At 42.7% G+C, this 257421-nt stretch overlaps 3 protein-coding genes across 8 annotated transcripts; 1 reads left to right on the plus strand and 2 right to left on the minus strand.

Annotated features, from left to right (window-relative positions):
• The first annotated feature begins 25240 nt into the window (after positions 1-25240).
• Positions 25241-136902, plus strand: CABLES1 (Cdk5 and Abl enzyme substrate 1). 2 transcript variants are annotated; one of them, XM_034762761.1, is made up of 10 exons: positions 25381-26257; positions 78406-78477; positions 81157-81249; positions 99999-100076; positions 112606-112705; positions 114372-114528; positions 115702-115805; positions 130765-130871; positions 131972-132179; positions 134454-136902. In XM_034762761.1, the coding sequence occupies exons 1-10, from the start codon at positions 25680-25682 to the stop codon at positions 134592-134594; spliced, it is 1638 nt and encodes a 545-aa protein (XP_034618652.1). In that variant the 5' UTR covers positions 25381-25679; the 3' UTR covers positions 134595-136902. The 2 variants fall into 2 exon arrangements, with proteins under 2 accessions (XP_034618653.1, XP_034618652.1); XM_034762762.1 differs by lacking the exon at positions 99999-100076 and having other exon boundaries at positions 25241-26257.
• A 1647-nt stretch (positions 136903-138549) lies between these two features.
• Positions 138550-243040, minus strand: TMEM241 (transmembrane protein 241). Of its 4 annotated transcripts, none has more exons than XM_034762765.1 (15): positions 242820-243039; positions 237917-237963; positions 234027-234104; positions 229646-229727; positions 226468-226545; positions 224904-224926; positions 222017-222068; positions 218780-218828; positions 216302-216347; positions 214505-214540; positions 204995-205029; positions 203196-203265; positions 197634-197727; positions 172343-172407; positions 138552-139427 (listed from the first exon to the last, which is right to left on the minus strand). In XM_034762765.1, exons 1-15 carry the CDS (start codon positions 242889-242891, stop codon positions 139211-139213), a joined length of 1044 nt encoding a protein of 347 aa, XP_034618656.1. In that variant the 5' UTR covers positions 242892-243039; the 3' UTR covers positions 138552-139210. The 4 variants fall into 4 exon arrangements, with proteins under 4 accessions (XP_034618657.1, XP_034618656.1, XP_034618655.1 ...); XM_034762764.1 differs by having other exon boundaries at positions 138556-139427; positions 224904-224929; XM_034762767.1 differs by lacking the exon at positions 138552-139427 and adding an exon at positions 166280-167015 and having other exon boundaries at positions 224904-224929; positions 242820-243035.
• Positions 243041-249869: 6829 nt separating this feature from the next.
• On the minus strand, positions 249870-254465 carry LOC117873411 (carboxypeptidase N subunit 2-like). 2 transcript variants are annotated; one of them, XM_034762769.1, is made up of 3 exons: positions 254108-254125; positions 253314-253433; positions 249870-251183 (listed from the first exon to the last, which is right to left on the minus strand). In XM_034762769.1, exon 3 carries the CDS (start codon positions 251159-251161, stop codon positions 249932-249934), a length of 1230 nt encoding a protein of 409 aa, XP_034618660.1. In that variant the 5' UTR covers positions 251162-251183; positions 253314-253433; positions 254108-254125; the 3' UTR covers positions 249870-249931. The 2 variants fall into 2 exon arrangements, with proteins under 2 accessions (XP_034618660.1, XP_034618659.1); XM_034762768.1 differs by lacking the exon at positions 253314-253433 and having other exon boundaries at positions 254108-254465.
• Between the last annotated feature and the right edge of the window lie 2956 nt (positions 254466-257421).

Here is a 257421-nt window from a genome sequence, read left to right on the forward strand (position 1 = left end):
TCATGCTAAGGCCCCATGCCTCACAGAACACTGACAAATGCATAGCTGCATAGGCACTGACTTCCACTGTTCCCAGTGGGTGCTCAACCCCACCCCCACCCCTGCACAACCCTCACCCCACCCCCATTCCACCCCCTTCCCCCAAGTCCCCGCCCTTACACCACCTCTTCTCCGCCTCCTCCCCTGAGCACTGCGTCCCCACTCCTCCCCCCTCCTTCCTGGGAAGTCCTAAGCGCCACCAAACAGCTGTTTGGCAGCGGGAAGTGCTGGGAGGTAGGCGGAAGAGCGGGGACACGGCGGTGGGGGAGGAGGTTAGGTGGAGCGGGGGGTGAGGGAAGCTTGGCTGCCGGTGGGTGCAGAGCACCCACTAATTTTTCCCTTTGGGTGCTCCAGCCCCAGAGCACCCACAGAGTTGGCGCCTATGCATAGCTGGGAACCAGTGTGGCTTACCTGTGGGTTAGTATACTTAAAATAGATATTAGTGTTATAACAATGGGGTAGTGTTTAGACATTATGGAATGCTTCTAGAATGCTGCATGTGTTAATCCTACTTATAATATCTGTATTCCATGTTATAAAGTTGTATTGAGAGTTTGCATTGTAAACCTCTGTAATTGTGTATCACACCAAACAGGAAAAGAAGCATTAAATGTGGCTTCTCCTGCACACAGGATGGCCCCTTTAAGGCAAATGGGGAATTGTGTAGCGTCAAAGGACACAGATCTTGTTGATTGCATTCTTCACACCCTCCTGCCAGCTGGGGTCCTGGCCGCCGGCCCTGCTCAGCCTGCTGCCGGCTGGGGGTTCCATTCACCCAGGCCGGCAGCGGGCTGAGCAGGGCCGGCGGCCGGGATCCTGGCTGGCAGCAGCATGCCAGTAAAAATCAGCTTGCGTGCCGCCTTTGGCACACGTGCCCAGGGCCGGCTTTAGCAAGTGTGGGGCCCAATTCCTGGGGCGGCACTTCGGATTGCCGGCTGGGGGAAGGGGGGCCGCAGGGCTTGCCGCACTCCGGCTGGCGCTCCAGCCAGGAGAGCGGGGCTGCAGGGCTTGTCGCGCTCTGGCCGGGGTCGTGGGGCCACGGGGCTGCCGCACTCCGGCTGGCGCTCTGGCTAGGGGAGCGGGGCCCCCAAAGACGACCGCCGCCAGGGTGAGTGCGTGGGGCCCGATTCCAGGGAATTGGGCGAATCGGCCTAAAGCCAGCCCTGCGTGTGCCGCAGGTTGCCGACCCCTGTTTTATACAGTATTCTAGCATCCACTTGACCACACAGTCCTGGTTAAACAATAGGCTTTTGATGTAACCTTTTGCTTTCTAAACACCACCAGTAATTAGTTACACAAAGTAACATAGGGCAATTTATCCATTAGGCAGTCTATTAAAAACTTCAAAGAGACATATAGACAATGACATTATTTTACTCAAGGTTCATTCAAATGTTAATATTCCCGTTTGATCTCTGAATCAAGAGTTAGAGTGATAGACAGGAACTGTCTGTTTACGGGGCGCATCTAAGATACACACAATTAGTATTACTTCTAACAATATAGGTTTGCATTTCAAAGTTCTAGCCTATTTAGCATGAATGGCCCTAATTATCATTCGCATACCTTTCTAACATGACTTTAAAGGTGGGCTTCGGGCCATTCAGCCTGCAAGCTGTTTAACCCTTTCTAGCCATGTGTCACAGGGCCAAATTCATCACTGGTGCCGCACCAGGGAAGTTCACAGGGTTGCAAATTTGTTCCAGTATTTGATACTTTGCAGAAGCAAAGCACTGTATGAGTAAATGCTAAGTGTTGTCATTACTCAGAATGAAGCTGCAGACACTTTTTTATTAACTTATGAGTGATGATCTCCTCTGACATTTTTATATATAAAGTGTGTATGTATACACATACACGCCCATGCCCACATACCTATTCATAATTTACACACTTGAATGACAGCCATGGAGATTCACTGAAAAAATCTTGCAGCTAGGAAAATATATTCCCAGACTAACTAGACATAGTCACAGAAACAGAACTAAATTAATGTGTAAACACAATGTTCCACCAGCGTGATCCTGAAGAGCAGCGCACAATGAGACAAAAATCACATGTAGCAATACAATCAAACTTTTGGATAACAAAACCCTCCACTGACTCTTCCAGAAAAATGCCCTTGAACAACCAACCCAGGGCCATCACAGCCACTGACAAAGCTAACAACAAAATCAAATAGAGAAACATCTAGACAGAATTCAACCTACCAAAAGAAATCCAGCTTCCAAAGAGCAGGAGAGCACAGTCAAACAAGTTGAGATACAAAAGAAACTATAAACTATTATTGACCATGAGACAAATTATTAAGAGATCACACTGTATATTAGCAATTCACACTGAAATGTATTGGAAAGACTTATTCAATGAACACATGTCATGCAATCATATACTAAGAAACATTTATATGCGGAAGAGTAAACTTACTATTTCAGTGTTTTATTCACTCACACTGGATCTATGGAAGAGTGTGTGGTTTTAAAATCTGTATAATGTAAACTGCAGTATCTACGTGGTATTTAAGAGAATAAATTAGGAAAGCATTTTAAGCATACAATTCTCATTAAAATTGTCACCTGTCACCCCCTCTCTACAGATTACAATAGAGACCTCTTGGCCAAGATTTTAAGAAGTGACTCATGATTCTGAGTGCTTCAATTTGTAAGTCCAACGTGAGACAATTTAAAGGGATGTTTAGGAAGTGCTGAGCATCAGCCCTTCAAAAATTGGATTGGAAACAATTAAGGTGTCTCAAGTTGAGCACCCAAAATCTCTAGTGTTTTGGAAGGTTTGGGCCCTAATTTTCAATTTTAAATATCTAATGTGTAAATGTAGTACCTAGGAAAGGCTCCAGAATGACATCCCCAGCATAAGAAACCTTCTATACCCAGAAAGAACCAGTACAGTAGGGAAAGTAGCATGCAAGCTTCCCCACGCCCAGAACCTGCTCCAGAAGAAGCATTACTATTATTATTAATTATTTTTAATGCTGTAACTCCCAGGTAATGGACTGGGTAACTCCCCAGTAATGGACCAGAGTCCTGTGTGCTAGGTGCTATACAAAACACAGAACAAAAGCCTGTTGGAAAGTAATTTAGTCTGCACAGCTGTTCATTCCTTGGCCACTCTGTTGAAACTACCATTAAGGGTTCCAATAAGCATCTATTTCAGTAATGGTGATATGTAGACCCCAACCACTAGGAACCCCACTAAAATAACTGGCGATCAGGACCCAAATGGAACTGGTGACCTAAAACTGAAGCTACGCCTAGCCCATTGCCTTGACCCACCACATTTTCCCTTATCACTTCTATACAACAAATATATTATTTTATGGTCAAATTGTGCAGGTCTTTTCTCAGTTTTGACTCCATCAAACTCAATAGGAATTTGTCCTAGGGGAACCCAAAGTACAGGCTTAAGGATTTGGTTCAAAAAGACTAGCAGATTAAAAACAAACACACGCAAAAATATATAGGAAAGAACTAGTTACACAACCATATTTAGGCAGCTACATATAAATACCAGCCTACTCTCATCAGGTAATGTTATTGCCTGAATGTATCACAGTATGAAACTCACCTCTGTGCAGAAGGCTAGCACAATGACAATGCACCACTAAGTCTTCAAAATAGGGCTTAAGTGAGATTTAAGTGGTACATAGGCTGTGTGCTTGCCTGCTGCACAGGGGCAAATTTCACCCATGCGAAGGAAAGTGGAAGTCCTTGCAGAGGGGACAACCCTAAGAAGAGTAGCACAGAAAGTATCAGAAAGATCAACAGTAACAATATCCTACTACAGAAAGCTCCAGATAGCATGGATAACCATCAGACTATGCTTAAATAAGTGAGAGTTTCCTCTGAGTTGAAAGGTCTCACAGAGACACTGCTTGTTTTAATAGGTTAGTTGAAAAGTCACTGGAAAAACAGGTTTCAGGCCTGAGAGCTCTATCAAATTTCTCCAGGACCAGCAAGGGTGGAGACGCTGTGCCCTCTGGCATCCTATCCTGCCAACACACCTCTGTTCCATAACAAAGACACAAGACTGTAGAAGCCAGCACTATGTGCTGCACCTTGTACTATCAATAAAAAACGCCACCAAAGCAAAAATATATTTTACTCAGTCAGAACACGTGGCAAAAGTCGCACTGATGGACTTCCAATGGAGTCCACTAAATTCACATGCCACAGACCAGGGGGCAGGTGTTGCCTTCAAAGAAAAACCCATGGGAAGGTGAAAGCACTCAAAGTTCTTCCAAGTTAGAACTCGTAGAGCTCGCACTCTGTGTTCCCTCAGGGCAAAGGGTTTATAGCCTAACGAAGGAATAGGTAGCAAACCTCACAGTTACAAAACCCAGCCCTACAGATCCATCCATGGGAAGAGACAATCCCTCTATTATCAGAGGGTAGCTATGTTAGTCTGTATCCACAAAAACAACAAGGAGTCCGGTGGCACCTTAAAGACTAACAGATTTATTTGGGCATAAGCTTTCGTGCGTAAAAAACCTCACTTCTTCAGATGAGAAGTGAAGTTTTGTACCCACGAAAGTTTATGCCTAAATAAATCTGTTAATCCCTCTATTGTGCTCCCTGAGTCTCCTTTCTCTTATCTCCTTCTTGCATCTGCACTCTTTCCTGCCCTAAGAGGAGGCGTAGAAGGTGCAGCAGCGTTCAAGCAGATTTGAGGAGTATTACTACTACATGGAAGCCATTGTAGCAGTTGAGTAGAACATACCACATAGAGTAGCTACTTCTCCCAAATCCAAGGTGTCTAACCCAGGCGAGGTTGCATGGGGGACCATAGCAGTCTCAAGGAAGAGGGACAGCAGATGACAGCACCACCAATCCCTTTCACAAGCTTTTGTGCAGACTGGTATTATCTAAGGCAACATTAACTGACATCCAGGTTTGGTCTAAGAGCCACCTGTAGTGGGGAAAGCAAACAACTATCCACTAAACTCAATTCTCCATTTCAGAGGAAAAGTCCAAATGCAGGTCTCTCAAACACCGCTTAACTCCTTCCCAGGACAGCAATATCCAGGCCATTTGTGCCCTAGCCAGAAATGATACTCCTACTAGCTAAAAAGAGCCTCTTGATGCCGACCTTAAAGTATAGTGATAATAATAATTCTTGGCACCTATCTAGGTGCCCTGTATCTTCAGAGTGCTGTACAACCATTAGCTAATTATGTGGTGAAGAAACACCAGTCAGGATGGGAAATAACTTGATTAATTTTGTAAAGGTTATCACCAACCATGCCACCTCCTTGAAGGATGCCATTAAGAAGGGAAATGGAGGCACCCTTCAGCACCACAGTACTGAAAAATTATTGTCCTCTCCTCTTAGTAAGTAATCCTGTCATTAAAGCAAACTCCACAGGGAATGAAAGCACACACCGCAAATGCCTCATCATGCGACAATAGCGACATCACAGAAAGAGTCATTTTTTTCTAGCACTGAATGAGGAACTTTATTAGAATAAACAAAAAATATAGTGTTATGCCTAAAGCTACAAACTCCCTCCTGCTCTTGGCTTCCCAGCACAGCTAATACCTGTAGTAGGAAGCCAGATTTAAAGAAATAGTAAATGCTCTTACACCCCTGGAAGCCCTTTAAAACTGTCTCAAGTTCCCATCTTTATGCTCATTTTGGGGTATGCCAACCCACCCACAGATATCAATGTCAACATTATATGTATTGCCGAGCTTAAATTTGAAGTCCATTATTTTCTTTGCAGATTACCAAAATCATCCACTGCTCTGATATGCCATTTCCAAGCCACACCCCCTCACATATTGAAAAGATGTGAAATTCTATTTTAGCATAGGACAATGCTGGTGTTTATCCGATTATTTGTACTGGAAAATATATGGGCCAGAGTCAGAATGAGATCTGTGCCAAGCATGCTGAAAGGCCAGTGCTACATGCTGAGGTTCTGAGTTTCTGTGCTATCCGCCTGGCACCAGTTTACAATCCTGAGTGCCTGGTGCCACACCAAACTAGGTTCCTCCTAAAATCTGACCCTCTTTCTCCAGATCCCCTCATCATACTACGCGCCCAGATGTTGTCAATGCCTGACTGGAAGGGGGTGGGCAAATGGGCCTCAGATCCATTTCAATGCTCTCTCTGATCCCCAGAACTGCTCTAAACTCTATGCCAACTAGCGCCATTCTGGGAACTGGGGGACTTAGCAATGCCTTGCTCACACCCCTTTGCCACATTTCCCACCCCCTCAGATGTCCAGACCCCGTAAATGTGACTCTGTGATGCCTGAAGTTTCACGTAGGCAGGGACAATCCAATCCTCAAGGTGCTGGATCCTTTGGCTTTATGGCCACTTTGCACCAATGGAGCAGTACAAAGCAACTGGAGCAGGACCCAGTATATATCTTTATCATTAGTTCACTGATATATTTGTGTATTCATGCCACTTTGATGCAATAAGGCTCAATGCATTATTTATTGAAACCTGTAGAAGGGGGCCAGAGCAGGCCCTGGTCTAACCCCCTCTTAGCCACAGCTACAAATTCCACAGAGCCCCTTCTACACAGTACATGCACAGAAGAGCATCAGGTGCTTATGAGAGGCAGTGTGTGAGGTTCCATACTCTTATGGAAGAGCCCTGTAGAATTTAATAATGATGAAGCTTGTAGGGTTCCACAGAAATGTAACTGGGCTCTAAAGAAATTGCTCTCAAAAGCTACCGATTTTTACAGAGAATGAGATCCTTTCCATAGGTGTTTGTAGTATCTGATATGGAGAACAGTATCCCTACTGTAGAATTCTATGTGGTGGTTTAAAAAAAGAAAGAAGTTCATTCTTCATTATAATATGTAGAAGTTTAGAGTAACTGCACTAGGGTTCTACAGACATGTAACAGGATTCTGTAGATTTCATCATCATTAAATTCTGTCAAGCTAGAGGTGGCATGCCCTACCGCCATGTGAGCCCTCTTTTAACAGAGGGGACATCCTGGGGCCCTGCTTAATGTAGCTTTCAGCCAGGAAAATTAAATGAGGCTGGCAAGTTTCACTTTTGCTGCTAGCCAGTTTCTAGTGCATTTTATGTTCTAGGTTTAATTAGCACAATGCTGGTGTGTTTAGTTTCACACCCCTGCAAGGGAACGTTCACACTGTAAACAACGTAATCCCATGAAAACATTTGTCTTCATTTTGGAGTCCCATTCACTCCCCTGCAGAAGTCCAGCGCAAGATGTGTGTGCTGCTTGAGTTGTACTGAAGAGTTCAATCCTACACCATTGAAATCAATGGGAGCAGGCCCCAAGTCCACAAAATAAATGGAACTAAAGTGGTGCCTACAGCGTGTGTGGGTCTGCTGCACAGGAGTAAATTTCAAACTGAGTGTTTTGTAATGCACGCCCTCTGAACATCTACATTTTGGGCCTAGGATTAGTTATCTGGGTCGCCTGTAAAAACAACAGTTTAAAAACAGGGGAGATACTGAATGTAGAGAGTATCAGAGGGATAGCCGTGTTAGTCTGAATCTGTAAAAAGCAACAGAGGGTCCTGTGGCACCTTTGAGACTAACAGAAGTATTGGGAGCATAAGCTTTTCGTGGGTAAGAACCTCACTTCTTCAGATGCAGATGAATGTAGAGAGTTTGTTCGGTGAATTTCATTTACCATGTTTGCATTTGTCATCCTCTTTGCTTTTGCAGTCCCTTGTGGTCTTGTCTCTCTTTAGACCCCAGTTATATTTCACTCACGGTAATGAAAGAGAAAATCCTACTTGACTACCTCGTTCCAGTTTTCAGGCAAGTATGGCAAGCATTCAGACCACATTTCAACAGCACGCTGCTATTCAAACAAATGTATGCTTGATAAGACGCAAAGAATTAACACACCCATGTTTACTACTTGGTATTATTCTCTTGGGAGCTATAAGAATTGTCCTGAAGAGTGCAGCTGCACCCTCTAACTCTTTAAGGGTACCATATGCTCCATAATATGCTAGCAATACAGTAAACATCTCTACTGAGATGCTGGTTAGAAGGATTTTTAATTGACCAGCTAGGATGATGAAAGAACAAAACACTGAGAGGTGACCAGAGATCATCTATTCACAGGCTGTAGGAAGTTTAAACCAGGAAACGTCTGGAGAATTCGAAGGAGGATTTCAATACTGATAACAGCAACAACAACAACAACAACAATGCTGGGTTTCTAGATCCTATTTTCCCCCTTCCCCATTGTCCTTTATGGTTATCTTTTTTATTCAGAGAAACCAAAGGGCTCACACAAAGCTCTCCACTCTACTTAAGCCTGGTTGTGGGTGTGACATTACCCAGGGTACAATCTGAACTGATGAACACTGTGTCCCCTCAATTCTCCAACCTGGGATGCCTTGTACACTACTTTGCTGTGAGAGCTACCACTCATGGTCCACTCACACACAGCCTCCAGCATGTAAGTCACTCCCAGCTATACTGTATGAGTGCTATAGCCAGCCACTCATGAATTACACTGCAGAGCAACACCAGTAAATTCCTAGTCCCAGACTTTCCCCCAGAAATGTGTGTCTTGTATTGCCCAGCCCTCTCCTGGACAACACAAGCTCATATAAAGTCCATCGTTTTATGAATAGAAAATGACATGCACAAATCCTGTTACCCCAAATGGAGTTTCCCAAACACTTCAGTCCAAACACACTGGTTTAGATAAAACAAGTTTATTAACTACAGAAAGATAGATTTTAAACCATTACAAGTAATGAGGCATAAAAGTTACAATTGGTTACAAGAAAATAAAAGTAAAACTCAACTAATGGCTAATTTAGCAAGTCAAGTGGATTGAGAGCAAAGTCTCTCTCACCACACATTTCAGCAATCTTACTGGGAGAGTCTCTTTCAGTCAGGATCGCTCCCCCAGTCCACTGATGCTTCCTTTGTTCCTTTGTGTTGTCAGTGCCGTGGGTGAAAGATGAAGGGAGATGATCTTTTGGGGTGTCTGCTCCCCCTTCATATAGTCCCTTCTTTCTTACCCTTCTTTTGTTTGAGAAGCATCCCCAGCTGAGGTTCAGGAGACAGTAAGTCTGTATGGACAGGAACCCCCCAACTGTTTCTTTGTCAAGATGTAGATTTTCACCCACATCCTCCTTCCTGCCAAAGAATGGCCACTTTATGAGTTTTCACAAGGCATACTTTGTACAAAATTTATCATAATCTTGTAAAAGGGGTAAGCATACAGGTACAGACTGTCACAGTAGGGTCATGCAAAGGGGTAGCCTGTGGCAGTAAAACATCTGTGCCTTCCCTGTGGATTGCAGAGGTGATCTCTGGATCCATATAATTTGCTAGAGCCAGGGCCGGCTCTAGGCACCAGCGTTCCAAGCATGTGCTTGGGGCGGCACTTTTAAAGGGGCGGCACTCCGGCTTTTTTTTTTTGATTCGGCGGCGGCAAAAAACCTGGAGCCGGCCCTGGCTAGAGCAACAGTCAGAAAAACCAAGAATATCGCCAGTGTAGGCGTCAGGGTGCTTCTACACTAAACAGTTCTGTACCCACCTTCCAGAAGCAGTGCAGGATGTAAAAGTGCCAGCAGTAGTGCCAGTGCAGACAGAACCCAGGCGTTTCCAGCATCATATCACTTGAAGCTACTCAGACCAGGTTTACATCACTGTGCCAATAAAAACAGAACCCCACCTCCAGGGAAATTTATTTGAGTACTGACTGAGCATAAACTAAGGAATAACTGAGTAGGGACCTCTTGATTTGGCCCAATAATAATTATAGCAAATAAATAAATTTCTTACTATGTTCCCATCCGCCTCAGTTGTTTGTTACCCCCACCTGTTGCATCTGGTTTTAAATGCAGCTTATAAATTCTTTGAGGCAGGGACTGCCTATTGCTATAGATTAGTACGGTAACTGTAACAATGGGGTCACAGCTGAGTGGGGCCTCTAGGTGCTACTGTAATATAAATAATGATAATACAAGATGTCCAATTGGACAGCACCCCGGGATCAATCCTGAGAGATGCTGAGCATGAGCAATGATCACTGAAGCCAATGCTCCTTGGCATCTCTCAACTAAAGCTCTAATGTAGTTTTTATAAATTCCATTATAAGACACTATTTTAGCAACTGCAGTACCAGGAAAATAACAGGCAGAATTAGAGGAACCTTCTGCTTGTGCCGAGATGCTTTGGCTGATTGAGCTGCAAGTCAGGTTTCCTAAAAAAAATTATGCTGCTCTTGAGTGTAATATACACAAGTCCATTTAAAATTTGTAGTGAATGATGGTGGTACACATTTTTAATAACAGTTATTTTTTACAACGCACGGCTTCTCTGCCACATACCTCTGAGAATCATCAGTCACAATCATGTTTTAGGATCTATAGAGAGCCCACAAATATGTAGTATGTGAGTATGAAATGACTAGGCCTAAGGTTTTATTCACATGCATACTGTAGATGTACAGCACACCTAGCTTCATTATAGCGCAAACTGAATCATTACCTGAATTCTAAACTTGCCTATTGAGATTCTAGTTCCATTCTCTGTAGTATCCTCTAGTAAAGTACATGTCATTCACTGTCTAATGCTTCTGGGTAAAGCTCTGTCTATTATAAAAGGAGTTGAATCTCCTAATAACTGGCTACAAATTGCCATTATAATAACAGGTTGGCATGAGAACAAAAGAGGGTTAAAATAAACTGAACACATGCGATACACAGTGGTGCAGAGCACAAGTGCTCATAGGAAGAAACCTGCTATTTACGTACTCCATTTAGTTTCTGACTGATTTCCAATATTTTAATCATTTATTTTGTTCTTCGCTAGAATCCCTTCTCTTCACTCACACTCAATGCAGTTCTCTTAAAGCTCCAGAGTTCTCTTCTGTCAGAGTTGCTTCTAATATAAATAATTACAAAGACTACAAGCAATACAGGGCTTGTCTTCCAGAAGAGCAAATATAGATCAGACTCCAAACAACCTCTCCTGACATAAAGCCATTTCTGATACCCTTACTCGGGTTGATTAGTCCCACTGAAATCAATGCAACCATTTATGCAATAACATGCTACTCTACTTGAGTAAGGACATCAGCAGCTGGCCCCTGGAAAGCAGGGACTTGCAAGGTTCCACAGAGTGCACAATCAAGCTGCTACTACTAAGGATATGTTAGAACCATAATTGAGACTAGCACATCTAAGTGCATCTAGCGTTGTTCACCGTTAGGAGTGTGAGTGCTCTGAATTAGCTCTGAAAAGTGGGTCACTCCACACGCTGTGAGAGTGTTTGCAAAACTGGTTCAACTTTGTGCAAGTGTGGATAGAATTCTTTAATCAGAATTCATCTATCCATTCTCTTTCTATAGTAGGCCTCTTGCTATGGGGAAGCTTGTGCCCAGATGAGCATTTCCCAACAGTTATATTCCTGTGACACACGGGTGGTTGAAATAGTTCGAAAATACCCTGACAGAATAATTCTGGTAAATCTTCATTCTATTTTCTCTAATTTTGGGAAATACTTTTATGTCACATGCTGGGAGAACTAGCTGAAATGACTTCCCAAACACGGAGAAAATAAAATGCTAGCATAATTCTCAGGGGATGTTTCTGTGTTCCCTTTCAACAACCACATGAGGCAACAACCACCAAGGAAATTGCAACAGAGTAAAAAAAACTGCTCCTTTTTAATATGGCTAGGAATCCATCAGTATCAAACTTTCAAATAGAAAGAGTCCTACTTGTGAAATATCTAAAAAGAAGCTTTTAGAAGAGCTGTTTCTATTGGCTATATTGTCAATTATTTGTTTTATGGTTCAGTTGTTTGTTGGCCCTTGACAGTTTTATTTGGAAATTCATTAGAAGGGATTCAGCAGAATTTTACCAACATTTACTTCCACTAGTTTTAACGGATTTGCCTTTTCTTTGAGGCTTTAGGAAGTTGTCCTCTTGATTTCCTTGTGGCCTCAAAGTTGAAAACCAAAAGAAAGTGAATGGCAACTGAACTTTTCTTCTTACTTTAACACTTAAATGCTTCAATTATTTAAACATAGTTGGTCCAATTTTCTATGATCTCTTCCTGTTTTGTGGACGGTGTATATGTATCTTGATCCATTAGCTACTTTCAGTGTCATGCAAGTAGAGTCTTTTCTTTAGAGAAAGCACCAATGGAAAAAGACATCTAACTTAGAGCAATTTTTAGCCACCTTTATTTTATTATATATACATATATAACATGATATACTTATTTAGAACTAGAGTTTTTCTCCTTCTGCCATCAGTATGCAATCAGCTTCCCCAACACAACCCTCTCCAGTCCACACGGCTAAGGTAATCATCATCCTAGCCCACTGCTCTGCCCACTTCACCCCACTATTTGAATCCTTCCACAGGCTGCCTATTTTCCACTGCATCAGATCAGAAGTTTCTTATCCTCACCACACGGACTCTTCACAAATGTGTTGCTCCCTATTTATCTACTCTTATCTTTTTTTAGATCTGCCCCCTTTGTTCCACCAATAGGGCCAACCACTAAGCTCATATTGTTTGGTTCTAACACAATCATCTTCAAACTCATGCTTCATCTTATGCATTAAATGTCCTTTCTGAATTCATCCATAAAGCTCCTACGCCTTTCCTCCAGCCCCACTTCTGCTCTGGTGCTTACTAGAAGCCAGCCAACCAATGAGGGCAATCAGGGATACCCCCATTTTAATTTATATATTAAAAGAGAAAAAAAGAAACAAACTTTTCAATGAGTTGGAACCATCACGCTGTGTAACTGCTAACCTATGAGATGGCATCATCTCCTCCCCCACCTTATTCCCATTATTTGTCACACTCAGTTGTAAGTAGATTCAAATTAGTTTGTCAGCTTTTGAGGGTGGGTACCCTGGCCATGAGTACATTCTGCTCTGTGTGCATTCCCATTTCCCCCATCCTTATTTCTTTCCTTTCTGTCTGGGAAATAGGTCACTCAGAGTGTTTTGGCCAATATATGCTGGGTAGCATATAATATTAATAATATGCACCATATATACATTAGTATGCATTAAGCACAAATAGTATAGCAGTTATATAGGCTAATTTGCCCTATATGTTTATTATAATCCTGTTCTCTTATGCTCAGTATCCCATAACACCTTGCATTAGCTGAAGTGAGTTTTGGCATAAGCAGATAGGAAACTTGTCAAAATCAAGATACATTTGTTCTATGTCTCAATCCAAGCCAGGGGAGTACCGTCACAGACCCGTACCTGAAATGCTAGTATCCAAAAAAAAGATCAGGAACAGAACAAGTTAGGGAACTGGAATAAACTGGTTGAATTTTAGTTACATAAAAAGATGTGTAACTTGTAAAATCCTCATATAAATACCATCAGCTGACATGTGTAACTTTGGGAGCATACTCTCCACATAAGGTGAATGTAACATCAGTGCACAAGACGGCTTTCCGGAGGCTGGTATCATATAGGACGTTTTTCCTATAAACCTGACTGACATTGGTTATTTGATCTTTTGGAGTATGTTTCATAACAAACCAAGCTGTGGTCAAGCAATTACCTATATAAATTATCAACAGGTGTCAACATATTTAAACTGTATTGGGAGGATGGGCAGAGCTGAGATGGGGGAGGGGGGAATATTTTTATGCTGGAAAATATTCATGGCTCAAGCAGTTCTTTGATCTACAGACAATTGCAATGGTGGTTGAACCTGGAGGGTCTGCTAATTCAATGCAAAGGGCTCCATGTATCTCCACTTCCCCCTTCCAGATTTCACCGTAATCAATAAGGTTCTGCCCATTGATGCCTAGAATGCTCCCTGAAATTTTGGAATTGATTGGATGCAGCGTTCAAAAGTTATCACATTACCAAAGGATAGACAGAAGTGCCATCGAGTTGAGTCTAAGACTTGGCTTTGCTCGGCCAAAAGTTTTTCATCTGTCCAGTTCATGTCCCTGGGCCTCACCCTACCTAGATTTAATATTTTCAAAAAAGAAAGCACAATTTTGAGCTCCTCTTATTTGGGTTTAAAGCATTTCTAGACAGGCTGAATTAATATCAGGGTCTCACAAGTGAAATATTTTACCAGCAACACCCAGCAAGTCTGCCTCTGAAGTAGAAATTTTTATTTCTTTAATTTGTTAGAATAATTGAAGACTGGATCTCAAAAGCTGTCAACAACATTTTCACTCTAGTACAGCTCTACAGTGCTCTGTGTCCTATGAATGGGAGAATTTTCCTCCCAGAGGCAGCCCACATACTTAAAAAGGTTTGCTCACATGAATGTTTCAGAACCTTGCAGTACATTTTAAAATTAAACTTCCTGGGATGATTAAAATTTAACATAAAAACACCATAATGATGGAACTCTTCAAGCTTTCCTTTGAAATCTTAATACCCAAGACATCCTATAGCTTGATTCCAAATGGTCTTGAACTAGGAAAGAATAACTTACATCATGGCTGACATTTCATGGAAAACTTTGTAAACGTATATCAACAGAACTGGCTCCAAATATGTCTTCTGTTTTATTCTTTCATTTTGATTTAATTTTATTTTTCCTGACCACTACTACTTTAAGGATATTCGCAGGAAGATAGGATCTTTGTCTGCTCCTGACTGCTTGCTGATTTCCCACTTGAAATCATAATTCTGCATTTCTAACATCATTATGTCAACAGCAACTAAGTACGATGTTACAAACAGAAAGAGAAATATGATTTCGAAAGGGAAACAAGCAGTAAGAGAACGAAGAACTCCTAAGCAACAATTATACTGTTTTTGTGCAATTGTCCTCAGTAAAAACAAAATAATAAACAAATGCAACTATGTGGCTATGTTTTTATAGTTAGCGCACACAACTAGGACCAACAACTGCCACATACCAATTACCATTGTGACATTGCTACCTTTATATTGGAAGTTCTTTTGGGGAGAGTCTGTCTTTTGCTATGTGTTTGTTCAGCATTTAGCAAAATGAGCCCCAGTTTTAGCTGGGGCCTGTAGGTGCTGCTATAATACAAATTACACACACAAAATGATGTTAAAATCATTATTAAGGTTGCAAAGTCAAGCACTCAAAAGTTAGGAAGTGCCAGAATTGAGGTTGCCTGTGCAACCTTCATTTGGCCACCTTGTGCGTCTGTATTATGATACACTTGTTAATTACACAATCACATACTATTTTGACACAGGACCCTGGCCTCATTCAGTGCACAGGATGGACAGCGCTCAATTAATGAGCTGCTATTCAATATTTTATTTAATCTTCATTGTTCCATGTCTGGTCCCAGGTCTTACTTACTGCACACTATTCAAACCTTGCTCTGAAAGACAGAATTACTAATTTCCTCATGGATAATATAATGATTAGCCATAGAAAAGCCCAGGTGCTTCACAAATATTTAATTTATCTTCACAGAATTGCTGTGAGGTCAGGAGTGATATTATCCCCATTTTACAGATGAGATGCTGAGGCACAGAGAGATTAAGATCAAAAGTATTCACTAAATTTGGGAGCCCAATTTGAGACACCGAGAACCTGATTTTTCAGAGTACACCTCTACCCCGATATAATGCTGTCCTCGGGAGCCAAACAATCTTACTGAGTTATAGGTGAAACCGCGTTATATCGAACTTGCTTTGATCGGCTGGAGAGCGCAGCCCCACCACCCCGGAGCACTGCTTTACCGCGTTATATCCGAATTCATGTTATATTGGGTCGTGTTATATTGGGGTAGAGATTTAATTAGCATTATAAATCCTTTACATATTGAAGCATAGCTCCCGTTGACTTCAGTTACAGTTGTGAGTGCTCAGCACTTCTGCAAATCAGACCTCAGGTCTCAAGTTGGGCACCCAGAAAATAAGGAACCCACAATTAATGACCACCTGTGAAAAGTCTGGATTAAGTGACTTTATGCTTCACACAGGAACTCTGAGGCAGAAGCAGGGAGAAACTCCAGGGCAACATTCAATTGCCTTAACCATGAGACTCTCCTTTCTCTTCCTGCAATACCCTGCCTCATTCACTACACACCTTCCAACTTCTACAAGAAATGAGGCGGGGCCTACACACAAGTCTCCTTTGCTATACAACCCTGATTCATGGAGCAGATCCATCCTGTGCACTGAATGAGGCTGGGCCATGGGGAAATATAGCACTCTTCTTATTCTCATGTCCTTCCACAACAAACAATCATAGTTTTCTCAGTGTGGGGCAAATGATATAGCCTGGTCTGTAGCCCTTGCGAGATCATGACGCGTAGTTCCTCCATGAGCTGGCAAATCAATAGATGTTCCATGGTTTGTGTTTCACTACAATCACATGTGCATGGGTCATGGGAATAACCACTTCTGCAAATGGTCTTTGACCAGACAACTCTTGTTTAGAGGTGATTTAAACGTCTCCAGGTCAACCAATCCTTCTCCATGCCTGCGTGAAGGCACTTGGTAATGTTTATGTACATTTTGACATCCTCATCGAGTATTTCAAGCCGTGTGTACCACATTTCCAGTCATGTAACTCTCAGTGATTTTTTTAAGCATTTCTGTTGCAGGTAGGAAGCTTTTCTGCAATTTCGGATGGCTAACTGGTATGGTGTGCCCCTATAGCACGTCTGATATCTTCAACCTTTCATAATTGTTCCCTTTTGCTTGTGACCACTCTCCTAATATCTAGTGCAGCGATTCCAGCAAGCACATAAACGCTGTTTGCATTTCTTGGTTTTAGTCATCCTATAATGTAGTGGCAGCTGTCATTCAGCACAGGGTCCAGCTTCTCTGCATGAGCTGATCTTTCCCACACTGGACATGAGTATTCGGCAATCAAATAGCAAAGTGCAACTGCCAGGGCCGGCTCTGGCTTTTTTGCTGCCCCAGGCAAAAAAGCCTCCGGCTGCCCCCCCCCAGCGCGGCAGGAGAGGGCGGCCGGAACCTTGGGGGGAGGGCGGCAAGTCCCGGTCGGGGCTCCGCTCTCCCCGGCGGCCAGAGCGCTGGGGGGAGGGTGGCGAGTCCCGGTTGGGGCTCCTCCCTCCCTGGCGGCCAGAGCGCCAGGGGGAGGGTGGCGGGCGGTGAGCCCGCCGCGGCTCCGCTGTCCCCAGCGGCCAGAGCGCCAGGGGGAGGGCGGCGAGCCCGCCGCGGCTCCGCTCTCCCCAGCGGCCAGAGCGCTGGGGGGAAGGCGGCGAGTCCCGGTTGGGGCTCCTCTCTCCCCGGCGGCCAGAGCGCCGGGGGGAAGGCGATGAGCCTGCCCGGGGCTCCGCTCTCCCCAGCGGTCAGAGCGCCGGGGGGAGGGCAGCGAGCCCACTGCGGCTCCGCTGTCCCTGGCGGCCAGAGCACCGGGGGGAGGGCGGCGAGCCCCGGCTGTGGCCCTGCTCTCCCTGGCGGCCGGAGCACCGCCCCGCCCCCCTCCAGGTGCCGCCCCAAGCACAAGCTTGGTGGGCTGGTGCCTGGAGCCGGCCCTGGCAACTGCAATGGCTCTTAGTGTTGCTGGGTTGGTTGCCCATTTTGAAATTCCAAACTTCCTATGTATGTTGTTCCAGATGCTAATTTTCCCTTTTGTCATCTCCACATGTGCCTTGATGGAAAGAGAGCATGGTCTAGCATCACTCCAAGGTAGACACAATTCCAGCTGGGGTCATTTGATACCAGATGATGCTGAGTTGTCTATTGGCCTCACAACTCTGAAGATGGACAAGACTCATTTGTGTTTTGCCTGGGTAGGTGCACGATTGGTTTCAGGTGTAATAGTCTGAGAGCCCAGACAGCACCAATGTTAGCATATCTTTGATCTGGAGGAGATCCTTGGCTTGGGCAGCGATGCATAGGTCGTTAGCATAGATAAGACTTCTTGTCCTGAGATTGATTGGTTGATCATTCATGTAGATGTTGAAAAATACTGGTAATAGTACACTCACTTGTGGTAGGCCATTTTTCTGTTGCCACCATCAACTCCATTTTCTGCGTAGTTCAAAATAAAAATGTCATTTCTCTAGTAAATATTGTATCAGTTATATGAGGTGGTGATCTTTTGTCATGTTGTATATTTTAAAAAGGAACCTTTGGTGATTCACTGTGTCGTATGCTGCTTATAAGTCGACAAACACAGCACCTGTTACCATGTCCTTTTCAAAGCTATCTTTGATGTATTGAGTGATATTTATCACTTAACTGATGCATGACTTGCCTGGGCGGAATCCAGTGTCCTCTGGGATTAGGTGCTTTTCAACGAGAAGTGATAGGCGGTTTAAGATAAGACGCTTTGCAAGTGACATAGCAGTAGGTGTGAAGTTCTTCGACTCCATTGCATCCTTCCCCGACTTCAGGAGTGTCACAACATGTGCTCATCAGATCTTGGGTATTCTGTATGTGGCAGAGCATGTATTAAACATCTTGATTAACCAGTTCTTTGTTGGAGATCTGAAGGGTTTGATTTGTTTGGTACGAATGTCATCTAGACTGGCAGCTTTCCCATTCCTATGGGCGTTAATTCTGGAGGTTAATTCGATCATTGTGTACTGTGCCCTAAAATTATAAGTCTCCTGGTCTTCTTGCTGCTTAAGCCATGTCTTGGGTTGTTTGATTCCTTGCCATTTTCTAAGAGTTGGTGTGTGACTGGTCTGCAGTAATGTTGTAGTGTTGCTCTGCTTTTTTGGGGCCGTAGTTAAGCTTCCAGATGGTTATCCATGCTTTCTCACTGCCGTGGTGACAGCCACGCTCTCAGTAAGATTCTGCCATGACTTCTGTTTTTCCTCCTTTAGGGCAGAGACCAGTTATTTGCCAGCTGTGATGGTATCCTCAATAAATGGGTCTGCTTCAAACTTCTGCTTGTATTTTGTGTACTGATCCAATAGCTTAGATGTCAGTCCTGGCACATAAGTTGTTCTGCAGCCTAATGGAACATGCTTCTTCTATGCACTCCATGTTGACAAACTGGTCATAATTTTCTGTATTCGTTCAATTTTTCTTAGAACAGTAACAAAGTTGTTGATGAGGCCCTTCCATTCCACTTTCTTAAAATTAAAGCAGCACTGAAATGGTACTGAGTTCAGTATTATGGCCCCATAGATAGAGTGTGAGCGTGTAATTAAAAACTGTATCATAATACATATGCATGCCAGCTCCTTGTCTCTCCTCCCCGCTGATTCCTTGTCCCTGTCTCCTTGTCCAGCTTTTGTCCCCACCACATCCAAATAAAGACGGGGAAATCAAGCACTTCACCCAGCAATGGCCATCTCAGAACACAGAGCCCAAATGCTGCAGCACAGCCATAAAGAGAGTTCTGCAAGGTCCAGGAATAAAGGTGAAGAATGCCTTTGAGAAATACCTTCCACTCCTGTTCCCATCCCCAATAAGCTGAGATTTCACACACGGAGACAGAGGGGATAGCACCCCGTATTACTTGCCAAACTTACACATCAGTAGGTTGTTATGAAGATATATTAGTTACTGTTTGATCATATCCTTCAATCAGGGTCAGCTCCAGGCACCCGCTTACCAAGCAGGTGCTTGGGGCGGCCACTTCAGAGGGGGGCGGCATGTCCAGCTGTTCCGCAGCAATTCGGGGACAGTCTCTCACTCCTGCTCGGAGCAAAGGACCTCCCGCCGAATTGCCATTGTGATCGCGGCTTTTTTTTGTTTGTTTGTTTGTTTTGTTTGGCTGCTTGGGGCCGCCAAACCCCTGGAGCCAGCCCTGCCTTCAATTATGTAAGAGCTAAGTATCATTCTTTAAAAAAAGACCAGAAGAAAATATGTATCTGCAGATTTGTATCTAACAGCCTGCCAAATGTGGTGGCAGTAGATCTTTAAGCATTACTACCAAGACTTTACATTTTAACAAGCAAAACAAAAATACCAATTGAAATGTAAACACTCAAGATTTTGAAGGGATGTCAATGTGAGCAGCAGCAGCAGCTCAGCACTTCTGAGACTCAGATCACTTTTATATACATTAAATCTGGGCTTCAATGTTTTTGGCTGTGGCGAATAAACCATGCATTCCAGTCTTCCATTTTCTTTCTTAACTACTGCTACATATTTCTGAGATTATGTTTTAAGTTTCTCTTCACTTTTATCCCAGATCATTTTCCTGAGCAGTAAGACTTTATATGCAATTTTCCAAGACTACCTTCATTGCTCTATTTTTCTCCTTTTAAAGTGTAGTTGTGTGCTGAAAAGTGACTTTAAAAAACAGGCATTGTGCATTTGTACATTTATTGTCTCTGAATGCACTTGCATATCAAATGTACTCAGTAGAACTTTTGTCTAACTGCCAACTCAATCTGGGCTCTGAAAATCGAGGTGGGTACATTCTCTCATCGGATATTATCAATAATAATCAATTATTCTTTCAGTTACACCCGTGCAGAAGTATTTTCATCACACTGCTCCTTCACTGACATCTGCGCAACCCCATTATTAATCTCATTATCTGACTGGTCCTGTCACTGGAATTTAGTAAACAATTCTGTTGCTGTTGCACAAAGAGAATAGAACCAACTTCATTCTCTCTTAGCTGTGGTGGCTGTGCAGGGCTAACAAGAATAAAAATTCAGGCCTTGTCTACACTACACATGCTTTGCCAGTGTAGCTATACCAGCAGACCCCCCCTCCCCCCGCGCAACCTAGATGAAGCTTATGCCAACAGGAGTTTTTCTTTCAAATGACATTACCTATGCCAACAGTTGGCAAAGCTGCATCTACACTGGGGATTTTGCTGGTTATGTTGACTAGAGGTGTGTTTTTTCACACCCCACTGACATAGCTATGCTAAAAAGCCTTATAGCATAGACCTGGCCTTATTTTTGTCACTAAAGACAGCAGATATTATGAATGCACACAGGAAACAGATTGGTGACTCCAGGCTTGTCCTCACTGCAGGGTTAACTTGAGTTATCACTTGAGAGTTGCCCCTGACTTGAGTCTCATCCACACACAAAACCCCTTAACTCCTGGGCAATAGCAGTTTTTTTACTCAAGTTGGCTGGCATGTCAGTAGGTATTATAAGCTATGGCTTATGTTAACACATTTCATCAGCTGCTAACACAAACACCTGTGTAGCTCAGTTGTTATTCGGCTAATTTAAGAGGAGTTATTTTAGTTTATCTACATTAGAGTAAACATTGCACTACAGAAGGTGCCAGTTTTGTATAGTCACGTTTCAGACCAGATCCACACTCTTAAATTGCCTGAGCTGCTTATTTGGCTATATCTTTAATTTTCCAGATCTCTTTAAATCCATACTCCCCTCTGTATTGTATTAACTGACCCACCACATTTCAGGTTCTCTCCAAACATGCACATGGCTGCCTAAGGTCTCCTCCAGCTCATTGTATTCAGGGTGAACAAGATAGATCCCCCACAGCAGCCTCTTGAGCATACCACTTGTTACCATCTTACCACTTATATCAGCCTCTGGTCTCTGTTATCAACACTTTTTGTTTCAATTAAGCAGAGCTGGTCAGTTGAAAAATGAAGAGAGAAAAATAGAGAGTCAGAAAAGTTATCAGAATTATTCCCGCCCTCCCTTGTTTTTGAAATTTTCCCCACTCAGACACACACACAAATAAAAAGACCAGGGGAGGGGGTGAGAATGTCATGAAGAATTTCAAAGACCACTTTTTTTTTTTAATTTTCATCAAAATTTTCTGTGCAGCTCTACAGTGGAGGATGTCTCAATCCATATATACTAATAACCATATTGATTGCAATATACTACTACATGAAGGACCAAGCTTTCAAGTTTCACACAGTGAACTCAGTTTGGTTATCTTTTTCAGATCAGACTCTGGCAAACAGAACAGACATCATGCAAGTAGTCTTATGTATTGAGTCAGACCATGGACTGAATGGACATAATTTATACTTTGCAGCCAGCTGCATGGTTTCTTCCTTATTTATAACCCTGAGGGGAACACACTCAGAGATACTTTAAATGTGAATGCAGACACCTGAGATTTTAATTTGCAACTAATATAGCATGCTTGGATACTTATGTACTTCTAACACACCCATCATGTTAATAACACGGTGCCATACACTTAATTAAGAGTATCATTTCCATCTGAAAAAGGACTATACTCTTCTTTGTTTTATGCTGCTTTCTTAAATGAGTTTATTCCTGTATGCAATAGGAGAAATGTCAGGTCATCCTGCAGTCATTGTTGAAGGCAGGCCTGTACAGAGAGAATACTTACATAGACAGGAGGCCTGTCTACGTTAGCAACATTTGCACCAGTTTAACTACATTGATGTAGTTACTTTGAGGCAAACCCCTACCACAGATACACTGAACCCAGGCAAAATGATGCTTGCACCAATGTGATTTACCTTATTAGAGGCTTGTGCAGATTAGGGAAATTTGAACAAGTATAACTACATTTGCCCTTGTGCAAATTTCCCTAATCTAGACAAGCCCCACGGCTCATCACCCTGAGCCCTGGTGGTGGGGAACCCTACAGCAAGGACTTTCCAGCCAGCTGTCAACTGAAAATTGTTCAGGCAACTATAACTGTTGAGTTTGCTGCTGTCTCTCATCTTTGACACTGTCGCCATTTTCAATTTTATGTCAAAAGAGGAGTAGTATGAATAAAAGAAATCCAGACTGAGTCACCATCACATCAAGGAGCCCACTCTTGAATTGTTTGGGCATTCAAAGCTCCAATTTTACAAGGAATGGAGGCTAAGGCCCAGAAGTACCTCCCATAGGCCAAATTTAAACTCGTTTGTTTTCTGTATTTGTTACTAATCATATTAGAAAATATTGATAAAAATTGTAAAGCAGAAGCATCTCATATTTGCCCATGGTTCGCAATTGGAAATAACATGTTAGCCACCAGTAAATGTAACCTGAAACTAATGCAGATCACGTTATACTAGTTATACCTCTGTATGCAGCCTTAGGCATCTGGCTATCTGACAACTGCACACTCCTGTGTGTGTGAGATCCAACCATTTCTTAAGCCATTGATGGAATTATCACCAGAAGAAAAACTCCTGTAACAGGTTGAATTAACAGAAGTAAATGAGGTTCAAGACGGTACTTCAGACACTATTCTGGTATCACTAGCTGTGGTCATTGAGGACTGCTGCAGAAAGGGAAAGTTTGAAGATATAAAATTCCATGGAAGATGATAATTAATAAAGGGAGAACACGTACTTACATTTCTAAGTGTGGGGTAAACTAAAAGACTGTAAACCAGTGGTGGGCAACCTGTGGTCTGCGGGTGGCCCAGCAGGGTAATCTGATTGTGGGCTGTGAGACATTTTGCTGACATTGACCATAGTTCCGTTGACTAGCCACAGTTCGCCGTTCCCGGGGCTGCGGGGGGCCGTGCCTGTGGATTGTCAACGTCAGCAAAATCAGATTATGCTGCTGGGTTGCATGCGGCCCGTGGGCCACGGGTTGCCCACCACTGCCATAAACCCAAATAAATAATCCACTCATCATTCCTGTGTGGTAGATAACTTCTACAAGAAATGCTTGAAAATTGTTTTGTTTTTATATTTCAACAAAATTTTGAAAATAGCTGGTTCCTCCTAACTATTATCCTCATTTAGGGGATGAGAGAGGGGAGGATGGTTTGTGGTTAAGCAGAAAAGTCTGGGTTTTACACTTGGCTGTGCCACTGACATCCTGGGTGACAATGAGCAAGTCACCATAGGTCTACACACCACACAACAAGCCCTGGTCTGTGGGATTCGGACTTGTGAATTTAAGTGTTTTTAAGCCCATGTTTCAGTGGTCACACTAACACTACTCTGTAAACTTGGATTTACCATTGCTGGGATCTGGGTTTCACAGCTGTGCTAATGACAGCGGGGCTTGTGCTCTGACCCACTACCCTCGCAGGATCCTAGGACCCAAGCTGTGAATGCTTGCGGAGCTGAGTTAGACTAATTTCTGTGTGAACAGAAAGTGGCTTGGGCTCAAACCGGAGTCAGAGCCCAGGCTGCGTGCAGTGTAGATATAGTGCTCTCTCTGTGCCCCTGCCCCACCTGTAAAACGAGGTTAATAGTAGGGCTGTAAATTAATTGCAGTTAACTCAAGCAATTAATGCAAAACAAATTAACTAGATTTTAAAAAGTCACAATTAGTTGCAGTTTTAATCACACTGTTAAACAATAATAGAATACCAATTTAAATTTATTATAAATATTTTGGGATATTTTTCTACATTTTCAAATATATTGATTTCAATTACAACACAGAATACGAAGTATAAAGTGCTCACTCTATATTATTTTTTATTACAAATATTTGCACTGTAAAAAAGATAAACAAAAAACCAGTATTCTTCAGTTCACCTCATACAAGTACTGTAGCGCAATCTCTTTATTGTGAAAGGGCAACTTACAAATTTAGAATTATTTTTTTTACATAGCTGCACTCAAAACAATGTAAAACTTTAGAGCCTACAAGTCCACTCAGTCCTACATCTTGTGTTCAGCCAATTGCTAAGACAAACAAGTTTATTTACATTTATGGGAGATAATGCTGCTGGCTTCTTATTTACATTACCTGCAAGTTAGAAAGGCATTCACATGGTGCTGTTGTAGATGGTGTTGCAAGATATTCACGTGCCAGATATGCTAAACATTCATATGCCCCTTCATGTTTCAGCCCCCATTCCAGAGGGCATACTTCCATGCTGAATTTAAATTGGTATTCTATTATTGTTTAACAGCGCAATTATAACTGCGATTAATCACAGCTATTTTTTTAATCTCATGATTAACTATGATTATTGTTTATAATTGTTTGACAGCCCTACTTGATAGCACTGCTCTACCTTATGGGGTGTGTTGTGTGGATAACTACACTGAAGATTGTTAGATACTCAGTTGTAAAATTTTTTATTAAAGTTAACGTTTAGAATTAAATATACACAAGTTAAGAGGGAAGGTACTGTACATCTGGAGTTTCTACAGTCACACCGTAGATAGATGTTGGTAAAGTCCTTCAAATTCTTTGGGAGGAATGTGCAATAGACAGGGTTTACAGTGTGGAAATGAAATGCACAAGGATTAAGGGACTAGCTCCAGACCACCCAGCGAGTCGCTGGCTAAACTGGGACTGAGGGCTCTGGACGTCCTAGTCCACCAGCCATCTCTGCAGACCACGCTCCTTCTTCGGGAGCCATGGCCTGGCAGAGGAGCCTGAGGGTTACCCACTGGGAGCCTGTACGGACTTATGTAACCACCTCAGGACCATGTGCTGGGCACTACACCCAGACTCCACCTTCCGCCGCCGCCTCTCCCCAGCGCACAGACACAAGGCGGAGGAAAAAACAGAAGGGCTGAAAGGAGGGAGCTGACTTAGAGCCAGCCTCCTCCTCCTCCTCCTCCAGCTGCTGGCTGGGGCTTTTGTTTTCTTCCCAGCTCGCTATTCCCCACACGTGATTGCTGTGTTATGGCAGGGCGAATGCACCTATAACGACTGTTAACACTGCCCGAGGAGAGGGGGGGAGAGGTAGGCAAGGCAAAGGCAGCGCGCCATCCATGCACACACAGGCAGGGGGAGGGAGGCAGGGAAGCATGCCAGGCAAGCCACCGCTCCCTCGCCCTGCCTGCTAACCCTTCTCCTCCGCAGCCTGCCCGAAAGCCGCTGCCTCGCCGCTGCGACGGCCCGGGGGAGCGGGAGGAGAAGGGAAGGAGCGAGCCACAGACAATGGCGGCGGCGGCTGCCACCAGCAGCCCTGGCAGCGCTAGCAGCACGTTGCAGCAGCCGCCGCTGGAGCCCTGCTTGAGGAAGCCGCAGCCGCCGCCGCAGCGCATGGACCCCCGGCGCAGGCAGGCAGCGCTCTCCTTCCTCACCAACATCTCGCTGGATGGCCGGCCGCCGCTGCCGCACGAGGAGAGCGGGGCAGAGCAGAGCGGGGGCGCCGCCAAGGCGGCAGCCGGCAGCGCCAGGACTCGGCACAGCCTGGGCGCCTTCCAGCCCCCCGCCGCGGCAGCGGCTCCGCAGCAGCCGGGGGGCCACTGCGGCAGCGGCCGGCTGTCGAGCCCCCCGGGAGCGGCTGGGGAGCCGCCGGAGGAAGAGGAGGAGGATGCCTTCGCCAGCGTGCAGGTGCCGGCAGCCGCCTTCCTGGGCTCGGGGACCCCCTCCGGGGGGGCCGGCGGCAGCAGGGGCCGCCTCAACTCCTTCACTCAGGGAATCCTGCCCGTCTCCTTCTCCAGACCCATCCCGCAGGGCTACTGCTGCCTGGAGCAGGGCGGCCCCGGCGCCTTGGAGCTGCAGAGATCCCGGTAAGCCAGCCCCGTGCACGACCCCCCTGTCTGCCCCGAGTCTCCCTGCGCGAGTTCCCGGGTGTGGCGTGCACAGGGCACCGCGCGGGCCGCTAGGTGACACTTGCAAGCGGGTAGACGACACTGACCACTAAAGGTGGCAGCGGGGACGGGGACCCGTCTCCCGGAGCTAACTCCAACCAGGGTTAGCAACACCCAACCTCCGGGGGGGCTGCGCGCTTTTGAACTTAGTCCAGGTCACCTTGGCAAACCCATTAGTTCTGGTTTCAGCTGGGCCAAGATCGTTCTGTTTATACAACGCCCCCTTCCCCGCTGAAGTTCTGTCTGCTACCCATTAAAATATGTGCTTGTTTCAGGGGCTGGTGCCCCGTGCTCAGGAGACCCGTCAATGCACGTTTCCTGGCGCGTGTGAACATCTGTGCAGGGGCCAGGTTAGAGAGAGAGCAGATCGGATACAGGGTTAAAAATAGCTGTTGATAGACTGTGTTAATCGTTAGGGTGTCATTGGGTCTGTGACAGGAGAAAAGGCCTGTCTGCTAAGTTATTGCCTCTCCTTTTTTCCATTAATGGGTAGCAGGCATTTATCTGTTCTTAACATTAATCTGGCATTTTTAACAAGCTTTCCCAAGTAGCAGTGTTAGTTTGTAGGGTTCAAACACAGATCTAGATTTTGAAATATTGATCGGTGAGGTTTACCTCCTCCGCCTCCAGTGTAAGCATTCTGTTTACCTAATAGACAGATTAAGAATTGCAGTGTTGTAGTAACCCTGGTGAATAAATGAGCCATACATGACAGTTCTGCACAGTTCTCACTTTAAGCGAACATCATTCCTTTAACCTCCGTGAACATTTTCAGAGTTGAAGCATTTTCTTTTAGCATGCACATTGAGCAGATGCTCAACAGTTTAAATATTATCATTTGACAGTGTCTGGGAATCAATAAGGTGAGGGATAATGATAGTCGTACTGGTGTAAATTGCAGTACCACAACAGAATAGGTAAACTTCGTGTAGTTGTGGCAATTTATGTCCCATCAGCTGGAGCCACCATGGAGAGAACAAATAATTATTTTAGTATATGAATGTGGATATTTATATAGGTGTACTGTGGATTTAGCTGGGTCATGCTGATTAATGCATTCACTGGTAAATTAGCAGGCAAGTTTTTCAAAGTTTCACCCTAAACGTGGTTCAGATTTAAACTCATATGTATATTCTTGCCAGATATCCTTTTTTTATACTTAGTGCAACTTTGGTTTTCTTATTAATAAATCCAAAGTCTTACCCCCTTGTTTTCTCATTTGTGTAACAATGGACTGAACCTATCATTCTGAGTGCTTTCCAGACAGACTGCTGACACAAATACTATTGAAAGACCCAGCTCCAGAGTCCACTTTCCATTGACTTCAATGATTGGATGAGGGCCAAAAATACATGAAAGAAAAGAGACTTGCTAACCCCTTAAGCAGGCCCTTTATCTACAGACACCACTTTTTCTTATGGTGAATGTCTTACCACCTTGTGCCACTGATTATTAGTTTGCCCTTTTAATGGACTCTCCCAAAGAGAAAAATCTCTCTTGCTTAAAGCAACAGAGGGTCCTGTGGCACAGGTGCCACAGGACCCTCTGTTGCTTTTTACAGATTCAGACTAACACGGCTACCCCTCTGATCTCTTGCTTAAATATTTCTAAAGATGTCTACTAAGAATACTCAACCATGTACAAATGTATATATGCATTATGGAATAAATGTACCATAGTTACACAATAATCATCATTCACTTAATATGCTTAGGTGTCACAGTGGGATAGGGAAGAAACTGGAGGCAGAACCCGTGCTTCTCCAGACCAGCATAATTTGCCACTCCTACATTCCCCATTTGTCACACTCACTTCTTTCTATTTTTCCCAAAGACTTAGCTAAGTAGATTTTGACTCTCATGCTTCAACAGCTTATAAGGGTAATTGATCATAAAAGTACTTTAGGCTGCTGTAGAAACAGCCTTTTAAGGGTTAGCTTTAGTAGAAAGATTGGAGTTCTACCAAATGAAAGTTGCCTCAATACTGTATACCCCTGTCCTTGATTTGATCTGAATTGTAGTCATAGCTTTCTGAGGCCCCTTTACAGATGTTGATGCTGAGGTAAGCCCCCAATAAAATAGCTGCTGGTGATGTACCCTATCAAACCCAAGTTTCAGTCTAGTTCTAGTCTTCATCTATAGTTCCTCCTTTGATAAGAGTTCCTCCATTTTTTCAAAAAAGAGATGTTCTGAGCAGTGCTCTGTTACTGTTCAAGAGAAGATTTTCCCCTCACCCCTGTTGTTCTCCTTACTGAATAATAGTTGTATTAATAAAAGGAGTACTTGTGGCACCTTAGAGACTAACAAATTTATTAGAGCATAAGCTTTCGTGGACGACAGCCCACTTCTTCGTATGCATCCGAAGAAGTGGGCTGTAGTCCACGAAAGCTTATGCTCTAATAAATTTGTTAGTCTCTAAGGAGCCACAAGTACTCCTTTTATTAATACAACTATTATTCAGTAAGGAGAACAACAGGGGTGAGGGGAAAATCTTCTCTTGAACAGTAACAGAGCACTGCTCAGAACATCTCTTTTTTGAAAAAATGGAGGAACTCTTATCAAAGGAGGAACTATAGATGAAGACTAGAACTAGACTGAAACTTGGGTTTGATAGGGTACATCACCAGCAGCTATTTTATTGGGGGCTTACCTCAGCATCAACATCTGTAAAGGGGCCTCAGAAAGCTATGACTACAATTCAGATCAAATCAAGGACAGGGGTATACAGTATTGAGGCAACTTTCATTTGGTAGAACTCCAATCTTTCTACTAAAGCTAACCCTTAAAAGGCTGTTTCTACAGCAGCCTAAAGTACTTTTATGATCAATTACCCTTATAANGCCACAAGTACTCCTGTTCTTTTTGCGGATACAGACTAACACTGCTGATACTCTGAAAGTTGTATTAATGCTCTTGTAAAGGCTTACTGGAGTCCTAAAGATCCTTCTTATTTTTCATTACATGCACATGTTGGTCCTATATGGATAGCTCAGTGGTTTGAGCATTAGTCTGCTAAATCCAGCATTGTGAGTTTAATCCTTGAGGGGGCCATTTAGGGATCTGGGGCAAAAAAATATATAGTTGGGGATTGGTCCTGCTTTGAGGTCTCTTCCAACCCTAATATTTGATGATTCTTCCTCCTGGCTGAAGAGATCTGGATGGGACTTCTTCAGATCTCATCTGTCACTAACTGGACTCCTCTGATCTTCCTGCCAACCCCTTATCCCTGTTGTTCTGCAGTGTTACCCTTCTCATTTCGGTGCCTGCTTGGTTGTTTTGTTTCCCTCCCCAGTACATACAGCTTTTTATATTTGCTTGCCTGGAAAAGTTGGAGATATAGCAAATGAAAAATTGTCTGTTGGCTGCATACTCGCTTATTCAATCTGACTTGTAGACTGCATTATCTAATCTAATAGGCAATCAAGATTTCTTACGCTAGGGGGAATCCCCACAGATCCGTATTTCATAAACCAGCTCAGTTTTTAATGCTGCAAAAGCACTGGTTATGAGGCACCTTGTAGGTTTCACTTTATTCTGCATACAAACAGCAGAGTGGATTATTGGAAAGCTGAGTGAGAGAGAGATCTGAACAACAGCTCACCCAGTATACAATACCAATCAGGTATTGGCCCTCTCTGAGTTCTCCATGTGCTTATGTGGTTCTGGCAGTGCACTCAGATTTGAAGTTAGAAGTGTTTTCTCATGCAGTTGCTACTTCTTGGGCTAAATTAAGCTCTGGTATAAGAGGGATGCTTGGTAAATTTGGCCCTGAGCTTTGTATCACTTGTGTGCTCTTTAGTGGCAAATTTTCCTTTCAGTTACACCTGTGCAACCATTCTGACTATAGTGAGACTGCATAGATGTAATCTAGAGCAGAACTTGGCCCACACTGAATATATTGCCATTATAAAATGCACAGGGCACCTTTCAAAATATCTGGTAAATAGATACTATAATTATAAAGCAGCATCAACTTGAGTACTCTAGCTTGCACACAGTGCATAAGGTGTCCTTTCAGAGATCTTATATTAGCCTTTGGGCTCAAGTATACATTATGCACAATGAACAGCCGTTAGACTATCCCTACTTACAAATTATCCACTAGGTCCTAGTCTTACAAGAGAGCTACATAACAGATAAATCATAAGCATGCACATTGCTGACATAAGCCCAAGGACAGAGTTCGAGACCTTCTGCTATTCAGTTAATAGGGAGGAAAGAGCCAAAAGCTCTGCATATGGTCTTCCACTATGAGGATGACACAGAGAAAAAAAAATAGCTGAAATTGCCCCAAGACAGTCATTAGCGCACCTGAAGGAGAGTCATTAGGCAGTATTTATCAGTGATGAGAGTATAGGGATTAGAAAGGAGTGGAGGAGAGTAAAATAAAGTGTTCAGAGAATTTCTTTGTATTTGCTTCTTCCCTCTCCCCTTGTGGCAGACTTTGAGTTTGATCTGTCATTTGAAAGACTAGTCCTCTATGCTTAGCCAGGCACTTTGTTATATAGTAACATGAAATCATTTTCTATTACAATATCATACAAGACATGCTATATGATGTTTTTGTTTTCAATTAGTTTCCAGAAGCCATTGTGAACATATAATTAGAGTTTCCTGCCTTTTTTGTTTGTGTTAGCAGTTTCAATAATTGCATACTAGTTTATATTTAACAAGGTTATCATTAATGTGGTTTGGGTTTCTGCTGTACATTTATTCACAAGAAACAAACTATACAAGAACATGGAGCTGCTTGATGTTTGGAGGCTGATATATAATTATGTGTATACAAGAAAAAAACTCTAACCCTGATTTTAAAGTTGGCACATAGATGCTGAAATTCAGATTAACTTTGCCTGGTGCCTAAGGTATTATTTATTTTAAATGATCTGTTAAACAGATGGCTAAAAATGGTAGACCATTTGAGATATAGAGCCAGATACTGCCACCCTTACTCATGTAAGAACACCTCACTCTTCTGTTAGTCCCATTGGGCCTGTTTATGGAGTAACATGAATAAAGGTGGTAGAATCTGCTCCTGAAACAACAAATGTGATTGCTTTTCACCTTACAGCTAGAGCATTTACCTCCATAGTTATTTATGAAAAATAAACATTGATATTTTGTTCGGTGATGTTGCCCTCTGTTGTGTTAATTTCAGTGGAGTAATTGGGCCAGACTGTAGGGCCCTCTCATAGTCAAAGGCAAAACCGAACCCTTTTTGGGGGCTCAAATTGTAAGAGACTAGCATGTTATTCTTGAGAATTGCTGGCAATAATGACCAGATTTGGGGTTTAAACTTCACTTTTCATCACATTTGCATTTCTCATCACAGTAGGATGAGGGTAAGGAATCACTTCTTGGACAACTGATACTGGAAAAGGAACAGAATAGAACAGATGCCAAGTAATTGAGCATTGTTCATTTAAAGAGACACTCAAGTAGTTCTGGCCTGAAATTCAAGACGGTATATTGTCCAACTAAAGAAAAATCACATTTATTTTCATGGTTTAGTAGCTATCTGAATTAGTTTTCTAACATTAAAAATCTAGTTTACTTTTCATTATCTGAAGTTCACCAATATTGTTTATCTTCCAGCTCACTCAGTTTGAACAATGCCGATAGGAGTCACTTTTACACTCAGGTTCTCATGAACTAGCACAGTGCTGTGACCTTTTGGTAGCAAAGTCATGAAGAGGGAATATTTTAAAAACCCAAACAAAAACAGTTTAAAATATGAAAATGTTTATTAATGATGACATTGGTCATTTTTAATTTACAGAACCTATTTTGGGCCTCCACTGAGTAATAGTCCCTTAAAAAAAGATGGATAACATCCGTAGAAATTTAGATACGAAAAAAAAAAAAAAAAAAAAAAAAAAAAAAAAAAAAGGAGTGCTAGAGCTGCAACAACCCATTAGGGGGCTGTTCAGGAGCTGAATCCTGGAGTTCAGTTTGCAAAGGGGTGGCAGTGAACCAAACCTATCATGTTTGCTTGAAGGTTTGAATTAACTTAACTTGAACCTTGCAGCGGTTCTCAAACTTCATTGCACCGTGACCCTCTTCTGACAACAAAATTACTACACGACCCTGTGTGGGAGTGGGGGCAGAGTCAGAGCCCAAGCTCCACCATCCTGAGTGGGGGAAGAGGAGGTCCCGAGCCCCAAAGTGGGGAGGAGCTTGGGCTTCAATCTAATTTTGGCCCTGGTAACCCCATTAAAATGGGGTCATGACTCACATTGGGGTTCTGACCCACAGTTTGAGAACCGCTACTTTAAGGAATCCCATAACTCCTTAGTACACCTTACTTATCATTGCTGCATTTGAGGGAAGGTAGATTTTCTAGTGGGCTCCATTTCCCCAGGGTCTTAAAGGAACAGTGCTCTTGGGGTTAAGGCATAGACTTGGACACAGGAAATTTGGTGTCTGTTCCCAGGTCTGTAATAGACTTGCTGTGTATCTTTGGAGAAGTTCTGTGAAGCCTGATTTTCAGTAGTGCTGAGTTCACATAGGCCCTTTACCTCCATTTCCTCCTCTGTAAGATGGTGATCGTACTTGTGTATGTCACAGGATAGTTGTTTGATTAAATAAATATTTGCAAAGTGCTTTGAGGCTCTGGGATGAAGTGTGTTATACAAGTGCAAAGTAATATTTGTTGCACCTTTGGCTGAAAACCTCCTCAGGGGTTTTCAGGAAGGAGTCACCCCACTTCCTTGTCTCCATAATCCTGGGAACACTTCCTATCCCACTGTAGCAGCTACAAAACTAAGTCCAGGAACAGGGAAGGTACCTCTGAAAGTTCCAGAGCAATTAAATATAGAAGTTTGAGCCCTATAATAAATGATTGCTAGAGAACCCCTCTGAAGTAGTTGATGGTCACTATTTAGGTACTGGCCTCAGCTGAGCTACAGAATGGAAGAATATTTCATAATGGCTCTGCTCTCTACCAAGGTTAGTCTTGAGGACTTTCATTGCCAGAGAAGGCAGTAATGATATGTAAAGTGACTGAAGACAGCAACCATGTATACATAAATTGAAATTCTCTTTTGATGTATAGCAGTTGAAAAGCTGTCTATAAATTTGAGTTTCATCCAGGAGTCTAGGAGAAATAAAAATCAGTCCATCCATAATACACATTTTGTAACTTCCTTTCCCTTCCATATTAGGGGACAGCTAGGGGAGTTAGGCAAAACCCTCCCATTTTATTATGCAAAACAGTACTATCAAGTCAAACAGTTGCGCTGTTCTACTAATGAGCAGCAGAGTTTATTTTAGTATAATAACTATGATGCCCCAGCTGATATACACTGCAGGGGTAACGGACTATATCAGCTTCACAAATGCTAATAAGATAAAAGACTGGAAATTAAGGGAAATAACCACATCCTGTAGAAAAGGCTCCACTCCACCAAATTCCAAGGCTTTATTAGGGCACTTAATAAGGTTCAGTTGTCAAACAAAAGAATGACAAAAGACAGGAAAAATGTACAACACTCAGTTACTGAACTAGAACAGATTGTAGTAGAACTGGAACCATAAACTCCCTGAACATTAAATCTCACCAAATGAGGGTCAATCCATCCTCATCATCATATCCACTCATTATACTCCACACCTGAACATAGCCACTTTATGAATTTCATACCCTCCTATCTCAATGTCTGTACTTTGACCCATCAACCTTTTATCCTCAATCAGGGAGATTATTTATTCCTTATGACACCTGATCTTAAACCAAACTTTGCACCCTCGATAGTCTGTATGTTATTCCCTGATAACCAAAAACTTCTATGCTTAAACTCTGTGCCATTCACTTTTTTTTTTAACATCTTAATAAAATTTTTAAATATGCAGCCATTATAAATCAGACTGATCTCTTTATTTAGCCATTACAGATCAATTAAAAAAAAAATCATGGGATTTATATTAATTCATTTCTAGATCATTTAGAATTAGGTCTGTCACGTGATTTAAAAAAAAAATCAATCATGATTAATTGCACTGTTAATAATAGAAAACATCCAAAAATAAATATTTAAATAAATGGTATTCTACATTTTCAAATATATTGATTTCAATTACAACACAGAATACAAAGTGTATAGTGCTCACTTTATATTTATTTTTGATTACAAGTATTTGCCCTGAAAAAACAGAGTATTTTTCAATTCACCCAATAGAATCATAGAATATCAGGGTTGGAAGGGACCTCAGGAGGTCATCTAGTCCAACCCCCTGCTCAAAGCAGGACCAATTCCCAACTAAATCATCCCAGCCAGGGCTTTGTCAAGCCGGGCCTTAAAAACCTCCAAGGAAGGAGATTCCACCACCTCCCTAGGTAATGCATTCCAGTGCTTCACCACCCTTCTAGTGAAATAGTGTTTCCTAATATCCAACCTAGACCTCCCCCACTGCAACTTGAGACCATTGCTCCTTGTTCTGTCGTCTGCCACCACTGAGAACAGCCGAGTTCCATCTTCTTTGGAACCTCCCTTCAGGTAGTTGAAAGCAGCTATCAAATCCCCCCTCAGTCTTCTCTTCTGGAGACTAAACAATCCCAGTTCCTTCAGCCTCTCCTCATAAGTCATGTGCTTCAGACCCCTAATCATTTTTGTTGCCCTCTGCTGGACTCTTTCCAATATTTCCACATCCTTCTTGTAGTGTGGGGCCCAAAACTGGACACAGGACTCCAGATGAGGCCTCAATGTCGAATAAAGAGGAACGATCACGTTCCTTGATCTGCTGGCAATGCCCCTACTTATACAGCCCAAAATGCCATTAGCCTTCTTGGCAACAAGAGCACACTGTTGACTCATATCCAGCTTCTCGTCCACTGTGACTCCTAGGTCCTTTTCTGCAGAACTGCTACCTAGCCATTGGGTCCCTAGTCTGTAGCAGTGCATAGGATTCTTCTGTCCTAAGTGCGGGACTCTGCACTTGTCCTTGTTGAACCTCATCAGTTTTTGTTTGGCCCAATCCTCTAATTTGTCTAGGTCCCTCTGTATCTGATCCCTACCCTCCAGCATATCTACCACGCCTCCCAGTTTAGTGTCACCTGTAAACTTGCTGAGAGTGCAGTCCACACCATCCTCCAGATCATTAATAAAGATATTAAACTAAAATGGCCCCAGGACCGACCTTTGGGGCACTCCACTTGAAACCGGCTGCCAACTAGACATGGAGCCATTGATCACTACCCGTTGAGCCCGACGATCTAGCCAGCTTTCTATCCACCTTACAGTCCATTCATCCAGCCCATACTTCTTTAACTTGGTGGCAAGAATGCTGTGGAGACCATATCAAAAGCTTTGCTAAAGTCAAGGAATAACACATCCACTGCTTTCCCCTCATCCATAGAAATACTGTAGTGAAATCTCTGTCATGAAAGTTGAACTTACAAATGTAGAATTATGTACAAAAAACAGCATTCAAAAATAAAACAATGTAAAATTTTAGAGCCTACAAGTCCACGCAGTCCTATTTCTTGTTCAACCAATCGCTCAGACAAACAAATTTGTTTACATTTGCAGGAGATAATGCTGCCCGCTTGTTTACAATGTCATCTGAAAGTGAGAACAGGAGTTCACACGACACCGTTGTAGCTGGCATTGCAAGATATTTACATGCCAGATGTGCTAGAGTCATATGTCCCTTCATGCTTCAACCACCATTCCAGGGGACATGTGTCCATGCTGATGACGGGTTCTGCTCGATAACAGTCCAAAGCAGTGCAGACTGACGCATGTTCATTTTCATTATCTGAGTCAAATGCCTCCAGCAGAAGGTTGATTTTTCTCTTTTGGTGGATCGGTTTCTGTAGTTTCCGCATCAGAGTATTGCTGTTTTAAAGACTTCTGAAAGCATGCTCCACACCTCGTCCCTCTCAGATTTTGGAAGGCACTTCAGATTCTTAAATCTTGGGTCGAGTGCTGTAGCTATCTTTAGAAATCTCACACTTGTACCTTCTTTGCATTTTGTCAAATCCGCAGTGAAAGTGTTCTTAAAATGAACAACATGTGCTGGGTCATCATCTGAGACTGCTATAACATGAAATATATGGCAGAATGCAGGTAAAACAGAGCAGAGGACATTGAACTCCTTGGGAGATAATTGTGTCACAAATTTAATTAACGCTTTTTTTTTTTTTTTTTTAAGCATCATCAGCATGGAAGCATGTCTTCTGGAATGGTGGCTGAAGCATGAAGGGGCATATGAATATTTAGCATATCTGGCATGTAAATACCTTGCAATGCCAGCTACAATACCTTGCAATGCCAGCTACAAAAGTGCAATGCAAATGCCTGTTCTCACTTTCTGGTGCCATTGTAAATAAGAAGAGGGCAGCATTATCTCCTGTAAATGTAAACAAACTTGTTTGTCTTAGTGATTGGCTGAACAAGAAGTAGGACTTGTAGGCTCTACAATTTTAGATTTTTTTTTTTTTTTTTTTTACATAACTGCACTCAAAAACAAAACAGTTCTACATTTGTAAGTTGCACTTTCATGATTGCACTACAGTACTTGTATGAGGTGAACTGAAAAATACCATTTCCTTTGTTTACCATTTTTACAGTGCAAATATTTGTAATAAAAATATACACTTTGATTTCAATTACAACACAGAATACAATATATATGAAAATGTAGAAAAACATCCAAAATATTTAATAAATTTCAATTGGTATTCTATTGTTTAACAGTGTGATTAAAACTGCATTTAATCACAATTAATTTTTTTTGAGTTAATTGTGTCAGTTAACTGCAATTAATTGACAGCCCTATTTAGAATACATAAGAATCTGATAGAAGCATTGTTGATCAAACAATGTTGGTATTTGGTAGAACTACTCAAGTATGTGTTCGTTAGCTGACAAAAGTGTAACAGCAGGGACTTGGCAGGAGCTGTGTTTATACTGTATACCTACGTTCTCAGGTAACTGTAAACCTTTAACCTCCAGCCTCAACTCTCTGAAAGTTTGTGGCTATCCCATATAATTACTTAGCATATCAAGGATTAGTATGTGTGTGAAAGTATGAGAGGTATTAGGGGAAGGGAGGGATAATTAAAGAAGCTTTGACAGGTTTGCATATGTAGCTTGCGTCTGGTGCTTCCATTCCCACTGGTGAAGTTCCTCTTTGCCCTCCTCTTAGCAGCAGCTAGGCTGGTTCTCCTTGTTTCCAGATGCTTCTTTGCAATGAAGAGCCTGGAGTTTGGTAGAAACAGCTGGAAATGAAGAATGGCTAGTACCATGGGGCCAGTCAGCTCTCCATTGACCACAGTTTAAGAACTGTTGTCTTAAACTGACAACATCAAAAGAGTTACAGATGAGGATGATTTTTAAAACTCGCTCACTCTAGTTGAGAATATACCCTAATATCTTTACTATTTGCTAAAATATACATGAAATTCACAATTTTCCCTTTCTAAAAAGTTAATAATCCTCTATAATCCAGAGAGTGCCTTGTTTCTAGGAAATAATACTCAAATTGGATTATATCTGATCTTTTTCCAGAGCAGTGAGAAATCTGGCCATAGGAAGTCAGAGTGGAAGAGGTGAAGTATTTCAAACTAAGATTTTAACAAGTCAGCCAAGTCTTGACTTCTTTGACTTCAGCTGGAAATAAGTGGGACTTTACCTGAGTAAGGACTAAGAGACTAAGTCAAATTTAATCTTACACCCCTGCATTTAACTGTCATACTGAAATTTGTACACACACCAACCGATCCCATGACAGACATGTCATTACATACAGTGGGCCAGATGCTATGCTCAATTACACTGATACCAGTGGAATTAATCATAGATATGCATTATGTATCCAAGCGTAGAATTTGGTCCAGTCTTGCAAGTGCCCATTGCTTAGAGCTCCCACTGAAGCAAGTGGGAATTCCACAAGATCAGGGCTAGTAATACAACAGATGCAAAAAGAACAGGAGTACTTGTGGCACCTTAGGACTGGTCTACACTGGGGGGGGGGAAATCGATCTAAGATACGCAACTTCAGCTACGTGAATAGTGTAGCTGAAGTTGAAGTATCTTAGATTGATTTACCTTGGGTCCTCACGGGGCGGGATCGACAGCCGCGGCTCCCCTGTCGACTCCGCTATCATCACTCGCTCCGATGGAGTTCCGGAATCGACGGGGAGCATGTTCGGGGATCAATATATCGCGTCTTAATGAGACGTGATATCGATCCCCGATAAATCAATCGCTACCCGCCGTATCGGCGGGTAGTCTAGACATACCCTTAGAGACTAACATTTATTTGAGCATAAGCTTTCGTAGGCTACAGCCCACGTCTCTAAGATGCCACAAGTACTCCTGTTATTTTTGTGGATACAGACCAACATGGCTGCTACTCTGAAACCTAACAACAGGTGCAGTTAAAGAAAACCAGACATGTTCGAGTGTAAAACAGGTACTACTAGCATGGGTCAAGACTATGCGACTTGCATTTTTCTCTTCCACCCTGTTGTTACAACTTTGGCCACTTAATTTTATAAACTTGCACTTTGGATAAACATCTTAATCATTGTGTGATTATCTGAATGGGTCTCAGTCTCCAAATCTTTTGAGATTCATCCTCTACATCTTAAAAATAGGCTTTCCTAAACATGTCTTTGGTGGTGTAAGAAGATTCGTCTCTTAAGGCCCATATCCTGCAGACTTACCTTTGTGCTTAATGTTACACACATGGTAGTGCTCCCTTGTGTAGAGTTAAGCACACAGGTAAGTCGTTGCAGGATTGGGGCCTTGCCTGAGAATACCCTGCCAAATAGAAAAACTTGGTGCCTGTATTGTTCCAAGTTAAGACTCTAAATAAAGAACGATAAAGTCATTTTTAAAATTGTTAATATTGCATTTTGATGGTTGTATGCTAGTAGTTTGTAAAACTCCTAATACTTCCTAAATCAAAGACTATTTCAAAAGAGTAGGCTTTCAAATGAACACTGTTAGGATAAATAAGAGGAACATTCAAGACAGTAGTGCATAGATTTTCAGTTTGAAGGCTGTTTTCATATACAAAAGAGCTAAAAACATTAATAAAGAAAACTTTAGATTTTACATAACAGAGGAAAATCTGTAGGACGACATTTTACTCATTTCTATTGCCTTGCCTGCCACTTTGGTCATGACATAAGATACTTGAAAAAAATGGAGACGGGCAAAGTTATTTAGCCATTCTTTCTCCTTCACTAACCTGCAAATAGGACATAGAATACTAGGAAGTTTTTTATACTTAGTTGTACAACTCAGTTTACATCACCTGCCTGTGAACAGCAGTAGGTTCCAGCCACCCTCCAATTTGTATGTGCAGCTTGCAGTCATGTTAGTATGGGACATATCCCCAAATTCTTTTCTCTGCAGGGATACTTAGAGCATCAGAACAGCCTTCCCTCGGTGTGCTCACTGTTGAAGTAACGGGTTAAATCACACATTACATTAGGACAGTATAAAAGTTCCTGTGTTCTCACCATGGCATTTTTAGTGCACAAACAGCACAATTATGGCCACCATGCTACAATGGGTTACATGTGATGTACCTGCTTATTTTGGTTGGGCTTATTAGGCACAGGCCTAAGTAGAGGGCAATGCAGAGTCTCACCACTCTGAGGAGCTCTGGGAGATACTGTGCATCTGGAAGGTACAGATTGTTCATGAATCCCACAGTACGCAGGCTAAGCCATCCAGATGGTGTCCCCTGCTCCATCCTGTACACCTGATCCATTGTGTGTGTGTTTGAGGGGGGAGGGGGAGACCAAGAGGCTCCTGTTTCTCCTCACCCCCAAAACCAATCTACACCAGTTGGAGGCATATAGAGGGTATTGTCCTTATCCCACCCTATATCACCCACTTCTAAGAAGGTGCGGTAAAGAACATAAATGTAAAACAAAAGGTAAATTGAAATTCTGTTTTGAAAAGCTACTCACCAGCTTTGCTTCCCATACATTTTTAGTCATATCTGCTTACTTAAATGCCAAAAATAATTTACTTTTTACTTATGTTAGTCCTGGAAACCCAACATAGCTAAGGGAAAATAAGCTGCATTTGATTTCTGCAGGCACACCATCTGCAAACTAATTTACTAATTTTAAATCATTTACACCTGTGTAAACCCACTCAGCAACAGAGTTGCTCATGTGCCATTGAGAGTATAGTCTGACAAAGGGCATACACAGTTTGGTCTGCAGAATCTTTTTTCTTGTATTGATGCATGGAAGGAAATAACCCAGTTTCACTTTCAGAGCTCAGGTGAAGTTTGCAGAACTGGTAGCTAGAAAATGAAAAAACTTCATTTTCCCTAGAAGTGCTGAGAATAATTAGACAACATAGAGCAATAAGATACTTTCCCAACAGAGTAGGGAGACAATAGAGGAATGGTCTTCAGATGCTGCAGTGAGGAGTATGGGATAAAGAACTCTATAGGTGAGTCCAAAATGTGTGCTAATGAGCCAGATATTAAAGATATGAGAGGCTTATTGTTTGCTGTTAATAACCTAGAAAGAGCTTATGTTAAAATTCCTAACAAAGGCACAGGTATGTTTTTAAAAAGTAGCTCAGATGACTATTGAGTGTCTTTCGAGCCCCTTAATTCTGCCAGATTTACTCACATAAAGCAAAAACCAGGTTTGTATTTGAACAGTACTTCAGTCTCATTCTGGAAGGGATGTATGAATGATTAAGAAAAACCTGATATAGAAATGGAAATTGTTAATGGCCTCTCAGGCTGTCTCAAAGAGCATAATCACAATAATAAGTATCCCAAAGTGACCTTTCTTTCTCTTAGATAAGTTTGAAAAATCCATGTAATTCTTTGTGACCTTACATTTGAATTAAGTGCTTTCATGTTTTAAAATGCCATTCCCAGCATCACAGAACTCATGAACAACCTTCCAAACAATGAACTGTCTGCATACATTTGATTTAAGGGGAAATTTTGATAAGGGGCTTTTTTGTTTTTTTTCAATTTAGGGATCATAATTAGAGGACCAAATTTTATCATTTATACTTTTACATCCCTGTGGGTACAAGTCTTAATATAGTGAAGATACTGACCTGGTATAACTGAGGGAGGAGTTTTAATGAGTAAGTTTAAAAATAAAAATATATATTTTGACCATCCCTTTAAATGGGCACTGTGAAGGATGGTAAGACAAAATTGTTATTTACTAACCTTGTGTTTTGAGTTAAGATTGTAAGCATGATGCAGATGGACAAATACTCTTTGTGTGTTGTTATTGCATACAATATATTGACATTTATAAGAAATATTATTCTTCCTGTGGGGTTCAAAGAGCTACTGTTCAACTTGCTGCCTGCATCCACGAGGATCCCCATGCATGTGTGGGGGCTCTCATTTGGATCAGGTTGCAGGACTGTGGTCTATATATTGGGGCACATGCTAGTGTTCAGGGAGGAACCCATACCATTTTTTAAAAATAAAGTCACTCAGGATCATAAGTGAAATTTAAATGTAGTGCTTTTGGGGTAATGGCGCGATGGAAGAAGCCTTACCAGCAACTCTCTGTTGCATAGACCAGGACAGTATGAAAATACGTATACCTGGCTCAGATGTAAATGAGACTAGAATTTGGCCTGCTTTTTAAAGCTGCAGTAGGTAATATTTCAGGCCTCCTAAAAGACTGCATATCTTGAATATCTTTTTGTATAAAGGGATATGACAAGATTTGAGGATTAGGGTATTTTTCATGTATCAGCAGTGAGTTTGTAATTGAGGTAGTTTATTTTGTACCATGCCTAAGACTATTTCAACTCTCACTTAGGTTGTTTCCTGTTTACTTAGGCTTTAGAAAAGATGTAGCTCTTGACAGACTTCCTGACCCCTCAAATCTTCATTTCCAGCTGTAGGCAAAATGCTGGTAGTGATTATTTGCTGTCACTTTCCCACCCTTCTCCTAATTAGGAGTGCACTTTGTATTATCAAGGCAAAGATATCAAGGAAGGGGAGCAATTAAGGTTGGAATCTATCGGACTTAGGAACCCACAATTTGGGCACACCTAACACCCCAAGTATCTCTGAAAATCCCATCCTAAACCAACAGACATCTTTTCTGCACCCACTTATCCACTTGCCATCCCATAATGTAACTGGAATTTCATACGTGAGTAGCTAATGGTGATGACGTAAGCTTGATCCTGCGCTCATTGAAATCAACAGCAAAATTCTTGTTAAAAACAGGGAATAGGCTGGCCCTGTATGCTGTAATGACTTCTGTGCTAGCCTATATATCTGAGAATTTTCAGAAGGGAAAAAATATTTATATCAGTAGGTCTTTAAAATTATGATTTCAAGAATTTTGTGAGCCAAATTTTGAGGTGATGTGTATGGTGGTAAAGGTTTGATTTCCATAGATCTACTTGCATTAACTTTCTGATGTGTAAGACAGTTTAAAGCTGGGGTAATTTACACACTGGAGGAGTGTGATGGGTTCCCTAGGGTGCAACCTGGAACTGGGGTACCACTGAGCCCTCTGTCTTACCAACCTGGGCTCCCTCTCACACTGTGATGCTGTAACAAGCTGCAAACCCTTCCAGATCCTGCACTCTCACAGCCATCCACAGGCAGGGACACACCCTGCTGAGTTACAGGAATACTTTTGCCAGCCACTCATGAACCAACACTAGAGAGGCTCCAACCAATTCTCCCCAGCCTAGGACCCCAGAGCTGTACCATCTTGCCCTGGTCAGAAGCCTGACCAGTGCAAGTTTATTACCCAGTCCGCCCCTCCCTGAATGTGTAGAGGACGTGCACCAGTTTTTGTTCACTGAGCAGATTTTCCATGCACTTCAAGCAACACACTGTTTTAGGTAAAAATATAAAACAGATTTATTAACTACAGAAAGATAGTAAGCATACAGATCAAGCACTTAAAATCTATTCATAAAGTGGATTACCTAAGAAAGCAAAAATGCAAGCTGAGTTCTATTACCTAGACAGGATTTGAATCAAGCAGTGTCTCACCCTGATAGACAATACGAGCAGGTCACAGATCTTTCATACACAGGCTGGAAATCTCTTCAGCCTGGGACCACCTCTTCAATTCAGTCTTTTTCTCCAGATGTGTTTCCAGGTGTTGAGTTGTGTGGGGGGAGGGAGGACAAATGATGATGTCACTTCCCCTTTTATACCTTCTTCCAGCTTGCTGGAAAGATCTTTTGCTGTGACATGAGTCAAACAGCATCCATTGTGTACATGTTATCTCTGAGAAGTTTCCATTGCATACAGTTCCTGGGGTAATCCTTGTGAGTATTCCCCTTAATGGGCCATCATCCATTTCTGGCTGCCCCATTGTTGTACCTGAAAGACTGGTTGTTGGTGTTTCCAACTTTACAGCATATTTTGGTAACACATAGAAAAACTTCATAACTTCACATACAATGAAAGCATATCAGTGTTCAACAGATCAAGACTTTTAGAATGATACACCATAAAGAATACTTCATATCATAATTGTATCACCATGGTAAGTATGGGGGTGCCAGGGTGTTGCTTTGGGTGTACAGAATGTCACAAGGGGGAAGTAGAGATGTAAGTTACATGCTGATAAATTAATTTGGACCTGGCTCTTTGTGTAGACATTTACTCATGTTCAAAATTAAGCAGAGTAAGGCAGCAAACGGGGAAAAATTCTCATTGGAAAAGGTTTTTACTTGCTTTGTGCAAGTATCCGGGACTGCACGAGGTGCAAAGGAGTGAAGAATCAAGCCCACTTGGCCTGATTCTCTGTTGCCCGGCACATTATGTAGGCATTTGCATCAGTGCAAAGTGACAGTATTTTACACCCATTTTCACTGGTGTACGTTGTCACACTGTCTGGAGTAACTCATGAGCATGAGTGCCAACCTCAGGGTAGGGCACAAACCCCAAACTGGTTTTATGTTCTATAATTCGATTTCACCAACCAAGTGTGAACTCCTAATGCACCGTAACAGCCTTAACATGAAGTCACAGTCTGGGCACTCTGGTCTATCTTACCACCCAAGCAAGCTGGTCTTTGAGATAGACGGCTCCTTTATACCAAAAGGTCACAACAATAGTCAGGTTACTCCAGTCCCAAAGGACCAGTCACTTGCCCCAGGTCAGTTGCACCCAGATCTCTCTGGGACAAGGCTTGTAGTCAATCATGTAATAAACTAAAGATTTATTAACTAGGAAAAGGGGAAAAGTTATTTACAAGTTTAAAGCAGGTAACCCATACACAAATGAGTGACAGTCTTGGATTCCAAAAGAGAATAGAAACTTGTATAAGCAAATTCCATATGTCTTTTAGGGCTAATGCAGGCAAAACCGCTGGAGGTCTTTTGCTTATGCTTAGTGATTCTTGCCCCTTTGGAGCCCAAGCAGCAAAAAGAACCTAGGTTCTCCTGGTCAGGGTTTTTCAATCCCCTTCACCCTAGAGTCCAAGCTGATGGGATGAATTCATGTGTAGGTCTCCCTTTCCTGGAGGGGGTTGAGAAGTGCAATTAATACTTTTTTCTTTTGATGTCTCAAAGGCATGTTTGGTTTCAAAGGTCTTCTCATTGGGAAGGACTTAACATCTTCTGTAGGAAGATAGCATTTGTATTAGAGAAGGCTTCTCTGCTGTTTGAGTTACACAGAAGTTTACAGTGGAAACTCAATACAACTTTATACCAGGGGCTACAGACATAAGTGAGATCAATACATGTAGCATCCTACAAGCATTTAGTCAGGTCTGAACATATTCTTATCAATTTAACATCTATTATAGCAATAACATACAGATGAACCGGCCAGGTTTCCAGGTATGCATTTGTCAGTGTCCAGTAAGACCTGAGGCCTTGACATGAGCTGGCACCTGGTCTGCCAACATCACATACATGACTACATGTAGTGCAGGGCACAGAGAATCAGGTCTTTTGAGTCTAGGGAGAGTCTGAGTTCCATGTTGTGGGGACCTGAAGGACTAAGTTACACCATCTTAGACCTCCTTTATTCGTATTTATTTATTATTATTTTAGATTCACTTCTGGATTTTGTCTCATGAGTGTGGGTACAAATCATTTACCTTCGGTATTTTCTAATGGAAGTCACTGGTTGTCTTCTTCCCCAGTGGAGCGCTTTAACAGATGCTGAAAGGAGACCTTGGCTTTTGCCTGTCAGATTAGAGTATCGTGCATCTATTTTTAATAGTCCAGACATTACTCTTCACATTTTCATTTGATAGTATGATAGTGTGAATTTAAATAGAATCTCATTGTTCCAGTCTTTCATGAGAAAGAAGTTCTTCCTATGGGATTGTTGTGAAGGATGAAACAGGAAAGAAAATTCAGGAATTTTTGGATCACATGATGCTGGTGTCAGTAGACAGTTTTGACTGACATGAAGGCTTGTCCTTGAACCCAGCACAATTTGAATCTTGTCTGCAACTTATAGAAGAAAAAACATGTAGAACATGGAAAATAATGGTCTCTGTTCTTGTTGGGTTTTTAGCTCTGGTAAAGTATATCAAACTTCACTTTCAGGGGGAAAAGGGAATTAAGTGGTCAGGCAAAATTCTGCCTCTATAGACAATATTTTTATATATTCAAGGAGCACATAAGGCAGAATTCTCTCATTTAGTCAAAACCAAAGATCTTCAAGAAAGATGAAGATACAGGTTTCCAAGTGTGGCAAATTACAGTACTGCCTCCCTTCCAGCCACTTCTGTTTTACTAACACTCATTTATTTACTTTTTAATCCCTTTTCTCCAGTCAGATGTAAACTGAGGGTATGTCTACACTTACGGGAGGGTCCGGTGGCAGGCAATCGATGTTCTGGGATCGATTTATCGCGTCTGGTTTAGACGCGATAAATCGATCCTGGATCGATCCCGGAAGTGCTCGCCGTCGACGCCGGTACTCCAGCTCGGCGAGAGGAGTATGCGGCATCGACGGGGGAGCCTCCCTGCTGCGTCTGGACCCGCAGTAAGTTCGGACTAAGGTACTTCGAATTCGTAGCTGAATTTGCGTACCTTAGTCCGAAGTGGGGGTTAGTGGGGACCAAGATTGGCAAATACATTGATGTTTGCTAGTGTTGTATCAACCAAAGAGATTTTTTTTTTCTTTTCCTGCAAGTAATGTCTGTTGTGAACCTCGTCTTTGTTCCCAAGTTAACTGCTTTTGGTTTAGGTTTTAAACTTGTCTTTATTTGTGTACTCTTTTGGGATGGTTAACATGAAATAGACTTTATAACGCAGCAATATATTAGATGTAAGTGTTTGTGATGATGTATTCTGTAGACCACTGAAAAGAAGTTTGTTTTTCAAGGATAACGTTAACTAAAATTCACACTCCTCTCTGAAAATGTTTTACCTATTATTTATTTATGGTAACATCTTGGAACCCCAATCAAGGGTTAGGGCCCCATTATGCCACACACTGAATAAACAAATAGCCAAGAAGACAGTCCCCTGCCTCAGACAGCTTATAACCTAGGAATCAAAAGGATGCAGCAATTGGATGAAAAAGACATTTTGGTGAAAAAACGAACAGTTCTGCTTTTCTGTTAAAGTTTTAGCTCACCGCATGGCTAGCCAATGCCAAAAAGATTAGGCCCTAAAATAATTTTTACCATATCAAAAGCAGATACTAGCTATAGTATTTGAGTGCAGTGTGACCATTGCGTTTTGTCTACACAAACACAAGCTCATTACTTGTTGTAAAGGACATACTCAGAGAATGAAGGCACCACATAAAATTCGCTCCTTTCAGAGCCAGAAAAAGTTCATTCTTGTTTAGACCCGAACTTGTGAAAATAAAGCAGGCAAATTGAGTTTCACTGTACATTGTAGGGGAAATATTTATGTTGAGCTTTTCCTCTAATTTGAGGCAACAATGATAAGTTTAGAAAGAATTTCCTCAGACTGCAAGGAATCAAGATCAGGAAAGAAAATGCTGTTGAAAAAATTGTTTTACTTTTTCTAGTTAGCAGCTTTTTTTAAAAAAAAAATTAGCCTGTTTTGTTTTTAAGAGAAAATAAAGGCTGTTACAGACAGAAAATTGGAAGTTTAGAAACAGCAATTACCAGAAAATACCCAAGAGGGAGGAAATCTCCAAATTCTTTTTATAACCCTGGCAAAAGTAATTGAGATGACAGTCTATTAGCATCTCCCATTTTATTTTATTGAACTTGTACAGCCTATTACACTGGTGTCAGGACCAAGTTGTCCAATATCATTTTCCTTTCAACTTCAGTGCTGAGTGCAGCTAGAAGAGCAATTCATTGCTGTGTGAATGCATTTGGCATGTAGACAACAGGTGGTAAAATCCAGGGATCAGTGTACAAATTCTTTGTCCCTCTGCCAGAAGCCTCTCTTTAGTCTTTTTGCTGATACTTGCTCTCAATAATGAAGCCTGATTGCTGGCACATGGCATATTTTGCCATCAGATTTTTCTTGTTGACATTTTCCTAACGACACTATTGGAGTCTGAACAGCTCTGCAGAATTTCTTGGAGCATGTTGGCAGGACCAGAGTTGTTACTGTAAGTTTTTTATTTATTTTACTTCAAACAGTGCTGCATATTCACACTGCATTTTGACCTTGTACCTTACAAGCAGGGACATTTGTTACATTAGTAGGTAACTAGGCACAGCTGATAAGGCTTGCTAGCTGCTAAAACCAATTTTTGACTCTGAGACTGCTGAAACATTATTAATCCCAGTTCAGATGCCAAGTAACTTTTCTAATGAGCTACCCTACAATAAAGGGTGGCAAGTTTGTGGATATATATGGGATATCTAATTGGAAAAAAGTGTTAAGTTTCTCTCCCCTCCCTTCTCCACAGACAAATTGTTTTAGCTAAATAATCCATATAATAGGCCTCATTTTACCCCCATGTTGGTATAAATCAGGAGTAACTTTGGTGAAGTGAAGTGTGGGTGAGAGGTAAATAAAGTCCCACTGCATTACTGAACACAATCCTTTATATGGTGTAATAATGCCTGCAGAATATGCCTTTTGTCCTTTTACTTTTAAACAATTACTCACATACATGGATATAATTTCATAATGGATTGAAAAATAGGAGTAACCAAAAATCTGCGCTACAATCATGTAGCTTTTATACTTATAGAGAAGAGGGACACTTATAGAAGGCAAAAGAACACAAATTATCTTTTGGAAAGAGTATTATTTGATTAATTGCCTACTTGACATCCTTTGTGCAGATAATGTATTTGCAACAAGAGTTCATGCCCTGTACAGAGTTTTTGTTTGTTTGTTTACTATTTCTCATTAAATTGTGCAATCAGTGCTGGCACAGGTAAAGGTCCAGCTTGTGTTTGACTCATTGAGATGGTATTATAAATAGGAAACTAGGCTTTGTGCGCATAATCCCATTAAGCAATATTTTTGTTGTCCAAAAACTTTCCTCCTTACCACAAAGCTCTCGTGCCTGTGGCGAAAGCTCCTATGTCTGGGGTGAAGTGTTTTGTGACACATTTAAAATGGACCTTTTGCCCTGTGCACAGTTTTTATAATGCTATAAGCTTTACCAGTGAACAAGTGTCTCTTTCTTTTCTGCCTGTGTTTATTCAGCTTGAGTCTGTGAAGCTGAATACACTGTTAGAGACACAAGTCAGATGATCTAAGCTGTGTGGCGTTATAAAATAGTTGATTTTTTTTTTATGTGAAGCATATAACTGAAGATATAGCAGAATTGTTACCTATACATTGCATGGCTGCAATGTCTAGTTTTGAGTTTTAATTAAGTGTAATAAACATAGGCACACTTTCTTTATTTTTAAAAACCTGTTTCATAGTACTCAACAGATCACTTTTAAACTCAGTTGTTTTGGGGAGAGGGAGGAGTTAGTTGTAAGTTTGTTGAAAAATATTTTATAAAAAACAGTTGTGCAAAAATCATCCCCGAACAGGTAACACATTAACTGTGCTCATGTCAGTAGTCCATTGACATTCCCTTTTTAAATTAGTCTGACTAATGTAGGGCCTTAAAGTTAAGCAGCTGCTTAACTATTTTTGGATCAAGGCCCATCTCACTAAAGTTTTAAGAACATGAATACCTGAAGTCAAGGGAATAAAGATACTCACATAAGTCATTGCTGGTTCAGGCTAAAACAACAACTTTTTCAGTAACTTCTAAAATGCTTTAAAACCTTAGAGTTTGGAGTGGCACCATCTCATTTGCTGCTTTGAGAGCTCAAAAGAGATCATTCTACCCAGCCTCCAAAAGAAAAAGAATCTAACTACTATAGATATTAATACATACAAGACTGAACATGGCCAGTTTCCTTTAATATTACACTGATATTTAACATTAAAGAAAACAGATTTTACTATGGTATTATGAAATTATCAGAATATTGGACAATACCTAGCTCCCATGGAAGTCAATGGCAAAACCTCCCTTTATCTGAAATAAGAGTAGGATTGAAGTTCTTAAAAGAAGTGGTAGAGGACAGAGAAAACGAGTATCTTGACTCGTCATCTCTCTAATGTGTTAACATTTAAAACAGATACAAAGAATTGCTATGGTAATGTTTGCAAATAGTTCTTCATTTGCTTTAGGTATTGTCTGATGCTCCCTATTTAAAAGAGGCTTTTCTATGTTATTCACAAAGGTATGAGAAAGCACTACCTCAGAATTTGGGGCGGGGTGTGATGTTTGTGGAGTAGTTAATGAGGTTATTGTTATTAGGGTTTCAAAACTAGGCCTCAAAATACTTTCTCATGCAATAATCCTTACTCAAGCAAGCAGTCCTTTTGCAGGATTAGGCATCTGATATTTAAACACCTCTCTCTCCCTTACACACACCAGTATTCTTGCTTTGCAGCATGCTAAAGGTATTTTGTAGAGCTCTTAATTCTTTGCACTCTTTGCTAATCATCTCAGAGTAAAGTTGTACAATATGTAGCTACTCTGTGTGCAGGAATAGTTGTTTCCACATTTTCCTTTTTTTTAAACAAGTGTGTTTTTATTGTAGCAGTTACCTGGTAATATGCACAAAAGTTAAGGTTGCACAGCAGTTTCTATTATAATCCCATCTTCACGTGTTCACAACTTTCTGAAACATCCATCTTTTAGGCTTAGTGGAATTAGAGCAAAATCCTTTCAGTGGTTGTAAGGGAATGAAATGGGTTTTTTACTTTTAATTTCTAATTGCACCTCTCTCTCTCTCTCTCTCTCTCTCAATACACACACACACACAAGTCTACAGAAAAGATGGCTATTTGAAATTTGACATAAACACCGTCTTCGTTGAGGGTTAGTGTTTATGCTTGTCTTGGGAGGAAAAATAAAAATATAGTGTAAACGCTGGAAAAGTGACTTCTGAAGCATGTGGCTGGTAGGGAAACCCGGGCCCACCTTCTACTCCGGGTTCCAGCTCAGGGGCCCTCCAGTTAGCAGCCAAGGCCAGCACTGCTATTCCCCTGAGCCTTCTCCTACCTGCCCCCCTCTCTGGGTTTGCCAGCCTCCCAAAATCCTCCTTCCAGGGAGCAATTGTGGACAACCCTAGGGTTACCATATTTAACAAATAAAAAAAAAAAGAGGACCCTCCACGGGGCCCTGGCCCCGCCCATTTCTCACCCCAGCCCCGCCCCAACTCCACCCCTTCCCCGCCCCACCCTAACTCCGCCCTCTCCTCCCTCCCACTCCCAGCCACGCGAAAAGGGCTGCCCGAGCGCTACTGGCTTCATGGTTTGCCGGGCAGCCCCCAGACCCTGCGCCCCCGGCCGGCGCTTCCCCAGCGTAGCTGGAGCCCGGGAGGGGAAGCGCCCAGCCTGGTGCGCAGGATCTGGAGGCTGCCCGGCAAACCGTGAAGCCGGTAGCGCTTGGGCTTCAGGCAGTCCCCTTGCCTCCGGACCCCAGCCCCCGGCCAGGCACTTCCCCTCCCGGGCTCCGGCGGCGCAGGGTCCGGAGGCAAGGAGGGCTGCCCAAAGCCCGTAGTGCTCGGCTCTGTTTAAGAGCCGAAGAGTCAGGGGAGGAGCAGAGCCGCCGCGGCCGGAGGCTCTGCTCCTCCCCTGACTCTTTGGCTCTGTTTAAGAGCCAAGCTGCCCGAGCGCTACCGGCTTCGAGCAGCCCCCCTTGCCTCCGGACCCTGCGCTGCCGGAACCCGGGAGGGGAAGTGCCCGGCCGGCGGCTGGGGTCCGGAGGCAAGGGGGCTGCCTAAAGCCCATAGCGCTCGGGCAGCTTGGCTCTTAAACAGAGCTGAAGAGTCGGGAGGAGCAGAGCAGCCGCGGGAGGGGAAGTGCCCGGCCGGCATTTTCCCGGACATGTTCGGCTTTTTGGCAATTCCCCCCGGACGGGGGTTTGATTGCCGAAAAGCCGGACATGTCTGGGAAAAACCGGACATATGGTAACCCTAGACAACCCTCTGTATCCCAAACACACCTCCCTGCAGGAAGTGACTACAGCCTGCAGCCCCCTTCTTCTGCTAGCTCCTGGGCTTTACAATAGGCCTGCCTGTTCCTGCCCAGCTAAGTCTGTTCCCAATCAATCCCCCTGCGCCTGGCTCCTCCTCTAGGTGCAGGCTGTGGAGTTAATTAGCCCATCTTAACCCCTTCCAGTCTTGTGTGGTGTGAGAGTTGGTGTGATTGGGTGTCTACAAGTCTTGTGATATTTGCTGTATTTCTTAAAGCCTCAGTTCCAAGAGTCATGGGACCGAGACTCAGTTTTCACGTTTTTTAAAAACACAAAGCAAGTTTCTAGCCTTCATGGTTGCAAAAAAGCCTGAAAAAACATGAACCACCAAAGACTCAGATAATAGAAGGCAAATAAAGCACCCAAATATTTATAAAAATCTTATTTTTACAAATAATTAATTTGGGGTTCTCTTTCTTTTGCCTTTGGATTTCGGAGCCTCTAGATTGCACTCCATATTTTCAATTTTCCTCTGCAACAATGAGGGCTAGAAACTTACTTTTGTGTCAGTATTTTGTGTGTCCTAATAGGGTCAACTTCTGCCATCAGATACTTATGACTAGCCAGATTTCAGAGTGTTAGTCTGTATCAGCAAAAATGAGGAGTCCTTGTGGCACCTTAGAGACTAACAGATTTATTTGGGCATAAGCTTTCGTGGGGCTTATGCCCAAATAAATTTGTTAGTCTCTAAGGTGCCACAAGGACTCCTCGTTTGTTTTTGGTTTTTTTTTTATGACTAGCCATTGATTTTTTTTTTCAATCTGTGTTATGGTCAAGTATTGTAGAATTAAGGTTCTAACCATCCAAGTATTAACTCCATAACTTCAGCTTTTGCAGAACAGGAGGGTTGGAGGGAGGTTAGTTATTCGCTGTAATGGGTGATGAGGATTTATTATTGATTTCAGACCAGTTTTTCATTTCTTATACACATTCTTTATAAAACTATGTGTACATGCACCGAGAGCATTGAATAGGTGTATTTTAGATATCAAAATATTTATTTTAAAATAATGAAGGGCTCAGTCTGGCAAAAACTTAATGCATATTTAGTTATTCAGGAGTAGATGAATGATCTATGAAATAGGTGTTAAAAAACAAACACTTAGAATGAAAAATTGCTCTATCAAAAATTCAACAGTCCAGATGAAGGCTGACAAAGCTTCCCCTCCAGTTCTCTAATCCTTCATCAAAACCAGGGAAGACAAGAAATTACATTTTGAATGTTAATAAAGCAAGAAATGCCTTTTTTTCTCTCCCCTGAAAAAGCTTTCAGGCCTTATTTAAAAAATGAAGACTGAGGGGGAGAGAACTTTCAGAGAAGGTAAAGTAAGGGGGGAAGTGGAAGGGATTTTTTTCTTTTTATTATTTATTTCTAGTATCTCAAAAATTGCTTAAATTTTGCTCAATTTGGGCAGAGACCAAGCATGGAAATTTTCAGATGCAAAAGTGAGTGTTTAGTAAGTTACGAGCACATGAAAATATAGGGGAATGGTAATGGAATGTGTTTTTTCAACCTTAAGTACAGCGTAGCAGCTGCTGTCAGAATGACTGCTCTAGAAAATGCCTCTTATTTGATGCTTGTCAGGGTGTTAGTTTATTATGTAATACAGCAGAAACCTTCTGTACATTTTCTGACTTTTTAAATAACTGTTTGTGAATTGTTACTGTTTATTTTTAGGAGTAGGGTAGGAGATGGGTCTGGCACAGGGAGCACCAAACTGACAATGAGAATCATTATGTGAGAAAACAGGAATTTCTGCTGTTTGAGAAACAGATTGCATATTATAAGATGTACAAATGTATGTCAGGCTGGGTTGTTCACTTTTTTCACAAGCTTGTGGAAAATAACCTAAGGAATTGGATTCAAAGTAACTCTTCCAAAGCAAGGCAGGGAAGATAGGGGAATACATTGTGATGTACTGACTAATGTATGGGTATACCATTGGGTGCTACTGGGTGGAATGAAGTGTGTCTGCTCATACTGTCTTTTAAAACCCAGTCTACAATTGGAAATTGAGTAGTTGCTGAAAGTTATTTTCAGTAAGAGGTCTGAACCAGGTGTGACATTGACATGAACTATGACCGTATCGATCATTGTTGCGACCCAGGTCCTACAGTGGCACCGAATCTTGTACAAAGGAGGTCAAGTAAGGTGTCTAGGAAAGGTTATTTTGTGTTTATGATTATACTATCTGTATGCATGTATCAGTTTTGTATTTAAAGTTATAAGTATTGGCTCTATACTATCTGTATTTCAAACTTGTGCTATGCTTCTGGGTGACACCTGAGACAGTTTGGCATCAGCACTGCCTAGCCTGCTTGATGACCCATTAAGGACCATCCGCTATACAATTCACCCATTGAGAGAAGGCAGATACACCTTATGACTCAGCAAGGCATGCAGGGACATGTCTATGGAGAGAACTCTAAGGCTTTCAAGCCATGTGCTGGGCAGCTTGTGTTTGAAACAAAGGAAGCACAGGCCACATGGCAAGAGGCTATAAAAGGCAGCTGCATCTTCTCCATCTTGTCTTCAATCCTGCTTCTTACCTCTGGAGGAACCTTGCTACGAACTGAAGCTCTGAACAAAGGACTGAATGACCCATCCAAGCTGTGGATGTACTCCAGAGACTTGACTTAATCCAGCAGTTTATTCCATCACTGCTACAAGCCTGAACTAAGAACTTTGCCATTACTGTATGTAATTGATTCCATTCACCAATTTTAGCTCTCATCTATATTTTTCTTTTTAAGAATAAACCTTCAGATTTTAGATTCTAAAGGATTGGCAACAGCATGATTTGTGGGTAAGATCTGACTTGTATATTGACCTGGGTCTGGGGCTTGGTCTTTTGGGATTGGGAGAACTTTTTTCTTTTACTGGGGTATTGGCTTTCACAACCATTCAGCCCCATAACAAGTGGTGCTGGTGTGATACTGGAGTGTCTGAGGGAATTGCTTATATGACTTCTGGTTAGCCAGGGTGGTAAAACCAAAGTCCTCTCTGTTTGGCTGGTTTGGTGTGCCTTAGTAATTGAGGAATGCCAGCCTTCGGCTGTGACTGCCCTGCTCTAATCAATTTGTCCTAAATTGATACTCTCAGTAGTGTCCTGCCAGAGGCCACTTTGTTACACCATGCTTGAGTGGTTGGGACTGAAGGCTGAGCTGGCTGCTTGCCCCACACTTCAGCAATCACCTGCCAGTGCCATATGTGGTGGGTGGATCCTGGAGGAGCAGTTCATAAGAAAAGACTTGGTGATACACATTCAGAGGGGAGTCTTACAGAAGTAAAGACACCCTGGTCCCTCTACTTTTTCAACTGGGCAATTTCTCCACCCAGTGGTAATGGCCTGCATCCACTGAATATTTGTGGCCTCCTTGCAGTCCCTGTTGAGGGGGATCATGACACCTTCCCTTCCCCCCACCTTGCTCCACCGAAATTCCTAAAGAGGAGCCCCTCCTGCCTTGGTGCATCTTCCCTGTCCATCTGCGTCATCTCGAGGGACCCTCCACACCATCTTCCAGGAAGAGCAGGCCACACTTCAGTGAGAAAGTGCCCTGTGAAACACAAACCCAACAAGAGGATGAAGTCAAAGCCTCTCTGGCTAGTCAGAGTCCAGCCAGAAATCAATTCTGACCAAGAAGAGACCGGAGTATTAACTCCAGTTTTAGGGGAATCTTCTTGTTCCTTTCTCCACAGAATGGGATTACTTCAGACTTCTGGTTGTTTTCTGTGGTGAGGGTGGGTTATGTCATAGAAATTTCTATCTTCCCTTCCCCCCTTAACCTCAATCCTCCGTCCTTGGATCAACAGAAACAGGACTGTGTCCTACAGACCGCCACACCACCTTGTGGTAGAAGCCATGTCTTATATCCCCACCCAATCAAAGGAGGCAGAAAGTTTGCTCTTAGTACTTGATGATGCACAAGTGGTCAGGAAGACAGAGACTTGTTTACCCTTAATTATTAAACCAGTTTGAAAAATATCAGAAAAAGCACTTTTTCTACATTGCATAATAGTTTAGTTTAACTCTGCAGAGAAAAGGAGGCATTGTGTTTGTGATGGAGTCTCTTCCTCAAAGTTTAGCTCCTAGTTGATATTTGAAAGAGCCATCATTCAGTAAAGTTAAATTGAGGAGTGGTAGATGAGGACTATATATAGTCCAGATGTTGTCCTCATATGTATGAACAAAACTGCTTTACCAGTAAAGGAGCAAGATTAGCTCTTTATGGTCTTCAGTGTCCTTATAATATTGGGACATAGGCACAAAAGAAAAAATAGTATAAGTGAATATTATTTAAATCTGTCATTAGTCACTTAGAACAGTTTGTGAAAATCAGCATGCATTTCCAGTCATTCAGATTTATGCAATCCTTTTAAACCTCATTGTACTATGACAGTAAGACAATTAAATTTACTATACAAGAATTACTTTGTAAAATTAATATTTTAAAGAGCATTTTAATGGAAATAGTGTTCCGTTAGATAATTTATTATAACTGCCTGTTAAGCATCCCCAGCCAAACACCATGGTAAATTTTCTGTTGGCTGTATGTAGATCAACATGGACTAGGTCTGTCTTATCTGAATGTTTTCTGTAGTTTATTCACAGATGTTTAAAACTTTCTTTAATAATTCATTGTACTTTGTTTGAAGGAAGATTTCCATGTACAGTAGCCATGTGTTGTGCAGTACTTAATTCAATATCTCTAATTTTTCCTCAAGAAAAGTCTTCCAAGATATAAAAAGTTTCAAAGAGTTCTGTGATGATGGCTGAAATGAGAGTGGTAGTGTCTTGCCCTGCACAGGTGCAAGCTGGTGAACAATTGAGACCATAATGTTTCCTGCAATCTAGGCAAAACCCATTGCTTCTGCCACTGTAGATATGGTCAGTGTAGTAGTCTGCTTGGGTTTAGTTAGCTCCATTGAGGGTTAGAGCACACACATTTGCAAAAGGGAAGAAGCACAGTGCTGCACTGGTACAGCCCAGAGGTTCAGCATTCAGGTCCCAGTTCTGTACTCCTTGTTCGTGTTGAGTAACACTCAAGCAAATAGTCATGCTGACTTCAGTGGGCTTGCTAGTGTGAGCAGAGGTTCTAGAATTGGATCTTAAATTAGGAACTGAGGGTGACGCACAAAGCAACATAGAGGTAGGCACCTAAGTCTGTGTGTGGCACCACTGTGATTCACAAAGTTCCTGCTTGGCTGCTGCCTAACCCTGTAGTCACCTTGCCTAACTTTCCACTGTAAAAGTTCCCTAGGTGCCTAAATTTTAGATCCTGGGGCACACATGTAGCCGCTTCCCTCTAGGCATCTGGATGCCTATCTCCCACCTAAGCCCCAGAGTGATTCACGAGCTGGGAAAGAGATATTTGGCTGCCTCAGTCACCTGCAGGGCCCAATCTGGTAGGCAACTGGCGAGCATGCCTACCAGAACAAGTCCCATTCAAAATCCATACAGAAGAGAAGGAGGTGGTGCCACCTTATAACTTTTAGCCCAGAGGTCAGAGCTCTCAGCCGGGGCATGGAAGATCTTGGTTTGATTCCCACCGCCAAAGTGGGAGGAGGGATTTGAACAAGAGTCTCCCACGTCTCAGAAGGGTGCTTTAACCACTGCACTACCAGATATTCCAAAGTGGGGCTCAGTCAGCCTCTCCCGTTGAGCAAATAATGTGAACAAATAATGAAAGTCATTGGAGCAGGGGAACTGGATGGGGGGGGGGTGTCTCACATTTCCAGGGTGGGTGCCCTAATCATTGGGCTACAGTCTCTCTCCTCACTCACCTACCCCTGTAACAGACCCATGACCTCTGGGCTGAGTTACTGAAGTCCTCCAATCATGATTTAGAGACTTAAGTTACAGTATAAATGGCGGGTTCTCTGTATCCCACACTGCAGAGGAAGACAAAAAACCCCAGGGTATGCCAGTCTGACCTGAGGGAAAAATTCCTTCCCGACCCCAAATATGGTGATCAATTGAACCTTGAGCATTTGGGCAAGACCCACCAGCCAGACACCTGCGAAAGAATTCTCTGACACTCAACATTGCAACACCTAAGTACCTTCATGGATCCCACCCTAAGAGCCATAGAGAACCTGTTAAAAATGGGAAGTAGCATAACTGCTTTGTACAACTGGCTGAGGATCAGTGGTGTACAGTGATGTTACATCTACTACCAGACTAGGTCATTGAAGGGCTTATTGCAGCTCAGAAAGTTAGCACAAAAATAGTCCTGATTAAAACTTCAGTGATGTAAAAGCTATTGAGAGGAAAATATGTACAGGAGAAGTTAGACATTCTGGATATGCATAGCTCTTGAATCTAAAGAAAATATATGCTAGCTAATTTCTCTTAACTATCCTGTCTAATAAAAAGTCAATCAAAATGATCCAGAAATAAATTGTCCAGAATATAATCCATAATTAGTCAATTTATTCACTTTCTAAATTTTGGAATTTGCAAGGAGTTGCATTTGTTCTAAGTATAAAAATGACAGCCCTTCAGTTTAAATTATCATGGTCACTGTTTTATCACTTACGGTCTTCCTCCCCTGCTCTCCCATCCCTTCCCCTGCAATATTTTAATATTATGGCTCATTTATCCAGAATAAAAATAATTTCCCTTTGTTGAATACACTGCTCCTTTTGATTAGATCAAAAAGGGGCCCCTCCTAAGCCCTTCACTCCCAGCTATGAGAGTCTACCAAGTAGGACACACTCTAGTAGGCAACCTGAGGTCAGCAGTTCTTCCTGTGCAGAAGATTATCATAGGCTAGAATGGATTAATTGAAATTATTCTGGCAATGAATAAACCTCAGATAGGGCCAACTGAATTCCTTTGACTGTTTACCAAAATTCTCAAATTGATCTGAAGCTAATTTCCTGATCAGCACGGTAATTAGAATTCTGGATGATAATTATATTTACAATAGAGAATATGTATTAATAACATATCCTCTGAAGATTCCAAATGAGCTATAAAAGAACCAAATCACTGTTTCAGAGGGTGACAGCAGTAACATTAACTGGATAAGTTACATCTGATAATGGTCTGGTTTTATTTGCATGAAGCTGTCAGCTTGAAGTATTGAAATGTAGGAGATAATGTGAAATTCCTAAGTCTGAATTATAGTAGTTGTATCCTCATCAGGGTACCTTTCAAATATACATGAGGGGGAAAAAAGCAAAGTATTACATTTAATGTCTGATGCTGTTGGATCTTTTACTTCAAAATACTTAGTTCAGCGCATTCAAGAATAGAACTTGTTTGAAACAACACAAGGTCTGCAGTGGGGCGAGGGGGTGAAATCTGTTGAAGATTGAAAAGAAGAATGATAGTTACTTGTTTTGCTCAACTAATTTGTTTCAGGTTGTAACTAGGCATTTCAGTTTCACCATTGGTTTTACAGTATAAAATAGAACCTTCAAAATTGAAAACCAACTTGTAATAAGGTATATAAAATGTGAGTATCAAAAAAATCTAATGGAGTTCTCTTGAACTAAACAATCACTCTAACAGATAAACATTTCTAGTACTGAAAAAACAAAACAAATAAAAATATATGTAACAATTGAGTGTTCAATACCATACCAGGCTCAAAGTTAAGCAGAGATCTTGTAGGTAACTAACTTAATTTAAATCCCTGTTGGTCCTAATTAAAATTACCTGTAGTGACATCCTACTTAATTAGCATTCCTAAGGAGTGATTATCTCACCCTTTATATACTGCAGTTACAAATCATATTCCCAGAGGAACACACTTCTAGCAGGAGTTAGAACATACATTCTTTTGTTGGTTTACTAATCTAGACCTTTAAACATTTCACTCCCAAGCTACTACATCAAACTTCCTACTGATCTAAAAATAATTTTGAGTAAGACATGTGGGTAGAACAATTGAAATATGTCCTCTTAAAATGAGGAGCACTTTATGTATTTCATTAAGCAAAAGCAATAATAAAATATCCCCTTTCAAGTGGGGAAACGGAGGTTAACTGACTTCCAAAAGACAATGCCCCCAAGTCTATGGCAGAACCAAAAGTAGAGCCCAGTCAACAAAAGCAATTGTATTGAAATTATCTGAGATGCTATGCAAGAAACTCAATTCACTCCCAGTTGTGGTCTCTCACTGAGCTGGGACTGCTTGGGAGGCAGAGCACTCAGGCTCAAAGTGGGAAGGGAGAAAGCCATATATCAGAATATAGCAAAATCCTCCAAACTATGAAAAGAAGCATTCACAGAAGGCCTCCTTTGCTGTAAAGAATGGGAGTAACAACATAGAACATTTGAGAGGAAAAGGGAATTAGAAAGACATAGGTCTTTGGGGGAAAAAAAACTTTATACAGATTAGTTTGTCCATGTACACTTTATCCCTAGTTTCTCCAACATTAGTGAAATTGCTAAATTAGGGGATTGTTAAGCAGGTAGATGTTTCATTTTTATAATGACTTCAGAAAGTGACTGACTATGGCCCTGATCCTGCCAAGTGCTTCACCTACATCTGTGCTAAGCCCCACTGGTAATAAAAGTCCATCTGAAAGCAATTTGCAGGATCATGAGCTACATTTGTCTGTCTATAATCACAATAGGGATTCCCTCCCCCCCCCCCATATTTATTACACATCTGCAGGGGATACAAAGACACAGCTCTGTTATACAATATTAGACTCTAGAAGTGTGGCTTTTAAAAAAAAAAAAAAAAAAAGTCAGGCCTGGACCAAATTCATTGCTTGTGGAAAGAGCACATCTCTATTTACCCCTAGAGTCCAAAAGGAATATGGAGATAAATGGCTTCTCTCACCTATAATAAGTGCATTTTATTTTAAGGTAGTTGTCAGTTCTGTGCAGCCTTATCAGCCTGATAATTGTGGGTTACTTGATTATTTTTCTACATATGTTTTGGGTAATTTGCTTTTTACACACATTCTCCCCCCCCCAAAAAAAATCATTTATATTTCCTACACCAGTAATTCCATCCATAATTTTAAACTGCTGTTGTACTCTGATAAGTAACATTATAGGGCTCTCTGTTTGCTAGACCTTAGTGTATGCCAAATAGAGAATTAGGGGGTAAAGTTCATCCTTGTGTAGAAAACCATAACAAAACCTAGCTAGTTCAACTGCACTCCATGATCTGGTCTTGTATTTTCCCATTATTTTGCAAGATGGGGTATATCTGCCTTGCAACAATAGGCTATTACCCCCTAGGATGTTATGGCCCCACAACCAAGTCCAAATAACCACTCTTCTCAGTGCAGCATGACCAAATGGTCAGAAACAGTAGAGCTGTCCTTAGATTCAAGGCAGCATGGCCTAGTGGCCCCCATCAATGAGGTAGCTCTGTAGGTCAGGGCAGCATGGCCCAATGGCCAGAGTCCAAGGTGGGGGGGGGGGCGGCTGTCCCAGTGGCCAGAACCAGCAAGGCTACCCCTCAGCACAGAGTGGCCTGGCCCAGTGTCCAAGAAGGTGGTGAGTCATCACCTAGGGGTGGGTTGGCAGCTAGGCCCTCCCTACTCCACCAGGTCCCAGCCCAGGGGACTATCACCAGAACATGTATCCACCACTGGGTCAGTTGGGATCCTTCCAAAACACACACACTCCATTCTCAGCTCCACAATCAGATCAAGGTCTGATTCCCCTGGGCTACTTCCTACCCTATCTTCCTGCTCCATAGTCCACAGGTCCTCTGGTTCTCCAGGGTGGTCAGCAGATAAAGTTCCCAGCAACTCCTTCCCCTTATGGGCCTCCACAAACAGCTGGGTCTCAGCCTGCCTGGCCTCTGTGGTCTGGGGCTCTAACAGCTCCCAGACAGGAGCCTGCAACACACATCCTCTCTCCTCCATGGTCAGCCCTGAGTGAGCGGAGCTGTTCCTTTTTATACTGTGGTTCCAGTTGGGGCATTCCCAGCAGGGCGGGAGGGGCAAGCGGCCTGGCTTCCTTAGCCCAAAGTATGAGGTTAACCTCTTCCTGTCCAGTGCAGGGCAGGTATGCCCCATCACATCTATGTAGGTGTCTGGATTAGTTCCTTTTCAATTATAGTTATGAAATAGGTGACTAGCCTTAAAATCACATTGTGGCATTAGGATGCTAGTAACAAGAATTCCATTGTGTTATTTTAGAGACCAATTTAAATATGAAGCAGTCATCAAAAGTTTTTGGGAGAAATGAATGTGATTTAACTTAATTTTTCTCCTGGGTTTAAAACTTAGTTGACAATTGATCAGGTAATCTATACTGGAAAGTTGATGTTGGGGCTGTTTGAGAGATCAGATAAAAGTAACAGCAAAAGACGATGTTACAGCTTTGAGTGTTTGTTTACACTGGTGCATGCTAACTAAATTGTTTTTCAGTGTATTTCTGGAAGTTTTAGATGGATCAATTCTGCTGTTACTGGCATGTTTATTGGCTTTTCTTTTTTACTTGTGAAAACTATTAAACTCCATATATATGAATTATTTAAGGTTCTTTGTATCTAACTACATACGCTTTCTTATGAAATCCCAGAGTTACTTTGGGAAAAGATAATATGGAGTGCAACTTTCAGCTGTGTGGACTTACATAGTTTAGTCCTGAGTTTTACCTACTTAAAATTATTATAATTTGGCAAGAAATATAATCTGTATTTGATTTTTTTTTAAATCCACCTTTACTTACATGTGAAAATTAGCCTCTCCCCCTCCAAAATTGCCTTAATGTGTTTTGAGGCATACTAAAAATGTTTGTCACTGTACTGGGTACCTCCATAGCTTTTGTTTTGATTTCATGAATAGCAGCAAGTGTATTACAAGCATTCCTTTCATCAGTATAGCCAAGCTGGTGTTTATATCAATGCTAGACTGTCTCAGGGCTTTGATTCTTCTCTTACTTACATTACTGTAATTCCATTGACATCACTGGAGTTACTGCTCACTGATATACTACAGAGGGCTGCTGCAGTCCAGTTTTAAGTTTTGGCCAGCAGTTACCAACAAATAAATTGCACCACTGCCTAGCTAGCTGTTAAACTAATGCAAACAAGAAGCCTATCATTTCTTCACAATGAAGTAAAGTTCAGAAAAAGAATAGTGCACTGAAAACCTCAGAATAAGCATGTTTCTGGAGAGGCCTTCCTGAGGGACAGTCCTAAACCCAGGCTCTGAGCATGGAGATGAGGAACGCTCCATGTGAAGTCTGCCTGACGTGAAGAGTCCTAGAATGAATATTCAAAAGTAAAACAGAATTTCCCCTTTCAACCTTTTCGTTTTGTTTGAAAAATACAGCATATGCTCTCCAAATTTACAGCACTTACTCTTTGAGTAAAGAATTATTTTTCTGAGCATTTACAAGTAAATCTGTATTGCTTTAAATTAATTAATTAAAATTAATTAAAAACTGTATTCTTTAAGAAATTTAGCATCCATGTCAGTCGTTTATTTTTTTCCAAATGATCATAACTATAGAATAACTGAGGCTCTTCAAACTTTCCATGTACTTAACATTAATTGAAGTCTTGTGCATAGGCTGTATTTGAAGAAATTAGGTTGTAATTAAAACTATGATTTATAGTTTATCTAATTTTTTTTGGTATTACATAGGCGACAGACAGGGTCAGGTCAGCAACTCAGGTAACTCTTAAATAGTACAGTTCTGACATGATTGGTTGAGTTACCAGTAATCACCCTTCCTCTATAGCTAATTTGCATGCAACAGTTCTATTGGTTGTAACAACAGGTATAAGGAAGACCAAACATGTATTAAGAGTTCTCAGTAGTAGACTACTTGGCCAGTTATCACTGCTGGGGTTTCATGACTGCATGCTATATTTGGGCATCAGTACAAGATGTGCTCCCCAGGCTCTGCTGTCTCAGGTAGACAGCACACAAAGGTAGCACTGCCAAGGAAGACTGATGCAGTGGTTGCCATCAAAGTACATAGACATTGGGCCTTTGGCACTGGGTTCTCCCTGTCCCCCTTTTACATTGCGTCAGACCTAACGCAACCCTTCAAAGCAATATATCAATTGTATATTAAAGGCCAAAGACAAAAAAGCTACATTAAGGTGGACTTAAAATTGAGAGAATGTGTCAGTAATTTAAGGATAAAAAACATTACAGGGATTTATTAATTTTTCCCAAACCAGGGAATTCAGAATTAAGGATACACTTTAAAGAAATTTGTTATGAAATGGAAATGCTCAAAAAAGGTACCCAAAAACTGTAACTCTATCCTGTAGTTAAGGAACATGCAAATTGTTTTTAATGTGTTTATCAAATCAGTTTCAATTAATCTGGACCACAAACACTAAAATTCCCTAATCATAAAGTTAGGCATTACTACAGGGCAGAGTTAAGGTTGTTTGTCTTTCTTAACTGTGCATTTCTTTACCTTAACATCTGAATTTCTGTCACATGAGACCTTAACTCTTAATTCTATTCTGCCATTAATTTCTTAATTTTGGCATAAGCGTAATCATACTGAGGTATGTATTTCAAAGTTGCCTCTACCTACTTTGGTGTCTTAGAACCCAATCCTACAAACTCTTACTTAAACAAATAGTTCCACTGATTTCAGTTCAGCTGCTGTTCTTAGAAGGGGTTCTCAGAATCTGGCTCTTAGGTTATAGTGCAACTTCTGAATAACATAAATTCTCATCCTAGTACAACAGATAATGATTAACAAGCAGATATGGCACAGGGAAAATTGGTTTGATTTTGCACTGAGAGAGGCTATTCTAGTAAAACACGGACCATATAAAAAGGAAATAAAGATGAGGGATTTGTATATCCTTTACAAAGCTATTGTTTTGGAAATAGCAATGGTGTTTATAGGACAAATGATAAATCATGTGGTTTTGCTCCTTTTGCTAGCTTTGAATGTCTTTGACGTCTGCGCAGTGATGTCTTATTATAAGATGCTGCATGTTTTGTAGTAATGGCTGTTCTGAAAAAGACAGCCATGTTAATGTCTTGAGCGATCTAAAATGTATCTTTGTACAAAAGCTTGCCTAGTAGTTCCTGAAGAACTAGCAAAGGGTACATAAACCAGTGGCTTTTTATTTAGTCCCTGTCACAAGGTGGCTGGCCAACCCCAGTAAAAGAAGCAGGTCCAGCGCCCCTGTGCCAGAACAGGTGCTTCCACTTTGGCCAATTAAGAGGGCAGGGCAGTACCCTGGATATGGGAAGGGAGGATTTGAGGGAAGAGGAGACTAGTGTGTTGGAAGAAGAAGAACAGGAGTACTTGTGGCACCTTAGAGACTAACAAATTTATTAGAGCATAAGCTTTCGTGGACTACAGCCCACTTCTTCGGATGCATATAGAATGGAACATATATTGAGGAGATATATATACACACATACAGAGAGCATAAACAGGTGGGAGTTGTCTTACCAACTCTGAGAGGCCAATTAATTAAGAGAAAAAAAACTTTTGAAGTGATAATCAAGCTAGCCCAGTACAGACAGTTAAGAAGTGTGAGAATACTTACAAGGGGAGATAGATTCAATGTTTGTAATGGCTCAGCCATTCCCAGTCCTTATTCAAACCGGAGTTGATTGTGTCTAGTTTGCATATCAATTCTAGCTCAGCAGTCTCTCGTTGGAGTCTGTTTTTGAAGTTTTTCTGTTGTAATATAGCCACCCGCAGGTCTGTCACTGAATGACCAGACAGGTTAAAGTGTTCTCCCACTGGTTTTTGAGTATTTTGATTCCTGATGTCAGATTTGTGTCCATTAATTCTTTTGCGTAGAGACTGTCCGGTTTGGCCAATGTACATGGCAGAGGGGCATTGCTGGCACATGATGGCATATATCACATTGGTAGATGTGCAGGTGAATGAGCCCCTGATGGTATGGCTGATGTGATTAGGTCCTATGATGATGTCACTTGAATAGATATGTGGTCAGAGTTGGCATCGGGGTTTGTTACAAGGATAGGTTCCTGGGTTAGTGGTTTTGTTCAGTGATGTGTGGTTGCTGGTGAGTATTTGCTTTAGGTTGGGGGGTTGTCGGTAAGCGAGGACAGGTCTGTCTCCCAAGATTTGTGAGAGTAAAGGATCATCTTTCAGGATAGGTTGTAGATCTCTGATGATGCGCTGGAGAGGTTTTAGTTGGGGGCTGAAGGTGACAGCTAGTGGTGTTCTGTTATTTTCTTTGTTGGGCCTGTCTTGTAGGAGGTGACTTCTGGGTACTCGTCTGGCTCTGTCAATCTGTTTTTTCACTTCAGCAGGTGGGTATTGTAGTTTTAAGAATGCTTGATAGAGATCTTGTAGGTGCTTGTCTCTATCCGAGGGATAGTGTGTTGGAGAGACTCAGTGAGTCAAGGAGATTCAGTCAGGAAAAGGGCAGGTGAGAGCTGTCTGAGAGTCAAGATAGGGTCTCCAGGGAAAGCTGAAGTGAGTAGAAAGCTCGCTGCAGGCCCTCGCTGGAAAGGAGGAGGGATTATCAGGGAGCCAGTAGAAGTGCTGGCCTACTAACCTTCTAGAGCTAGAGCCAGTGCTGGGAGGCTGGAAAGGGCTGAGGGCTAGGAGGCCAGGGGAGGGGCTGGTCTCCTGATCTTCCTGAGCCAGAGAACCATGGCCAGAGAAAGCTAGAGAGGGCTGAAGGGTGAGAGCAGCTGAGGGAGATGCCTGCTGGCTGTCTGAGCTGGAGAACTGAAGCCAGAGGGTCAGAGAGAGCTGAAGTCTGGAAGTGAGGCATGGCAAGAGTTCTTGGAGCTGTCCTGGAGAGCTGGGGGGTGATGAGAGTAGCCGGAGCTGTACTTGGTGTGTTGCATGTATTGTTTGGACAATGCTGGGTAATTCTGGCCTGTGATTGTGGGAGATTTGTTATGATTTATGTGCACAGGACTTTGGTAATAAATTAACCCTGCAAGTGAGAGAGAGAGAGAGAGAGAGAGCAATTTCAGAAAGACTTAATGGACTATTTCTGGGGACTCTGAAGCAGGGAAACTAAGACAGGCATGTCATGTTGCAGCATGCAAGAGGAAGGTGCTCCAGTGGTACTGCCTTCTTACAGTCCTGTTTAAATTATTCAACAGACAGTAAAATAAAATAATTTGTAGAAGTGAATCAAAAATGCTTTTGGCTGAATAAATGGCCAACTGTATGTAATGTGTGATATACATTTTAGGGGGTTGAGGGACATTTTTTTGAGCCTCTAGCCTCTTGTACTGAAACCCTATCCCTACGGAGTGCTGTTATGTCTTATTACAGTTGGGTCATGGTCAGCAGTAGGCGTATGGGTAACAGAGGCTACTGCCTGCAGAGAAAAAACAGTAGGCTTCACGCAGGGGCTAGGGAAGATAAAGACAAACTAGGCCCCAAACCCAACAACATTTTGGGTGTCCCTTCCACCAGAGCTGCAGGACCCCATCTTACCCAGTGAGAAACTTCCTCCCGGACCCCCTGCTTCAAACACACTTTTTTTTTTTTTTTTATCCCACTTGGACCCAGAACCACACTTCTTTGAACACGTCTGAGGCTGAACTGATGAGCAGAAGAGGCCAGTACTATTTTGAGCATCTCTCACAATTCTACCATATCTCTCTTCTGTTTACCAGAACCGTTTATGTACTCTGTGTGTGTGTGTAATAAACAGAATCTGCTTCCACTGTCTTCAATGGAGTTACTCCTGATTTACCCGTGTGCAAATTCGAGAAGAATCATGGTTGATTTACCCTTAAGTTAGGCTGACATAGCTACTTCTGTGTGTGGGGGGGGGGAAAAAATCACACCCCTGACTGATAATAGCTATACCAACCAAACCCCCACAGTAGCCGGAATGATGTTGACAAAAGAGTGCTTCTGTCGACATAACTAACTTCATTCAGGGAGGTGGTGTGCCTACACCAACAGAAAACCCCCATCTGTCTCTGTAGGCCGAGTCTACGCTACAGGGCTATGCCAATATAGTCTCCATAGTATAGACACAGCCTCTGATCCATCTATCAGACACAGATGATTCTAGTTAACTGGGGGGACTTGTGGTACAATTTAATTATTGTAATGTTTTGACATTTCACATATGTTCATCTAGTGTTGTATTTAATAGTGTCTTTTGTTTGGTTGGTTTGGGGTTTTTTTTGTTTTGTTTTGTTTTTTTTTACATTCCTTCTTTTCTGTATTTCTTTTCTGGCACTGTATTTGTGTATTTTATATCTATATCAGACAAACAACAAATCTTGATACAGCCAACAAATTCTACTAGGTCTTCCCTCCATTTATTAAAATCTTTTATGTCTAATATATATGTGTTTAGTATGCTCACATATTGTACATGAATGGGTTCAGTCCATTATGGGTTACTATGGTAGAATTTTGTGAGCCACTTCAAAGCTTGTGTCTAGCCGTTCAACAGTGGGAGAGGATGAGGGCTAGAGAAGGAGAAAATGGTTTGGATTGCAAAGTAGGTGAGGTGGCAGGCTCAAGCAGGGAGAATGTTTGGGAAGGTCCCAGCTGGGAGAAGCATTCTTATAACCGGGGGCTGAGGTTAGTTCTGTCTCAGCTGTTTCCCACCCTCTTCTTTTAAACTGGAAAGTCTCAAAAACTTGCCCTGGAGGAGATAGTGGAGACCAAACAGGAAATCGCACTGTTGAAATCATCTCCAGATTTTAGTATACAGACAGTTAGGCTAATCTAGTTTTGCAATGCGTGCCTCAACGGGAACAGGTTGTTGAGTCAATGTTGGGCATTCACCACCACAGTCGGATAACTACTTTCTCTTGAATCAGAATATCAATGAGACCTCCTTAATGCCCTGTGAAAAAGTCATATTCCAAACCATAACTTCATCCTGCACAGAGGTAGCTATTAAGCGGAGTTATCTTTCAGAGCATCCTTTTTTCTGTGGTTTGAATTACTGTTTCTTAATTAACAAAACAATTGATGTATTTTTCAAAATACGCTGAAGGATTTTGGTTTTTTTTTTTTAAGCGCTCAACTGCAGCTGCATTCCAAAACTATTAAACAGTTTTAAAGATCTGAAGCATTCGTTGGATTTCTTTCCAGGCTTTACAGAGAAGGCAGCTCTTTGTAGTTTTTATTACATATAATTAATTACAGCTCTTGCATCAGCCTGTCCTGTTCCTTCCTATCACTTTGGGTGCCTCCGGACAATTCTCCTTTTTTTCAGAAGCTTATTCAGGATTTGTTTTCCTATATTTCTCTTTCTGTAATGTTAGATGAGCAGAGACCAAAAACTACCTTTTATTATATAATGATGCAGATACCTGGATTTTGTGAAACTTCCTGACATGTTGATAGTGTTTATTTAATGGCTCGTCTCCTGTTCTTCAAAATCCTAGGAGCTAAAAGTGTTCATCTAGTGTTAATGTCCAAGTCAGCCTTCTTTAATTGAGAACACCTCTTCAGTGACTTTTTGAGTACTCACAGCAGAGGGTAAATTTAAATCAAACCTGCCATGTCTCCCAGGAAATCAGGCTATTTTGGTCCCTCTAAAAGTCCCAAGATACAATATTTTAAACTCTGGTATAAACAGTAAACAGCCCTGACAGTCTAACCCTGCTGCTTCTCTGGGACTTGTTCTTTCATATTGGTTCTGGTCACTGCAGAAATGAGATGAACATATTGGACACCTGAACTAAGACAATCTCAAATTGATATGATTTCTTGACCCTTGACCATTTTTTTATCATTGTTAATCATTTGAATACTTGCTTATTGGGATACCTGCAGCTCGGCTATGGCTGTTGTACCTATGGTGGGATTTCAGTAGCAGTGAACACCCCAGACAAGGATAATTTTATGAATAACAAATTATATACATATTTGTTCATACAAAGTCCGGCCTTTTTTCCCCAATTCATATATAGCTGTTGGTTTGGGGTAAGATGCATTAATCATGGATTCTGGAGGAGCTGTACCTGCACCTTTTGTAAGCTCCTCTGATACCAGTTTAAAAAAAACCCCTAGTGTCTGATCATGCTCCTTTGAAGTCAATGAGAGCTGCACCATTAACTTCAGCAGGTGTAGGATCACACCCGTAGTGCGTGTGGTCTTCACCACCAACTTCTGCAGAATGTTTACTTCTGTTACATCCCCAAATATATTAATTTTGTTTTGTAGCTGGGCTAGAAACCAAGAGAGTGGAATTTTTCTTCTTTAGAGCTACATTGCCATTCTTATCTCTTAGTTCAGATCTGAACTTCATGGCCCAATGACATCTCTAGTGTTGCTTCTTAAGGTTTACTTGTACATCTGATTGATTTAATTGATCTGTGTATATTGCAGCAATTGACTACTCAGCTATTTTTCTGAGAATGGTAAATTGTTTAATGAATCAATTCATGCAATGTACTCGCATTAGCCTTTTCAAGTAGAGTGAGAAATTGACTTTACTGGGAGTTGTGAGCAGAATATGGCTTTTTTTTTTTTTTTTTTTTTGGTAACTGATTTTCTCCCTTCATGTACATGTTTGTATTTGTTTTAGTTATTGAACAATAAACTTAATAACTCCTTTTTTTTTTTTAAAGAATTAACCATGTTTTGGGTGGGGACAATAGACAAGATATTTTTGGTTTAAACATCTTTATGTGGAATCAGGCAGCTAGTCACTGATTCATCCAGAGTGCAAATGGGGCTATGAGCAATTTTAAAAATGACAATATAAAACATTGGCCAACCAAACAACCTTTTAGTATCTTGCCCACATTTAGTATGCTCATAGATTTATAGTATCAGATGGGTAGCCGTGTTAGTCTGGATCTGTAAAAAGCAACAGAGAGTCCTGTGGCACCTTTAAGACTAACAGATGTATTGGAGCATAAGCTTTCATGGGTGAATACCCACTTCGTCAGACGCATGCCCTGACGAAGTGGATATTCACCACGAAAGCTTATGCTCCAATACATCTGTTAGTCTTAAAGGTGCCACAGGACTCTCCATAGATTTATAGATTCCAAGGCCGGAAGGGACCATCATCTAGTCCAACGGTTCTCAAACTGTGGGTTGGGATCCCAAAGTGGGTTGTGACCCCGTTTTAATGGGGTCGCCAGGGCTGGCTTAGACTTGCTGGGGCCTGGGATGCAGGCCGAAGCCTGAGCCCCACTGCCTGGGGCCAAGGCCAAAGCCCGAGGGCTTCAGCCCTGGACGGCAGGGCTCAGGTTACAGGCCCCCTGCCTGGGGCTAAAGCCCTTAGGTTTTGCTCCCCTCCCTTCCCCCTGGGGCAGTGGGGCTATGGTGGGCTCAGGCTTCGGTCCCACCTCCTGGGATCGTAATTTTTGTTGTCAGAAGGGGGTCGCGGTGCAATGAAATTTGAGAACCGTTGAGCTACTCTGACCTCCTATATAACAAAGGCCATAAAACTCCCCCCAAAATAATTCCTAGAACATATCATTTAAAAAATCATCCAGTCTAGATTTAAAAATTGTCAGTGATGGAGAATCCACCACAACCCTTGGTAAATTGTTCCAATAGCTAATTGCCCTCTCTGTCAAAAATTTACACCTTATTTTCAGTCTGAATTTGTCTAGCTTCAACTTCCAGCCATTGGATCATGTTATACCTTTCTCTGCAAGATTGAAGAGCTCGTTATTAAATATTTGTCCCTATATAGATACCTATAGACCGTAATCAAGTCACCCATTAACCTTCTCTTTGTTAGACTGAGTTTGCTGAATCTATTTAATTTATCACAGTCAAACCTGTTTTCTAATCCTTTCATCGTTCTCGGGGCTCTTCTCTGAATCTTCTCTAAGGGCTTGTCTACACTGGCACTTTACAGCACTGCAACCTTCTCACTTGGGTGTGAAAAATCACCCCCCCCCCCGCACGCAGAAAGTTTCAGCACTGTAAAGCGTCAGTATAGACAGTGCACCAGTGCTGGGAGCCACGCCCCTTGTGGAGGTCGGGGTTTTTTAGAGCGCTGGGGGAGAGAGAGGTCTGCCGTTACTATAGTGGCAGCGCTTTAACGTTTCCAGTGTAGACTAGCCCTAATTTATCAACATCTTCATGAACTGTGGCCACCAGAACTTGACACAGTATTCTAGCAGCAGTCGCACCAGTGCCAACTACAGAAGTAAAATCACCTCCCTGCTCCTACTTGAGATTCCCTTGTTTATGCATCCCAGGATTGCATTAGCTCGTTTGGCCACAGCATCACACTGAGTTCATGTTCAGCTGATTATCCACCATGATCCCCAAATCTTTTTCAGACTCACTGCTTCTGAGGATATAGTCTCCCGTCCTGTAAGCGTGGTCTATGTTCTTTGTTCCTAGATGTATACATTTATATTTAGCTGTATTAAAATGCATTCTTTTGCTTGCACCTAGCTTAGGGTTACCATATTGCAGTCCTGGAAAAAGAGGACATTCCAAGGGGCCCCGCCCCCACCCCAACTCCACCCCTTCCCCGGCCCCGGTCACTCCAGCCCGGCTTGGCTCAGGCTCCGGTTCCGGCCGAACGGCTCTGGCCCAGCCGGCAGCCGAGCACCCCGGCCCCGGCCGAGTGGCTCCAGCCCGGACCCAGCGCTGGCTGAGCAGCGCCGGCCAGCGGCCGAACACCCCCAGCCCCTGTCCCAGCGGGCCCGGCTTGGCTCGGGCCCCGGTTCCGGCCGAGCAGCTCCGGCCTGGCCCTGGCCACTGGCCGGTGGCCGAGCACCCCCAGCTCCGGTCCCAGTGGCTCCGGACTGGCCCGGCTTGGGCCCCAGTTCCGGCCAGCGGCGGCATCCGAGCTCGCAGCCGCCTCCTCCCGGACTCCGGCTGCTGCTGGGCTGGGGAGAGCGGCGGGAGCAGGGAAAGTTGGAGCCCGAGGAAGAGGCGGTCCCCTTACCATGCCTCCCTATTTTCCCGGACATGTCTCGCTTTTTGGAAATTCCTCCTGGATGGGGATTTGAGGACCAAAAAGCCGGACATGGGGAAAATCCGGACGTATGGTAACCCTAGCCTAGCTTACCAAGTGATCCAGATTCTTCTGAATCAGTGACCTGCTTTTTCATTATTTACAGTCCCTCAATTTTTGTGTCATCAGCAAACTTTATCAGTGATAATTTTATGTTTTTTTCCAGGTCATTGATAAAAATGTTAAATAGCTCTGGGCAAAACTGATCCCTGTGGGACTCCACAGGAAACACACCCACTTGATGATGAGTCTCCATTTACAGTTCCATTTTAAGACCTATCATTTAGCGCATTCTTAATCCATATTTGTCATTTGTAGGCTGATGTAATGAGCTGAGAGGGAATAGGTAGCAAAGAAGATTGTTTCAGACAAATGTTTAAGGGAAATTGCTGCCATGTGTCAAAAGTCAATAGACCGGATATCAGCACTTTCTGCTTAAATGGGATTCTGGGCAGCAACATTATAACAAGGTCTGGATTTCAGAACTATGAAGTTATCCTCCTTCAAAAATGGATATGAAACCCTTAATTCCAGGCAAGTGAATGTGGTCCACTCAACTACAAATGGCAATATTTACTTAGGCCCCATCTACACAGCAGCATATTTCTATGGGAAAAATTTGGCCAGCTAAATCGAGCAAATGTGTTACCTTGCAGCTATATTAGAGCAAATGACTGAGTTTAGGTCAGGCTTAGCTAGCATATGTTAGCTAAACCAGAACTAAACTCGACCAATTTTCCTAGTCAAGAAACCCTTTAACATTTTAACTAATGTATTTTAATACGCAAGTTTTAGACAGAGCAAGTCATATTTTAGCATGAGTTTGCCAGCAGAGGTGAACCTATGCTAATTTTAAACCATGTTAACTAAAGGCTGGTCTACACACAAACTTGCACCAAAATAACTAAATCTGTTTAATTCACACACTGTTGTCATTTTAGGCAGGTGTGCATTTGACCATTCTTACTTCAGAATAAGTGTCCTATTAAAGTTTTTCTTGAAATAGAACATTTTTATTCCAAAATAAGTATCTGCATACAGTCTTGCACCAAAATGACAATGTGTGAATGAAAACAAATTATTTTTGATGCACATTTGTGTGTCAACCAACACCAAAACAACCTGTTAACAAGTTTTAAAATACACCTTTTTAGTTTGTACAAATAAGCTCTAAGTGTGAGAACTCAGAGGAAGAAAGTTCAATATTAGAAATCAACATTAAAAAACATAAGTACAGGTGATTAGAAAGGCTTTGTCAAACAGAATTTGACTTTATTTACCCCACTTTCAGCATTATTTCTATAGTTTACCGTTTCAAAAGCTTTATTCCTAAAAAAAAAAAAAAAAAAAGTCCTTTTATAATGTTTGTGCAACACAGGATGTGGGTTCGTTCACAGTAGATACATTCCTTAATTGGTGTTTCTAGTGTGACATTCAGTTGTGAAAAGGCTTATCATGTTGGCATTTAAGTGATCATAATTAGGCTTCAAAAGTACCCCCTTCCCCTGATGAATTGGAGGAGATTCACACTCAATGCTATTGTTTCGGTCTGTCTGCTTACAGACTCAAAGCAGTACATCTTCTCAAGGCTACCTTCATTCACATCCAGATAGGGTGACCAGTCAGCAAGTGTAAAAAATCAGGACAGGTGGTGGGGGGTAATAGGAGCCTATATAAGAAAAAGACCCAAAAATCGGGACTGTCCCTATAAAATCGGGACATCTGGTCACCCTACATCCAGACAAACTACGTTTCTTCAGTGAAAGCTCCGATTCTGGAGTATTCTGCTAGGGAACCCATAATCCTTGGAATTTCTTTGCTTGAGCATTTGTTATACATAATATTCTGCTGTAAATGTAAAGAATGTTACTGCTGTAGCTCATAGTTTGGCTCACTTCTTTTAATCTCAAATTACTCTGCAAATTACACAAATGCACTGCACTGCAAACAGCAGGGAGCTGCATTCCAGGACAAGTATGAGCAGAAGCGACTTATTTGCACAAGTAGGGTAAAGCAGTAGGAATAGTCCTCCACGCTGGACAGAATTCAGTTGCAAACTTTTTATTCTCAAGAACACAAAGTGAAAAAGCACTAGCGGTGGGAAGAAAATGGACATGTCTATTGCTTTGTCTTAAGTAGGGTTTAATGGTATGATGTTAAATCATGGCTCAGTCTGACACAGGGCTTATTAGAGCAGGGGCCAGGAGGGCCATTTGGCCTGGGCATCAAGCTCAAAGGGGGCCTCAAATTTAGACACTTGTTAATTTTTTGACATTTGGTAACTTTCGCAACTTGTTTTTATGCGCATCCCTATCGGACCAAAATGTGACACACACACACTCAGTTTAGAGCTGTAAATTTAAGCAAATGAGAGATATGATTTGGTACAAGACATAATTTTTTTGTTAACTGATATAGATTTTGTCATATTAAATAGTTTAATATGTTCATAAATATTAATAAAAATATATCGGTTCTGATGGCACAAGATTAGACCGTGATGAACATGTCCTCTCAGATCAGCTGATTATATAAACAAACCACTACTAGTGGCTGGTGCTGGATCAAGTGTGTGTTGAAAGGTAGAGAATTGTTACATTTTAGTGTCTTTATAGTTTTACATCTAGTTGACTAAGGAATTATTTGTGTGTGAGAATTCCTCATTATTATCTTCATATGGTAGTTAAAAGAGGTGACTGGTTGGTTGGTTGGTTGAGCCCTAGCTTGGTAGCTTGGCCATCATCATAGGCTTTCGTAGTCTATAGGCCCCAATTCAAGGTGAAAATTTGTGAGGACAATCTTGTACAGTGAGTTTCGTGAGGACACACGTTTGAAATTTTTGGACATTATCCCTTTGTCTGTATCCGTGTCTGTGTTTACTATGTATATGTCATCCCTTTGTCTTCAGCTTAGCCTGTTATATTATACCTTGAGTGCTTGAGTTTTGATTCAGTGAAAAGGATAATAACCTGTCTGACATGTTGAAGCAGGTAAAGAACTATCACCGTTCAACTATGGGACAAGAGCATTTGAATCGGCTCGCCATGCTTAATATCAACTGTGACATTGCACGAAAGCTAGATTTTTCCTCACCCCCCTTTTTTGTGGCTCTTTTTTTGGTGCCCTATTTTGCTTTCATGTGTTGTCACAGTAATTGGCTGGCTAAGTACTCTAAAATTGTACTCAAGATTGTCTTGAAACTTGCAGTACCTCAGGGGGTGCAGGGTAAGATTAGATCATATTTGGGGTCATTTAAGCTAGGCATTCCCGAAATACAGATCTCCTAAACTTTATGTATTTATAAAGTCACCCGGTTCTTAGAACTCCCCTCCCCCCACACCCCCCACACACATATGGGGCTCAGGCTGTTGTTCTGATCCTCACCCACTTGGCATTTGCTTTAGCTAGTGTATAGTACCCACTGCCCCTTTGGGGAAGCAATATGTTAAAAGTTATTGAGGGTAGAGTGACTGCTACACTGTGGGTCAACCCAGAACCAATGAACCTAATAGAGTAAAATGTGTATGTGCAGCAAGACTAGTGCTCTGTCGCAAGACGATGATTTGCTGGCAGATGTTTTGTTGTCACAGTAATTGGCTGGCTCAAGGTGATGTGCTCTGGCCATTGAACCTGAGCTGCATCCATGCACTGAGTTCCAGCTCAGCTGGCAGCTTTCACTGATGTGTGATGTGCGTGTTCCTTGTTCTCTGCCACCATGCTACTGGGTCTCCTTTTGGATGCCCAAAATTTCCAATTTCAGAGCAATATTTTTAAAGTGCTCTAACATCCACTTGCAGACTCTATTTCTAATTGAAAAGTATTGTCAAGGAATTCAGCATTAATTAAACAGAGAGAAGATGAAAGATTCTAGTAAGCAGTTAGAGTAATGTAATCATGATCTTCAGCTATTTCCCGAACAATGGGATTGAGTGCGATCAAAGGAAAGCAAGTCGCTAGGTCATTTGATCAAGGGGTTGCCTGAAACACAGTATCTGCCTTCATGAACTACTCATAAATATTTTCAGATTTTTGGGGGTTTAAAGATAGGGACTATTGGGGGTGGGGTCAGAGCAGTGTGGGGGGGATGCTGAGGGTGTTGGAGTAGGGCAGAGGGTGTGGCGATTAGTAGGGTGCAAAGTGGTGGTCTCTGCCACCTTGCCAACCTTTACCACTTTGATCTGTGTTCTGGCACAGCTACTGAGGGGGCAGCGTATCCTAGGAGATGACTATTGTTAGCGTAAGAGATCATCCAAACACTATGGGGTTTTTTTTCAAAACCCAGTTGGAAGACTAGTTTTCATGAAGAACTGGGTTTCCAAAAACTGGGTTTTCAGTGATCCCTTGATGAATAAGGCATTGTCATCAAAGGGACCTTTACTCTCTGGGAGCTCAGAAGTGCTGGTGGAGCAGAACCATCATGGAGGAAGAGGAGGAGGAGGCAAGGGGGTGGAGAGTTGGGCACCTTCCCTTCAGTGACTTAGGAGAGAAGAGAAGTGTGCCACCTGGGAGTACTTGTGGCACCTTAGAGACTAACAAATTTATTAGAGCATAAGCTTTCGTGGACTACAGCCCACTTCTTCAGATCCTTCAACAGTTTCTCCACATGGCAGCTCCACTAGGAGCTCCCTGTGCAGGGGAAGGACCCAGAATTCCCTTCCTTCCCTGTGCTAGGGGAAAGAGGGAGGTCAGAGAAACGTAGGGAGAAAAGGAAGGGGGCAGAGCTGTGCAGTGGGTGCTTTAGCTCAGTCTTCACATCTCCCCCTACCCCCATTTTTGTCCCTCATTCAAAACCTGCCTCCCACTGACATTATACCAGTCCCTGCGCTGCTCCTGCATCCTCTCTACAGCACCTCAATCCAGCAGTCTTGGAAAGAGCACTGCCCTCGTTGGTCCTTGTAACTTGATGTCTGTGCAGCAGCACTCTCCTTAATACAGTATTGAGGTTTCCCTGCGCTCCCTGTCCCACTCTTATTTTCCTTCTGACAAAAACAACACTTCTCACCTGTGCTGTAGAGTAAATCCTGTCCTATTAAACATTAGGTCATGATATTTTTTCTTTATTTTAATCTTCTCATGATAAAAATACAGTTAAAAAAAACCTGAGAGTAAAGGAAACAATATATGTCATCTTGACAACTGCATTTCATCAAAGGGGTGTCTGGCTCAACAGAGAGAACCTCCTTGCTACGTATAGAACATCATAAAATCAACACCAGAAGAGGATAGATTAATGAGAGCTCATTTTTAAACTGCTATTTAGCACCCACTACTGCCAGTTTTACAATCTTTGAACTATATATTTAGATCCACCCCCAACAGCAATGAGACACCAGGGGACAATAATTGCCCATTCATGTGTGAAAACTGGAGGAAAATAGTGTTTGGAGGGAGCGGAGTGTGAAGAGAAGCATAATGAAATGCATTCCTTAGAGCAATGTGAATGATAGGAAGTCAGGTTTGGTTCATGGTGATATGGATATAGGTCTACGCTATCTGCAACAAAATAGATGAGATGCTGTCCTTATGTAGATATTGAAACTGAAAAGCAAAAAGCAAATTTGGGTATAAACTGGGGAGAGTGCTATGGCATGAAATCTGTGGTTGGCAACATAAAGATTCAATTTTTGTTTTGATAGAAAAGCTTTTATGAAATGGTTTACTTATGGTAGGAATCAGTGTGGATCTCGAAGATAAGTAGGACTGAACAGAATGAAACCTGTCTAATATAAAAACGTGTGGTTCAGTTCAACTGTGCAGCATGTTGCCTTAAGAAACAAGAATTCTGATTTTTATTTTTTTTTAATCAGTGGTGATTATTTCTTTTCTCCTCAGTCGTCGGTTGATCTCCCAGCGCTCTTCTCTGGAGACTTTGGAGGACATCGAGGAAAATGCTCCACTACGGAGGTGATTTTATACACTGTCTGTATGTCCGTTTGCATGTTATGTATAATAGGGACAGATTATGCTGCCCTTACTCATATTGAGCAGTAGCTTGCTCAGGGAGTAAAACACCCAGGATGAAGAGTATCAAAATCTGGTTCATACTGTTTATCCTCTTTTGTAGTACAAGGTGGTAGATAGAATCTGACTCAAAAATTGCCTGATTTAGACAGTAAGACGTGACAATATAAATTAGCTGGGTAGAGAATGGAAGGGCATTTAGAGCTGTGATTGTCAGTGCTAGGATTCATTAGAGCCTTAACGATAATGAAATCATAATTATTTAACAGACACTTTATTTTTACAAAATTGAGTTTAAGCTTTTTGTCATTCTCTTTTTTTTAATTATTTATTTTATTTGTGCGTGTGTATTTGGGGTTTTGTTGTTATTTTGAGGTTGGTGGTTATGATACTGCTTGTTCTTAGGTGAAAATGCTCAGTTGTGCTCTTTCATTATCCAGCACACTGGCTTTTATCCCTTAAGGAGTCTGTCCCCACCCCTTTGTATCTTCCGCCTCATCACAATGTTAATCCTGCAGCCAAGAAGAGATGGCTTCTTTTTGGAGACTGCCATGTGATTGTACGACTAGTCACTAGGCAGTTGGCCAAAGTGAGGCAATCTGCAGCGCTAGGTTTAAAAATTAAAAGTATATAAAGAGATCCAAGCAGAGAGTTAAGCTTCCAGTTCAGCTATTCAGTGAGGCAAAAGTTTAATTTTAAAGTTCTGTTTACCTGGGGACCCAGATAGCATATATTGGTATTTACCATATTACCTTGCTTATCCATGTTTTGCTAATATGCACAAAAAATAGCTGCCTGTCCCCACCTCCCAGCAAAAATTTAATAGTAGAGGCAGTAGCAAGTTGGCCTATTGCCAGTACTTCTTTATTTTTACAAAGGACACTTCCTTATAAAGTGGTCTCATAAACGATTCAGATGGAAACATAATTGGCAAAAGAAATAAACAAAGTGCATTTGGTGAAGTGGGATTTTATTTACTTGCTAATTCACAAAATCACCTAGGGCTGTGTTACTTTTGCAATGGAATCCCTGCCACAGTGGGGATTTTCCCTTTCAGTGGAGAGTTAGGGGAGATGCTGGCATGGGGTCAGGGTGTCTGTGGAACTGTACTGCCAGGGAGCAGGTGGAGAAGCAATACAGCTTCTACAAAGATGTGTAGTGTGTGGCTGGGCCCTCTGGCCTGTTCTGCAGGTGGAGAGCTAACTCCCCCACACCACCATGCCCTCTAATAGAACGATCTACAGAAATTCAGTGCACCTCACAGCAGTTCATCTCCAGATGTGCTGGGTATTTGGCTACTAACTCCACTACTAAAAATCATATGAAACTTCTGTTGAAAGTTCAATCCTAGACTCTCCTGTGTGTGACAGGCATTGCCCATGTATCCTGGAAAATCCACTACCATGCTTGGGCATACATGCACTATAGCTGGCTGTCCAAAATACTGTATGTACAGGCCATGTAACAGAAGACAGGATAGAACTCTTAAGGCAGATCCCACTCTCCTGCCTCGACTGGCCTGGAGCTCTCTTCCTGGAGTGGAAGCAACACAATTCCATTGCAAAGGGAGGGAAGACTTCTGGATCTCAAATGGGTTTACTCTCCCTCCCCGCTGAGAAGCAGACCTCCCTGCACATTTCCACGATGCTGGGATTTGAGACTGGGGTCAGCTGTAGGCAGGGCTGGTGGATCTGCTCCTACTACATGGATACAATGGCCATTCTTTCCCTTGTGTGATGGTACAGGCACCATGGAGGCAACTCCAGCCTGCAGGTAGAGAATGGTTCTGCTGCTGCTTCATCATCAGGGAAAGATTCCTTTCTCCCTAACTCCTGAGGAACAATCCCAGTGCATAGCCTGGCTGCTCAATTTACGATTTGGGCCTTAATGCATTCATTCCGGAGAGTGAGAGTCTACATAAAATAAATTGATAATTAAAACACAAATCTACAAAATGTACTGCTGTTTCAGTCCATAAAGGAGTGTCATTGTTTATTTTTTCTCCTATTGCACTTTATCTTAAAAATTACCATTTTTAAGAAAAAATGTTAGACAAAGAATTGGTTTTAGAACTTCTAAGATATTTTTTCCTAAGCAATTACTTTATCTATTGTTCAAATGTTTTATGACTATCACAGAAATAACTGACCTCTTGAACAAAATGAACAGGAGAATCACTCCAGTAACAGATAGATGGCAGATTGCTGCACCCTCTTTTTTAATTTTAACTCTAACAAACTTTTTAAAGTGGTTGAGGAGGACACACAAATGAAAGTGTGTATATTGCATCTTGAGTAATTCCAAGAATTCAGCTAAAGAGTTCTAATTACTGATCATTTCAGAAAACTGTGTTAAACATACCTCAGCAAAGTCCGAGAAGTTGTATGTTGCTGGGTTTTTGTGGAGTTTGTGTGTGTGTGTGTGTGTGTGTGTGTGTGTGTGTTTATGTTTAATTTTACGCCTTCTCATTTCCAGACTTATTGTCTTCATCATTCCTGCTGACTCCTATAACAGGGTTACTTGAATCATTTGTCTGGTCTTTCCTTCCTGTCATTGTGTTGAGACTTCTCAGCTGTCCAGTAGGGAGCTGACTAAATTTTTTTTAACTGATTTATTTTTCAGATGTCGGACTCTGTCAGGTTCACCCAGACCAAAGAATTTTAAGAAGATTCATTTTATCAAGAGCATGCGGCAACACGATACCAGAAGTGGCAGGTACTGCACAAGCAATGTTCTGTTCAGAAGTTTGGGGTGGGGTCACAAGAAAGGTTAGCGTACATTTAGCACCATTACCCAGCAAAGTTAACCTTTAGAAATTACCATGTAACACAGTCAATAAAAACCCATTCAGATTAAAATTAAAAAGTTAATCTCTAAATCTCTACACTAGCTTCTTCAAGTGAATTACTAATCGATTGAATTGCTAGTCAGTGGATTTTTAAGACCCCATCTAATTTACAAAAGGAGTTGTGTAATAGGAAAGTACTTTTAAAAACATTTTTTTACAATGGTTTAAAGTTAACCAGGTTTTACCATCATGTGGGACTGAGCAGAATTTGGTTAAAACTGTTCCTTAAAACCATTTTTGAGACTAGAGCCAGATCTCTGGGTACACCTAAGCTCTGCTTGATACATCTAAGGGGGGATGGATAAGGGGGTTTCCAAACTGGTCCCCAGCGCAAGTTACAGGAGCCAGGGGACAGGAGGGGCATAAAGCCAGCTGGCCTGTTAGGGCAGTTCTGTGGAAATGGGGCTGAGGTTGCTAGAGACATAGGATTCCCAGAGAAAGAGAGATCAGGAGAACCGGTAGTCTAGGAGATAGAGATCCTTTTGCCTGGGTAAGGGAGTTGTTTAACTTTGCAGGGGAGGAAAATGGTGGAATTGGAATTTCTGGAGAGGAGAGCAAACGGAATGTGAGTAGAGAGAGAGCTCTAAGAAGAGGTAAAAAAGGATAGAAGAGTATTGACAGTATTCTGTCAATAGAAGAGAATACAGATAAGGGGGTGAAATATAGTGTTATTGCCTCTGTCAAACTAAACAATAAATATGACATGTTCTGTGTCTACTCTGATGGGTTCAGGGCAAGACTGGGCCTCCTGTGTTTGAGGTGTGCAGTAGGGTAGGAGCACCTGGAGTGGCTGAGTTAAAGGCAACCTGAGGGAATCTCCCTTTACATGGCAGATGCTTGGAACTTTGTTCAAAGAAACACTGGGGGAGTGTGTCCAGTAGTAGCCTTCACTGCCGCTTTGTAAAGGCGCAGCATGCACGCATGCCCACACCATTCCATATCCCAGCACAAGTATGGGGAGGGACAGAGCTAAGGCCACGTACCCCCATGACTAGTCAGAGTCTCACCCTATGCTCCAGGGAGTGCTGGATATCTAGTGTGGGATGCTCCTTTGTACTTCTGTAGGGATGGTAATACAAGAGGATATGGTAAATGTACAGAGATGATCCTTACTTTCACATTAGCAAAACATGGACCTTTATTCTAATCCCTTTCATCCAGTCCACATGGGAGATGAATTTAGCCAAATTGAGGACTATATAAATGTAAATTCTAATTTAACACTGATTAGTGTGATCGTCAGCCAGAGTTTGATAGCTTTACTCACACTGAGTAACACATTTCTCTGCAACTAGTCCCACTGAAATAAGACTACTTGTGATGTAAAGTGCTACTCAACATAAGTAAAGATATCAGAATTTGGCTATGTGTGATTATAGTTCCTTTTAAACTTAGCTTTTAGTGCAGAGACTATATGGTATAACAAAGTTGTTTTTGCAGGCTCTTTGTTAGTGTCAAACTGGCATCTGTCATTTTATGCATAAAGTAGTGCACTCCAGCAAGATACATTTTTACACGTGCAAATTAGTAAAGTGCCTGAATACCTGTGGTGTGCATGTAAATTTTGTATCCCTGTTATGTGCACACAAAAACTTAGCATAAAAACTCGCCTATGAAAGAGTGAAATTTGGTCCGCAGGCAGTAATCTACATCAGCCTGTATTTTTTTCCAACAATTGCTAAAGGGTATGTAAAATATGTATGTAGTATTTTATCTTAGTGTATACACCAATAACATGTCTGATAAGAAAACTGAATATTTTTCTTGTTACGAAAACAGTAAGTTTTGTTTTTTGCATACTTTCTTATCTTTATTGGCAGATGCAGTCTTGCAGAGTATTTCCATAATCATATTAAAGATCCCTTTATCTAGAGAGCACACACAGTAAACAGAAGATGCATGATTTTTAAAATGCTGTACATCATACAGACAAATCATGGAGATATTGGTTAAAAATAAAATGTTGCGTCAACACTTTCAAAATTTGGTTTCCTCAAGTTGGGCAGCTAGATCCCCCTTTAGGCATCTAAGGAAATGACCTGATTTTCCAAAAATGTTAAGCACCTTCAACTCTCATTGAAATTAATGGGAGTTCTGAATGTAAAGCACCTTTGAAAATCAGGTTGGTCGGTCGATCATACTCATCTTGTTCTCATCGCTGTAAAATTTTTAAATCTGAGCACCTCATAGTCTTTAATGTTATATATTCATCATAGGCACTGACTTTTGTTTTTGCCGGTGGGTGCTTTTGAAGAGGTATCTGTGTTTGGGGAGGGAGGGGGGCACTCCCTCAGTTTTGCGGGGAGGCTATTTTCAGCATATTTTTACATTTCTTTCATATTCTAGTTATTGAATGTGTCTATCATTGGTATCTTTACTATTTTAATAATGATTCAATTGTTATGAACTACATAATTATATTATCCTGAATTACAGTATATTAAGATCTTTGCCATCATCTATAAGCTGTCTTCACTAACGTCCCAGTTTAAAGACCTTATATCTCACTGTAGCTTTCTGGATGAAACTGTCAGCAATCTTATTTACATCTAGGTTCCCTGGTATTATTTTGATGCACGTTAAGGACAGCTACATTATTCAGTTGTGTCTGCCCCATTGATGACTGGAGATAATTTTTAAGTCTTCTGAAGCAGGAGAATTTGCATTCAACAGTTCAGGATGATACAGGCACAGTGAGAAGAATTCTTATGAATTTGCAGTACTCTGGAAACAGTGCTTCCAGAGTACTGCAAATGACTCCCAATATCTCTTTCTTGATGGGTAACAGCTAATTTAGGAACCATCCTTTTATATGTATAGTTGGGATTATATTTTGCCATATGCATTACTGTTGCATTTATTATTGAATTTCATCTGCCATTTTGTTGCCAAGTCACCCAGTTTTGTGAGATCGCTTTGTAACTCTTTGCAGTCTGTTTTGGACTTAGCTATCGTGAATAATTTTGTATCATCTGCAAACTTTGCCACCGCACTGTTTACCGCTTTTTGCAGACCATTTATGAATATGTTGAACAGCCCCAATCCCAGACCAGTACAAGCCCTTCAGGGGATACCTCTATTTACTTCTCTCCATCCTGAAAATGAACCATTTATTCCTACCCTTTGTTTCCCATCTTTTAACTGGAGTGCCTGGGAATGCTTTCAGGATCATGTAAAAAGAAGAACAGGAGTACTTCTGCATCCGAAGAAGTGGGCTGTAGTCCACGAAAGCTTATGCTCTAATAAATTTGTTAGTCTCTAAGGTGCCACAAGTACTCCTGTTCTTCTTTTTGCGGATACAGACTAACACGGCTGCTACTCTGAAAAGGGTCATGTAAGGATCCTTAATTTAATTTAATGACAAGCCTTTTGTTATCTTAATCACCCTGCCTCTGTTTGTAAACAAACTCCCTGCCCCAAGGGCAGAAGTTGTTAGCAGCACAGAACTCATCACATTCCACACTCAAGCTCTGGCTCCTGGGTGCTGAGCACCCACTCTTTTTTTTCCGTAGGTGCTCGAGCCCCAGAGCACCCACGCAGTCAGCGCCTATGATATTCATCCTCACAACATCCCAAGAGGTGGGGAAGTGTTGTTATTCCTGTTTTACAGATGGGGAACTGAGGTATAGAGAGACTAAGGGCTAGATTCACAAAGGGACTTAGGTGCCTGACTGCCATTTTAGGCATTAAAGTCCAACATTTAGGGCATGGCTACACTTGCAGATGTAGAGCGCTTTGAAGTAAACCAGACTTCGTAGAGCACAGTAGGGAAAGCGCTGCAATCTGTCCATAGCTGCAAGCGCACTGGCATGGCCACATTAGCAGCTCTTGCAACGGCCACAGAGAGCAGTGCATTGTGATAGCTATCCCAGCATGCAAGTGGCTGCACTGTGCTTTTCAAATGGGGGTGTGGGGGTGGGGTGGAGTGTGACAGGGAGTGTGTTGTGTGTATGTTGGGGGAGAGAGAGTGGGTTTTTGGGGGGCTGAGAGCATGTCAGCATGCTGTCTTGTAAATTCAGACAGCAACAGACCCCCTCCACACCTCCTCCCGCCTCTCTCTCACACACAGCATTCCACAGTAATGGTTGCTTTGTCTCAGAGCAGATAAGCAGCCGGCTGTCAGAAATGGAGCCTTCAAAGGGCATATCCGCATTCCTGCAGCAATTCCAAAACAATGACAAGAGTGGCCCCTTGGCTTAAGGGGATTATGGAGGCTGATTAGAGCGCAGTAATGCAACACCTGGTTCACACTGATGCCCGGGCGTTTCAGCCAAGGCGCACCAAGCGTTAATCTTCTCGCCGAGGTGGAGTACCAGGAGCGCTCTAGCCCTGGAGTCAGAGCGCTCTACGTGCCTTGCCAGTGTGGACGGGTAGTGAGCTAGGGTGTCCGGGGCTGCTCTAATACGCTCTAACTCGCAAGTGTAGCCAAGCCCTTAGGCACCACTGGAATCCTCAAAACCGCCACTCAGCTGCCCCCTAACCCTGTAGGCACCTACATTACCTGCAGGCCTAAAGTTTCCACTGGTAAAGTCCCTGTGGTGCCCAAGTTTCCACCTCTGGGCATGCGCAGAGTTGCTTGAGTCCTGGTGTGTCCCAGCTGCTCAACACCACAGCTGATAACTAAGCCCTATCTCGCCTGTGGGCCCCAAACCAGTAGATGGACTCAGAGCACACCTAACCAACACAGATAGCTAAGGAAGGCAGGTGGTGGGTGGGTGGCTGTACCAGGATACCCAGAAGCCCAATGCTTAGGGCAGTCATATTAGGAGGCCAATTTTCAAATCTCCACTTAGCCTGATTTGGGGCAGGAACTTGACCCCATATCTCCCATATCCCATGTGGGTGCCCTAAACCCCAGTTATTGATTATTCTGGGGCTGGTCTCTCTCGCTCTCCTGTTGAAGCTGTTCCACTTTGTATCAATAATGAAATACTCATTGAAGACAGGCTCTGTAGCTTGATGGTTAGGGTACTCCCTGAGATCTGGAAGTCCCAAGTTCAGCTTGAGTTTCAAACCAGGCCGAGCAGGGATTTGAATACTCGTCTCCCACCTCCCACTAAGGGCCTGCCCCTGGACTATTGTATATAATAGGTAAGCCTAATGGGGAGCCTCTCTCTCTGGTTTTTCTTGAGGAAGGGCTGACCTGGCTTAAGCGCCAAACTCCAGGAGAAGGTTCACTGCTGTGAATCCTGAAAAGAGTTAGGTGTCTGACTCTTTTGATGAGCTGGGGCTAGGCTGCAACCTTCTCCTCAGCACTTCCTACTGGCTAGAATTACTGTCACAATCCGGGTGCAATCCGGATCAGTGAGGGTTGTCACCGCCTGCCCTGTAAACCTGAGTGCTTCAAAATGCATGCACTGAGTGTCTTTAAGCAGCTCTGCCTCAGCAGTTCTGATTCTTGTTATGCCCCTGCCACACTCTGGCCTCCACTAGCCTTGGTTACACCTGACAAGGTGAAACTAACACCCCCCCAGTCCTGAATTTCCTCAATACCATGTCTCTGCAATGTCCAGCCCTCTCCTGGACCAGTCAGAGAGAGATTGAAGTTCATTTGTTCCTTTTAGAGATCTACTACCAAGCAGCTTGCCATATTAACTGGAGTTAACAGTCAAGCACAGCACTGGTTTGGTTTGGTTTAGATTAAGAGTAAAGCAAGTTTATTATCAAAAGGAGATAGGATTTTAAATGAGTTCAAGTATAAAGAGGGCCCTACCAAATTCGCAGCCATGAAGAACACGTCACAAACTGTGAAATATGGTGTCCCCCGTCCCCCCTCACACCACCGAAATCTGGTCTTTTGTGTGCTCTTACTCTATACTATACCGATTTCACGGGGGAGACCAGAGTTTCTCAAATTGGGGGTCCTGACCCAAAAGGGAGTTGCAGGGGGGTCGCAAGGTTATTTTAGGGGGGATCATGGTATTGCCACCCTTACCTCTGTGCTGCATTCAGAGCTGGGTGGCTGGAGAGCGGTAACTGTTGGCCATCCTTTCTTCTGCATTGCTGCTGGCAGTGGCTCTGCCTTCAGAGCTGGGATCATAGCGAGCAGCTGCTGCTCTCTAGCTGCCCAGCTCTGAAGGCAGTGCTGCCACCTGCAGCAGCGCAGAAGCAAGGGTAGCAGTACCACAACCCCCTTACAATAATCTTGCGATCCCACAGCTCCTTTTTGGGTTGGGACCCCTACAATTACAACACCATGAAATTTCACATTTAAAAAGCTGAAATAATGAAATTTACTATTTTTAAAATCCTATGACTATGAAATTGACCAAAATGGGCCATGAATTTGGTAGGGCCCTAAGTATAGAGCTAGAAGCAAATAAATGTTACAAGCAAATAAAAGTGAAAAATGCTTTCTGGAGGCTGAGACTTGGAGAGCACTCTGGAGAATAGGCACTGCAGGAAGTACCGCCCACAAGACCTAGGGTAATGGTAGCCTGCAGTCATCTGATTGGCCAAGTGCCCCTGCTTAACCCCAGGGGTTGCCCCAGGAAGTTATTTGGGCAACGAACACAGACCTTGGCCTGTTACTGTGCTGGACTTTGCCTCGATTCCTGATCTCTGACTCCAGCCTGACTTTGATGCTGACTCCTGTCTCGTGGTCCTAACCTGGTACTGCCTCTGATCTCCAGTCTCTGACTCCAGCCTGACTTTGACCCTGAGTCCTGCCTCTCAATTCTAATGTGGTACTATCTCTGGTCTGTGACCCCAGCCTGACTCTTGTTTACGGCACCCGGCCTTGAAATTCCTCTAACTCCAGCCCGGTGACTGCCATCCCTGATGGGAAGACCTCAGCACAACTGTGATTGCTAGGCAAGACTGCCTACACCCCAGTCCCTTACACGCTTACAAGCACCTCTTGCATTGGGATGCTGTTAGGTTACAATGACCTGGAAATCCAACGGCTACTCACTAAATAAACATGAGGTGCACCATCAGATTCTTGTATCCCATGTTCCTGTAGTTAACTGTAACCGCACATAAGAATCTGCATCATGACATCTAATCTAAGCTAGGAGATGTGCAGTATCAATGGTGAAATATCAAGGCAGAAGAAATCCGAGGTTTTGCTGACCATCATGAGACCAAAGACTTCTATGCTGCTTTGAATGGATGGCTTAACACTGACCACTTTCAAAGGAGAAATCCTTCAGAGGTGGCCACAGCATTTCAGTGATCTTCTGAACACACCATCCAACATTATAGATGAGGAACTAATAAGAGTAGTGGATCAGCCAACATATTACAACATGGACACAGACCCGTCCCTCGATGAAGTCCGCACTGTAATTAGTGCCATGAAGAACTGTAGGGCTCCCAGATCAGATGGCATTCCTGCAGAAATATGCAAGTGAGGAGGTGAGAGCTTGCTGAGGCGACAGCATGGACTATTTCTCAATATATGGAATACTGAAGATGGACTGGAAGCCTTCAAAGACGCCACCATTGTCACCATATACAAGAGGAAAAGTAAAAAGTTTGACTGTGGCAACTATCACGGTATCTCGTTACTCTCCATCGCTGGAAATGTTCTGGCTAGGGTATTCCTATTGTGTGCTATGCGATGTCGCTAATTGCACGCTATTGGCGTCGCAATGCAGTTTCAGGACAACGTGAAGAATGGCAGACATGATATTCATAGCTCATCAGATGCAGGAGAAAGGCAGAGAACAGCAACAGGACCTTTACACTATCTTCATCAACCTGTTTAAAGCATTTGACATTGTCAGTAGAATTGGACTTCAGCAACGATTATGTACGTTTGGTTGTCCAGGAAAATTCTCCAACATTCCGACGTTACTTATGACAGAATGCTTGGACGAGTCTGTGTAGAAGGTGTTCTTTCTGACCCGTTTCCTATCATTAATGGTATTAAGCAGACCTGAACAGGCCACAATCTTCATGAGCTCTTTGAGAAGTTGTTCATGAGCTGCTGTATGCCGATGACTGTGTTCTCGAGGCACATACTCAAGAAGAGATACAATGGATTACAGACAGATTTGCAGAGTCTGCAAAAGGGTACTGGCTGACAATCAGTCTGACAAAGATAAGTCATGTATCAACCAGCACCAGGGAAACCCTACACAAAACCAGAAATCACCATCAGCAACACACAGCTGAATGCTGTTATAGACTTCTGCTATCTTGGCAGCACATTGTCAAATGATGCTACTATAGGCAAGCAGCTGACAGGATGCATCAACCGAGCCAGTTCATTATTTGGCATACTATCAAGCAGCGTCTGGCAGCAACAGGATATTAAGCTTCAAACCATGCTAACTTTTATAAACGGATTGTGCTGTCCAATTTGTTGTATGGATGCAAGACCTAGACCTGCTCTAGGCATCACATCAAGCTTCTAGAAAATTTACATGTATGACACCTATGTGGCATACTCGGCATTAAATGCCAGGATAAAGTTACCAGTAATGAGGTTCTGGAACACGGTCACTCCACAGAGATTGAAACCATGCTCATTGCTTCATGTTACGCTGGGCTGATCATGTGCTGAGGATGGATGACACCAGACTGCCAAAGCAGTTGCTGTACGGAGAACTGAAAGTGGGTAACCTCACACACCCTGGCCAGGAGAAACACTTGAAGGACACTCTGAAGCATAATTGGAAGCAGCACAACGTTGACATCTATAGCTGGGAGTCATCAGCAACAGTTAGATCATGCTGGTGAGCAGCAGTCAGTGACGGGATTACTCAATTTGAGATTAATCTCCATATGGATATTGTGGTACAGAAGCTGAGTGACAGAGACACGGCAGATTCGGTGGCACAGACTTGAATCCCTTCCCTGATATCGAGTTTCATATGCACTCAACGCAAAAAGGACTGCCATTCACTCATCAGCCATTTTAGCCACAGTCATACTCACAAGATATAATACCGTCATCAGTGGTCATGAAGGACACCAGCAACAACTGGCTAGCTTAGGTAGCTCCCCGTTGCTTGCTGGCCTTTGTGATTCCTTTTCTTCGGTGCCTAACTCTCCCCATGCTTTGTACAGGGAGCTTAGGCACCTCACTCAGGGCTAAGGATTCCACTGGGTGGCAGGGCAGCTAAAGGTTGGGCGTGGCCAAACTCACACCTGACTTCCAGAGAGTCACACAAGAACACCTGTGGTGAGTCAGGGACTTGAACCCCAGTCTCCCAAGTTAGAGGCTATTACTCTAACCACTGGACCATCCTTCCTCTGATGTGATTTATTCAGGTGCCTAATGATGTATTTAGTCACCTAGCTTGAGGACTCCAACTTTGAAAGTGCTGACAGTGGCTTTAATTTTATGTTTATGGGGTTAATTGAAAACACGAGGTAAATAAAACAAATTAAGTATTGAATTTAATCATATTATTGGTATGTGACTCCTGGTTTTATAGTGAAAATATAGATCTTTTGATTAAAAAAGATGGATGACTACCTCACTCGCTGTATAGTCTTAGTTACCTGGTCCCATTATGGTTGGAGGCATCTGATTCTGTCATGGGTACTGAAGTGTGATTTATCTATCTCTTGTAGCAGTGAGAATGCGTTTTTTTTTCCATGGACAGAAACACACACTAGTGGCAATTTACTTACCTAAGCTGGAGGTTGAACCTTGGTCTTTGATGTTCCAGTGCAAGTGGTCTACCAATTGTGTTTTAAAAGAAAATCTCTACTAGCTCAACATAGAAGAGAGCCTCCTGTACTGTATACAGCACCTTCCTCACAATTCCTTAAAAACTACCCAATGACTAACCTTTGTGTGTTAGTCAAACCAATTTCTACAGATTTATAATATATTTCTCATTAGAGGAAGTGGAAGATTAGATGTTCATAGTCTCAATCAAACCTGGTTGGAAATTTTGTGGATTTTTTTTTTTTTTTTTTTTTTTTTTTTTTCGAAAGTGAAATTGTTCACAGGAACGGGGGTGTCTCAACAAATTTCTCAATTTCAAAAATTATTTTGAAAAAAAGTTTTGTTGAAAAATCTTTTTTTAACATTTTCTAATCAAATTTTTAAATCAATTTTTAGTTCAAAATGACTTTGTCAGATTTTAAGCTAACTATTAGTAAAATGCTGTTTTAAATAAAAAAAGGTCAAATTGCAATTTTCATTTACTGGACTCATATTTTTTTCAGATTTTAACTTTTTGTCCTGATTTGGGATGGGATTTTTTTTTTTTTTTAATCTTGAACATTTTCCCAAGATGGGAAAATAATTTCCCATCCAGCTCTAGACTCAAACAATTGTGCATTGTCAAAGCAGTCTTTGCAGCTGCTCTAAACTGTAGCAATTGGTACCATTTTTGTGTGAAAACATAAGAATTAAAGAATGAAACCATCTCCTTGTTGTTTGATCCCATAGTTATAAGTGGTTGGGTTGTATTGTCCTTTGCACAGCAGGCTCCTATTATTAGTGCATTTATAAACTTATGGCCCAGAGGATTCATTTTCATATTAGTCATATCTAGTATCTAGCAGAAAAGTCCACAAAAACAGTGATATCAGCTGTCTAGCCCATTAATATTTCCCTTGGCGTTCCTTGTCAATGAGACTAACAAATAATGGGAGAGTGGAACATGCCAGAAAAGCATTATGTCAGTGTGGAAATGAAAATTGCCAAAATTCCTGAGGGAATTCTGCACCAAAAAAATAAAAAATCTGTGCACAATATTTTAAAATTGTGCAAAATTTTGCAAATTTTATTTGTCGATAAACATGGAGGTTCCAGCATGGCAGTGGGAGTACAGGCCACTGGCTGCACAAAGGAGGGAGATCACCCTGCAGCAGCCCCTCTGGGACACAGACTCGGCAGTGAGGCTACACCGAACCCTGACACAGCTCAAGAGCTGAGCCTGCCCCAGAAACACTCCGGGGCCTGCCCCTCCTACACCAGGTGCTCCAGGTGTGTGCAGGCAGGCTCAGCCCATCAGGATCCAGCTGTGGAGGTGCTTCGTTCAGGGGATCCAGGTGTGGGGTGAGAGGGTTCTGTTTGGGGCAATCTGGGTGCAGGTGGCTCAGTGGGAGGTTCAGGGAGAATCTGGTGGGGGTGGGGGTCTGGATGCTACCCTTTCCCCATTGTCTCCTGCCCCTATACCCCTCCCCTCACTCCCACATCCCCCTCTTCCTGTCCCATTACCTATGCCCTTCTCTTCCCCCTGGCCTATCCCATCCCCCTTCCTTCCCCACTGCATGTTCCCACCATCCTACCCTGCCCCACTCACCATTGTACAGAAAACAGAATTGTGGCCATGCAGGGCACCCAGCACACATAGAAGGAGAATATGACAGACACTAGGACACAGAGGGCAGTGTCAGCGAGCCAGAGCAGCCACTCTCCCTCACCCAGCAGGAGAGAAGCTGTTCCGTCCCACCTTCTCCACTCCCCGCCTGGGCCCAGTTTTCAGGGAGAGGGCCAAGCAAGCCAGAAACATGCCGGGGGGAGGTGCAGCGTGGGCACCACTGAGCCCCCCTGGGCCCCGGCAAGCCGAGCAGTGCAAGTCCTGGGCAGATTGGCACTCGCAGAAATTGGGGGAGGGCAGTGACATGTGACCCCATGTACCCCCCCCAAACTACACCCATGGGTGTCCACAGCCCTGCCTCCCTAACCCCCCCCCCCATGATTTACCTCTCCACCAGCTGCTCCGAGGGCAGGAAACGATGCACCCTCATTGCTGGGGAGGGGTGTGTAGCTTCCCTTTGCTTCCCCATCAGAAAGTCATTTTTCTGTGGGGAAGCAAAGAAATCTGCGGGGGGCATGAATTCTCAAGGTGTGTAATGGTGCGGAATTCCCCCTGGAGTTAAAAAAGACTACTTTCTCTCCCTTCTCCCCCCCCCTCCACCTCCCGCATCCCATCCCATCTCTTTTAAGATTTTGGTTTGGGCCAAAAGCAGAACATCATAAATCCATAACCTCTTGGAGCAATAAAGATGGGTCATAAAACATGTCATTATTTACAAACATATTACATAAACATAAAAATTGCTGCACTCTAAACTTAGCGGATAAATATATATGTATGCTAAGAGGTTGGTTCAGTGTCCTCCACTTTTTTAGTAAATGGAAGAGCTGGAACCACAAAGATAAGCCACTTAAGGAGAAAACACAACAGCAAAAGTCCAGAATAGAGCAACACAAATAATAAAAGGTTTAGAAAAATCTGACCTATAAGGAAAGGTTAAAAAACTGGGCATAGTTAAGCTTAAGAAAAGAAGACGGGAAGGGATCTGATAAGGCTGCTACAAAGAGGATGAGCATCAATTGCTCTTCATGTCCATTGAAGATAGGACAAGAAGTAATGGGCTTAATCTGCAGCAAGGGAGCTTTAGGTTAGATATTAGGAAAAACTTTCTAACTATAAAAGTAGTTAAACTCTGGAATTGGCTTCCAAGAGAGATAGTAGAAGTCTTTTAAGAACAGTATAGACAAACACCTGTCAGGTATATTATATCCGGTCCAGGTATATTAGGTCCTGCCTCAGCACCTGGGGCTGGATTTGATGACCTTTCGAGGTCCCTTCCAGCCCCTACATTCTATGGTTCTGTGAAAACCTCCCCAGACAGCATGGCTCGTGTGTCCATCCGTTGTTTTTGTATGCAGGGCAGCAAAGCCACAACAGTTAAACTTAATGAACGGGGTCTGGAATACTGGACTAAGTCTAAGTATATATCACATGGTTCAGCTTCCTAGAAGGTCACAGAATTTTGTCAACACAGTAATTTCCCTTGGCAAGCGCTTGAGAAAGAGAGAAACAGATTTTAATTCTTCCTCTTCTTTAAGTCAGCTGAGTTACATCCCTTCTTGTCCAGAAACATTGCTGCAAATTTCACCTCTCTCAAAATATTTTCTCCTCAAACTCAGAGTTTTTCTGGGAATAGGATAGTTGCCTCTACACCTTCCTCTCCAACTGCACATTTATGGGGGGAAATAAGTCATCTCCCCTTCTTGCTTGGGTCATCAGACAGATCCAGAAAAAACAGGATTTTGTTGCTTTTGAAAATGGTCTCCTCAGCAGCTTTGGCTGTCTTTATACCTGCTGCTTATATCAGGACGGTCACCTTGTGAAGTGGCCAAGGGGTTACACACCCTGGGTAAAAGGCAGAGGCAGGGGCATCCCAACACGGTGAAGCTCTGGAACCTTCAGGGAAGTGAGCCTCATTCCTGTGGAAGTACTAGCCCTCCACACTGCTACTGTGGCCTCCCTGGTAAAACCCTCTTGGCAGCTGTGCAGTGGCAGCTATGGAACAAATTCAACAAGAGTTCATGCTGCTTCAGGCAGCTCACAGTCAGATTTATGTAAGAAAGTGTCCAGGGTAAGCAGAGAATGACACTTGTGGGAGTAGCTGTTCATTGCTGCTTCCCATCCAGTCCCAAAACCCTGCAGTGCACCAACTCCATGAAGTTCTGGTAAAGGAGCTTCCTTGAGGTCTCAGATAAAAGAGGCCATTACCATGGAGACAGAACACACTCCTTCTATTGTCTCCAGGAGAGCTTTGTGGGATCAGGGTCCTACTCTGTTTATGGAAGGAGAGGTGACACCTGGAGCTCAAAATTGAGTGGGAAAAGTAGTTGTTTTTTCCCCAAGTTGCCCTGGAATTACTGTGCTGTTACCTGTTTTCTTCCTTTTTGATCCCTAATTACCCTTGGCGGGGATTCTGCATCACTGCGCATGCGCAAAATTCATGTCCCCCACAGATTTCTTTGCTTCCCTGCAGAAAAATGACTTCTGATGGGAAAGCAAAGGGAGCCTGAAGAGCAGTCACACGCCCCTCCCCGGCAGCACAAGCAGGTTGGTTCGGGTGCCCAGAGCAGCCAATAGAGATGTAAATCACTGCCGGGGGTTGTACTGGGCAGTCATGCATGTGTGTGTGAGACAGAAAGAGAGAGACACTCTGTCCCTCTCGCTCACTATTGTAGCACGCTCGGTGTGGAGGGGCAGGGCGTTGGGGTGTTTCTGAGGAGGTAGGCATGGGGCAGGCTTTGTCCCCTTAGGCAGAGTAGAAAGTTGCAGCCTGCCTGATTAGTGAATTGTTCCCATTGTCTTAGTGAATTCCCCCAGGAGTATAAAACAGGTGTAAAAATGTTAAGGCTCCTCTACATTGCCAGAGTGGTGTAAAGGACAGTATGGCCTCATAAATGTTTATGGTGCTTTAGTGATTAGAACTGGTCTAAATTTTTGGACTGAAAAAATTTCTTATCAAAATGTGTTCCATGAACTGTTTGCTACTGACCTTTCTGGAAATGGTCAGTAGCCAGTACTGTGAGTTTGATTCTCTAGTCACACTGAGCATATGGCTGCATATATTTGTTGACTAATAACTAGAAATAAAGGGACAAACCTAGCTACATTACTATTAAGCAGGAGGGTTTGGGGATTTCCTCCAAAGCGCCCCACTTCCATTCTCCATCCATTGTACTGTAGTTTAAATAAATTACGAAAGTAACTGAAACCAGAGTGATTATATTGCATTATTTTGACAAATAAAATATGCAGAATTTTAAAATATTCTGTGCTCATTTTTTAATTTTTTGGTGCAGAATTCCCCCAGGAATACCTAATATATATATATATAAAGTTTTTCTTGGTGAAATCCCATTGTATAATAGCTATCTCTACATGTGGACATGTGAAGGCACCAGTTTGGTTTTCTTTTAATATCATGGGATTTTTCAGGGAGGAGTAGGGCGTTGGTGGAAAAAGCTGAATTTTCAGAAGCAGCTGGGGGCAGGGAGGCAGAGTATGTCTGGGGGGTATTGTGGTTTTCAGAATTCAAAGATGTTTTCTGATGTCAGCCTGAAAAACGGTGCCAAGTTGTGTACATCAGCAAACAAGGCTTTCAGTGAGTGAGGGAACTGCTCTGAGTAATAAAATCGTTTGGCAATAAACAGTGGTGAGCAGAAAGTGAATCTCATGCCAGCTTTTGTGTTTGTTGACTGTCTTTCTCAAATGTGAAAAACACATCCATCTTGCTTTATAGTTGACTTTAATACCATTAAGGCATCTTATAGGGTAAAGTGCTGTCTTGGTGACAGGTTAGATAAGAATTATTTTGGCACCTAGTCAAAGAATGAGATAATACTCTGATGCTGTAAGAAGTCCTCCCACTAGTATGTAGTTGGTTATTATTAGAAAACATTTTTGCATTTGCTTATTATTGCAGCATAAATATTCGCTTTACCAAAGACTTCTTCAAATACATTTTTTGTAAAAGAAGAAAATATTCCTGCTATAATGGAATGTTCCAGGAGAAAGAAGACTAACCTCTCAGCTATAGGCGCTGACTCTGTCGGTGCTCTGGGGTTGGAGCACCCCACGGGGAAAAAATGGTGGGTTCTGAGCACCCAAGGGCAGTCCCCCTATCAGCTCCCCTCCTCCCCAGCACCTCCCGCCCCATGGATCAGTGCCTCCCCCCTCTCTCTCCACGCCTCCTACCCGCCGTGAACAGCTGTTTCATGGCATGCAGGGAGGCTGGGAGGGAGGGGGCAGAACTGGACGGGAAGAGACGGGGTGGGAGTGGAGTGGAGGCGGGGTGGGGCTTTGGGGGAAGGGGTGAAGTGGGGGCAGGGCCTGGGACAGAGACGGGGGTCGAGCACCCCCCAGCAGTTTGAAAAGTCAGTGCCTATGCTCTCAGCTATTCAGGATCCCCCTGGGTGAATGCTGAGAGCAGCATGAAGCAACTCTCTGGGCAACATAAGTGTGCTTCGGAATACTGGGGAATTGTGGATGCCGTTTGGCTACTGTGGTGGAGATGCTTTAGAGTAGCACAATTGCTGAGGGCTTAGCTGTAATTTTAATTAAAATGTCTTATGTTGTAGCCCTGTAGATGTACATGGTACTTTACTGACACTGAACTAAAAATGGTCCTTGCACTGAGCTTACCACCAGTGTAATGCAAAGAGTAAAAATGAGAGGTGAATTCCTGCCCCCACTGAAGTCAGTGGCAGATACGTAAGAGAGGGGATCAGGGTTTGGAGTGCAAAGCACCAGAGTGATACGCTTGTGGAAACCAGGTTGCCAAGTAGGTGTTGGCAGCATTCTGAACTAATAGGAAATTTTAATAGCATTTTATTCCTAGGTATAGTGCATTGCACTAATCAAGCCTGGAGGTCATAAGTGCACAGACCACCATGACAAATTCAAAATGTGACAGGATGAAGCACAGTCTGTTTGCCAACCATAGTCCGGTTTGGGACTATGTAAATGCAAATTAGGTACCTTTTAGAGCACACCAGCAGGGTCCACACAAGGCAATTAGAGTGTGGCCCGTTAGAGCATTTTACAAATCACACCCTTCTAGCATGCTTTGCCAAGTGCCATACAGGGAATCCCTCAGTGTCCAGAAGCTGTAAATAATCCAGCATTAGTGAGGAAAGTGGAGACATTAAAAACTGCCAGCTGTTTACTGTTACAGTAGTTTGTGTAGTTTTTTCCTGGTGAAAATGATCTTCATTGATCCACTCCCATCCGCTTCTTCATTACCTTCAGTAATTAATTAATGCCAATCAATATAGGTTTATGGAAAATAGATCTTGTCAAACTAGCCTGATATCTCTCTTCGATGAGATTACAAATTTGGTGCAAAAAGTAACAGTGTTCATGTAATATACTCAGACTTCTGTGAGGCGTTTGACTTGGTACCACATAATGTTTTGACTGCGACTCTAGAATGATCCATAATCAACATAGCACATATTAAATGGATCAATAACTGGCTAACTGATAGGTCTCAAAATGTAATTGTAAACAAAATAGTCATTGAATGGGTGTGTTTCTAGTGTCGTCCAGCTGGGATCTATTCTTGGTCCTACTATGCTATTTAACATTTTATCAATAACCTGGAAGAAAACATAAAATCATCACTGATAAAGTTTGCAGATGACACAAAAATTGGGGGAGTTGGAAGTAATGAAGACAGATCACTGATACAGAGCAATCTGTATCTCTTGGTAAACTGAGTGCAAGCAAACTGTACATTTTAATGTGGCCAAATGTAAAGTCACGCATTTAGGAACAGAGAGAGCAGGCCATACCTCCAGGATGGGGGACTCTATCCTGGGAAGCAGTGACTCTGAAAAAAGACTTGGAGGTTATGCTGGATAATTAGTTGAAAATGAGCTCCCACTGTGACGCTGTGGGCAAAAGGGTTAATGCAATGTTTGAATGCATAGAGAGTGGAATCTGAGGTAGGAATAGGGAGTTTATATTCCCTCTGTATTTGACACTAGAAGTCTGTGCAGTTCTGGTGTCCACAATTCAAGAAGGATGTTCATAAATTTGAGAGGGTTCAGAGAAAAGCTGCAAAAATTGTTAAAAGATTGGAAAACTTGCCTTATAGTGATAGACTCAAGGAAATCAATCTATTTAATTTATCAAAGAGAAGGTTAAGGGGTGACTTAATCATAGTTTATACCTACATGGTGAACAGAAATTTGATTATAGAGGACTCTTCAATCTAGCAGATAGTGACATAACAAGATCCAGTGACTGGAAGTTGAAGCTAGACCAATTCAGACTTGAACTAAGATGTAAATTTTTTTACAGTGTGGATAATTAATCACTGAAGCAACTTAACAAGGGTTGTGGTGGATTCTCAATCATGGAAACTTTTAAATCAAGATTGTATGTTTTTCTAAAAGATATGCTTGAATTCAATCAGAAATTAATTCAGGGAAGCCGTACACCTCTACCTCGATATAACACTGTCCTCGGGAGCCAAAAAATCTTACCGTGTTATAGGTGAAACCGCGTTATATCGAACTTGCTTTGATCCACTGGAGTGCGCAGCCCCGCCCCCCCTCACCCCCCCGAGCACTGCTTTACCGCGTTATATCTGAATTCGTGTTATATGGGGTCGCGTTATATCGGGGTAGACGTGTATGTGGCCTGTGTTATACAAGAAGTCAGACGAGATGATCACAAAGGTCCTGTCTGGCTTTTTAATCTATGAATAGTTGTCTGAAACTTTTGTGTCTTGCTTCTGATCAGTGGACCTAAATCGGTTTAAAATTAATTGTTTACCAGTCTTGAACTGGTAATAAAGGATCATGTTAAAAATGCAAAGGAGTGCTTTACTATTTTTTTAAACAAGAATAATTGCTGATGTTATAATAGGAATACATTTTTAAATAAGTTACGAGGTTTTTATACTTCTCTACTGATCTCTCTCAAAGAGCATTGTTTTTAAACTTATTTGAAATTGCCTGAACTATGATTTATAACTTGACATGTCTAGGGTAGATTGATTCAACCAATACCAAGTATATGCATTTCATATTTTATTACAAATACAGCCTATCATCAAACTTCCTTTTCTATACAAGTGAAATTATTAAATAGAACCTCAGTATGGAACTTGGGAGATTCAGCTCTGTTAGCTGTCTATATGATGGGTAGGTGATGTGAGGCAGTGTAATTCAGGTTTCCTGTAAATCATTCAATTGTACAGTATTTTTCCATGGTACACAGCACCAGCTTCTACAAAGAGAAGAAGGAGGAAATTGTCAATGGTAGAAGCTTTTAATTGCTAAATGCCTGAATGCTAACGCTTGTTGTTGTTTGCTTTGTTTATTGCTGTGAGATTTTTTTTTTTAATTTTAGTCTTTGATTTTTGTTTATTTTTTTAGAATAGTCCTTATCAGTGGCAGAAGATCCTTCTGTAGCATATTTTCAGTGCTGCCGTATCGAGACTGTACCCAAATCGGGTATGTATATTTATGCATACTACCTCGTCTCTTTAGGTCATAACAGCAAATATAGTACTGAATACAGACAACAGGGCTGTCATTTTTTAAATATCTACCCCCAAAAGAGAAATATTTGATTTGTGGTATAGTATCAGGTTAAAATCATATTTTTAAATCACAGATTTCCTTATCTTTGTTATAATATCTTAGATTATTAAAACTGAAAGAATTTAAAAAATCCAGTTTACTAGTACAATTTACCATTTGTACTGTTTGTTTTTCATGCTTCACTCATGTTGGACAATGCAGATATTCTAGACACTATTACTTTTATATATAGTCAGCTTTCCCTTTCTGGTTCTCCTACACTAGAACAATGCTACAGTATCTAGATTCCAGCACTGTAGAGAAATGATTGAATTCAAACAAAATACTGTTAATTTAACTATTTCATTAAAGGTTTCAGAGTAGCAGCCGTGTTAGTCTGTATCCGCAAAAAGAAGAACAGGAGTACTTGTGGCACCTTAGAGACTAACAAATTTATTAGAGCATAAGCTTTCGTGGACTACAGCCCACTTCTTCGGATGCATATAGAATGGAACATATATTGAGGAGATATATATACACACATACAGAGAGCATAAACAGGTGGGAGTTGTCTTACCAACTCTGAGAGGCCAATTAATTAAAATGGTTTTAAAAATGGTATTCAGTTACTGAAAACACCAGTTGTAAAAATGGAGACAAATAACTTATAAGCCATGGGCCAGATCCTCAGTTGGTGTCAGTGTCTTTAGTGGAGCTATGCCAATTAATACCAGCTGAAGATCTGGGCCAATAGGTTTGTAATTTTCCAAGATACAGAACGTTCAATGCCCGTCATTCCAAACTGAAACCACGTAAGTGAAGACATCAAATTAGGATATGTGAAGTGGGGTAACAATGTGAAAAAGGACACCCACAGATCACTTTGGGTCAAATTCATCCCTTTTCTAATATCACTAAAGTACATCAGGGATGAATTTTGCCCATTGTTTTCACAGTTAAGTTTTTTAGCATTACTGTTCGTGTTTGAGTAATTCATAGCAGACTGTTTTGTGTACAAAAGAAGCAGATACCATATGGTGAAATTGGTTCAATTATCCTGTCTTTGAGTAAAAAATTTTCTATAGCTAACTGGAAAGATGCATCAAGCAAATCTTGAAACATTAGCAGTTTACATCTGTAGTGCATTGCAGTGCATTTATGATCACTGGAATGTGGAATTTAACTGCTATCTCAGAGAGTTGAATATGCCTTTAAAAGACTGAAAACAAGGGTCTATTCCTTCTGAATTGCAGTGATAATGAGCGAAACTACATCCCCAATATGATTTCAGCATGTTATGTCTTGTACAACATTTGTAAAGCAACAGGGAGTGGAATGAGGAGGCAGAAAGTGCTACGACATATTGGTCCAGCCCTGCTTCCATTGTTAGGAAAGCAAAGACAAGAGATGCCCTCTGTCTATCAGCTGAAGCAACAGAGAAGGAGGAAAACAATTAATTAACGTCCCCTTCAAGTAATGGCTGTTGTGAACACAATTGAAGCAGTGTATTCATTGACTTCATTACCAATTTGCAGACTATATGTAATGCTTGATTATTGCATCGTACTTTGATGCATGGTAGAGTGATGATGAGACACAGGTACTCTTCCGTGACAGTATAATGATAGCATCCCCTTAACTTCACTTTTGTGTATCACTGATTAATATCTGTCTCTGGATTTCTAATTCATCCATACTCGTAGCCAGGTGCTGCTGGTGTCCTGAATACTTACTTTGTGTAACCATTGCCAAAGGGCATTAAAACCAAAACTAATTATTCCTGCAAACATTTTAGGTATTTTCATTTAAAACCAACCAAATTCAAACAGGAATGAGATTTCTGTGCATGTGGTGGAGACAATTTCAGCACAAGAGTTGCTGTGATGAGAATACAGCAGTATTGCCCTTCCTCTCTACCTCTTCTCAGACTCCCAGGCTGTATGGGCAGAGAGGAATTCTGGGCACAGTTGTGTTTTGGGGAGCGTGCCAGTCCACGATATTGAAGGCAGCACAGAAGAGCTCTACTGTATTTGCACTGGCACTTAAACTGTATTAGCAGAACCATTTAAAAACAGGATTGAAAAGTTGTTCCTTCTAACACAGTTTCAGTGCTCTTTGCCTAGCCAGTGTAGAAAAGGCCTAACCGTGTTCAAGAATCATGTTCTAGACTAGGGCTGTCTTAACTAGTTTTATAACCAAGTGAAAGCAATTTAGTAGGAAGCCTTGTAAAACCATGTTTTAAATGGTAGAGCACTAATACGGTTGAGCATCCGTGTATATGGGGATCAGAGAAAACACAAGAGGATGAAACCTGGGATAGCACCCCACATCACCACCACTAGCTCTGTTGTGCTGCTCTGAGCTAGTAAAGACCATGAGACACACATGGTTTCTGAAGGAAGACTGTTCTAAAAAGAAACCAAAGGGTTGACAACATTACAAAATAGTCTTTTCACAATCTGCTACTTTGGGAAGCAAGTTACATTGTAAGTGCTGGGGCTGAAAGAGGGAGAGTGCATGTTAGGGAAATGGATTATCTCCAACTCTTTATGTTTTGCCGCAGGGTTGTCAGAGTACTTTCTTGCTTTCCTCTTTTTGCGAATAATGCTCCAGAAATAATATTTAGGGCCTTTTGTCCTCAAAGCATTTTAAAAACATGAAGGGCTAGATTATCACTAGCCTTAGCCACAGCCATGCAGGGGAATAGGTGGGAGTAAAATCTCTCCTCCCCACTCAGGAGCCTACTTAAGTTTGCCCACATCTTTGCTCCTTTGCATGCTGGATGCTCCTTTCCCCTATCTCCATGAGCAAGTGAGTGGAGATTGGGGAAGAGCCATGGCTCCCCTTTTGCCTCCACGCCAGGGCCGGCTCCAGGCACCAGCCCAGCAAGCAGCTGCTTGGGGCGGCCAACGGAGAGGGGCGGCACGTCCAGCTCTTCAGTGGCAATTTGGCGGCGGGTCCCTCGCTCCCTCTCGGAGCGAAGGACCAGCTGCCGAATTGCCGCCAAAGTCTGAAGCGGCGGCGGTAGAGCAGATCGCGACTTTTTTTTTTTTTTTTTTTTTTTAGCTGCTTGGGGCAGCAAAAACCCTGGAGCTGACCCTGCTCCACGCACCAGTCAGGAGAGCTACTCAGGTGAAAGGGGAGGAGCATGCTGTGCCCTGGAGAGTTCTGAGAGGTATTGGGCCTCTCTACACTGTTGTTTATGTCCAAGCAATCTTCTCTGAGATCTTTCCTGTCCCACAAGCAAAGGAAGATGGAAGGCAGAAGATTCTGGAAGTGAATCGCTGGCTAGTTAAGTGGTGTAGAGTGGAGGGCTTTGGTTTTGTGAACCATAGGTCCACCTCCTACAGGGAGAGGGGACTGTATAGATTGCATGGCCTCCACCTCAGTAGAAGGGGGACCAATCTCCTTGGGGACAGGCTGGCTAGAGCAGTCAGGAGGGGGTTAAAGTAATAACAAAAGGGGAGCGTAAAAAGAGGGAAGACATGAACATTCAGCACAAAATGGAAACGTGGAGAACAAAATTAATCAAAAACCAAAAGGACACGAGGAGCAGAAAGTCTTCAGTTGCCTATACACTAATGCTGGGCTCCTGGGTGACAAACAAGAAGAATTGGAATTGTTAATTTGTTAGCATACATTCAATCTAGTTGGTATTACTGAAACCTTGTGGGATGATTCACACAATTTGAATCTTAAAATCAATTATTCTAACCAATTTAGGAAGGATCAAATGAGCAGAGGGGGGGAGTGCCACTCTGTCAAACATGGTGTTACCTGTTTCTGAGTTACTGATAACTTGGAAGAAAATTGTCTTGAATGCTTATGGATCAACATCCTAACAGATAAAGCACAAGACGGGGTACTAATTGGTGTCTGCCCGAGACCACCAAATCACAGTAGGGAACAGGATGACCATCTCCTTAAACATTTATCTATAATGTGTAGGGGGGAAATGAAGTTCCCCATGGTCTCACAATTTCAGTGACTCATACTGCCAGTACTAAAATATCATCCTTTTATCCTTGGAATTTCTAAACACTATAGATGAAAATTTCTTAACTCAAGAAGTATATTGCAGCCAGCATGGGGGAATTCTATATTAGACCTTGTCTTAATAGATAAAGAGGAACTGATCACAGAACTAAAAGTTAATGGTAGCTTAGGTACCAGTGATTATGACCTGATCACACTTACAATGTGCAAGCAGAATAAAGTCCAGACCAGTAATATAAATAGTTGGTGCTTTAATAGGACCAAATCACTAAGTTGAAAACAATTATGAGGAAAATTAGCTGGGAGGAAGAATTTAATCAGAAAAATTTGAATGACAATTGAGAATCATTTAAGAACACCTTTCTTGAAGCCACAATACCACATTAGAGGAAGAAGGCTATGCTGGTTGAAAAAACAATCTGGTTTAAAGAGGAAGTGAAGGCAGCTGTAAAATAAATATATATATATAATAATAAATGAGACGTTAGGAATCATGGAAAATTGATAAGGGAAGGCAAGGGACACTTGGAGAAATCTATGGCCAGCATAGTTCAGAACAATAAGGAATTTTTAAAAATATATTTAAATATATTAGGAACAAAAAGAATCCTGACAACGATATTGGTCCATTACTAGATGGAAATGCTAGATTTATCAATAATAATGCAGAAAAGGCAGAATAAATATTTCTGTTCTGTATTTGGGGAAAAAAATATGTTATACAGTCTTATCATACAGTGATAACACACTCTCTATTCCATTGTTGTATGTGGAGAATGTTAAGCAGAAGCTACCAAAGTTAGACATTTTTACATCAGCTGGTCCAGATAACTTGCATCCAAGACTTTTAAAAGAGCTGACTGAGGAGCTTGCTGGACCATTAACACTGATTTTTAAATAAGTCTCGGAGCACTGGGGAAGTTCCAGAAGATGAAGAAAGTGAATGTTATGCCAATTTTTTAAAAGGGTAAACGGGCTGATCCAGGTAATTATAGGCATGTCAGCCTGACGTCAATCCCAGGCAAGATAATGGAGCAGTTAATATGGAACTCGATTAATAAAGAATTAAAGTAGGGTATTGTAATTATTGCAAATCAACATGGGTTTATGGAAAACAGATCCTGTCAAACATATCTGATTTTTTTATGAGATTACAAGTTTGATTGATAAAGATAATTGTGTTGACATAATTTACTTAGACTTCTGTAAGGTGTTTGACTTAGTGCCGCACAATATTTTGATTAAAAACTAGAATGATATAAAAGTCACATGGCACATATTAAATGGATTAAAAACTGGCTAATTGCTAGGTCATAAAATGTAACTGTAAACACAGACTAGTCATTGAGCAGGTCTGTTTTCAGTGGGGTTCCTCGGGGATCGGTTCTTGGCTCTGTGCTATTTAACATTTTTATCAATGACCTGGAAGGAAACATAAAATCATCACTGCAAGTTTGCGGATGACACAAAAATTGGGGGAGTGGTAAATAATGAAAAGGCTGAGTTGCTAATTCAGAACAATCTGGATTTCTTGGTAAACTGGATGCAAGCAGACAATGTAGTTTTAATATGGCTAAATGTAAATGTGTATATCTGGGAGCAAAGAATGTAGGCTATACTTCCAGAATGGAGGAACTCTATCCTTGGAAGCAGTGAGTCTGAAAAAGATTTGGGTGTCATGGTGAATAATCAGCTGAAAATAAGCTCTGAGTGAGATGCTGTGGCCAAAAAAGCTAATGGAATCCTGGGATACATAAACAGGGGAATCTTGAATAGGAGTATGGAGGTTATTTTACCTCTGTATTTGGCACTGGTGCAACGGCTTCTGGAATACTGTGTCCAGTTTGGGTGCTCACAATTCAAGAAGGATGTTGATAAATTGGAGAGGGTTCAGAGAAGAGAGACGAGAGCTCAATCTCTTTAGCTTAAAAAAAAGAGAAGGTGAAGGGGTGACTTGATTACAGTCTATGCATACCTATATGGGGAACAGATATTTAGCAATATTCAATCTAGGAGAGAAAGGAATAATACGATCCAATGACGAAGTTGAGGCTAGACAAATTCAGACTGGAAAGAAGGTGTAAATACTGTGAGAGTAATTAACTGTTGGAAGAATTTACCAAGGGCCATGATGGATTCTCTATCACTGACCATTTTAAAATCAAGCTTTGGATGTTTTTCTAAAAGATCTGCTCTGGGAATTATTTTGGGGACATTCTATTGCCTGTGCTATACAGGAGGTCAGAGTAGATGATCACAATGGTCCCTTCTGACCTTGGAATCTGTGAATTTCCATGGGCTCAACTACGTGCCACAATCTAGCCCAAAGTAAAATAATCTGTAGAATACCGCTGTGAGATAGCTAAGTACTGACTAGTGGCATGGGTCACCCTCACTAATGTAACATCAGCATAACACATTTGTAATATACTGGGAATATTGCAACAATGTTATTGCTTCATCTGAATTTTTGAATAATAAACACTCTATTTCCCATGATAATTATGGGCCAAATCTGAGAGATGCTTAACACCCACAGTGAAGTTAATGGGAACTGCAGGAAGCTGCATTGCTTGGGGTGTGTGATTGACTTTGACTGTAATTTTATTTATATTAAGTGCAAAGAAACCATATGTCATAAAACTTAAAAATGAATGGCCGTTGCACTATAAAGCACTGCATCTGTTTGGTGTATAAATCTACTCCTGTCTAGTACCACAACAAACTTGTTGTGCTTGTTACATTTCAGCTTCAGAAAGGTTCTTTATGGTTAAAGTATTTATGATCTTCATGTTTCTGCAGTAAGAAGGAACAAAATCTTACTCTTCTGAGCATGATTTATACTGACATCATACAGACTTATTTGGCATGGCTGAGATAAACATGCATGTCTCACAGACAAAATATGTACATTAAAAAAATATGATAGTGATCTAAAGTGATTGATTGGCACTCAAGCAGAGCTACCACTTGTATGTCTTCCTAAACTGGAAACTGCACCTCCTGGCTGCTGTGTAGACGTAACCTAAAGTTTCTTGTGTTATTTTTTTCCTTTGTCAGAACTTGGTATGCAAGGCAATTTAGATGAAGTCATCATCAACCTCAGGCACACATTTCCTGAATGTTTATCATTCTGTAGACATGGTGAACAGGAACTCCATCTATTCTTAGAAAGTAAAAGAAAAAGCTAAATGCTCCTTGCTTTACTTTACCCTACCCCTCCCACACAACAAAAAAACTAATAATAGTGCTGTGGAAAATTACAGATTCATAGGCTTTTTTCCCCTCATATTAATTTTGTTCCCACATAGTGAGAATTTTTCAAAGTCTACAGATTATTTAATGTCAGAAGTGTAAGCTTCATTGTTATGTGTATTTTTGGCATGATATTGAGATTAAGCAGGAAACCTCATTAAGGTGGTAGGATTTATTTTTCTGAGATTTCTCTTATATTAGGTAAAATATCAAGGCAGAAGCTGAAATGCTGAGTCCTTGATATGCTTAGTGAGAGTACACGACACAATTGTAAGGGACTTTGTACCAGTTTCTCAGATTCCTCTGCCAATACACTGTAGCCATAGTTCTTGTTCCAGTAATAAGTGCAATTAGGAAGTGAAAAACTGGAGCCCAGTTATGGTGGGCAGACTCAGTCAGCATGTCAAGGAAAGGCTTGTTGTTGGTATGTCTGGCATCTGATCCTTGCCAAAGCTGTAATTACCCTTATCCCTGCAACAGAGTCAATAAAATAGGAGTTCTTCACTGTGAAGGATGAGAACAATATTTTACTTTGGATTCCCATGAATTTGAAGTGCTGTTGTTTTCAGGCTAGTCTTAATTAATCTGTAATGGTCTGGGATCATCGAGTATATTTACTCCTAACCATATCCCCCGAAGAGTTTACATTTCCAAATAAAATTCACTTACCAGGCACCTGTTGTTGTAAATAGACTTTTTTTTTCTTTTTAGGTTTCTGGGAGTCAGGTTAATATTTAATTGACTTTTAAATAATTCACAGAAATGTTCAGCTAGTGTTGTCATTTAAAGAGCAAGTGCACAGCAGGAATCTTGCAGTGGGTTTTATAGGAATCCATTTTAGAATCATTCAAGAAATGTTTCATTACTGAATCCAATAATGTGTGATTTACGGACTGCTAATCCATGCTTAAAATGCATGTGGTAAGAGTTCCTGCTCTGATTTTTGTTTATTCTGATTGTTTATTCTTTCCTATATAGGGCAGAAATAATCAAAACCAGTAATTATCCTATAATAATTTTGCCATGGTATCACAAGTCACACTCTGCTGTTCCAGGAAAAATGCCGTGGTACAGCAGTAAAATGCAGAGAGAGAAAACAGCACATTTTCACTACTTTCACTGTAGCTCTCAAATAACCAGCATGTTGAGCGCTGAACCCTGTCAAAACTAATTTTTTACATACAGTAGGTAAATAGCATGCACCCAGCACCGCATTTCCTGATACAAAGTGCACAAATAAAATGTTTAGGTCTTGATTTTCCTGTAACTCTTATGTAAATCTGGGATAACTGCATAGAAGTGAGTGGAGACAAAAAACAATGCATGAAGAGAATCAGGACCTAAGTGCATTATTATCCACTAAGGTAATGCAAGAGACCCTCACCCTGACATGGAAGGTAATAAGTAAGACTTTTATTTTAATAACATCCCTTGTTTCCCTTTCCTTTAACTGGAGAGAGTCTTTAGAAGAAATCCCCCTCTTTGACAGTCTCTTATATGGTATGAATGATAGTGATAACTGTCCTTGTGGGGGGAAAAGAGAAGAAGGTAGTTGAAATGGTTGGAGCTGTTGTTGTTGTTTCCAAGAAGACACAAAAGAATTGCAAAGATAGAAAATGCAGCTTCTGGTGTTGACCTTCATTTGCAATTGCACTGCTGAAACAAACACAGGCATAGCACATCCTTTTATCAGCCACTCTGAGACCTGGCAAACTTGTACCGGTGTCGGGCTTTTTAAGTTTCATCTCTACTCACAGGCTTATGGCAGTGTTGCAAAATATACAGACTTACCTGGCTAAGTCAGACTCTCATTATAGAACAGAAGGCAAAAGAAAGAGGGATAGGAAAGAGAAGAAATAAGGTGGGAAAGGAAAAGGACACAATGGGGCAAAGTGACAAAGTCTCACATCCCAGATGGTGTTTGGGATTTAGCCAGAGCCCGTGGAAGTTGCAATGTTATCTGGGTCCCCTCTCTGGTCTGGTCTGGTCAGGTCAGGATCTCTCTCGGGTTCAGGCAATGAAGGCCCAATGGTATCCTGGTAAATCCCAGGGTCTCAGAAAATATGGGGGGATGGCAGCAAGGATGGTGAAGGTTGCTCCTTTCTGTTCTCTGATCTTTCAGTCAGCCAGCATCAGGGTAGCCAGCTTTCTTCCCCAGAGTTTCTTTTTGAGGACCCCAAAAGGGAGTGATGGGTGGAACAGCCCATTCTTATTATTTTGTCTAGCAATTAGGACTAATTTCCGACACACCAGTTTTGGTTACCGGTCCAACACTTTTCTTGTTTACAGGTATAACTCTAATACAATCCTTGAAGTATATCAGTAGCCTCTTTGTTTGGACTAATTCAGTCTGTCTCCCTGTGGCACTTTTTCCACAGCCACATTTATTGTTAGAGGTTATTGTGAAACTTCATAAATTCTTTATCCACTTTCACACAGTCAGGCTCACAAGTGGGTTAGACCGACCAGGCCCCAGTCATTACAATAGTGCTACCACACTATAAATAATAAAAACACAGAGTTTGGAGCCTTAGAAATAATATATATAAGATCGTCTGGGGGCCAAACAGTGGCAGTTAGCCTCTGAGCAAAGTAAAGAAGCATCCCCTGAGGAACAGAGCCTTAACAGTTACAGTCTCTCTCTGGTACACAGGGGTGTTGCAGAAACTGCGCCTAAAGAACAATGGAGTCTCTCCCCCCGGTGTGACTGGCCACTCAGCAAGCTGTATAGGAAGAAACAGACATGTTCCAGCTCCTCCTCTACCTGCTGTGGGGGCCCATGTAATCCCCAGGTGTTTAACTGTGCTCTCCTGAATGCAGGGATTGCAACTGTGACAGGTTGCTTACTGAGTTATAGTGGGGAGAGGCTCCTTGCACACATCCCTAGTTCTCTGCATCCCCCCGTACAATGAACTTCTGCAGTCTGGCCCTGCATTAATAGTTCCAGAAAAAAGGTAACTACAGAATGACTTTGCCTAGGCTCCAAAAAGGTTGTTGGTTGGTTGGTTTTTTTAAATGCGTCTGGCTCTGCAGGGAGCCCATGTGAGTCTTTGGGGCCTCCTATGCCATTCGGCCTGGCCCACGCACATAAACTTGGATTGCTTTAGGTCTTGGTAATGGGCAAAAGAACAATAGTAGAGTGTAGACCAGGCCCGAGAGAATTACATGCTCTGAGTAAGCACTGTTCTCCACAGTCCTTTATTATGTGGGAGAAGGATGTGCCTGCACTAAAGTGGTCTCTTCATTTATATGTAAAGAAGAACATGCCCAATATTTTAGACCAGTCCTCTACAGGAAAAGGAATTAAGTTCTTTCTAGCCCAAGGGCGATAGGTTCCAAACAGTAATATTTTACCACTATGTTTTACAAAGTGAGCAGGCAGATATTACCTACAAGTATAGGCTTTGGGAAAGGAGAAGACTGAAAAGTGTTTCTAGGTGGCACTTTCAGAACAGTACTTAATTTTGAGTGGAATGAGAATAAATGCACTGTAGTAGCAGGGCCCCAGGGATGTACGTTCATTTCAATAAAGTAAAAGTGACAGAGAAGATTGAGGCACCATTCCTCATTAAACTTCAGCTAATGTTTAGGAAATGTAGTTTGTACTCTTACTTGTCAGCTGCCCCTGATCTCACCAACAGAAGAATCAGTTCCTTTTAAGTCTTCATAGGCTACATTTCTGAAAGACAGCTGTGCTGATTTTTTAAAGTATGCCCGCTTGCTCCCTTTTGAATGTTAGCAAAGATACCTAACTTTGGTTTTTCCCTTTGATTGCATTAAATAAAAACTGTTCCTTTGGGTTTTTGTTTTGTATAATGGCATAATTTCCTCTATAGTCTCCCTAATCTTTTTAGGAAGGAGACTAGAGTACTTTCATATTATTTCAAAGAATTAATTTAGCATCTTGGGAATTTTTTAACGTATATTAATTTCAAATGTATTTGTTTAGAATAAAGTTTTTATGTTGTGGAACTAATGCAGTAGGGTGTTAAATATCGTATGTGGTATCATTTAAATGATTTTTTTCCTTTTAATAGAAAGTGTTCCTTTAAGCCTCTTATTCCCCAAGTGCACAGAACTTAATCTGGTGCTTCTGCTAGAAGGTTATTTTTATATAATTGTTCTGATCGCTCAGTAAAATATCAGGTAACAAAATGAGAATGTAGCATTGTACTAAGTTAAATTCACTTAAAAATTTACATTTTTACAAAGGGTTAAATACCCAGTACAAAGTCTTGTTTTATTATAGAAACACCTTATCCAGAAGGTGGATACATTTTGCTGTTCATAAAAGTTTATTGTAATTTATGGAGAGCTTAGCTTCCCTCCCCTCCCTCCAGCTTTGAGGGAGAATACACTGAATGACAGTTTGCATTGTGGACAGAAGGAAGCAGGACAGGGTAAACTCCTGAAGATTCACAAACTAAGGCCCCAATCCTTTAGCCGCAAGTCCAGTGAGATGCCTCACAGTGTGTCTCATCTTTAACACCGCTATGGTGACTTTCCAGTTGTTTTGGGCCGAAGGCCCCAACCCAGCAAAGGACTTAAGCACATGCTTAACTTGAGTAGTCTCATTGAAACCAATTTGATTAGGCATGTGCTTAAAGTGCTTTTCTGAACTGAGGCCTATAGTGCCCTTCCTGAATAGAGATGCTTAAGCATGTGCCTAATGTTAAGCACATTTTAAAGTTCCATTGTAGTTAATGGGATTTAAGCATGTGTTTTAAAGCTAAGCCCATGCTCAAGAGGGGAGGATTTAAATATGTGCTGACGTGTTTTCAGGCCTATGTAGGGATCAGGTGGGCAAATCCCAGAAGATAAATCCTGCAGTTGCAGGGAAGCAGTCATTTGTGGATCTCCTTACCCTACTCTTTATCCTCTTCCTTTCCTTTTGGTTATGAGACAGATGTGTTATGATTCCCAATTCCAGTATGGTGCACCTTTCTTTGATTCACTTGGGGTTGGTTGGTTTGGTTTCTGTTCTGTATGGGTAAAACATAAACTATAAAGTTTTATAGAATTTATAGCTATAAAGTATTTTCAGTAGTATAGTGCAGTATGTAGAAGTTGTCTGATCTGAACTTTCTGTATTGTATGTTTTATTAATTTTATTATCTTATTTCATCGGTCTTTGGTGGAGGGTAGCAATAGACAGTGTTTCTGCTCCCATCTTAGGAAAATGTGTTTATTACTGGCTTCTGTTTTCCAGAGATATGAAATTAGAAGGAGGACGTTGTGTGCCTACTGGAGGAGTGTGTTTAAAAGAGATAATTGGTCTTGAAGGCGTGGAACTAGGGGCTGATGGGAAGGTAAGAATGTTAGCTTATTAGATCTAATTTTATGATGAAAATGTAAAATAACTAAAGCCAAGTGCAAATTACATGTTGCATTGTAATCTACATAATGTAAGAGAATAGGTTACAATGCAGTACATACTGAATTATTATAAAATGAATGGAAAAGAAAGTGTGCAAGCGGTCAGTGCAAACCAACTAGTTTTTTTCCTGAAGAAATCATCCTCTGGTCATAATTAGGGCTACAGATTATTAGTAAATCCAATAGCACTGCTCTGTCCTCAACAGATCACTTCATAGTGTATTAATTGGTGTTAGAAAATCATGTGTTAGGTGGTATTACAAATAAGCAGCATTACAGCTTCCCTTTTTATTTTAGTGAATCTTATACGTGAAATATAGCAGTAACATTACCTTTGTGCTGTGTGAATGCCTCAGAATATCCACACGTTTGTTTGTTTGAATAAAAATATTAATTCTGAAACTTTGGGGAAACAATTTTTAAGCATAGAGAATATCTGACTCAAATGCAAGTATTTGTGCTGAAAACCTAGTTCAACTAGTTATACTCATCCAAGGAGTAATAGAAACAATACCTTGCTATTTATTATTATTTGTATCGTGGTAGGGACTAAAGGCCCCAGCCTCACTGTGCTAGGCATTGTACACACACATAGCAAAGAGATGGTCCCTGCCCCAGAGATCTTACAATCTGTGACCTATATGCCCAATCAAAACTAAACACTGCTCACATTTTGAATTTGATATACACACAATGAACTGCTTATAAAGCATCAGCAGACTAAAAATTATTTGTTGAAATTATTCCATGATTAATTTTGAATAACAAATACATTTGTAGAGCCCTGCAAATCTGTGGATATCTGCTTTATATCCATGGATATCTGCATCCGTGGACTGTTTTTGTGGATCGAATGCAGATACAAATTTTGTATCCGCGCAAGGCTCTATACATTTGAGAAAATAATACCTGTTTCCTGTTAAATGCATAAGTGGATAAAAAAGGAAATTAATCAAATAAACTATTCACTGCAAATCTTTCATTCATCTTTATTCCATGTTGATAGGCAACAGACCAATTGCAGCATACCAGTGTCTAATATCTCCCACACTAACTAAAATGTTAGGACTAAAAAGTAGCTTCAGAAACATTTAATCCTGAAACAACTGATATTACTGTTCAAGCAAATTCACTCTGGTCCCAGCTGTGCTTAAGAACCGGTTTATAGGAATGCTGTTTCAGTAAAGAAATTGTGGAAAACTGCTACAGCTTTCCTAGGAGTAAAAAATACAGGTGAGGCCTTATCTAAAATCAACTGAAGTCAATGGGAATCTTTCAGCTGACTTCAATGGATTTAGAATTAGGTCCTTCATTAGGATTTGGTAAATATAATATACTGTATCTGCTTGTTTACAAAGGGCATAACATGTATGCAAAAGTTTTTCAGCATGGATGAACTGATCACACTGAAAGGAAAACAAGTGGCTGGTATTAATCTGTGATTAACTCAAAATCTGAAACACAAAAAATTGAATTTGATGGTAAATGCCAGCCACACTGCATGGCGTCCCCAATTTCAAACCCAGTCACATCAGTCGGATCCTATTAAGGCTGAGTTGTGTGATTAACTGTGTGCCTATTCTGGCTTTTTCTGTCTAGACTGTTTCTTACACACAGTTTCTATTTCCAACCAATGCCTTGGGAACACGGAGAAACACAATTGACTCCACCTCCTCCTTCTCCCAATTTCGCAATGCAAGCCATCGTAGCCTTTCCTTGGCAAGAGCTAACAGCACGCAGGGGAGCATTGACACAGGTAACTTCGTAGGAGTTATTTATTTTAATATCCCTTCTCATACTTGCTATAGGAAGTTCTTCACATTGTTGTTTGCTGGGAGGAATTATTTTTTTTTTTTTAAATGAAGCAAAGTTCAGTCTCCAAACAAAGTAATGGGTGATGTAGATTTTGGAAAAAACTTTTTCTAGTTGCCTATACTTTGCTTAGCCAAATTGGTATCAAGTTCATAGAATCTCAAATGAATAATATTACTGTGGCATGTAGCCCATTACCATCTTCCTACCCACCACTCTCACTTACTGTGACTCCCTCAGTGGCTGTCTATTTTTTGATCATCATACATAAGGGCCAACTTTGTCTCGCTCTAAATTACTGTGGAAGAAACAAATGTTGGTATCAAAGTCATAGATGTAAAAATCTTACTTGTGGCTTTTTGCATTATGAATAATGAAGGTTGCATTTTCAATATCAGAACAAACAAGGCTTTTTCTCCCACACCCCCAAAAGTAGTAGCTAAAGCACTATATGTTTAGGATATCTTTACATTTTACCTGAAGCAACTCAAAAGGTCTGTATAAATAGAAGAAAAATCAAGGCAGAGGCTTTATCATATTCACTTGCTGATTTAAAAAAAATTGAAACTTTCCCCCATGTCCTTGATCTGATTTTACTACATGTACCTCTCATCTAAGTATGAAGGGGTATGTGTACTGTAATACAAAGATCAACATTTAGATGGCAAACTTATGACTCACGGCTACACTATGTAAATTCACAAAGAGTTGTGAATTCAGAGCTTGGAGAATTACAGGTTATATTCATAAACAGTAGGTTCAGCATCTTTCTGCAAATTATATTGTCATTGAAGCTTGGGGACTTTACATGCACTACAACTTTAATGTATCCAAGGGTTTCTTACACACGTCTGTGGAAGGGACACTTCTGTGTGTTTAAAAGGAATGGCAAGCAAGAGAGTTTATGATTTTCAAAGGCCTAAGAGAAGCAGGCACCAAGCTACTATTCAATTTCAACAGGATTTTGTTGCCGCTATCTCCCTTAGGCTCCTTCAGAAGTCCCAGACAGAGGTAATTTTGTCCATTGATTGAAAACTTGCTTGCTGCACATGTTAAGTCTAAGACATCTCTTGATGCAGTTAATTGTTCAATCACTTTTTTTATATGTTCTTTATAGGCAGTGACCTGGGAGACTATATTGACTATGACCCAAATCTTTTAGATGATCCTCAGTGGCCATGTGGCAAGCACAAGCGGGTTTTAATATTCCCTTCATATATGGTGAGTAACACTTGGTAATAGTTAGTAGGTACAATTTGATCCTAGTGCTTAGGACTTTGAAATCTCCTGCTTAAAATCATCACACACCATTTATACCTCCTAACAGCAGCATTTTGGAATCCCTTGTTCTACATGACAAGGGACATGTAAAAGTAGGTCAGTGTGGGTGTTATAAAAGTAAAAGCTTTTATTACTGCTTAATTTCATGGACATTTTAGATGTAAATCTTGTCAGTTAATAATGCATTTATTCTGTTCTGTCTTTCAGTGGGTTACCTTTATTTCCTCTCCTTGGCACTTATTTCTCGTGTAAATGTGATATCTGTTGCTTTTAGTTTTGTATGAAGCTGCACAAACAGCGCTGTGTTTTTTGATTCCTGTCATCGCTAGGACAGAACTCTGGTTTCCAGCAGGTTCTTTATCTTCTTTGAAGGTGTTGTACGGGCTGCTGTCTGTTTTGGCATGGGTTGCTCTTCGTAGTAAGAAGGAAAGTCCCATCACTAGCAAAAGCCATATATTTTCCATGATGTCCAAAGCTGTAACAATTCAGGCTCACAATTCTGCCCATCTCAGTACTTTATGTGAGAAGAGAAATGGCTCTGCAGCCTTTTATTTGTTTTTAATTGCATCAAGTTTACATTATCCTTCCTAGAATTTGGTGCACATCTTTTGACTGAGGGGGCAGTCTTACAACATGCATTACATAAGAGTGTGCGCGCACATGCACAGTGCATCCAAAGGAGGTGAGAGGTATTTTGGCTTGCACCTCATGGCTAGTGAAATTGAGTGGGGAAAATACTGGATCTGTTTTTGAGATTGTTAATGTTCCCTGTCCTCCTGCAGGAAAACCAGCTTCTCTCAACCGAAAGATCATTAAACCATTGCTCAAGAAATCTTCCATTGAGACTGATTTGGCAATCATTGCTTTGTTTCTAACCTTCCCCACATGGATAAGGATATCGGGAAGTCTGCAGCAAGGCAGCTTTTGTTTCACCTAGAATCCTCTGATTTCTTTTTCCTTGGTCCCTCCTTTTCAATCTGGCTTTGGCACGGGTATGGCTGGGAGACTGATGTAGTCTCATTTATGGATGATTTCCATCTAGCAATAGACAGAGGTCACATGTTGATGCTGCATCTTTCAGGCTTGTTATCCATCTTCAATTGTGCTGGCCACAAGATTTTGCTGCCCACCTGTGGCCCTTTGTTGGAATAGATGGCATTGGTTGGGGGTTTTCAGACTTCTAGAAGAATCACAGAATTTAAGGCCAGAGGGATCATTAGATCATCTAGTCTGACCTCCTGTATATTTCAGGCCATAGAATTTTATTCCATTATCCTTGCATTGTGTGTGCATTAATCCACAATTGTGTTTGACTAAAGCAGACAGGGGTGTGCACGGGAAAAAAAATTTGGCCACTTTTGGAGGGACTCGCTCTCCCCCTGCAGCCGGAGGAGCTGTCATCTCTGGCCCCGGAGGAATTCTGTGCCCCAACTGATTGGGGGGACTGTATCCCTGCTTGTCCCCTCTTGTGCATGCTCCTGAAAGCAGATCTTCCAGAAAAGCATCCAGTTTTGATTTGAAGACCTCAAGAGATGGAGAATGCATGACTTCCCTTGGTAGTTTGTTCCATTGATTAATTATCCTCATTGTTAAAGACTTACACTTTGCTTCTAATTGAATTTGTCTGGCTTTAACTTCCAGCCATTGCTCCTTGTTATACTTTTCTCTGCGAGATTAAAGAGGCATTTAGTACCCAGTATTTTCTACTTACCAAGGTAAGTATCCACCATAATCAAGTCACCTGTCAGTCGTCTTTTTGATAAACTAAACAGCAAAGGCTAATGCGGGACAGTTGTTCATCTTCAGAATTCTGCAAGTATTCTGCCACTTGCTGCTTTACATTTCTGAAGCCACTGTGTGAAACGGGGAGATAGTCTGGCTGTAATACAGCATGCAGCTGATATACAGCTCTCAGTCTCTTCAAGAATGAGCAGTGTGTTCTCTCCCAGGCCGGGCAGAGTTATAGACTTAGGTGAGGGCGTGGCCAAAGCTCATTGTAGACAAGAAAGAGGTGATGCCAAGTGACGCATATAGAATTATTTTGGAGGGGATTCACCTAATTTATGTCCAGGAGGCTCACAATTTGGAGATGCTCTTGAATTCTCTGCTAATACAGGTACCCAAAAGTGCCTTTATACACAAATCTGTAAATGGTGATGATTGCACCTGTTTGTCTAACGATGGCCTTGCCACAATTATGAATACCAAATCAATAAACAGGATTACTGCAGGACTGTTTATGTGATGCTAGCACTGAAGACTGTTTAGAAGCTACAGTAGCACAGACTTCAGCTGCTTGCTTGGCAGTGTGAGCTGAAGAAAGCATATCACACCAATTCTGTGATGACTGCATTGACTCTCTGCAGCCAAGCCTAATTTGGGACATTCGTTCTGCTATGTAAAGCCTTACAAGTTTGAGACCTGGATACCTAAGGGACTGACATGGCCTCTCAGTACACCAGCAGAGCCACTGGAGCACTCAGGCGGGATTCCTACCTTGAAAGGTCAGGCAGCAGGACATTTTCAGGGAAAAGTTGACTATTCTTCTCCTGGTATTCCTCTGTCATCTTCTTTTCCCCCACCACTCAAAGGTCTATGTGAGAGACAAGGCTGGTGATGAAAGGTGCCCAGGTCTAGTGGCGTAGTGTTAAAAAAGAAAAGAAAAGAAGTAGGTAACTTAACCTAAATTAAATTCCATATTCCCAAATGAGAAGTAGGTAAACTTGGTTTACTCAGGTTTACCGTCAACTACAGTACTTCCTATACCCTATAACCCCCCTCTCTCTTCTCCTAGCAGCAAATCAAAAGACTGCTGGAAAAAGAATAGAAACAGGCTGACTACACATCAGCTTGATAGCAAGGAGAAGGTGATCAGCTCCTCAGGGGCTTTCTCTCTCTCTCTCACACACACACACACTCACTCACTCATTTTCTTTCCTGCTCGTCTTTCACACCTTCCATCCACTCCTTGTCTCTGTCCTCTCTACCTCCTTTTACCCTCCCGCACCCAAGACTATCCAACATTCTTTTCCAGAAGAGACACAGGATCATTCTCTCCTTCCCCATGCACCTTAAGTAGCTGCTGTTTTCTTCAAGCAGCCTGTGCTCCCCTAGCTCCTGCTGGCTCTATCCCCTGTTCCTGATGAAAAAAGAGGGGGTTCCTACCTTCATCTGACAGTGGGAGGGTTCCAGACATCTAAAAGGAACACTAGAATAATGTGAGGCGGAACACCATTGACCATTACGCACATTGACCCTGGAGGGTTATTTTTGATTAAAGTGATGTCAGTGGATATAAACTGCTCTTAAGATTGGAAATGGGGTTTAGGGCTATTAAACTAGAGTCTTCCAGAGTGTTGCAAACTGTTGGATGCTGGCATTTTGGTAGGTAGAATTCCAGGTAAAATATTTTCTGCTATCCTGTTATGTGGCCAATAGTATTGGAATCCACATTGATATTCAGATTATGCCATCCTGTAAGCCCAGACTTAAATATCTGTAGGACTGGGGTCATGAGTGCTTCTGTAACTTTACTTACATGAGCAGCCCCACATAAGTCAATGGGTGAAGTTATGCATTCCAAAACCATTCCCAAAACTCTTGTTTTTTGTTATGCTATTCTATAATGTCTTAATAGTATAGTTCCACTTTAGAACAAAGCAAGCAGAATTTGACTGGTAAGTGTCTTTGAAGGGCATTTTGCTTGCAATAGGAAGGTGCTGTTCTAATAGATGTCAATTTCATCTTCTTCATAATTTTGTTCTGGATTTGCAGAACACTGGCTCCACCCTAGAGAGTGAGTGAGTGGCTTCTAAAGATACGGACATGATTCCAAAGATATTGATTTCTCTTAGAACAGTGTAAAACTGTTGTAACTCCATCAACGTCAGTGGAGTTACTCCTAATTTATATCACCGTGAGTGGGTGCAGAATCAGGGTCTGTTAGATAGTTTGGTTGCATAATTGTTTCCAGTTAACTTTCTTCCTCCAAAATGTTTTGTCTGCAAATCACCATATGGTGCCATTAAAGCAGATTGCAGCTGGAGCTCTGAGAGATAAACATGCAGTTTTCTGAACATGCCTAGCCATTTTAATATTAACAGAACACTGCAAAGTGACCACAGCAGTTGCAGACCTACTATGTACTGATTCCAATCTGTTTGCAGTCCTGAACGGAATGCAGCTTTAATTATTGCTTTTCACAAGTGCAGAAGTGGGAGGAGCTGAGGGTGACCCTGGTGTCAGCAATGGACATTTTGTTCAGGATGTGTTGAGCTCGGGTTTATAATTACAGTTTTATTAGTTGGCAGGCATTTATCATTAGAGTTTAGCAGCTGCAAGCTTGCAGAATTTTCCCCCTTTATGGACGTGAAGATCAATTAATAGGGGGAGCGAGAGAGGGAAGGTGACGAGATGATCTGAACAAAGGGAAATTTTACACATATTGGGCCAGATCCTGAGCGGGTGTAAATGTGCATGACTTCACTAACTTCAGACTATAATTATAACCTTGTATATTGTTCTTGTAATTCTAGTTTTCTAATTTAAACCATATGGGCCATAGTCCTTACTTGAGTAAAACCCTGAAGTCAAGGGGAATTTTGCCCTAGTAAAAGACTGGGATTTGGCTCAAGATATGAGAGACTCTTCCTGACCCCTGTTTGTTTTGTTTTTACACTGAAATATGTGGGTTTGGGGCTTGATCTTGCTTGGCATGGAGTGTCCTCAACTCCTGTTGAGTCTGATTCTGATCACACTTACACTGGCTTTATAGTAGTGTCGCTCTCGGTTTCAGTTGAGCTACTCTTGATTTATAGAATTAGGCTCATTGACTGGAGGCCCTCAGTGCTGGGACCTGGGGGAGAAGCTCAATCTTAAGGAGAAAGATGCAATTGTAAGGCAGATTTGTAAAGTGATGCTCAAACTTCGCCTTGTAGGGGAAGATTTTCAAAGGCATAGATGGTAAGTGCTTAACTCCTGTTGATTTTCAAAGACTGAAAATCATCTCTGTGAAGTCTCTTACTTTGAAAGGGAGTCCTGTAGCGAACTCCCCATCCTCCATGCTGAAAACGTGTCTTTTCAAATTACTAAGGCACCACAAAGTAAATTTTGTACTTAAATATAAATAAAATATTCTATTTTAGGGAGGAGGTAGAATAAATCATGCTAAAATAAGTGGTAACATCCTTCCTTGACCTATCAAAAAATAGTATTTCTTGCAGAGTCTGAAAAAAATCTTTAAGCGCACCAAAATAATAGCTACAATAGTGTCAGAAAAAATTCCAGCTCCTCTGCTAGAGACCCATCAACACTGCACTCCAGATTTGTGTACATTCACTGGCCCCTCTGATTGTTCCTGTCTCTCTCCTAACTACTTCCATTCTTCTGAACAGGGACAGTACTGAAACTAAGAATGTAACCAAAACACATTATGCACAGGCAGAGAAAAAGAAAAACTCTACACAAGGGTTCTCAACCTTTTTCTTTCTGGGGCCCCCCAACATGCTATAAAAACTTCATGGCCCACCTGTACCACAACAACTCTTTTTCTGCATATGGAGTAGATGAAAAGCCAGGGCTGGCATTAGGGGGTAGCAAGCAGGGCAACTGCCTGGTTTAGCTGTTTGTCCCGCGTCCCAACCGATGTCTGGTCGGGACGCAATTTGTCCCGATATTTCGTTTGCTCAGCAGGCAGCACTTGGCTTTTTTTTTTTTTTTTTTTTTGCCGCCCCCCAGTGTCCTGATATTTTCTTCCTCTGATCTGGTCACCTTACACATAACAGGGGACCTGCAAAGCTAATTTGCTCGAGCTTCGGCTAGGGTGGTGGGGCTCAGGCTTCAGTCCCAGACCCCAGTGAGTCTAACACCAGCCCTGCTTTCTGGTTTATTTTGGCAGACCCCCTGAAACCTGCTTGCGCCCCCCAGTGGGCCCCGGATCCTTGGTTGAGAATCACTGCTCTACAACACATGCGAATTTTTTTTTTCTGGTGCAACATAAACCACGAGAGAGATGTTTGAGTGGTTCATGTATGTTGCCAAAACCTGCAGTTAAAAATCTAGTTTGATAGTATCTAGAGCTTGAATGGACTCTTCTATAATACTTGGGCCTTCGTTTTTCCACTTAGACCAATGAAGTGAGCATTAAAATTGCTTTCAGGAATTTACATCATTTTCATTGCATTGGTTTGATTTTTTTGGTATCAATTTCTAATGCTAACATATCATTTGACATCACTAATGACCAAGTATCAGATTGTGAACCTGTCTTCTTATGCCAGGCCAACCAGCAGCCTGTGAAATAATCATTATTTGGGAAGTACATCCTGGAAATGTGCGTATGGATGCATGCGAGGAAGAAGCACAATGGATGCCATATTTGTGCTACAAATCCAAATGGAAATGTTTGGAGTGAAGAGACAGCACTTGGTCTTTGTGGACCTGGAGAAGGCATATGATCATTTACCAAGAGAACTAGTTTGGTGGCGTTTGTGGCAGAAAGGTGCACCAGAAAGATATGTCCATCTTACCCAGGATATATATGATCAAAACTAAATATATATAGCAGAGAATTTTCAGTAAACGTTGGCCTACATCAGGGATCAGCGTTGAGCCCCTTTTTGATTGCGGTTGTCACGGAAGTGAGAATTTATGAAGCGAGCAGCTTTGGAATAGGTTTGGCTTAGTGATATGTGTGGTAGACTCCAATGAGAGACTGCTGAATTGGAATTAATTTGCAAACTGGACACCATTAAATTAGGCTTAAATAAAGACTGGGAGTGGATGGCTCATTGCACAAAGAAAACTATTTCTCCATGCTTATTTTTCCCCTACTGTTACTCACACCTTCTTGTCAACTGTTGGGCCATCCTGATTGTCACAACAAAAGGTTTTGTTTTTTTTTCTCCTGCTGATAATAGCCCACCTTAACTGATCACTCTTGTAATAGTGTGTATGGCAACACCCATTTTTTCATGTTCTCTGTGTGTGTATCTTCCTACTGTATTTTCCACTGTATGAATCCAATGAAGTGGGTTTTAGCCCACGAAAGCTTATGCTCAAATAAATTTGTTAGTCTCTAAGGTGCCACAAGTACTCCTCGTTCTTTTTGTTGTAAGACCAAGGCTCTGAAAACTGAGGGAGAAGAACTCTGCCTGTGATATTCTTTATGGTGAGAGCTTAGAAGAGGGAAACAATTTAAATACACCTCTACTCTGATGTAACATGACCCATATAACACGAATTTGGATATAACGCGGTAAAGCAGCGCTACGGGGGTGGGGGGTGGAGCTGCGTGCTCCGGCGGATCAAAGCAAGTTCGATATAACACAGTTTCACCTATAACATGGTAAAAAATTTTTTTTTTTTTGCTCCCGAGGTCAGCGTTATATCGGGGTAGAGGTGTGCCTAGGATCAGTGGTTATTGATGATGGTGTCCTCATGAGTGATGCCTGGCATTTTACTACAGCTGCTTAGTGCAAATGGTGGGAGCTGACCCCAGTTTCTGTGACGAAAAGATGCCGATAAAGATAAAAAATAGAGTGTATAAAACTGTAATTCAACCCATCTTAATGTACAGAACGGAGACTTGACCAGTCACAAGGAAGGAAATTAGTATGCTCTCCACAAGGGAAAGGAAGATGTTGAGGTGGTCAGATGATTGGACACTCCATGGGAGAAAATGAAACGAGGGGCCTAATACAGGTTGCCCCAGTTGAAGACAAGTTAAGGGAGCCTAGGTTATGTTGGTATGGATACGTCCAGCAGAGCCCCAAGAGTTATGATGCTAGGATGGCTCATGAAATGATTGTGGACAGAAGACAACCAAATGGGAAGACCAGAAACTTGGTATATGGAATCAATATCAGTGGACCTTGGAGAGACCAATCAGCACAGATGCCTGGCCTACTATCATGAGTTTTGGAAGAAGGCTATAAAAGTCGCTGATCCCGAATAGGGAAGTACCAAGAAAGAAGAAGAGGATGCCTTGATACTAGATCGCATCAAAGAAGAGGATGCTTTGATATTAGATAGCAACACTGTCCACATAGTGCAGCAATGTGTTTTGCTTAGAAGAACTATCTATCCTGTTCTGGGGGAATGTGCTGGAACATCAGTATTGATCAGAATCCTAGCCCAAGCAGAGCCTGGATCAGAGGTACGGTGAAACTTCAGGCATTCAAGATTGGCTGTGTTTCTAAAAAGTTCTGAGAAATGTGTCTAGCCTCCTCTCACCACATATACTTGAAACTGCAGAAAATTCCTTTTGGCATCCTTCTTTTCCTCTTTCCTTTTACCCATTGCTACCATTCCCCACTGTGTTCCCCACAACCTGCTTCTGATTCAGCTGTATGGCCTCTATTACTATTGCATGTCGGGGTTTTGCCTCTAAAACTATTGACTATCTAAGCCAGTGGTTCTCAAACGTATTTGATCATGCCCCCCTTCTGTGTATCTGGGGGCCGTTTATGCCTCCACACACATACTGCTGTCCAGCCAGAGTGGAGAGCAGCGGCTGCTGGCTGGGTGCTGAAGGCAGCACCGCATCAGCGCACAAGTAACTCTTTTCACAGCAGACTTAGCGCCACCGTTACTTGTGCGCTGCTGCTGCCATCCTGGGGCTGGCAGCTGGAGCCCCACCACCACATCCAGGTGAGGGATTTGGGTAGGGAGGAAGGAGAGCCTGAGCCCAGGTGAGGGACTGAGTGGTAGGGAAGGAGAGCCTGAGCTGCCTCCCGGTGAGGGATTGGGTGGGGGAGAAAAGCCCAGGCAGCGGGGCTCCAGCTATCCCCTTTATCCTCTCCCCCTACCTCCCAGATGTGCATGGCCCTTCTGCACAATCCCTAGCCACCCGGGGCTGACAGTCAGAGCACTTTAAATAAAATAAATAAGTAAAGTGAAAGCACACAGCTCGTGCCTCTCTTGACACATTCCCATACCTCCCTTTGGAGGCACGCCCCATAGTTTGAGAACCGCTGAGCTAAACACATGTCTTTCATTAGATGGGCCTTAAACTTCTGTACCTTGGAAATTCTCATTGCACCACTGGAGCAGTATCAAATAAGTAGCTTACCAGGCGTGTGTTCTTTGGTAATCAGGACCTTAATTTATACTTTAAAATTGCATTTTCCATCCCTTTGTTCTTGCAGCAGAACCCAGACAGTAAGGTCCCAATGGTGGAGAGTCCAGCTGCATTGCTGGTTGGGGTGGAATGGGGAATGCTATTTAGCATCTCTCTCAGAAGTCCCCATCAGCAGACTCTTCTGTTGCCCAGCCATGGTTTACGTCTGGCCCTCTCTGGCAGAACTCCTGGGATATGGATGTAGCCGTATTGCTGTCTACTCTCCCCTGGAGCTAAATCTCCTGAGTGCAGAGTCCCCTTAGATCTGAAGCGGTGGCCGAGAAGGAGTTCTGCCATTTTAATTCTGAAGGGTGGTTAGTTTAGTTATCTATCATGGCACTGACAAACTGAGAGCTAGTGGTCTCTGATCCATTGGAGCCAGTACTATTTGTTGAATGTGGTGATAGTATCCTGTTATCTTACTCAGGGATGGCACTCGCTGGTTTTCATCCTGACGATTTAATGATTGTGATCAATGTCCAGCTTGAAGGAACAATTTTCTGGGCTTTTTCTTATTGACTGAGCAAGATTGGCAAGTCTCATTTGATGAGGTGGTTTTTCTGTATCCAATTCTAAAGCGGAGTAGCTACCCATCTATCCTTGAATACTTAGTTTTGGCAATTAAAGAATGAAAGTTAAATGATTATTGGCAATCTGCTCCTCAGCAATTGAAGGAGTCAAAAATGCTGAGGATATGATTTGTCAATACAGTTCTGTTCTGCAGAGGTGGCCAGAGAAAATGTAACTTTTGAGGGAAATGTGGCCCTGTACTACCCTCTTCATTCAATAGGGTATTCTGGTCCACAGTATCTATGGGTTCAAGCAAGCAGTGCTCCATCTGGATCTGAGCAGTCATGATGGGGTCTGGAGTTCCCACGAGCCACACTTCCAAACTAGAAGTTGGGAGCAACTAAAATCTACTGTTCTAAGCAAATTATAAACAGCCCTCAGTCCCCTTAGTGAAGAGGGTCAGGAAATCCTGACCTCAACCCAAGTATATTATTAATTAGTGCTGAGCTACGTTATTTTCGACAATCAACTCATGATTAAAGCAAAGAGAATCAGGAATTCTGGGCTCTATCGCCTATCCTATTCCTGAATTGCTGAGTAACCATGCACAAGTTACTTACGCGCTCTACCTAATTTTTCCTGCCTGTAAAATGGGTATAATATCTACCTGAAATGATTGTGGGTCATACTTAATTCTCTAAGCAGTTTGGGCCTGATCCAAACGTCTGTGGAAGAACTCCCATTGAGATCAGATGAAAGATGGACAATTGTCAAATATTATATCACATTTGGATGTATTTGGGTTTGTTTTCTTTGTATAAAGTGTGCCATATAGAAAATAAAAGTGTGTCCCTGGGGCATAGCTGATAAGGCTTATAAAAGAAGGTTCTGGTGAGTGGCTGCCCTCAACCTGTTCTAAAATTAAGTCTGCATACTGTGCAGAGTCCAAAACTCCGCTCTCTACTGACTTCATTAACAAAAAGCAATAAGGAAGTTCAGCTCAGACCTTTTCCCCTGGCTTGGCTGCTTTTAGGATTTCTCTCCCCTCTTTGCAGTGCTACTCACACTTCACTTTTATCCAGGCATGGATAAATGGCCGGAAGCTGAAGGTAGACAAATTCAGATAAGAAATAAGATGCACATTTTTAAACAGTGAGTGCAATTAGTTTTCGGATCAACTTACTAGGGATGTGGTGTATTCTGTTACTTGAAATCTTTAAAAGCAAGATTTTGATGTCTTTCTAAAAGACCTGCTATAGCTCAAACAAGTTATGGGCTTGATGCAGGGATCCCTTGGTGATATTCTATGCAGGAGGTCAGACTAGAGGAGGATAATGGTGTTTTCTCACCTTACAATCTATTAATAATAGAATGGGCATGTTCCCAACTGGGCCAGCACATTACACATCTGTAGCACTTTATGGAAGGTCAGCATAGCAGACACCTTACGGTCAGTGGCGTAGCCAGGTTTTAAGAGCAGGGGGAGCAAACATAAAAAAGGCGCCCCCCCTTGGCTCCTCCTCTGGCCACGCCCCGCTTGGCTCCTCCTCTGGCCGCTCCCCACCCCCCTCCCCCTTTGGCTGGCTCCTCCAGACCCATTTATTGCCGGGGCCCTGCACGCACCCTGACACCCCCTCACCCCCCGGGCCAGGCCAAGCCATGATGAGGTCCATGTCCCTTTAAGAGCGGGGCTGGGCTGAGCCAAGCCGGCAGGAGGGTGGCTCCACTCCCCGCTGCAGGCTGATGCCGGAGCCTGGGCTGAGAGCCACGCTCGTCTCCTGCACCAGCTCCAGGTGGGGCTTTGCTGCAGCTCCCCCCAGGTCGGGCCGCCCCCTTCACCTGCACAGTAGGGGCGGGTTGCATGAGGGCAGGACCTGATGCCATCCCCCTGGCAGGCCCTTGGGGGGCACTGGGCGAGATGGGGTGTTTGGGGGGCATCGGGCAGGGGGATGGGGCACTGGTCCCCGGGCCGAGCGCCCAGCGAGCATTCCGTCACTCACCTTCCCGTCCGGGCCTGAGGGGAGGGACTCTCAGCCCCTTCCCTGACTGGGAAGGTGCGGGGTCCCGCTGGGTCTCCGCCGCCTCGCTTGGCCTTGAGGACGTGGCAGCGGCTCCGTGGAGCTGGTAGTCCGGTCGGCGGGGCTGCTGAACGCCCGCTCCTCCATCTCTGCCTCGCCCCAAGCACAGAGCACGCCAGGTGCGAACCCCATCCCAGGTTAGTCCCCTGCTGGGGCCGAGGGCTGAACAGGCCCGGCAGGGCAGTGCGGGGGCTGCTGGAGCCTGGAGGGGGAAGCTGGGGAAGGGATGGCACAGCCTCAACCACCTGGGGCTGCCTGCCCCACGGAGGAGGCAGAGGGGCGCAAGCCGCAGCAGGACCCCAGCCCCCCGGGAGAGGGGATCTGGGGCCAGCCCGGGGAGGCAGGAGCAGCCCTGGGGGTGCAGGGCGTGTGCAGGGCAAAGCCCCGGGAGAGCCCCAGCCCCGCGGCGGGCAGCGCTGCAGAAGAGGAGCCCGTGGCGGGCAAGGGGCAGCTGGCAGGCAGATCCCCTCTCCCCAGCAGCTTCCTGCTTCGGCCCGAAAGCAGGAAGCTGTTGGGGAGCGCTCGGCCGCCGAGCCCTGAGCCACCGCAGGAGGCAGCTGCGGTGGCGATGTTGGGGCCGCGTGGGGCGCGATGGCCGAGGAGCCGGCCCCTTCGCTCCTCTGGCCACACCCGCTGCCGCCCCGCAATGGCTCCTCTGGAGTCCGGCCGTGCTGCCGCCCCCCACTTGCCTGCAGGACCCCAGCGGCGGCCCGGCAGGCGCCGCTTTTGAAAAATTTACTGAGGGGAAGCGGCTGCTTCCCCCGAACTCCCCTCGCTATGCTACTGCTTATGGTACATATGAGGCAAGTTTGCAAACCTGGCATACAATTCAGGCAGTAACTTTTCAAACAATGAGATGTTTAATCTCTGGTGTCCCAGAATGAAGCTATGGTATGTACATAAAGGGGGCAGGGATAGACAGAGAAGATTTATTTGATTTGTTTCTTTGGATCCATCTTGCCAGCAACTTGATTAGATGCTAAAGGTGTGTGTTGGCCTAGAACCTCCCTAGTAACTTGTCTCATTTGTTGGTCATGCAGAAAAACTCAAGATTGGCTTAATGTGCCACACAAACACACATCCTGGAATGAATGTGTGCACGGTTCTCAAGGTGATTGCAGGTTTCTGTTGTGCTTGCTCTGTCTAGCTGAATGGACGATTGCCTGCCAGGGTAAATCGCTACCATTTCAAATGCACTAACACCAGCACATCTATAAGGGTTTGCACTAACAATGCATAATCAGTCGCTTAGCTTCCACTACGGTAACTCTTATCTTCCAAAATTTGAGTGGTGGGGATTTAAGGGAGAATATGTGGAGGTGGTGTTTATGGGGGCGGGGGGCAGTAATTGGAAGACTTCACAATGTGCTTTTTTTTTTTTTTTAGTTCCCATATCTATACCTTATTCCTCCTTTATGGCTTCTAAACAAAGGCAGGAAAGATTACTTCTTACTTTCCTCCTTTCTACTTTAGAAAGTGTAGTGAGACCAGAAGGGCATGCATGGCTTTTTTCTGGGATTGTTATGTTGCCCTCTATATCAATAGCTGATTAGACATAAAAGGATAATTACATTTTCCCCCATACCACTTGTTAGTTATCTGAAATTAACCCACATTTATACTCCTCTTCAGTGGGTTTAGGCTTCCATAAGGCTAGAACACTGCTAGGTTTAATCTTTTAAATAATCCTCATGGGCCGTGAGAACCAAAACAGGTTTACCAATTGTGCCTGTAAGTGGTGCTTACCTGTTGTGCACCTTTTTCCCCCCTAGCATTGTCTGGGGAGGAAGCCAAAGATTAATCCATTTTATAACAAAACAGGAATTAGAAAAGATATGTTACCACTGGCTTGATTGGGAAGCAGACAGGACACACTACGTGGAATAATACATAAGTGATATGTATTATGCCTTGGTGGGGTAATCAGGCAGGAGGCCAAGTACCTGTAGCAACCAAAGTACAGTTTTCTCACAACAGATGCATGCCCTGGATTGTATGTTTTGTACTTTTATACATTTCTATACTTGACTTTGAGAGCAAATAATGAGACTGGCCGATCAGGACCAGCCATTCATTGCCCCATAATTGCCTGAGTTAGAGTTTCAATCATATCCACTATTCAAGTGAAAACAGTTAAAAAAATAATAATAATTAGGAAATCTCTGTACTTTTCCAACATGAATGTTTGAGCATTACTGCTTTGGCAATTTTTGGCCAACAAAATAGTGGGAAGATCTTTAAATAGGATATCTCCATTAATTTAATTTATCTCCTAGAACTGGAAGGGGTCATTGGGTCCAGGCCCCTGCCTTCACTAGCAGGACCAAGTACTGATTTTGCCCCAGAACCCTAAGTGGCCCCCTCAAGGATTGAACTCACAACCCTGGGTTTAGCAGGCCAATGTTCAAACCTCTGAGCTATCCCTCCCCCCTTAAAGACAGGAGGGCAAGAGGCAGTTTTCTAGAGTCGAGTTCTTTTCTGTCACATAGAATCTCTCACTGCTTGGGCTCTAGGTTACAGGAGAACTCCTTTAATAACAAAAAGGAGAGGAGATCTCACCAAAATGAAGCTGTCACAAAGATATTCTTAAGATTATGTAGATTGACTAAACATTTCTTTTACCTGCTTATTAGCACTCTAAGCTAAGTTATGCAACCTCATATTACATTGAATTCCCTGCCATTTAGGCTTATGAATGTGTATATTTAAAGAAAGATGGGATATACATTTCTAACAAAATAGACAGTTACAACATGGACTTCAAAAGGGTATTTCTGGTGCAAATTCTGAAAAGGCAAAATAGTTAAACTTGAAAGAAAATTAGCACTGTGCTTCAGAACTGAATAGAGCCATGCACACAAAACTCAAGTGCATTAAATCAATTACTGTTATGACCTAGGTCTTTGCTTTGTCCTAACAAGAATACTTATTAACTGGGCTCCATCCACCCACATATTTGGAACTCATTTTCAACATGTCATTTGAAAACTGATCTTAACATGTATTTTACTATTATAGCGATTTGTGGTTGTTTGCTCTGAGCTGGTTCACTTGTTCTGACAGAGCAATCACACACTCTGTTTTGCTAATTCAGATTATTTCCCCAAGACTGACATACAAGTCGCCATTTGGTTTTTTGGAGTGATCTGTTAGAGATTACAATAATTAATCCATTTCTTCTGATCTGTTGCAGACTACCGTAATTGACTATGTGAAGCCATCAGACCTCAAAAAAGACATGAATGAGACCTTCAAGGAGAAGTTCCCTCACATCAAGTTAACTCTCAGTAAAATAAGAAGGTACTGTGCAGAATGACACATGATTTAAGCCTGCCACAGCATGCAACTACACTCACATTTTCCTGGAATTGTTGTTGCCATTGTACATTAAGGAAATCACAATAGTAATTGATTTTCAGAAACAATGACCTTCAAAGGCACAGAATAAATCAGGCACTTGCTTTGACTTGTGAGCAGAGTAAATAAGATAGGGAAGTCTGAGAGTCTGTTTCTGGATATAGAATTCTTGCCAGTTAAGTGTTTAAAAAAAAAAAAAACCCTAAAGGGATGGTGGATGTGAGCTGGACAGCCACTATATTCTGAGGACGAGGACAGAAAATCTCAGAGCTCATGGTACTAAAAGCTTAGTCAGACTTTGAGGAAGGGGGAGATTAGATTCTGTGTGTACTCGAATAATGCCGCTACAAGGTAGGATCAGGTTAGGAAACGTTGAGATAACAGACTGTGATAGATATGACCCAGCACTTAACGTTTTATAGATGGGGTTTCCCTTCTATTCAGCGTTGCAGTGAAGATGTAATACGGAATTGGTGCTTAAACCACTATTTCCAACACAGCAGGCTAGAATTATGACTTCACCGTCAGATGCAGCTGAAGGAGCTGCTCATTTAAGAGGGAAACACTTTCATTTGAACCTTCAAATTATTATTATTTGCAAGTCCCCAGAGTGTACTTGATGCTTTGCAGAAGTAACTAGGGAAGCAGTACTGGAGTAGTTTGAAGAGCTTAACAATTAAATGTGACAGGATACAAAACGTGTCAGACAGAAAAGGGGAAAGACGAGAGGAAAGGGCAATGATTACAATAATTTGAACGCAGGTATTCAGTAAGGCATGTGTATCTTAATGGTTCTGCTACATCATTTTTAGTGACTTAGTAACTTGCTTCTCATAGCTGAAACGCCAGAGTGAATATTTATTGGGGGATTTGATTTATATCAGATAATAACAAATAGAAACAGAAAGTTACCAACCATGTAAATTGCATTCCTGCACCCACCCACCTCCTGTTTGCTTGCGCATGAAAGTATCTCTTGCTTTAATCTGTGAATTCTGGGTCAGCTCACACAGCATGTCTGTCTCTGTGTTCTCTTTCCTCAGCCTCAAACGAGAGATGCGCAAACTAGCTCAAGAAGAGTGTGGTTTTGAGGAACCCACTGTGGCCATGGCCTTTGTCTACTTTGAGAAGCTTGCTCTCAAAGGGAAACTAAACAAGCAGAACAGAAAGCTTTGTGCTGGAGCGTGTGTCCTACTAGCAGCCAAAATTGGCAGTGACCTCAGAAAACATGAAGTTAAACATCTTATAGATGTAAGTATCCTTCGGGCACTAGTGTTTTCCACAGCAGAAGTCCCCAAACTGTGGTTCTCAGAGCTGGATAACAACATGGTCTTGGCAGTCCTCGTGGCTTCCAATTGCTAAATCAGATTCAAAGACCAACTAAATACATCCTTAATATATGTTGTGTGTGTGCGTGCACACACAATTGTGATAGTTGCGCCAAGGAAATTACTTGATCACAAGAGGAAGGGGGTGGTCAGTGCAGTCATAACTGGCTGAGAAGGTTAATCAATGTGACTGAATGGCTGGGAGGTCTCCACGAGACACTAAGACAACATGGTGTGCCTGATAAAGAAGTTTGAGAATCCCCCAGTCCTATAACTCTGGTTTTATTCAGCAAATTCAGTTTTCAGGTGATAGAATGCTATTTTCATCACAGCACTTCATGCATGAATCACCTTTTCCAGAGTAAAGTGTTCTGTCTTCTGACCCTTTCCATAACTAGGTTTTAATTAAATAAGAGAGGGAAGAAAATGTTCTAAGGCTCTGATCCAGCAACTACTTAAATGTTGAGCTTGTATAACTACAGAAGAGCTGAACTAGAGGTTGAGGGCCAGATCCTTGCCTTCAGCCAAATGACATATGGTGCTTGACCCAAGGGAATTCAGGAGCAGGGGGGCAGAAGTGGCTTAAACCGCCTTTTATGCCAACCTGATTGGGAACATTGAGCTGGTTTGGCAGTCCACTTAAGTTAGAATAGGGCAGCTTGAGAAAAAGGACTGCAGCAGCAGCTGAAGATCTGGTCCTGAGACGACTACCCCTCTGACTGAGTAGATACTGAGCTTCCCTTCAAGCTTGGTTGTTCACTCTATCATCAAAGAGTCTACCACAGAGTCAACAAAAAGTGAAATGGGCAGGTCAGAACTGGAAAAATAATCAAACCCCAAAACAATTGACTGCATTCCACTAGTGTACAAATCCAAAAGAAACAGCAGAACAGACAAATTATAGCAGAAAGCCACCTATGAAACCAGTATCTTCTCCCCTTGAGGGTAGTGCAGCTTCCATTCTTCACTGTTCAATTATTGTTGCAGATGTCACCTTGTGCCTCTGAGGTATTAAAAGGTTCAAACAGATCTAATATTAACATGGGAATAATTTTTTTAAAATTCCCTTTTTCTCCCCACAATAGCATAGTACAACATACAGTCTCAAATCACAACAAAAAACCCACAGTCATCAGCTGAGGACCCCTCTCGTGAATAGATGTAATTAATAAATCATCTGGCAGATGTAGTTATTATGTTAGGAAAGTCACCAACATTTGTGTCAAGCTCTTGAGAGGGAGTATGTGAGAGCAGTTGTGCCTTACCTCCCTCAGAGCCTGATTTGATAGTTGTTCATGACTCAATAGTCACTGCAAGAAAACCAGATTTAAGTTTTTCTGCTAAAAGAAAGAAACTGAATGAATGAAAATGCCACTTGTGCACCATCTATGGCTTATTAAAAAAGCCACTTGTTCAGGTGAGTTTCGTGAAGTGAACAAACTGTCCTTCGAGTAAGAAATTAGTATGATTTGTTGGTTCTGGTAGCTGGTTGCCTACTGACCAATTTGGGGCTTAATAAATAAGGCCACTTGACACGTACAGATCCTGACACGTTCAGATTAGTTTAATAGGAACACATTCTTTTCAGTAGGCAATGTTGTCATTACGAGAAAAAATATAGTGTTCGATTTGAGAACTAGATTGTACCTATTAGGCACAGGCCCAAGTGATGGTGCAGAGCCGCGTTGCCTTGGGGACAGTTCTGGGAGGCATTGTGCACTCCCAAAGGGAGCCAGAGTTTGCTCTTCCACTCATAGCCAGCCAGCTCTTTCAACCAGTACAGAGAAGATACAGGCCTTTGCCCCCCCCCCTCCTTCTTCTCTGCTGCTTTTGGAATGGCGTGTGCCTGCTGGAGCACTACCAGAGGAGCAGGCCCTGCACTCAGGAGAGCATAGGGACTGAAGTTACAGATGGCTTCTGCACTGGTGGCACAGCTCCTGGCATTCTCCCATGACACACAGGCCAACCCCAATCTGTTCCATGGCTAGCAAGATCCAGTACTAGATAATGCAAATGCCCCAGCTCTCTCTCTCCAAAACTAGACTTCAATAGGCAGTATGTTTGAGTGAGAGCACAATGTTTACTGGTAAATATTTTGAGTATTGCCACCAGTAAGACGATACAAGAAACTGGTATTCTAATGCCCCAAGACTTTTTTTTTTTTTTTTTTTTTTTTGTAAACTTGTCTGTGTTACAGAAACTGGAAGAGAAGTTCCGACTGAACAGGCGAGAGCTGATAGCCTTCGAATTTCCAGTGTTAGTGGCCTTGGAATTTGCTCTCCATCTGCCTGAACACGAAGTGATGCCACATTATAGACGTTTGATCCAGAATTCCTAGCACAGGCTACCCTTCCAGGAAGGGGTCTTAAGACTTTCTATTCAGCATTATCGAGCTGCAGTTACTACTGGAAATGCAAAAATAGGACTCAATACCAAACTTGTCTCTCTCTCTCTCTCTCTCTCTCTCTTCAAATACACAATTTTTCCAGCAGCATATTGGGAACACTGCATGGAATTTCCTAAGACTCTCAGACTAAATGAATTCATGTAGTGTTTACTACTCAGAGCAGGTGAAGAACTAACTGATGCCAGAACTGGGGGAAAACAGACTCTTACCACTGGGACCAAAGGAGTAAAATTAGTTACCCATATCAGTCATGCAAGAACAAAAATTAAACAGCCTCCATTCTCATCTGTCTTACAATCACTTGTACACTTTGCAAGCTAGTCAAGTGCATTCTTGTAGTCCTCTGCTACAGACTTGCTCTGACTTACAAAATGACTTATTAACGTTGTGGAAAAGCTTTTAAAAAGATATCTTCACTGTGTCAAAAAGAGCGTGCCAATTTATTTTTGTACCTGCTATTGGAAGTGCACTTTTTCCTGTGGGGTGCCTGTGTGTGTGACATTAATTTGGTTTTGGTCTACGTGGGCTGGTTTGGCTATTTGAGAGGATATCATTTACTGATGCTGAAGACCAAGGGGACTTTCCATGTTTACTTCTTGAAAACATAACTACTGGTAAAGTAGTAAATGGGATCGTTTTTGGACACTTGTTTTTTATCCCTGATTTTTCAACATCTTTTACCTTTCTGAAGATTACACTACTACTGCAAGAGATGAATCAGCAGCTGACCATATGTTTTCAGTCTTGTATATGGTAAAGATGAAAGCCTTTAGTTCGTGATTTACATGTAATAGTTTTTAAATGTCTTGTGTTAAGCCACATGCATATTTTTAACATTCGCACTTTTCCCACTGTGGAGATGGTTGGACTTGCACTTTGTAGTGTTGTATTTCTGTGCTCTATGTTAGAGTGCATAAGCAGCACATTTATTGTGCTACATCTTAAACAGTATTTTATAAAATCAAGAGTAGGGCTGAGCAGTATAATTGGTGTCTTAAGGCTTTGAGGGGGGAGACGCCTCACGTTGGTAAATTTTAGTTTTTAAATATAATTGACTGCAAAATGTAATCAATGGCCATTTAAATTGTTACGTACGGTCCAGTACCTTTATAGACATTGCAGTACTGGAGTTTTAACAGTTTGTTTCCTGCAATTTATATGGTTCTGGCTGGACAACCAGAAAAGCTGGACAGAATCACTCTAGCTCTCCAGCATTATATATGCCATGCTCACATGCTGAAGGACGTGTATTAGAGTAAAGAATTAAATTATTTTTATATATCTATCTATAACCTACTCCAATTGCTGATCCACTTGATCCCCATCATGCCTGAAACAAACTCCAATAAAATCAAATACTTAACCTCTGTGGTGTATAAAAATTAATCTGAAAACAAATCTCAGCTAGGAAACTCCAACTGCAGCTTTATCTCTATACGTTGGAGAGGGTTTGTTCATGGTATGGAAATGACAAAGGAGAGGGACGAACAAAGATATAAACACACTAATCTTTGCTTTCACTTTTATTTCAAGCAATTTGAGGGTTTCCTCAGCTATACCAGGAATCACCTCAGTCAAAGGTCCTAACAGAAATGTGAACTCAGTCTTTTTTGTAGCCCTATCCCTTTAATCCTAGCGTGGCAACAACAACAGATGCCTGAAAGATTGCTCTGTAGAATGTGGAAAGATTGTGGAAAGAGAGTTTGGATGAATGGGAATTTTTTTGCTCCTTCTCCATTTTAAAAGGGTTACTTACAAGTATCTCAAAACTACAATTAAACCTCCTCTCTGTATACTTTTATTTTTATATACTGTAATTAGATTCCAAGCTGATTTGGAGGGAGGGGGAGGAGAGAGAATGAAATGGTGCCTCCAAGATGTGCTCCAGCGTTGCTGAAATCCCAGCATTGCTCATTCACTGGAAAGACATGGCACTAGGTTCTCCCATCAGACATGCTACTGTTCCTTGATTCTGCCAGCCTGCTCCATTCTTCTAAGGAGGCAAAGAACTGAAGAATGCAAAAGGCCTATGCAGCATTTATTTTGTAATGATTACATTTCAGTACCCTGCCTGTTTAGTCATGTAGCAGAAGACCAGTGTCACATGCACAAGTTCACAAACCAAAACACAGCTGGCATGTCTAAAATTAGTCCTTCTAGCCTTGTCTGTGTCCCTTTAATTTAAATCATGTATGTAAATTCCAGCTTTTTTCATTAAAGAGCTTTGTTGTTAATAATGGGACTGTCTAAAAATATAAGGAAGTCTTACCTTTGTATAAAAACTTCATTTGCCTTGAGTTTGGTTTTCATATTGCTTTATAGTTTGGCTGGGAGAAAGGGTATCGTAACTGCAAAATACTGACTGAAGGATGACAGATGTTTTTGAATAATACTCTCATCATTATTGTCTTCATTATTGCTACCCAGCCCGGAGCTGCAGTTTACATAGGTTTCTGGGATGAAATCTAATTGCTGGAGACTTTCTGCTTTTATTTGGAATAATGTTCAGCTACAGTTTGAATGTTGAATAAATATTTAAAAGATAAAAATGTTGCACTGTTCACTTAGGAACATATAAAGCCATATTGATACTAAACATCAAAGGACCAAGCTTGGTCAGTAGAATGATGTTAGGATAGGCCTGTGAAAACACAAATGAAATGATAAAGGAAATCTGTACCAAACAAAAAATGATGATTGTTTGCCTTTGTCTTGTACGGAAATGAGTTGATTTACATCATTTTAGTTTTGAATTAAAGTGGATCAGGAAATAGTTCATTCCATATAATTCATAATATTTTGAAATTATGTAACACTTTCCCATGCAGAGGTTTAAATAAATAAAAAAGCAGCTATGTTCCCCCAGTAACAGCAAGTAAAACTATTCAGTGCTATCACTTGTGTGTTGGAGAGGGTTTTTTGTTATTGTTGTCTTCCTCTGGGACATAGAAAGCTGCTTACTACTGTTCCATTTCTGACTATATTTATGATTTGTACAAACTGTGAATTTTCTGTTCTTCTATAACTTGCAAGAAGAAGTGGGGGTGGCAGAAATCAGTCGCAATTAACAAAACCTTCAACCCCAAACCTGTCATCAATGTAAGAACATGAACTTACGTAAGCCCTAATGCTGAGCTTCTTCCAGACAGGTGGACTTCGGTATCTGTTGACTTCAGAGGGGATCCAGGCTGGCACAGCGATCTGCTTGCATGGAACATGTAGCAGGACTGTGGCCTTAATGGCAGTTAGGCCATCCTTAGCTCTTACTTTTTTACTTTAGTGTAAGGAGTTTGCGTGAAGAAAATCCAGTGTACTTCAGTATACAAAAATCCAGCCTACACCTTTGAAAAAGGAATTTATTACTGTACTAACCCATTGAGGGACATTAACATATTTGTGAATAATGGAGATCATTAGTAAATGCATGGATGGCAGAGCTGTGCTGCCAAAGAGCAAATCCGGGGTTTTCAATAACAGGTGTTAGCAAAACAAGACTAAAGGGAAACTACACTATGAAAAATTGCCAAGTGTTAGTAGAGCAAAGAAAAACTCCCAGAGGGTAACAGTGGGAAAGAATCCTTCAGAGGGCAACAAGCTGTCAATATTTACCAAGTAGGAGTGATTGAGAACGAGTTTGAGATGGTTTAAATGGCTTTGAAGCAGCAAATGGGATGGTTCTAGTTCAACGGGAAGGTAAAAAGGCTCAGACACAAACAAATCTCTCTTAGGCTCCAGCTCTCATCTGAACTAGCACACTAGTAGTAGTAGTAGTGTAGTCACAGTAGCATGGGGGCGGAAGCACGTGCTAGCTGCCCTGAGTACAAACCCCATGGGTAGGTGCTCGGGGCCGTTAGCACGTGCTGCCATTCACGTTACCGTGACTAAACTGCTATTTTTAGCATGCTAGTTCAGATGAGAGCTAGCACAAGTATGTCTATGCAAGCAGGGAATCACACCCTTAGCTCGTAGTGTAGAGTCTAGACATAGCCTTATTTCACCCATGTGACCTATAGTATATCTTGTATTCATATCCCCGAAGTCCATAAATCCTTAAACTCTTGTGGCAAAGTGGATAATGTGAAGTGAAAAATGTATGAGGCCTGATCCAAAGACTACCATTGAGTTCAATGGGCTTTAGATCTGGCCCTATATCTACACAAGGCTGCCAAGTGTCATGTGTTTCCATAGCTCAGTTGAATCTGCACACATTCAGCTGCACTGTAGGAACGAGCTGTAACTGCATCTCACGGCCATCCGAGGCTGCTGTGGATCCTGCCTGGTTGAGCCTGCCTGACCCACACCTGCTGTGCCTGGCACAGAGGGGCAGGGCCCCAGGGTGTTTCTGGGGCAAACCCAGGCCTTGTGCTGTGTCAGGGTCGGGTGCAGCATCACTGCTTAGTTAGGGTCCCGAGAGTGTGGGGGCTGCAAGGTGATCTCCCACCTTTGTGCAGCCAGTGGCCTGTGCTCCCCACTGCCATGCTGGAGCCTCTGCATTTATTTATTGACAAATAAAACTTGCAGAAATTTAAAATATTGTGTGCAGAATTTTAAATGTTTTGGTGCAGAATGCCCTCAGGAGTATAACATGTTGTTTCTCCAACTCTTATATACTGTGGAGCAGCTCCCCTCTTGGTCTGAATCTGACAGCTTCCCTGCAGCAACTCAGTGATATGCAGGAAGCAGCAACCAGGACTCCCTTGTTGAATTGCCAACACCAAACTGCCAAGAAGACTGGAATGATTTCCTCCCCTTCTGGTGATACTGCTATGGAGAGAAGGATATTTTAAAAGGGTAGAAATGTCATATCTTACTAGCAAGCAGACCAATTTCAAGAGAAACCTTGAACGAAAACTAGGGGGGGTTGGCAACACCATTGGACTGGACTAATTGCGCCAAATTGCAAAGATATTAAAAAAAGATTTCCAGCAGAAGATACCTCTGGCCCAGTTCAAAAGCCTTCATACCATCCTACCCATGTTTCCAATTGCACGAACCGAACACCATGCTATGCTATCCACATGTTCCAGGACAAAAGTTGTGTGTAAGGTATGAACTCGTATTAAGTACAGTACAACAAAACAAGTAGTAAAAGCCTGTTGCCACCTCGCTATGGTTAGGAGAGAGATATTTGTTTAAATTGAAATACAAATGAATAGTCCCAAAATTCCTCCTCTCTGCAACACATTCCTTCCTTCCCCTCCGGGACACAGAGTTTGTCACAGGCTATGGGAGGAGGAATTTGCGTGGGAGTCCCCTATTAAAATGTTGACAGCATGTTATAGTGGCAAACATTAAGCACAGAGTATCCGCTTTTCTGTTTTATTGTTGGTAACCTATTGCAACAACGCAGCATGCAGAAACATGCAGCATGACAAGTATGAGCATATATGTATGGACTGGCCAGGGAAAATATTATCAAATGCTAAGTTTGAGATATAATGTATGCTGGTTACATTTATCTAGGATAATTATACCAAAAAATGGAGAGAACTGCAAAATATATGACTTCAATTAACAGGTGAATTCTATATGAGCTAATTTAGAGTGACAGTCTCCTAAAGGGGATGGAAGATTAAGTGCCAAGAACATGTGTAGAAAAATTGCAGAAATTAATATTCTGAACCTCTGGTGGGAGGATGTCTCAAAAAATTTTCTCTCTAGATGAAAACAACAGGAGTCTCTGCATTTCCTGTTCAGATTTTATATTTGTAATAAACAGGCCTGTTTAATTTTTTTAAAAATTCAGAAAAATCAAACACTGATGTAGAACTATAATAGCTGTAAAGCTCAAAAAACTATTTCTCGAATACTCAATAACAAGGGGGAATTGATTGCTTAGGGATTGGTCACTGGATATAAAGCTTTTGTTTCTTAATTGTTCTTATGAGTGAGCGGTTGCCATCTTGGGCTGTTCAGCAGTCTACATGATATTATTTTGGTGGTCTCAGTCCATTTCCTGGTGGACAGGTGGTCACATAAAAATGCGCACACAGGAATGGCACTGGTTGGCATTCTTAGCTGAGAGACTTGGCCAAGAGGTGTCTGGGCATGGAGAGCAAACCATCCTCTCGCCTCGTGGTGACCCTTTCAGAGCAGGAATTTTTCACGTTAGTGGGGAAGCTTGTAATACTGCTAGAGCTTCACTTTTCTGTCAATACACAGAATATATCACTCTCCAGGGTTAACAGTACATTGCCTCATAGCTCAGTATTAGTAGTGCTAAATCGCCATATGCAGCCCTTGCTGCCCATTGGACAAGATAGTATCAGTTTGGATCTGTGATGCAAAGGTGTAGGCGGACTGTATCTCCCCCTCGTCAAACAGCATTCCACCCGCACAAATGCCAGGAGTTACATCTGTTGCAGTGACCAATCTTTTGCTCTGTCATAGAACCTTGGCTAGCCAGTTTGCAGGCCCCACCTGTTAATTTCCAGAAACAAGTGATTCCACTATGATATGCTGTCTCCTGTGTTCAGTGACACTGGCATATAATGAACCGTCCCCTCCTTCTAAACAAGTCGCATTTCTGACTGGTACTGTCCCCTTACATGTAGTTATGGGGAAAGGTACTGTCCCCATATGTGTAGTTATGGGGAAAGGGGGAAAAATGCTTCAAAGTCACCCCTTCCCAAAATTTCAAGAAATCATCTCCCATGCGCCGCCATCTCTTTTTCAGGTCACATGTTGGGCATCATAGTGTTGATGCAGCCAACAGCATTAGAAGGAATTTTTCCATTACTGTAGAAACACTACCTACCTGAGTGAGGGTAGCTAGGTAGGTGGAAGCATTCTTCCTTTGACCTACCTACACCTACACCAGGAGATAGGCAAGCATAGCTACAGTACTCAGAGATGTGGATTTTTCACATCCCAGAGCATTGTGCCTATGTCAACCTAAATTTTAAGTGTAGACCAGACCTCATTCAGAGGTAGGAGAAGAGGTCAAGCCTCTGTACTTCCAGACCCTCTTTCTTTGCTCCATGTATGGACCAGTCAAAGAGAAAAGCCAACTCTGTTTAACAGATTACTGAAGCAAAATCAACAGCAATTTAGCTTCCGCCTCTGAACTTCAGAAAAAATTCACATATTCATACATTGAGCCATGATGATCACCTAGTCTGATCTCCTGCATAACACGGGCCATAGAATAATGGCACACAGAACTTCCTGCATCAAGCCTATAAATTCTGGTTCAGCTAGAACATATCTTTTAGAAAGACACCCACTCTTGATTTAAAGATTTCAAGTAACAGAAACTCTGTCACAGCCCTAGGTAACTTGTTCCAATGATTAATCAACCTCACTGTTAAGATTTTGCACCTTATTTTTAGTCTGAATTTGTCAGAGTTCTAGGGGATTTCAACACAATTCTTCAACTGAAATGAATGGAAATGATGTCTAAATCCCCTAGCCTGCTTTGAAATCTTAACATAGACCACATCTATGCTACGGGGACTATACCAGCATAGCTAAGTGTAAACCAAACCCTAATCTACTCCTGCAGAAATCCACCTTTTCTCCAAGCTGCCTTGAGAGATCCTTACCCAAAGAATGACAAAGATACAAGCCCTATAGTGGGAGAGAAAAACACTTTCTATTTGAAGAAAGTAGCAGTTCAATTTATACAGCCTGAAACAACAAGGCGCTGACCTCCCACTGAAATCCCTGAGACTGGGAATCAGAATTTAAAACTAGAGTCATGTGGATGGATCAAAAGTGATCAGGCCTTGTTTACTGCTTCATTCCGTGTCAATCATTTTTTCCCCTTACTACCTCATTTTAAGCATTTGTTCTTTAATTCATTTTCTTTTTGTTATTGTTTCAGTAACCTGGAGATAAACAGAGAGGACATGGTGCTATGTAAGGAGTCGCCCCAGTCAGACTTTTTAATTTAGTGCTTCCAGAGCTGTGGGCCTCACCCGTCTAGCATTGTCCGATTTATTTTGAAAACAAAGGCTGTGGCCTTTAATGGAAAATTGAGCTTTATTCAGATCCCCATGGTGTCAATGGATAGGAAAATGGAAAATTTCCATTTAAAGCTGCTGGAGGCCAAAATGTGAATGTTTAGTGAAATTAATTGATGTTTGTCCATGCTAATACCAAGGAAGTTGTAGTTTGTGACCCAGAGACGCCGCTTAGCTTGAAAAATAATGGAGGGTGGGATACAGATCTCTGAAGGGAAGGGGCTGAACTATTATTTTCTAACTGCATTAAGGACGTTGGAAGAGACAGGTTGGCTTTCCCTCTACAAGGACAGCACATTATGCCCCGGGTACCATTGGCCTCACGAATTTCCATCTTACAGTATTTTGTGGGAAAGTGGAATGTGCAGCCTTTGATGTGAGGGGAATACAACACCTAAACTGGCCTGTAAATCTCAGCCTGCTCTCCAAGGCTGAAGAGCATGTGTTGGACTATGCTAGCTGACTCTTTATTCACCTCCACAGGAGCTTGTGAAAAACAGAGCAGAGTAGCGTGGATTCCACCGTGCTCTATCTTACTAGAATGTGGGAGTTTACTCTGGAGACCCTGAGGCCAGACTCTACCCAGGAGTAGGGGCAGGGTGGAAACACCCAAAAACTAGCTTTATCAACTAACTGAGCATTCCCCTGTATAGGGGACTCTCCAGTGGCATAGGTCTAATGTAGTGACGACTATGTCCTCCCAGTCCCCACCCTCAGCATAGCTAGGAAAAAAGCGGGCATGACCAGGAGTCACTATTTACAATAACCAGCTGCTGGCACAGCTCCTGCCCCCTTAGAGGTATGGACAGTTACAGTAGTGTTCTACCCATGAACAGAAGAACAAGTAAGGATGCTCTAAGTAGCACCAGGGGCAAATCCACAACCACAGCCAGCTACAGGACTGGGAAGAAGTTAACCTGGCATGAGTTTCCTTGCCATCCGATTCGGTGCTGAGTACAGCTGGAATTGTCTCCAACAGACCTTTCAGAGTTGCTGTTTTATGGAGGATTTACATGCCTGTGGTCTACAGACTTTAAAATTATGGGCAAGTTTTCTTAACATTCTACTGCTAGAACTGCTGAAAAGGCACGACTGTGTGTATTGCTTTCACCTGCAACCCAGGATGCCTTTAGAAACAAGAAGCCCGGTTCTATTCTGATCTGTGCTGATGTAAGTGAGACGTAATCCCATCCAGGCCAATAGTATTCCGCAGGTGTAAAAATCAGTGTCAGAGGGGAAGCATTCCCAAGATGTTACATCACAGCGCCGCCTCATTGCTTTAAGCAAAATGCATAACCATGAAGTGTTTTGTTTTGAGATTTGTTCTATAGCTCTTTATAGATAATCTAATCTTTGATAAATGCTATGTTCTTATTGTTATCAGGACATCATATAATTCATGGAGGTTTAGAAAAGCTGGTGTTTTAATCTACCCACTTGGCAATAAGCACTAACACATAGATCAGTTGTAAGTTTATGTGGAATGAAAGCTGACAAGAAGCATTTCAGAAAGATAGAGACTTGAGCCATTGCCTTTAAAATACATTACACTGACATATGACAGGGCAATAAGTGCCTTAGAAATGCCTTAGGCATTCTGAGGCTGATCTTAAGTAGGGAGAACAGTGATAGAAGGGGCTTATGACCCCACCTGAGTGACCCCATTCACTCATCCTCTGGCCTTATCTAGGATAGGTAATTGGGGAAGCTGTTGGTGCCATTAATATTTATGCTGGCTAATTTCACGCTTTTTACTGTGAATTTCCCTGCATTGTTTCTCCCCTTACAGAATGAAATTCATCGTATCTGCTAGTACATGTTTGCTTTTACAAGCATTCTCCTGAGATGTATAGACATTTCATCTCTTTTCCTTTGATTGCACTGACTGCAAGAAGTTCAACCACCACTTCTGTTTTTCATTCCATCACTTGATATTCAGACACTTTGCAGAACTGATCTTTTGAAATAAGATAAAAGTTCTTCTCTAGTCATAGATTCATAGACTCTAGAACGGACCTCGAGAGGTCATTGAGTCCAGTCCCCTGCCCTCATGGCAGGACCAAATACTGTCTAGACCATCCCTGATAGACATTTATCTAACCTACTCTTAAATATCTCCGGAGATGGAGATTCCACAACCTCCCTAGGCAGTTTATTTCAATGTTTAACCACCCTGACAGTTAGGAACTTTTTCCTAATGTCCAACCTAAACCTCCCTTGCTGCAGTTTAAGCCCATTGCTTCTTGTTCTATCCTTAGAGGCTAAGATGAACAAGTTTTCTCCTACCTCCTTATGACACCCTTTTAGATACCTGAAAACTGCTATCGTGTCCCCTCTCAGGGTATGTCTACACTATAAAATTAGGTCGAATTTATAGAAGCCGGTTTTACAGAAATCAGTTTTATACAGTCGATTGTGTGTGTCCCCATATAAAATGCTCTAAGTGCATTAAGTCGGTGGACTGCGTCCACAGTACCGAGACTAGCATTGACTTCCGGAGCATTGCACTGTGGGTAGCTATCCCACAGTTCCCGCAGACTCCGCTGCCCAATGGAATTCTGGGTTGAGATTCCAATGCCTGATGATGCAAAAACAGTGTCGCGAGGGGTTCTGGGTACATGTTGTCAGGCCCCTCCCCCTCCATCAGAGCAATCGCAGACACTCGATTCGCGCCTTTTTACCTGGGTTACCTGTGCAGACAACATACCATGGCAAGCATGGAGCCCGCTCAGCTCAGCTCAGCGTCACCATATGTCATCTGGGTGCCGGCAGACGTGGTACTGCATTGCTACACAGCAGCAGCTAATTGCCTTTTGGCAGTAGATGGTGTATTACGACTGGTATCCATCGTCGTCGTATTCCTCAGTGAGTTCGGTCAGAGGCACCTGGGCAGACATGTTTTGTCTCCTGGAGACTCAGTCCTGCCGGCAGTCCTATTGAACCGTCTTGACGATGATGGCTAGCAGTCGTAGTACAGCATCTTCTGCCAAGCACCCAGAAGATGCCGATGGCTATCAGTCATGCTGCACCATCTGCTGCCAGCCTAAGATGTAAAAGATAGATGGACCAGATTTTTTCTGTATTCATTTGCTTCCCCCTCCCTCCGTGAAATCAACGGCCAGCTACACCCAGGGTTTTGAGTTCAATCTTTGGGGGGGCCATTCTGTGTGACAGTTGTTTGTGTTTCTCCCTGATGCACAGCCACCTTTGTTGATTTTAATTCCCTGTAAGCCATGTTGTCACTCGCCCCTCCCTCCCTCCCTCCCTCCGTCAGACAATAGTTTTGCGCCTTTTTTCAGCCCAGATGCCATAGCACTGGGATCATGGAGCCCGCTAGATCACCGCGGCAATTATGAGCACTATGACCACCACGCGCATTGTCCTGGAGTATATGCAGAGCCAGAACATGCCAAAGCAAAACCAGGTGAGGAGGCGATTGCAGCGCGGCTACAAGAATGATGAGGAAATTGACATGGACATAGACCTCTCACAAAGTACGGGCCCCAGCAGTGTGCAAATCATGGTGTTACTGGGGCAGATTCATGCCGTGGAACGCCTATTCTGGGCCTGGGAAACAAGCACAGACTGGTGGGACCGCATCGTGTTGCAGGTGTGGGACGATTCCCAGTGGCTGCGAAACTTTCGCATGCGTAAGGGCACTTTCATGGAACTTTGTGACTTGCTTTCCCCTGCCCTGATGCGCCAGAATACCAGGATGAGAGCAGCCCTCACAGTTGAGAAGCGAGTGGTGATAGCCCTGTGGAAGCTTGCAACTCCAGACAGCTACCGGTCAGTCGGGAATCAATTTCGAGTGGACAAATCTACTATAGGAGCTACTGTAATCCAAGTAGCCAACGCAGATGGAACCCATATCCCTATCTTGTCACCGGAGCACCAAGCCACCGAGTACATAAACCCCAACGGGTACTTTTCAATGCTGCTGCAAGGACTGGTGGCTCACAAGGGACGTTACACTAACGTCAACGTGGGATGGCCGGGAAAGGCACATGATACTCGTGTCTTCAGGAACTCTGGTCTGTTTCAAAAGCTGGAGGAAGGGACTTTCTTCCCGGACCAGAAAATAACCGTTGGGGATGTTGAAATGCCTATCATTATCCTTGGGGACCCAGCCTACCCCTTAATGCCATGGCTCATGAAGCAGTACACAGGCAGCCTGGACAGTAGTCAGGACCTGTTCAACTATAGGCTGAGCAAGTGCTGAATGGTGGTGGAATGTGCATTTGGACGTTTAAAAGCGCGCTGGCGCAGTTTACTGAGTCGGATAGAACTCAGCGAAAAGAATATCCCCATTGTTATTGCTGCTTGCTGTGCGTTCCACAATATCTGTGAGAGTAAGGGGGAGACGTTTATGGCGGGGTGGGAGGTTGAGGCAAATCGCCTGGCTGTTGATTACACACAGCCAGATACCAGGGCGGTTAGAAGAGTACAGCAGGGCGCGGTGCGCATCAGAGAAGCTTTGAAAACCAGTTTTGTGACTGGCCAGGCTACCATGTGAAATTTCTGTTTGTTTCTCCTTGATGAACCCTCAGTCCTCCCTCCCCGGCCCCGGTTCACTCTACTTCCCTGTAAACTAACCACCCTCCCCTCTCCCCTTCGAGCACCGCTTGCAGAGGCAATAAAGTCATTGTTACTTCACATTCATGCATTCTTTATTAATTCATCACACAACTAGGGGGATAATTGCCAAGGTAGCCCGGGAGGGGTGGGGGTAGGAGGGAAGGAAAAGGACGCACTGCAGTTTAAAACTTTAACACTTATTGAAGGTCAGCCTTCTGATGCTTGGGCAATCATCTAGAGTGGAGTGACTGGGTGGCCGGAGGCCCCCCCACCGCGTTCTTGGGTGTCTGGGTGAGGAGGCTATGGAACTTGGGGAGGAGGGCTGTTGGTTACACAGGGGCTGTAGTGGCGGTCTCTGGTCCTGCTGCCTTTCCTGCAGCTCAACCATACGCTGGAGCATATCAGTTTGATGCTCCAGCAGCCGGAGCATTGACTCTTGCCTTCTGTCAGCAAGCTGACGCCACCTATCCTCTTCAGCCCGCCACTTGCTCTCTTCAGCCCGTGATTCAGCCTGCCACCTCTCCTCTCGTTCATATTGTGCTTTTTTGCACTCTGACATTGTCTGCCTCCACGCATTCTGCTGTGCTCTGTCAGCGTGGGAAGACATCTGGAGCTCCGAGAACATATCATCCCGTGTCCGCCGTTTTCTCCTTCTAATCTTCACTAGCCTCTGTGAAGGAGAAACATTTGCAGCTGGTGGAGGAGAAGGGAGAGGTGGTTAAAAAAAGACATTTTAGAGAACAATGGGTACACTCTTTCACGTTAAATTTTGCTGTTCACATTACACAGCACATGTGCTTTCGTTACAAGGTCGCATTTTTCCTCTTATATTGAGGGCCTGCCGGTTTGGTGTGAGAGATCACTCACGCAGTGCCAGGCAACAGAATTTGGCTTGCAGACAGCCATGGTAAGCCACAGTCTTTTGGCTTTTTTAACCTTCATAACACACACAAGCCAACTAACCCCCCCTCCCTGCACACATCCAATTTTCTGGGATGATCACTTCACCCCTCCCCCCTTCCCCCCCACCACGTAGCTAACAGCGGGGAATATTTCTGTTCAGATGAGCAGGAACGGGCACCTCTGAATGTCCCCTTAATAACATCACCCCATTTCAACCAGGTGACCGTGAATGATATCACTCTCCTGAGGATAACAAAGAGAGATAAGGAATGGATGTTGTCTGCATGCCAGCAAACACCGGGACCATACGCTGCCATGCTTTGTTATGCAATGATTCCTGACTATGTGCTACTGGCCTGGCATGGTAAAGTGTCCTACCATGGCGGACGGGATAAGGCAGCCCTCCCCAGAAACCTTTTGCAAAGGCTTTGGGAGTACATGAAGGAGAGCTTTCTGGAGATGTCCCTGGAGGATTTCCGCTCCATCCCCATACACGTTAACAGACTTTTCCAGTAGCTGTACTGGCCGCGATTGCCAGGGCAAATTAATCATTAAACACGCTTGCTTTTAAACCATGTGTAATATTTACAAAGGTACACTCACCAGAGGTCCCTTGTGTGCCCTCAGGGTCTGGGAGCATGCCTTGGGTGAGTTCGGGGGTTACTGGTTCCAGGTCCAGGGTGATAAACATATCCTGGCTGTTAGGAAAACCGGTTTCTCCGCTTCCTTGCTGTGAGCTATCTTCCTCGTACCCTGAACCCGCTTCCCTGTTGCATGATTCTCTATTGATGGAGTCAAAGGACACGGCTGGGGTAGTGGTGGCTGCACCCCCTAGCATGGCATGCAGCTCTGCGTAGAAGCGGCATGTTTGCAGCTCTGCCCTGGACCTTCCGTTTGCCTCTCTGGCTTTGTGATAGGCTTGCCTTAGCTCCTTGATTTTCACGCGGCACTGCTGTGCGTCCCTGTTATGGCCTCTGTCCTTCATGGCCTTTGAGACTTTTTCTAATATTTTGCCATTTCGTTTACTGCTACGGAGTTCAGCTAGCACTGATTCGTCTCCCCATATGGTGAGCAGATCCCGTACCTCCCGTTCTGTCCATGCTCGAGTTCTTTTGCGATCCTGGGACTCCATCACGGTTACCTGTGCTGATGAGCTCTGCGTGGTCACCTGTGCTCTCCACGCTGGGCAAACAGGAAATGAAATTCAAAAATTCGCGGGGCTTTTCCTGTCTACCTGGTCAGTGCATCTGAGTTGAGAGTGCTGTCCAGAGCGGTCACAATGAAGCACTGTGGGATAGCTCCCGGAGACCAATAATGTCAAATTACGTCCACACTACCCCAAATCCGACCCGCAAAGGCCGATTTTAGCGCTAATCCCCTCGTCAGAGATGGAGTAAAGAAACCGGTTTAAAGGGCCCTTTAAGTTGAAAAAAAGGGCTTCGTCGTGTGGACGTGTCCAGGCTTAATTCGATTTAACGCTGCTAAATTCAACCTAAACTCGTAGTGTAGACCAGGTCCTAGTCTTCTCTTTTCCACACTAAATAAACCCAATTCTTTCAGCCTTCCTTCATAGGTCATGTTCTCTAGACCTTTAATCATTCTTGTTGCTCTTCTCTGGACTCTCTCCAATTTCTCCACATTTTTCTTGAAATGCGGTGCCCAGAACTGGACACAATACTCCAGCTGACGCCTAACCAGCACAGAGTAGAGCGGAAGAATGACTTCTTGTGTCTTGCTTACAACACACCTGTTAATGCATCCCAGAATCACGTTTGCTTTTTTTGCAACAGCATCACACTGTTGACTCATATTTAGCTTGTGGTCTAGTATAACATCTAGATCGCTTTCTGCCATACTTCTTCCTAGACAGTCTCTTCCCATTCTGTATGTGTGAAACTGATTGTTCCTTCCTAAGTGGAGCAGTTTGCATTTGTCTTTATTAAACTTCATCCTGTTTACCTCAGACCATTTCTCCAATTTGTCCATATCAATTTGAATTTTGACCCTATCCTCCAAAGCAGTTGCAATCCCTCCCAGTTTGGTATCATCTGCAAACTTAATAAGCATACTTTCTATGCCAATATCTAAGTCATTGATGAAGATATTGAACAGAGCCGGTCCCAAAACAGACCCCTGCGGAACTCCACTCGTTATACCTTTCCAGCAGGATTGGGAACCATTAATAACTACTCTCTGAGTACAGTTATCCAGCCAGTTATGCACCCACCTTATAGTAGCCCCATCTAAGTTGAATTTGCCTAGTTTATCGATAAGAATATCATGCGAGACTGTATCAAATGCTTTACAAAAGTCTAGGTATACCACATCCACCGCTTCTCCCTTATCCACAAGATTCATTATCCTATCAAAGAAAGCTATCAGATTAGTTTTACATGATTTGTTCTTTACAAATCCATGCTGGCTATTCCCTATCACCTTACCACCTTCCAAGTGTTTGCAGATGATTTCCTTAATTATTTGCTCCATTATCTTTCCTGGCACGGAAGTTAAACTAACTGGTCTGTAGTTTCCTGGGTTGTTTTTATTTCCTTTTTTGTAGATGGGCACTATGTTTGCCCTTTTCCAGTCTTCTGGAATCTCTCCTGTCTCCCATGATTTTCCAAAGATAATAGCTAGAGGCTCAGATACCTCCTCTGTTAGCTCCTTGAGTATTCTAGGATGCATTCCATCAGGCCCTGGTGACTTGCAGGCATCTAACTTTTCTAAGAGATTTTTAAACTTGTTCTTTTTTTATTTTCTCTTCTAAACCTACCCCCTTCCCATTTGCATTCACTATGTTAGGCATTCCTTCAGACTTCTCGGTGAAGACCGAAACAAAGAAGTCATTAAGCATCTCTGCCATTTCCAAGTTTCCTGTTACTGTTTCTCCCTCCTCACTGAGCAGTAGGCCTACCCTGTCTTTGGTCTTCCTCTTGCTTCTAATGTATTGATAAAAGGTCTTGTTTCCCTTTATTCCCGTAGCTAGTTTGAGCTCATTTTGTGCCTTTGCCTTTCTAACCTTGCCCCTGCATTCCTGTGCTGTTTGCCTATATTCATCCTTTGTAATTTGTCCTAGTTTCCATTTTTTAATATGACTCCTTTTTATTTTTTAGATCATGCAAGATCTCATGGTTAAGCCCAGGTGGTCTTTTGCCACATTTTCTATCTTTCCTACCCAGCGGAATAGCTTGCTTTTGAGCCCTTAACAGTGTCCCTTTGAAAAACTGCCAACTCTCCTCAGTCATTTTTCCCCTCAGTCTTGATTCCTATGGGACCTTACCTATCAGCTCTCTGAGCTTACCAAAATCCACCTTTCTGAAATCCATTGTCTCTATTTTGCTGTACTCCCTTCTACCCTTCCTTAGAATTGTGAACTCTATGATTTCATGATCACTTTCACCCAAGCTACCTTCCATTTTCAAATTCTCAATGAGTTCCTCCCTATTTGTTAAAATCAAATCTAGAACAGCTTCCCCCCAGTAGCTTTTTCAACTTTCTGAAATAAAAAAAATTGTCTGCAATGCAGTTCAAGAACTTATTGAATAGTCTGTGCTCTTCTGTGTTATTTTCCCAACATATATCTGGATAGTTGAAGTCCCCCATCACCACCAGATCTTGGGCTTTGGATGATTTTGTTAGTTGTTTAAAAAAAGCCTCATCCACCTCGTCCACCTGGTTAGGTGGCCTGTAGTAGACCCTTAGCATGACATCACCCTTGCTTTTCACCCCTTTTAGCCTAACCCAGAGACTCTCAACACTTCCGTCTCCTATGTCCATCTCCACTTCAGTCAAAGTGTGTACATTTTTAATATACAAGGCAACACCTCCTCCCTTTTCCCCCTGTCTATCCTTCCTGAGCAAGCTGTACCCATCCACACCAACATTCCAATCGGGTATTATCCCACCAAGTTTCGGTGATGCTAACAATGTCATAGTTGTACTTATTTATTAGCACTTCCAGTTCTTCCTGCTTATTACCCATACGTCTCGCATTTGTATATAGGCATCTAAGATCCTGATTTGATCTTGCCTCCCAGTTTTGCCCTGACCCTCCTTTCTCTCTGCCATTATAGCCCACGCTCCCTCCTATTTCCGACCCATCTCCCAGGTCTCCATGTTCTCCACTTACCTGTGGGCTTTGCTCACTGTCCCCGTCAAACCTAGTTTAAAGCCATTGTTTAACCATTAATTTGTTCTTACAATGGCCGTCGGGATTTATTCAAACTATTTTTTAAATTGTCCAGCTTCACAACAAGATGTTAATGGTATTAATGGAGGTCTTAAGCTGACCACTATGTAGCCATCATGCCTCCTTAAATCTGTAAATCTATTAGAGACCAGTAACATACTGTGGGTTTTGAAGCAGGAATGTGAATAGATCCCAGGACACGGATTAGACTCAGACTTTAAAGGCCAGAAGGGACCATCATGATTATCTAGTCTGACCTCCTGCACCTCACAGGCCACAGAACCTCAACCACTCACTCCTGTAATCAACCCATAACGTCTGCCTCCTGTCTTGTGGGGAGAAGCCCACAGGACTTGTCTACACTAGATTTTTCTTCTGAAAACTTTCCGCCTTTACTATCATTGGTGTAGCTCCATAGGTGGTATCAACAAGTGGAAGTCCTACTGTAGACAAATCACAGGGGGCTGCCAGCATTTTAACCACAGCGTGATGCAGACCTGCATTGATCCAGGTTTTAACAGACCCAGCTGCTGACACCTTGTCTACACTAGGGCTTCAACCATTGCTACCAGCCATGGGGCAACATGAATGTTAGCAATAGTTATTAGAATATAAAGCTATTAAAGGGAAAAAAACTAGTGTAAACCCCATCAGAAGTACTGTTGTTGAAGAGCCCTATAGAATTTAGCACGGGACAAAAACAACATTGTTCTGTGGAAGGTTAGCACGGTTCACACAAATTGCTCTATCTACCTATAGAATTTGATCGGGAATGCTTAGGTTCCTCTCCTCCCCCCTTTAAAAAAACCAATCCCATTCAATTCTATAGCATTGGGTACCATTTTCTATTCTATTCTGGGACGGTTAAAAAACCAAACTCTAGGGAAAAAAAATGTACATTTAAAGTTTATCAGATTTTTCCCACGAGATCAGGATAGCTCGAGCTCCAATTCACCAAGGAATTTGTCATGAAGTTATTCCATCAAAGAAAAAAAAATCGTTGAAAGACAGGCTTTCACCTCTATGGCTCTTTAGAAGAAAGCTGCCATCTCCCTTTTCCGTAGGCAGAGGTGCAAGTACTTGCAAAACTTTTCAAAGGTTTCATTCCCACACTGGTGAAATTACTGTTAAGGGGGTGCACAACGCAGTTCCCTCTCATCAAACAGCATTCTTTCACTACCATTTCAGCTAGGCTGGGCAGAGTAATGATGTTTGCATTAGTATGAACATCTCTTTAAGAGAGAGAGAGTTAATTGCTTTCAAAGCACTTTACAAAGGCGATAACTTGGACAACAGAGTGGAGAGTATGCTTATAAAATTTGCAGCTGACACTAGCACTTTGGAGGACAGGATTGGAATTCAAAATGATTTTGATAAATTAGACAATTGACCTGAAATCAGTAAGATGAAATTTAATGGATGACAAGTGCAAAGTACTACACTCAGGAAAGAAAAATTAAATGCACAAACACAAAATGGGGAATAATTGGCACTGCAGAAAGGGATCTGAGGGTTATAGTGGATCACAAATTGAATGAGTCAGCAGTGTGATGCTGCTGTGAAAAAAACAAACATGCCAGGCTGTATTAACAAGAGTGTTGTATATAAGACATGGGAAGCAATTGTTCCACTCGACTGGGCACTAGTGAGGTCTTAGCTAGAGTACCTTTTTGGGCACCGCACTTTAAGAAAAATGTGAACAAACTGGAGAGAGTCCAGAAGAGAACAAAAATTATAAGTATTTTGGACTGTGTTGGAATTGCAAGCTATCCCTTTAAGGCTAGGGGTGAGGGGTCCAGTCCTGCTTGCAGGCTAGGGAGCTCTGCAGGAAAGCCTATCCGAGTCAGTCTGGAAAGAAGGTGGGGTGAATTGTGCCTCTCTGTAAGGGACTGGGGCATAGGCAGTTTGACTTAGTAGTCACAGCTGGACTGGTGTCCACAAGTGAAGGATGGTCATGAGGCGCTAGTCAGTGAGCAAGGAACAGAGTAATGGTTAGAGCCAGGATCAATATACAAAAGTCAGGATTGGAGTCAGGCTGGTGTCAGACAATAGAGATCAGAGGTAGTTACCAGACTGGAATCAGGAGGCAAGAGTCAGGCTCAGAATCAGGCTGGGGTCAAAGACTGGAAATCAGCAAGCAAGGTGAAGCCTGGAATCACAGCAAGCCAGAAATCCGTGTGGCTGCCCAAACAACTTCCAGGGGCACACGCCAGGGTTAAATAGCGAGCATGGGCCAATCAGAAGGCCACAGGATGCTGTTACTTTGGACCCTTTGGGCAGTACATCTCATGGTGTATAATCTCCACAGTGCTCCTTGGATATATTTCTGCATGGGCTCCCAGTGGTGATGTGGGAATGTCAGCTGCCCCAGGCTCCACAAACTGAAGTTCTAATCCTGTAGATCCCTACATATTGTAGGAATCCCTGTGTTGTAGAATCACCATCATTGGAGGTTTTTAAAGCACAAGTTGGACAAACTCCTGTCAGGGATGGTCTAGATGTACTTAATCCTTCCTCAACACACAGGAATGAATTACATGACCTCATGAGGTCTCTTCCAGCGCTACATTTCTAGGATTCTGTAAGTACCACCATTGCAGAGTTTACGCTCATTTTATGAATTGGTAAATGGTGTCACAGAGAGGTTAAGTGACTTGCACTCAATTGCACTGATGTGCTGGGCGATTGTAACAAGGTCTTCTCCAATTTTGCCCACTCTTGTGATTTATCATAAGGCTTGAGATATTTGACATCACTTAAAGCCCAATCTTCTGTAGACAAGTTATTACGTGAGCGAATCGCAGCTTTTTTTTTTTTTTTTTTTTTTTTTTTAAAGCATGGGTCTAGTCCTGGTGGCTGTAGAGAAAAAGCTTGAAAGTGCGACCAAGTGCACCCTAAAGTCACAGAAACCAGAAGGAAAATTAAAAATGGAAAAAAAAATTAGGGGTTCTTTTTATCTCCTGATTTTTTGGGGCATGACTCATGATTTTTTGGAAGTTTGATGTTAGCAGTACTATGACTCCTGGTCCAGTGTCCTATCCACTGAACCACACAGCCTTCCTCCCAGGAACTGTTGGATCTGGAAGGTTCTTTGTCAGACAAAGAGGCGGGGGGACAGCAAATGGAGTTAGCCTGTGATCAGCTGCAGCTGAGGCACTTTTATAGCTAGCTTACAGCTACCAGCATTTTAAACATGCCCTTTCAGAAAAGAACCCATTCAGCTCTTCACTCCACAATTGTAACATTCCACTTTAAATGTAATTGAACTGTACAGAATCCTGTTGTATAAGGTTCCTTGCCCTCCCTTTGAAGGTAGAGAATTTTCTCTTTTGGTTACAGCTTGTCAAGTCTTGAGGCTACAACCATCTGTGTTAATCCCTGAGCAGTCCGTTCTTATTCATCATCACCAAGGAGCAGCCATGCCGAAGAAGCTCTGTACTGACAAGAAACAAAAACTGCCCGGCTGAGGTTTTTCACTTCCATGTCTCTCCTACATTCTAACTCTTTGGATACAACTAATCAGAGACTTTAAATGAAGAGGTCACAATAGGCTCAACCCTGAAGGATTAAAAAAAAAAAAAAGTTCAACTCCATTTTCAAATGGGTCTTTGTGGGAATGACTTGCAGCTCGGGCTGTCTGCCAGCCTGAAGAGAGATGGCAGAGAGAAGAATGTTGATGCTGGTTTTTCCATGCTTTAGTTTTTATTGTGGCTCTCACATTTCCAGCCATCCTTACATTTTCCTGTTAATTGCTTTGGCTCATGCATGTTTCTGTAAAGCTGCTATAGACCAGATTGATCAACAAGTGGCAAACAGGCCAAGGCAACACTTGCATATTCAAATGTAATTTTCCTTCTTTTGCCTGCTCTCTAGTGACAGTGAAATGAAGCTGGCACTTCCGGCATTAGATTCTACAACAGCAAGCAAGTAAATGCCTTAAACCATACACTGAGTTCCTTCAGTTGAGGTCTGATCACAGGAAGTGCTGAATACCTCCTGCGAGTTGCTGAGAATCTTTAACAGCCACCAAAACCTCCGTGTAGGGTGATATCCTTACTGAGAGGAGGGGTTAATTCTTTGGAAATATTGTCAGTTCCTCTACTTACTGCTCTGAGCTGAATTAATTTGATAAGTTCCTGTGGCTTTGATGCAGCTGCATAGAGCATCCTACATTTAGGAGGCAAAGGCGTGCACTCGTGTCTGTAGGGACTACTGGAACAAAGACAGGACTCCTTGTGAGGAATTCTCCATGGCTTGTTTGAACTTGAATCCAAACTGACTGACCCATTGATAAGTAAGCCACATGAGAGAAAAGCAACAGAATTCCTGCAGGTTTTCACCAGCTCCAGGGCTGGAGAGACCTGTTATTCAAATATGCTTTAGCACCTCTCTCCTTTAAAATGAAAGCACAAGTAGCGTGTGTGTTTCATGAGGTCCAGGATTCTCACCAACTGACATTCATAGTACAGCTTCCCCCCCAAATGCAGTCACAGCTTAGAGCAAAAGATTATCCTCAAGCTTTACAATGGGCATCTATAAACCATTAAGACATTCCAAATTAGCAGCTCGGTTCTGCTTCAACTACAATATTCTTCATAGAAAGCTTTAAGCCCATAGCTAATCTGCCTGGTATTAGTGATGTTAATTCCTTTTCCATCCATATACTATAGAAACTGTAAAAACAGTGCTCCTCTCTCTTTCCTTTTGAGTATGTTGTAACATATAAATTGTCCCCCTTTTCTCTTCTTTCTTATGCTGTAAATAGAGATGGCCTTGAACCCACCTCTCAAATATGTAACATCACCTTAACCAAGCAACTGGTATAACTAACCTCTATCAGTCTTCTAGCAGCTATATTAGGGCAGTTTTATTGGTTACAATCTTCTCCTTTTGCTGACTTGGGGTAAAAGTTACTAGATGCAATTCCAAACTACACATACTAGTCAACCCTTCTCTAAACAAACATTAAACAGTTAAGCAGAGCAAAGAGCTACATTTAAATATGCAGCTCTGACATGAAGCTTAACGTTTTATTAACACACCCTTAGAAGTTTCTGTCTGCACAGCACCAAAAGAGCCCTAACTCCACCTCTGGAGTCATGTATTGAGACCAACTTGGAACATGCAACAAGCTACTCCTGCCTATGCAAGCTTTTGAAAACACTTGCATCAGCCACCCAGGACCTCAGTTACCTCATCTGTATAATGGGAATAAGTTTGCTTCTCTCTTATGGGAGTAGTGTTAGGTTCCAATGAGTAAGAGTCATGAAGTACATTGAATTATCAGAAGCAGTCAGTAGAAAGGTAGGAAGAGAACTCAGAACATTCTTGGCTCCCAGAGATGAGGCATGTTGACAGAGAAGATTGATACTCTTTTATCAAGCTTTGCATTTCCCTGAAGTGTTTGGAAAGAGGTCTAGGCCACTTTGGAGTAATTCAAGGGATGAAATAATTGTGCGCGACTCCTCTCCCTGCTGTCTCAAAGACCCCGTTCACTAATTACATGTAAAGTGAGGTAAATGCACATTTCTTTGTTCAGGATACTTGTGCCTGGGCAGGGCTGCATGGTTTTGAACATGTGCTAAGAACATTATACAGGGGGATTTCATAACTTTACATATCATGGTGAAATGTATGTAACAACATGATATTATTGACCAACAAGTTATTAGTTTTCAAATGATACCTCACAAGGCATATTTTGCACAAAGATTATTACAGTAGTGTGTAGGGCAGTGGTGGGAAACCTGTGGCCTACATGCGGCCCATTAGGGTAATCTGATTGTGGGCCGCAAGACATTTTGCTGACATTGACTGTCTGCAGGCACAGCCCTCTACAGCGCCCAGTGGCTGCGGTTCGCTGTTCCCGGGCAATGGTAGCTGTGGGAAGTTGCAGCCACCGCGTCCCTGCATCCTGCCACTTCCCGCAGCTCCCATTGGCCAGAAACAGCAAACCGTGGCTACTGGGAGCTGCGGGGGGCCGTGCCTGCGGACAGTCAACATCAGCAAAATGTCTCGCGGCCCGCAATCAGATTACCCTGATGGGCCACATGTGGCCCGTGGGCCGCAGGTTGCCCTCCATTGGTGTAGGATGTGAATACAGGAGTGCTTTTGGTCACAGTGTGTTGCCATTTTAGCCAAACATAACAGATGTAACATGATCAAATTTAACTGCACATTACATGAGTTTAGCAACAAAGCATGAGCAAAATATACTAAGCTTGTGCAATGTGATTTTCAAAGAGACTTGCCAATCGTAAAATTTTACCTTCTTGCGGAAACCAAGCCTAGACAATTTCAGCCCCAGAAGTGAAGTTATTCATTACTAAAATCCAGGGGTTAGTATGGAAGCAGTTCCACAACTTTCACCTTAGTGGACTGTGACCAGTGCCTGGTATAGTCCCATCTTGAAAGGGACTGTAAGAGTCATGTACTTGAGGTATGCTCTAATCAAACAGACCATGATCATGCATCAGTTTCAGAAGCAAAATATCTTTCTATCTTGTGATACAAAACGGTTCCAGTCTTAACTTCTCTCTTCACCATCACCCCCAACCCCTTTCTAAACAAAATGAGCTTGCCCATGTGCTGATCGTCTGAAATGGGATTAACATTTCACACTGATCTGTTGCCTGGTTTACAGATGATCTGCTTGAAAGCTGCTCCTTCAGCTTCTGCCATGGGCTAAACATGATTTGTATAACATTTTCTTCCACCAACCCCCTCCTTCAGTTTACAGACAAAACACAACAACAAAGTAGAAAGGACTGTTCTTCCTATGAGTATTCAGCACAGCTCCAAGTCACTGATTGTTCTGCAATACCACTCCAGCACCCCTTGTGACGCTTTGGGATTCACCCAGTCCAGCAAAGGGTTGGCTCACCGCTTGCCTTGTAACCCTGGCTGCTTCTGTGCTGTGCAGCTTTGGCTGAGCCCTGACACCAGCACCGTGCTCACAGAACAGTGGCCTCACCCTGGCTGCCACCAGCATGGTTACTCCTTAGAGTGACACCAACAGCCCTTCCAGTCCCACGGCTCCCTTGCAGTGACCTCTCACTGATAAGCATGCTGCCTCCAGAGACAGAGCACACGCCAGCCTGCTAGTTTAGCTGAGGAGTCCACCCTTCAGTTTAATACACAGCCCTGAGATGGTTTTGTAATAAAACACGTTTGCTAACAAAGAACAGATATTTAAGTGATAATAAGCAAGAATAATAGAGACAGATGTGGGTGCAAGGAAAACAAATCAGAACTCGCTTTCTAGCGACTAAAACTTAGCTTCAGCATTACAATCTTCATTTAAGCAGGTTTATCAGCTAGTGTCAGTTCCAGCTACTCTTGGTTTTCAGGCCAAGAGGGTCCTCTTTTCATGAGCTCACAGGGCTCTGCTCACTCTTTGTCCCCTAAGTGATGGATTCCAAAGTGGCTCTCTCTTTCTGCTTATATATCCCAAAGTCTATTGTCTCTGTTTCAAGAGCCAGGGAGGGTAAGGGTGTGTGTGTGCGTGCGCGCAGGCTCCAACCACTGTCATGAGCATTAAGTGGTCTAGCCCCCAAGCCAGGCTCATTTAGCTTGATGGCTTTGTTTACCTCAGATGTAGATATACATTTCAATGTCCTCTGAACATTCAGAGAAGGGCTACTACGATGATCCGAGGAATGGAAAACCTGTCATATGAAAGGAGACTCAAAGAGCTTGGCTTGTTTAGCCTAACCAAAAGAAGGCTGAGGAGAGATATGATTGCCCTCTATAAATATATCGGAGGAATAAATACCAGGGAGGGAGAGGAATTATTTAAGCTCAGTACCAATGTGGACACAAAAACAAATGGATATAAACTGGCTATCAGGAAGTTTAGACTTGAAATTAGATGAAGGTTTCTAACCATCAGAGGAGTGAAGTTCTGGAACAGCCTTCCAAGGGGAGCAGTGGGGGCAAAAGATATATCTGGCTTCAAGACTAAGCTTGATAAGTTTATGGAGGGGATGGTATAATGGGATAGCCTAATTTTGGCAATTAATTCGTCTTTGACTACTAGCAGTAAATATGCCCAATGGCTTGTGATGGGATGTTAGATGGGGTGGGATTTGAGTTACTACAGAAAATGCTTTCCCGGGTGCTGGCTGGTGAGTCTTGCCCACATGCTCAGGGTTTAGCTGATCGCCATATTGGGGTTGGGAAGGAATTTTCCTCCAGGGCAGATTGGCAGAGGCCCTGGGGGTTTTTCGCCTTCCTCTGCAACGTGGGGCATGGGACACTTGCTGGAAGATTCTCTGTACCTTGAAGTCTTTAAACCATGATTTGAGGACTTCAGTGGTTCAGACACAGGTTTGATACAGGAGTGGGTGGGTGAGATTCTGTGGCCTGCATTGTGCAGGAGGTCAGACTAGATGATCATAATGGTCCCTTCTGACCTTAAAGTCTATGATTTCCTGGCTCGACTTACATTGACGACCCAGGAAAATAGGCAAGACAACATTCTTTAGTGTAACACAGGCTGACCTTACGCACTGCTTGCAAAACACCCTTTAAGAATATATTTCCAGCACACACTTATAATTCTTTATACTCCTCCCACACATAACACAATAATATTAATGACCAGCTTGTTACCGGTTTGCATGTGATACTTTACTTGATCCCTTTTAGATACAGATTATGACAACAGTGTGTTGTTGCAATGAGTGCATCAGGCCTGATGTGAGTTATGATATGTTGTGCCCTATGCCAGTTGGCATTGAGGGACTCCTGGTTCAGATCCCTTTAAACGCTTCTTTCAAATGTATATATACACACTGGCTTATTGTCAAGGTCCCTTTTTATTTGTTTGAGGCAAATGAAGGGGATTATTGATGGTTTTGGGGAAGAGGGGAAATAATTATATTCATGCATCATGTTGTGTCCTAGGTGAAGTTCCATAATATGACTCTCTGCCTTTCAGTAAATATGTTAATAGGCTCCTTGCTTTTGCAAAATACTTTACCACCATTTTTGTTCAGGTCATTTGCCATGCAGGAGATTTCCAAGTCTGCTATAAACTCATGTTTGTGGAGACTAACACACTCTCACTTCTTTCCCATCACCGGTAACAAGGTGCAAAGATCACTGGGCCATGGGCAGCAATGACAGATTAAAAGAAAACAGAAGTGCTTCAACAGTAGAGATATTAATTTAGCAAGCACATTAGCATCCATAAAGCCTCCTGCTACAAATTTTCATGACAACAACAAAAACAGGTACAGAAAATTGTTTACCAGGAGTGCCCCTGCTGGCTGTATCATAGTAACGTTGTTATATCTTGCCCAACCTCACACAGAAAGTCAATAGCAGAGCAGGAAATTAAACCTGAGTGTCCTGATCCCAGGCTAGCTCATCCTTCCTTTATGAAACCCACAGCACAAGGCAGTGGTGGCACCACAATTTGCTTTCCTGATGTGGTGATGCCCTCCCCAGCACAGCTGCCCCCCAGGTGGAAAATAGAGAACAAATTGCACCACCGGCACTGCAGGAGTGAATCAAGCTCATCAGTTTTAAACCAGCCTTATTCTTTAAGCAACCACCTTTGAAGTTCACCTGAGACGTGAAACTTTGCAAGTTGCCTTGTGTAATGACAGTGTTCTGAAAAAATTACTAATGATCTGTTCTCCCTTGAAGAGCCCTCTTGTACCCCCACATTCCCCCTGCAGCCCCATGTCCTTCCTTGCCAAGGACAAGACAGATGCGCTTTAGAGCCTAAGCACATTAACTAGCTGATTATGAGAAACCAGAGGTTCTCCCACAGTCTTAATGACAAAGGCATCATGATGCATTTGGACAAAGATCAATGCCACAGTGCTTTTTCAGGGAGCAAGTGCCCCGTTACTCAGATTGGGGTGGTTATTGTATGATGTCACAACAGGGCAGAATTAGGGTTGTTCAGGTGTTTTAACTGTGCATTTCTTACCTTATCATGTTTGGATTTCTTTTAAGTGTAACTCTAACTCTGAATTTCCAGGGTTTAATAGGCTTTGTTGGAGGGATAATTACAACATCCCTCTAGTGTTGCTTTTTAAACATCCCTGTAGTGTTTTTTATCCTTAAATTACTGATACGTACTCTCAAAACTTACACTCTATCTTAACATAGTTTTTTGTCTGAGAATTTATACTAACGAAATTAAATCCATGGGGTGGAAGAAATAAGGAAAGACTCAATATTAGTTCTATGACTGCTGAGTGGGACAATCCCCCTCTATCCAGATTAGAGGTTCTTGAAAAATGAGAACATTTTTTCATGGAAAAATTCACTCCCTTTCTCCTGCCCCAATCAAAGTTTTGGTGTCAAAATTCAGAAATTTCTACTAACTATAGAGCTGTCTGGAAACAAAATGAACTTTTTCTTCTTTTCGGGGGGGAAGCAGGGTAGGTGGAAATTTGGAAAGCTTCTACCAGCTCTGATCCTGATGCTTTCCCTGTGGATTCTAGTGATGCTCATCAATGCTTGAGCTTATATTAGCAGCTGAAAGGACCATTGTCACATGGCTTAGGCCTGAAATAATGGTGGGGAGGGCTCTGGATGGAGTAATTTTTACTCAAAAGCTGGTCATAGAGAACAAGAAGCTGGCTACACAGATGAGCTCAGTTCTCCTCCTGAAACCCCCCTCTAACACCACATTCTATACATACATTATAGGTGTGTGCATGCATGCACACACCAGAGAATGTGTATAATACTATGTCCCTCTCCACCCCACCAATGTGCTGCCCCTTCCCCATGCTCTTTGTTCCATGTGACACTTAGGCCCAGACTCCCTGATTGGGGTTATCTTTTCCCCTTCCCCAGCAGCACTTACCCACTCCCATGAAGGCAGCAGTGGGTGTCCTTTCTGTCTCCTCTCAGGTGAGGAAGATACTCTGCCTGTACATGCAACCAGCAGACAGGAAGCTAGACTATTCCCTTTTGCTCCCTCCAGTGCAGTCTGCTTTGCAGCAGGTGCTCTGATTTTCCCTCATCTGCTGCTAGAAGTTCCCCAGAAAAGGAGGCAGTCAGTATTGAAGCTGCTACAATAGCTACACACAGCCATGCTTTTGGGGCTAGGAACAGTTTCCATTTCGCTCTCTCTTTCACCATCTGGAAGTGGGGAAGGAAAACACACAGTTGTCCCTCCCATGCTGAAAGACCAACAGAAGGGATGTCCTGCTGCAATTAGGCCTATTGTGGGTCTACTTTGAAGTTTCTCTGTAAAATGCCATCCTAGGCTTTCATGTCTATTGACTCTAATTGATCCCTGACTGAAATTTACCACATTTAGGAAGTAAAAAGCAACTTGTTTTTACTGCACATTTAACCCTGGGGTCTCTCCTCTGCAGCAGACTGGATAGAACAGGCCAAATTCGCTCATCAGTCAGTGACACCTGTGGAACATCCCCCCCCCACCACACACACTCCCCTTCAGCCGGCTGGCACAGGTGTAAGTGATTGGAACTCAGCAAACAATTCTGTTGCTGCAGGAGAAGAGACTTAATCCAGGTCTCCCTATTGATCCTGCAGAGCAATTTTAATTAGTCACTAAAGTGAGCCAATATGATTCTGAAGAAAACAAAGGTTGACATGCAGCCCAGTGCAGCTCTGGAGTTCCACTTAAGCCTATTTTAACTTAAGGACATATAAGGCCTTGTGCTGGCCTGCTGCACAGGGGCCAGTTTCACCCAAAGATAGCAGATCTGTTGAGTGCCCTTTGTAGAGCCCCTTTACACAGCAGAGCCAAATGTTAATATGAAGTACTGTTTTGTTTTTTTAAAACTGAAATTGAGGATTTTTGGGTTACCATTCCCATGTGATGTTGGAAACACAAACACAACAGCATGGTGCCAGCACATGGAAATGAAAGTGATTAAACCAAAGTGAAAGGAACCAGCTTAGCTTGTTAAATACAAAGTAAAGAACAAAAATGGGTGAGTGTCCCACTGATGAAGACTCCAGTTCAGCAGCCCTAGAGGCTGAAGTCTGTCAGAAACCAGGTTGCACAGGCAGTGGTAAAGCAAGCTTCCCCTACTCTGCCCAGCCCATGGGCCTCCCAGACAACCTCTAGGACTAGATTAGTCTGCAGGCTGACTCAACGCTTGACTTCTCTACTGAGACAGCCAACAAAGGTACCGTTGTGTTGGGTGTTTTTTGGTGGACCCCTGTCAATTAAGAACTGGACTGAGATGAACAACTCCTTTCAGACAGGGCACTATACAGTCATCCCTTTAATAATCAGAGTTATTAGGGGTAAGGTCGAGATTGTGGCTGGCCCTTGAAAGTTGTGTAAGAGGAGATGTGCATAAGGAGCTTTTACCTGTAGCACAGGGTCCAGCCACAACTGCAGCCCCTGTGCTCTCCTGTTATGCAGAGAGCACTCCCTGCAAACCAGCTGGAGCCATTAGCCATTGCAAAAGGAGCAGGGAGGAGGCTTGGCACTAGCACTATTGTCCCCTTTACACTGACCGGCAGAGCTGACCAGTCATGGAGCGGAGTACTGAAAAGAAGGTGCAGAATCTGCATTCTCCAGGAGCTCAATGCCTCTCGGAGCTGCTTCTGGGGCTGTGCAGTCAGCACTGCCTCTAGATCCATAGATTCCAAGGTCAGAAGGGACCAATGGGATCATCCAGTCAGACCTCCTGAAAAGCACAGGCCAGTTCGTAACCCATTTCATGTTGATTTTGTATCGTTCTAGTTGCTTTAATCGAAATGTCATGCAGTAGCAAGTCAAACACCTTCGGGAAGTCTAAGTGTATTAAGACAACACCATTGCCTCTATCAGCCACACTTATAACTTCATCAAAAAAAAAAAAAAGATATCAAGTTAGTTTGACAAGATTTATTTTCTGTAAACCCCAGTTGCATGGCATTATATTATGCTCTTTTAATTGAAGTCCCATATCAATCACTCCATTATTTTGCCCGGGATCAGTGGCAGGCTGAGAGGTCTATAATTCACCAGGTGAGCTCAGGGTGGGCCCCTCTCAGTTTCTTCTGTTGAAGCTGTTCCAATTTGTATAAATAATTAAATAAGCAAACTTGGGTCTCCCACATGCCAGTATCCTAATCATGATGTGATCCTAATTATCAGTCAATCTCTCTCTCTTTCTCCCAGTGGCCCAATGAATATTTATTTATTACAAAATGGAATAGCTTTGACAGGCGAGCACCCTCCCCCAGAATATCCAATAGTCTGGTGGTTAGGGCACTCAGATGGGAGATCCAAGTTCAAGTCCCTGCGCCAAATCAGGCAGAACAAGGATTCAAAGGCAGGTGAGTGAGTGTCCTCCTTAGGGGGTGTATTTTGAGACACACATTCCCAGCCTGGAAAATTCCCAATCTGGTCACCCTTGGCTGCCTTGTGTGTGAGGCCCCCTCCAGTAGGCATGCTCTGAGCACTCCTACTAGATCGGGCCCTGCAGACAAGATAGGCAGAGAAATGCGTAGTTGAGAATCCTGCTGACACTTAGGTGTGAGTTAGGGTGCGCTCTGCACTGTCATGACTTAGGCAGTTTTGTGCATGCCCTCCAGCAGAAACTTAAGCACCTAGGAGACTTTGGCAGCAGAAACTTGGGCACCTAGGGAATTTAGGTGGCAACTAAGCAAGGGTTTGGAGGATCACAGGCGTGCCTAAATGTTGGATTTAAGGCACAGAACTGCCACTTTAGGTGCCTCCATCCCTTTGTGGATTTAGTCTTTAGAGACCCTTAAAAATCTCATCCTACATTTGCAAACATGAAAATTTCAAGCAGTGACTGGGGAATGGAATTATTTCAAGGCTTTTTGGAATTAATTTCTTTCAGCTTCTCATGACATTGATTCAAGGTTTATAATCTCTGCTTCCTCTTAAGATAACTTAGAGACAACCCACTGCTAGCAAACAGTACCAAAACAAAACAAAGTCCTCCCTAAAAAAAAATGTACAATGGTCAAGAGAAACCTTGGATAAGGAGAAGAAAAAAAAATACACACACCACAAATTGAGTCAGTACAATAGATAGTAAGATTTATTTGTTGATTTCCCATTCAGCAAAGTTTTATCTGTCAATCTGCCACAATTCCAAAAAGGAATTATCTCCAGACGCCCCATGTTCTCACACACTGTGCCAATGCAGACAACGTGACTGGAGACCTGCATGTGGGAACTTGCCTTTTACAGGACAACTTAAACCAAAATCCATGCCCACTACTATTTGATTCACAGCAGTGCCTGGATTTTCACATTGTTCGGTGTAACCTGCTCTCAGCTCTTGAGCATCCAGTGGAGAACACAACTTTTCCTGTTTCTGCAGAGTAGCCGAGGGAGTTCAGTTCCTTGCGTGAGAAGGTGCTGCTGAAAAAGGTTCTCACACTGAGCCGTCTAGAAACACAATACAGTTTTTCCTTTACAGCGTCTATCAGAAATAGCTCTCGTCCTGTACTTTGAGGCAAACACTTGTAATCATCAGACCAACTATGCTTCTCCTTCACCAGTGCTATTAATAGCATGTTGTTCCCTCTGAAGAAAGACAAAAGAAGAATGACGGGACCTGGTGTTTGATCACATTTTTTCATTCTCACTGCTGCTGCTTTATTTTTTTTCATTCTGAGTTTTCTGAGCTTCAGCTGGTTTTTTCCAGTTGGGGGTGAGGGCTTGGAATCCTCATTGTTTTCAGTTATGTGCCCATCCTTTCTGTGTAAACAAGCAGGGCTTCTCCAAGTCCACCGAGCAGAAGACTGTAAACAAAGCAAGGTGTAGCTTTAATACTGATTAAGTACGCACACTTGATAGAAAGGCAAACGGCAGAGCATCAAAGGAAAGGAGGAAGTTTGTTTGCCGACATGCATGTGCTTCATCAGGGGGACATTATAGAACCCCAGCATTTTTCATGACGATAATTTTTTTCACTCAGAGTGCTAAGAAATGGTTGAAACCAGAAATGGCTTGTTTCTTCAGATCTCATTGAGATATTTCCCCTCCAACATTTTAGAGATGGGTGCATATATGTGTAAATATATAGACACAAATAGCTGCTTTATTTATTTATGTTAAAATAATTACACAGGCACGTATACACTGAAGGGAGGGAGGGAGAAGGAAGGCTTTGAACCTCATCTGGTTATTGATATAAGTGCAGACTTCCCCTTAGCAATTTCCGTTTGTATTCTAACTTGAAAATGGACTCACTGCTTGACAAAAAATGGGAAGGGAGATAAACTCTCCTGCTTTTGGGAAATGAACCAACATCTAACTGACAAGGTTGGGAAGAAACTTCCACTCTGGGCAGGTTATGCTGGACTAGCTGACCAATAGAAATGCCTGCATACTTACTGGGCACTTACAGAAGAGCTGGCACACTGAACTGTTCTAACCGGAGCAGTGTGTGCACCAAGGCATATCCCTAACTCCTGTTTCTCCTGGCACAATGATGGCTCTTTCGTTCCCGCTCTCACCCTGGTCTTGGGAGCAGCTAGCATTGGAAGCAAGGTTCCAAAGCTAGCCGAGTTCAATGGAATTGTCTTTGTTTATATAAATGTCAGTCATCAGCCCGTCTATTTTGTGCAATAGCTAGTAATCCCCAAATCTCCTCTGAAATCACATCCAAGAGGAATATGGTGGACTGCTGGCTCGTCTCCACTTCCATTGCAACAGTGAAAAACTAAATGTAACGACTTTGCATTTTAGCCTCACAGCTTAGTTAGCTTATGAAACAGCAAAGCTCCTTATTAAACTTTATAAATAAAACAAACTTCTGTACAGGTTACTGGTAAGAAGGCACTTATTTATTTATATTATTCAAAAAGTATGTATAGCTGACAAGGTTGTCCGGACATTAATAGTATTATATTAACTTAAATATTAGTGTCAGTGAATTGTTTATAAACACCATGATTCCCGAAAGATGCAAACTTTATATAACAGTTGTACAGTGTACTATTAATACAATGATACTATTGTGCAGTATAAAGCCCTGGAGGGGTAACTGCTAGGGAGATGTCAACTTTCACATTCAGAGACAGTCCACTTTTGGCTATGGAACTATCATTAAGAAGCAATGCACTGTTAGAGGTGCAGGCTTTCAAAAGAGGTTTCAAGCCAAGAGCCTGGTCACTTGTAATCATTACAAATTCATGGCACTTTTCTCTGGAAACCATTAGCCTAAGTTTCCCACCTAAATTTCAGCTCCAGTTATTAACATTTATCTGCATTAATTCCTTCTGAAATTACAAGTGGATAATATGTTCTTCTTCTTGATCCCTACAGGAAAATCCTATAGAGTTCAATGGGGATTAAACCAACGGGGTCCCATAGAAATTACACTGAGAGAGAAAGAGTACTTTCTACTTTGTATAGAATTTTTAATAGACAGTTTAATAGAGAATTAGATCTCTTCAAAAAAATTCTATAGATTGACTTAAAAATTCAATAGGGAAGATATCATTCGCTATCGAACTCTATTAACTAGGACTTTTCCATAAGGGCACTTCCTGGCTAGTCTACTGTGTTAACTGCTGTAATGTTCTATTTCAGAGGTGGCTGCACTTCAGGTCAGTAAAATTTGGGTATACCAGGAGAGCTACCATATCTGTAGCATCAGTAGCTGGATACATAGTAAAGTGATTGTGGGTGGTTTGGAATGAAAGGCATAAATGTGTGGTTTCTATTATGATTTCTCTTTGTGTATTTATGTATTATCACTTATCAGTCTCTATCCTCAGCCATATAACGTGATCTTACTAAGTACATCTCACCAAGCTTTAAAAATATAGGTACTGTCCTCTTAGGGGGTTGCATGGGAATATAGTAGCTCACTCTGTGTGCTGCCCTTTTACAATCTGGCCATCAACCAAGAGAAGAGGATGAATGTCCTTGCATTCAGGGATGCTACATGTGGCTCTTCCAACCTTGGACAGTGGTTGCCAAATACCCTAGTTTTGCAGTGGTAGCTCGGGATACCAAAACATCCACCACGACACTTTCTAACACTGCCATTAATTCACCTGTTGCTCATGCCAGGCACTAACTTCCTTGTGCGTGTAAAAAAGACTGGTGAGGGCCACAAAAGCAAGAGGAGTCCAACAGTGTTTCTACAGAGACAGAGTCGGGGTTAGATTATCACGAGACCCTTAACTTTTGAATTTTTCTGATTCTTGGAAAGTTCAATACTTTTTCTTCAAAACTATTATACTTCAGGCTATACATCCTGTATCTACATCCACTATCCACAGATCCTTTAGTATGCTGGATTTTATCCATATTTCTCCTTCCTGTCTCCCACTTCATCATAATCCTCTGGCTGAGGTTAAACAAAATTTTCTCTGTAATTGTTACCAACACACTGCTTTGTGGATTATCCACAAGAGTTGAGTAGTAAAAACAGGTTAGATCTGAAATCTGCTCCTTTGCTTAAATGTACCAGTGTAATGTATAACCACCAGACCATTGAGCTAGCAGAAGCCTTCATTTTAACTTCAAAATGGAGTACTGTCAAGTAATGTACCCTCAACCCTGGATTTACCTTACATTTAAAATATGGTGAATCCTTTGGATACTGTTAATTAAGGGATGAGAGTTATAAGCACCATGCTGTCACTGAGAAACTAACACACGAAATGATAGCCACTGTTAATGTTGGACCTACACCAAAAACCCCTGTGGTTTGTGCTCTTATGATTGCTTTGCAGCTGCCGTAATCTAGCAAACCTTATTCCAAAAACTCTGCTGAAATCCCTGATGCTACTGGTGCACACCCAGTAATGGAAGACAAAAAATATTTTTTTTTAAAATCACCTTTTTGAGTTCTCAGCAATCTGAACATAACTCTGGGCTGAGGTCCCAAGCAAAGTTTCTTTTAAAATATTAATCTGTTACTTATGTATGGTAAACACATAAACTTACACATATATTATATACATACAAATGTATATAGGGTGTCATGTGCATATTGTGTGTGCAATTATGTATGTGTTTATACTATATCTATATGTACACACAGACATATACATATACACTGATCTGTATGCATGTGTATTCTATATGTCAGTGCATGCATGTATATATATCATATATATGCAATATACACACACATATATATGCATGCTTGCTAATGTCCTGGGCTGGGTGTGCTGCTGTTTTCAGCCTTTGGCAACACGTCAGCAGGATGTACTGAGTTACGTACACATGGCCACAGAAGTGACCTTTTGCAATTGCAGAAAAATACAAAAGATTTATTTTGGCATTTCTTATAAAAAAAAAAAGAGCCCAGTTTGACTTTAAAATCTGCTTTCTGCAACTTGTTTTAACCTATGAGCTGTAGCTGAAAAAAAAGCAACATGAGAAATTGTTTGGGGAAAAAGGGTAGACATGAAATGTCAGCTTTGCCTAAATGTATTTTATATACATTTCACTATAGTTTTTCAAGGTCTGTTAGTGAAAAGCTTCATGTACAGAAAGCTTTAGAAGCAATGGCTGCATGTTGGTGGAGGAAGTATTTTAATACTTTGACTTTCCATTAAAGAGGTCACATTTCACAATGATTCTCTGCCTTGGTGTGATTAGGCATTAATATATAAAGATAACTAAGAAAGAACCAAATACAGGAAGGAAATGAGTGGTTCGTTGACTTGGAAATTCTTTAAAACAATGAAGGAAAGTCAAGCACAAAGCAAACTGGATTATTTGTGGAAGGAGGATTATTTTTCAGTTACAATGGACACACAATCACAGTTGTATAGTACAGACAAAGAGCTTAGTCCTTCAGTCACTGAACCCAATCAGAATTTCTCTGCTGACTTCAGTGAGAGTTGGATCAGATCTTCAAAAATTTCAAGGTAAGATGAGAATGAATATCTACATAATACAGACTGGAATTAATTTTCTAATGTAGTGTCTAAGAGACTCGTTCTGTTTGTGTTACTCACATTGGGTGAAATTTATCCCTTTATGGACAGTCAGCACAAAGTTCATGCACCTCAAGTCCCCAAAATTTGCATGCCCATGTTTTGCATGGCTTAAAAACTCAAATCAGGGTAGTTGTATGCACAGTAGCTTGATTGGCTGCATTCACATGGTTAACAAATGCAAATCTAAGATTTTAAGTGCACAAAATACTTGGTCCCACAATTTTAGGCCTAATGTCATTACCACTGATATCAAATCTTGAAAACAAAATACGGTAATTTAATTCATTGCAAAGCAGAATCTCTGTGGCGCCAACCATACTATGAGGAAAACAAGAAGAGCCTGGTCTAAACGTCTGTAAAAGTGAGAGGCTTTGGACTTTCAACAGTATCTCCATTTCTTGAGATACACCTTATTTATTAATTATTAATAATAATCATCATAATAATAATGTTTCTATTGCAGTAGTGCTGAAGTTATGGAACAGGACCCCATTGTGCTAGGCACTATACAAACACAGAACCAAAAGATAGATTGTAAGTATTGGGGCAGGGACTAAGCATTGATACCATTCAATAAGAATTTTGATTTGGGAGATTCTAAGTTTGTTAAGCAGACTCTTTATTACCAAATCCCATGTACTGCTTTGGACGGAGGTATGTATTATTTATTGTTATTTCATTTTATTCTTTGTATTTGCAGTCCACGCTATGTTAGGCACTGTCCATGGACACCCACAGGAACACATATGACATTGGTCACAATGTCAGAGTTCCTGAAAATCAGGACTTCTCTGTTCTATTCCAAGCTCTGTCACTAACTCACTATGTGACACCGGATGAGTCATTTAACTGCCCTTTGCCTCACTTTATCTAGCTTATAAAATGTGTATAGTCAACAATATCTCACAGAGGTGTTATGAGGTGTAACATCTGTAAAGAGTTTTGAGATCCTCCAAAGAAATGCTGTTCTTTTCAGATAGATTATTATACCATGCCCATCACCATGGTGTCTGAACACCCGGCTCTCCCTCTGTGCAAAATATTTTTGCTACTTGTCAGACTAGCCTTTTAAAAAGCATTTCTGGGTAAAATAATGAGTCTTGTAAAGAAATTCAATAGAAACTTCAAAATAACCATACAAATTTCAGGAAATTACTTACCAACAAACTGTTGGTACATTAACAGTCATGCCAAAGACAAATGGTGATAAACCAGCTGTGGTAACCTGTAAAATTAACAAGAAGAAAGGATTTGCCTGATATCATCATTGAAAGTTGCAACATCTTTGTTGAGATTAACTTTGTACAGGTGCACTCACACTAAGTATTTGTTTACCCCCAGGTCAGTAATCCAGCCATAACACAGATGTTCAGTGGGAAGGAGAAACCCATTGGGATGTAGAATCTGCTCATCAGGAAACTACCACTTCTATCAAACCCCTCCCCACTGACTTATGACCCTCTGGGGGGCATGTGCAGGCACATCTCCTTGCCCTGGCCAGTAGAAGGAAGGGGCAAAAACTATGAAAAGAACCTTATCCTGGAAGTGACCTAGCACTTAGGGAAGCAGGGTCCACACGGCAAGCCAGGAGCAGCAAGCACACTGAATATAGCAGAAACCACCGGGGAACTGTATGCAAAGCAGGCTGTAGCAGCAGCCAGGGAATCACAGGTGGAACGGGATGTGACTGTAGGACATTGCAGCTGGGTTCAAGTCTGCACAGAACTTGTGGAAAAGCAACAGAGACTGGGCAAGGAGCCAGTGCTGAGGGGCCCCAACAAGATAGATCACTAACTGATCCTGGCCAGGAAATCTGTATTCTCCTATTTGTCTCTAGCAGAGACTGGACTGGAGAGGCATGCCAGGCACTGGGCCTGAGGAGCCCTAACCCTCTAGCAGACTACCACTGTTTAAGCCACAGTACCTAGCGTATTGCAACTTTCCCCTTCCTGCCAGCCCTAGTAAAATACCCCTTCATTTAGCCACATGTCCGAATCATTATTGGGACCTACCAAGGGCCTATAGGATGTAGCATCTGAAAGGCCTTCAACTCTTGCCTCTGAGCAGGGGTACACCCAGCACATCACTCGGATCATCAAGGTTTAGTGTGCCACAGCACTACCAGCTATAACAATTACATCAGGATGGAGTAAAGGTGAACAAGACTTGAGGATGATAGGAGATAGTGCAATGTAAATTCATGTCTAATGCACTATTGGAGGGGAAAAGGCCAGTGCACTTTTGGTCTGCAAACACAGGAGCATCAGGCTAGGTCCTCCACAGTAAACAAGTTGCACTCAGGGTAGTCTAGGAGGATGGGGCAAAGGTGGTTTTATGCCATCTTTGCAGTGGTCTGATCTCAGGGATAGCTGGAAACTAGGCCAGATCCAATGTATGAGTGAGCAGTCTCCAGGCATGTCCCTGTCCCCCCATGGCCCCAAAGAGCTATTCTGGCAGCCAGGGATATAATGATATCCATATATAATGAATGGCTCCTTGGCCATGCTCTCTTTTCCCCAAACACTCCCCCTTCAAATGGGGCAGGTGTCAAAGCTGCTATGCCAGCCCTCTGCCATGTGAGGACTCCCCTTACTGAGGAAGAATCCCCCCCCCCACACACACACACACACAGGCAGAATCTTCAGGCAGCCAGTTAAGCTGGTTTTAAAGCTGCTTTGTGTAGAACAAAGCAGGGAGAACAGGCCCCAGATATTGCCCACCATATTATGGTATCTATCCCTGACTCTACAGCGCCATTGCTACCACAGCTGCAGTGCTGCATTAAGTTCTGGGAACCTCATTGCCAGACCAATAACATAAAATGGAAGGAGTTCTGAGAACAGTGACAGAAGTGATCAGGGAGAAGGAATTGATTTTCAATGAAAGATTAGGATAAATAATGTCTATAGAAAAGGATGACAAGGTGACAGTCTACACATGCAAACATTGACGAGTGAAAGGGATTGTTTAGGGTAGTACAGCAGGGTATAACAAGAGTAACAGGATGAAGCAAAATATTTAGACAGTTATCAGGAAAGATTTCCTGACAGTAAGATTTATTAGCTTGTCTAATTGTCTCTCAAGGGAGTGCTGGAAACCCAGGCTCATTTAAAACTTGACAAAACACTAGCATAAGTGTAACGGGGAGCATGAAGCCATTTCAGAGCAGACTCTGCTTCACAGTAACTCTGAGTTACATTGTTAGCCCATATCGGTTACATTTATGAGATCATTGTCCTTTCAAAAACAGGCTCAGACCCCTGAGTCTCTCTGAGCTGTTCTCAGCACAAGACCAGGACCAAAAGGAAAGGTGGCTCTGGGCCATCTCTCCACTCCCAGTCCTGAGGCCAACTGGGGGCTGAACCAAGTAATCCAAATTATGTCAGCTAGAACAGTTTCATGGGAACCGCGATGCTGGTTGGGAACTATCCAAGCACAGTGCACCCCAGCCAGGTCCTCTTCTGCCCCAGCCCACCAAGGAATGCCCCCTACTCCTACGAGAGGGGAGAAAGGAGAAGAGATGCCCATGCTGGCTTTATGCCACCTAAGAATTGCTGTAAATTAGGGAAAACTCCAGAAATTCCCGTTTGTATCGCTGGAGCAGTGCAAAGGGGACAAAGCCAGGGTGCGCATCTGACCCAGCATGTGTAGCATTGGGACTTCCGGTTTACTGCATGGAATTATTGTAATTAATGTGGCCATATGTATCTCTAACTGACATAATCTACCTGGCCATCTGTTTTAGGTGTTTCTAAAGCGCCGCCCTACGCCTTAACATGGGCAAAGCTATAAAGCATGAAATTAAGAGAATAATTAAGCCGCCTCTCCATGAGAACATTTCACTACAAAACACCTATGTAATGTATAGGTCAAAACTCACTAGTTATCTGTGTTTTTCTCACCTTTATATCCATATGCCAATGAAAATTAAACAAAAAAAAACAGGGAAAAGGTCCTAACTATAGCTACACTGCAGGCTCCAAAATGCTGCAATGTTAGCACCCAAATGAGATTAGTGGAGGGTGGCACAGTTCACTGTTCTCAGAGTCACTGCTTGAGGCTATCTGCAGACTCAGGAAGACAGAATGCAATAGTTTGCATGCCATTCACATTTGGAAGGTTATCTTTGCAACCAGCAAGGCTAGAAACTTACTGAAAAAAAAATTATGCTCAGATATTAGAGAATCTGAGTATGTCATGCAGGTCACATATACCCAGCCTGGTTGCTGTATTTATTTGTATAAAATATTTGTATAAAATCTAGGAACCTGCACCTTACCGTAATGGGTTTGATTTTGATCTTACATACATTGGTGTAGCTTTATTAATTTTAGTGGAATTACTCCTGATTTACTTAAGTGTAAGTGAGAGTGGAGTCAAGTGTACTGAGCTTGCATTACACTAATGCTGGGGTAGTAGGCTGATGCTATAATGCTCATTCCCAAGCACGTAAATAGAAATCAGTATAGGATGGATGCTATGATAGTTATAGAACTACTTATCTTTTAAAACAGTTTGCTATTCTTTCACTATAAGGAACTAAAGTGTCATTTTTTAAAGTGACCCAAGGTATGGTTATGTCACATTGTAGAGTTGTGTTTACAGGTAACTTGACAGGAGGCCAAAAAAGGGAAACAGATAAATGACAAACTAATTGAGAACTGCCCTTATTAAAAATATTATACTATTCTACAGTAATCACCCGCAAACCTCTGCACAAACACTATTGTAAGCTGTAGCCTTTTGGACAATTACTGTAGAACACTTGTATTGTTTACTTATATAAGAATGTCTTGATGCCAAATAGAATCAAAATGTCTCTGAGAGCAGAAGTACTAAGTGTATGCAAGAAAAAAACAAAAGGAAAAAACATTCTGCACAGAAACTTCCAACTTATCTTTTTCATTTAAAAAAAAGGAAACGTTTGAAAATGAAAAACAAATTTTCAGGGAAATCAAGCATGTAACTTGCTCTAGGGTGAAATTGGGAACACCTGGCTCCAGTCCAGAAGCTAATTTTTCTTTTACTAAAAGAAAACAAAATGTGTTGACCTGTTTTTAATTTACATGTACATTTACTTATACTTATAAAAAAAAGCCAGAAAAAGGCACATATCCACATGCTCTAGGTGCCCTTAACATAACTTTAAAAACACATCCTAAGTGTACCAGTTTAGGATTGCTCTCCATAATCTCCCTTTTCCCCTAAAATAATTATGGCACATCTTGTAATACTTAGGAAAGAACAATTTCTAGCCATCAAAGCATTTGCGTCACCTGACGCTGTTACTGAAAAATAATTTCAACCCCATCCACACGAAAAGAAAAAAAAAAGCTTTCTTTAAAAAGCAATCACTCTTAAGAGAAATAAGATCATTAGTAACATGTGCCTCATAACACAACTTATTTAGACTTGATATTTTGATCAAACCTACCTATCTTAATTCCAGCTATTTCTGTCAATCCAATTGCTGATCTATCTAGATGTAACTTTACATGTAGGCAGAACAAACGGCTCAGGAATAAAGACTACAGTACTATTGGTACATATCGCTAAAGAGTGTTTGTCGAAATCTTAACTAAAAACATAGCCACATCCTCTGGAAATGTTGTAGGGGGAAACATATAGGTACAGCATCCAAAGTGCCTGGAAACTACCTTGATTTCAGCATGTTTTTAAGGCCATCACTTTGCTTCCTCCTATGGTCTCTTGTATTCTCAGATAAAATAGGATCATATACATCAATTACACTTTGTATTTGCAAATCTGCTTTTGTGAATTCATGACCCTTGTTGATTTGCATCCTCACATTATGACCAATTAGAATTCAGTACTGACTGGTTTTAAAAGGAGCCCCATCCAGTTCTCCTCATCCAGAAAGATGGTATTCATGGCCTGGCAACTGAAGAGTGAAGGTGTAATAACAGGAGCAAATGTGGAGAGGGATCCTCAGAGGACCTTGGTTTAATTAAACATTCCTACCATTCATAAAAGGAGGTTTTGCTTTTAAAAAGATGTTTCTGTGGTCTCCATCTCTACAGTACTCAGTCACTCCACAAATATTAATGAACTTGGCCTCACAACCCACCCGTAAAGTAGGGAAGTATTAATATCCCATTTTACAGCTGGAAAAACTGAAATACACAGAGTTTAAAAGCAAAATTGCATCTTGCCCAATGCACCTGTGCTACTGTGATTCTCAGGATCATGATTCATTCCTTGGTTAGCTTCTGGGGCAGTGCAACTAAGTGCTGCCCTTTAGGGTAGATGGTAAATTGACAATCTAGCCCTAAATGACTTGTCCAAGGTCTCTCAGGCAGTCTGTGGCACAGCCAGAAATTAAGCCAAGATCTCCTGGTTCCTACTCTTGTGCCTTATCAATGAGTCCATTTGTACATTCTGGAGCAGGATGGTAAAAGGAAAATCTTTAACCTTCTGAGAATTCACTCCCTGGGCATCAACCCTGACCAACTAGTCAGTTTTCTCTCAATTATCTCTAGGATGTTCTCAAGCTACAAAATTTGGATCTGAATTTTAAATACCCCAAAGTTTACAGATGTTCAGATCCAGGGTTTTTGTTTGGACCATTATAAAGGTAAGGGCCATTTGCAAACTTCAGATCCATATCCAGTTCAGATTTTACCGTCTTACTCCAGAGTTCAGGGGTGTATGCAAGATTTTGGTTTAGACTTATCTGATTATTTAACATGGCAATATTATTTCACTATAGCCTATAAAAAGTGCTTATTTCCTGTAATTCACCATATCTTTGTTAGAAAACATAATGTCATAGTTCTCACCAGCTCTTATAGTAATTGAATATGGAATAATTTATAAAGAAGTTCCCTTAGTTTACTTACCCAAGACAATCCATTTAACCTCAATTCCCCAATCTGCCAAAACTTCTATACTCTTTTGAAAATATGTATTTTTCAAAAGACAGTGTTTTGAAACAACCTTTCAAGTTCACTTACTGATCAAAATAAATCTTCCTGTCTATTTATCATCAGTGTCATCTTCTCCATACAGAGAAGACAAAAGCTTCTGATGTACGTAACTTTTGTTTTCATTTTATTGAAGCAATGTCAGGCTCTTTATAGATATGGTATTTGTTTCACCCTTCATCTATACCTATTTTTCCAGCCTCTCAGGACCAAAAAACCATCAAGGGAATGGATTAGTGCCAGTGCCACTGGAAACAGTTAAATCAAGTTAGTCTAATATTATCAGTAGTGCAAAAATCACTGCATGCAATATCAATACTGATGACTATTCTTTTACTTCTTCAGGGAGACCCATTGAAATAGTGTCCCAGACTGCAGGATTATTTCCAATGCATGCATATTTGAGCACCTGCCTTTGCATGGGCAGTCAGTTACCTCAGTTATCAAAACAAATTGGGTATTGGCACCTAATTAAATACTCATTTTTATCTAAATGTTGGAATTGCTCACACTCATTTGGGAACAAAAACGTAGAGAGAGACCTCAGTCCTGTCTATTAAAATATTTTATACATGTAGCCCTAAATCATACCAACAACATTCAAGATGCTTAAGACTTCAGCTTCACAGTAACAATTGAAAAGTTAATATACAGAAACTCTTCTCTGGGAGATGCAAATTCTCATCAGGGTATCCATCTTGTAAAAAAAACAAAGAACATTAATGACATTTGTCAGCCTTCAACATTTGTACTGATATTCTCCCAAAAGCATTTGAGAGCGTAGGCAGGTTATTTTGCTTGTCTCTTGTCATTTATTCAAAGACTTTCCTGTAGGTTGTTTTATGTTTTTGATGCTTCACGTTGGGTCAGAAGTTAATTGCAGTGAAAATAAAATAGGTTTATTTTATTTACTCTAGGATTAGTGTCTTACCAGTGCAACTAGGGGGTTTGACTTCCAGACCCTATTTAGATACTGGCTGCTGACATTCTTGCCTCTGCGTCACTTTGCATGTAATTAGTTGTGCTTTTAGCAATCTCTTTGAATTCACCATCCTTATGTTAATAATTAATAACGTACGGAGAATGATAGAGCATACAGAAGTAAGGAAAGTGCACAAGAAGGGGGAACAGCTTTTCTCTGCGGGGGTGGAGACATCTGAATGTGGGTAGGCAAATGTGAAACAAAGGTGCTCAAAGCAAGTTTATAGAGGCAGGTAAAGCTCACTCTGTATGTGACTCAGAACAAGGCATGCCATGACATTACCTACTCTCTGCTCTGCCTGTCCCAATCACAGGGTTGTCAGACACCCCTTGAGGAGCATCTGGTAGCAGCCCTGCCTTCCCCCAGCAGCTCCTATGTAAGCGGAAGAGGGACATGTGGAGTGGTGAGCTCACACACTCCTTCCTTCCTCCCCTCCTGCTGAGCAACTGCCTAAGGGCTGGGCAGAATCTAGTCATTATGCTGTCAGCACACAGATTTATTACATGGTCTGCCCAGCTTAATGCTGTCGTGTGCACTGAACACGGGCCCGTTTTGCCCTCCAGCCAATCCAAATACCTGAAATGAAACACTTACTACAAGTGTGTTAGTTGCCGTGTAAAGACTATGCTATGTTTGGTGTGCTGGCATCGGTGTCACTGAGAGCAAAAAATGTTGGGGTTTCCCCAGGTCACTAATACAATGTTTCTTAACCTTTTTGATACCAGAGACCGGTTTGCTGCCTTCCTAAACTGCGTCAGGGACATCCCAGGGACTGGGACTGATCCATGGACAGGCCGTTGAGAAATACTGCTCTAATACATTTCACCTCAGATAACCTGCTTCCCTGGTTTGATCTGCTGATCTTTAAGGACAGAGTCACAACTTTTGGAAGCAATAGTTTCCAATTCTTCAGTGTTAAGGCATCATTTGTATTGCTTATGAAACAGGTGGCTCTCTGACTGCACTCCCTCTTGTCAGAGGATTTCCCAGTGCTCTTGATTCAAGGGGCTGCCCCACTAGCTGAAACAGTTGGGATAAGGGGCATATTTTGCCCATGTGTTTATCCTGGCAGACCAATATAACCCAGTAAAATCCTTTCCAAGGGTCCTTCCTACTACCTTGCCATAAGTGTTTAATACATCTGTCTCAAAATCCAGGGGAAAGGAGACTTTATAGGGTAGTGTGGAGGTGGAGAAATTCTGCCCTTACAGCCTTTCATCGCATATCTGGAGGGTGGCATTACCATTTTGAAATACTGACGTTAGGGAACCAATATGGGGTGGCTAGCTTCCAAAAGTTTTCCAAATTGTGCAAGAAATGCTCTCTCATTCTGATTGTCCATTTGTTTGTGAGTTTAATGGGAAAACTCTGGGTTTCCCAGTAGTTTATCCCCAAATTCTCCCTCTAATCACAATGGAAACTGTCTATCCCAGAGTACTCCTTTTTCTTATCTGACTTTGTTTTGATGTCCCTGGAGAACACTTCTCATGTACTATACAGGACTGGAGAGGACACGCAGTGGCTTTTTCTGGGTTGAAATTTCCCTGTCCAGAAACCTGGAGGAATCTTCTTTGGCTAATGCCTACCTTGCACAACTTTCCTTGGGTTATATTTTGATTGGTGACCATGAGGGCAGGGGAGTATGTGCTATTGTATGTGCTATTGTTGTTCTTCCTCTTCTTTCCTTTGAGAGGTTATTTGTGTCATCTCCCTGCCCTGCTTGGAAGTGGTCTGGCCGTAACTGTCAGACCTCTAGTTCTCTTCCATGCTACCCTTTCTTCTGGAGAAGGACCAGGGTTATATCTGTCATGTGGGACAGGTGCAGGAAGAAATTTGCGTGGGCCTGGGCTTTGTGCTTGGAATATGGAACACTCCCAGCACCCTTGCAACCTATATTCACACCTCCCTCCACACGACACCCCTTGCATTCTACATGATGAGGGAGAGCAAGATGGGGGCCTTCTCCCAGCTGCTGCACTTAGCTGAGTGGCAGCTTTGTTCTCCTCTCCTACTCCACTCAGCTAACCAGCAGTTCTAGGCAGCCTATCAGTGGCTTTTAACAGCCTTCCATCACCAATCTGCTGAATGACGGCTGTCAGACCAGGGGTGCTTCTGTTAGTGAAGCTCTCAGAGGCTACCAAGGCCTTTCCCAGCAATGCTCATTTTAGAAGAGGTGTTCAGTGTATGTGTTTAGGCCAGAGGGTTTGAACTGGGGAGCTCCATCTCCTTGTGCTTGGCTGTTGCTGTCTACCAGTGATCTCACTCTGTAGCCTCTGTCACTACCTCATTAGTCTGCTGCTGTAGCTGAGTGATCACTGTAGTACTATTTATACCATAATGATGTGTGATATAAATAGTTAGATAGCATTGCCATTCTGCTGATTTATTATCTGCCAGTCTTTACTTCCCATCTTGGATATTATTTCTTCAATGTCCATCTCTTTGTTTGGTATGTTTCATTTGTTCTCATTACTATCTCTTTGCTCTGTGATCTGTTGAGATAAGTTTGCAATAAAACTAAGGCTCCAGTTCTACACTGCTTCCAGAATCAGGGCGTTAGATAGTTAAAGCAACATTACCAACCTACTCAAATTCACTCAGCACCTTATCTTTTAAGATTTATATTTTATATACAGTGTTTGCTTCTTATTCTGGAAGAGCATTTGAATGCCAGAGAACGGCTCAACTGTTCACTGATTTCACAATTATTCTATACTTCATAAACTAGTTATATAGTGCTGAATTCTGTCTTTATATTTTTTTTAATGCAGCCACTTCTGGGGTAGAACACAGCAGTTGTTTAACAGCACACAGCAACACTACAAGTGAGAACAGAAAGTAAAGAATAACTTATCTTTTGAATGTAAATGACTGATTTGGAATTTGGGCAGGGCACCTCTCCTTTTTAAGCAAAAGCACCCTTATAGCTTTAATGGTCACATATGATCAAGACTAAGATCATACTTTTTTCTCATGTGAAAGTCTGCAACTGTTCATGTATATAGTGTAAATATATATATAAACACACATAATGTGATAATAAGTAACCCATTAATTTTCAGGGTAAGATGACTGAAATATTGCAAGTACGTCATAACTCACTTTAATTACTTCCCCAGAAACAAAAGACATCTTGAGACTTTAACAAAAACCTTTTTTCTCTCGTAAAACTCAAGACTTGGTTGAAATTGTGGTAGCTATTTCTTTTTGGACATCAAATATCCATCCCACCCTACCTTCTCTCTTGTGCCCAAACATCAGACATCCTTTAATAATACAGAGAGAACCAAAACAAGAAGCATATGGTGTCTACTACTGATGACAATGGCCAAAACATACATTCCCCCTTCCTATGAGTAATGTGATTGGTGGCACTACACCAGACAGCTTCGGCCTATAAAATGAAGACCAGTTATAGAACTAAACTCAATTTTAACTCTGCTTTGGCTTGTGTTAAAAGATTTCTCTGCAATGTGACCACTGCATATGTAAACCAGACAGTGATTTTTTTCACCAGTTCAAAGAAGAAAAGAGAGAACTTTATGCATACAAGTTCTTCATGTGGTCTGCTTTGTTGTATAAAACTGCTTTCAACCAAGATTCAAACAGGTGCACAAGTTTATCCTCTAGTAACAAAGCCTGCTTAGCGGAAGCCTAGGAGCACTGGCAAATCCAGGCAACAGTTGAAGTCTTGTCAAATGAGGATAACCGAGGGCACTGAAGGACTGTAAATAGTGAATTTCATTAGGCCCAACTAACTTTGTCTTTCTGATTTTATAAGAAGCTTATTTTTCCATTCTTGCTGCTGTTGGTACATGCACATTAGACCAAGAGATAGATATTCTTGCATTTTGAGACTATGTAATCAATTTTCAAGGGACAAAATTCATATTTTCAATACGTGACTGTCAAAAAACCCTCTCATTAAAGACGGACATGTTGCTATCCCCCCAGTGCTCAATAAAGGACAGCATATAAGACACTGTTTTTTCTCCACTGTCACTTCAACACCCCAAAATGTCCTGTTTTCCCCCAATTTCTTCCCATTAACCCCAGATGCCTCAAACTGCTGGTGTCTCTCTTCTCGGACAGTTGAGTCCAAAAAGTTAGTAGGGATAACTGATTTGTCCTATTAATTATTATTATTATGGTTATTACATTTGTATATAGTGCAATAGGTGTGCATGAAATGACAGCAACAAAAAAAGTAATATGTTCTATGTGCTAGAATGATAGGAACTGCCGTAATGGAATAGACCAATGGTTTGTCTGCTCATGTATCTTGTCTCAGGTACTGGCCAATGTAAGAGGTTTCAGAAGAATGCATCTAGTTGTGCTACAGATGTATTCTGCAGAGGGAGGGAGATTTCTTCTTGACCCTAATTTGTGTTCACTTTTTGCTCTGAAGCATGTGGTTTGCTAGTCCTTGCGCTTTTGTCCTAGAAAGAATGCCATACATACAGGGTCTGGTTCCTGCTCCTATTGAAGTCACTGAGTTCACTGGAGCAGGACTGGACCTGTAAAATGTACAATCCTCTCTTTAATCCTACTAAATTGATTGCCTCAATATCATTCATTTTATGTCCTGAATGTCACAGGTTAATTGCGCAGTATATTGAATCAAAGAAGCATTGCCTTTTAGCTGTTTGAAAATTACTGCCTTCCAGTTTTATGGAGTGACCAGTTGTTCTAATGCTCTGCTGCTGTGCGGTACTGCAGTAAAACACACTTGATCCAAGGCTAAGCCCAACACCAGCTAGTGTGTTTGCATTCTGAGTGATTCTTCACACCCACACTAGTTGTGCTGCTTTGCCCTCTTGAGGAAGGGGGGAAACTGAGACAGGGTCAGGGTCTGACACTAGAGGAGATACGACCTTGTTACATGCCTCCAAATTTCTGCAAAGGCTAATACCAGTTTCATACTTGAAATGTGCTTTTTCTGCATCCTTTGCCCTCTCACCTCCCCTAATGGTGTTATGGAAAAACTGTGACTCTAGCCATTTAGATCTAAGAAACCCAGTCTTCCATAACAGCATAAACTGGACTGGGGAAGAATGGGAGCCTTGCAGGCCCCTGGATTCTATCTTGCCAGCTTTAGTCATAGATTTAAAGAGTTCTCTTCTTTACCCTCCACTTTTCCTTTAAATGAATAGGGAGCCAACAGTGGTGTCTCCTACAGAAAGAGTTGTAAAGACTTAGTGAAAGGTTTAAGAATGGGGGGTGAACTGGTGGAGATGGTGTGACACATTGGGAATGTTCTGTAATATTTTTGATGCCTATGGGTGCCTCGGTTTCCCACTGCAGTTTGCATTGCTAAAAGTGCTCAGTCTGCTCTTTGGGGCAGTGCAGGATGTAAGGTGAGGGTGTCACCTTGCTGTCTGGGCTGCAGTGAATAGGGTCGTTAAGGGACCTGCTGAAAGTGATCAGTATCAATGCAGAATCCCAAACGACAATGGAAAAGCCCCAATCGCTAACCACTTACACCAGGAAACAATGATCAAGAGGAAGGACGTTTCTTGCCCCCATCTCTCAGCAGGAAAGCTGAGCAGAGACCCCAGCTTGAGAGCAAGGAACTGAGATGTGACAGGCAGGAATAAAGTTTGGGCTCTGGAAGAAGCTGGCTGCTCTCTCTTGGGATGGACAAAAGAGAGAGAGAGAAAAAGCACCTAAGATGGAATCCACTACAGCAGGGGTCACCAACCTATGGCACGCAAGCCGATTTTGAGTGGCACACTGCTGCCTGCCACGGTCCCGGCCCCCAGCCCCACTCAGCCCCCCCGCCCACCGCTCTCCTGCGGCAGCCAAGCTTCCCCTCTTCCCCGCTTCTTCCCTCAGTGTGGTGCTTTCCTGCTCCTCCTCCTCTCCTTCCCTGCGCCGATCCCCCTGAACCCCCCCCTTCTGCCCTGCATCCCCACAGCCCCCATCCCTCTGCCCTCACCCCTGAACCCCCACACACACCCAGCCTTCTGCCCTGACCCCTGAACTCCCTCGCAGGTCTCGGGTCCCGGCTGCTGGTCCCTTGCCAGTCGGCGTCCTGGCCGCAGGCCCCGCTCAGCCCATGTCCCGGCCACAGGCCCCGCTCAGCCCACTGCCGGCCTTGGTGAACAGAACCCCAGGCTGGCAGCGGGCTGAGCAGGCTGGCAGCGTAAGATCAGCATTTTAATTTAATTTTAAATGAAGCTTCTTAAACATTTTGAAAACCTTGTTTACTTTACATACAACAATAGTTTAGTTATAGTCTATAGACTTATAGAGAGAGACTGTCTAAAAAACGTTAAAATGTATTACTGGCACACGAATTCTTAAATTAAAGTGAATAAATGAAGACTCAGCACGCCACTTCTGAAAGGTTGCCTACCTCTACACTACAGATTGGCTGGTGATTTGCTCTGGCTTGACCAGTATGGACTGTGCTTTTCCCTTTATTCCTCTACACTAACTTAATGACTTCCAATGCTGTGCCCCAGGTGACTAATAAGCCCTACTGTTTTGAAAACACTGCATGATGTGCATTAGTCCCTGAAGAGTGTACAAGTCTACCTCAGTTGGGCTGGCTGGACAGAGCTCGCAATGGGAAGCCGGAGTGCTAGAGCCCAGCTGTTCAATCTAGGAGGTAGTGAGGCTGCATGGCCCACCCTGCAGGAGGCAAAGGGACCCCTTGGGGTCTGCCATGCTACAGGAGTTTCTCCAAGAGACTGTTTAAAAGCTGGGGCATGGAAGAGATCCTGTGGATCCATGACAGATGTTAAGGAGGAGAGTGAGTTCTACGCCCTAAGGCCTGCTGTGGCAAACATGCCATCACCTGCAAATAGGTAGACGTCCTCACATTAAAGAGGAAGATTAAGAAGAAGAAAAAATACTCAGCTCATTCCTCTTGTTGTACACATCTGTCCTATGTACACAAATGTTCTTATTACTGCCTCCCTTCACCACTCCTGCCTCCAACTGCTTGTGGCACCCACTTGCCAGGCCTGGAGTAGACCAATGGTCCGTTTAATGAGGTATCCTCTCTCCCATAGAGAATGCATCAGCCTCTCACACTATACCTAGTTATGTTGAAATTATAAGCTTTTTTGCACAGGACCTGTCTTCCAGTCTCTGTTTGTACAATACCTTCTACACGGGGATGCTGATCTTGATTGTGGCATGTCAAGGTGCTACCACAGCACATACAATAATAATGCAGAGAAGACAAGTCTTTAAGTAGGCATGATTCTTGCAGCAGATCTTGTACAATTCATCCTAATACCATTCATGCATGAGACACTGTAGGTGGGATCCCTAAAAGGCGAGGGCATTAGAACTCAAATATCCCTCAGGCTGAAGTTAAAGAAGGGGATCACAAACACAGCTGTGGGTCTAGTGGAGGGCTATTCCCATAGCTCTGCCATGTCCAGGGCAAAGCTATAGTACAATACAATTCCTGGTAGGTTGCCAGGTGCCCAGTTTTCGACACCACAAGTCCAGTTACCGCAGGTTGGGGGTGGTGGAGGTGCCGGGTCATCAAACCCTCACCAGCCCTGTTCAGTCAGGGCTGCATCCTACCTGCATCTTGTGGGCAGGCAGGCAGGCAGGCTCCATGTCAGACTGCAGCTCCAGAACAGAGGGAGCCCAGGCGGGAGTGGGCGAGGGAGATGCAGAGGATCCAGCAATGAGGAAAGGGAAGGGGGCAAGCAGCAAGCGATGAGGGGAGAGGAGGCAAGGGGAGGGGAGGAGAGGAGCGAACAGTGGTGGTGTCTGGGAGAGGCAAAGAAGGGTGGGACTTGGAGGAAAGAGGTAGGGTAGTGGCAGGGCAGGAGGGTCTGGTTGTCAACAATTAGAAAGTTGGCAACCTTAATTCTTGGTAGCTACTAGTACTGCAGCCTCACTGTTTAAACAAAGTTTTATTGAAACTGTGGAGCTTACGGCTGTTGAAACTGTCATCTGATGTATGACAGTACTGTACTAAACACAGCACCATCTGGGAGAAGGCTGTGTGACAGCCTTCCAGCTACTCTGGCATTTCCATAGTAAGCAGGGTAGGGCATTCAGAATTGGAAGGAGATCCTTCACAGCCTTCCTAGAAATGATTTAAAAATACAGGGCCAAATTCTCTGCCGGCACAACTCCACTGAAGTTGAAGATGTAATGATACCCCAGTCAGAGTTATTCTAGCAAAGAATGTGGCCTACACTTTGTTCAGTTCTGGACCTACACAGACATGGGATCACATTAATTTGTCTGCTGAGGAGAAAATTGTGGAGAAGAGGAAATTGCAAGGGCTAAATTTCACCAAAATATCCATTTTCATAAAATTCCATGAAGTATAATCTTTGGCTGAGCTCTAGTGTGCAAATTCCTTTTGAAAATCCTTCATCTCTGTACGTAATCCTAGTCACCTGTCTAGCTAAAATTTAATTTTCCCAGAATGGAAACACACACCTAATTTACCAGGGACTTTGTTTCAATTTATTGCTATGACTGACATACTCAGGTCAATGACAACAGATATCTGTACACACAAACCTTTGAGCGGGCATATATAATATTCAAAATGCTCTGTCCTTTAAACCTCCACTACACCCTTTGCCACACCCTAACATCTTAAGCAGAGACTCAAAGTGCTTGGCTTGCTTAGCCCAAACAAAAGAAGGCTATGGGGAGATATGATTGCTCTCTATAAATACATCAGAGGCCAGGATAAATACCAGAGAGGGAGATGTTATTTAAGTTAAGCATCAATGTGGACACAAGAACAAATGGATATAAACTGGCCATCAACAAGTTTAGGCTCAAAATTAGAGAGATTTCTAACCACCAGAGGAATGAAGTTCTGGAACAGCCTTCTAAGGGGAGCAGTGGGGGCAAAAAACCTAACTGGCTTCAAGACTGAGCTTGATAAGTTTATGGAGGGGATGTGATGATGAGATTGCCTTACCATGGAAAGTAGCTGATCTGCGACTGCTAACAGCAAATATCTCCAGCAGCCGGTGGTGGGACACTAGATGGGGAGGACTCTGAGTTACTACAGAGAATTCTTTCCCAGGTGTCTGGCTGGTGGGTCTTGCCCACATGATCAGAGTATAACTGATCACCATATTTAGAGTCAGGAAGTAATTTTCCCCCAGGGCAGACTAGCAGAGACCCTGGGGGGGGGTGTTATCTTCTTCTGCAGCATGGATCATGGGTCACTTGCAGGTTTAAACTAGTGGAAATGGTGGATTCTCTGTAACTTGAAGTCTTTAAATCATAATTTCAGGACTTCAGTAACTCAGACAGAGGTTACAGGTCTATTATAGGAATGGGTGGGCAAAGTTTTGTGGCCTGCAATGTGCATGAGGTCAGATTATATAATCATGATGGTCTGTTCTGACCTTAAAGTCTATGAGTTAAATGGGTATGGGCACAGGGTTTTTATAATGTGAAACAGGTTCAGAGATCATGAAAAATATGTATGCCAATTATAATGCTGTTCTTACAAAATATCCTTGGTAGTTAATTCTCTGAGATTCAGATATGAAGGCAAAAGTAATTTGATACAAACCATTTGCACCAAGATTTGAATGAAAGTTTCCATTTGTATTTTTTTATCAAGTTCAAAGACTTAAAATAATTTTAATCTGTAGTCTCTTATGGGACTACTCATTTGCTTAAATTTAAGCACATGCTTGAGTGTTTTGCTGGATCAGGGTCAGAGTGCTCAGCATCTTGCAGGATAAGGGCCCCTGGAAGTGGCATGCCCTCAACAAATCCCATCCCCTCCTCCCATTACTGATGCTTTACACACTAGTTGATATCATGAATTTGACTGGCTTGGCATTCAGAAATAATGCCGGCCTCTACAAAGCCACCTGTGTTAAAGAAATATTTTAACTGTGAAAAGCTAGAGACTACGAGCAATAGGGGTGCACTGTTTTGTTTCTGATTTCACAGTATGCATAAACACCTTCCCTGGCTGATGGCAGTGTTTCACAACTATTGAATTATCATATTTCTGCAACACAGAACACTCTTGAGAGAGAGGTCAATGGTATTGGAAATAGCATAAGAAAGTTAAGGATGCATAATTTGGTTTTCAAAAAATCCATTAACCAAAATAGCAAATTTCCATCAACCTCTCTACACTCTCCTGCAAAACACACATTTGGGGATATTTAAATGTGTGTTAAAAGTCCATTTCCTATTATATTTCCCATCTCATGGCTCCTTTGGGAGAACCTAATTCATGAACAAACAATTCCCAGACCAGATAATTAAGTTCTTTGCTGACCTCTTTCCATACAACCCGACAATAAGAGAGCTCCAGTCTCTGTATTGCCACTTTTTGGTGGTGTTTATGCTGCTTTACTGCTGAGGTAATGGAAAGAAATTAACATGCTAACATCATCGTCATTAATTATTATTATTATGCTAAAGACTGCAAGGAAAAGTTGGGTTATTTGAAAGTTTAAATTTTCCATGAAAAAACAAAGTGCCATATAATCATTGGGTGGGTACAGAAGGTCAAAAAATATTCTGTATTATTTTATATTATAAATTATATATTTTTTTCCCAAAAAAAATGTTAATACAACTTAACTCATTCTGAATAGTGTCTCTCATACACACCATCCCAGGTATATTACAGAGTTGGGACTGAATTGTCCTTGGACTCTTCATTCATGTGAGGAGAGAGACAAGTATGGAGAAAGTATCGTCTTGTTCCAGCCCCCACCACATTCCCCCAGCAAGGGCTAGGAACAAATGTAGTCCCTGCAATCAAGGAACTGTAAAGATTGTTCCCTCCTAGCACCCTCGGGGGAGCAATACATTGTATATGGAATGGGTAGGAGACAGGGACCTACTCCACTCCCCTTCATGTCAGCCCACAGGGCCAGCCAGACATAGGAAAGTGAGCAGGCTGCATACGTCCCCTGTGCACTGGGGATTTCAGGGATAGTTTGTACATCTGGAACTCAAGCCATTCATCCATGCTGACTCTCCGGGGGCCATGTGGCTCCACACTGACCCCAAGGGGGGCAAAGTACTATCATCTGGTTTCTAAATAATAGAGGGAGAAAAAAATTAAGAAATGCAGGCAAGGGGGTGGGGGAAGGAAGTTTTTCAGAGGCGATTTGGGAGATAGCTGATGAGCCAGAAAGATACAGGAGACTTGTTCCAGGTGGCAAGAGCTGCAACGAGCACTCTCCTACTGAAACTGGTGAGGTGTGTCTGAAAAACCAGGTATGGAGAGAGAGAGAGAGAGACAGAGAGAGACAGACAAGGGGCCTGATCCCAAGAGAAATGGAGTGCCTGAAACATCCACTGAAGTCAATAAGAGATAAGGTCCCTCTCAGGCTCAGGCTTGAAGTCAGTGAGGTAGTCTGGAGAAATTCCATCCTGAAATGAATGGGGAGCCAATGGAAGGGGAGTGTGATGTGGTAGGTTTTGCTCGTTAAATTCCTTTCAAATGTATGTTGTAACTCAGATACCTTTGAAATCTTCAATGTTAGCATATTATTTAGTATTCAGTACTTCATCCATCTGGCATGGATATTAGCAGTGGAAACTATTTCCAAGCCAGTACTTGTCTTCTGCTTGCCACTTACACTCATGATTCATTGTTCAGCTTTAGCTCTCCATATATAACTAACTCAGGGAGACTAAATAAAAATGAGAGTGGGTGGGAATCTATTATGCATAGGAACCAATAAATTCAGTTTCCTCTGCAATTCAAAACCATATCAGCTTCTGATAGATTCTCTTTAAACGGTGTCATTCTCTACTGCCCTTGAATATATGAAAGGAGACATGGTGTGTATATGGGAAAGGGCAGTAGTGGGGTGGAAGGCACCTAATTGTGTCATATTTCAAGCTAGCATCTATGCTTACTGGGTTATCTTGGCATTTAATAAAGTGTGCAGTGAGCATTTCAAGTGGATATGGTTATGGCTAAATGAACACTGACCATTAAAGAGCATCTCTTCTGCCCAACCCTCAGGATTTATGTCTGCTCCTACTGGAGAAGTAACTTACAGTACTGAGCACAGGTTAAAACTTGCACCTTGCTTGTAAGACAATGCTGTACCAAGTAGCAATGTGTAACTGTACTCCCCTACATGCCTTCATAGTTAGCTATATATCAATACCACACCTAAAACCTGTATAGCCATGTGTGTATTTTATATGGCTGCCTACCCGTGTAATTAATTACTTGTACACATCCTTATAAAATATGAAGAGCTTTAAAATATGTATTAAAATTTTCCATTTTTGAGAGATTTCAAATTCTCAAACATTTCAGTTATTCTTATACAAGAGACTCACTCTTACAACTGTATTTTAAATGCCCAAGGGCCATACTCCATTTAGCTTAATGGTCATGTTATATACTGAAGGGTTGTTATGGAGACTGTTCTGAAGTATTCCTAGAAATTTCAGTGTATAATTAGTGGTGGATGCTACAACACAACTATCAAGTTATCTCCATGGAAACAACCAGAAAACCTATACTTTTTTGGTTGCAACAAGTGATCTGCATCAACACTGCTTTTTATAGACCTTTAAGATACTATTAAGGGCTCACTGATTGCCTTGTTTGTTAGTTAAGTTCAGCTTAAATATACAGGGTAAAATTCTCTCTTTGATCCACATGTCTAGCTCCCATTGATTTCAACAGAAGTTACCTATGTGCCACCACGGATGGAATATATTCCATACAAAATAGATTGATGACATTATCCTTATGATTAGTAAGACTGAGGATGATCTATATGTTAGAGATGGAGGAAGTTAACTTTAAAAAAAATCTTCCTATTTTCCCGGAAATCCCTTCTTCCACTCGGCTCTTCTCTGAAGCCTTCAGAGCATGGAAACTCACTCTCTAACTGAAAGTTAGACATGGCTCACAGCAGTGCCACTCAAGGCACTGGGCAGAAGAGTGATACAAGAGTCTCTCTCTCCCCCTGGTGCCGGGCACACCACTACACAGTTCTTCCAGATCAGGGAGTGAGGTTGGGAGCAAGATTCTTATACTTTGCACCGAAGCCGTGGCTAAAGATAATATGCAGTACAGATAAAACTCCAGTCAGAGTTTATTCAGTTCTTGTATAAGCAATTTGATAAGTTCCAAACCAAGGAAGGAAGGTGACTGTCAGCCAAGAGCTACTCTCACATTAGTTTGAGTATACCTGTACACCGAGAGGAAAATATATTTTAATCTCGAACACTAACTGATCATGTGCAATATAACACAACATTATTTTGTATAGAAACTTTTACACAAGTGATCACACAGGGCCAGTTTGTGAATGCTTTAGGCCCACTGGTGAGAAATTTGTTACATCAGTGGTTCTACTGACTTCACTAGGAGTGACCCATGTGCATCCATTACCTTTGAAAGGACTTCTCCTGTGAGTAACTACATATCAGCAGGAATAAGGGGTTCACAGCCTGACCCATAATATTTTACAGTGTTAATTCAGCTAGAGAGCTAAACAACAACTAATAGCACAGCAAGAGGAAAATTAAGAGGCACAGGAGTGAGAGAAAGACATTTTAGGGGAGGTTCAAAGACAGTGAAAGGTTGATAAGGCAGAGCGAGTCAGAAATCTTTGTCTTGCTTTCTTTGGTACTTTAGCTGCTGTTCCAGATGGCTGGAACTCCAGCAGAGAATGCCTTTGGCCATTAGATTGTGTGAAGAAATGCAGAGGCAGCCAGCAGAGCTAGATTTTGGACTTCATGAAGCTCATGGCCATGGGCCCCCCGGGTCTGGGAGAATCTTGGCTTTCTTTAAAAAAAACAAAACAAAACAAAAGCACAGTTCTAGCCCCTTCCTGTTTGTTAGGGTGACCATATTTCCCAAAGGGAAAATGGGACATTGCGGGGAGCTGGCCCAAGCCCTCCCTGCCCACCCAGAGCTGGCCCAAGCCGTTTGCCCGAGCCCTGCCTGTCCCCCACTGAAGCTCTGCCATCCCCCCACCCGCCCCTGTGCAAGGCTGGCATCGCCACTCACCTCCTTGCACATTCCTCCTCACCGCACCCCACTTTTTTGACAAAAGTGGGCATTTGACCCATTTGCTCTTGCCAAATGATCAAATCAAAAAGACAAATTGGACAAATACCCAATTTTGCCAAAAAAGTCAGGATGCCCAAGACAGGCTTAAAGAAGGGACTGTCCCAGCCAAAACGGGATGTATAATCATCCTACTGTTTGTAGATAGCCTTCAGATGTAAACAGATCTAATCCATTTTCATGAATCTGTGCTACACTTCCTCAGCGGGAGTCTGTGAGGGCATAAAACACACGTACAAAGCGAAATTATTCAGTTTGGGGTGCGTCCTAAAGAACCACCTCACTAACCCAGCTTTAGGCTGGCTCTGTGCATAGTGCAGTCAGTTATATCTGAGATGAGGAAAGCAAGATATTGTTCCAGAAGCCCCCACAAAAGTACTAAAGCCATGTCTGGCAGCCAGTATTAGCCATAAGAGATATTGGGAGGGGCGTAGAAAGAGACAAGGCCAATGAGGTAACCTGTGGCAAATATATCCAGCGATAATAAATAAGGAGCTAGTGCAGTTGTCTGATGACAGGGGTGATAGGATTGTGCTTCTTTTGTGTGTGAAATAGCTAATAGCAGCAGTCTGCATACGCTGCAGCCTGTAGAGTTGGGATCTGGGGAGACCACAGAGAAGGCAGTTCCAATCTTCAAATCAGATTACAGTAACTCTTTGCAGTCAGAGTACAAAAAGCCAGTAGAAGAGCCAATGCAGTTTGACTTCAATTAGATTATATTCATTTTTTTATCTTTGGGAGGAAGAGAAAGAAAAGGAAGCATCCAAATCTATTCCCCATCCTCCTCTTCGCAATAGACTAATTCAGTAGGGACCTGCTGGGTACAGGCCAAACATACAACAGTTCACCAAAATATTAATGGGATAGCTGTATATAATCTGACATATGCTTACATTCCCATAAACTTCAGAGCATTGATCAAATATAGCACTGAGAAGCAACGACATTATTCCTCCTAACTCAGCAATTTAAACTGCGGCTGTCGCCTAATTCCTAGAGACCCCAACATGTTTAATCTCTCAATACAGATTAGCAGCCCTAATCTAAATAAACCTCACTGACAGCACTATTAGAGCTCATTAGAGTTCTCACCAGATGTTTCAGTTTGTATATACGAACGACTCTGGTTTTTCATTCCAATATATGACCCATGATACTAACATATTTTGTGAATTAAAACATGCAGTCTCAACATATCTTCAAATTCTTGTTCTTCTGGGGGTAAGTCAATACAAAGCAGAGACAAAGGATTCTATCTTTGTACATCTTAAAGGTAGTTTTTGTTTTATGGACACTTCTCAATGTTTCTCACATGCCTATACAGCCATGACTAATACACACAGTATTTGCTTTTAAACTGAATGAGCAGAGTGCATTTATTAGTCTGAATATCACAGAATGTACATGCAGACTGATCCTGAGGTACTCAGCAATGTGTCAACACCAGAACTGTCAACAGCTTTTACAGCATAGTTGTACCCACGTTGGTCCCAGGATAGTAGAGAGACAAGGTGAGTGAAGTAATATCTTTTATTAGACTGACTTCTGGGCCAGACCTGAAGAAGAGCTCTGTGTTGCTCAAAAGCTTGTCTCTTTCACCAGCAGAAGTTGATCCAATAAAAGATATTACCTCACCCACCTTGTCTCTCAAACAGTTGTTACAGACCGAAGAACCTGAAAAACTCCTGTGGTGACTAAGTTGCTGCAGATAGTCAAAGTATTTTAAAAAACAAGTTATGACCCTAGTCCAGTTTTGAACTGAATGAAAATAAATAGACAAGGGGACCAGATATGTAGATTGCATAAAGAATGTCTAACTGTATCTGTAAGCAGGATTCTTTAGGGATCATTGATGGTATATTGGTGCATCGATGCTTAAGAAGACATGAAGTGATGGCCGCTATCACAGTATCAGTTCACCAGTCACATAGGTACAAAGCATCCGAATGGAAAACAGATTCTTGATTCTCTGAATCTCCCTCGAGGCCTGGGCTGCTGAGGACTACAGCACTCTCCTTTCTTGGCTAATTCTCAAGACAAACACATTCTGGCCTCAACTGCTGCTTCTTTCCAACTGCTGGTGAAAACTCCAGTCAGTCTGAGAGTTTAAGATGATGACTTGGGGCACAACTCAGTCCAAGAAAAATGCTTGTGTGGGAATATAATGCTGCTGCTGCTGCTGAGATCCAGTGGCGGGGGGGGGGGGGGGGGGGGAAAACTTACAACCATGGGCACATCTCCCTCATTTTGTGTGTCTAGTTTTAAATAGTTTCTATTATTTCCTATTTACATTAACTTTCTTCCCCTTTCTCTGTCATTTTTAAAAGAATATTAAAAGTGTGGCTAAAATACATTTTACAATATTAGGTAAAGCTAAATCTGAATCTGCCGCTATGGTATCTTGTGCTGTAATCCACTCAATCCTTATGTGCTGTCCAAGGTTGGACGATCTCCAAAGGACACCTAGCTGCCGCAGAAAGTGGTGTTGGTGATTCGGTAGGTCTCTCTCTTCTGAATGAGTCGGTAGTTAAACCAATGCCCTGCTCAGTGTTGGATGGCAATATGATGCAACAGAAGCCAAGCTTCAGATGAAGCATCAAACCCAGAGTCCTTGTGGTCACGATATATCCCATGACAATTTTATAAGACTTAGTGTATTAACTCCTCTGGTTATAAATTCCAAATTCCAGTTCAAGTGCTTATATTCTGCCCATCCACCGATCGCCCCCCACAGAACTATTGGTATAAAATAGTCTTCTCTGCTTCCTCTCCCAAAACTGTTGGGTAATATTTCTATATTTTGTTAAGCAGCTGCTGAGCTGCACCCTAGAGGTGGCTGCAATTCAGCAGTGGTATGTATGTATTCCTTACATACTTCAGAAGGGTATTGTGAAGCTTAATACAATGCTTGTAATGTGCTTTGAGACTCTTGGATGAAAGGCATCACAGAAATGCAAAGTACCAGTTGTACCATTATTAACTGGAGCTAGACATACCACATGTACCTGGTACCTGCGTCCCTTTATACTCGAGACAAGGCATATAAATGATTATTGAGCAACAGTGTAGACATTGTAATAAAGGTTACAAAAAGGTAAGAAAACTAATTTTCTCCTTTAAAATAGTTATTTTGTTTTGGATAAAAGAACTTTAATGCAAACAAACTTAACCTTTATGGACTGATTCCAAGAAAACAAACGTTACCTAAATGACCATGAACGTTTAGGGCTATATCTTTAGCTAGTGTAAGTTGGTGAAACTCCACTGACAACAATGGCATAACCATATTTTGTGAAGGCTACATCTAGAGCTGGCTCTGAACAAAGCCCCCAAATCTAAACATCCCTGAACTTTGGGAAAGCTTTGATCCAGATACAGAGTTTGAGACTCTGAACCATTTCAGATGGGGAAGGCCCAAGTCTGCTTTACAATAACATCTCCCATCGTCCTCCTGTCTTTTGATACTTCATAAACACTACACATAGAACCTCTTCTCCTTATGCACAACATCAGCTAACAGAGTTAGCTATTCCCATGTAGAATGTACCTCTGCCAAGTACATCATATTTTAACAGCAAGCTTTAAATCAATTGACTTGCTACCAATGAACAAGAAGGTTAAGGCACTAAAACCTCCACAGCCAGACTCTTCTAGGAGAAATTCAAGCCAACAAAAATTCCATGGGACTAGCAGAGTTTTACTGAGACAGACTTCAGAAATACTTAGTACAAAAACAGTGACACTCCTTTCCCGCAGCCACCAGAACAAAGACCAAGGAGTCATTTTACTGCCATTTGTAAACAAATGTATTATACAAATCCATTAAAAAAGCAGTTTCATTCATTTTAGTGGGAAAAACTTGAGGACAAACTGCTCAGGGGAGTTGAGGCTTCAGGGTATCACACATGGTAATGATTAAACTGGGTAATTTACATATAGGAAATGGAGTCAAACCAGCCCTTCTGACTTTATATACTGTGAATAGTTTAACAGATAAGCCATTAACTACTCAGTACAAGTATCACCCATTTCAGGTTGCCATCAGGTAACATTGGGCCAAATTCTGCCCCCATAGAAGCCAAAGGGAGTTGTGACATTGGCTTCTATGGATCCAGGTTTTGGTTTTGTGGTTCTGAAAACCAGTGCTTCTGGGAAGGAAGAGGCAACAAGGGAAATAATTGCTGGCAGACACCGACGTGATTCTCAGCAGCAGTATCTCACAAGAAATACCACCTATGGAAAGTATCTAACTGCAGTGCTTGGAGCCAGTAGGTCAGATTCTCAGCTGGTATGGCCCATTATTTTGGGGGTAGCCACAGGTGACTGATACGGGCTGCCTCAACTCTGCTATGTGTAGAGTATGAAATAGACAGATGTACCTTGTGTCTAATTAGAATGACTGGGGGAAGTACAGGTATATGGAGGTTCAACTAGCTCACAGTATACCCACTGGAGACAGAGATCCTCCAAGTTCAGCTGATGGTCTCTCTTACCTTTGCAAGGAAACTCCAGGCTGCATATTGCCATGAGGATGTGATGCTTTTTAGCTTCACTGTGTGCAACATCAGAAAGAATCCCAACAGTCCACTGTAAAGGATTGAAAAAGTTTCCATTAATAAAGAGAATTCTCTTAGCTTCTATTAGCCAGAATCTTACAGGTTTCTTGATATCTCTTTTCCTATTACAAAGCTAAACAAATGTTCCACAGGTAGTGTTGTTCAAGAACTGGAGTTGGTGATTTGGTAGACAAAGAACTTATTTTATGTCCAAGAGACCCTGTTTTTTTCCAATCAGGGGCTGCAGTATAAGTAAGAACATTTGATGACCTCATGCTTGGTCTTTAATGGGTGCCAAAATGCACTAGCATAATCCATGCTCTACAGGTGACTGGAAACATGAAGTCAAATTCTGATGTTCCAATGGCTCTCATTCAAATCATTCAAGATTTTAATGGGAGCTAGACATATACATTTGGCCCATATTCTCACTCAGTCCAACTTCTGTGATCGCTTGAGCTGAAACAACCACTGGAGAATTTCAGTTTCTAATATTGCCATGTTGCTTAACCTTCCTAAAGACACAAACTTCAAATTAAAATGTCAAATGTATCTTCAATTATGGTGGATAGAGAATAAATTAATAAATCTGTAGTGTTGGGGAATAAGACGTCCTGATGCTCTTAACTGACAGATTAAGTGAATTCACAGAGCCATTGAGGGTTAACTAGTGAGGGGATTCAAAGAGATTCAAAGAAATGCTTCAAACATACTTATGCAACACATTGTGGCGTGACCAGGGGCATAAAGGGTTGCAAGACATCATCACTAGCAACATGGGAGAGTGTGATGGGGTAATGAGGCTAAGAGTATGTCTACACTACGAAATTAGGTCGAATCTATAGAAGTCGGTTGTTTAGAAATCGTTTTTATACAGTCGATTGTGTGTGTCCCCACATAAATGCTCTAAGTGCATTAAGTCAGCGGACTGCATCCACAGTACCGAGGCTAGCGTCGACTTCTGGAGCATTGCACTGTGGGTAGCTATCCCACAGTTCCCGCAGTCTCCGCCGCCCATTGGAATTCTGGGTTGAGATCCCAATGCCTGATGAGGCAAAAACAGTGTCACGGGGGATTCTGGGTACATGTCGTCAGCCCCCACACACACACACACACACACACACGTGAGAGCAACATCAGACAATTGTTTCGCGCCTTTTTTCCTGGGTTACCTGTGCAGACGACATACCACGGCAAGCATGGAGCCTGGTCAGCTCAGCTCACTGTCAGCATATGTCATCTGGGTGCCAGCAGACATGGTACTGCATTGCTACACAGCAACAGCTAATTGCCTTTTGGCAGTAGACGGTGCAGTATGACTGGTAGCCGTCATCGGCTATCTGGGTGCTGGCAGACGTGGGACTGCATTGCTATACAGCAGCAGCTCCTTGCCTTTTGGCAGCAGATGCTGTATTATGATTGGTATCCGTCGTCGTCATACTCCTCAGTGAGTTCGGTCAGAGGCGCCTGGGCAGACATGTTTGGTCTCCTGGAGACTCAGTCCTGCCGGCAGTCCTATTGCACCGTCTTGACGATGATGGCTAGCAATCGTAATGCAGCATTTTCTGCCAAGCACCCAGAAGATGCCGATGGCTGTCAGTCATGCTGCCAGCCTAAGATGTAAAAGATAGATGGACCAGATTTGTTCTGTATTCATGTGCTGTCCCCTTCCTCCTTGAAATCAATGGCCTGCTAAACCCAGGGTTTTGAGTTCAATCTTTGGGGGGGGCCATTCTGTGTGACAGTTGTTTGTGTTTGTGGTTCTCCCTGATGCACAGCTGCCTTTGTTGATTTTAATTTCCTGTAAGCCATGTCGTCACTCGCCCCTCCCTCCCTCCCTCCCTCCGTTTTGCGGCTTTTTTGAGCCCAGAAGCCATAGCACTGGGATCATGGAGTCTGCTCAGATCACCACGGCAATTATGAGCACTATGACCACCACGCGCATTGTCCTGGAGTATATGCAGAGCCAGAACCTGCCAAGGCAAAACCAGGAGAGGAGGCGACTGCAGCGCGGCGACAAGAGTGATGAAGAAATAGACATGGACATAGACCTCTCACAAAGTACGGGACCCAGCAATGTGCAAATCATGGTGTTAATGGTGCGGGTTCATGCTGTGGAACGCCGATTCTGGGCCCGGGAAACAAGCTCTGCAGACCATCCGCTGAGGTGAGTCTGGGGGGAAGTCAGAGCCAACAGTGGGCCCCCAGCAGCAGGGAAAGCAAAGCAGCCCCATGTGGCAGGGGAGGAGCTCAGCCGGCAGACAGCTGCCTGGCTACTTCCTCCCTCCCTGAGCTGCCCAGACACATAGAATGCCGCTGCCAGGGGAAGTGCTGCCTCTTCACTGCTGGACATCCATCCCAGAGGCATCAATCTGGGGGGAGGGCATGTGACTCCACACTGCCGCCCCCTGCTCTGGCCCCAGCCCAGCTCCTCCCCCATCCCCAGTTCCGCCCCCAACTCCATTTTCAGTTCAAGCTCTGCTGCTGAGGAAGCCTTGGCTGTGCAGTATTGGGGGGGGGAGGGGAGGGCAGCACAGGCAGATTCCATTAATGGGGAGGGGGCATGACTGGAAAAGATTGAGCACCACTATTCTATGCTGAAAGATTGTAACGATCTCTCAGGAACACTCCTCTGCACCAACAAAGGGAAGCATAGCTATGTGCAATGAGAAGCGCAGGAACATTTCTTCTTAAGTCATCTCTTAAAAACAAATCTTGAAGTAGATAAAATGCCCATTAGGATAAATGACAGGTATATTGCTGACATTCTGCTTTTAGGCCAGGGTTCATGTGCCTTACTGTGCAGTTTAATACTCCTTCCAGTTACTAAGACATCACTATCGACTAGTTCTCATTGCTCTTTCTTCACTTATGTGTGTTCTCTTACCCACAATGCAGTCCAAACTGAACTGCTTTCAAATAAATACAGCCCCACTGTGTATTGGTAAAAACTATCCAGCTTACTTTTATTATGCATCTTCTGGGGTCCTTGGCAAGTCCTTCCTGACCCCCTAAACACACACACTTTTTAAAAGGTTGATGTTAACTATTTCACCCCTCCTCCATGATCTAACAATGGTGACATCTAAAGTATGGTCATGGGCATCTCAGTGAAAGAAATGGGGCAGTTTACACCTCAGAACTATTGTTTCAGGCACTCTGCACGCTCAAGCTGACATTGCTGCATTGTTTATACTTACTTTGCATTTGTGAAGGTTTTCTTGGGAACCATAACAGCTAAAGACTTAGGCTATGTCTACACTGCGCACCTTACAACAGTGCAGCTGTGCCGCTACAGCCGCACCATTGTAAGGTACACAGTGTAGCCGCTGTCCCAGAGATAAAATAAGGGCATGTCTACACTTGCCATTTAAAGCAGAAAAAGTCTTTTTTGCACAAAAACCATGGGAGCATCTACACTTGCCAATGACTTGAGAGGCATACAACTCTTACCAGTGATGCTCTTGCAGTGATGTGCAAGTGAAGACAGGTTCTTTCTGTTTACACAGCTTTTAGCCTCCTGGAGCTATCCCACAGTGCCTAGGTGACCACTCTGGCCAGCAGCTTTGCTGCTCTGATGCCAGATAAACGGACATCCACCCCTTCCCCTGTAAAGCCCCGGGGAACTTCGAAACTCCCCTTCCTGTTTTCTTGGCAAGTGCTCACTTATCTGGCTGGGTAACAATGCCTGCTCCATGGAGCAAACCCCCTGCTTGGAGCAATGCTGAACTACTGGAGCTGATCAGTGTTTGGGGACAGGAGGCTGTGCAGGGACCCAGGATGCCCCACAATCACCCCTCACCCCCTTCCCACAAGACCCATCTTAAAAATGGAGAGAACTGCTCTAGAGCGCTGATCTCATTCACGATGGAAGTGCTGCTAATGTAAACACTCTCTGACGCCTGAGGAAGTAAGTGAGTACACAAACCAGCGCTTTACTGTCACCAGTTCCCTATCACTGGTGAAACTTATAGCACAAAAACTTTGCAAGTGTAGACATACCCGCAAACCATACCCAAAGAGGGGCAGTAGCTTCGTCGCTGGGAGAGCGTCTCCCGTCAACAAAGTGCTATCCACACTGGCACTTTTCGTTGTTAAAAATTTTGTCGTTCAAGGGGGGGCTTCACACCCCTGAGCAACAAAAGTTTTAATGACAAAAGTACACTGTAGACATAGCCTTACTTTTCAAAAAAATGAAAGTGAGAACTCAGAGAGCAATTGAGAGGTCTGACAATATACCCCAACTATTCCTTTGTGCCTCCACTGTGGTGAAAGCTTCACCTTTTGGAAAACACTGATGTAAAGTACTATTTAACACAGGGTAGCGAGAGGAGAGCCTAGAGCACTGGTGACAAATCTGAGGCTCCTAGTGAGTGAGAGAGTGAGAGTGCATTCTCTAGAGTCTGAAACTGGATCTTGTCTACTGGAGGAGTGACCATGTAGCTGTTGTGGAATAACTCTATGTGGACACTATATCCTGGGAGAAAAGTGATTTGATTACAAAATAATTTCTTCACTCACAAAGAGAAGTAATTATTCTTTAATAAAGTCACTTTTATTTCAGAACCAAGCATCCACACAGGGGAGTTAGTTTGGAAGAGATCATTCTCTCCACTTCAGCCCCTTCGCCCCCCCCTCTCCCCCACCATGAAAATAAATTGTAGCATCAGGACTATGATCATTTTTCACATTATGTCAACCCTTTCAATAGGTAAATAAGACCAAGTTAAGAAAATAAGAAAAGTCCCAAGAAACACCACAACTATTTTAGAACCATTTAGCATGAAAGTTGAAATTCAACTTAAGATATTAATGGATCTAGTGGACAAAGAACAAAGAACAGAAGATTAAGAGAAGGCTGCAAGTTTCAACAGAGCAAGGAGATATAGAATAATAATGTAATTCTCACAGGATAACATTAGTAGGCTGTGAACTGTTGCTACTCAAAATTGTTACAGCCTTCCCCTTTTACACGACTAACCCATTCTGCCAAGTAACAAGATGTACAGGCAAATAAATCCATGCACACTAATATAGTGCTCAAGACTAATGCCTTGTAATCACCACAAACAGCAAGTTTTACAAGGCCTATTCCAATTTGGGAAGCGTTTGAGAGATGCGAAGATAACACTTAGTCCTGCCACGAGTGCAGGGGACTGGACTAGATGACTTCTCAAGGTCCCTTCCAGTCCTACAATACTATGCTTTCTATCAAAGGTTTGCTATGGTATGTAAAACTATTTTAATGGCGGCTGGGAACCCTCATGGCCACACTGCACATACCGATACCCCTTCCCCCTCTGATGAAACAACCCCTGGCAAATTTGAATCTCAGGCCCTCAATGGCATTTCAGAGGAAGTCAATGCTTTGCAGCTTTACTGGCTTGTGCCAAAACAGACTATTGTATCTAACTCAGGTTTTAACTGAGAGTCAAGGTTGGAAGTTGACAGAACCAATTATTCTAAAAGCATTCACACACCCCAGTATGGAGAGGTTACCTGGCACAGCAGCTGCTGTGAAATCTGTAGAAATACAGAAATGGAAAGTCCAAGGCACTGAAGAGATCACCTGAGGAACAAAGTAATATGCTCAGTGGAAAACTGGCAAAAATACACATAGTTACAAACAACTGGGGAACAACAATTAAATAGTTATTACAGTATTAGTTTAACATTCCTTTACAGCTGCCTGACTCTTTAAATTACTAAGTTTTCCACATTTATAATGTTTTTAATGATTCATTCCTGACTTTCTCAGTTCTAGCTGGTTCCTGCCTTTTGTTCAAAAAGGGAGAAAGGGTTGTAGAAAATGTAAAAGTATTCTTGGCTAATATATTTCTAATGGCACATAAATGATTGTGTTGACACTGCAGTTTCCAATGACCAGGCATGCACCGCATTCGCTAGTTTTACTGGAGGGCCCCCAGGGGTGAATTTGTTTCCACTGAAGTCAGTTAATTCTTTTAGTTCCATGCTGTGCAACAGGAAACATTTACATGTATTGGCTGCTTCCCTCTCTGGAATTTGAACTCTGTCACAAACAGCAAGTCAGGAGGTTTAAAAACGTTCTTCCAAATATGAGCAGAGTAGGGCTGATGAATATTTGCATTTCCAGGAAGTCTGACCCATAGAGCTCTCAGGAGTACCTAGTGTCTGGAGTTCTCTCACCTCCAAGCTCTACAAATTCTCAAAGTGTTTCCCTTCAATTTTTAAAAATGTGTGCCTATTTCACTGGGCATTTCTCTTTCATAATTCCTGATGGGAGGACATGGCAGGCACAGTGGCTTTATAAAGCACCAAAAGCTCCCACTAGCTGAAGAGTGGTACCTGTTCATTTCTTAAATACTTTTTCCCTTTGTCTTTCTGACTGGTTGAATCTTCTGTATAAAGAAATATGGACAGGTTCCACCGCCACTGCTTTGACTAGTAAACCACAAATTTGCCAGGAACTGGAAATGGATCACTTGATGATTACCTTTTCTGTTCATTCCCTCTGGGGCACCTGCCATTGTCACTGTCAGAAGACAGGATACTGGGCTAGATGGACCTTTGGTCTGACCCAGTATTGCCATTCTTATGTTCTAACATGCCTCACCTCCCTGAATTATTACTTATCGTTGGCCCTTTGGTCACAGTGAAGGACAAAATCCTACCATGGGCTGTGATGGAGGGGAGAAGTGAATAGTGGGAAAAAAAAAAAAGAGACCCCCTTACTCCATGTGCAAGGAGCAGAGTGAGACCTCAATTTAGCATTGAGAAGAGCATAAGGAAGGAAACCCAGCATCCAGGCTCGCTGGTAGGCCTTGGTCTCAAGGGAGCAGTCTACCAGCTAATCCTTGGGACTAGCCCCCAGTCAGCTAAAATGCAAGCTATAGTCTGCAGTATCTGCTAGTCAGGGTCCCATGCTGCTCTTTTGCAAAGGGCGGGTAGGGTCCATATGACAGGCTATTAGATGCAATTAAATATCAGGTCATGGATCTCACAATGATAGGCGCCTTTCCCCTCTCCTTTCTGAACGTTGTATCATGGCCTAGATGGTCCTGATCCTACTCCCAGTTAATTCAGTAGCAAACCTCCTAGTGGTGCAGGATTCAGCCCTGTGGGAGGGCCTGAGACAAGTTTACTATAGTTATTTTGTCATAGCCTTCGTGCAAGCAATTCCACGTGGTTTTCTTGTTGACTCTTCAAGATTTTGCACCAGGATGTAGAGTCTGATCTTAAACTGCATACATTAAAAAAAAAAAATCAAACCAGAACCCATAAAAAATAAAGGTTAATACATTCTCTATTCACTTTACCTGCTGGATGGGATGCAGAGGCCAAAAGCACCACACTAAAGAAAGAAATGATAAATACTTTACTACAAATTGAATACAAAAGTTATGAATAAAGGAGGATACAAACAATCTGCTCACAAATGGACAGTGCACATAACTGTTCATTAATGAGTGAAGTTCTCCCCTATGCAATGGGACAGCACAGGCCTCTGTATCACTTACGTCATCAAAATGGAGCTTAAGTGGGACTAAAAAAATAATAATAAATAAATGGAGATATCCTATCTCCTAGAACTGGAAGGGACCTTGAAAGGTCATTGAGTCCAGCCCCTGCCTTCACTAGCAGGACCAAGTACTGATCCCTAAGTGGCCCCCTCAAGGATTGAACTCACAACCCTGGGTTTAGCAGGCCAATGCTCAAACCACTGAGCTATCCCTTCCCCCTATAGTGTGTAAGCCTTGAGCTCGCTCTCTGTACAAGAATTTTGACCTTGTGTGTGCAAACAATGATTTGTGGGCATGATTGGGGTAACTGCATGTGCAAATTAAGCATCCAGTTCCACATGTATGTTTGTGCAAGCACTGTGTGCCCATATTTGTGAGAATCACACTCAAAATGTCACTTAGATGCAAGGAACAAGTATTCATGTTACAATTAGAACATCTATAAAGAAAGAGCATACTAGTGAAACTCCTGGCCTCAGCAGAACTAACAGCATTTAGTTTTCTTTTCTAAAGCTATTCACTGCTGAGTTCCAAACACACTCAACACTGGAAGGGGAATTTTAAAGAATATTTATCAATGCACATTTTCTCGCATATATAAATTATAAAATCAGTCAGGGCCGGTTTTAGGTTTTGTGGCCTTTGAACTAAGATTTGTGAGGCCCCAGCCTGACTTCTAAGACTGACATAACCAGAGCCAACACCACAAAACTAAAGGGTGAAGGGACTCCCAGTCAATACTAATGTCTCTCCTGAAAAGCACCTGTTGTTCAGTTACCACCCTGTCTCCAAGGATAAAAGACTACAGAATTATTGGTCCTTCACCATGCACAAAGATTCTGTGGCTTTATGGTTTCAAAAAAGCTATGCTTCCAAAGCCAAGTTCTAGCTGCTTCCAAATTGGAACAAGACAGCTGTCCATGATGGAGGAAAAGCAACAAAGATGGAGGGCAGCAGTTCAGCCAGAGGCCCTGCTTTTTACCTGACTGACCATTGGTAGGCACTGCAGTTATGAAAGTGAAGAGACATGCTGAAGGCATCACAATTTCCCCCAATTAACTGCTACTGTCTCCTGCAGTCCTAGGGCAGATCTAGGATGGCTGTAAGGTACCAACCCAACCAGTAAAGCCATGGAGGCCTACACAATGAGAAGGAGTTGTGGCTGCCAAAGACAGGGCCTGCAGCAGGGTCTTACTAGAGTTCAATGAAGCATGGAGCTTTTCTGGCTGGTGCAGGGCATATGTTGATGCTAAGGTCCCAAAGGGTGTGGAGGGGAGGGTCCTGGCTCTGAAACCAGTAGTGCAGCACACAAGGCAAAGGGGGAAATTACATGTTAAACATATGGTCAAGTGGCTTAGGCTTAACATTTTCTTCAGAGTACTTAAAATATATATTACCTGGCGGAAAATGTCCAGTCTCTAAATATCTGTATTTTTAACAAACAACTGTTGTGCCACAAAGACATTAAAAAGTCAACATTTCTAGATTATTGAACACACAGTATGTAATTCTCTGCTGCTGCCTCCAAACTAGATACCCAGAAGGCGCTTCAGTTAAATAAACCCCAATTCCACAAATTTACGGACATCATCAATTCTGCTGGTAAACATAGCAAAGGAGGTGAAGGCACGTTGCTTATTACTCAATATGAAACACAAGGGAATGAAGGCACAAATGAAGCTGCATCAACAGTGGCTACGGCTGTGCTACAGTCCCCGCTTTTGCTTTGTACATATTTTACTGATAAGATTATGGAGAGTAGGAAATGTGTATATGTTTGCCTGGGTAAGAAACTTCATCTGCAAGCAAAGGGAATTGATAACCCTTCGACATCCCAGGCTCAGATCCAAAGGAAACAAAACCTTAGTGGGCCAAGGGGCAGCCTAAGCCAGTGGGTTAAAACTGAAGTAAGCTGCACTGTATTTATGGTCTCAACTGGACATCTTGTAGCACTGCCTGAAGGACTCTGGGACTTCCCAAAAGACAATTTAGGACACTAGGCAAGGGATAAGGAGTAGAAGCACTAGATCTCTGATTTTCCCAAACCCACAATATTTTATTTTGGGCTGCACCTTGTATGCTTTTCTGTCCGATTATGGGGCAGTTTTGCCAGCAAGAAAAGCAATTTATGCCTGCAAAGCTGGCCTTCATCATAGCAAAAAAATCCAGTGCAGCTTTTTGTGCTCATAAATAAGAAAGCCTAGCAACTCTTCCTAAAGCCACTTCTAATGTGGGTGTGCACTCTTACAGGCTTTACACATATTTCTGTCAACACACTTGAATCAAAACCTGAAAACACCCCTCCCCTTCTATGTCCTAGGTTTCTCTTGGCCAGAGACTACCAGTTGTCTGGCACTTCAGTTTCACAGACAAACATCCAATAGATTAAGAGCAACAAACTCAGCCTTTGCTCAGCCTATGGAATTGCCATCATTTCAGGTTTGACAAACATTTGTCAGGTTGGGGTGTATCTAATCCTTCCTCGTCGTGGGGCGGGGGGGTGGACTAGATGACCTCTTGAGGTCCCTTCCAGCCCCACATTTCTAGGATTCTGTGTAAGGAGTGGCACACAGCCATCTCTCCACAGGCAAAAACTTGGGAAGGAATTGTGACTCATTGTTTCTAGGAGAAGCAATTAGTGCCACCACTTTCCAGGTGCACATTACTTTGCCCTCACACTGCACACCCTGCCAGCTCTGCTAGTCACAACATGGGATGGGGGGGAGGAGGACGGAACCAAAACTGCACCCAGTCCTTGCCCAATTGCTGTGGGGGAGAGTACCCAGCATGCATTGCCACCTCTTTGCCCACCCCTCACCCACACTCCGGCCAAGAGACAGGAAGCACTAGCATCAGCATATGTGTGAGCAGGACCAGGGCCGGCTCTGGCTTTTTTGCCGCCCCAGGCAAAAAAGCCTCCCGCTCCCCCTCCCCCTCCCCCCACCCCAGCGCGGCAGGGAAGGGTGCCGAGCCCGGCCGCGGGCCACTTTCCCCAACCGGCCAGAGCACCGGGGGGAGGGCAGCGAGCCCGGCCGGAGCTCTCCGCTCTCCCCGACCGGCCGGAGCGCTGGGGGGAGGGCGGCGAGCCCGGCCGGGGCTCCGCTCTCTCCAGCGGCGAGCCAGCCATGGCTCTGCTCTCCCCGGCGGCGAGCCAGCCTCGGCTCCGCTCTCCCCGGCCAGCTGGAGTGCCGGGGGGAGGGCAGCGAGCCCGGCCGGGGCGCTGGGGGGAGGGCGGCGAGCCTGGCCGGAGCTCTCTGCTCTCCCCGACCGGCCGAAGCGCTGGGGGGAGGGCGGCGAGCCCGGCCGGGGCTCCGCTCTCTCCGGCGGCGAGCCGGCCGTGGCTCTGCTCTCCCCAGCAGCGAGCCGGCCACGGCTCCACTCTCCCCGACCGGCCGGAGCACCGGGCGGAGGGCGGCGAGCCCGGCTGGGGCTCCGCTCTCCCTGGCGGCCAGAGCACTGGGAGCAGGGCGGCGAGCCCGGCCGGGGCTCCGCTCTCCCCGGCGGCCAGAGCACCGGGGGGAGGGCGGCGAGCCGGCCTGGGCTCCGCTTTCCCCGGCCAGCCAGAGCGCCGGGGGGAGGGCGGCGAGCCCGCCACGGCTCCGCTGGCAGCCGGAGCCCCGGGAGGAGGGCGGAGAGCCCGGCCGGGACTCCGCTCTCCCCAGCGGCCAGAGCGCTGCGGGGAGGGTGGCGAGCCCGCCGCGACTTCGCTCTCCCCCACGGCCGGAGCGCCACGCCGCCCCCCTCCAGGTGCCACCCCAAGCACAAGCTTGGTGGGCTGGTGCCTGGAGCCGGCCCTGAGCAGGACTACTACTGGCACTGTTAGGATAGGCTACAACCTGCCCTGCATTTATGTTTCATCCTATGCAAGAACTGCAGATAGTGCTTCACTATCTCTGGAGGGCTATCACACTACATGTCCCAGCACCTCATTGCTATCTCAGATTTGAAAAACTAGGGAAGTTCAAGAGTCTTTTCAAATCTGCAATCTAAAATTATTTGCATCTTGCCTTGTGAACAACAGCAACAGAGGCAGACTGTGGCATTTTGCAGATTAATTCCCTGTGATTTATCGTCCATGTGCTGATTAAAATAACAAACCCACTCTAAGTCATGACAAAATAGGCCCTATAAGGACTGGGGATTATACAGCTATTGGAATTAGCTCTAAATTAGTTTTGCTAGTGAACAGAAGACTCAGCATTCCATACAATGTATATAATATTTCCACCATTTTATCAAAGTAGATTCTTAAATATTTAAACTGTATCTGTCACAGTCAACACACCACTCATTTTGTGTGGAGGGTATGGCGGGGGGACAATGACCAAAGCCCAAAGACACAATAAATGGGAAGGGAGGAACAAAGGAAAAGGAAGAGCAGTAAACACATCTCTTTGCTGGTTGAACCTTGCTATGTCTCTCAGACCCCTCAAAGTGCTGGTAAATTTGAAAGCAACAAGATGAGTTAAAGCCCATGGAGAGGTAGCTGTTTCCTGCTGCTCTACTCTAGAGCAGCAAAATGTCCCCTGAAAAGAACAGGACAATAGACTGAATCAGACAATCCAGTTATGAGGGAGGCCCTCAAAATGGTCAGCTAGAGCACCCAGTCGTTGATATTAGAACCAAACTTTCCAGCTTTTAGAGACGAAAGGTTTCTATCCGGGCTATGTGGCTGACCGATTATTTGCAGACTGGTAAAAGTGAACTTTAATAGGCTTTTCTAGAATAGTTTTAAGAAACATCACATAAATGGTGGTCAACTTTCTGAGAAAGATACTTTAAGTGATGAGGTGTGAGAAATGCAATATTTTCAAAATCCAGCAAATCCTTCTTCAGGCCTATCTAGTTCTGGAAAGTCCACCTCCATGTTTCTAATGCCCACACTAAAGACAGTCTCCTAAAAAATTCATTCCAGATTTTAAACAAGAATCAGTGCATGCGGGAACAGGCGGCATTAAGATATTTAGTTTGTTTCAGTTACACTCTTGGCAATACTAGATGGAGCAAATATTTGATCTTTTAAAAAAAGAACTTTATACTAATATATTAAAGCCATCCAATAGCTTGGGGCAAAATTTTTAATGCTCCATCCAGGCATCATCTACAGTAAAAGTGCAACTCTGTTTTCATAACCAGGCGGTAACGCTTTCATCTGACTCTGTTACAGCAATCACTGTCAAGTTGTGTTCACACGGTGGCTTTTTCCTGCATAGTCAAATGTAAACCATCTGATCAGGGTTAGATAATATGAAGATACAGGCACCAGCAGCATCAGTATGCAGCAGACGCTGCCCCTTTCCACACCGTCAGTATGCAGCGGAGCTACAACTAGTCTAATAGTGTGAATTTTCATGAAAAGTGCTCAAGTAGACAAGGCCAGTGAGAAGCACCACACATTCACAGAACCTGGCATCTCAGAAGACTGGGGCCTTGTCTGAACTAGGATACAAGGTGCGTTGTTAGCTAACACATGCTAACTAACACATTCTAGAAGTCTGGTATAGACAAGGCAGTGTGTACAACAGTCTACATTGGTCAAGCTTAATCTTAGGCTTCCTCACAGGCTTTAACTTGACCATCTTAACTAGGGTAACCACATTTCCCAATGCTGAACACGGGACACCTGGTAAAATTACTTGTATTCAAGCGAGTTCAACAGCAATCAATCAGAACTATGCACTACAAACATTCAAATTACCATCAAGCTGACTGAGCCCCTGTTAAAAAGAAATACTGCGTAGTTGGATTCTTTTTTTAACCTTCTTATCTTTAAGGATTTAGGGTTCACACAGGGAGGGGTGACACACATAGTCCCATACACCTCTCTCACACTGGGGAGGTAACCGACCAACCCCATCCTCCCTGCCCGGTGCTGTCTGCCGTCCATGCCTCGCTGGAGCCCCAAGATGGACCTGCCTCTCCTGGTACCTGGTGCCGCATCTTCCTGAGGCAACGCGGGGGGAGGGGGGAGAGTAACAGAACATACAGGGTCACATGCCCCCCTTCCCAGATTTCTTCCAGGGTTCACACCAGAAGATGGCCAGCAGCAGCCTTTCGGCACTGTGCAGGAGGGAAGGGATGGGAGTTGCTTCCAGCCGCAGGGGATGCAGTGGGGAGGGATGACCTGGCTCATATCTTTGCAGAGTTCATCACTTCCCCCATACTGCCTCCCTTCACCCCCGTGGCTGGAAGCAGCTTGTCCCTTCCTGCCTGCACAGTGTCAAAAAGCAGCTAACACCTCCAGGCTGCTGCTGGCCACCGATATAACCCAGCCACCTCCTGTCCCCCGGCTACAGCGTGGGCAGGAAGGGGTTAAGCCCTAAGGATGCATTGTGCATGAAGGCCCAGGGAACCTGACTGCAGGGGCTTCAGCAAACTGGGCCAGAGAGGTGGCTCAGCAGGCGAGGGTGCCTAGGGGGCAGAGCAGCCCCGCACTCCCTGGGGGCAGGACCTAGGGCAGAGGGTTGTGGGGGTGAAGAGGGTGCTAAGCCCCTGCCCAGGGGGCTGCTGTGGAACCTGCAGGGTCAGGGTATGAACAGGCTGGAAATCGCTTCCCTCCCACCCCCCACCCCTGCCACTCCAGAGCTTAGCTGAGGGGCGGAGAGGCTCCCTGGCCCAGCGCTTTCCCGGGGCACTGGCCCAGCCAAAGGCAGTGGAGGAAAGAAGGAGCCTGCCAGCCAGGCTGTTGGTGAGCTGAGCACCCCGACCAGGGCTGGTTCTCTGCACAGCACTGGGAGTGGGACACGCCCCACTGGGGGGGATATGGAGGAGCAGCGGGGCAGGGAAGTGGGGCAAAGTGGCAAAACAGAGAGAAGTCAGTGAGAGGGGAGCACGTAAAGGCCGATGGGTGGGCAGCAGAGGTGATATGTAACCAGCTGCCACCTGCCCACACTCACCAGCCACTACAGCTCACAGCCAGTGCCAGCCGGAAACGGGACGGTGGGCGGGGTCCTCCTGGCCAAGAGCTGGCAGTCAGCGTGGCTGCGCTGATGGACCAGCAGGGGGAGCAGCCAGCCCCACGCACTTCAGCTTGGCCCCGCCACCAGCCTTGTACTTCCACCCCCATCGTCGGCCACTGGACCCATCTCACTCACCGCTAGTGGGTGGGTGGCTGGCAAGCAGGGATCCAGCCACCAGCACAAGCTGCCAGGGGGGCAGGGGGGGAGAGAGACAAAAACAGGCAACTTGTCCCGTATTTTCTAAGAAAAAGTTGGGACACCCACAGGAGGGCTTAAATACGGGACTGTCCCTTAAAAAATGAGACGTCTGCTCACCCTAAGATTCTTAACATCTGTTAAAGGCAGCTGTGCCCTAGGTTGACCATAACTGGCTAACACAGTTTTAAACAGCACTTAATTAAAATGTTCTAGTTAACACATTTAAAAACAAAAAACCCACTTTTCCCTGGTCTCAACAATGCCTAATTGCCTTGGAACTGAATGTCCCTTAAAAAAAAAAAAATCCCACAGAGCCAAATCAAAGAAATGTAAGTTTCCAACCACCTGCCTCCCTTCTAATCAAAGAAATCAAATGAAGTGGGAATTTACCCACAAAAGCTTATGCTCCAATACTTCTGTTAGTCTTAAAGGTGCCACAGGACCCTCTGTTGCTTTTTACAGATTCAGACTAACACGGCTACCCCTCTGTTACTTGACAGCAGATAATCTGGCCCTAAATTTGCAAGCTGCAAAATTCAGATTTGGATCCAAGATCTAAATCTAAGGTTTGGGCCCATCTGTAGTTTTCAACTAAATGACAATGGAGATTCATAGTTCATGCAAGTGCTAATTACAAGGAATAGGATTTTATTGCTTGCTTTACTTTTCCACCTGATCATTAGACAATAGACCCATTTACGATTTTCTAAGCAGAACCACTCAATCAAGAATTAATAGATTATTTGTATGCATAAACGCCATATTTGCAGTTATGTGAATGAACCAGTGTTCAAAATTACAACAGGTGTCTGTCTCCTTTGTCAAAAATTTGCTTTTTACTTGAGAAACCTAGGAGAACAGATTGATTGTCTTAGGACATGAAACTGCATCATGCAAATGGATACTCATACACTGTTAGTGCATGCTGTATTGCTAGATTTTCTTTGGCACATACAAAACCTGCATTAATAGCCTACTCCAGCTCACTTTATTCATGCAAATTGGAAAGTTTTATCTGACTAAGATGAAGAGGTCTGGACCCTGCTTTTTAACTTTATGTTAATAGAGTTACAAGGTAAAGGTAAAAAGCAACAGAGGGTCCTGTGGCACCTTTAAGACTAACAGAAGTATTGGAGCATAAGCTTAAGCATAGTCTTAAAGGTGCCACAGGACCCTCTGTTGCTTTTTACAGATTCAGACTAACACGGCTACCCCTCTGAAGGTAAAGATAGTCAACTAACTGCCTTAGGTCTAACCCACTGATGTGTCTGTATAAGGCCCACTCAGGCAGGCACACACCCACACAACACATTTTCATCTCCAGTCTTTCTTTCATCTGGTTCTGCTCCTACTTCAAGTTCTTGATTTTATTTCCCTTTCAATGTCATCTTTCTCTAGCACCATCTAATAGTGTGCATGCCTGGGGCTCACCAGGGGTCAGAGAGACTCACAAGCAGATGAAGGCTGCCACAGTATTATTTCCCATCCCTCAATAACAAAGCAAAAGTAAAAATATGGACGTACTTTGTGCCTGCCTCTAGATATCACTTGGTGTTTGGCACAGGCAGGCAAAAGGTGACTGGGGTCAGCATGGGTATTCACAGGCGAGCAGGGAGGTTTGATTACAGGGCCCTACATAGCTTACTTCAGATAAGGACTTGCAAAAATCCAGAAACAGCCATGCTCACTGACTCCCCTTGGCTAGGATTCGATATGCCCAGTTAATGCCAACAATTAGAGGTCTGAATTATCTGCCCCATATAAAGCACCATTTTTAACAATCACAGTTATTGCCAATGCTTTTTGCATGGGATGTGTCGATACTTAATACCTCCCCTTTGGTAATAACTGGTGTTGCTTGCTCTCCTCCAGGTTTGCTTTCATCAAGTCATTGTGTCAATCTTACCTTGGGAGATCAGTGATCACGCATAGTTAAAACAGTTACCTTTTCAAGTGTAACTTGGCATGTACACCCATTATCTCACCCCCATATATTCTACTGTTGGACCCAGGCCCTTTTATAAAGGTACATTAGATTTATTTGGTTAGCAGGAGCATCAGCTGTGCTTCTGAAACAAGACACTGATGAAAATGGAAACATCCAACACCTAAGAACAATCACTGTGTATCAAAAGCAAATTCATTTTACCTGAATACATAGTTTATATATTGTTGGTCTAAATCACTAGGGAGAAAAAAGAAAAAGAGCTCTATCAGTAAAGCAGTTTAATGGCAGCACTTTCTAACTAGCAGTGATTTAAAATATCAATATATTAATTAAAAACATTTAAATGGTTTTAACAATATTTCAAGTGTATTGCTTAGTCGTCCGTACTAAGGAAAAACTCCCATTAACGTCTATAGAAGTTTTGTCTGACTAAGCATTGGGCGCTTAAGGTATGTCTACATTGCAGTGTAAGCCCAGGGTTCAAACTCAGGCACAAGATTAACCAGCCTTCCACCTACACACAACTCACACTAACCCAGGGCTTGGACTCAGGGTCCCAGGACTCCAGGGGGGTGAAAGGTCTGAGCCCGAGTCAAGCTGGGACCCAGCTCTATTGCTTTGCAATGTAGCTGTAGCCCCACTGGACTTGTACTCTGGGAATCTACCAAAATAATTCCACAATCTCATGGGCTGACTTTCTTTGTCCTCGGGAAAGGCAAGTTTGGTGGACAGTCACATTTTCCCACAATGCACCATGAATAAAGGTCTGAAGTAGCCACCTTTTGGGAGGGTGCTAGAAAGTCCCAAAATTCAACAACTCCTAATCTGGGGTTACAAATGAGTGTAGACACTCACGCCCTACGTTAACAAACCCAGGGCCTGCTAACTCGAGTTCTGCTAACCTGAGCTTACACTGCAATGTAGACGTACCCTTCATCTTTAAGCACATATGGCAACCAGTCTGGAAAATAAATTTCAGTCTAACCATATTATAATACAGTTTATACGTACATATCCTGCAGCCACAGGAACCCATATCCATATATGCTACTGCAGACTAATGACAGGACAAATATTCAGGCCGACTTGATTTCAAAGGAGTTACTCACATGAGTAAAATTACACAAGTGCTAAAGTGCTCATAGGATTGGAGTACAATTTTCAGAAGTACTTAAATGATCAAGGCACCTAAATCTCATTGAAAGTCCATGGGTTTCAGGTACCTAAGTCACTTAGGTGCTTTTGAAAATTTTGTCTTGCATCTTGTATAGTGGAGAGAGAGAAAAAAAGGTAAGTGCAGACTCTGCAGCACTCAAGCTTAATACAAGCCAATGTTTTTAAAATAACTGTGCCAGGAATCAAGAGGTATGTTTTTCTGAATTGGGCCATGATTCATTAATGATGTACTGTTTAAAGTGAATTCAAACATGAGTTAGTGTTCATCTTAGTGCTGTATACAATACACTTAGGTGTAACATAAGGATGACAGTCAACACTGTTCATTTTATCAGAAAAGTTACTACTATTGGTCAGTTGGTAGCCATCAAAGGGTACATCTTCACTACCCGCCGTATCGGCAGGTAGCAATCGATTTTTCCGGGATCGATATATCACGTCTCGTTAAGACACGATATATCGATCCCTGAACGCGCTCACCGTCGACTCCGGAACTCCACCAGAGCGAGCAGCGGTAGCGCAGTCGACGGGGGAGCCACGGCCGTCGATCCCGCGCTGTGTGGACCTAGGTAATTCGATCTTAGATACTTCAACTTCAGCTACGCTATACGCGTAGCTGAAGTTGCGTATCTTAAATCGATTTCCCCCCACCCCCAGTGTTGACCGGCCCAAAGAAAGTTAATATATCAAGGGTCACCTCACTTATCTCAATAAAGCAGAGTTTAGAGGCCTGTAGTTTACCTGTCCTAAATAAATGACTACCCTTCTATGATGGCCATGCCTTTCCTTTAAAAAAAGAAAACAAAAAACAAAAAACGTTACCTTAAGGAACTAGTTTTCCACAACTTGTGAATGACTTTGTAAACCCCTGTAATTGAAATGACATGTGTAACTGGTCTAGTACACGATCATTCTGGTTAACGTGCTATATTCATTTGACAGTTGTACTCACAGATATTTGTACTTTGTACCAGCATGGCACACAGGATGCACACATTGCTAACAAAAATAACCTAAAATAACTGTTCTTGAGGGCACAGCTCCCTGGCACAGATCAGCTGAATCACGCTTGTGGGGCTTGGGCTGCAGGGCTATAACATTGTAATGTAGACTTGTGGCCTTGGGCTGGCACCCTGGCTCTGAGCCCCCGCAAGGGGGTGGGTCTCAGAGCCCGGGCTCCAGCCTGAGCCCAGATATCTATACTGCAATTTTAAGCCCCACAGCCCAAGCCCCAGGAGCCTGAGTCAGCTGATCCAGGCTCTGAGATTCAGTGCCACAGGTTTTTCATTGCAGCATAGACATATCCTAAAAGTGCCTTAGCGTGCTTTGATCTAGTCCTGTTTCAAAGCAAGTTAGATCAAAAATCACTAGAAAACAGTGCATGTCTGCAGGGTCCATGTGGGCACTTAGTGTCAGCAGACTACTGTGGAACAGGTTGTCACAGGCTGCAGCCCTCATTGCCAGACTGGCACCTCTTCCAGGTCATGCTGGGGATTAGCTTGAGGCCAACCCATCCAGGGTCTGCCATCAGCACTCTGTCTTTGCTCCTGCCTACGGCTCCTCTCGCAGCATCCTCTTCTCAACTCAGCCCTCCAGTAGGTCGTCATCTGTATTTCCCCCTTTCAGGAGGTGGGGGGAAGGGGTATCTCTGTCCAACAGTCCAGCCACTTCCTCAGTGGCAAGTGGGGGGGAGCAGGGCCTGCCCACTACTCCAGGCCCCAACCCAGGGACCCTGCAAATAGCAGCCTCCTGCTGTTCTACTGTCAATACTGCTCTGTTTCCCTGGGCCACTTCCCCATGGCCCTAGCATCTTCTTCACCCTCACCTCAAGGCACACAGCGGCTCAGTCCCAGGAGCCAGCCACTGCTCTGTCCAAGGTGCTTACAATTCTCTCAGCCCTCTAGGGATGCAGTCCTTACTCTGGGCTCCCAGCAGCAACTGATCCTGCTCTGCCCTGTGGCTCTTATTATATGGGACCACTGGTCCATGACTGGCTGTTCCTTGCAGCCTCTCTCCTATTGGCTGCTTCTTGTGCAGCCTTCCCAGGGCTGTATTAACCCTTTCTCTGCCAGTGTGGGGTGGACGCCCCATCACACAGATTAACACCATAGCTTGTCCCAGACTAGAATAGAGTCTCTAGACACTATACAAACATACAGTAAGAGATAATCCCTGCACCAAAGAGTTTATAACCTTAATAGAGCAGGTGGAAAGGAAGTACTATTATCCCCATTTTACAGATGGAGAATTGACACACAGAGAGACCAAGGCCCAGATCTTCAGAGGTATTTAGGCACCAAACAGGAGGATCTAGGTTTGAGGGACTTGCCCAAGGACATACAGCAAGTCTATTGCAGAGCCAAGAATTAGCTCAGGTTTTCTGAGACCTGGTCCAATGCTTTAGCCACAAGACCACCTCTCTAGGGGTGGTGATTTTAAAGATGTAGATGAATCGGAGACTGATTAATCCTGTGTTTTTAAATTTTGTCCTTTTAAAATGTGTATATGTTTTATTGAGTTGTGTCAATTTAAAATTAGAATTTATTTTTATACTTATTTTTTGTAAATGACCTATGGCTAAGACTCTCTATATTAATAAATGTATTATTAATTATTGCTACTTTCCTGATCTGCAAATTCTTCAGGCTTGACTGTTTAAACTACCATGGAAAGAGTGTGTCACTGACATCAGATTTACTATGCCAAAGCCAATAATCCCAGAATTTATTCAAATTACAGAAAAATATCCAAATGCCCATAGAAAAGAAAACCACAGTTTAAATTAAAAAATGCAAGAGGATTGTATACTCATACGAATATAACCCAACATTTCACCACCCTTCCTCCTGGAGTATGTTCTGCACAGATTTTCAGTATTTTAAAATACTATCTGTTAACGGACATTTTAAATGAAATCAGTGTGTGTAAGTAACGCCCAGACCACAAGCTATTAGTAAATGTTTTCCAAGGAAGATCTATTAGTGAGCACAGCATCAAAACCCTGCAAAACATCCATTGTTTATTAAAATTATATGTGAAATTTCTGATCCAGTTACCATTGACTGCCATACCTACTTTCCTCTATTGTTGTTTTCAATTTAAAAAACTATAAAGGCAGAGGGGGCGGGCTTTCCTATTTTCTGCTGTGCAAGGCAGTATGACAATAAACCCTCTCTTATCTTTCATCGAAGTATTTTTTCTTCTTTCTATTATCAGTTTAAATTTCCCTGTCTTCACAAGAAGGCCAAAATTTGCCTGCTTGATGGGTTTATTTTCTGAGACAAGTTTTTGAAAACTTACCAACACAGATCAAGTGAATTAGAGCCCAGAAATAGCCATCTGGATCAAACTGCAACAGAGAACAGCTAAATAAATAAATGCTCATGCATGTAAATACATACACAAATACTACTTTTGTATTTGGTTTCACAAATTAAAAGCAATGGGAACTGCACTATAAACGACAACACATTAGGAGAGATTAAAGATTTCTCAAAGACTCTCTTAGAGCCCAGAGGATCATCCTCCCTCTGTATATCTGGACTTTATATTTCATGGACCAGCTCATCAGCTGGTAAAAATCAGTATAGTTCAATTGGCTTCCATGCATTGATTTAAATAACCTGAGAATCCAACCCCATAATCTCCACTCTCTGCTGTCAAACCCTGGCATTGCAGCTACTCTTCTTCAAGCAGAGGAGAAGAGACACGACTCCCTCAGAAACCTGTCACAACCAATTCTCCTAAATTAGCATAGCAGACAGGGGACTGCTGCAGAGTACTGTAATGCGTTTCTTCCCACAGTAGCCAATCATTCCGTCTCTCCAAGGGTACCTCTACACAGCCAAAAAGACCTGTAGTAGCATGTCTCAGAGCCAGGGTCAACTAAATCACGCTTGCTGGGTTGGGCTGCGGGGCTAAAAATAGCAGTGTAGATGTTTGGACTCAGGCTGGCACCTGGGTCTGAGACCCTTTCTCCTTTTTGGGTTTCAGAGCCCCAGCTCTAGCCCGAGCCCAAATATCTACACTGCTATTTTTTAGCCCAGCAGCCCAAGACCTGCAAGCCCGAGTCAATTGACTCAAGCTCTGAAACTCACTGCTGCGGGGGTATTTTTTGCTGTGTACACGTACCCTAGGATTCTCAGCCTCTGCAGGCTTGTAACAGAGAGACCATATGACTGGATCAAACAAAGATTGCAGTGCAGACCAATAGGCCTACCCCAGATGTGTACCTTCTGTTACAGTATCCATCTTTCAGTACACAGGCACACACACCATAAATACAAAAAACTTTACTGTCGGGAAAAATTGCCTTAACGCCTACTACTTAGTTTGGGAGCAGGGCCCCATCTGTCTGTTATGTTTGTGCAGTACCTGAATAATGGGGTCCTGGTCTGACTGTCTATCATAGACAGATGCTCTCCATGCTTCTATGGCCATCTTTGTATCTCACAGTCTATAATTTATCCTTACAACACAAGTACTATGATCCCCATTTTACAGATAGGAAACTGAAGTACAGAGAAGCAAAGTGACTCGCTCAAGATCACCTAGGAAGTCTGTGGCAGAGCAGGAAATTAAACCTGCGTTTCCTGAGTTCCAGGCTAGCACCTTAACATCCTTCCTCAAGACTAAGTCTCTTAAAAACTACTGCAATACAAATAAATAAAATAATAAATGATCATATACTATGTTATTAGGGCTGTCAAGCAATTATTTTTTTTAATTTCACGATTAATTGCAATTTTTAAAATCGTGCGATTAATCACAATTTTAAAAATTAATCACGTGATTAATTGCACTGTTAATAGAATACCATTTATTTAAATATTTTTGGGTGTTTTCTACATTTTCAAATATATTGATTTCAATTACAACAATTAAAGTGTACAGTGCTCACTTTATATTTATTTTTTATTACAAGTGTTTGCACTGTAAAAAGACAAAAGAAATAGTATTTTTCAATTCACCTAATACAAGTACTGTAATGCAATCTCTTTACCATGAAAGTTGAACCTGCAAATACAGAATTATGTACAAAAGTACTGCATTCAAAAATAAAACAATGTAAAGTTTTAGAGCTTGCATGTCCACTCAGTCCTACTTCTTGCTCAGCCAATCACTCAGACAAACAAGTTTGTTTACATTTGCAGGAGAGAATGCTGCCCGCTTCTTGTTTACAATGTCACCTGAAAGTGAGAACAGGCGTTCTCATGGCACTGTTGTAGACGGTGTCGCAAGATATTTATGTGTCAGATGCGCATGCTTCAACCACCATTCCAGGGGACATGCGTCCATGTTGATGATGGGTTCTGCTTGAAAACGATCCAAAGCAGATCGGACCAACGCATGTTCATTTTCATTATCTGAGTCAGATGCCACCAGCAGAAGGTTGATTTTCTTTTTTGGTGGTTCAGGTTCTGTAGTTTCCGCATCAGAGTGTTGCTCTTTTAAGACTTCTGAAAGTGTCCCTACCCCGTCCCTCTCAGATTTTGGACAGCACTTCAGATTCTTAAACCTTGGGTCAAGTGCTGTAGCTATTTTTACAAATCTTACATTGGTACCTTCTTTGCATTTTATCAAATCTGCAGTGAACTTGTTCTTAAAACAAACAACAACGTGTGCTGGGTCATCATCCAAGGCTGCCGTAACATGAAATATATGGTACAATTCAGGTAAAACAGAGCAGGGGACATACAATTCTCCCCCAAGGAGTTTGGTCACAAATTTAATTAATGCATTATTTTTTTAATGAGCGTCATCAGCACGGAAGCATGTCGTCTGGAATGGTGGCCGAAGCATGAAGGGGCATACGAATGTTTAGCACATTTGGCACGTAAATACCTTGCAATGCCAGCTACAAAAGTGCCATGCAAATGCCTGTTCTCACTTTCTGGTGACATTGTAAATAAGAAGAGGGCAGCATTATCTCCTGTAAATGTAAACAAATTTGTTTGTCTTAGCAATTGGCTGACCAAGAAGTAGGATTGAGTGGACTTGTAGCCTCTGAAGTTTTACACTTTTTGTTTTTGAGTGCAGTTATGTAAAAAAAATTTTTTAAATCTACATTTGTAAGTTGCACTTTCAGGACAAAGATTGCACTACGGTACTTGTATGAGGTGAATTGAAAAATACTATTTCTTCTGTTTATCATTTTTACAGTGAAAATATTTGTAATCAAAATATATACTTTGATTTCAATTACAACACAGAATACAAGATATATATGAAAATGTAGAACATCCAAAATATTTAATAAATTTTAATTCATAGTCTCTTGTTTAACAGTGGGATTAAAACTTCGATGAATCGTGATTATTAATTTTTTTGAGTTAACCGCGTGAGTTAACTGCGATTAATCAACAGCCCTAGTTATATTAAACGTAATAGGCCAAGGAGACAGTTTTATAACCCTTCACAAAACTGACTGTGAATTACCTTAGCACACAAGCAAAAGCCATGCAAATATATTCCCCCTGCTTGGAAACAGGACTCCCAAATACCAAGGTCAAAGACAGCTGACAAAACAGAACCCACCTGCATGTCAAACAAAGGAAGGCACCCTGCTGCGATCAGGAGGAATAGCACACTGTGTGAAAGAAAACAAAGACCTATAGTTCGTAACCCAATGCTGCACTCTCAAATCAGATTGGGAATTTCCATTCAATCTCACACTGACATCCCTTCATTTTTACATAGATTATCACCTTTTCCACCAACAGGAAGGTATTTTACCTATTCTCCTTTGTATTTAACAACAAAAACAGAATTTAAATCAGCAGAAAAGAATACCCGGGCAAAATATACATGAGTTAATGCTGTGGACAAGCTTTGTACCTGAGAGTATTAATCATATTGTGCCAGATTCTCCCTTACCATCCAGCCCCTTTGTACCACTCCGGCAGCATAAAGGGGGGTCAGGTTATGGCAATAAATGGCCAGCAAAGAATTCCACTTGTTGAGGGGAGTTCCCTGCTGTCATAAGCCCAGCAGAGGTGGCACCTGCACCAGCCACTCCTCCCCCAACTCCTAGCATAGGGAGCACACTGGGGCCATGGTGGACTGAGGGTGCAAAGGAGAGAAGCTCTAATATACCAATCCTCCACTGGTGTAAGGTCCCTAAAGCTGCTCTTACTCACGTCAGGGCTGAGTCAATTGCAGAACCAGGTAGCTAAAACCTGCTCTTTGACAGCACCCTTCTCCCCTGCTCCAGGCAGAGCTCAGATGCAGGGCAGTATTAAGCCTGTTTTCTTTAATTGTTGTAACCCTCATCCCTCCCTATGTATCCCTTCCTTCATCTGTTGGCGTCATTTCTTAAATTCACCTAATTCAGAATGTATGCATTTTGGGCCAAAGTTCATGTCTATCTTTATTTCTGCAACACACCATGAAAAGTTAGGAACTCTGCATCAATAGTAACAATAATGAACAATTGTTTTGCAGTTAGTTTTCCAGGGTTGTGAGGTGTTTTTTGGTTGTTGGGCTTTTTTTTTATTTTATTTTTTTTTAAATGTGGCATGGGAAAGCAAAACCAAGCAAGAAAAACTCAGGCATGCTTGATGGAGATAATCCAGTGATCAAAACCCATATATAACAAGATCACTGGGAAAAAACACCTGGATTGAAAAAAGTTCCAACACATCAATGAACGTGTTGCTTCTAAGCAGCATAAATGTTAAACTAATCTTCTCTGATTAGGGGCAAGGGGGCAGCTGTACTCTCAAACTCCAAAACAAAGTGGCTAATCCACACTCTAAGGCCAGGTCTACACTACCCCCCTAATTCGAACTAAGGTACGCAACTTCAGCTACGTGAATAACGTAGCTGAAGTTCGAAGTACCTTAGTTCGAATTAGTTCGAACTTACCTTGGTCCACACGCGGCAGGCAGGCTCCCCCGTCGACTCCGCGGTACTCCTCTCGGCGAGCTGGAGTACCGCAGTCGACGGCGAGCACTTCCGGGTTCGACTTATCGCGTCCAGACTAGACGCGATAAGTCGAACCCAGAAGTTCGATTTCCAGCTGTCGAACTAGCGGGTAAGTGTAGCCAAGGCCTAAGGCAGCGTTTTTCAAACTTCGGTTTACAACCCAGTACTGGGTCGCAGCATGTCAGGCACTGGGTCACTCTGGTCAGCACCGCCGACCAGGTCGTTAAAAGTCCCATCAGCAGTGCTGCCCAGCTGAGGCAGGCTAGTGGCTACCTATTTTGACACCACGGTGCGCCCCGGAAGTGGCCAGCAGTGGGTTTGGCTTCTAGGTGGGGGGCCCCGGGGCTCCGCGCACTGCCCCTGACCTAAGCACCAGCTCCGCACTCCCTTTGGCCAGGAACTGGCCAATGGGAGCGGGGGTGGGGGAGTGCCTGTGGGCAAGAGTTGGCGCGAAGCCGCTTGCATGCCTCCGCTTAGAAGTCAGACCTGCTGCTGGCCGCTTCTGGGGCGCAGCGCAATCAGCGGTGCCAAGACAGGCAGAAAGCCTGCCTTAGCACCCCCGCTGTGCCACTGACTGAGAGCTGCCTGAGGTAAGTCTGTGCCCCAACACCATGCCCAATCTCCTACCCCAGCCCTGAGCCCCCCCACACACAAACCCGAAGCCCTTCCTGCACCCCAACCCCAGAGCCTGCACTCCGAGCCCAGAACCCTGACCCCCTCCCTCACCCCAACCTCCTGCCCCAGCCCAGAGTCCTCTCCCACACCCTGAACCCCTCATTTCTGGCCCCACCCTGCAGCCCTCACCCTTGCACCCCAGCCCTGAGCCCCTCCCACACGCCAAACCCCTCATCCCCAGCTCCGTTGGGTCACAGACATCAACAATTTTCTTCAACTGGGTCCCCAGAAAAAAAGTTTGAAAACCACTCCTCTAAGGGTTTGTGTGGAAGGGAAGGAGCACTTGGTCTTCTAAATGAATGGCTTTTCTATTTTTATTCTCCCTCTCTCCTTTTCAGAGGTTAAACTTATAGGGGCAACAAATAAAGAGCCAGATTCTTCCACCTAGCATGAGAAAGGGTGGCAGAATTGGGCCCTATAATTTTCAGAAAGGCCATTCTTGAGCTACTTTAAAGCTTCATTCTTTTGCTGTTTATGATTATCCTTTGGAAGCTTAAACTTGAAATATGTTTCCTTTCCAAAACATTTTTTGCCTCCATCCTGTGCATGTAATGGTTTGTTAGTTATAATCACTGGCCTTCCAGCAATGACATTTAAATTATACAAAGGGGTGGGGGGGAAATCTATTTATACAATTGTTTTTAGAAAATATATAAAGATAATTTAATTTAATTACATAAATGTTCAATGTGGGCCTACTGCTGCCCATAGTAATGTGTTTTAAGTTATACATTGTTTTGGTGTTTCATTACTTGAAGCAAATACAGAAACCAGAGCCAAAACCAGTGCAATTCACCTCATCTGAGTAGCTTAAAAAACTTACCTACAGATTTTTAGGAGAGAGGTCTGCTGTATAAAAAGAAAGAAAATGTGCTCAAAAGATTTAAAGTGACTGATCGCTGAAAAAGTAATCATTTTTTGCATTAAGATGGGAGATAGATTTCAAACATTTTCTCTGGTGACTAAATATTTGCTATACATAACAAAAATTCAGAACTGATAATTTAATAAAATAAGTTCTACATATGGTGGAAAAGAGTCTCCCAACAAAGAGTTAAAGCCATTATAGATCATCCCGACCGGCAAATAAATTGGTTCAGAGGCTGACAAACAACAATAAACCAGCCATTGTGCTTGACTGGGACACTTACTTTGCAGTAGAATGAGGATTCTGGATTGGCATAAACCAATCTCAGAACTGAATTTTCAGCATACTGGTCATCTTAACCTGAAACCAGATATGAATTTCATACCTGGCCTTCATCTTGGAGTGAGCCAAAATCCTGGATGTCAATACACCCAAACTGTGGCACGGCTGGATCAAATTATAGACATTTGTACAGTCTTTGAGCTTCAGTTTTTTAGTGGCACTCAGTGCTGGCTGTTTGTCTTTTATTCTACACACAAGAGATGTAATTAATGGAAGATTCCTTTCAAACTAGAGGAGGCTTCATGTGATGAGAAGTGCTTGCCAGGGCAACTCTACACAGCAAATCACACTGATATCTTATAAGCAGGATATCCAATACATCTTAAGACTACAGACAGATCCCACTCCTATTAAAGGAAATGGGAATCTTTCTCCTGACTTAAATGGGAATTGCACTCTATAAGAGTACAGCTACACTGCGTTTTAAAACACATGGCAACAAGTCTCAGAGCCTGCATCTATAGACATGGACTCATAGTTCTGGCCCTAAAACCAGCTGTGTAGACATTGTGGTTCAGGCTGGGGTTCGGTCTCTGAAGCCCACCCTGCCTTCTTGGGCTTCAGAGCTCAAACTCCAGCCCAAACCCGAATGTCCACACAGCTGTTTTTAATTCTGTAGCGCAAACCCGATGAGCCCAAGTCTGTAGACCTGGGTTCTGAGATTCGCAGCCATGGGATTTAAAAAGCAGTGCAAACATACCCCAGAGCATCTAAAAATGTATGGTTCCCCCCCCCCCCCGACTTCCATGTTCAGATGCGATCAATTCCAGCTGTGTATAGTCCACAAGACTTATATCATTTATCAAATCACTATACACATAGTACCTGCAAGATTTAAGGGGCCCAATTCTCCTGCTATTGAGGTCAAAGGATCAAGTTCTTATATCTGGCAAAAGGAGATGGGATTTTCATTTTCAAAAGGAACAAGTCATCAGGATCAAACCAGTCTTAAAAAATACAGATCAAATTGTCAATATACATTCAAAGTATTTACCTAGACAAGAAAAAGGTCAATAGCTTGATGTTTGCTGACAGTGACTGCGGTCTCTGAGACTCACTGCAGTGCAATCAGTGCAGACAGGAAAGCATGCAGGACTAATTTAGATACTAAAAGAAATACAGCATCTTGTTATGGTGCAGTTACATTACTGGAACTGGCCTTTCATATATCAATTACCTCTTTCTGCACAAACTTCTGGAATCCACAGGTTATAACTTCTGCTGCATTGTGGACAGTAAGGAACACAGGAATTGGCTGCCATCGGAGGAGGAAAATGACATTCAGAATTAGTACCCTCTCTCTCTACAGTAAGCTGTTATTCATTTTCCTATATCTGTCTATTGATACAGAAACTTGGGTGTTACTTAAGAATAAGGCATTGTGGATGCCATGGTTTTACAGGTTTACCATCAGTTTCTCCTATAGAGAATTGTCATAAACTAGGGAAGTAGTATAGAATAAGGTACTCAAGCAGTACTGGAATTCTACCTTCAAGCCAAAAGGACCCAGAGGAGCCTCTTGCAGCTACTCCAATGAAAGTAATCAAGAAATAGACAACAATAACAGTGATTAATCTGACTCCAGGTGAAGTCAACTAGACTGCAGGTGCTCAGCACCTTTTGAAAATCAGATCTGAGGCGTCTCAGATTGACAGCCAAAAACTGAGGCAACCCAACATCAGAAAATGTTGATTTTAATTCTCATAATACTCATGTGAGAAAAGTAAAAATTAATATCCACAGATGGGGAAAAAACAGACCCGGAGAGATTAGTTCATGTTTGTAAAGTGCTTGAGATCCACTTGGATGACAAATGGTGTATGCACCAAATACATCTTAGATTTTATTTTGCAAAGAAGCCTCAAACCATTTTTATGTGTTTTGTTCTTTTTCAAATAGCTGGACAAAATGTCCCTACTAAAACATTCCTAGCTACAATGACAATTCAAATGGAGCAATGAACACATTTACACAATGATTGCTTTAGACACCTTTAAATTAGCAAGAAAATGGGGGAAAAAACAAGCAAACAAAAGTGCATGTAGGCAGCAAATTGTCAGTTGCTCTTTCACTGGTAATGAAAACCTAACAAGTCCTGACCCCACAGCTGGACTTGGACGTCTGATGCCAAGTGAGAAAGTTAAAATGAGACCATCTAATATAAGTGTCTTGAGCTAGACACAATAATAGGAAAATCTAGAAATAATGATATCCAAGGAAAGTTGACACCAGAATTTACGTTCTTCCTTTTGTGGAGCCAATTTACTACTTTTTTTGTATGCTATTGGCTCCTTTTAGAGTCAAAAGAAATGTGTTTTAGAGCCAACAATTGCTCCAATTTGACCAGCTCAGTTAACCTTCTCCATATGTTTATTATCTTTGATGTGAATATTTTTTTTAAATGTATGAGTGGCTTTAGTTCTCATGAACGGAAGGTTTACTGTCTGGGACCAGCCAGTGCAACTGGATTCTGTGCAGACTTCCTGACATAGTTCTGTCAATGCATCTCAGTCCAGACGCAAGCAATCCTCTTCCAGTTCCAGACCTGTCCTGAGCAGAGAGATGGACAGTGTTTTTTGTGAAGTGCACAAATAATAATAATAGAGAGCCTAATACAACAAACAATTATGTGTGTAAGTTATTCACTCATAAGTGTTTGCAGGATTGGGCCCTTGGCGTGGCCCATGAAATTAATTTAATTTCTACTTGGGAGGTAAACCACTGGATCCAAGAGCCAAACATACCGCTGATGAGAGCAGGCCCAACTCCAGTGATCTGTTAAATCAATTTTCCTTACGTCTGTATTATATGCCTATAGTGGACATTGAAGCATGCATTCAGGAGTGAAATTCACTCAAATACATGAACCTACACACCAGTTAGGGTCCATGAACCTAATAGGACTATTCCCATGAGTAACTTTCTCATGTGCCCAAGTGTTTGCAGGATTGGCCCTTAAATCCCCATTTGTCCACATCACAAAACCGAGTATGACTGGTAGCTTCTGTTCAAGAGAGGTTAGGACATGGACCACTAAGATCTGTGCATGGACGGAAACCTCATTGTGTGGATCTCTCCCATCCTGCACAGAAGTGGGCTCAACCCTTCCTCTCCCCACCAAAAAATATTCCCCTCTTTCCTGGATGTCCATGTATCCAGGCAGTAGGGAAGGAGTGGAAACTGGGTAAACCAAGGGAGGAGTGGGTGAACCAGGGATCTGACTGAGGAGGACTTACTCGGTACCTCCTCCATCCCTATGGAGTGCAGGCAGAGAACACAATACAGCCTGAAGCCTGAGGATGCTTCATTGTTTCCTTTTAGCCCTTTCTAAAGGATCTGTGGTTAGTCACAGCCAGAGAAGCCAAATGGATTTGCTCTAATGAGGAGCCAGAGAAGCCACCATTGTAGGTGACTAGGGTGAGATTCCATCTGCAGGCAAATGGTCCCAGTTTCCTGAAGATCCACTGTAACCAAAAGGGAATGAGATTGGGCCCCACAGCCTTTTCCATGGCAGTGGGGGGCCCTGCCCTTCACCCTCTCCACCCAACAAGATGAAGCTGAGGTGTATTACTGCAAGCAGATCCTTATGGAGATTACCCTCCCCATCCCGCCTGTGGGTTTTAATGTGGGTGGGTATGATCTGGCCGTGGAGTTGAAGAGTGTTGTCTAGGTCTGGATTGGGATGCATTGACAAAACTCATAGGGTAGTTTGCACAGCATCTGATCACAGACTGGACAATTCCGATAAAATACTGCTATGGGTTTTTTAAAATAAGGTCACAGGATTTTCATTTTCAAAAATACTGAAGGCAATTTAAACAAATGATATTAAATATTACTTAAAGCATACTTGACCTCACCTAGATCTTCACTGGCCTATTATGGTTTAAATGACTTTATGAATCCATTCAATCCTTTAATCTCTTCCCAAATAGACAATTTGCAATTTATTTTTTCAAACTCCATAATGTGTCAAAAATATCCTTTAAAAGGGACACAAGCCTTTTCCATTGATCTCATTCTGTATCTCATTTGCAATAGAGGAAAACAATTTAAAAAACAGAGTTAGTAACTCCTCCAGCAACTTCTGTTTGCATAAGGCAGATTGGCGAGGCTCTATTCTGCAAGATGCTGAGCATTCCTGGGAGGTGCTGAGTCCTCTCCACTATCACTGAAGTCAGTGGGAGTTCAGGGTGCGAGGTACATCTCAGTGATGCTCCACATCTTGCAGAATCAACACTCTAATCTCTAGTAGTGTTAGTAAAACAGCACTGAAATCCTTGCTTGTAGAATATTTTCTTTATCCATGAAGTATAGAGAATCTGGTTATTCATTTCCATTGGTATGTTCCTTACCAATCTAGATAATGCCCTGGAACCTGCATAGATAATGCCCACAAAAAGCGCTGAAGCCGGGAGCCATGTCAGTACTTCAGATCTGTAAAAAAAATGAACAATACCATTATTTACCACATTCCTTTTACAAATGGCCATTAGCAGTAGTTGTTTATGCTGGACAATGTAAAAGGGCTTTCTCAAGTAAAGCTGTACATATTTAATTCAGTGTTTTGCCCCCACGTTCCCACCCCCAACTTACTTAGGAACTCTCCAGAACAGAAAAGAACAAGTTAACTCACCTAACCCCAAATTTCCCTTTTACTGAAGCAGCAGTTGTGCTCCCCAATATATATCTTCCCAGAATACCTGTTTAACTTCCATTAACAGCAATTGTTCGGATTGATTTTGACAGACATTTTCATTTTAATTGGCATCACTGATGCTCCATCTGTCAGTTCTTCCAACTTCTATTAAGGTATAAAATGCCCTGTGTGATGCATATATATATATATATATACACACATATATACACACACACACACACACAGGATGTACATGTTTATTCCTCAGCTAGGTCTGCAAACATATTCCTCACTTAGCCCCTGTGGGATTTGCCTCTTGAGTTCTCATAATGACATACACTTGACTAAGGCAAACTCCTAGAGGCAGTTTAACAACTAATACGGGCGAATGAAGTCATTCCAGCTTAATCTAATTTTTCTTAGTCATGTTTTGTGCTGTGGGCTGAAGCTTCAACCTTTATGAAGAGTCTTCACAATTTGTTTTCTTCTGCAAGTCTCAGGGTAGGGGAGGAAAAGCACCAAGCAAGTGGTTAACTTCAGTGGGAGTGATATCAAATCCTGAATAAGGGGGGGAAAGGGGGAGCAACTAAGGGCCTGATTCAAAGTCAATTGAAGTAAATGGATTTTTCCACTGATTTCAGCTGGCTTTGGATCAAGCCCTAACAGATCATGAAGTAACTCCAGAATATTTATTTTTAAAAAGTGTGGAATCCTAGTTCTTCCAAAGTCAATTGAATACTACAAAACAAGCCCCTGGTTTACATCATGTTCATGAAATGTGGACAAGAGCCAAAAAGTGCAGTCACATGATGCAAAAAGCAAAATAAAAAACTCCATTGAAGAATGTGAAATTAAAATGAGCTGAACTGAGGATATATGTGCAAAGATTTATGCAAATACAATGAAAGAAAAACAAACGTTTCATTTCCTTCTGCACATTTCTTTTCATATATGCTTTTGAAGACACATGACTAAAAACCCAGGAGATCTAAAAGTCACAGACATAAAAATCCCCAGGCTTTCTTGGGTAGTTATGATCATTTTGATAGGAATAATGCACCTTTTAAGGCTATTGACTTCAATTGGAATTTTGCCTGGACCAGGATCTGAACCTACTGTAGTGCACTACCAATGAGTTCACATCAGATCCCTACCTAAAGCAAACTATGCCATTGGAATGGAGAACTCTGAAAAAATAAAACCCCACAACTTGAGTACTGGATTCCCATTAGGAACATAAAAATAAAAAAACCCTGACCACCATGTGAAGTTTCAGGAATTCCCAAAATGTATATATCTCCAATGCAATCATACAAAATGCAGTGAAAAAGAATTTCAAAAGCAGTTCCCATGATGTAACAGTATGTTGGGTACGTTTGACCAAGAAAAAGCCTCATGTAACGTTTCTTTGAATAGTCCAAGAGGGGAAACTGAAGAAGGCTGCCTGTAGTGTGACCCTAGGCCAAGAGAGGGCACATGAGAGGCAGCTGGCTGGGTTACACTGAGACCTGGCTTATGCTACAAGGTTAAATTGACATAAGCTGCCTTGCGTCAACCTATCTATGGAACTGCATCCGACGAAGTGGGCATTCACCCACGAAAGCTTATGCTCCAATATATCTGTTAGTCTTAAAGGTGCCACAGGACCCTCTGTTGCTATCTGTGGAAGTGTCTTCACTTAAATTTGGCTCCTGCCGACGTAAGTGCCTCTCTACACCAATTTAGTAACACCAGTTCTCTGAGCGGCCTAAGGTCACATGGTCAATGTATTTAGGTCGATGCAGTGTCAGTGTAAACACTGTGTTGCTTACGTTGACTGTTACTGGCTTTCAGGAGCCGTCCCACAATGCCGCACACTGAGAATACAATTGATACAAGTGCTCCTGGTGAGGACGCACACCACCAATACAAGGAGCCAAGTGTGCCCCCACACACAAGCGATTTAATAACTGCATGCCGACATAAGTTAGGTCAACATAAATCTGTAATGTAGACATGGCCCAAGTCACTTGTACTAACGTGACTGACAGCAGAACGCAGTGACATGCATACAAGGAAGTAAACTGCTGTAACAAAGACAGGAAAGGCAAAGGCAGCTGCCTGGCTGTTAGGATGTGATCAAAAGCCCACTGAAGTCAGTGGAAAGACTCATTAACTTCAGTGGGTTTTGAATCAGATCCTTAGGGCTCTGCATTTCTCTTTGAGTGAATGCAATATGAATCATAGTCTCTTACTCCCTGAGTAACTACGGAGATGTTATGCATAGCCCCTAAGGGTGGGAACATATCCAACTCTCTACAGAGCCCTTCTTGCTGAGCCAAGTTCCACACAGAGTTACAAATCCAGCCTTTTTGCAGGTAGGAGAATGGTGACTGTGGTGGCCTTGGGAGTTGGGGGATGATAAACTGGGGTGTCCAAAAAGCTAAAGAAAACTTCTTGTAACCACATGCTTTATATAACTCAGTATCTGCTGCTTTTTAGCTTTTATAAAAGATATTTCTTGGGTTCAGGGTCAGACGTACACGCAGGAGAAAGGGATATTCCAGTGCAAAGCTAATGGGGCTACATTTTTCAAAAGCACCCTTTAAGTTTGGGTGCCTTACTTGATGCACCTGATTTTTCAGAGGTGTTGAACGCAGCTCCCAGAAGCATCACTTGGAGATGTGGACACTTGGCACCTCTGAAAACCAAGTTTAGCTATCTAAAGATGGGCTCTCAAAATTAAAGCCACCCAGAATTAAAGAGCATTTCTGAAAATTTGGACTTAAATGTCTTACACAAATTGCGGTACCTACCTAAGGGTAGAGCAAAATATGAGACTTCATACAAAGACTGGAATATAATTACAGTTCTTTGCAAAATGAGTCTAAAGCATTGGCTATGCCTAGTTATTTAATTTAGTCATTAACTAATAGAGAATGTCTACTCCATAACACTATGGAGAAATTCTCTCAACTGTTCATCTCTCAGGGATTGTTAGTCTCATTTAGTTCCCTATATCAGACTGACATCTAGTGGATGTAAGGCTTTGTTTCCAAAACACACACAAAAGCTGGTCAAAATTTTTCCATCAAAACTTTTCTTTGATAGAAAATGGCTTTTCAACAAAATCCAAAGTTTTCATCTAAAATTTTCTTCAACATTTTTCAAGGTTTTCACTGAAACAAACAAACATTAGAAACAAAAAAAATTCGGTTTAGTTTTGGGTATGGCTTTAAATTTTTCAACAATCCATAAAAACTCAAAGAAAAAATTTGACAAACAATTTTGATTTTGGTTTAATTCAAAAAAAATCATTTCCAAATGAGGCATACTTTAAAAAAAAATTGACAGGATGTAACTTATGCCTGCATCTCTTCTGTATTTCCAGGATATATTAAGGGTAAAGAAAAATAATGCATATAGAATAAAAGTTTGTTAATAACTGTAGTTACCAACTATCACTAGCAGAACAAGGCTGTTCCCCGAAGGGTCTGATCCTGTCAATGAGAGTTTTGGACCAAAATATTCCCACTCTATCCAAATTGCTTATAAAAACATATCGGGACAAATTCTGTTCCCATCTACGTCCCTGCAACCTCTCTGAAGTCAGTCTAGTTACTTGGGTATAAGTGAAAGCAGAATTCGGCCCATTAATTGCAAAAGAAAGGATTCCATTCAAAATTATGGAGTCCAGAATTACAATGCCCTATTCAAATTGTTTGGGTCTCAACACAAAAGTGCTCTATCTGAAAAACCTATCAATTAATATCACCATGAAAATTTCACTCCTTTATCAAATAAAATAGATGTATCTTTTTAATTACAATCAAAAATATGTAAGTCAAGAAATCTTGGTTGCACCACCTTTTACCACTCACTCTTCATGGAAAATTGAACCTCCACATCACCCATAGGTTGCATCTCATGCCTTTGCTAAGTCGAGTTTGTCTGTTTGAAAACCGTACATTTATACTCTGAACCGTACATTTATACTCTGCTCACTTTCATCTGCTCCTACGTGGCAGCTCAATATTTTCCTCTGCAGCAAACCTAACTGTGTCATAGTCCAACAACAAAAAATAAATATTAATGACGTATTGCAGAGTTTACCGTACCTTGAACTGCAACTGATCTCCACCCAGCCCAGCTTCCAGGAGACGTGGAGTAGAAATCCACCAACTAATGTCTGCCACCTGAAACAACACAGAACCCAAAACAGGTGGGTTTTTTAAAAATCACAAACCATATTTCCCATAGCAAAGTTAGGTTTCCCTCATATGTGGCTTGGCATCTTTTCTTGTCATGCCTCCTAGCCCTGGAATGTTACCCCTGAGCCAGTAGAGCAGTGATGGGCAACCTGCGGCCTGCACGCAGCCTGTCAGGGTAATCCGCTGGCGGGCCACCGGACAGTTTGTTTACATTTGCACGGCCGCCCACCGCTCCCAGTGGCCGCAGTTCGCCATTCCCAGTCAATGGGACCTGCAGGAAGCGGCGGCCAGCACATCCCTACGGCCCACGTCACTTCTCGCAGCTCCCCTTGGCCGGGAACGGCAAACCGCGGCCACTGGGGTCTGTGGGCGGCCATGCAAATGTAAACAAACTATCTGGAGGACTGCCAGCAGATTACCCTGACGGGCTGCAGGTTGCCCACCACTGCTGTACAGCATGCAGCCCTGCTCTTTTCTTTTAAAACCTTTCTTTTCATTAGCCTTCAATCTCTCCACCCCATCCATCACTCTGGCCACTGCCCCAAATCTAATTGTATTCAAATATACTTTATAAGGAAGGAACTGACCACATTAAAGATTAGCACCCCTGCTCTCTTACATTATAATCTTGGTCCTTCCATATACTCTCCCAACACCGTTTATTTATGGACTCTTGCTCTGGGTTAAAGTAGACTGTAGGCAGGGATCTGTCCATTTATTTGTCTGATAAGCACTATGCATGATAATGATACCCAAATGCTAATTTTCTGTTCCATTATATTATAGAAGGGAGAAGGGAAAAGAAAACAGTTAAATAAACAGGGTTTGGGGATTGAACTTCCTCTTTGTCTTCCCATGTTGTTGGGGGCAGGGTTGTTTTGGTTTTGGGGTTCTTTTTGTCCATCTGTTTAAGTTTAAATCTTGTAAACGCTATTGGATCTAAGGCTTGAACAACTGGCTTCAGTTGGATCATTCCTGGCAGTAAGCACCAGGGATACCATGTGTAGTCCCACTGACTTCACATATCAACTCAAACATAACTATTCATGGTAGCTTACACTAGGCCTGGATTGTAAACTCCCTACGGCACAAACTGTATTTTCTTCTATATAGTGCCAAGCATACTGTCAATAACATCAAATAACGAATACATAGACTGTACACAGCACTCTTTAATCTGTAGCTTCTAGAGAAAGCTCCTTCATAACTGGCTGGTTTTTTATACAAAATCCAAAACATCCTGGATCTGCCACTATATTGGTATTTCACAACAACTAATAACACTCTACCCTATCAGAAGCGCCTTCTCTATCCTACTAGAGAAACAGTATGTGAAATCATGAAAAGACTGTGAGGGAATTTATTTTAAACTATAAAAAGAAAATCTGTATACTCAGTGTTAGTTTTATGTTGCATATTTCCTTTTCCTTTGGTTTAGCAGAGTCTTCTTTGGGGGTGTGGGGTTTGAATACTATTTGCTTTATATTCAGTAAATGTTTAGTGTGCTGTGCTGTAATGTGAAACCATTGTAGCCTGTGTAACTGTTAGGCACAAAGGGTTTGTTTGCCTGTTAGTCCTTTCATTGTGAAGCACTCAATTTAAGCGGTGTGTTGCAAAAAAATAAAAGAAAGACACTATCACATGCAATGCACTCTACAGCAGAGGTGGGCAAACAGTGGCTCACAGGCCACATCTGGCCTGCGGGACTGTTCTGCCCGGCTCTTGAGCTCCCGGCTAGGGAGGCTAGCCCCTGGCTCCTCCCCCATTATTCTTCTCTCTCCCACACAGCCTCATCTCGCCATGCCGCCAGTGCTCTGGGGGCGGGGCTGCGAGCTCCTGCCGGGCAGCGCGGCGGCATGGCTGGCTCCAGCCAGGCAGCGTGGCTGGCTCCGGCGGGGTGGCGCGGCTGCCAGTCCTGCTGCTCTGAACAGCATGGTAAGGGGGCTGAGGGTTGGATAAGGGGCAGAGGGTCCCAGGGGGCAGTCAGGGGACAGGGAGGAGGGGGCGGTTGGATAGGGTGGAGGTTCGGGGTGGTCAGGGAACAAGGAGCAGATGGGGGTTGGATGGGTCGGAGGTTCTGAAGGGGGCAGTCAGGGGGCAGGAAGTGGGAGGGAGTGGATAGGGGGCGGGGCCCAGGCTGTTTGGGGAGGCACAGCCTTCCCTACCCAGTCCTCCATACAGTTTCGGAACCCCGATGTGGCCCTCAGGCCAAAAAGTTTGCCCATCCCTGCTCTACAGCCTGATGCTGGTGGAAAGCAGATAGATTACTGCCCACAGGGAACATTAAGAACAATCAGTGCAGCTACAACAGTTCACTTTACCTTGTTTAGATGAAGGGCATACAATAATATAAAAGCTGGGTAAGCCGGATGTTCATCAGGGGCTTGATCCTGCTCCCATTCAAGTCAATGGCAAAACTCCCATTAGCGTTAATGGTGCAGGATCAAGTCCCAGAGAGCAAACTCACCTCTGGTATTGAAGATAATCCTACAAGGTGCAGAGCACCCACCACTCCTGTTGAAGTCAATGAGAGTTGAAGGTCCTCAGCACCTTGCAGGAGAGAACCCTACAATAGACAGAGAACACAAGCAATGACAACAGACCTATGGCAGGGTGAGATGAGGAGGATAAGGCGCTTTTCTCGGCTCACTTACTCCCAAATCTAACGCGATAGCATGCAAAGGCCTTTTAACAGTCAGTATTTACCAACCATTACTACAATGAGATAGCCCACTATTTCCGTGTACTTGGAAAAGGAAATAACTACAGCAACTCAGATAGCACAGTGTGGTAACTGCTAGTGAATGCTGACTTTTAATGAGGACTTACCATATTTGTCTTTCACATACTCCCCTCACACACACTTCATCCCAGAAAAAATGAAGTGTTATTGTGTGTGTGTACAGTGCCTAGTACAGTGGGGTCCTGGTCCATGACCAGGCCTCTTGGGTGAAACAGTAATATAAAGTAATTTGTACACACATTGACAGTAGAACAAACTCCTGAAAAAAAAATTCATAACTCTTTTTCATATTAATAGCCCTCACAGGCCTCAAAGAAAATGGAGATTTACAGGGGTTCACCACAGTAAAGGGGGGGAAAAAAGACAGAAAAAGTTAGGTAATGGTCCAGGACTTGAAAATATCCACTCTCCATAAACACTATTGGCAGGTCACATATGCCAAGAGGACAAAAATGATGGTGAAATCCTGACCTCCATTAACATCAATGGGCCAGGATTTCACTCAATGTCTTTTATAAATTGATGACAGCAGTGATAGTAAATACAGATAACTTGGGCAAAACAAAAGGCTTGTCAGAGTCACTTGCATAAAGTTGTGATTTGTAACACAGAATTACAATTAAGAAATGGGCTGAGCTTGAAAATAAAGTGTCCTTGTATTTGTGTTAGCCTAGATACAGATTCGCCTTTAATTGTTAGCGTATTGGAAGAAATTAAATAAATCATGTATGCACATAAGCCAAAATCAGTACTTCTTAAAATGGTGTGGGAATCTTATAATTGCTACTTTCCTAGGTTAAAATAACAGGCCACCATGAAAACTAGAATTGATGGAGAGGCTGCTGATTTTGTAAACAGAAACTTTACCAGGATGACATTCATATTAACATAGACAAGTTAACAAACACTTTACTAGGGCTACATGGAGTATGTTTTCTAGACAAGAAAAGCCTGTAATGACAGGAGATGTTAAAGTTAGCTTCAGCATGGAACAGCTAGACAATACTGATTAGAGTCATATTTCAAACAAATGTGTTTTTCAAATGGTACTTACCCTTGAAAAAGGGTAGGGTAGGTGAATTTCAGGACAGACAGGACATACTGGAAAACAAATACCAAGTTAATGAACATTACACATCCATGGTGTTATAACATTAACAGACATTCATGAAGCAATGGAGTACAAGAAACTTCTACAGAAGAAAGCATGAACAAGGAATTCTAAAATCAGTGCAATTAGACACATCCCCAGCGCAGAACTGTTCTTAGCATTTCAGATGTGTTGGACCCTGCCTCATTCAGTGCAGGAGTTACATGGCATTAGAGTAAATAAAGGCTGAGGGCTGCATATTGAACAATGGAGAAAAATATAAATATTGGACAGCTGTCACATTCACTGAGCACCTTCCACACTGCACATGAGGCAAGGATCTGGAGGAAAAAAATATGTGACAATTTAATTAAAACTATCATATTGCATGCCCATCCTGGGGCTGAGGAAGGGTTGAATGGGCATGTTAACTTTGCCATTTCTTGATGATGAGCACTGCACTTTGCAATTTCAGTGTGGTTAGTATCGTTTTTTTGCATGGAATATTAACTAGTGTTTGGAAAGTGTTTTGGAAATGTAACATGCTACAGAAGAAGCATTAATGTTGTTTCTTTAGAATGTTTTAGCAGATCAGTATGTGTGGGATGTGGATCCTAGGGTGATTTCCCACATATGTGCCTCTGCAAATAAGGAGCTAAAATCTGCCGTCACTTATGCCTATGCAGCATCTAAGTACTTGCTATGACAAGGTTTATAAACACCATCCCCAGTAAAGGGGAGGAAGGAGTTAAACTTTCTCAGAAGGAAGGAAAAATTCCTGCCACACCCATAGATGCTGGAACTAGGGGTGCTGCTGCACCCCCAGGCCTAAAGTGGTTTCCATTATATACAGGGTTTACAGTTTGGTTCAATGACTCTCAGCACCCCACTATACAAATTGTTCCAGCACCGCTGGCCAGCCCCAAAAGGGATAATACAAGCTGTCTGTGCTAAAGGGAGAAGCAGGCAAGTGCTATTATTAAGAAGTAAGGCATTGGATGCTAGCAGAGACATTTATTCCCTGTAAGGATCATACTTTGCTTAGACAACAGGCTAAGAAGACTCTGCCTACAGAGCTCAGCACTGAACAGTATGGAGGATGAGAGACTCTGATCGTAGTCTGTTCAGGGACTGTGAGTGGCCTTATGTTCCCTGGAATGGCGAGAACTCTTGGGGAAGATTTAAATAAAACTCTTGATTAAGATCTAGTGCTGGTGAGCCTTAGCGTTTGAACCTGAAATTTGGCTGAATCCTAATGATCATTTTGGGGCTTCCAGACCTGCAGTGGAATCATATGGAGTAATTTTTGGCTCTGTGCTAGGACTCCAGCCATGCTCTTTTACAAGTTACCACTTAGAGCCTCACTGACATTAACAGGGTTATAATGTGAGTAGGCCCAGTTAATCTCATCTAGTTCAGTCAATCCTGGTTGGGTTTCCTAGCTATATCATTACTGGACATAATGTAATGCAGACTTGTTACTGACATTTTAATAATATAGAGTCCAAAGATGTGTGTCTTTGGTTGAAACCACAGGTTCCAAATTTAACCAATATATGTATGCAAAAGATACCCTCACTTCTCATATACTATTCATGATTCTTATAAATAAAAATTACAAGTAGAATTGTAGAACTTAGAGAAATGAAAATCTATTTAATCATCCAGTCCATTACACTTTCTATCCACATACCCACCTGACCAGTATGTATTCGAATATTGGGTATTGAGAGTTTCAGATGTGTCTTTATGCAGCTTGCCTCGCAGTGAAACTAAATACATACTCCAAGCTAACTTTTCAGTTGTGAAGTGAATAAATATGCCTGCTACACATTTTTTCAGATGAGTATGTGAATAATTGCAACAATTAGGTTGTACAGGTGTAAATGAAAGTAGAATTTAGCCCTGCGGATGAAATTTAACTAACAAACCTATTGATGCATGAGCCAGAAAAGAATCCAGCTTGCAGTCTTAACAATAGTTGCTCTGTAATGCCTTCAGGAGTAAAGAGTAGCAAAAACCTATTGGCATAATATTGGAAGGAGCTGAGCAAAACTCAATACCCATTGCCTTTAATGGGCATGGAGGATGTGAATCTCTTGCAGGAATTGGCCCCTATATTTTGTTACTAAAGAAATGACTTCAATACACACTGGGAGGAGGTCTGAGCAAGAAAGTGGCATTTTACAGATACTCTTCAGAGTTGATATATGCCTTGGTTTAAAGTACAAGTGTCTTTCTTTCTTTCTTTGCTCTTGTTCATGCAGTGCCTGGGACAAATGAAAATGCCTTATTCTGATTATCTTTTAACTTTTCTGCATTAAAGCCATAAACAATTTTTAGGTGTTTGAGGGAGCTCTGTTTATCTTATCTAAAATATATTTACCCTAGCACTTTCTGCAGCCCAACACCATTTAGATACAACACAGCTGCTGTTTTGGTCCCTTTCAGTTCCTACCTGCTACGTCAACCCTCCCTGACATTCTTAATAGAATGTGTGTGGGACAAACGCAGAAGCCGTGGGAGGTGGAGGGGGATTTTACATTGTGTCTTCATGAAAAACTACATTTCGCCATCTCTCCTAAGGATTTCCACACACCTTTGTTGTACAAACAATGGTGTCTCTTCTTGCAAAGTATCTGCACCAGTGCCACAGAGGCACCCTCTGGCAGAGAAAATAAGAAGAGGCTACCATAGTTTCCCCACAGTTATGTGACACTCAAAATACAAACTCTGGGATTGATTCTGATCTCACTTGTGTCCATTTTACCACTAGAATTCCACTGGTTTCAGTGAAATTACCACTAATTTTCACCATTCTCATTGACAGCAGAATCACAGACTTACTGATGCCATCAACCCTGGGCTACAGGCATTCAAAATAAACCTGTGAAACTCAGAATGTGGAATTAAAACTACATAATACACAAACTCAGGTACTTAGCGAACAAATATAACAATTTTGGAATAAGTTTAGGCTATAAAAATTCTCATCCACAGTGTGCACTCTGGCATATTTTTCGTTCTATTTCTTCATGGAACTTCCAATGACATCAATAAGAGAGCACAGTGGAAAGTAGATTTTTGCACTGAATTTACAGCTTAATGATATTAAATCTACAATGGATATTAAGCTTTGCTTAGCTACCATGATCACCCTTTAAAACTCTGGCAGTTTTGACTTGGATAAGGTACCTTGGTGTTTGCAGTATTCCCTAGTGAATGTTGCAACTACTAAGCTACCATTCTATTTTTAATGGTGGCCACTGTGCCTTCTGGTATACTCTTAATCCTATGTTGAAAGCATAAGGACTACATCATATATCAGGTCTTTACCGCTTCCGCTTTCTATATTTGCCATGCAGCTAATAATAGCCTTACAGGAATATTAAACTAACACTGTCAAAGCAATATAACTACTGGCTCTGTAGCCAACATTTTTTGTTTGCACTGCAAAGAGGCCCTCCCTTCACTCTCATAAGTAAGCAGGATATTGCAATTTACATACCTTGAAAATGTTGCTTATTTTCACATCTTTGAAAATGGAGCCAGCTGAATGAGCCTCAGATGTGCATGAAATCATGGACAATCATATCCACACAACAGCAAATAGAAACCCACTAGAGCTTTAGCTGAGAAGCTGAGTTTTCATTTATGTTGCAGCCCTATTTTTGGAGGGACTGGCAAACTTTTACTAATCAGTATAATTCTCAGTTTTGTGCCTTTTTTTACTGCTATCAGTGTTTGTCTGCCTCTATAAGTTAACAGTTACTATATTTACAAGCCTTACATTGTATTGAAAGGATAATCTCACATGTCAGAAGCCCAAAATTAGATCCACTTTTTTCTTTTCTTTTTTTTTTTTAATTCCAGTAAAAATTTTGAGAGGATTTTAAACATTTCAGTTCTTCTTATGGTGGGGGAAGGAGGAAGTGTCAGCAAAACAGCACTCATGAGCAATACTAGAACAATAATAATGTTTAAGGATTACATTAAGAAACCAGGAGCCTGGTTCTCATCTAATGTACACAGCTATAATTCCACTGACTTCTGTGCAGTTACTCCTGCTTTACACTGGAATTGGTGGAGAGATAATGAAGCCTCATGTTTCAATTTCAAGCTTCCAAAGAAGTTTTTAAAAAGTGAGAAGAAATATAAAATGGCAGTCACACTTAAGTGAAAGTACTGTACAGTAATCATAACGGTAATTAATACTTGTTTAATTCTTCCCAGCCCCTTTCCCCCACAGAGCCACACTTCACTCATTTGCCCAAGGCTTTATTTTCTGCCTTACACTAACTTTGTAATCAGTGTATTTACATATAGCCCCTAATGCCTCCTATCACTTTCAGCTTTTCCCGATTTTCCTTCGACCTAACTTTCCCCCTCTCTGCTTTCTGGGGGCGGGACAGAGGTTGGGTATAAGAAGTGAAGGAACTGTTATATTTTATGGCTTCTTGCCGCTGGGCTGTTCTTTTAAAGGGAGATACAGCCGCAGAGATGCATCCTTTTAATATGGGGTTTGGGGTTTCTGTTGGGTGTCTCCCTCATATATAGGGGCTGGAAGTCTCAACAATACAAGGACCTCTTCCCGATTCCTCTGGGCACAAGGACTATTTGCAAGGAGGAAGGGGTTTTGTATGCAGCTGACTATGACCAGCTGGAGTCCCTCAATTCTCAAGAGAAACTGAAAGTGAAATAGCAGCTCCTCCTCTTTCAGCAAGCAAGGAAAGATGCTGAGAGGAGAAAGAAATGCCGTTAGCCTCCCGCCTGTCAGATCTGGGAGAAAATCCAGGCAGGTGAATTAAAAAAGGAATGCTCAGGCAATCAATCAATACAAACCAACTTACAGCTCCCTCGTCCTCACCTTGTTGGTGAAATAAGAAGCCAAATAGAAGAGACAGAAGGAGAGACCAGCTGCAGGTCTCTTTAAATACATCTGTCACAGCATTTCCCCCGTCCGGGTGAGGAAGATGAGGCACTGGTTCTCCCTGCTGTGATCAACTGGAGACAGTGCTCAGGAAACTGCCACCTGGAGTAGCTGCCATGACAGAGACACGTTGCTCTATGATTGCTCCAATAGGCACAAGAACAACCTCCTGAGGAACTGCCTTCTTAAAGGGGCGATGCTCCCTCTTGCCAGAGGAAACACATTCAAGAGATGAGACACACAAACATGCTCACTCTCCCCATCACCACCCGCACTCCTGGCACACACACTTCTTACACTTGTGTGGTTCTCACACTCACGATTCTCTCACACTCCAGCTGATTGTGGAAAATAAATGCCTACAGATTTTAATAGCGAATGATAACCTTTCTATAGGTTGTTTGTGGGAAACCATCCTACAGAATGTCTTTGGGAATTACATCCCTGCTCTAGAATTCTATAACGGTTCAAAAAATTATAGAAAAGACCACATTCTCTATTAAGCTTCACACGCTTGTCTACATAATGAAATAAGGTGTTGTTTTTTTAAACCAGATTAGTTCAATTAAGTTTACATAGCACAACTGGAAACCCCTCTAACCACCCTTTAACACCTTTACGTGGCTGTATTCTGACACTCCAAACCTCTGAGAAATTCAAACAGCTGCTTTTTTAAAAAAAATAATCCTGCCGCAGAAGGTTTCCTCCTTTTCATCCCAAAAATATGGAATTTCCCAAAATAATTACCCCATCTGAGGCCCAGTGTGGGCAAAATTCAATCATGGCCCAGTGCCAGCTTTTCTTGAGAGAGAAAGTGTTGGAGTTCTGTATGTAATGGCCCTGATGGGCCTGAAATGGGATCATGATCCCAATGTGAAAGGAAGATTCCCATGTTCAAAATGGGGTATGCAGCACTCACTTCTAGCCCTGAAAGAATCCAAGATATCGGACCTTAAAGAAATGACATTTTTACATATAGAAAAGCTATGTTAGGTAGCTTTAGAAGTCTTAACAGCTTGCTCTGAGCCCTGCACCATTGGTTGGACTCAGAGGCCTGGATCTACAAAGGGACTTAGGCATTGCAATGCTCAGCATCACAACACCTAACCTTTAGACTCCTAGAAATCACAGGGATAACACTGCAATTCACAACGGCTGCTTTAGAGATCTAACCTCCCTTTACAATGAATGGGGGAAGATAGATGCCATATAATGCGATCCACAAAACCCAGCACACTAGTTGGGGACCTGCCTAAGTTAGCCAATGGGAGAAGCCAATACAGTAACTCCTCACTTAACGTTGTAGTTATGTTCCTGAAAAATGCGACTTTATGTGAAACAATGTTAAACAAATCCAATTTCCTCATAAGAATGAATGTAAATGGGGCGTTAGGTTCCAGGGAATTTTTTTTTTTTTGCCAGACAGTACAGTACAGTACTATAGTTGGGAGGTGCCCCCGCTTTACCACACACAGGCACAACCCACTGGCACTGGAGACAATGAGTCAGGCAAGGAGGCTGAAGGTGCTGTAGGCTAGAAGAAGCACGTTGCGCAGCATCATCATCATCAGCAGCAGCAGCTTCCCCTACTCTGCAAGCACCGAGGGTGGGGGGCTCAACCCTTGGCCCGCCCACGCCATCCCTTCCCCCAAGCCCCCCCCCTTAACCTGCCTCTTCTTCCCCCCCTCCTCCCCCTATACTCCGCAGGCCATGTCCTCGCTCCTCCCTCCCCTGGCTCCTGCCCACAGCAATCAGCTGGCTTGCAGCGTTCAGGAGGCAGGAGGGAGTGGGGAGGTGTGAGGACTTGGTGTGCAGGCTTCCCCCCTCCCTCCCCTGCCTCCTGCCCGTGGCAATCAGCTGGTTTGTGGCATTCAGGAGGCAGGGGAGGGAGGCGGAGCCTGCGTGCCGAGTCCTTGCTCCTCCCCCCTCCCTCCTGAATGCCGCAAGCCAGCTGATTGCCATGGGCAGGAGGCGGGGGGAGGAAGGGGAAGGAGCTGATCCACGGGGTCTGCCGGCAGGCGGGAGGCGCTGTGGGGGGGCATAGGGGAGCTGATGGGGGGCTGCCAGCTGTGGATAAAGCAGGCAGCCAAACAACGTTATAGCAAAGCATTGCACAACTTTAAACGGAGCATGTTCTGTAATTGAGCAGGGACGTAAGATCGAAACAACGTTAAGCAAGAGGACGTTAAGTGGGTAGTCACTGTACTAAGCCCTGTCCCTCTCTCAGATATAGGTACCTAAATCCAGGTTGCAGCAAGGTGCCTATCTCTGCTTAGTGATCAACAAATGGGAACCCGTTTCCTGGCGTTAGATGGCTTAGGCACCTGTCACTGAGCTTGGGGTGCAATCCAGACCAGTGAGGGATTGTGTCCCACATGCCCTGCAAACCTGGGTGCCTTACAATGCTTTGCTGCAGTAGCTCCCAGCCTGGGATACTCACAGCCAGCCTCTAAGCATGCAGGTCATACCTTTAGTGTCTGTCTGTATGCTAGATACCTCTGGTTCAGCAGCTCTGACCCCAGAAACCTGTCTACAGCCCCATAGCCCCACGCTGGCTTTCACCAGTCTTGGTTACAATTTGCAAGATGACCCCTACACACTCCCAGTCCCAAGATTTCCCAAAACCATGTGCTCTACAATGTTCAGCCCACTCCTGGACAGTTCAGTGAAATAATAAAGTTTATTTGTTCCTTTAAAGAGATGAAAGTACATCACAGATTATTACCTTAACTGAAGGTAAATACACCCTTCCCTTTAACCACCGCACTGAGTTGGTTTATAGTAAAAATAAAACAAATTTATTAAAAATAGGACATAGGTTAAGTGATGCCAAGTAAAAGAAATAAAAGTAGAGACAGATACAAGCAAATAAAAGTAAAAACATGCATCTAAAAGTCTAAAATGTAACCTAGCAAGGTACAGTCTTTGTTCAAGATGGTTTCTCCCACCAGTCTTCTCTCTTCCCAGACATGGCTGACTTTCCCTCAGTCAGGACCTTCCACAGAAATACAAGGCGCTAGTTTCCCTTGTCTCCCTATGTGAAAGATCTTTGTCTCAGCAGGTTTCTCACCTATATTCAGTTCCCAGAGACTTCACACACCCCTCTCCCTTGGTTGAAAGAACCATCTTTCTCAGGTTGCAAGAGCTCTGTCTCCTTGTGTCTGTCTGATGATGGATGCCAAAGATAGCTTCTGGCTTTGCTTATATCTTCTGAAGTTCAATGAGTTTGCCCCAAGAGGCAGGATGATATCATGCTGTTCTATGCAAATGGGGCTTCCATTGTATTTGCTCACACCTTGATTAATCTTAATAGTCAGGTAGATAGCTGCCTTCTCTCATATCTGGGAGAGAACCTGCCACAGACCAAAGCATAATATCATTATGTATCCATATTTCCCCATATATTATTAATACATAAATTTCACAATTATATTAATCACCAATGTGTCAGAGGCTTTCATAAAACACCTCACTTAATAAATTTTTATAATACAGTAATATTGTATACAATCAGTTGATTCAATTACTTATCATGTCAGGCTCAGCCCCCCTGTGTTTATAGATCAGTACGCCTTTGCAGTGTATTCTCTGAAAAGTAAAAACCCAGGCCAAGCTTCTCTCTCCTGCTGGGGCATAGACGCCATGCTGCCTCTTCCACCAATTGTTAACTTGACAGTTTTGTTTACTTGATATGTAAATGTACCTTCATTGTCTCTGCCTGATGACCAGGCTGCTGATCAGAGAAGAAAACACATTGCTTTGTTTGTCTAGGGCAGACCTGTTTAACAACTCCCCTAGTAGGCCTGGTTTAAGCACACTTTAATCATAATTCTAGCATCTATCTATACCTCTTAATACACATGTGCATACATCATACAAGAATATTAATGATTAATGAGTTATTGTTTTTCAAATGATACCTCATAAGGCATATTTTGTACAAAGATTATTACAGTAGTGTGTTGGGTGTGAATACAGGGGGCAGTGTTGCTCAAATGCGGCCACTGTGGGGGCTTTTCTTATGGCCACAACCTCCTAGGCAGTGATTGGGGGGGGGGGCAAAGCAGCAGCCCCCAGGCCCTGTCCCCTGGGTGTAGGGCTTTGGGCTCTGGCTGCACGGTGGAGGGCTCGGGCCCCAAACTCACTCCCCCATCACCTGTGGCCCCCACTGCCTCCCCCAGTGCCCCATCACCCCTGGTCCCTGCTACGTCTGTACCCACCTCCCCATCTAGGGCTTAATTTGTCCCCGGGCTTGCCAGGGCTGAGTAAGTCTGCTGTGAAAAGTGATATTAACAAACATACAAATATCACTTTTCAGAGCAGACTTACTTATAGCTATCAAGTCTTTAAAAAAAACAACCCCAAAAAGCAAAAGAAACACCAAGAAAAAAAACAAGAATGTTCAAAGCACCTTATTTGTGTTTCTATTCTGTTTTGGTCCAGTAAACAATAGAGACAACTATACATTATTCTTATTATTGAGTCAGCAAAAAAAACCAGCCACAACATAGATAAATTACAATGCTTTGGACATGTACATGTGCATATTTATTTGTTTTTCGTAAAGTTAATTAAGTATTTTAGGAAAAATTGTCAGAGCTGCCACCAGCAAGAGTTGAGGCCACCAAAACATTTGTTGTGAGAACCACTGGCTTAGGGTCATAGCATCTAAGCAGTTTCTTCTGTGAATAAGTTAGGTGCCTACCTCTCTCCATACAAACAGGGCCGGCTCCAGGTTTTTTGCCGCCCCAAGCAACAACAACAACAAAAAAACCGGAGTGCCGCCACCGAAGCAAAAAAAAAAAAAAGGGGGGGGGCCAGAGTGCTGCCCCTTGAAAAGTGCCGCCCCAAGCACATGCTTGGCACGCTGGTGCCTAGAGCCGGTCCTGCATACAAAAAGGCTTGAGAAGGAGGAACAGAAAACCACATTATAACTCTTAGCCATGGGCAGCAGATATAAGATGCACGGGGAGTCTAAGCCTCCCCAAATGGGGAAAGAAATGGAGCACCGCCACCCAAAGCGCCGAGAAGTGAAGGGACCACCAGCGCCCGGACCATGGCCACACCCATGCTCTGCCCCGAGGCCCTGCTCCCGCTCAGCCTTTTCCCCCCCAGGCCCTGCCCTCACTCCACCTCTTCCCACTCCCATTCCACCTCTTCCCCTGAGCCCCCCCGTGTCCACCACTTGCGCCTTTCTGCCCCCTTTCCCAAGCCCCCCTCGCCTGCCGGAACTGGGTGTGCCAGCATCACTTTTAAAAGTGGTTCTGCCTCTCACTGACTGGCCCAGCTGTGGGACTGCTGCTGTGCTAATGCTGGAGCAACTCAGCTAAGGGGGGGACGATGGGGGCAGGGGGTGGAGAGGGGCGAGCCAGGCATGAGTGGTGGGTGGGGGGACCTCGGAGGACGGGAAACGGAGAGGAGTGAGCGACTGGTGGAGGGGCTTGGGGCAGGGCTGGAGAGGAGTGAGCAGCAGGCAGGGGGAGCCTCAGGGGGGTGGTGGAGACAAGTGGGGTGGCCTTGGGGGAAGGGGTGGAGCAGGGGCAGGAAGAGGCAGCGCTGGGGCAGGGCATCGGGGGGGAGAGACTGAGTGGCAGCAGGGCCTCAGGGTGGAGTGGGGGTGGAGCGTGGGCAGGGCCTCAGGGTGAAGGAGCGGGCAGGGCCTCAGGGCGGGGCCTCAGGGCAGAGCAGGAGTGGGGCCACAAATGGGTCACCCCCCACAACTTCTAGAGAGCTTTCAGCACTCGTGCCCAGCCTCAAGAGTCACATGTCGAATATGCTTTTAGCCCAGTGGTTAGAGCATTCACCTGGGATGTACCAAGTCTAATTTCAATCTCCCCACCCCGCTCTGTCAGAGGATGAGAGAAGATTTGAACAGGGATCTCCCACCTCTCAGGTACATACTCCATCCACAGAACTATAGGTTATTTGATATGGGGCTCCCTCAGTCTCTCCTGTTAAAGCTGTTCCACTGTGGCTAAATAATGAAAGCGTGATTGAAGGAAGGGATTGGACCCAGGTCTCCCATGTCCCAGGTGAGTGCCCCAGCTACAGGCGGCTACCAATCAGAGTAATTGTCTCTCATGCTCTCACTTTCTATCCCAATGACTATTTAAGTATTTTTCCACAGAGCAGCACTAATTGGGCCAGACAGAGAGAGAGCACAACTGCAAATAACTCCATAGCCCAGTGGTTAGGCCACCTACATGGGAGACCCAGCGTTAAGTTCCCCTGCGCCAATTACTCTTCAGTTAGCTTCAACGTGAGAGACTGAGGGAACCCTATCATAGCTTGGTGGGTGAACCCTTTGCTCCTCCTGTGGCAGAGGGGGCAATTAAATCTGGGTCTCCCCAATGCCAGGTGAGTGCTCTAACCCCTGAGCTAAAAGCTATACAGCAAGTACCTTTTATGCTGGATTTTGTAGCTTTATGGAGGCTAAAAGTCAGATTTAGCCACTAAGTCTGGGGTTTAAGCATCTATGTACCTCTGTAGAGGTAATTGGTACCCTGGTAACTAAGGCATCTGGCTTCCTAGTTGGAGGGATGGAAGGCACTGTGTCATAAACAAAGTAAATAGTGTCTTGTCAAGGTTTTCTGAGATGACCAGATTAATTCTTGTGGCTTCAACACTCATGAGAAATGTAGCCATCTCAATCTCATACCATCATATTGTCCCTCAAATATATGCATGTGTGTGTATATATACTCATAGCTCAATTGTTTAATGATGCTGTAAGAACTAGGGGAGACATACAATAGTAAAGGGACACAAATGTAAATATAAAAATTATTATAATAAACTTCACAGCTGCTATACTTATCACAATATCTTCGTCCTGAGGAAGTTAGCCTGTGAAATTCCAAAAGGCTTTTGTACCATGTCACATATCCATTATTATATTAAACTACCAGACAGTGCAGTGAGCTCATATGATGTATTAATGCTTGTACTGTTATAGGATGGTCCTTTGTAGTTCAGAAATAATCATGCTTTTTGCAATATGTATGTTAGATATTTATTGAAGGTAGCAGAAGTACAGTTCTTACAATCCTTTAATTTTTACTGCTACAGTCTAGTCCTTTAAAAGAGTAATGCATAAATTGTTCAGTTGTGCAAATTGGATTCCCAGTCAAAATTACTTTTGTGATATTATGATTCATCTTAAATGCATCATCCTCTATTTCTCTTATATTGTTCAGGGAGAGATCCAATAGTTCCAAATTAGCCATATTGTCAGTGAATGTTTTTGGTAAGATTTTTATGCCATTACAGCATACAGTTAATTCAATCAGATTTTGAAGGCCTGAAAAAATGGGTGGAGTCTGGAGACAAGTTTTGTCCAAATGCAGAAACTCTAGCTTAGTATTATTTATGAATAGATTTTTGGGAACATTACCAATACAATTTGCAGATAAATTAAGAACTTCCAGCTGCTCCAACCCTGAAGGGAAGTCTGAAGGCAGCTCTGAGAGTAAATTACTAGACAAGTCAAGTTTCCTTAAGGTAAACCTGCCAGCAAACAAGAGAGGTGGAATATTTTGAATTCTGTTTTTAGAAATTGAAAAATGTTCTAGATTGTGGAGGGTTGTGAATATAGCATGTGATATCTCAGTAAAATTATTATAATCTAGCAGCAAGTCATTAAGACTCTTCAGGTTGTCAAACAAACCCTCAGGCAAATGGCTTATTTCATTGTGGGACAAAACAAGGATCTTAAGGTTAGGAATGGGATCAAAAACTCCTTGTGGTATGGTGGAGAGATGGTTACCGGCCAGCATTAAGGTATCAAGCTGGGAAAGCCCCACAAACATGGGTGCAAGCATCTTCAGCCTGTTATTAGAGAGGTCGAGATAGGTGAGTTTTTCTAAGGAGCTGAAAATTGTACTGTCCAGAAGACCCAATCTGTTTTCAGCTAAGTTTAACCAAACCAGTTTCTTTGTGTTCCTGAACAAGTTTGATGGCAAGTCTGTGAAATTGTTCCCAGAGAGATCCAGAGAGAGGACGCTCTTGCCGATATTGTCAAACGAGTCATTCTGAAGTGACAGCTTGTTGTTGGCTAAACCAAGGAATGTGAGATTGAGAAGGTGCTGAAACACTCCTGGAGAAATGAGGGTTAAATGGTTGTCGTTCAAGATCAATGTTTCTGTTTTCTGAGCGATATCATGTGGAACTTCATATAAATTGGCACGGCGGCAATCCATTAGAGAAGGGGTACATAAACACTTCTGGGGGCAGTCTGGCAGGACATATCCAAAGAGCAGCGGAAATAGCACAGAGATCATTATTACAGCCTGCAGGGGAACACTGGGGAAAAAAGGGAACAAATCAACCAATAAATGTGAGCTCCTTCATTTGGGTGTGTTTTATTTCTAATAAATAAGGCTATATACATGACAATTTTTCATCTACATCTCACCAACATTGCCAGTCATTTTCAGTAACTAAAACCACCCTTTAACAACATTTAGTGTTTATCTGTTCCTGATCAGGGATGTTTCAGATAGTGCTGCCAAACCTGCCACCACAGGATTCTTAAGGGCTCATGCCACACCCCGGACATGCTGAAATGCCAAAGTGAGGCCAAAGTTTCTGGTGCTACTGTAAATTGACGAAGCTGCACTGACATCAGTGGAGCTGCACCATTTTACACTACCGGAGCATTTCACTTGTGATGTTTACTGATCATATTCTCCAGTGGTGAATGCTCTGGAACCCACACATATGTGCCAAAGCAGGGAGATTTTTTTGTGCTTACAGCTCTCTCTGGTGATAGTTTGAGCCTCCTAAAAAATCAAGGTGCTTGCTTCTGATCTCACTTAGACCAATGTAAATCAGGAGTAACTTCACTGAAGTCAATGGGGTTACACCAATGTAAAACTGGCACAAGAGAAACTAGAATTAGGCACAGGATATCTCCCATTTGATTGTAATCGTGGTGCATTCTGTAGGTTCCCTTCTCCTATTCTCTAGCTGCAATCTTTCATCCACTGTTTACCTAATTACTTCCTCATAACCAAAATACCCCAGTTTTTGTCATAGGACATATTTCAGTCTCTTGTCAGCTGTCATAGGAGTTTAGAAGACAGGGAAGGGACATTTTGAACCTTAAAGTAGGGAAATACAATTAAATGGCATCACAGGGACTTTGAACTGACTACTTGTAGGGAGTCTGTCTAGTATTTTGCTTTTAGGATTTTTCTACTTGGGAAGTTAAACCAGTGTAGTTAAACCACCAGAATAAGAGTGGCTTTTTCCTGTTTCACATAAACTGGGAAAAGACACTCATACGGGAATAAGAGTGTCTACATGAGGACTTATACCCACATAACTAGACTGCTTTCAATTCACATATCCATATAAAAACACTGTGTAGACAACCCCTTTTACATTCTCATGATATTCTTTTACTCCCATATTTTTCTTTCCCTCTACATATGCATAACTTTCATTGCCATCCAAGGGAGTTCTGTATATGTAGAGGGGACACAGAACTGAGATCCATTATGTAACTCAGAGGCAGAATTTTGTAGTAGTCTCCTATTTTGACAAGGTACCAATAAGCGTTGACTACAATATTAAATGAAAGTTATCAATCTGATTTCTGTCTAAATGTAACCACTAAATTTCAACTTAAGAGATGGACTGTGTTTTCTCTGAAAATAATTTAAAGGTGATTTACAAAGTGGCAAAAAAAAAGTTTGCATCCATATTTTTTTGTTTATGATTTATCAAAAAAGCCTAAAAGGTTGAATAGGATTTTTTTAAGTGCTGTTTTTTTCTGCCTTTTTTTTTACATTAGAAATTCATCTACTCTGTTTTTCTTGGAAGTCTTTCTGGATGACTGAAGAATTAGTGAGATTGATCTCACAAGGAAGAATAGAATGAAATCTTAGCAACTGAGAAGAAATTTTTAACCAGACTGGTCTATAACTTCTTTTTTGTTTTTGGTTTTTTAATTTTTTCTTAATATGTATTTAACTCAAACACCTGGCAAACAGCTGGTGAAATATTCAAACTCACATCTACAACTGAAGGATACTAAAGTTCCCTGCACAGTTCTATGATTCTCCAAACAGTTCTGCACTAAAAATAGTAAGGACAAGCTTTATATTTCTAAGATAAAAAATAAGATTTTTTTTCCTTTTAAATAAGCAAAGCAAAACCAAAAACCTTTCAGAGCTTCTTAGATCATAAAGCAGTAATAAAAAGGGCACAATGCCATTTTTAAAATTTTCATTTGCAGGTCACCTTTAAGAAAACAAGAAAAAAATCACCCATTTTTGTTGACCACAGATAAGCAGGGTAAAAGAACTAAAATTGAGTACATCTGTGTCTAATTTTAGGTAAATCAACATAAGCATTGTACAAGTTCAAAAGTGAGTTAATATCAGTTTATAGCAAAATAGTTCTAAACAAATGGCCAATATACTCAACCTGAAATGTTCCTATGTGTTCCTTCAGCAGTCTGACAAATGTAACCAAAGCTAATTTCACAAGCTGTAGCTTTCATTGCTTAACTTATGTTCGTTGGCTTAATTTGTTTATTGAGTAAGACTTCCCAGAAGAAAAAAAAAAGGATGATGAGGAAACACAAGAAAACTGTAAACACCTAAATTTTATAGCACCGCTTAGATACTACAGTGATTGGTGCTCTGTAAAAACTTTAGTCAAGTAGAAAAACAATAAAGGATCTATCCCACCTTGCCATGATTAGCAATCAGCCTTTTGTTACAAGCATGTTTGGATGGCATTCTTGCAAACTCATACCTGTGACTGCACTTTGGGCCTGCACAGAACTCTATTTTGTGGGGGCTGCGTACAGGTGCACAGTAGGGTTGACAACTTTCTAACGGCACAATCCCAAACACCTGGCCCTGCCCCCTGCCCTGCCCCTTCTCCGAGGCCCCGCCCCTGCTTGCTGCCTCCCCCCTTCCTCTGTCGCTCGCTCTCCCCCTACCCTCACTCATCTTCACCAGGCTGGGACAGGGGGTTGGGGTTGGGGTTGGGGTGTGGGGGTGGGTGAGGGCTCCGGCTGGAGGTGTGGGCTCTGGGGTGGGGCCGGAGGTGAGGGGTTTGAGGTGCAGGAGGGGGCTCAGGGACTAGAGCTGGTGCAGGGTGTTGGGGTGTTGGGGGGAATGTGGGGTGGGGCTCCAAGACGGAGTTTGGGTGTGGGAGGGGACTCTGGGCTGGGGCAGGGGGTTGGGGGGCGGGGTTGCAGTGGCACTTACCGCGGCTCCCAGGAAGTGGCCGCCGAGTCCCTGCAACCGCTAGACGCACGGGCAGCCAGGGAGGTGCCACACGCTGCCCTCATGCCCGCAGTTCCTGGATCCCGGCCAATGGGAGCTGCGGAGCCAGCACTTGGGGTGGGGGCAGTGCACGGAGCCTCCCTGGCCGCCCAAGCGCCATGGAGTTGCAAGGACCTGGCAGCCACTTCCGGGAACTGTGCGGAGCTCGAGCAGGCAGGGAGCCTGCCTTAGCCCCAGGTCCCTGCTGCACCACCGACTGGACTTCTAATGGCCTGGTCGGCAGTGCCACCTGGAGTCACCAGGGTCCCTTTTCAACTGGGCGTTCCAGTCGAAAACTGGACGCCTGGCAACCCTAGTTGACAGGTCCACCCATGCAGATAAGTTTTCAGCACTGGAGCCCTAGTTTCATAGCACAGGACAAACAAAGTAGCACAAACACAAGAATAGTAAATATAGCCTAGATAGGGACACCTACATGCCACAGTGACAGATGCATGAGAGATGTCTAACTAGATTACACTGCAGATCTGCTATGTAACATATTGAAATATTGATTTAAAGAGGTCAAAATATTGTTTTAAGGAGGTCAAATCTGTTTACTAAAGACAAAATGTCTTTTTTATTATGCCATCGATTCAACATGAATGACATTTAGTGTATCAAAAAAGATTAAGATAATTTTACACTGGTATCTATGAAAACAGTATAGTGAGCAAGTGATTAAAATATATTTGATTGATGATATAATGATGTATCTTTAGCTCACATAAGGTGAATTCAGTGTCTCTCTTTCTGCTTTCTGCAATACTTTGTTAAGCTCCAATCTTCCAAACCCTTATGCTCAAGGTTAATTTTATTACCATGAGTAGATATTGTGGGATGGCAGTAAAGTTAAGCATGTGCATAAATGTTTTGATGGTTCAGGGCCTTAGTGCTATGTTGTAATAGAAAAAATATAAAAACTAGAAATTACAGATCAAAATCAAATCCTCCTCTCTGTCTTTGCATTTTATGTGTATATGATTTTATTTTCCGTACTTACAGTTGTATGGAGAATTTGCATGTTTCAATATTTTTTGCATCCTTATCTAATGGTGACCATGATGACATCTCACGTGTTCTACAATATGCTGTGTCTTTTGTCAAGGACCTGATGCAATGATATGAAAGTTTTAAAAAAATAGAATGAAGTTTTCAATTAATACCTGAGAAATATCAATATCAAAATGAATACCACTTGTAGTCATTTTTCCACAGGATGTCACAATAAATAAAAAATAACAATTAAAACATTGTACATTTATATAGCAGAGCTTTTCATCACAAAGGATTCTGAAATTTTGCACGAACTAGACATGTAAACCAACTGCATCTACTTCTGGGATGAAAAAAAAAACCAACCAAATAGTGCATAGCATACTGAACAAAAATGGAGGAAAGAATACTTTTTTTGGCCAAGAACAGCAATATCTTACTTATGAAAAGTGCCACTGTTGAATGACTGAACTGACCCTGCAAAATTGAAACCTGAGGCTTCAAAGAGTCTATATATTCCAACTATATCAATCTAAGTAATGAAAACTTTATTCCAACAGAGTGTGAGTCTTGGGTAATCCACCTAGTGCTCAGGCATTTGTTAAGAATGAGAATGGAAACATGTATAAATGCTGTTCGTAATGACTATGTTAAATAATAGGTTCCATCTTTTTACACGTATTGCTAAATGTCACGAGAAATACAAGTGGAAGTCTTCTAAAGATATTTTTTAATGTATTATTATCAGGAAATGTTAACGTGCGGCAAGTTCCTCCATTTACTTTTCATTTTACAGAACATTACCTCTTGTTAACACAACTAAGAGGTCAAAGGCAGTTCTGCAGAAAAGGACCTGGGGATTACAGTGGACGAGAAGCTAGATATGAATCAGCGGTGTGCCCTTGTTGCCAAGAAGGCCAACGGCATATTGGCCTGTATTAGTAGGAGCATTGCCAGCAGATCAACGGAAGTGATTATTCCCCTCTATTCAGCATTGGTGAGGCTACACCTGGAGTCTTGTGTCCAGTTTTGGTCCCCCCACTACAGAAGGGATGTGGACAAATTGGAGAGAGTCCAGCAGAGGACAACGAAAATGGGTTCCAAAACCCAGTGAATTGAGAGAGGCTGGGGACAGGTATGTGTACCTGATGGTATGGGCCCCTTTTGAGAGCCCGAAACACCAATTTCGCCTCCTTCTCTCTCCACTGTAGAATATCAGAGCTAATTTTGATTCCATTAGGAGTCTAGTTACAGACTGCTGAGCTGAATTCACTTTGGGCCAATGGTGCACCAGCACTGAGGCTCCCCTACTACAAGCTGAAATCACTAAAGAGCTAAAATTACGAAGAGCTGAAATTGCTGAGTGCTGTGGGGGGGGGTGTGTGAAGTTATATTGCCGAGTGGCTGGTGAAGCAGAGCAGTTTGCAGGATTGCTGGAGCGGCTCACAGGACGGTGAGTGGAGTGGAGCAGAGTGTCTGGAGTGGAGCATGTTCGCGGGACAGCTGGAGCGGCTCACGGGATGGCTGGGGGAGCGGAGCGGCTGGCAGTGAAGGCTGCAGCAGAACCCCACGGAGAGGCGGGGCAGTCGGCCTTGGACCATGTAAGGTGCCCCTTAACACTCCTGCAAACCCCCCACCCCTCCCATTTCCACCCAGGCTGGGAGGTAAAATTCTGCAGATAAACTTTTGAACTCTGGGGCTGCACTGACCAGGGACAGAGACTGTTCGGTTGTTGGACTTTTGGGTGATTTTTGGGTTGCTGGACTCAAGAGACTTTTGGGGTGTTGGACTTTTGGGACTTTGGGTGATTTTTTGGGTTGCTGGACTTAAGACCCTGAGGGGAAAAGGACACTACCAAACTTACTTGGAGGGTGGGTCTTTTGCTCATGGTTTGTGTTATGAATCCTGTTTGTGGTGTTTCCCCAACATAATGCCGCATTGTTTCCCTCCTTTATTCAAAGGATTTTGCTACACTCAGGGTATGTCTACACTACGAAATTAGGTCGAATTTATAGAAGCCGGTTTTATAGAAATCGGCTTTATACAGTCGATTGTCTGTGTCCTAGGGTGACCAGACGTCCCGATTTTATTGGGACTGTCCCGATATTTCCTTGTTTGTCCAGTGTCGCAACTGATGTGCAGTCGGGACACTGGACAAACAAGGAAATGCTCCGGAGCCCGGAAGTGCTCGCCCCCCCCCCCCCCCCCCCCCCCCCCCCCCCCCCCCCCCCCCCCCCCCCCCCCCCCCCCCCCCCCCCCCC

Source organism: Trachemys scripta, chromosome 2, assembly GCF_013100865.1.
Source record: "Trachemys scripta elegans isolate TJP31775 chromosome 2, CAS_Tse_1.0, whole genome shotgun sequence".
Taxonomy (NCBI): Eukaryota; Metazoa; Chordata; order Testudines; family Emydidae; genus Trachemys; species Trachemys scripta.

Coding starts and splice junctions, on each gene's coding strand:
- CABLES1 (XM_034762761.1), top strand. CDS start 25,680: ATGGCGGCGGCGGCTGCCACCAGCAGCCCTGGCAGCGCTAGCAGCACG. Junction 26,258..78,405: donor TTGGAGCTGCAGAGATCCCG/GTAAGCCAGCCC, acceptor TTTTCTCCTCAG/TCGTCGGTTGATCTCCCAGC. Junction 114,529..115,701: donor GCAGGGGAGCATTGACACAG/GTAACTTCGTAG, acceptor TGTTCTTTATAG/GCAGTGACCTGGGAGACTAT.
- TMEM241 (XM_034762764.1), bottom strand. CDS start 242,891: ATGTATTTAAAGAGACCTGCAGCTGGTCTCTCCTTCTGTCTCTTCTAT. Junction 224,930..226,467: donor AGAAGTTTGTGCAGAAAGAG/GTAATTGATATA, acceptor CTTTTTATACAG/CAGACCTCTCTCCTAAAAAT. Junction 222,069..224,903: donor TCTCTCCTAAAAATCTGTAG/GTAAGTTTTTTA, acceptor TCTTTCACACAG/TGTGCTATTCCTCCTGATCG.
- LOC117873411 (XM_034762768.1), bottom strand. CDS start 254,190: ATGAGGGCAGCGTGTGGCACCTCCCTGGCTGCCCGTGCGTCTAGCGGT. Junction 251,184..254,107: donor GCCACTTCCTGGGAGCCGCG/GTAAGTGCCACT, acceptor TTTTTTCCCCAG/TGTTCCCCTGCAGGCTGTAA.